Genomic DNA, 262754 nt, shown 5'->3' with positions numbered 1-262754 from the left:
ACACCATGAGAGTACCTGGATATCTTGGTTAACGTTCTTGTCTTGTGAAGTGAACCAGTCTTTAAACTGTTTTCAACTGGATCACAGTTCAGACGTCTCAGACGGTCACATTCAGATGCAGGATTGAAACTTCCTTCTAATGCTAATCCCTTTTGTTCCTTAGCTGTAATCTGAGAGCAGCGAAGAGAGTGAAGCACTACAGGCCTGATCCCACCTCAGTCATGGGAGTGAAGGTGTTGCAGTGTTTTCCCTGGTACCGCCGTGGTAAAGACAGAGGGAAAGGCAGGCTCTGCCCCCCACCTGCAGGTATCCCCTCAACTCCCTTCCACACTGCTGAGTAACAACTTGTTCTATTGAATGAAGTGTAAAGTGCAATCATTATTAATTATGTGACTTAATAGCCTCTTTGTTTTGGATGTTCCTTCCTTCTCATGTCTTCTCAGTGGCCTCATGTGAGGTAAAGGCAGAGTTCTCTCCCACCGTGACGTGGGGGTGTGGCAGTGAAGGTGGTGAGACACGTCCTGTCTACTTCTCCCACAAGGCGCACATATGCCTCCGACACCAGATGGAGGGAAATGTTATCGACGCCACCTACTGACACCTAGACTTTGTTCCGCAGCCTGCAGTACCTAGTGGTGTAGGCACCGTTCTTCATGCTCAGATTTCCAGTCCGCAGGATGCTTCGTTCTGCAGTCTGTGGTTCTTTATATACTTCATTCTCTGGGCTGCTGTACTTACTGGTTTTTAGGTTTCTGCATATGTCAAGTTTGAACTTATTTTAATAATTTTACCCAGTCAGCAGCACCCCAACGTTCCAAAGATGATCCCCATGGTCCTAAAGGAGGATGTAAAAGAGGACTATAAATTAAATCACAGAATAATTAAAATTATATGCAGGAGCCATGTTTACAAAATTAGCCTGAAGTGCATTTTACTGTCTGTCTAATATTCATTTTAATGAAAGTTGTGAATGTTCTGCCCTGTTAATAAGATGTGTATTCATTTATTTCCTCAAATGCATAATGAAGTCTAAGCCAAGAAATAAATGCATTAATTAATGGTTTTGTTTAGCTATCATCATCAAAGCTATCATCATATTAATAATGTTACTTGTTGATAATATGACTTGTAGTTGGTACAGTGTCTGTTTTGTGTATAATTTAGAATATGATGATGATAAGAAAAATTGAATTTTTTTTAAGTTGTTTTAAAAGCTTTCAATGTGATGTTTTTCTTGTTCGTTTGTGTTTTTGAATTAAAACCCCCACATTTACTGCATGTCACCATAATAGAGCAAAATGAAAAGTAATTACCAAAAGAACACAAATGCAATTAACCTATCCATGTCACAATGATGGATATTGAGGTTTCACAGCTTCTCAAAAAGCTTAATTGTATGGAAATGTGTTTAATTAAATCTTTCAAGGCATTACATTGTCAGTACATGAGCCAGTATGTTTGTGTAATGAATAAACCAGCACAACAATGGCAATTTCTAACATCATGCTGAATTTCAACATCATGCTGAATTATTGAGGGGTTATGCAATCTTTATGATCATAAATACACAAGTATAATGTGACATCTTGCAGAATATAGTCCCATAATGTGAAATATTATTTTGTGGTCATTGATGTCAATCTCACCATTTTATTCTGTGGTTTAAAATGACATTAAATGTATGTGGTTTCAGTTAAGATGCTTGATTGTGGACTCTTTCAGACAACAGAGAGTTGTAATTTTAACACTGCTGGTTATTGAGGTTGTTCAAGATCTTGTGGTGTGGGCCTTTGTAGGGGGCAGTGAAGCTTCCAGGTGAAAGAGTACCAACCCCATCTTGGTCCACCTGGCCCATCAAGATAAAACTGCCACCTGAAAAAATAATGAATCAGAAAAATTTGCTTTACACAAGTATACTGAGTGATGAGCTGGTATTAAGACCATGTGCACTTACGAAAAGATATCTGAAGATGTATGTGAACGTAAGTAAGTGTACCTCTGCGCAGTAAGGGGCACTTCTTGCAGGCTGACAACAGCTTGACAGACATGTCAGCTCCAGCCTGGGTGATTGTGAGCCGGCCAGCCTTGTAGGCTTTGATGAGGGACACTGTGACCAGGAGAGCACCTCCATGCCGGGGGCTCATCGTAGTGATTCTTCCAGTTATTACTGACACAAAAACAAGCAACAATACTCACTTTTCCATGGCAACTTAGTCCTCAGAATCGTGGCTGCCGGAGCCCACGTCAGGTGAAGAGACAGTCCACCGCAGGGCATGCAAACACACACCATTCACTCACACACTCACACCTATGGACTATTCAGAGACGCCAATCCACCTAGTGATGAAAACCGCACCAACAGGGTGCGAGCATGCAACCTCCAAGGTCCAAGCTGGGTTTCAAACGTAATTATTCAGTTTTGTGTTAATTGAGCAACTTCATCTGTCTGTGTGTCCATTTCTTTTCTTATCCCACCACCAGTGAATTCCTCCGATTTCAGCTGTTTTAAAAGAGAATACTGCAGCTCACCAAATTCACTCGAACAGAAACTCGTCTTCATGGTCCCATCCTTCTTACATGCCTGTGCACACAGAGGATTCAGTCTAACTGAAAGATAAAAAAAAAGTGTATTTTGATCTTCCACACAGCCACATTACACATTACAGAGACCACTTATCTCTCAAAAGCAGAAAGGTTCTTGGACTGTCCTGGGGACATATGTGCCTTTCAGATAGATCTGGAGTGGCCTGCAACCTCAAGTGAAATGCAGACTTGTGATATTTTTAACCTAATGTGCCTATATTGCTCTCTAGGCCTGTTGTTCTACTGTTAAGATTATAAGATACTTTGATTTCATTTTGGCAGAGTTGTTGCATTATAACTGAAGAACTGAGGTTTATTTAGCATTTATAATCAATGCTTTGATCGTTTACAGTTTTTTGTCTAATGCTAAGTCTCACCTCTCGGTTTAATGGTCACTGTTTTGATTAATGGTTTGCGGACTGGTGGCCTCACTGGTTTGACTGGTTTGGGCTTTACTGTGGTAGTTATGGGAGTTTCTATAATAATCGGCTTCTTTTGTTCAGGTCTTGCAGGTTTAACAGGTTCACGTGGTGCTGGTGACTCCACTCGGGGTCTTGGTATGATTGCACCCCCTGTAGTTGGGGACTTGGAGCCTTGGGGGATGCTGTGGTAATTAGCCATAAATCCATCTGAGGTCACAGTGGGGTCAGACACAAACTGGACGAGAAGCACGTTTCCATTGCTCACTACACTCCTGTAACCATAACACAGCATTATTCAATGCATTTCTGTATCAGTTAAATGAATCTCCCCACAAATAAACATAAACCATATAAAAATGATTATTTCTGAGACACATAAGATCAATTCAAATTTCTTACAGTTGCTATTATGCCAGTATAAACTTTTACATTTGAACATGCCCAGGTCTGTGTCTTAAAAAGCTCCCTTAGCTCTGAACACTCACTGGGGGGCAGTATCACCACAGTATTTGCCAATGAGTCTGGAGTCCTCCTTCTCCCCACCATTAAAGAATGCAACATAATCAAAGCGGCAGTATGTATCTGACTCCACATCAAATTTATCAAATGTCACCTCAACCACCTGTGAAAGACAAAAATAAAGTTTGAAACACATTAAGATGTCAAAAGGACATGGCACAATCCTCCTGAATAAGTGAGAAAAGATAAAAGTACTGTTTTATCAGGCTTTTTTGACCCAATTTTAAATGTATTTGATGTGCTAAAGTAGTATATTCACCATATGCATTAAATAAATCAATGACAATACTAGTAAAATTATACACTATATAGAGTATTTTACACACTGTAGGTACACAATGATTAAATGTAAGTGACAAGGGTTAGGATTATATAATCACTAGTATACAGACAGACAGACATACAGTATACAGACAGACATATTGTAAATTTAATATTGAAATATGATGAGTCTTTACTATATTTTATTTATAGGTAAAAAGATGACCAATAAAGCACATTATAAATTGGCTCAGTGTATGAAGTACATTGTTAGAAAACGATATCAATAATCTGTGTAGATAACTCACCATGTCGGGCTCCACAGTAATGAGCCAGGAGCAGCTGATGCTTGGTGGGTAGTTTTTCTCGGGCCAATTGGGAGTTTTGACACTTCCCTGAGACTTGGTGAGTTTTCCTCCACAGAACTGGTGCTCTAGGAAGTGAAAGTGAAGTTATTGTCACTAAATACACTAAAATCCCAGCATGGGCAAATAATTTAATACTGTGCAAAATTGCAGAACTTTTGGCGAAGGGTCGCTGAGGGTTTCCCCAAAACACATTATTCTATTCTATTCTATTCTATTCTATTCTGAAGTGAAACTTATACGGTAGGGTAAAGACTTCACCATCCACATGAGGTTTCCCACTGCTGAAGTACGCCAGGAAACCCCGTCCACCATTTCCGGAGTCCGAGACCATCTCCAGCATCATGGTGTTGGTGGTAGAGATGAGCGATCCTGGCCGGAATGTTCCACAGAAGCGGCCCAGCTTCTGCACTATGTGGGAGTGGCCATTGTACACATCCACATAATCATAACGACATAGGGAGTCAGCTTCCAGGTCAAACACCCTGAAAGAGAGGATGACCACGTTGCCCTCAGGAACCTGCGGTGTAGACACAGTGGTGGTGATAAGGAAACAACATCCTACTTGTCATATATGATGTGCAGAAACTGCACAGCTTCAGTCACATTCTATAGTGACTAACAGTATAAACATTTTCATTTTAAGCATCTTCGGGTTTTGCACTGTGATACTAATAGTGTGACAATTCTGTGTGTTGGGTATGATGTTACTTACAGTAATGTACCAAGTGCATTTGCTATTGGGTTTGTAGAAAGAAGGAAAAGCTTCACTGGCCACAAAGCCTGACTCTGCATTCAGATTGCCCCCACAGTGGAACACTGGCCTAGACACAGGGACACAGGGTCTTAATTACAAATATATACACTCTCATACATAGATATGTGAACACACTGCACGCATGCAGACTGTGTGCAAAACTTGGTCTGCCAGAAACAGGGAAAGTCAAGACAGGGTAAACCAAAAAGATGTCTAAAATAAGATGCACTGGGTATTCTCACAAGATAAAAAAAAACACACACACTGTGAGATACAGGGATTTCACGCTGACTCCTGCTCTGCCTGGCTTTCCTTCAGCCCTCCAGGCCGTCTCATTGGAGTCAGTGGGGGTGGGATGTTGGTTTGGCAGAAGGTCAAATAATAGGGGTTTAGACAGGAAAGACACTGGACCAAGTGGGAGTATTCCCAGCACCCTCCAATCCCCTCCATTTACTTTCTTTCTTTCTGTCTGTCTCTCCTCTTTTGTTCTAATGTCTCCCCTTCTCAGAATAAAAATCACATTTATTGGCCAAGTATTCCTTGTATTTCCATATTAAGAAATATTACAGAAATAATCATGTACAGAATATACAGAAAAGTGTAAATAAAGTGCAGCTGCCGTGTTTGTCGGTTCTGTGTTTAGGAGGGTGATGGCAAGGGGAAAGAAACTGTTCAAACTGGTCAAACAACCTAAAACAGAGACTGACCATGTCGCCCTCGGGAACCTGCGCTCAAGATACAAGGGTGGCCATAAGGAAACAACATCCCACCACAAGACCGTTGTTATTGCTTTATTGAGTGCCGTCCCTCACTTAAGTTATATTTGTTATGCAGAAGCTGCACAGCATCAGACACATTTTATAGTGACTAACGGTATAAGATCGGTATAAGACATCCTTGTTTCTGCACCCAAATTTGTATTTCAACCAAAATCTGAAACTCCTGGCTCTCATTATGTGGAAAGTGCTCTTGCCGGACGTTTGCCAGAATGCCATCAAGGATAACAGTACAGTCGCTCTGCTTTTGGCATGACTGTGACAGGCGCACTGGTTCAAACGGCACTGTGTCAGAGTTTTACAACCATTTGTCTCTTTGAATTTTAACAAGCTGAGGATGTGTGTGAAGTCTGTGACGCATTCACACTGATCAGCCTGGTTCCAGCAACAAGTTTATGGTGAGCCAGATTACTCTGGATCCCAGCACAAAGTGCAAGAGTTTCCTGTTTTAACTTACAGTAGAGAAGTCAGCCAGTTGCACCATATTTTAGGTGCAGGAGTCAAGCATTTTCAGGGCGATTGTGAAACTCTTTCACAGCCAATCAGACAAACTGGGCAAACAACTGCAGACCTAAACCCACACCAGTTACACAGACTGCAAGCTGGCTAAATCACAGCCCTCTAATTACCAAATTAAAAGAGAACGAGAGACGCAGACACCAGTCAAAAATAGACTTGAAAGGGGGAGAGAGAGGCGGAAGGAGAGCTAAACCTGGTTAATGGTGTTGGTAGTGCAGAATAATCAACTCATCACTTTTTAAAGCCCCCCCCAAAAAAACAACCAGTCACTTACCTGACTGATTCTGCGCTTGAACCAAGATTGCAAACACAGATTCATGGCTACAGGTGCATTGGGATGCACACACACACACACACACACACACACACACACTCCAGCCCCTCACCTGGCATCTGTTCTGTTCTGCTCCTGTGCCCATCCAATGGTGACACAGAGAAGGAGCCCTATCGCCCGAACACATACACCATCCTCCATACTGACTAGCATGCAAACACACACACACACACACACACAGATAGACAGACCGAACAGAGAGGAGGTGGAGGAGGAGGACGGAGACTAAGAGGTGGAGTGACGCAGACTGGAGGGAGCGTGGAGAAAGCGAGAAAGAGAGAGAGAGAGAGAGAGAGAGAGTGTGAGATGTCAGAGACTCACGAGAGGGAGGGCACAAAATCTACTATGGGGGGGCAGGGGGCGTTGTTGGGGGGAAACCTTAATTCTAAACATCTGCTGTTGCCATTTTGACTAGTCTCATGTATTCAGAGAGGCTACAAAAAGCTTACTTCTTTCATGTGGTATAAGAACCAGATAAAAGGGTTTAATTTCTCAGCCATGAACAAATTTGATTTGTTCCTCTCAACCACAACTTTAAATTGGGACATTAACTACCATTATATTTATGCCTGATCGACTTTAGAAATTGATCTACTCAGTCTTTGCCCCTCTGGACGCTGAGTGCACAGGAGGTAAGTTCAGTTCACAGCAGAGAGGTATGCATGTACTCTGTGATTACAATCAGGGGGGAAGGGTAACAATGAATGTGTCTGTTTTGGTTATTTATCACCATTAAAGCACAGACAGGTCCATGACATTTGGAAAAGTCAGACAGACAGAAAAGTCCATTTCTCCTGAACCTTGACCTCCAGTTCTTCAGCATCACAGTGGGATGTTGAGAAACTAGTACGTTGAAGGGCCTCCATGTGAATTTTCTCTCTTTATGGTGTCCTGTTGCAGAGCTCTGACCCCTTGGCCAGCACAGTGGGGGGCGGCTGTGGGGATGCTGTCACACAGAGCAGATAAAACACACAGAAAGCAATACTGCCCTCAAAGTCCCTGCCAAGAGGAGACATTGCTGTGTCTACAGTCCACAATCAGCCAATGTAGGCTTGTCTTCATCACTCTACAGGTCAGATCAGGGTTGCTTTTCCCATGGGAAATATAAAATTACAGTCATTTTTTCACAGTACTTGAAAATTCATAAAGTTTGTTATCTCTTTACACACAATCTGTATTTCAGTGTACTTGTTATGTAATATGCATATCTAAATGCAAAATAAAAGTGGTAACTGTGATTTATTATAATTATAAATTAGTAGCCATTAAACTCTAATTAGTATACTACTAATTAGTATACTATTTATGTCTACTTTGTTACAAGCATTGTAAGAAGGAACAGAAAGTCATGACAATGTGAGATTCAGCAGTTTTCAAAATTAAACTACTCTGCTCAATAATAACTTAATTTAGCCTGCAGAAGCGCAAATACTATCTCTTTCATGCTTCAATTTTAAAATATGATCAGTCCAGCATCTGGACGACCACATGTCTCCTCACTGTCTTCACAGCTGGGGCAGATCCTGCAGTCACAGGGGGCATCACAGAGAAAAGAGAAAGTGTAAGAAAGAATGAAAATTAAAAGGTTAGCATTTTTTGGTCACTTAGTGTGCTGGAATTTAACATGGTCTGGAAGGACAGAGAGTGAGGGAGTTAAGATAATAGAAGGATTGCAGCAGGAGCAGGAATGTGGTGATGTAAGCATGTTCCTGGAGGATGAAGCACTGTGACGGGGACGGGGAGGGGGGTTCCACCGGGTTCCATTGACAGTGGTTTAAGGCATAGGGCAGCTGCAGGACAGACCATGGCATCTGATTTGCATCAGTCGTGGTTTTCAGTGATGGAGTCAGTGTCTGTGGTGGTTTCGTTTTTAGCTGGGGGTAATGTGGAGCTTCTGACACAAATCCCTTCGATCCTTCTATTTCTACTGTACAAAGATGAAGCCCCCTGGTATCTATAAGTTAATGTGAAGAGAGTAAAAGAATGGTAAAAACATCTATGAATGAAAACAGACCCTTCTCACAAAAGAATGTGATGATAAACACAAACTTCAACTTTGTACAGTGCCTCTCTCATTGTGGGCTGGACAAATGTGCAAAAAAAACGCACATCAACTTCCCTTCCGCTGCCTCAATTCACATCCACATATAAACAATGAATCCATCCCAACAAGCACGTCATTATCAGAAGGAACACAGTCGGGAAGGAAAACAGGAGGAATAGACACAGGGAGGATGGCAGAGAGCAGAAAAGAAAAGAAGCTGAATGAAGAGAAATCATAAACTGTTTCATTTAAATTCATAAATTCAGCCAGGAAGGATGGATGATGATTGCACATTCATGGTTTTATTTTAATGACCTTAATTCTTTAGGAAATGAAGGTCATTAGTGAGTTCAGATCAGTAATGCAGCAACTGGGGACGCATGTGACCATGTGTTTCTTGGTGCCGGTCCCAAGCCCGGGTAAATGGGGAGGGTTGAGGGCATCCAGCCCAAGTCTTTGTGCGAACAGCCAGACCGGTCGGTCCACAGTGGACACATATCTCCAACTCTTGGCTATCATGTAAAAATTCGCTCACAAATGGCTTTCGCCTTTAATAAACTAAATCTTAGCAGCTTTATTCCCTAACCAATGAATATGCTGTTAATAATGAGGACATTGTTTCTGCTGCTTGTCTCTGCTGAATGCATGAAATGGCGTAAACGTAAACCTTTGACTTGTTTTTCCAACTCTAGAACTAAAAATCTGTGCTGCACGTCAGTATAACATTCCAGTTGCATCTTTATTCATTAATTTCAGGCTGAACTGCTTCTTCTGAGAATTTCTCCACTCATAAATTAGAGTTTCCAGACCTGTAGAAACATGGCCCACGAAAATAATAAGAATGTATGCGACGTTAAAACTGCATTTCAGCACTTCTAGTACATGATGCCACCTAGTGTACATTTTTCACAATTACATTTCTCCTCTTAATTTGGTTGCAATTGTATTTCTTTCCCAATTTAGTGATTTATATATACACACAAATATATAAATTCAAACACAAATGAAATATTTAATATGAAAATATAGCAAGAGTGAAACAGAAAAGCGTTTAACTTCTTAGTTGTTAAAACACATCTCTGTGTATATATAAAACTCACATCATGGCACAGGAAGCTACAGGATGGAGTGTGAAGAGAGAGGTGCGAACACATGCTGTCATACCCACGAGCAAAATTCCATCTGATCATGTGCGGTAACCATGGCGACAGCTCACAAGGGAGGCGGCTCGGATGTCACCGTGACTTTGTCACTGGTGTTGGCCATGAGCAGCCAGATGGTGTCCTGCAGGAAGCACGCCTTTAAAATCCTTTTCTCTGTCGCCCTCTACTGGCAGATAATGGGACTGGTCGCTCGGTTGAGTCATGGTACTTGGCGGGGTGCGCTGTTCAAAACGTGTGCTGTTGTCTCAGGTGTCGAAAAAAAAAGAAGAACCCAGACTGGGATCCATTCAATATCAGTCCACGATTTTTTCTGATATTATTATTATTTGTGGACCTGGTTGTTTAATTGCCCTAGTCATTAATCACATAAACTGGTCTGTTTATTACAGCACGACTATGAATTTGTTTACATGCTTGAACTACATTATTCCATTATTCTTTGGAGGGATATCTTTAAACCATGCTGCCATTCACCCACAGGAATCCATCTCTTGATGTTCATGTCCTCAAGTGACTTTTGCACTTTTTATTTAAGTGAAAGTGAAGTGATTGTCATTATGAAACACTGCACAGCACACGGCGACACAACAAAATGTGTCCTTTGCTTTTAACCCATCACCATTAGTGAGAAGTGGGCAGCCATGACAAGTGCCCGGGGAGCAGAATGTGGGGAGGATGCTTTGCTTAGTGGCACTTCAGTGGTGCCTTGCCGATGACCTTCCAATTACAGGTCTATTTCCTTACCCGTTAAGCCACAAGTTATACTTCCAAACAGGCATGATTCATAATAATAAAGGAATCTTCGGAGCATATTAATCTATCTACACATATTACCAGGTATATATTTGTTTTGGTGTTCTCAATTTGTGTCCAGTACTGAAAAATCTGAAACCCGTAGGCCCAGACATATTGTTTATCAGTGCTATTTGTACAATCATTCCCTAAACAAAATTAGAATACTATACATTTCAGTGCGATACATTTTATTCTGCTCTAATCAAAATAAACGTGAGTGTTGCATTAAATAACAAAACCAACTCAAAGTCATTACAACCAATGAACACAGGGCGCTGAACATACTGGTTATGTTGTGTAACTGGTAAATTAAAATGTGACAATATGCGACAACAACACAGCACTTGCCTTTTGGCAACTCCCTCATCACGTGACTCGTATTCGCTCCTCCCTTAAGGGACCCACGAAGTCTAGAATCTATCGCAGTTCAGTGAAGTCTGGACCGCTTTATCTTTTGCGTTGCTGCGTCCTTTACCTCAACCTAGGTGTGACCCTGCAGTGACCCTACGCTCCAGAGGCGCAGGTGTTCTATCATTTCATCCTACTTATTGAAACGTCCTACCAAGGGCAACTGCGCATGCGCATGCCATAAATGCATGCTGCCATCGCACGGTTTTCGGTTTAATTGGTGTAGTTAAAAGAAAAGACTGCAAGTACAGCACCAAATACTTGTGTTTCTGAGCTTTCAGAACATACATGTGGTTTTTGGACCATAAAGTGTTATAATTAATATTCATACAGGTAAAACACTGCTGGTAGGACAATCTGATTGGTGTTTCTGAGCTATCACAACATACTACTATTATACTAATCTATAGACAGCTGGTAAAAACAGTCGCTATAAAAATATGCTGCGGTAGGAAATTCTGACAGGGCAGGACAATCCGACAGAAAACCTGTTGGCCGCGTTTCATGTACACGTCGCCGTGGTCCCGAAACTCTTTCGGTGAAATACAACAAAGCAGGGTTTCATCACATCGATGACGAGTTTCAGCTTCGTCTTGACATTTGTGCAGAAGTGAACAGAATTTCCGGCCAAAATTCCATCCCGGATAATTTTTTCACGAAAACATTCACAGAGCAAAGGAACGGATCCCGTTTGTTAAAATAAGTATCAGCATATCTTATTCATTCATGGTCTATTTTGCAATGACATGAGACAGTAAATAAATTAAGATCTCAGAATGCTACAGTTGGTCACACTCTGGATAGTCTGCACTTTACTCAGTTTTCTGTATTTCCCAAATATAGTTTCAGTTAAGGCCTATCTATAAACTGAAGATTTTCTTCATGTCTGTAAAGCACTATGCCAAATAGCCACAAGAGGGCAGTCTTATTTTACAATCACTCTATAATTCAAATTTCAGTCTAAAAGTTTGGTCTCGAAACACTAAACTGCACTGCTACATATATCACAACCTGCAGACCACCAATGTACACTTCTGTGTTCTTCATTTGGGGTAAATGCTATAACTGTTCCGACATACTGTGTGCAGGTCTGAGTGAAGGAACATTTTAAAGCTGCTTTTTAACTGGATATGTGGGTATGTGAGAAGTATTTTACAGCTGATGGGCTTAATCTTGATGAGGCATGTAGCGTGGACTTGGATGTAAACATTCTGGCAGGAACACGACTGGAAACCCAATGAACCCTGAATAGTTTAAATATAACTAATTCATGAATGTACAGTTTTTATAATACATTTTATTTATTTTGATGTTGGTTTCAAACACACACATTTTGATTTTCTAACAATAAACACAGGTCATCATAATTATTATATTTTCCATATATATATATAATATATATGGAATATATATATATATATATTCTTTCCCCCATGATGCTCATCATTATAATAAGACATTGACAGGTTTACTCTACAACTGGTTTGTGTATTTCTGGTTCTTCAATGTTACAATGTAATCAGTGTCCAATCTGCTGAAATGAAGACCAAAAAGTACAGATAAATAAATTAGAAAAGAGAACAACATTACTTGTGGCCATCCCACCAGGTCCCTCCTAAAAAGCAAGATGGACAGAAGTAATGTGGCCTTTTAAACCTCCCTCATCGTATCCCCTTCTAATAAAATAAATAAAGAGAAAAATAAATATATATCATTACATCAATAGCAATATGGCTCTCAGTGCAATGCATTCCTGTACATTCTGGACTTTGCTCACAAGGACAAATACCCAGGATGCAGAAAAACGCTCCAGTTGTCACTTTTGTGCATTCAGTCAATAGGTCCACTGCATCCTCCACTGATGAATGACAACCCTGCATTCTTGCCTGTAACAAACGTAACAGTGGTGCAACAAGGGTGCAACAGCACATGTACAGCCTTCATTATCTTCTCTCAGGACACCTTCAAATAGAACTAAATATCAATGTCTGCCTTCCCTCAGCACAAAACAAGCTCTTTCTATAGTAATAAAGTAAACAGTGTTAATAAAACCAAAAATGTGAAGTATAAATAGGAAGTTCGTTGTGAGTTTATAGCCAAACTGCTGAAGCACTGGGCTTTCTTAGGTTCCCTCCCATGTTGAAGACCCAGGGCTGTTCCGCAGGTTGGTATGGAACAATAACATTACGTTATCTGTTCACCTATACACCTTTCAACATTTCAGTACAGAAAATAACAGAACATAGAAAGATGCAACCATCCACTCCCACAAAAACAGCATAAAACAAGATGAAAGAAAAACACACATACATCAAGTTATATTAGTCTTCTGCTTTTTATCATCGTTAAAGTTGCAGAGCACTCGTAAAACATCCTTTAATGATTTGTCAACTTGTTTGAGTCCCACGCAGTTGGGCCTCAAATCACCTCCACCCCTTTTGTAGGTGCATACAAGTTTTTTGAATTTCAATGGTTATACTAGGTTTTTTCAATCGATTACGGTTTCCTCATATCTGATTTAGAAGTGTCACGTGTCAATACTAGTTTTAATGTTTTGTCTTTTGACTCAAAAGAAAACAGAACCCCCTTCCCCCCAACAAAGCCCACACTACAACACCACATAATATACAGTAATGTTTTTGTGTGTTTTTTTTTTCTTTCTTTTTAAACAGCTACACTGAAGAAGGATTTACTTCCACTTTTTTTTGTCAGCATTACAGAGACAGACAGAAAGGAACAGTTGTGCTATTGTTTCTTTTTTTTCTCTTGTTAATAGAGTGATAGGTCAGGAATCTACCAAAATTGTAAGAGAGGGAAGAGCACTAAAGCTTATTCTATCTCCGCTCATCAAGCCGGCCGGCCCACCGTCGTTTAAGATCACTAGTCACGGAGTGGGTTAAACTGCTCACGGCTGAGACAGCCGTCTCTGGGAGCAAGGTCAGTTTGAGTTTTATACCTCCACTTGTGTTTTCATGGCAGTTGGCAGCATAAACGAGAAAGTGTGGTCTTTGGTCATTCTCAGATTTGCTCTATTTGTGTTGGATTGATGGACGGGGAAGGGGTCGCATTTAAGTGAGAAAATAAGATATGCTAAGGCCATCTATTCAAATTCAGAAGGGGGGTTAGCAAACACTTAGAATGATGGATGAATGAGTGAGTAGATGTGACGGGTCAAAGGGAAAATTCAAAATTTTTTTATGGTGGCCTGTTATCTCAGATTTTTTTCTGCTCTCTGTAGCATGGCGCAAGCACACAGCCAAAGAATGACTAGCCTCACTCCTCCTCTCCTGTCACAATCAATCGCCTGATCTGCTTCCTCCGCCTTGGATCCTGAACAAACGTTGCCATGGGAACGGCTTGCCCTCACCGTGAGTCTAAGCAGCCTAATCTGCAGGGATAAACAGGGATATCCTACAAGGAGGCAGCTTCACAGTCAGACACGCGTGTAATACAGACATGCACATGGAATAAACTTCCACCGCTGGCCTCCCAACATTCCCCTGCCTTTCAGATCAGAACCTCGGAGAAGGGCAGCAAACCGCAGGCTTCGCTCTATGTTATGCAAGCAATGAGCATTAAGGAGAGAAGAGAATAGAATGAAATGAGGATGGAGTGTGCATAAGAGCAAATTAGTAAGGTCACACAAAATAAATAAATGCACAAATATAGATAGAAAAACTAAAAGAAAGAATAAAAATCTTCCTAGTTGCTTGGCAGTGTTGAAACTACAGCGCTTAACTGACTGACATGCGCAGACAGGGCAGGGGCTCTCGCCTTGCCGCCCACGGCACAAAATAAAGGTCCTGAATGAAGGCATCCCCTTTCCTGTTTGCCTCATGCACACACAAAAATATATTCAATATATAAATATAATCTATTTCTTCAAAAACAGAAAAGGCAGTATCTATAAAGAATAAATAAACGAGCAGAGAGAGAACCATTGCAACAGGCCCACAGACGTGTAAAGCCATGTAAGGACCAGTGAAACATGTGCTTTGGGATCATCTTTTGTAAGACTGCAGGTCTCAAGTCTCCCACATAGCAAATATCTAATAAACCAAGGCCAGGATTTCGTTTGGTCTTGCTCAAGTGGTTTAGGAACCCGGAATAATAGCGGCGGCCTGGATGCCTGCACGTGCTTTAACTCTGGTTCCATGGCAAGTCACTGCAGAAGGTTCTTTCTCCATCTAAGAGACAGACACTAAACAAACCAGTCAGAAAGCGCCATGGATAAAAAAAAAAAAACAAGGTCTTTGTGCATGGTCATTCCTCCCTGTTATCCCTACGGCAGAAAAAAATTAGAATGGGAACCCTGATGGAAGTACGGTTCAAGATGTTTAAACTAAGCACTGCAGAAATTGTGCTGCGTTGTCTCACTACATAATTCTGTTATCATCACAATTTTGCCGCAATTCTTTGACTCCAAATATACCCCTTCGACTTGAAATATACTCATACTGTATTTCTTACACATATAGAATATATAGACAGCATATTTTACTACACTGCTATAAAGGAATGTTTATAGATAAGACACTAAAGACATCAAAATAAATTAACTCTACAGACATTGGTCCAGTTCTAGTGTGGCAGTTTAGAAAAGAAGGTTCCTCTGGAAGGAATAAAGAGATAAAAAAAAAATGCAGATAACGTAGTACCTCTATGTGTGGAGACGTTAACCCCTTATGTGCTAGGATACACTTCTACTCTGAAAGATACAGAGACTAAGAGAGAGAGCGAGAGAACAAATGTGCCGGTTGCAAGACACTCCGAAAAATAGGCAGTACTTCTAATCTGAAGCGAATTTAAAAGAATAATAGTAATACAAAAATAAAAAATACAAAACGCACACCCACGTACAAACTACAAAACATTATATCAGAAAAAAAACCTCTACAAAGAACAATATATATTCATATATATGCATCATACCTGCTATATAGCAATATTTCATTCTGGTTCTCTGTTTGGTATTTTTTTGATTATTACTAACAATTACAACTGGAGTATTAACCATACATAACCAAAGCAAGTATTTACAGTAGTGACATGGCCACAGACTCACAGCACGAAGACTGACAGGGGGTCCAGAACTGAGATGATGAGGTGGGGGCTAGGGGGGAATCTGGGTGGGGGTTCAGGGGCCAAATTTAGAATTATTTGGGTACTAATTATTAGGACGATTCTTAACAGAAGCACTGGTAATTGTAGTCATTTTTCTCCTCATTTTCATTTGGTGTTTGAAGAATCTTCTGTTTGAGTGCGGAGTGGGGTAGGGCCGCCCTTCTTAGGAGCTGAAGTAGACTGCAGAGAGTGAGGAGAAAGCAGGAGAGCCAAGCACAAGAATGAAGGAACAACTCAAGACGTGGCTAAAGTTCACACATTAAGCTGAATATTAAAGACGTCTTACCAATGATAATGATGAGGACAATCACACATATCACTCCCAGAATTATCATCATCTGGTGGAAGGTGAAATAAGGAGAAAAGCATTAGTAATGTTATATAATAATGTTTACATCACATCATTAATAATCAGTTCATAGGTTAGATTATTAGTGCTGCACATAATGGGGGAAATACACAATACAACTTCTTTTAATGTCACATAGGTGACTATATCCCTATGAGGAGAGTGTCTTTTACCTTGGCGTTCTTCCACCAGTACTTGTTCTTGAGCTTCGCAGCACTGGTCTCAAACTGTGAGGCCCCAGCCTGGAGGGCATCAGCACGGTCATCCAACTCAGAGAGCTTCTGGTCCCTCTCCAGGACCTTATCTACGTTCACACGCATAATGTCCACCACCTATAGAAAAACAGATGTATAAGATGTACTGGAGGATATATAGACAGACATATACAGATGGATGGAAGCCTCACCTCATCGACTTGAGCCTGGGTCTGCTGCAGTCGGCGGTTGCTGGTGAGGTTGGGAGGGGGCTGATTCCCTCCCTCAGGGGCAGGGGCACCGGCAGGACCTGGGCCAGACCTGTCAATCAACACAACCCATGTCAGCAGTGATGTGAAAAATATCAGAAAACAAAAACTCTACAAAGAACAATATATATATATAGCAATATTTGCCAGGGTCATTCTGGTTCTGTTTGTTTTGTATTTTTTTTTATTATTACTAAGAACTACAACTGGATTATTAACCATCCATAACCAAAGCAAGTATTTACAGTAGTGACATGGCCACAGACAGCAGTGATGTGCAAATAACTGCAGACTATGTTATCATTACAATGTGACATGGTTTTTCTTGCTACCACAGGGACATTTGTAGGCAAAGTTTTTGGTTAAATCTATCTATCTATCTATCTATCTATCTATCTATCTATCTATCTATCTATCTATCTATATAAAGATAGATATATATCTATAGATATGTCTATCTAGTTATGTCTATCTATCTATCTTTATATATATATATATAAAGATAGATATATATCTATAGATAGATAGATAGATAGATAGATAGATAGATAGATAGATAGATAGATAGATAGATAGATAGATAGCTAGACATAACATAAACAAGGTATTAATGTTTTGTTTGGTGTAATTTATCGTACATGTCACATGCTCCCTAAATATTAATCACATAATTTGAAAACAGTATTCAGTAAACTTAATAAAAAAAAACGATTCATATTTTCAGAGGTTACATTTCAGAAAGTAATTTTTTTAGGTTATAAACCCTTTCTACTTTAAGAACAGCTTGAAAGGTACAGCATGAGTAAATGAAGCCTGAATTCACACTGTCAACCTGCAAACCAAACTAGCGATGCCAGATAAAATCATTATCTGTCTCATCAAAGAGAGCTTACAGACCATACCCATATCTCACAAACTAAACAATGAATAAAGAAATTAATAAGTAGGAGCAAGTGGAGGATTTCACAAAATTTGTGTCTCTTTTCATCAAATTAGCATGTAAAGCAACTCATTTGTGATGACATGTACTATCTATCTAGTCTGCGCACGGCACACAAGCAACTTGATGTGGTGAGAAGTGGACAAGTGTATTCTTGCCTAGAGCTTATATATTTTGGAGATGGTTACAAAATGATAAAATAGATGGCCCAAGCCAAACAAATGAAGAGTGGAAATGAATAATGTAAATGTTTTAGCTCAGGGGGGTATTTTCAGGCGGGGAGCAGCTGCTGACTGTGACTGTACAACTGGCCTTGTCTCGTGTGGAAGCCACATAAAAAAAAAAACATATACAAACATAAACCACGATAAGATTTTATTCCCAAACGTAGGTGGCTTTTGGCTAAACGGCCTAAATCATGTTTCGTCGCACCTTTTCTCGGGGCAGGCCTACCTGCGGACCACTGTGTATAAAGGTCACCTCTGGAGGCTCGCGCACATCTAATCCCGTCCCAACTGCCCGTCTCCAGTTTTTAACCGTTCTCAGGAGGCCCGAGATGAAGTTATTACATAATACAGGCCTATGATGGCGCGTGGCCCGAAGGTTTCCTCAAGACATCCCACCCCAAGCAGGGACTGGGTGGTTTGTGTTTTCCGTCTCTCTTTTCTTTTTTTCTTGCGCCCCTACATGTAGGATTTACAAATAATACGTGCCAAGGGGCAAAACAGTCTACGAATATCGTGTAATGGTCGAAATAACACGTCGAAGCTAATTGACAACATGTCGGCCGCCGTGGAAATGGAAGGGCGAGGCCTACACGACACCGAACGGGCAAAATGTCCAATCCACGCAGTGACAGGTTAAGAAAAATGAATAATTGCGCCCTTGTTTGAATGTGTGTTTGTCGTGACACGAACGCGAACAGGCGCGCAGGTTGTGCTCGGAAACGTGACTGCGTCGATTCCACGACACGTTATGAAATGCGGCCGCGTACACGGGCGGCAGCGACACGCGTCCGTGCCGGAGCCCCCTCCCTCGACCACAGACCCGGTTGGTGAAAAATCCGCCCCCCCCCCCCCCTCACGCCCCGTCACCCGCGACGCGTGACATCTCACACGGACGTGACGAGCCCGCCGAGCCCGGCCGCTCGCCGAGCCCCGTCATCCCCGCCACGGCCATCTTTTCCTGCGGCTGCGGAACACCTGCGCCCTATTGTGGCCGCCGCGCGGGTAAACAGGCCGCCTCCCCCACCCGCGTCCCCGGCTCCACGCTCGGCGTCGCGCCCGTCTAAAACGAATACGCGTTCGGCTTCGGAACCATCAATACACGTATGACCACCCGATGCCCCCCCACCACACACACGCACACACACACACACACACACACACACACACACTGTTTGTTGGCAATATCACGTATCAAGATGGATGGAGCTGGAGCGTAATTAAACGCGAAATGCAATAAAACTGTATAGGGTTTTTTTTTTTTTTTTTTGCTGCCGCTGACGAACCTAAAACGATTACTAAAGATAGACCGATTTAAACGTAATTACCCACTGTATTTCAAATGTTTCAATTATACCTCTCCGTGCGTGAGAATAGTTTTTTTTTATATTGTGTATAATACAACTGGAACACTTTTCCAAGGAAATGCGGTTATTGGCTGAGGCCAAATGTGGAAACGTTATTAGTAGCCTATTTATAGCAGCATCTGCCCTTATCTATGGCGTCCATATAACAGTGAACAGCATTGAGAGGAGGAATTGATGAAACACATGTGAAATTCCATTCATCATTAAATAAAAGTGTTATGCTTAATATATTGCGCGATTATTCATATAGCCCAAGCCCCTTGACAGCAAATGAATACGACCGTCCGTTAACAAGCAATTTCTAGAACACAAATACATTGAAATCCGAAATAAGGGCGCATACTCACATTTTTTTTACTGTGGTTTATGTGTGTAAAGTCCTATTGGATGTTTAAAATGGTTGGATGGGCAGCCCTAGGCGTTTTTCTCTCCTCCGCAGATTTCAGCCGTTGTTCTTTCAATGATGATTGTGTTCTTCGCTGGGATGAGCGATGGCTCCAGTTTAATTTTTAGATTTTTTTTTTCTCGCCCGAGCCTTTCTTTTTTATATATGTCGCACCCTTCGAATATTCCTTTATTATAGTGGGCGCTCTCCCGCTAGTCTCCTCTGTGTCACTATGTAGCCCCACACATAAAAAACAGTCGCCTGGATTAGAAGGAGGGGGGGCGCTGACGTCATTCGTCATCCGGGAAGCTGGACGCTGAAAGCGCCTAGCAAAGTGATGGGAGATGGAGGCAGTGTTACCACGGCGATAATGCAATCCTAAAACCAAAAGGACATGATGAAACATTTACGATTTATGAAGTTAAAGGTAGACGAAAAACGCATCAGAACAGAATCTCTCTCATACATAGTGTTTTGTGGGTGCGTTGGACATGGCCTGTGTGCTTGAACAAAATGGCGGTCCGTAAATGGGGGATGGGATGAAGTCGCACTCTAATGGCAACATTCGACTTCAATTCATGCTCTGCAGCGGCCAAAATCGCAAATCTATTTTTGAAAAATTATTCAACATTGTTAGAACTGTGTATACATAATGTACAACGCAGGTCATGAGCTTCAATAAATGTAAATGTAATACATGTTATGTCTTAGGATAATAAGCTTAAAGCAAATAAGAAAAATGTTAGTGGTACATGTTTCATTTACGTGTCGACAATTAAAACAATTATACTATAATTGTTATATTAAGAAAGCATATATTAAGAAAGCATTTGGACCTCGCGTCTGTTAAAAGGTTTACTGGCAGCGGTGGGATTCGAACCCACGCCCCCGAAGAGACTGGAGCCTTAATCCAGCGCCTTAGACCGCTCGGCCACGCTACCTTATGGAAAGGACGCCATAGCTGGATGTTTTTGTACTTAAAAAAATATTTTTTAGTGGCGTTGTGCATTGTTTTTGTTGTTTATTTATTCGAGTGTGAAAGGAGGTTTTATGTTCACAATACTTGTGTGAGAAATGTAACTCGTGACACGTGTAAAAATGTATAAAAGTGTCCCAACGAACTTTTATTTTGACCCATACCGGAAGTTCCTGAACTAAAGGTCTGATACAGAACAAACTGAATTATTGATGTTACGCGCACAGTGTTCGCTGGCGTCAAAGATCTGTCCGCAGACGAGCTGGCGAAAACGCAGTTCCAACGCTTATATTCGTGTATAAATTGAGTGTTAGATACGCACCAGTAAAACTACGCCGTGTGGGTGGGGCATGCAAATGAGCACGCTTTAAAAATCCCTGAAGATAAATTCCTAAGACATTTACACTTTACACACCTTGGTATTGTGTTACAACGAGTCACACGGACGTCCTGGTATGTTTTCGTGTTTTATCGGAGCGGCGGTTGAGTGGGTCGCCGTCAGTGAAATGTTTGTTCCTTGAGATCATACCATTGCTGGCAGCACTAATTTGGTATCTTCAGTAAGGTTAATCCTTACCTGTTACTCTCATTGAGAGTTTCAGAACATGATGAATGGGACGTGATGAGGTAGTGATTATCTCTCCTCTCCTGGAAGGAACTGCAACACCTTCCAGGGGCCATTCTGACCTCTTACAATACATGCTTAAAAAATTGCTTGTTGCGGAACGCTGCTGTTCACCTAGAGGAATGACAGGCTGGTATATCATTTTTTTTATAGTTACACAATTTAATGTTAGCAGCAGCATGAATATTTTTTCTTGTCTTGGTCCTGAATTTCACTTATTTTACAGATAGATCACTCGCTTTCTCTTGTGTTCATGTTTGTTGTGCAATGAACTTTATTTAGACTCATAGTGGACATTCAAGGGCCAAGCTAAACGATTCATACAAAAACGCCCTTCCAAAGCTTGACTTTGTATATTGTATGTGGGTGGGGCATGCAAATGAGCACACTTTAAAACTCTCTAAAGTCATTTTCACTTTACACACCTTGCTATTGGGTTATAACCAATCACACGGATGTCCTGGTATGTACGGATGTGCGAAAATTGCACTTTTGTGTACGATGGTTATGTGGGTCGCCGTCAGTGAAATGTTTGCTCCTTGAGATCATACCATTGCTGGCAGCATTACACTGGTATCTTCAGTAAGGTTAATCCTTACCTGTTACTCTCACTGAGAGTTTCAGAACATGATGAATGGGACGTGATGAGGTAGTGATTATCTCTCCTCTTCTGGAAGGACCTGCAACACCTTCCAGGAGTCATTCTGACCTCTTACAATACATGTTCCAATAAAAAAAAAAACATGTACTTCACAGTTTATTGTTAGTGCAAGCAGGAATATTTTCTCTTGATGTTCTCTCATTTTATCCTGTGTTCATGTTTGTTTTGCAGTTAACTTTATTTAGACTCATAGTGGCCAAGCTAAATGTTTCATACAGAACGAACAGAAGTATTGATGTTACATACTCAAGTGTTCGCGGGCCAAAAAAACGCCCTTCCAACGCTTGAGTTTGTATATAAATTGCATGTGGGTGGGGCATGCAAATGGGCATGCTTTAAAACTCTCTAAAGACATTTACACTTTACGCACCTTGCTATTCGGTTATAACCAATAACACGGATGTCCTGGCATGTATGGATGTGCGAAAATTGCACTTTTGTGGTCGCCGTCAGTGAAATGTTTGCTCCTTGAGACCATGCCATTGCTGGCAGCACTAATCTGGTATCTTCAGTAAGGTTAATCCTTACCTGTTACTCTCACTGAGAGTTTCAGAATATGATGAATGAGATGTGATGAGGTAGTGATTATCTCTCTTCTCTTGGAAGGACCAGCAACACCTTCCAGGAGCCATTCTGATCTTCAGCAGATTATGAGAAATGATAATATTAAGTTTGTGGTATATGTGCTTTGAAAGTGTCCTTTGAATGTTTCTTAAATCTTAGTTATAGGCACTGTCAAGTACTGTTCTGAAAAACTTTAGCTGTTGTTTTTGGTGTAAATGTTATTATTTTTTATAGATTTTTTGTCTTTATAGCAAGTTCACATTCCAATTTTCACGATCACCCCGAGAGCGCAGCTTTTTTTAGTTATTTAAAAGGTAATTCATTCAATTAGAATGAATTTGACCAATCAGTTTCAAGACGAGGTGGCCGAGTGGTTAAGGCGATGGACTGCTAATCCATTGTGCTCTGCACGCGTGGGTTCGAATCCCATCCTCGTCGAACTTTTCCGTTTATTTTTGCTCCTTTGTTTCAAATCTTGTACATTTTCTCAAGTCAAAGTAACATTTATTGTCATCTAAGCGATACACAGTCTAGTATATAGAAAGACAAGACGACGAAGCTCCAGTTACAGCAATACAAGAAACAAACAGGACATAGAGTAGGCATATGTACACAAAGTAAGCATATATATATATATATATATAAAAAATATTATGTGATAAATATATTTATCTGTTTTTTAATAAAACGATACCAAAGACTTCGTATAAATGTAATCAATCTAAGAAGTTTTGTTCTTATGAACATTTGATCCACGCACGCAAACACACTAATAGAATCACGGTCCATGTTAGTGAATTATATAAATGCAGAAAAGGGAAAACGTGACTGTGAAGTAAGTGTCAAGTCAGGTACTTTATTGTTGTATGTGCAGAGTACATTGTACCCTTGCGCAGTAAGGGACGCTTTTAAACATGTTTGTAATTTCCAAAAATCACATGATGCGCACGATTTCCGCCTATTCGATTTCACTGCTGTGACCTTTCCGCAGAGTTTACGCGGGTTTTTCTTTTCCTTCGGATGAGTAAATTCGCCTGTTCGCGTCTTGCGCCGTGGTTAGCTGGTTAAAGCGCCTCTCCGCTCTATATTAGCGCCATTTCTGTGTGGACATTTTGAAGAATTTCCGTATTGCACTCGTTTAATATGTCGAATTGACGTATGACGACCCTTAATAGTTTTAAGTTTAGAACAAGTAATATTATTATTATTAAGTTGCCTTTTGCATGATCAAGTGGACTATTCACGTAGCGTTGGACCATCTGGCGCCGTGGCTTAGTTGGTTAAAGCGCCTGTCTAGTAAACAGGAGATCCTGGGTTCGAATCCCAGCGGTGCCTTTTTATTTTTGAAACACGGAAATGAACTGCCCAGTTACGAAGGTAATTTCTCCACTATATCGAAAGCGACAATTGCAGTGTAATTTTACGTCGGCATATTCAGTCTATTTAATAGTTTTAAGTCCGACATTTCATTGATTCTAATAGGTTAGCAAGAATACCATTGTTCATTTGAGATGTTGGAACTCAAATAAATTATATCATTTCAATGTTGCAGGAATTCAAATTAAAGGAAATAAAAGAAAAGGCTTGGCAGCGGTGGGATTCGAACCCACGCCTCCAGAGAGACTGGAGCCTAAATCCAGCGCCTTAGACCGCTCGGCCACGCTACCGTACTGTCGCACTGAGCCACGTGACTATAAAAGTTCATTTGTGCACGATCGTAGCTCGTACAAAAACGTGCGTAAGTATGCAAGCCAGAGCTGCGGGATTTAAAAATGTCTACTCGTTTATCGGTCTTGATTTTTTACATTACAGACACAGTACTGTGAAGGAACACCTGTGGGATTATGTAATGTAATTAAATGATGACAATATTGAACAAAGCAGCCATGAAGGTAAAAAAGAGGGGACTATACTTTGCTTTCTCCTGCTGCAAAAATGACTAAGTATGTTTCTTGCATTGGATCCTTCAAAATAGCCTCCATCTTAGTCTCCATAACCATCACAGAGTAGGTGCATCCAAACTTTTGTTTGTACATGGCAAAGATAGAACCTTGTGGAAGTACATTTTAAATAAATAGGATAGGGGCTGAAAGGAGTTGACAGGTCAACTCAAGAAAGAATATGAATCTAACAAATGTAAAAAGATAATCTTACATTTCGGACACAAAGTACTCCAGGATTATAAAGTCTTGCATTGAGCAAGGATGGCCCTGCTTCAGATAGTAAAAAAGATTAGTGCATTCAGGGCTGGCTCCTGGGCTAAAGTGACTTATTGTATATTATATAATATACTTTAATGAATTACACAAAAACATAGAGTATGTGTAAAATGAACATCTTGTGATATATTCATCATCCTAGACACTCCAATGGGTAATAGTCCTCAGTAGCTTAAAAAGGACTAAACATTTATTTTCAGCGGAACTTATTTGTCAGTCGAACTTTTACAGGTTTTTACTATAACCTGGCTACTCTACTTTTAGTGCATTTATTTGTAGCACATTGAGATTGGTGTTAAATATAATGTTCTGTACAAATAAAACATATTATCATTATATGTGACTGTATTTAAGTTATGATGCTGACAAAAGTAAGGGTTCATTATGAAAATGTCACATCAGATATAGATATCAAAATTTTGGTTCAATGAAGTGTTATGGAAGGCTTGAGAGTATCACATATTTCTCTGTGCAGACCAAAATGATCCTCGTTTTAACCTACCTATCCACATAGCTAGATTATCATTGTCATAGGTCACACGTCATCACAGAACGAATGGAACATCATCATTAGCAGAGATTTCAACTAAATAATACTGGTGAATATTAGCCACATTATGTATTTTGGCACCTTATTTGGCACATTGTAAATATCACTGAAGAGCTGTTTGTTTAGTGCGACAAGAAAACAATTTTTATTTATTTTCCATCACACCTTTAGTAAAAGGTAAAACTTAGTAGAAATAAAGGTTTGTAAATGTACATGTATGGTGGTTCTGCATGCATATTCTCCTTGCATCATTTAACACCAGTTACACATTAAGAGCATTTTAACACTAAGTGAATTGTGTCATTAAACAGTTTCCCTCAAATGTTGACTCCTTATTCAGATTCCTGGTCATCACTGGCTGCTCCAGGTTCAGGGGCAGGCTGGGAGTAGATGTATGGGTCGAACAGTTCACTACGGTAGTCGAAGGGATCCAAGTAGGGGTAGGGGTGGTCCACTTTGCCATTCGCGGGTGGCGCTGGAGGTGCTGCCTTGTCTTCCTTTACTTCTTTCTTCTCCCCCTCTTCCCCGAGTTTCTCCTTGCTAGGAGAGACCTCCTCAACAGAGGGTGTCTGGGGTTTTTCAACAATTGCCCTGGGTGGATGGTCAATCAGGCAGTCAGGATCCCAGTATGGGTCACAGTCATACTCCAGCCCTTTAAAGATCAGAGCAGGAGGGGTTGGAGGGGGGTCAGAATTTTTGGGCTCCAGGGGTGCAGCAGGGATCTGTGGAACTTTGGACACAGCGGGCATAGGAGGGACGGCAATGGCTTCAACCACACTGGGCTTGCATTCTGGATTGTGTCGTGGGTCGCAGAGGACTGGAATGCCTCCTGTAGGGAGGTAGACAACATGGGGCTTGCAGAGGGGGTCTTTGTGGTGACAGAGGTAAATCACATCAGAGCTGAGTGTGGGAAGAGGAGGCTGTGTGGTGGTTGGGGCAGGCGTGGTGGGAGCTGCTGTTGTAGGGGGGGCGGTAACCTTAGGCTGGACACCCAGAATATTCTGGTAACTGGATGCATCTGGACCATAGACCTGCTCAAGGTGACGCATTTGCTGGTACAGCATTCTGATTCGATCGATCTCATATAGCTGCAGGGAGAGAGAATGAGAGACTACAATGAATCAGCTGAAAGCTTGGCAGCATTTTGTATGGAAATAATACATAATGCAAATAAAATGGCTCACAAATGCCAACATGCCTACATATTATTGTATTTATATCTTTCTTTGGTGGTAATATTATCTGCCACTGAATACTGACAAGCTCAACTGGTACATCGTATATGGCCATTCATAATCATCATGCTTTCTCTGAGCAGAGCATGTGCATCTGCATGTATAGGGCATCCTCACCCCTTCGACGTGTCCAATGCTGTTGTAGTAACGATAGAAGGACTGAAAGTCTGGAGAGTTGCGGTGCCATCTTGGATCAAGAGATCGCCTAGGGCGGGAACTCGACAGGAAACCGTTCGCCTTGGTAGTGTCAATGCCAACACCATCTATAGGAACAGAGTTCTAAATGAATGGACATTTCTTATATATATATATATATATATACACCCCCCCACACACACACACACATATATATATATATATATATATTTATTTGTTTATTTTTTTATTATTGGTGTTATATGGTCATTTGCCCAACCAAAAAAGATCTAAGAATCCACTATCAAGAACAGGCTGCTAACCTCAATATTCTCAAGACAATTTTCTTTGGCAAATGTATTTGAAGATGCAGAGCATCTATTTCAGAGCCTAGATGCCCTTTTTATTTGGTTTTGGGTTTTAGAAAGCTGATTTCTTTTTACTGAAAATCAATGTCTAGTCTCTTGTGTGTTTCTTTGTAAACAGTTGTGTCCCTTACCTTTAGGCTTTATTATCTTTGACAAAGCGGTGGCATCCACAGACACTGCAACAGAAAATAAAGTATTTTACCAGATGAAGAGGTTTTATACCTGCTAGTAGAACTTGTTTACCTGGTAGTTCCAGCAGACAGTACAGAGCCACAATTAAGAGTAGCAGGGAAGTCATCCTCGTCTTCATCTTCTGTTTAATTAATAAGCAAATTGATTGTCCAATAGAGAAAATTACAATTAACAAAAAACATCAACCCTATCTATGATGTAGCCTGTCAATGCTTTATACATTTAAATATGCTAGAAATAAATTAAAGTAAAATAAAACAAATCCCAAAATGAAATTGTTTTCACTTTGAATTAAATTGTAATAATTTGTCCACCAATCTTTTAAGTGTATTGTTTAAAAAATTGTTAAAACCAGAATTGGCTTTCATTCCTATCTCTATTACCATCAGGGTTGATTTAGAATAGTTTTCATTCCTTACCTTAAGACAGTACCATCCAATAAGTCCAAGTGTCCTGGAATGAGAACGGCCTAAATACTGAGCCAGGTCCTACTTATTATGCGAGCGGTTTTCATTGGTTGTTGGCTTTTTAAAATCGCCTCTGAACACGTGAACACCAGTCATATTACTCTGTTAAGCTACCGGTCAGGGGTCGGATAGGCCAGTATTTTCTCAATGTAGTCTTGTTTGAACAGTTAATAACAGCATTAGAGCAGCAGGAAAATTAAAGTCTTTCTGGAGAAACAGCTGGAGATTTTAGTTTCAACCTGTAACTGAATTACTATGCTTAGCTATGGTGAAAATAAATCATTTTGAACCCAAGGGGGAAAACAAAGCATAGCAACAAATATGAGATTATGGTGACTTGTAGATGTCAGAAGTATAGGTGTATATGTCTTTTAAAAACGAATAAACAAGATGTAATTGTGAGAGGTGGCCATGAATGGAGGGAAGAGTGCACAGGAAACCACGGGTTGGAAAGGGGTGATGATCGGGCACTCAAACAGGTGTGAGGAGGTGGCGCTGGAATTCGAGACACGCGGCCATAATCATATAGGTCATATTATTATTACATTTAGCCCTTCATGCCTGTCTTTCATGACCAGCATGATCATAAGGGAGAAAATATGAAACCTTGCATGTCACATCTGTTAATCCTACCTGCAGTCTTCCCACAGCTTATGCGGAACAATTCACTTAAATGACCGTATTAAAAGTTCACATTCTACTAAAAGGCATTTTAGAACTAACATTATAGACTTTTAAATAGGTCATAAATATATAATGGTATTATTTACCATATTTACCATGGAGTGCTTGGACAAGGTAAAATAAACAGCGACGATGATGACTTTGGATTTATACTCAAACATTTCTGTATGGTTGGTAATTAGTAATAATCAGTAGTTAAACAACAATACAAACGGCAGGATATAGTAAACATATAAAATATATATTTTATTGTATGAACAATGAAAAACATACAGGCAATACAGTAATGTACATGCATTTTATGAGATACTGTTAAAACATCTATCATTAACCCATTTTAAAGAGTTCAATTACTGAAATGTCAATATTTAAATTGTACAATTTTAAACAAACAATACATGCTTTAAACATAAAAAGAACAGGAATGTGATTCTCTTTAGCCTTCCAAGTGCAATGTATCATATATATTAAATAAATGTGCTGGGTAAAGAAATTAAGAAATTAGTGTGAATGGTACAAGTGACACTGGGTAAATAAATAAATAAATAAATGTAATTGACTACATGGCTATCAGTTTCACCAAAATTTTCTCACCTCCGTCTTCACTGGCCAAGCCTTCGAAGACTAATCAGAACTCTTTACAATTGATAGTTAAGGCAAAAAATGCACCCTAGGGTGGTTATCAGTGCTGTCATCGCCCTTCTAGATGATGGCGCTGTACCAGTACTGGCAGACCGAGACAAGTGCAATGCCTCAGGAGGGTGACAGCAATTGCCCGAGTCTCCGCCTCTCAACACTGGCTTATCGTTCTTTGGCAAATGATGCAGATTTTTTTATTATCTGTTTTTTTTGTGTGTTTAGGTTATATAACAACTAATATAATATCATGTTTAAAAGGGTCATTTGTTATTGTAATTTAATTAAAATGTAAACCTTCGAGCCAAGAGCCCAAAACAGATATTGCTTTAATAAGTGACCATACTTTTCAGAAAAACTGCTAATCATTTTGGATTGATCATATATAGTATTCTAAGGGGTATAGCTGTGCATGTTGATGAGCTAGAAAACATAAAAAAAAAGAAAATGCACATGTGAATATTTTAATATCTTGGGATTTCTTCTCAATTCATTTTATAGGAGAATGCTATAATATAATATTTGTTCTAAAACATTTCCTTTGGAGTCTTCATTTGATCTGCCCTCCTGTTTTATCGTTCTGTTGAAGATGTAAATGTTTATCGGCCTCGGTGACGACAGTACTTCCTGCGTTTGGCTCCCGCTGAACATCTGCCCTATTGTAAACACACCGAACAAAAGGAGGGGTTGTGAAAGAGGTGGGTATTTTTAAACACTTGGCAACTGCAAGCTGCCAAAAAAAGAAAGAAGAGGAAGAAGACTGGTCAATTTAAGGCTCCTTGCCGCTACGAGTCCGTCTTGTTGTCGCCCGTCCGCAGCCACGGTCAGTTTTGCATGGGTTTGCACAGCAACACCGAGGTGGACCAGCTGACTGCTCGCCCAGCAAAGCTGACTGGGACCAGCAGCGAGGCTCCCCACTTCCCACGCCCAGCACACCCAGGGTGGGAATTTCTCTCTGCGCAACAGCGCCCCCTCGCGGGGACGGACGCGCGCTGCAGCCCAGGAGTTGGGAAGTGCTGAATTTGCAGTAGATTCCACGGGTTGCCTATCTGCACAAACAGCACTTTAGGCACCCAAGTGCAAAGGGAGGTCAAGTCGGCGTCACGGGGAACGTCAACTGTGACAACCAAAAATCGCGCGAAATCCCAAAAGCGTGGATAACAAATTGACAAAAACACAATCGAATTATTGAACGTTTTTACTAAGTGAAGTATGAAGTTGAGCATCGCAGCCGCGTTGTAACACAAGTGCTCACACTGCAGTAGGCGGAATAGTCACTACATGCACTGTAGGCACTTTATCACACCACGGCCAAATCCATCACGCGTCCTTACGACCCGACCCCTTCCACGGTAAACTCGCACGCCATCACGCTCGCCCCTAGTGCACAGCCCGCCAAGTGGGCAACAATAAAAACGGACTCGGGTGGGGGATGGGCAAACATCAACACGCATCGAAGGGTAAAGTTGTTCAGCGGACCACGCGCGTGTGCATATATACATACGCGCGTTATATAAATACACACTGTCCCCTCGTCCCTAAATAAAGTATTATTTCCGCGATCGCACATTTTCTGCGCCGCGCACGACTCGCGGGGCGACACACGATCTTCTTTCGCTCTTCGGACCGCTCGCAAACAAACGCTGGAGTCACGTGGCCGCCCCCCCCCCCGCGCAGACATTTTAAACCGATTCACAAAAACAGTAAACATGTTGACTGCGCATTCGGCTGGTTTACAGCAACGCAGACCTTCTTGCTTTTATTGCCCCCGCGAATATCCACGCATAGATGTGATTATTAAAAAAAAACTAGAACGCGACTGCAATTTGTCTACAAACAAACGCAAACCTGCGTGCGTAATTTCTTCCGTCGGAACAGCCACATCGCGACCTCGCCGACGCGCCAAAACTTCGCGGCGAATCACGGACGAAGCGCGTCCGCGCCGTGAGCAAGCGTGGGATAAATCGCGGGCGGGCGTCGGCCGACGGAAGTCCAGGCGCCCAGCCGCGGGTAATAAACCCCCCACCGCCGCCACCAACGCCCCCGTCACGCAACGCGACCGCCACCGGATTCCGAGCCGGGTTCGCGAAGGCGGCCGGGAGCGACAGCCGCCCCGCGTCTTACCGGATCCTCTCGGCGGAGCTCTGTTTTTGTAAACAATGAAGCACATGGCCTGACTACCGCGCCGCGCTCCTTCCGCTGCGAGCGTGCGAGCGTGCGTGCGAGCGTGCGTGCGTGCGTGCGTGCGGCCTGTAAACGCCACAGGGCGCCTTTGTTGTCAACTACGCTTGTTGTGACCGGCGATTAACTTGTTTCTGCGACCTGGTTTATTCGGAGTTTTTTTTTCTTCTTGACTAAACGTTAACATCGACACGTTCACTGGAATCTGAAAGACTAAGCTGTTTTTTTAAAAGGTGAAATTCTTATTCTTTAAATTATGTTATTTGTGCCATAGCTTACCGACTTATTTGTGTCCGGTGAATTAACTGTGTGAGTTAATAAATGTGATTCTGAAAATGCATTTTATCAAATAAAATATTTTGCATTAAACAGTGAAATAAATATATTAAACTTTACTTGTTTTAGTTGTTACTTGTTAGGATAAACCCGGTTAGAGCAGAATTTATTGAATCAATATGAATTCTGAACCGATATAAAATGTAATATACAAAAATGTTCAGTTAGATGTGTAAAAGTAAACATTGGATCATGGGCAGTGGGTGTGTCTTTGCCCACAGTGAATTATTTACCACTTAAATTGAACATATCTTCATGTTTTTACTGTAAAATTAATCTAAAAATATTATTAATGTCATAGGGTATTATGTGTAACCATAACATGTTTTTACATGTGTATCTGCATCTAGCTAAAGATGTTGGCAAAAGTGTCCTACTGAGTCTCTTTCACGTGGAAGTACTGGACAACTGGATGAGTTGTACAGTTGTGAGAGCTGTACATGATTCGGTGTGATCATAAACATTCCCTCACAACAGTCTAATGTGAATGTTCCCTGTGGCTGCCATGTAATGGAATGGGGGGACGTGGGTCAGGTTAAAGTTCCCAAGAGGGCATGCTTTAGGTCACCCTAAATCTTCTTTTCCACTGTGCATTGCGGTAAATGAGATTTGCTGCTATTTGTGGTTCTCATATGAGCAAAACCACAAGGAAGTGGATTATGTGCGATTTTCAAAGTGCCTTATACAATCAACCTAAACAAAAGTTAATACCTTTACACATTCATTTAACCACTATAAATGTTAATATTAAGTGGAAATCCTCAAGAGGGTCTGGATGTTCATCATGCAACCACAGGCAATTTTGTGTTGCTACAAAATCTATCAAGTTTTCATCAGTGCACTCCGCATCTCCTTGTGATCCGTTGTTATTTTCAACAGTACGTTTTGTATGCATTGGTTAATGCAGCCACTAGGAAAGCTGCTCGCATGAAACATGTCTCGTGTTATAAGACACACGGAACGCATGGCAAATGTTGAACCTGAGCTCGGTGATTTACGCACTCCGCCAGCGCGCTGGTTTTCCGTGCTTCGCGGTGACTGGATGCAATGTTTACCGACGCCGCCTCACCAGAAGGTGGCGCTAACGACACCGCCGTGCCCGAGAACCGAAAATTAGAGGAAGAAGACCCCGTCTCACCCGAAACGAGCCTCCACGGCGACCTGCATCACAGCGCATTCACACATGAATCAGCGAATGGGCGTTTTTTGCCTACATGTTTGCCGTCACGTCAGCTTTGCGAGTTGCCGAGAGGTGCACGTCTGACACAGAAGCCACGTTTCAGCGGTTTAAATAGCAGGTTGGCTCGTGTTGTAAGCTCTCCGGCTAACTATGCATTTCTATGCCTGTTGACACGCACCCAGTGTGCTCAGTTGTCACCGAGATAATAAAAACTTATTTCTCGTCAGGAAAATGATTTCCCAGGTCTTCATCTTGACAACCAGTGGAGATCATCTTATTTATAAAGACTGTATCCTCGTCACTACCATACTGCATACAGGTTGATGTTGTTGTTTATGTTCATGTTCGTAGATTGGCATTTACTGTCATTAACACGTTTTTGGGTAGCCTGTAAGTTTTTATGAACCTTGACGTAAAATGTGTCAGTTCGTGGAGAAGCTGGAGTAGATGCCATCAGAACATTCTACGAGGCAGTCACGGCCCTGAGTGGGGACCAGCCTCCTGTTGTCATGGTAGGTTTAGGGGTGCAAGTTTTAAGTGTGACCTGACATACTTGGTTTGTGTAAGCGTGTGGTTTAAATATGTGCTTATTGTTATGATTGAAAAGCCTTTTTGTTAATTTTTTAAACATTTCTTTAGAGCCACAAGGGAATGCATTTTGTACATGTGAAGCAAGGGGGACTCTACTGGGCTGCCTCCACAAAGTCCAACCCATCACCATTTACAGTCATAGAGTTTTTGAACAGGTCTGTATGTTTTTTTTTCTTATGTGCAATGAATAATAATTGTTGTACCTTTTTTTTTCTTCAAATGAAGTAGGCATGTTTGGGTTTTTTTTTGCTTGTTTGACAGGTTGGCTGCTCTAACAAAAGATTACTGTGGCAGTTTGTCTGAAAAGTCCGTCAGAATGAACTTTGCTCTCATATATGAGCTGCTGGATGAAATGGTTGTGAGTATGCAGTGGAATAATGCAGTGTGTGTTGCTTTCATTTTTATTTTCCCCTGTTTAGCATGTTCTTCTCTCTTTCCTTGTCAGGACTATGGATATATTCAGACCACATCCACTGATATGCTGAAAAACTTTATTCAGACAGAGACCATGAGCTCTAAGCCTTTTAGTCTTTTTGAGCTTGGGAATGTTGGTTTGGTAAGGCTGATTAGATTGAAAAGAGTAATCACATTTTTCACCTGTATGATGACAAATGCTTCTCTTTGCTCGATAAACCTCGATAATTTTCTCTGTTTGGGAATTTTCTAGTTTGGTGCAGAGACTCAGCAGAGCAAAGTGGCTCCTAGTGCTGCGACCAGCAGGCCCTTAATGTTTACCCGTGGTGATCAGGTTTGTATGGCTTCTGATCCATGGGGTTGTGCAAAAAAAAATAAAAAATTACACATTTAAAGTAATACAAATTCTTTTGTTTCTCTTCCTAGGGAGGAAATGAAATCTTTGTAGATGTGATTGAGAGGCTTTCAGTAATTATTGGTTCCAATGTGAGCATTTTTGGTTTTGTCAGCTGAAGATTTTGTACCTGTTTGAACATATGTCTCTATAGTCACAACTTTCTGTTCTCGTTTTAGGGGGTTGTGATGAAGGCAGATATTGAGGGGGAGATCAGAGTAAAATGTTACCTGCCCGGCTGTTCAGGTGACGTAAGGCGCCTGTGCCCATGCATCTGATAAAGAGGAAAAATTAGGCTTGCTTGGTACTATTTTTTTTTTTTTGTACACCAGGTTAATTAAATATTTTTGGGACATTCATTCTCACTGTGTCACACATGATATGATATTGCCTATAAAATGATGATCATTTAATATTTCTAGAGATTATACAATGATTATCCAATATCTAAAAGCCAGCTGAATGTGGGATAGACTAAAACAAGCTGTCAGTAAGCATTTTTTGGTCTGATTCTGGTGTCTTTGTCCTGTGTAGAGATGAGGATTGGGCTAAATGAGGAGCTTAGTATAGGGAAGTCCCAACTGAGAGGTGTGTTTGCTTGTGACTTCACACTCAACTATAATTCATTTTTAAACTTGCATTTCTGCCTTGGTTAGACACTTTTACTTTTTCTCTCAGGCTATGGGATGGCGGTCCGCATGGACGAGTGCAGCTTTCACCAGGCAGTCAAACTAGATGAGTTTGACGCATATAGGATATTAAAAATTTGTCCCAGTCAAGGAGAGGTAAACACACACTTTTATATTTTTTAAAATCATTATGGCATTTAGCAGACTCCATTTTCCAGACTGACTTACAATCAGTAGGTACAGGGCCAGGACAGCAGTGCCCCTGGAGCAGTGCTGTCTTGCTCAGTGTCTTGCTCAGGGACACAATGATAGTAAGTGGTGTTTGAACCTGTGATTTTTGTGGTCATGGACGTGCGTTACCCACTACCACCTACTACTACAATCTGCTACAAAATTACATAATATCATGGACTTCTTGAAAATGCTTTTCCTGCTCACATATTGTTACGTCACAGCAAACGGTAATGCAGTACCAACTGTGTGATGACCTGCCGTGTGCACCTCCGTTTCGTCTTTTCCCTACGGTGGAACGAGACATTGGGAACAGGTATGAAGTAGAAGAGATGGTCACTTATTCAAACTATTGTCATTTTTGGCCAAAGGTCCGATTACTTGACACCCGATTGAGACGTAAATACCTAAATGTCCCTATTTTGTTTTTAGGCTGTTAATTTACCTGAAACTTCGCTGTGATCTGTCTCCTAAAAGGTTAGTGTTTTTAATGTCAACAGAATTGATTTTGTAATTATTTGATATGCCCTCTATTCCTTCAGTCTTTGTCTAATTAGATGTATTTGGGCTGATCACTTTTGACATGCACATTGCGCTTGATGTTTTGCAGTGTTGCTCTTAATGTTTCGGTGACGCTTCCCATCCCCAAGGGCTCAGTCAGGTAAGACTGGAAGTGTAACATATGGATGATCCAGACATTTTAATTTCCAATCACTTTTAATTAAAGCAAAGTATTCAATTAAAGAATGAGTTAGTGATTACTTGCTTAAAGAAACATTTAGATATGCTACCAGTCAATGGCGATTCTCTTGTTTATTAATGACCCATGCCTGTCTGCAGTCTTTCCCAGGAGCTTAGCAGCCCAGACCAGAGTGCTGAGCTACAATCCAAAAACAAAGCCTTACAGTGGGACATCCCACGCTTCCCTGGAGGAGCACAACTCTCTGCCCTCTTCAAGGTAACTCTTTCAGTGGCTGCTACTGTTTATTTTTTTTACCAATTCAGATTAAGTTTATGATATATTGAGAACAGAGTTTGACTTTAATAAAAAGGAACTTAACAAGCACATATTCAAGTAGAAATGTTCTTTCTATCCTTGATATAAATACTAATGTGATTGACGTCTGTCTGTGTGTGTGTGTGTGTGTGTGTGTGTGTTTGTTTTTTCCTCCACACAGCTGGAGGTCCCTGGCCTTAGCTCTGCCTCTTTGCAGGAAGTGGGCCCGGTCAGCCTGTGCTTTGAATTGCCGAAGCACACTTGCACAGGGCTACAGGTTCGATTCCTGCGCCTAACTCCAACGCAGCCTGGATCATCGCAGCGCTGGGTCCGATACGTGACCCATTCAGACTCCTACACCATTCGCATCTGACATGGAGATTAACATGGACCTTTTTCTAAATTTATTTAGAATTTTTTTTATATGCAGTGAAGATTCCTCTTACTCAAGGAAAATTACTCTCTTTGTGCGTACAATCCTACACCAAGGCTGGTTCAACAACTAAAAGTAAAAAAAAAATTAGATTTGCTGAAAAATGGAAACATGCAAAAGTGATCTGTATAACGTTCAGCATATTTGTTTGATGAAATATACATTGAGAACACAGTTTCTGTTGTTTTTAACAAAATGTTGCAACATATATAAAGTGCATACTTTTTGAGATGGGGATAAGGTGTAACAGCATGAATGATCATACACAAATTCAGCTGCCACATAGTGCATAATGTTGTGTGAATGGATGTATATTTCATATTGTTGCATGTGGAAGACTGTGTCTATTAACACAAGTCTTAACAGACACAGTTAACCAAAGATAAATTGTTAACATGATACAATTTGTTTTGTCAGGTGCAAACTTTGTGGTTTTCTGGGCTTGTGGCCGTTTGTAGTGTCTAAATATGCTAAAACAAATCCTAACCATGTCCTAACAAGTTCTAACCATATTCTAACAAATTCTAACCAGATCCTAACATTGCTGAAAGGGGTCCTATCACAAATCCGAAAATGTTGAACACTGGGCAGCGTGGCCTACTGGGTATGAAGGCGGACCTGTAATTGTAAGGGTGCCACTTTGAATCCCGACTCGCTGAGGTGCCGCTGGGCAAAGTACATTTACATTTACATTTACATTTACAGCATTTATCAGACGCCCTTATCCAGAGCGACTTACAATCAGTATTACAGGGACAGTCTCCCTGGAGCAATTTATGGTTAAGTGTCTTGCTCAGGGACACAATGGTAGTAAGTGGGATTTGAACCCGGGTCTTCTGGTTCATAGGCGAGTGTGTTACCCACTAGGCTACTACCACCCCCGTACCGTCCCCGCACACTGCTCCCCGGGCGCCTTTCATGGCTGCCCACTGCTTTTTTTTGTGTCCTTTGGCTGAGAATAGAGTTACAGTCTTTTGTCAAGATTTTGTCATCTAGATAACTTCAGAGGGCACCATTTGACAAGGAAGAGTGAGTGCACCTCTGATGAGAGAAATGCACAGATCTCACCGGTCTGAAAATTCTCAATAAACATATTGGACATATAACACAAACAACTTTTTGGACTTTTTTTTTTGTTTTTTTGCACACTGATTGGGCAGCCAGAACAGACCACGTATCACCCGGATCTCCTGCAATACAACAAATAAGCATTATTACATAAATTCAATTTTTTATTTATTTATATATATATATGTGTGTGTGTGTGTGTGTGTGTGTGTATATATATATATATATATATGTGTGTGTGTGTGTGTGTGTGTATATATATATATGTATATGTATGTATGTATGTATATGTATATGTATAAATTTGCTTTGTTTAGTTTCCGAATTCAAGCAATACGGATCTTTCAGTGACTCTGAGTCGACTCGCCGGAACGTGTCGGAACGGCGCGTTCTGATTGGCTGGAGGTGCGTTCGCGGAAGATGCAGGAAGAGCAGCAGGAGGAGGAGGGCCGAGCCAGAGGAAGTGTGGGGGCAGAGCGAGCTAACAAAACAGCAGCGGGCTAACGCGGCGCCGAAACGACACACTTTTGGGAAGAAGGGTCCCTTCCTTTCGGCGTGCGTTGCTGTGCAGACGGTAACCCGCGAGGTTAACCTGCCCTGGAGATGGGGGACAAGGCGGGGACCAGGTAACCGGGCCGCTTTTTAAAAAAAAATGTTATTTATGTATTTTTTTTTTTTGCAGCTGTCTGGCCAGATAGTTCCTCCGCGTCTTCTGCAACGCGACCCTGTGCTACGGGAAGGGTCGTCCTAGTGACAGACAGCCGGCGTGGGTTCCCCCCACTTTGCAGTCTCGCCCTGTGGGTTTTGAATGTTGTTTGGACGCGTCGACCCAGCTGCGGAATACGTGCATGCCCTCGTTTCTCTTGGGAAAGGGATGTAACTCTTGCCAGCCGCAGTGGCACCGTCGCGCTGCCCAGATGCCCGAAGCGAGACCCCGATGCGATCAGCGATGCGACGTGGTAGTGCAGCGTGCTGGTTTGCAGCAGCGTTCTAGCACAGCGATCCTGCAGAGACGATTGCAAACGTTTGATATGATAACAGTAACAATAGTGATTTACTATTATGGTCGGATGTCTAATGCAGCATTCTCAAGCGCTTTGATTCTTGCAATACCATCTGATCGAAAAAAATGGTAGAAGGATCTGATTTTTATTATTGTCCCTGGTTATTTAGTTTTAAATAGTCTAATAATTCTTGTGATTGTTTTGCAGTTGCATAACTTGCATCACACACACACACACCGTCGTTCGCTGGTCGTTGTGTGGGTGGGTTCGGGTGTTGAACTGCCTCTTGTTCTTAAAAAGTGATCTGCCTCCTGTGTCTCTTTCTGGTTCCCTCTGATTTTCCGGTAACAAAATTATGTCTCCTTGTAGGGTGTTCAAGAAGTCGAGTCCGAATTGCAAAGTAAGCACATTTATGCCCTTTAGCTCTTGCATGGTAGTGAAGGAAATATGCGCTTAACCCCAGCTGCACTTCTCCATTTACATTAAACCAAACCAAGTTCCTGCTTCTCTCAATTGGAATTCAAACAGGTTACTGTCTACCTGGGCAAGAGAGATTTTGTGGATCACCTGGACCGTGTGGACCCAGTAGGCAAGTCAAGAGTTGAGATTTTGATGAGCTTTTACCATGCGGACACATTCAGGGATTCATGAAGCTTCGGATTATAACGTCTTTGCTTCCTTCCTTTTGTTTCCGTTCAGATGGTGTGATTCTAGTAGACCCAGAATATCTAAAAGACAGAAAAGGTATCAACTTTTTTTGCTTTCATACACTGCATGAATACAGTATATCCAAATAGTCTGTTAAAAAAAGATAATTCCAGTTAAAGTGAGTGTATTTAAGTTTTTGTGTGTGTTTTGATTTCTTCCTAATATTTAATCAGTGCTATCAGTTGTTTAGTGGACTATTCTTGTTCTGTTCTTGTTTTCAGCTTTCAGACTGGAATATGAAAAGTTATGATTAACACATTGCGTGTTGATTGCGTTCCTCTTGTGTTGCTTCTTCCTCTCTATTGTCCAGTGTTTGTGACCCTGACCTGTGCTTTTCGATATGGACGCGAGGACCTAGATGTCTTGGGTCTTTCTTTCCGCAAGGATCTGTACATTTCCACTTTCCAGGCATATCCGCCAATCCCAGACGAGCGGAAGCCCAGCACCCGGCTTCAGGATAGGCTGCTGAGGAAGCTCGGCCAGCATGCTCACCCCTTCCACTTTACTGTAAGGACACCTCTCCGTCCCACTCATGCATGGTCTTGTGTGCTGCTTGCATCCGGCTTGCACCATGGTTTCCATCCCCAATGTCACACTTGAACCACGTTTTGTGTTGTATGCTTCTTGTGATACTTAAACTTGCTTTTCGTCTCTCAGATCCCTCAGAACTTACCCTGCTCTGTGACTTTACAACCTGGACCAGAAGATACTGGAAAGGTACAAACAAAGCCCATGTCCTGATGTTGTAATCTTTAAAAGGTCTTTTAATTGTTGTTTTGCTACCATGATACTGAACAAAAATACATTTACAGAAGCAGGGAGTTGAATTTGGGTGTGTGTGACTTTCAGACATTGATTCTGTAATTTGTTGCCTATTGCCCCATTCATAATTTATTTTTTATGCTTAAGAAACACTAATAGTCTCTATGAAATTGAGGTCAAGACTTAACAATGTGGAAAACTGACATGGTACAACTAAAACATGTGCTGATGCTTTATTGTGAATTTATCGTGAATACAATTAAAAATTGTATTCTTTGCAGACCAGACCCTCAAGGATTAATTAATAGGATGAATTAACTTGAGACATTGTGCTATGTAACATGTATATAACAGATTGTTTGTACCACTAACCTGTGCAGGCCTGTGGAGTAGACTTTGAGATCAGAGCTTTCTGTGCCAAATCGGTTGAAGAGAAGGTTCACAAAAGGTGCTCAGCTTCCCGTTTCACTACTTACTCACTTAACAGGAATGGACCAGAGATTTTGAAATCAACTTATAGAGACTGATGTCTTCTTGCCTCTTGTTGCTTGTGTGGGTGATGCGCAATTTTCCAGGAATTCCGTGCGGCTGGTAATCCGCAAGGTGCAGTATGCCCCAGAAAAGCCGGGCCCTCAGCCCATGGTGGAGACAACCCGCAGCTTTCTCATGTCTGACCGCTCACTGCATCTGGAGGCCTCACTGGACAAAGAGGTATAAGAATTGTCATTAAAAAAAGTCACATTTGTTATAAACATGCACTTTAATTAAATGAGCGTGCACACCTGTATCCATGTTTAGTAAATGAGATTTCTCATGATACCTAAAAATACCAGCTTCCATTCTCTGCTTTTCCGATTATCATGTTTATGGTATACTGTATTCTACATACAGTGGTTGGCTTGAAATAAATAATTATTCAAATCCTTTGCATATGCATGCACCAAACCAAATGAGTGTAAGTTAAGCATCATACCTTTTGCATTACCTGCCTACTTTACATAGTGATGCTTCTAGCAGTGCAATGGAAAAGTAAACACAAACTCCCCCAGGGACTGCTGCTGTTCCCTTTTTGTCAATACAGCTGATTCTTTAGTTCCTAAATGAACACTGCTGAACTTTAGGTGGAAAGAAGCCTGCTGTTTGTGTCAGTATCGCCGTTTGCCGTCTGCCTTATGATATAGCAAAGCCATTAGGTCCATACAAAGATTCTTCTTTCTCTTTCTTTTAGCTCTACTATCATGGGGAACCAATTAGTGTGAACGTCCATGTCACTAACAACTCCACCAAGACAGTTAAAAGAGTAAAAATATCAGGTAGGAGATGCACACACACCAGATATCAAGCTTTTGGATGATTGGATCACATTAAAATGGATCATAAATTTATGCCAAGAAGCACAGCGGATTGTTCATTAGTGTAAGGTCAAAGCAGTCCTTCTCAGGCTAAACATACAAAAACAAGAATAGATGAACCAAGAAAGGTAATTGGTAACTGTTTTCTTTCTTAAAATTATTTTTGTATGTTTTTATATACAGAGGTTAAAGTGGGAGGAGACCAGCTCCCAGGCCTTCTAATTCCTCATTCTGCTTATTTTTAGTTTGGGGAAAAAAGAGCCCCTAGTTCTAAATAACTGGTGTATCTAATTACTACTTTTAGGTGTGCAATAAATGTTTCCATTTATTTCTTTAAGTTGTTCAATTGACTACCGATTTGTGTGAATATTGTCAGCTTGCTTACTTAATTGGTGTGGTCTGCATACTAATACAACCAGAAATATTCTGACCCTCCCTCCCAGTTCGGCAGTATGCAGACATCTGTCTCTTCAGCACGGCGCAGTACAAGTGTCCTGTAGCACAGCTCGAGGCTGAGTGAGTACATTTCTCTCATCAGATATCCCAGCCTGCCTGTTCACCTGGCAGCCAAATACTTATTCATGTTATGCTGCTCTGTACCTGAAAATAACCCAATAACACAGTGATGCATGATAGTTAAGTTGCACCACTTGCCACAGTATTATTGCGCCACGGTCTCTGCAATCGTTTAGCGCGTTCGGCTGTTAACCGAAAGGTTGGTGGTTCATGCCCACCCAGGGACGTAAAGTGTCTTTGTTGGGGCAGTGGTGGCCTAGCGGTTAAGGAAGCAGACCCGTAATCAGAAGGTTGCCGGTTCGAATCCCGATCCGCCAAGGTGCCACTGAGGTGCCACTGAGCAAAGCACCGTCCCCACACACTGCTCCCTGGGTGCCTGTCATGGCTGCCCACTGCTCACTCAGGGTGATGGGTTAAATGCAGAGGACAAATTTCACTGTGTGCACTGTGTGCTGTACTGCTTTGTATCACAAGTGACAATCACTACACTTTCACTTTAACTTTACAGAGATCAGGTTTTGTCAAGCTCCACGTTCTGTAAGGTGTACACTCTCACCCCTGCCCTCTGCAACAACCGCGAGAAGCGTGGCCTTGCCCTGGATGGCAAATTGAAGCATGAGGACACTAACCTGGCCTCCAGTACCATGTAAGATTTTCCCAATGGTATAATGTGTAATGAACCTTTTTTAAAATTAATATGTGGATAGATTACAAATGAAAAGAGAATTTCTCAGCAAGGTGTTGGGCGCCAGATGCTTTGCCTTGCTTTAATGTTCTAAATCACAAATTCTCCTGTCTGTTGGAATGATGGACATCAAGCTTGCAAATTATCTTCTTTTTTTTTTTTTTTACTTTCCTGGTTTCGGAGACATTATAAAAACAAAAGTAATTTCAGTGAGTGATTCCACTCTCATTTGGATCTAAAGGTTTTTTTTTTTTGTAGAAATATGCAGTCACAGTAAATATGTTCCCATAGACAGTGAGCTTTCCCTAATGGGACTAGTAGGGTTCATTCATGGACAACTGGTATTGTTGATGGACAAGGCTTCAGGCCTGCACAATTCTCCTGGTGTGTGGCCCATGTGTTGTTGACTCATCTGATCATATCATGCAGATATCAGTCAAATGTGCATTAGTCAGTGTAACGTGGGATGTTTGCGCACTCTGTGGTGCAGACACTCGTTAATTTAGATTTTCCTATTAATTTGACATCTGTTGTAATGTGTTTTCCATATAACTTCTGAATACACTTCCACTTGCTGTATTCTATCTTCAGAGTGAAAGACACATGCAGTAAAGAGGTCCTGGGAATTCTGGTCTCTTATCGGGTGAAGGTCAAACTGGTCATCTCGCGTGGAGGGTGAGTTTTCGTCTTCATCTGAACTGATGCATTAGCACCTCATGTTGCATTGACAAAACTGCAGTAGAGACACATACAGACTCACAGGACCGACAATAGAATTTAACCTTCTACCACTGGAACTGTGGAAACTGCTGGTGTTAAACGATGAGTGCAGTTTCCATAGCTACAGTGGCAGATGGTAGTCATTTTATCTGTCACTTTTACAGGGTTAAACATACCCTACATACACACATGACCTACTTTAAATAACAAAATATGACAAAAAAAGTATATGTGTGTGTGTAATATATATATATATATATATAAAAAAAAAAAAAAAAAAAAAACACTGCATGGTGCTTTGCAACTAGAGCATGTCTTGCCTTAATGTTAGCACTACTCCATTGCTTAAGTTTTCTTTGTGAGTCATGTGTACCTTTGGACTCAGACATAGTTTAGGACTGTTGCAAATATCATAAAAAAGCCTTTAATAGACATGTATTTACACTCTCTGTAGTTGTACTGCGTTTTCCTTTTGGTTGCAGTTCATTTCAGCGGAGTCACCCCATTTCATTTTTCCCTGTCCTGTGTCTGTTGATCTGTTTCCTCCTGTTTGTCTGTCTGTTTATCCCTTTCTCATCTGTCTGTTTCCCCATGGGTGCAACAGGCTGTTGAGTGGACTTTTGGAGAGGTAAAGTATCTCCTCATGGCTCTTCCCACTTCCCTTCTGAACTCATCTGGGATGCTTGGGGTGAATCTGCAGTGGGCTGCTTGCACAGATTCAGTTTTTTTCGATGGTTTTATTTTAATAAGAAATTTGAATATTTTGTCATTGTGTCTGGAAGACTTTCCACTTCATTGTTTTTTTTTCATTACCCCAGAGATGTATCTGTGGAGCTGCCAATTGTCCTGATGCATCCAAAGCCAGCTGACCTGCCAACATCTCGTCCAACCTCAAGTACATTCTTCTCCAATACCAAACACCAGTTTTTGTATGAACACTTGAGCAGATTAACACAGTCATTAGGGACTTTTATATACAGAGGGTACAGAAAGTATTCACACCCCACTACATTTTTCAGAATACCTAGGAATACCTTGTTAATAAATCTGCAATACAATTCTGCATTTTTCTGTCAATATGGGGTGCTGTGTGTACATTTAACTGTAGATAATTAAAAAAAATGAACTTAAATGATTTTAGCTGCAATATAACGAAGAGTGAACATTTTATGGGAGTCTGAATACCCACACCCTAAATTATTGTTTCATAAACTTTTCACAGTGAGTACAAAAAACTTCAGAAAATATTTGGCTTTTCATGTATCATTACTGTGAACATATAGGTCTATTAAACTACTTTACATAATAAGCAATTTTATTCCTACTGTTATTATTTACAGTAATAAAATGTCAGTAAAACAAACACCATTTTAAATTAACTGCAGCTGAGCATATCAACACCGTTTGAGAACGAAAAGTGTATAAGAATGTTTGTGTAAATTTATTGTAATGAATGGACATGGTCTCATGCAAATTATATTCATACACTTTATGAATTATTTTATTTCCCAGCTGTTCCAGAGACTGACCCACCAATTGACACCAACCTGATTGAATTTGACACAAAGTAAGTGTTTAATCTTGATTAATAAAGATTATTTTAATTGAGGCCAGGTGAAATTAATCATATTGTTTGTCCCATTTGTCTTCTGTTAGCAGTTTAATTCAAGATGATGACTTTGTGTTTGAGGACTTTGCCCGTCTTCGACTAAAAGGGATAGTAGATGATAAAGATGAAGACTGCTAAGGATACATTAAAAGGATCCATGCACCCACATCCTGTCTGTATTATAAATGTTCATGTGTCATCATTACTACATATTGGTGTTTATAAATAATCTTGTTTGAGGTTGAAGCATTTCCTACTTATCATTCATTGTGTTCGTTATATTTTGCCATGGCAGCTCCTGGTATAATTTTGCCAAAATGTTGAGGCCTGAGGCTGAACAGAGCCTAGCCGTGAAAATAGTCAAACGGGTGTTGAGTTGTGGCATTATTGTTATGAATGCATGCTGAATCGAGGTTGAATGTGATGCCCGCATTCTTCTTTTATTTAAATGTTTTTTTCTTCAAATATTCACTGTACTTCATTTAACAAAATGGTTGTTGCAGGGGAAAATGACACCATTGCCATTCTCATTTGTTCTTATAGCCATATTGCCTCTTTTTGTATATTTAGTTGTATGTTTTCGAGAAAGGGGGAAAAGTTGAAAAAAATGAAATGTCACTGTGACAGCCCTACTCACAGCCTGCTAGGTGTGTTTGCTTACAGCTCTGGGCCGCCAGTAGATTGAACTAAGCACTTTTCCCACAGTGCTGTGAACCAGATTTGGGGGATTTAACTTGCCATGGCAGAGAAGCTCTCTGTGAACAAACATCAGTGCTGCTCCTGGTCCAAAGGACCCATTAGCAGAACCAAACACAAGCTATGGAACATGCAAACAAAACAAATAACCAATTTCGCCATTACTCCCATTATAGCTATCATTGACATTAAAATTATACTACTGGTCATTACCCCCCCGTTTTTTATTTAATTGTATTTTTTAATTAAAGAAAAGAAAACACAAACTAATTGCGTGTGTTTGTGTGATCTTTAACTAATATGCCATGAGAAACCACTGAAACCAGTTCAGCAGGTATGACCACAGTCTATTTTAAGAACAGTGCTGGGATCTGACCCAGAACCTATATAACCTTTACAGAGTCCTCAACATACAGTAACTTGCAAATAGGAAACAGATACAATTTGTTAGATGCAAATTCAAATGCTCTATGATCTTGAAAACAAAATATTATCCATGACATAAAATCCACATAACATAAAACAGTGCAAATTTAGATTTAATACTTAAGCAAACAATTCTTTTTAAGATTTGGCCAGAATAAAAAAAAATGGAATTCATAAGGCAAAACAGGAATACATATTTACAAGGCTCTGGTTGTACATATTGCAATTGTCAGCCACAGTATGCCTTTATTAGAAAAACATAGGATCAAACAATTTAGGATTCAACCAATCCCAGTTGTGGAAAGACTCGTTCATCCAGCTGAGCAGCAATATTACAATCTGTCATGGGATGTGCTTAAAGCACTCAGGTAGCCAATAGGCAGGCCTGTGGACCACTGTCATTTGTCTCCCTAAAACAAAAAATATTCAAATGTATTCAGGTAAAATGTTAATGTAACTGCTGCCCAATTGTCCTCACCTCTGTCTGCCCACATATTCTGGGTGCTTCTCTATGCTTATGACTGTTCAGGCAACCAGCAAAACGATGCCATCTGAATTACACAAGTAAACACAGGTAAACAGATAAGAGAGAGCATAAAGAAGGGCAAGACATTATCATCCGGTACGATGTTAAATGCAGGAGGATGAGGTTGACATCTAAACCAGACCACAAGCCTAATCCTAACCACTTTCAAAATGACTCAGTATTTAGGGTGTGCTCTACAGAGACGAAGGTTCACATGCACAAGTCTATTGTACTTATGGCATATGGTCCACTATCTTAAATATCTTTACGTGGTTTAAACGTGGCCTATCCACCTATTCTATTATTCATTTCAAATGCAAACAACACTGCCACAACAGTACCAGACCCAACATTCTAATACATATTTAATCACACTCAGTTTTTTTTTTTTTTCCCCCAAATTGAGCGTACCGCAAATGCATACTGAAACTTATTTATTTTAAAAATCGATTTACTGCACAACTAATTCAATTGCATATGATATGCAATTATATTTGCGACATTAGCCAACTGAAACCTACAGAATGCAAACCTCACACGATTTAGAAGATAAAGACCCAATCTTTTATTGTTTAGTGCTAATGTTTACATTGTTGCTTTTCATAGATGTTATTAATACTAATTAAGGTGTTTTGAGCATCTATTTGAGACACAATAACAGGTATAACTTAATAAGCATATTCCATTAGCAATTTGGAAACATTTGATGAGCAACAGAACACAGAAAGTTGAAAGTTCACCTCTCCTGAGCAGCATTGTGCTTGTTCACACGCTCTGCCTCCAGCCTCTTCTCCTCCATCCAGCGCTCCAGCAAATCCTCCTTCTCCACCCAAGCCACAGACAACTCTGCCCTAAGGGTGGACATCTCGATCTGTAGCCCAGCAAACTGTTTCGACTGGAGCTCAAGGGCATACTCATACTCCGCCAGGCCTGACCGCAAACTGGAAGCTTCCCGAGCGAGAGCCACTGCTTCGCCCCGGAACCGCACCACTCTGAAATTGAGAGAGAGCGCAGAACTTCCAGCCTTGTCAGGGTAATGTTCATTTAAGACCCAGTCCAGGACCCTTCTATAACCTTTAACCATTGTGCACAACTTTTTTGGCCATTAATGGCTAGTTAATGTCAGGTTAAAGATAAAATGTTCTGAAACAGGGTCCTTATAAAGCAGGATTGAGAACCACTTCTCTAGAACATCTGGCCACTGTGATACCACTGCCTTTAAAGGTCCCCTATTATTTTTAACTCTTATATAGGTCTGAATGATTCAAATCCTGGCTGTCTCAGCCAGTATATAAACTCAGTATATTTTGGATTTTAATCCAATTGACTCCAATTGGACAAACAAAGGCCCACAAATTCAGACAAAAGAAATGTGTTGCTCTCAGTCAGGATTTGGCCCAGAAGTTGATTGCCAGCATGCCAGGGCGAATTCCAGAGGTCTTGGAAAAAAATGGCCAACACTGCAAATACTGACTCTTTGCATAAACTTGACGGAATTGTCAAAAAACCCTTTGAAACGTAGAAGATGCTGGTAATTATACTTCTAATACACCACAGAAACGACTGACAAAAAAAGATCTAAAAAAACACCAAAGCAGCAAACTTTGCAAAAACCCGTTTTAACTTTTGGCCACGACTGTAGTGTATCTACAGTACCTTGCTGAAATTCAGCTTTGGTGCAGAATTACAGCCACTTTGAGCCAGTCCCACATCGAGTTTTTGCGGGAGGTGCTTTAAATGCTAATGAGGAGGAGAGAGTAGAGCGGCCTATAGAGGTGAGAGGGCATTCGCAGAAATTACGTCAACACCATTCACCAACCAAAATGTTTGCCTCAAACAGGAAGTCGTGTCAGTATTTTTCCGGGACAAAAAAAGCTCACTGGTTCTTCAAAGTACATTTGTACATCCAATCACTGAGCAACTGCAATGCTTTGCATGTTTTTAAGCCACGATGGTTGGTGGAGTTACTATTTTAGGGGAGGGGTGGGAAATTCTCCGGGCAAACAAAGCATGAGAACGGCATTATTTTGGACAAATCCCCGATCCGACTGTCTGAGCTGCCATGCCCTGAATGGCGAAGCAGAATTGCCAACAGCACTCTATATGCAGTGGTGGCCTAGTGGTTAAGGAAGCGGCCCCGTAATCAGAAGGTTGCTGGTTCGAATCCCGATCTGCCAAGGTACCACTGAGGTGCCACTGAGCAAAGCACCGTCCCCACACACTGCTTCCCGGGCGCCTGTCATGGCTGCCCACTGCTCACTCAGGGTGATGGGTTAAATGCAGAGGACAAATTTCACTGTGTGCACTGTGTGCTGTGCTGCTGTGTATCACGTGTGACAATCACTTCACTTTCACTTATACATGTCACTGTTTCTAGCAGGACCACAATGGTAAATGGTAAATAATCTCACAAAGTGACATTTTCATAATAGAGGACAGTTTCTCAAGGGGTCTTACGAAACCAGGCCAGCCATGTACATCTCCTGAATGCAAAATGTTCCCTCGAGATATTAAAGATGTTGAGTTTGTTTCCAGCCTCACTGTGAGTGGCAGTACTGCAGCTCCGCCTCTTTGAGGTACAGGGTGGCTGTGAGGTCTGACACCCTCTCCGACAGCTGTGGAGGAAGCAACAGGACATGCAGAGCAGGAGTAAACTGCACGATGTGGTAAATCATGACCGTACTGCTGGATTTCTCACCTCAAATCGGTCCAGCTCACACTCCTTCAGGCGCAGTTGAAGCCTGATCGGCTTCTCGTCTTCAGGTCCACTCCAACCGCTGCTTTCAGGACCAACCAGCATTTTAACCAAGTGGAAGTGCATGTGAATTTACATTCAGTGAATGTAATTTTAAATGCAGTATAATATAAAAAAATCTAATGGTAGACCTGCACAGCCCACCTGATTGGAGGGTTTTCTAGTAGTTTGTCGCGCAACTCAAGTCTCCCTTCTAACTTTGACACTATGTAATAAACAGCGAGTGGCGTTAAAAAATATATAATTTAACATGGTTACTGTTGCACAATTTACACGAAAAACAGCTTACAAGTGGAGAAAACTCCAGCAAAAGGGTCTTTCTGGAGCCGGTCTCTATTGAACAGTCCGGCGCGCACGTGACTCTTCCACGTCTCCATTCTCAGTCCCGAACATCCAAACCCTGCGAATTAAAAAACGAGCAAGCACATATACGGACCGTCTGGCCTGTTCGGGATTATGGCGCATTACTGAATTAAAATGTAGATTTTTTTTTTAATCAAACAGCTAACCTCGATCCACTCCTCACTCCGGAGTTCGCCCTCAGTCGCTTCGCTTTTTTGTTTTGTCGGTGCCCGGCTGGGCTTCCGTAGTCACATGTGAGACCTTGAGTTGGCGTTCAATGCTGGAGTATACACGGTTTATAAAAATCTTTTTTTTCTCTCCACACAGGCTCCAGTTTCACACGAAGTTGTGTTTTTTAGAGGAGGTTTGGCTGCCTGCGTCGGAGGATGTGCGGGGACGCGGTTGTAAAGTCTGGTTTAATTAGTTTGCTTCCATTTAAAATATCTACAGTCAAAAAATGGTGTTTTGGTTAATGTTTTAACCTCTTCGCTTGAAAACAAACGTTTGTGAAAAAAAAACTGGTATAGGTTTGTACTTTTAGAAAACTTCTTGAATTGATCTTATGATAATGCATGACATGCGTAACCATTTTCTACTGGTGTCTCCAATTAATGTTTTTTTTAATGTCCACATTATGAAAATGTTACTTTGTGAGATTAATTATCATTAATCCCCTAGCCTGTCTATGGTCCTGCAGTGGCTCGAAATGGCAATATGTATAAAATTCGGCAGTAAGACAGTCGGATCTGGAAATTGTCCCCCTTATTTCGTCATATAGGGAAATTTTACCTTCCCTTTCTCATGCTTTGTCCGCTCATAGAATTTCCCACCCCGCCCTTTAAAAAAAGACACTCCACTGACTGTCATGGCTTAAAAATGACAGAAGCATTGCAGTTTGGATGGATGTAAAAATCCATCCAAAATATATATATATATATATATATATATTTGATAAGTCACTCGAGACTTTGAAGAACCAGTGAGTTAATATCATTTTTATCTGGAAAAATGTCGACATGACCTTCTTGTAGTGCCAAACATTGTGGTTTGTGATGGTGTTGAAGACGCCATTTCCGCTACTGCCCGCTCGCTTCTATAGGCCACTCTCCTCATCCCGCCTCTCTCCTCCTCATTAGCATTTAAAGCTACACACACCAAAACTGGGAAATCTCATTGTGGGACTGGCTCAAAGTAGCTGTAATTCTGCACCACGGCTAAATTTCAGAAAGAGACTTCAGATATAGTATTAGGGGTCCAACGAGACTTACATAAAAGCATAGAAGCAAAATTATATTAGGGAACCTTTAAATTAAGGAACTTTTTTTTTTTTTTGTCTCAGTTACGGAAATCTCTTACAGGAACAGTTATACAAAAGCTGTCAAAGGAGACTCAACCAATTCGCCAGCTCCATCAGTAGAGTTGAGGGTGAGCTCTCCACCATACTTGACACAGATATACTCTTGGCACACAGATCTCGTAGTTGTGATCTGCTTCTGTTCTGAGGAAGGGCTGTTGATTTGCACATTTTGTGTCACCATGTGCTGTGCTGCAGTGTATTGTAATGACATTAATTCACTTGTACAGAAAGTGTCAGTATGGAATTCGACGCAAATTCGACGCTGTGAATAACATTCTTTTGTAAAATGTAGTGTTGGGTGGATGTGTTGAACACGGCTTTATATATGACATTGATTGTTAATATATAATATAGACATTGAAATACTACTACTACTACAAAAAAAAAAAAAAAAACACAACGCCCATGGCATTCATTTATTATTTTTAATCCTTTTGGATTCATTGTTTTACTTTATTGCACCATCATGTTTTTTTTTTCACACCTCCAGTTAAAATTACACGTTCAGATCATTGCACAATACATAAATATACTCTTTAAAGAGCAGGAAACCTCACAAGCAATTATTCACTTTTGGAAGTGACCTTATACTCGTTGTACTACATTAATAAATAAAAAATTAAGGATAAAACATCATTTCAGATATCACAACACAAACACATAGACTAATTTGGAACAGAACGGACTGGCCAATTCAATCGTTCAATCTCACAGTATTTAATATCTTTCTCAACGGAAGTTTTAATTTGTATAGTTTCTTTCTATTTTACAAAACAATACAAGGTGTGACGAGTGTTTGTCCAGTGTATGTATGTATGTATGTATATATACACACACACAGTACAGGCCAAATGTTTGGACACACCTTCTCATTCAATGTGTTTTCTTTATTTTCATGACCATTTACATTGGTAGATTCTCACTGAAGGCATCAAAACTATGGATGAACACATGTGGAGTTATGTACTTAGCCTGGCCTCCACAGTCACCGGACCTGAACCCAATCGAGATGGTTTGGGGTGAGCTGGACCGCAGAGTGAAGGCAAAGGGGCCAACAAGTGCTAAACACCTCTGGGGTGACTACCTCATCGAAAGAATGCCAAGAGCAAAGGGCGGCTATTTTGAAGAAACTAGAATATAAAACATGTTTTCAGTTATTTCACCTTTTTTTGTTAAGTACATAACTCCACATTTGTTCATTCATAGTTTTGATGCCTTCAGTGAGAATCTACCAACGTAAATGGTCATGAAAATAAAGAAAACATATTGAATGAGAAGATGTGTCCAAACTTTTGGCTTGTACTGTACATATAAATACTGTCCCGCCCAAGAGGATCACTGCACCATGTACTCCTGGCGCTTGTTGAGCCGAACCTGACACAAGGACACGGCGCCCACAGCAACATAGATGGCAGCAGCGATGAAGCAGTTGATGCCCACCTGGTTGTACAGGCCGTAGATGATCTGCGGCGGGTTTTTACTGTATGCCGGAGAAAAAAAAAAAGACCTCAGTTAACATCTTCATATTCCACAAAAGAGCTGATTAATAATTCAGGAATTCGGCGGCCATGTTTCCAACTGGGCGCATGGCCCATATCGAAGTTCCATTGGACTGGTATAGATTACAGCCATATTTTAACCAGAAGTTTTTCTTACTCGTTTCTCATGTCCTCTTCAGTAAAGGGAACATCCTCTATCAACACCGCTGACTTGGCGCAGAAGAAGATTCCCAACATGGCCTAAAAAAATACAATAATAAAATTCTATAATTATCGGCAGAGTGACAATGAAGCACAGCTACACCAGAAATAAAAATAATTGCAAATATATTATTAATATTAATAATACATTTAATACGTTGTATCAGCACAAAAAAACAGAAAATTCCGAAAACACAAAGCAGGCGTCGATATTAAAACTCTGCCTCGGTGGTCGGGTTCGTGTAAAAGCCAGAAGATACGACGGCCACGGGAATTTACATGGACGGGCTGAGAGATGCTAGGCGGAGTAAAAGGTGTTAGCAGATGCCCTTACCAGCATGACGACCCCCCAAATGCTCAGCACTATGCCGCAAGCGGCCATCTTCGGGCCGCAGAACAGAAGCGACGGCATTTCCTTCGTTTTTTATTTTATTTTAACCAAAAAAACAATGGAATAACGGCCAAGCGAATAGTAGGTGTATTCTAAAGGCGATCGGTTTCCTCCTCCAGTGGCTGACGTCACCTCAGGGATCACTCGGCCGTTTCCGGGACCCTTCGACTCCATTCGCCAGTCGCATCCGTGACGAATGTTACTATGGCAGCGAGATGTCGTGGGGACGTTGAATGCAGCCCATGTGTCGACACGCACGCAGCATGTATCGAGGCTTTTATCATGATGCTCACACAATCGTTCTTTTATTATGCCAAATGCCTTAAATTATTTTACAGTCCGACCGCGCACGATATGGTTCCCCCCGGCCACGATTCTGAGGTGCAGCAGTCCGATAAGCTGCAAGGAGTCACGTGATGCCCGGGGTGTCTGTGGTGAATCGACAATGGTATAAAATAGTCTTCAGCTCCGTGCTACGCCCTCTTTAAACAATCAACAATCACAACCTGTACATGTTAGTACACAACAATGTATAATGTACATGCTTTTATAATATCATAACACATCTTGTACATAAAACACAATTCAGTTTGTTTCGTCTTTACCACAATATTTACGTATATTTTATAAAATAAAAAAAAAACTAAATTCAGAACTATTTTGTTTTCTCCCCAAACAACGCGTTACTTCTTCCGCAACGCTAGGTGGCAAGACCGCTTGTGTTTGTATTTGTATTTACTATCAGACTTGACCAAAGAAGCAACGTCTGACCAATCCGGACAGCTTATGCTCCGCCGCAAAGCATGAGGGGATTTTGTGTTCCGCTCTTTCCGGAGCTATGGTCTCAAAGAGCTGTAGTTGGATTTGTGTGTTAAACAGAAGCAATGGATCAAAACTGACTAAAAGTTCCACGTGCAGTTAATTCGGTTCTGCTTTAGTTCTCGTTTTTAAAATGAATTTCGTTTGAAACACGTTTATTCATGTTTCGCTATCCAGCTAGCGAACTAGCTAGTTTATGTACACGATCAATGTGATGTCTGCGATTTTAGCTTGGAATCCGTATTGACCACAAACTCCAGCTTTGTGTAATTTTATTAATTGCTAACGAAAATGACTTCTGCGTCAACGAAGGTGAGAAAATGCTTTAATGTGGACCTGAAAACGCACTGCTGTGAGCCACATTAACATTATTGCTGTGTCTTGTGTGTGAGGTGGGGGAGATCTTCTCTGCCGCAGGCGCTGCCTTCACTAAACTGGGCGAACTGACCATGCAGCTGCACCCCGTGGCCGACTCCAGCCCGGCGGGGTAAGTCGTATCATGGACCACACGTTGATATTTGTTTGGTTCTGGGCGGGGTTTGAACGTCACCGCATCCCTATCATCCCCATCACTGCATCGTGCTGCACATTTGTTAAATTCACAGGCCAAACTTTAACAGAGTTTGTCTCCCACAGAGCCAAATGGACAGAAACTGAGATTGAGATGTTGCGGTCAGCCGTGAGGCGCTTTGGTGACGACCTGAACAGCATCAGTTCTGTCATTAAGGACCGCACAGTGTAAGGACCACTTCATGACATATAATATGTTATTTCATAACAAGAACTGTCTTTAAATAAATAGTATTTCCTGTTCAGTGCTCAGATAAAGTCCACTGTTAAGAGGAAACTTTATGAAGACAACCGGGTGCCTCTCTTGTCTGAATGTCCCAAGAAGACCATGAAGAAAACCACCATGTCTTTAGTCAGTGGTCCTGTCCCTGCACCCCCCACGGTCATTGGCGTGCCGACATCTCAAGTTGCGACAACAGCTCTCCAGAGCGCTCAGTCCACGTTGCCCCCTACAATTAAGAAACCAAAGGCGGCAGGTGAGGATATTTTCCCAATTTAAACATTAAGCTTTGTGATTTTATTGCAATTGAATGTATTGTGCAAGTCTGTTTTAGTATGATTTAGTAATATATATATATATATATATATATATACACACACACACACACACACACACACACACAAATAAATAAATAATATCTTGGATATCATAGATATTTATTTGGATGCTGACATAAACAGTTTTAAGAGGTCTCTATATCTTACGACTGTGTTGCCCAGTACTTGTATGAGTAGGGTACCCTAGCAGGTAAGGAGAGTTGCGGGTTCAAATCCCAAACCACCAAGATGCCAAGGTACTGTCCCCACCCAATGCTACCTACTGCTTAGTGAGGGTGATGGGTTAAATGCAGATTTTGTTGTGTGCACCGTGTACTGTGCTGTGTATCACAATAAGAAAAAACTTTCAATGATAACAGGATAGTCTTAATGGTTTTTCATAAGCAATGGCTGGTCTGTATGTAATTGTCCTGGTGTTTGCTTTCAGATGTGACCCTGAGTGCTCTTAATGACTCAGATGTTAACAGTGACCTGGTGGATATGGAAGGTCTCGGAGAAGGCTCAACCAAGAAGCTGAATTTTGATCAGGGTAAGCGCTTTTCAATACAAGCTACTGTTCCATTGATGAACCTGATGAGATGATGTCTTAATTTTCCTGTTTTCCCCAGAGAGCCTGAATCTGGACTCTAGTCTTATAATGAATCCCAGTGATCTTCCTCTGCTGTCTCGCTGACCTTACCTCTCACCTGCTTACCGTGTCTTTGGTTGCTGACAACATTAGCCTGAACATTTTTTTTATAAATATTTGATGACATATGGTGACCATTTTAATTTGTGATAAGATGGTAAGTTGTGAAACATGCATGTTTTTAGTCATATATAGTGATCCTCTACCCTGCCCTTCAGGGCACTCAACTAACAGGACAGTTGCAGCCAGCCACCATTGTTATGCAGTAGTAGTTATTATGGTCACTGCATACAGTATATGTGGGTCTTAATAATTTACCCACAGCGTTTATGTTTAGCTGCTATGTTACTTATCGTGTATCACTGTATAAATAAATGACCACAGTGTATAAATGCCAAGCAGTGACTGCTCTAGAAAAAGTGCTATAACGTAGTACTTGTCAAGGCAAACAACATTTAGTTGTTTAGCTTCCTTCAAATGTTAACTAGGTTTTTCTTTCTGGGGATATGGTGAATAAGACATTAAATTCAGACTTTTTTATGTGCTGTGCCTGATGTCTTGTTTCTGATTCTGAATGTGCCCTTATTTGTATTACATTTATGACATTGAGCAGACACCCTTGTCCAGAGCTTGGGGTTAAGTGTCTTGCTCAGGGACACATTGGGGTGTGAACCTGTGACATGTGGTCTTCTGGCTCCACACTAGGCCACCCACTGGATGTTTCTATATAAATATTGTCAGCACAAGTCAAACAAGTAATTATTTTGAGCATTGCCTGACACTGACATCTAATGTCACCGTTAAAATCATTTTACTGTTCATACAAGTTTATGGAAGATGTTATCACGTAAGACTAGGCCGGTGTTTCATTCCAGTGAACGATTTGTTTTAGGACTTGATTCATCCTCCAAAATATGTAGGATTTCTACCCTGGAATCCAGTGTCCTCTGTCTCAGTCGACGCATCCCCACCTATTCGTTAACGACAGTTTTAAACCGATCCTCATGAACGGGATCTTTCAAACATCCAGGCTGGACCACACCAGCCATGTTCTCGAGTCTAGAATTCAATAAACCAATCGATACGGTTCCGCTCGCACTCGCCGGATCTCCGACAGCCGCCGTCCGCGACTCCTGACCGGCGCATGCGCCGTGGCGTCGCCGCTGCAGCGCGCTCGCGGAGGAGAGGCGGCGCTGCCAAGGAAACGCGCGGATGCGCCCGGGTCTCAGCACCGCGGCCAGCCACCATTGCGCCCCGCGGTTCGACAAGTCACCGATCATGGAGGCGCCGCGCAGCGACGCCTGGGCTTCGTGGCATGTGGCAAGTTTGTGAACGCGCCTAGTCCGTCAGGTCCGCCGCGGGACTTGAAGAAGCCACCGAAAGGAGGTTTTTTTTTTATTTCCGCGGGTAAGTCCACGTTCGGGGTGTCACGTTGGTAAATTTGCCTGCTGAAGTAGTTAGTAGCGACGGCGGTGGTCATTATCGCCAGTCATTGCACGGTATGGAGGAGGAGGAGGAGGAAGATGGGGGGCGTATGAATTCGCGTCGCTTTTTTTAACCCCCTTTTTTTGGATTCGTGTGACCGTTCAGCATCATGTCACCGTTCAGGTCACGTAGTCACAGTGCGTTCTGCTCATTTTTTCCATTTTTTTTTTTGCTCTCCTCCCGATCACATGCACACATGTCGTGTGCGCCAGTGTTGTACGGAGTGACGTAATGCTGATCAACAGCGTCAGGCGGCACCGCTTCACTTTTTATGCGAGCGCCGTTCCACTGACACGTTGCGCCAGAATGTGTGTGTTGGTGCTGTTTACGTCTGCATCGTCTCCTGAGTCGACGTGACTTTCGTGTGCGCCAGTGTCTCGCAGCGCAACAATTGTCTCCGGGTCTTGGGGTGGATTCCTTTCTCCGCTCGGAGTTTTTGCTGCGTGTGAGGAGCACGGGGATGTCCATTCCAGTTTTCACTTAAATAAGCTTGAGGCTGTCGAAGGAACTGACTATATGTGTACTGACTATATTAATTGACTCAATGGTGCACTTTAATGACTCGCAAGTTATTAGGTTCTGCTATATTCTCATATATATTCTGTAATTTAAACAGCTCCATTGCACATGGGTTCTTGTTAGATTTGCAAATCTCCATTCCTTCTCTCTGCCAAGTAACTGTGTTAAATAATCTCTGTTCCTTATAGTGGGAGGTACTAGTGGTACATAATCTTTTTAATAAACAGTGAGCTGTACACAAGCCACAAATCGGGTTTATTAAATATTGTTCCTTGTTGACGGGCCTCCGCATTTTTGTGACCACAAAAATATGTTTGTTTTCTCTAGAAAACATCTTGTGTGGACGTAGACGTACTGTTGTGTGTGCATAACAGTAGTGAACAATGTTATTTATATCGTTTTGAAGGCTGATTTAGGTCATAATCTAAGTTGCTCTGGATAGTAGCGTCTGCCAAATGCTGTGAATGTAAATGTAATGTGGACGTAAATGGGGTAACAGTGCAGGATCCCCCCTGCAGGATATTCAGCTAATTTATTTATTTATTTAGCATTGTTCCAGATGTTATTTCTTCACACTCCTAATTCCACTCAGATAATGATGCGTCTTAAATGCATGGTGTATGTGTTATGTAACCGTGTAAAGAGTTTTTTTTTTTAAATGGCTGTCTGTGCTCCTTTACTTTCTGTTCTGAAGTATTGCCTACAAACAATGAGGCAAAATGCTGCAATCCTGGGTCCTTTCACAGCAGCACTTTTCACAGGACACTTCTCAGCATCATTGCCATGTTCAGAACATTGCTGCACCCTGAACTGAAGCCATGGAAGTGGCGTTGTTTTAGAAGTTGCCGGTAAAGACGTTTCATCCGAGTACAGTTGGGTGGGTGGAATGGCATGCCATCTCCGATTCACATTCCTGAATCCTGTCTGGTGTGGAGATTATGTAAAAGTGCTTTTGTTAAACGCGCCACCAGTGCAGCAGAAGGGTTGCCATGGTTTCCTCTCATTAGTTGGCGGTGTTCTCATGGCTTCCAAGGCTTGTGCGTGGTTCGCTCACCCGAGTTTAGCAAGACGGTGAGGAAGAGATACTGTTGTTAGGAGACGTTTTTGATCCGGCGTTATGAAATGATTGGGTCTCCAGATTGAAGCGAGTGAGTGTGGGAGGGAGAGAAAGACTCACAACACCCTCACAGTGATCAGCATACGTAGTAGTATGGCTAAAATTGGCCATTATGTTTCCATGTGCGACACAATCAACGGTCTCATTTGATTCTAAAAGTTGTTTGATAAACGATGATCTGCATTTAGCACAAGGTCATATGAATTAGTCTCTCATTAAGCACATCTTCCGGGTTTCCAGAAGTGAGCACAAGTGGATAAGAAATTGAACTCTAGCCTGCTAGCTGAGTGCAGAAGGAAGAGAAGCTACTTTTAGAACCCAATCGATATCAATATTATCGGCTGATATGAGCTGTTTTTGATGCTATTTCAGCATTTATTAGAAGTGGGTTAGGGTTCAATGTTTGTTGAAAGACAACAGACAGATTCTTGAGCCATGTTGTCAAGTGTTTCAATCATTTAGAATCATTTGTTTAATTCAAGACATAAATGCAGAAATGGTAAATTCATCTCAGATGCTTAGCATTTTTATATAGCTTCTGAATATGTTACATTGAAAATTGACATATAATATAATGAAACACACAGCTCGCAATTTGCTATAATAGTTCAAAATGCAATTTTCTCAAAATTATATAGTTTTTACATTTTGTTACACGTTCATATTTCTCAATGCTATAGTACGTCCATATTATTAATAGTAAATCTGTTAAATTCTATAGTCTATGAACATTGTTTAGGAAGGAATTACAATAATAATAACCCACATACACAAGGGATTTGGTTCCTGCTGTTGGTGTCTCTTAATACTATATGCACTAGAGAGAAATATATACATATAAAATCATGATCTTATTTACAGACATGCATAAAATACAGATGATTATCAAACCAACGCAATATACATGAAGTGCAAGAAGTGCAGCAAGTGCAAGTATGGAGTGTATACCAAGTAGCACTGGATATGGAACATGGCTTTACAGTTTAGCCATTTATGAGGGGGTTGGAATTAAAATTTCTGACTGGGGGTTCCTGGAACAGGACTGGAAATCCTTGGTCTAACCAGTCAAGAATGTCCTGATGTATGTATTATGATTATGGCCTGTTGAAGTACAGTATGTCCTGATCAAAAGTTTAGAATTTATAAGAATAATAACTGGGTTTCAAAATTATATACACTGAAAAAAAATATTATTGTGAAAATGCTGTGCACTGTTTTGGGGTGGTGGTGGTAGCCTTGGGGTAACACACTCACCTATGAACCAGAAGACCCGGGTTCAAGTCCCGCTTACTACCATTGTGTCCCTGAGCAAGACACTTAACCCTAAGTTGCTCCAGGGTGACTGTCCCTGTAAATACTGATTGTAAGTCGCTCTGAATAAGGGCGTCTGATAAATGCCGTAAATGTAAATGTTGTACATAAATGTGAATACATTTCACCCAAATGGCTTCTCATTTTCTTTGAAATATCATCTCTAGATTAGGACCTGTTGTCATGTATACTGGTTGCTAGGCTACATTACTGAGCTTTATGATGTCATGGCTATGAAAATGAGACCTTGCAGTCACGTGCCTTCTCTTCTTCGCTGCATGCCTAGGGTTATCCCCTTCAGTTTGTTTATGCACATTTAGATCAGTTTAATGCCATTCCAACAGCTGCTGAAAATGGAGTTCACAGCCCCGGGGAGTGTTTTGTCCTATTTTCTTTTTTTTTAAGAGCTGCAGCAAATCGAAGCCCACAGTTCCAGCATCCACAAAAGATGATGCTTGTTAGTGTGCTTTATTTTAAATACATGTGTAATCATGTTGTTGTGGTTATGATTTAGACTGCTGGGCTTCCACTGGCATCAGCTCCATGCTACTGGGAAACAGAGCATGAGGAAAGACTGGGATGTTGCCATGGTGATGGCCTCTAGATTCCGTTGTGCTGACAGAATGGAGTCCCTCTGCCTGTCTGTCCATGTCATTCTTTCTTTTTAATTTATTTCACATGCTGTACTGAGCAGGCGATATAAATGCTACCTGTATATCACACCAAAGGTCGTCAGGGTAACAGAACAACATGCTGCCTTGGTTCATCAGTAGTAGAAAAGGAGAGCTAGACAGGCAGACCAATAGACAGACAGAGTTAGAATATACTTTATATGTTTGCGTATATACACATTATATGTGTATAATATGGTTGTAAAGCCTCGGATTAAATATGGACAGAGTTTCTGTCTGTGGTTTCAAATCAGGTAAAAATTATTGCCCATTTCTATTGATTATGTGTCATCAATAAATAATCCCCAGGTGTACATAATGAAGTATGTCTGTGTTATAATGATTCTGCCCAAATGCATTTAAGGATCATTGTGTTCGGAGAACTTTAAGGAGCTCTGGACCTCAAGTGAGCATTTCAGTGCTTCCATGTGACCAGTCGTCCACCTCTTTAACAGAGTCACATGAAGGCCATCATCCTCTAAACACTCACTGTGCTTTGGTCATAGTTCTCTCTTCAGTTTTCTAATGCTATTATTTAATGTCATAATGCATCAATTCACAATTATTTTTATCAATATTGTATTCATGATTATTGATTATTATTTTATTATTATTCGTTATTTTAGGTAAAACACATTTTTATTGCACTTTCTATTTTAAACAAACAGTATGTGAATGAGGATTTCAGGTAAATTCCAGCCTGTCAACATTTTCTGACTTAAGAGATGACCAAAGGCAGGTGAAAATACTTTAATATGAAAGATGGACATCCATTTACCTGCTTATTTGGAAAAGATAAGCGGAAGAGCATTATTTGGTCCAAAAACAGGCATTTTATGTAGATTTGTCAAGGACAATACACAATGATCCAACTATACAATATAAAGAGGTGCCAGAAGATGATAAAATAAAATCTTATTTATGAAATGTTATGCACTGATTCTTCATTCTCTCGTTATTATAACAGTACGTGGCGCAAAAGTCACGTTTTTGCTCGTACGGTATGAGAAGCATGATTGAATGAGCTTGAAACCCTGTCCAAATATGACTTCAGCATAGTCATAGTCATATATATCTATGGTGTAAATATCTATTAGGGTTGTCAACTTTTTCAACCCCAAATGATGGACACTTTTTTGCAAGTGCACACCTCACTCTGTCACAATTTGAGATTGTCGCTTAGTCTATGATTTCATTCGTCCCTGGTGGTTGATTATTTAAATGTAAATATCGCCGATAATCAAATTTAATCTTATCGTGATCATGATTAAAATTTGATTAATTGTGCAGCCCTACCTTAAGCTTAACTTCTCATCTCCTGACAATCGGACATTTCGCTCCAAGGCTGTTTGCTTTATTTCTAGTCTTTAGCATGTTTTATGAAGAGATCATCCTTTTACTCAAATGTATGTTATTTAAATCACATTAGTACCAATGCACCCATCACATGTGTAGGTCTGTGTTCAGGAGTGGTGAGGATGTAACAGAATAAACTGATCATCATCCTGTGTGTTTATATGTGAAAGAGAATTGATTAGTTGATTAGTTGACACACCTGACACACCACTGCACAGCACCCAGTGCACACAGTGAAATGTGGTCTGCATTTAACCCATTCTCTTGAGGGAGCAGTGGGCAGCCATGAAAGGTGCCCAGGGAGCAGTGTGTGCTTTTCTCAGTGGCAGCAAAGTGGCACCTTGGTGGATCGGGAAATGGTGAGAATTAAATTAGGAAAACTTTGCCTATACAGCCCATTTAGAATAGCAAAGGAGACTCTTCACACTTTTTGAAAGCAGTTGAAATTTTTTCAACTTTTTCTTTGTGATGTTAGCAACCTGTGTTGCAGTTTAGCCTCTGATCTTCTCTGGCCACAATGACATTTTTGACACTGTGACCTCCTCTCTACAGGTGTAAAGGAAAGTGTGTTTTAGGGGCAGCAGCCAGGTGTGTGTGTGTGCTGGGGCAGCCATGCCGTTGGTGAAGAGGAGCATCGAACCCAGGCACCTGTGTCGTGGGGCTTTGCCAGAGGGGGTCACCAGTGAGCTTGAGTGCGTCACCAACAGCACCCTTGCAGCCATCATTAAACAGCTTGGCAGCCTAAGTGAGTTTACTTGCCATTTGTTTTCCATACTGGGTGTAATTTGGATGGAGGGGTATGCAAATAAAGTGTAAATAGTTAAATTGCAACATCTGAAAAAGCAAAAATTAACATCCAGCTGGGATTCAAAGCTTGATCAAATGGCAATTAATGGCACAGTACTAATACTGATTATAACACAGGCCTGTTATCTGTGAATATCATGGTAAATCCATTTATCTTTATGCTATTATATTCAGAAATTTTCATACACATTGCATAATATAATATATTTCCTGAAAAAAACTGGAAAACTATTCTTAGATCATATCACCTGACTTTTGAGATCATGGTGAAGCTGTTTGCTGTGCATTTTACAAAAAGATGGGGTCGCTGCTTTTTAAATGTGAGGTTCTTTACACCTCTGTTGAACAGCAGTTGTTTTAGTCTTGCTATACAGTTATGAAGATCCAAAGCGCTGATGTACGTTGCTCTGGACAAGCCCGTCTGCTAAATGCTGTAAGTGAACCTCTGCTGAAGGTTGGTTCTTGATACTTAACTGCAGCAGACATGTTGCAACGGCATGTTTCTTGCTATCACATCAAACAGCCGGTGCATTAAACCCCTAAAGCTCCGTCAGCAGGAAGGCCCACGTGAGGTGTCATTCAAATTAAATGGGTTCGCAATGAAACATTCACTGTGCTGCAGGCCTGAATGAACGTCTGTGATCTGACCATGTAGTTGTGTGCACTTAGCAAGCACTTTCACTTTCAAAGACCTTTCAGAAGCACATTCTCCAAGGTATGTGTGTAAATATTGGCTTGTGGTCACAATATTTTACATTGATTTCTCTAAATATTTCTTTTTATTTTTGATTGAATGCGAATGAAGTACCCCTGTTGAATATTTATCCTTTGCACAAATATAATACAAATGGATCATAACGGAACAGTCAGGGTTCAATGAATTATTTACCTGAATCAATACATTTTAAATAAATGATTAAAGACTATGAATTTGCTTACATGGGAGTGTGTGTGTTTGTTCATGTGTGAGTACAGGCCGGCATGCAGAGGACATCTTTGGGGAGCTGTTCAATGAGGCCAACAGTTTCTACATGCGCATGAATAGCTTGCAGGAGCGGGTCGACCTGTTGGCCGTCAAAGTAACGCAACTGGACTCCACCGTGGAGGAGGGTACGTATGTGTGTTGAAATGTGCATGTAGTTCGTCACATCAAAATGTGCGCCGCACTCTATTCAATAAAGTCAATCTAAAATAATCACTGATCTGGAATCTGATATTAATCAGATATCCGATTGCAACATTCCAGGAATTTAATACAAGTTTGTAGTCTCTAGAGCAGGGCATATCAACCTCTATTCCTGCACTTCCCCCCCTATTTGACACACCTTGTTTAATCTCTCTTCCTATTACCACCCAGTTGTGTGTGTGTGTCTCTGTGTATAAAGTTAGATTAAACCTGCTCAAGCTACATTGCTGAGTCACAGTCAGTCTCTCACAGCATCCTTGCTCTCTGTAAAAATATGCCAGTCATCCTCCCTGCATAAACAGCTTTATCTTATCAGACGAATTGTCATTTTTAAAAACTGAGCTCGGTATGCGGTTAAGTCGATAAAGCTACCATATTATTTATACAGCATTGTCAGGGGATATTATTGAGTCATAAATACACAGCTATCAGCCAGAGGACGGAAATGGGTTTCAAATGATTAATTTGGTGACCTTGAGATCTGTCCAAGAAAATGTTAGCTTCAAAATCACAAATCATGATGACTCAAACAGCACTTTTGTAAGTCAGTGAGGCTTTCACCATTTATTTATCATATAAAGATGAAATTGTTAACTATTTAAAAAAACTCTTAAATAAGAAACAGTAATATTTATCCCTTTATAGCCATGCATTTTATATTTCAGACATGCATTTCTGAGACCCATTACCATGAGATATAAACTTTGCATAAAACCTTTTAGTATACTATCTGATGCTTGTCTTCTACCTTTTGCACTTCACCAATTCTCACATACAACCAGTATAAAGGGAGATTTAGTGGTAAATCCATCAATGGTCATTTGGTATTGTTTTGTGGATACTATATACATTGGACTTCCATAGTCCACAATACAGTGTTTTAGTGAATCAATTACACAATTTACAGACTGAAATGTGATATTTATAACAAATAAAGATTAAATTATCATTAATAATATGTGAAGTTATTGTTACTTGTGATACACACGGTGCACACAGTGAAATTTGTCCTCTGCATTTACCCCATCACCCTTAGTGAACAGTGGGCAGCCATGACAGGCACCCGGGGAGCAGTTTGTGGGGACGGTACTTTGCTCAGTGGCACCTCAGTGGCACCTTTGCGGATCGGGATTCGAACCGGCAACCTTCTGATTGCGGGGCCGCTTCCTTAACCGCTGTGCCACCACTGCCCCTGTTTACAGTGTCCATGAAGGATTAAAGACCGGCTCGGTGCTACTGGGCTCATCAGCAGGCCTCGAGGGGATGAAAGACAATTGTGAAACACTGTAGCACAGCACACGGTGTTCAATGCAATGTGTCCTTTATTTTTGTGTCACCCTTGGCGAGCAGTGGGCAGTGAAAGGCGCCTGGGGAGCAGTGTGTGGGGACGGTACTTTGCTTAGTGGCACCTTGGCGGTTTGAGGTTATTGAAAGAAAAACGTTTTCATGTGTCTGTCATCATCTCTAAGACATTCTTTGCTCAAATTACCTTTTACTCGTCCCTTTTTATTAACATTTTATGAGCAAGTCTTTGATTTCTTGTAGTACGCTTGCTGCATTAGAGAAGCAAATTCTATAAATGTTGCTTGAACTCTGTTGTATTGCAAGGAGAGCTATTGCCTTTCTTCACAGACTATGGCATTTAAGTACGTCACTAATTAATATGAATAAAAATGAACCTTTCTTCTACCTAACATTTTAAGCAGCCTCCAATGGACTTCAAGCTATTTAGATATTATGCTGTTTTGTACAATATTCAGAGCAGGCACAATTTTTTTCAACATTCTCAACCAGCACATTTTAATCAGATTAATTATGATGCAGTCATCAAAAACCACTGAGTCAGTTTAGAGAAAATGCTGCATAGTTAATTTCCTACTTCTGAAAGGACGGCTGTCTCCTTAAATCAACTTCGCTGTACAGTAGCCTCAGGTCACATGATCAGTTTTGACAAGTGAGCCAGCACAGTGGATGGTGAGAGATGTGCTGTGTAAGTCATACTGTGTAAGTGTGTGACTGTGTGATTGTACGTAATACATCCGTGTGTTCACAGTGTCACTTCAGGACATCAACATGAGAAAGGCCTTTAAGAGCTCCACGATCCAGGACCAGCAGGTGGTGTCCAGGAACTCCATCCCTAACCCAGTAATGGAGATGTACCATCGTTGTGACAAACCTCCACCACTAAACATCCTCACTCCCTACAGGTGAGCACCTGGGAGTGGTATTCAGTAACCACCCCAATGCATTCAACACCAGCCATCACATCATTTCTACTTACACTTCCCGTATCACTCAACTCCACCCAGCCCACAAGTGGAGTTCTCACTAAGTCCTCACTAAGACAGTGCTATTTTTCAGGGATGACAAAAAGGATGGGCTCAAGTTCTACACAGACCCCTCTTATTTCTTCAACTTGTGGAAGGAAAAGATGCTGCAGGCAACTGAAAATAAGAGGAAAGAGAAGAGGAGGCAGAAGGTCAGTGTGATACTGTCTGTAAGTGTGTGGGTGTGTGTGAGAAAGAGAGAGAGAGCAAGAGCATGTCTATAACATTTACATTTACAGCATTTATCAGACGCCCTTATCCAGAGCGACTTACAATTAGTAGTTAGAGGGACAGTCCCCCCTGGAGCAATTAAGGGTTAAGTGTCAGGGACACAATGGTAGTAAGTGGGATTTGAACCTGGGTCGTCTGGTTCATAGGCCACTGTGTTACCCACTAGGATACTACCACCCTACCACCCTGTATAAATGTTTTCTTGCTAACAATTTCTATGCAAGTTGTTGCATATCATGTGATAATCTATACATAATGTTTACTATAACGTATGAATTAATTTTATATATCAAGGCTACATTATACCATGTCTAATAACAATTTTATAAATATCGTCAGTCTGTCTCTCTGTTTCTCTCTTTTTATCAGACACATCTGCCGTCTTCCCTACATATGTGTGGTTAATGCTGCCAGGATTAGCACTTGGCTGTTTTTGCTTGAGCGGGCTAATCCCACTGCTGCAGTAGTTACTGCTCTGAGAAGAACTGAACACACAGAGCGAGAGAGAGAGTAGGGGGAAGGGGAGAGAGACCTTCAGAGAAGAGATAATGTCAGACACAGAGAGGGAGACTGGGATCACGTGGGGGGAGAGAGGACGAGAGAGCGAGTGAATGTGAAAGGGAAAAGGGAGGCTGCAACATCTGAAGTGTCTGCGGTTGTCGCCCCCGGTGTCCCCCTGTCCCACAGCGACTGCTGTATCGCCATGGTGCTGTTTAAATGTCATGTCTGTGTGACTTTCTCTTGCCACGCTGGGTGTCTGTGGATCACAGATGGCGTGGCAGCAGTCATCCCCCTTTTCTGGTTTCCAGCTCAACAGCCGGCGATGAGGCCCATAGTCTATGTTTTAATGAATACAGACCTACGGTGTTCTTCAGAAGAAACAGCAGTGGGCTCTCATTCTCTATTTGGCACCTTTGATTCTAATTGGCAAAACTGTGCTTTTTGTAAGGTTCTGTACCAAATAGTTGACTTGCGGTTTGTGTGGAACATAAGGAGTAAAAAAACTGGTTATTCACATGACTCTGCAATCGCAAAATCCTGTGGTGTTCTACTGACTGGTTCCCCAAATTTACAGAAGCAGAAAATAGCTATAGTGAACAATTGAAATTCTGTCCATTAAATAGCATGTTAAACTAACAAATAAATAGGATATTTTAAAAATGTGGATCTTCTATATAAAAACAAAGAATGATGTCCATTTTGCTTACATAATAACTGATTACATAATTACTGACTGAATGCAAGTAAAAGGATTAAGATTTATACAGCATATATAATTATACAGCATGGCTGTGAAAGGTAGGTTATGCTGAGGTATAAATGAGACAGCAACGTGGGTCTGTATTTCCATGAATGATTTCTTATTATTGATTGTCTGGGCCCTACAATAAGAATGCAATGTATTGGAAATGACTAATTTACTCTGTGTGCTATTGAATTATACCCCTTCTGCCTTTATGGCTGAATCCATCTTTGTAATTTCCATTCAGGACATTCAGGTCATTCATACACACCGACTATGGTAACAGACATTTTATATTTTGACTTGCTTCCAGCAAGAACAGAAGCACATGGAGGACCCCACCAGGGAGGTGAAGAAGGTACGAAAGGCCAGGAACCGTCGCCAGGAGTGGAACATGATGGCTTATGACAAGGAGTTCAGGCCTGATACTCGCCTGACCCCCTCCCCCTATCATGGCATGTCCTCAGAGGGCTCTCTTTCGCCCGACAGGTGAGACACATTATATATGGACAAAATAAGTAAAAAAAACACTTCAAAAAACACAATCTATGTTTAAACCTCTGCTGTTGTCACCCCAGTCAGTTTATTCATATTAATTAAATGGGATCAGACATTGCAGCATTGTATTTTACACTGGTAACCTGTAATGGCTTCTCTGTACTGCTCCCTGCTGGAGAATTGACATAGTCACACATGGTTCCATAAACAGTGTTGAAATTAATGGAATGCGAATTAGTAAGTAATAATAAAGATAAAGATATGTTAAAATATTCATAGTTATAATAAAATAAAATTATTTTTCAGAGAGCCTTTTACCTTGTATTTGATCAGCCAATGAGTGCAATAAAAGAGATTCCTGAATCAGACAATTCCTGAAATTTAGGTTTAATCATGGGAGAATTATATGTGCAATAACTGGTCATAAATATAATACTCCAAATACTGAGTTATTCATAATTATTGTTGACTTAAGAATGGAATCAGCTTCCATTCTGTGAATCTGAAATGAGAAATATTCCTGTAATTTTTGTAATGCTACATTCCTGATCGTTCGGGTTCATAACTATTCCTTAATTCTTTCCGTGTAGCAATGAAAGTGTCTTCTTCTTTTCTTTTTTCTCTCTAGGTCTGGTATGTCTGATGAACATTCATACCCAGCTAGTCCCAATCATCCTTCTCAGGATGTGGGTGGCCCTGGTGCAGACGGTAAAGATGCGGCTGGTCCTAATCAGACCCAGTCGCTGGACCGTGCCTACCGCCCTCCTACCTCTTCCTCAGCTGCGGGTGCTGCACGCCAACACTCCCTGGGTCGAGTACAGGCTCATCATGGTCCCCCATCTACAGACCCTGCCCTAAATGGGCCCCGCCCAGCCACGGCCAAAGAGTACAGGTAAGTGTGATGCTATCTATAGTCGTCCCACTTTATAGGTAATGAGTGCTCAGATCAGAAATAGTGTGTGTGTGTGTGTGTGTGTGTGTGTGTATGTGTGTGTGTGTGTGTGTGTGTGTGTGTGTGTGTGTGTATATATATATTTTCTGCATCATACTCACACCGGTTCAGATTTTCCTGCTGGCATTGCTGCTTACACAGCTATAGAAACACAGAGCACTTTATATTTCTGGAACTTCAATAGAGCAAATGCATATAACATGAAATTAATTTATCAATATGTATTATGCGTTGTTAATTTTTTTGCCTAAACACAAAGAGAAATGGAAGTACCACTGTGTACCTATATGGGTACAAATGCTTGTCACTGGAGCAGTACCAATCACAGGAACAGAGTCTTAGAGTCTTAATCTACTGAGCTCCATGCTGCTATGGCTGTCTGTTTGGGATTTTTTTCTATCATTTGTATATTTTCTTGTACATTCCTTTTGTCCATTGATGGTTTATGCTGCTGTGACCCAATATTTTCCCTGGTGGGATTCATCAGAAGTGGAAATTCACTTTTACAAACGTGAACTTTCAAAACTTGGTCAAATCCACTTGCCATTCTATCACTATCGTCCAGCTGAAATCTAACTGTTTACAACCATTTTTGTTGGTACATTGGGTTAATTTGGTTTATTACCATGCGGTACAGGTTCATGGGTACAAATAGGTACTTTCCCAATTCATGTACCTTTAACATGGTATTAAAAGGATCTGTCCTGTACTTTTTGAGGTACAATCAACTGAAAAGAACAAAACTGTACCATGTGTACAGTATTATTTTTTACAATTTATTTTTATGTGTGATAAAAAATATGTAGTTAAGAGCCTGTTATATCATTTAACAGTCTCTCATCTTCTTATCTTTCTTTGACCTCATTGTCTTAAACTGGACGTATTTGATTTTGCATATATATTGCTCTACAATATTTTACACAATAATGACATGAAGGGCATGATTAACTGTTATTTGCAATCCAGTTCTAACCCTACTCTTCTATTTCCTGCAGCGTCCACCAGATTCCTGAACACTTTGTTCCCCCAGCTCCGCCTCCACCACCACCGCTCATCCCCTCAGCCCAGACGGCATTTGACAGTGCCACTGGAGGTGGACCCCCACCTCTGGCAGCTGGCTCAGCCCTCTCCCGCCCCTCCCCTCCTCCAGCCCCTCCCACCTCCTACGTCCCCTCCCCCTCACATCCTGCAGGTGTGCCCCCAGTGGCCCCGCCTCCCCCTCCACCAGGACCACCCACCCATGCCCCATCTCCTGCACGCATTAGCCACCCTCCCACCGGAGATACTCTGCCCAGGAAGGGCCAGGTGCCACTCATCCCGATGAGCGATGCCCGCAGCGACCTGCTGGCTGCCATCCGCAGAGGTATGTGATGCTAGCCAAAGCTGTCAGGAATATCATCATTTTAAAATGAAGCAATCAGCACAGTGCAATGCTCATTTTCAATCACAGCCACTAAATAGGCCTACAACACTGTCAGGAGTTTTTTTATGGTCTTTGTGGGGTTTCTTTTGGTTTGAATGAATTTACTTTATGTATGCAGAGGGATTTAATTTGTGGTTTGAGGAGTTTGTCTTGTTTGTTCTGTTCTTCAGGCATCCAGCTGCGTAAGGTACAGGAGCAAAGGGAGCAGGAGGCCAAGAAGGAGCCTGTGGGGAATGACGTGGCCACCATCCTGTCACGGCGCATCGCTGTGGAGTATAGCGAGTCCGATGAGGACTCTGAGCCGGAGGAGAACGAGTGGTCAGATTGAGGAAGATGAGCAACCACTCATACATACACTGCTGCTATTACCACATCAGTATGCACACACACACACACACACACACACAAATTCACACACACCCTGTACATGAGGAGTGTAGACAAAAGTGAAAGCACATAAGACTGCCTCAAAATAAAAGGGGAGAAATGGGTACAAAAATTACATAGAGAGATGAACTACAAGACCAAGGTCAAATCTGCATTTAAAGTCTTTAAATAGTTTTAAAAGAAAATCTGTGTTTTAAGCAAATAAATATAAATATAAATATATATATATATATATAATTTTTTCATGCTCCAAATGCATTTATCTACTCTGTGTACAAATTCCAGACTGCATTTACTGTTGAAAATATTTAGCACGAGTAGACCCAATGAGAACGAGGTAGGAGAGAGGGAGACCTAAGGGCTCAATTCAATCCAGCTACTTTTCTGCCAGATGCCATTAAAGCCCCATAGTAGCTCGACAGAACTGAGTCCGCAAAGCTGATGTTGTATAGCGAAAAAATCTATATATTTCTGCAGCATTTGCATAAAACGCCTATGGAACAAATTTGTTGTCAAGTGTAATTATTTTGTTCTTCAGATTTGCCAAGAAATACTGTTTAAACAATGTGTATGTGTATTTTGATGACTATTTTGATGTTTATTTATGAAGGTTTAAAACATGCAGGCCTCAGTGGGGCTTTTAAAGCACATAGAAAAGTGTGGGTAGAGTTTACGCAACACTGTGTCCCCTTCAATGGGTCCTTCAGCTTTTGCTCCGTTACTTCAATTATAATTTCACAGCGTTGAAATCGGTGACGTGTGGCCTTCATGTACTTTCTCAGCTTCGTATGTCCACTTTCTTACGAATCCAAGTTCCCAGTTAACTTTCTTTTTTTTAAATCTGTAAAATAATAAAGATAGAATGCTGGCATTTAAGTTTATCACCACCTCTCCCTCTGATTTAATGCATCTGGATTTAAGCAAGACGCTTAATCTAGAGAAGAGATAAAGCTAAACACTGTTAGTCAGAAAAACATATTAAGAGCATATTATTCATAAAATTAGAAATCACTTGGAGTGATACTCGTCAATCAGTGAAAGTCAAAGACAGATTAATATGGCCTGCAGAAATCATGTGATCAGCAGGGTGGTCATTGTGTTTACATGATACTTAATCTTTTTGCACTTACTTGCTCTCATCTGCCCTCTGTTTAAAGTGTGATGCAAGAATCTAGAATGAAGCAGCACATTCTTGCCACAAGGCCTTTTGTTTAATTTAATTTAATTGATTTCTTGGGTTATCATGCTGTATAGGATAAATTCAGATCACTGCTGTGAGTATATTGTACATGTGTATGGTTCTTAACCACAGTTCTCAACACCTTCACCTAGCTGGCTTTTTAAAACATTGTTTGCTTCCAGATGTCCATTTTTCCATGGCTTTTGTGACCAAAATGTGAAAAATATGAATCATGGGGAAAGAAATTAAACACCACAACCACCATCACAGTGCCAGAGTCTGTAATGGAATCTCATATGTCCTGTAATTTATAAAGTACAGTACTGATGTGTTTTACTATTCATTGTTGTAAAGATTTTTGTAACACTGCTTGTACAATGAATTTGGGTATTGATGTGTGAAGCAACTATATATCACATGGAACATGTATTTTAGGCCGATATGCATGTGTTAAAAGCTAATAAAATGGGAAATGAACCACTGTGCTTGCTGATATTTGAATCTTTGTGATTTTGTGATTTTGGATTTTGTTATTGATGCTGTAGTGAATGCTGAGAAAGAAACTGCTCAACACGAGACTGCAGTGCTCTTTGGGTATCATTGAATTGTCCTATTTTCTTCCCCTATTGACTACTCCTGATTAAATTATTGTACACAAATGTCTTTAGAAATGTTTAAAAATATGTGAAAGTCACCCAAATTTATAATTGGTCTCAATTTGTTTACATGAGGAAGATCACAAAATTGAAAATCTTTCATGATGTTCTTATATTTTAACAATGACTCATTCACACAACAGAAGACTAACTCTGTTTACCTTTTCTTTTTACACATACGGCATTTAGCAGACATTTACAACGAGTAGTTACAGGGACAGTCCCATGGGAGCAACTTAGTCTTAAGTGTTCTGCTCAGAGACACAATGGTATATTAAGTGGGATTTGAACCTGGGTTCATAGGCAAGTGGTGGTAGTAGCCTAGTGGATAACACACTCGTCTATGAACCAGAAGATTCAAACCCCACTTTCTACCATTGTGTCCCTGAGCAAGACACTTAACCCTAAGTTGCTCCATGGGGGGGCTGTCCCTGTAACTACTGAATGTAAGTCACTCTGGATGAGCGTCTGGTAAATGCTGTAAATAAATGAAAGTGTGTTACCCACTAGGCTACTACCACCCTACTAGTACTCGAAAATGTTCTTTCATCTAGAAGCTTTGAATTTAACATTTGTTTCAGTGTGTGCTACTCCCACAAAGGAGGATGGTTTTATATTTCATTGTTTCAGTCTGGTCCAGAACTTGACATCAGCTTTTGTAACAGTTCATTTTGTCCAATTAGCCCAATTGTATTGTAATGGCTCCGTGCTGGCAGACTTCCCTCAATCTGCAAAGGAAAATAGGCCAGTAAAATAATGAATGGATGCTGCTCGTGTGTTTTCTTTTACTCCAATTCCATTGATGAAATGAAGCAATCAGCTGACATTATTTTTGGCATGTATTGCAAATGTGATTTTTTTTATTTGCAATGCCTGAATAGCAAGACAGTGAATGAATAGGGTAGACAACTGTGTCTTGTTCCTCTTGGTGTCTGTGATGTTAGCCAACTGTTATATAATGATTGCACACATTAACTCATTTAACTCATTAACTCACATGCAACACATTAACTCATTCCTCTGCATCAAATGTTGTGCACAGTATGCTTATATCAATTAAGCAGCATCTTAGCAATCTGTGATCACAAGTATTGTGGTTCCAAATAATTAATTTTCTCTCTTCCATCATCCATTCCCATCTACTATGAGAGGTTACCAGTCATGGACCATGCTTCTTTCAAGCTGGCCAAACCCCATCCCACACCAAACCAACCCGTGAGGTTTTTACTGTAGTAATAAGGAGGCTCACACAATCTCACTGAACCTCATTGAATCTCATCTCATAGTTATAATGCAGGACACATCACATCCTGGGACAAAAATAAATGTCAGAATGGAGTGAGCGGGTTCCTGTCTTTGAAGTGACCTAGCGTTATTTTCCACAGCCCCTCCCAAGCTGAAGAGGAGAGGCAAGGGAGCGGTGCTCAGTTCTGTCTGCCTCCACTGCTCCCCCCTGTAGCCGTGACGTCACGCGATGCCTCATCACCGGGTCTCCATCTGTCCACAGAGCGACCAGCCAGAACTCGACTGTGCCGCTGCAGACCCACCCTGAGTCTCCTCCAAAACATCACCTCCTTCTATACACTCTCACACACCGCCTTCTCAATGGCTTTCTTTGAGGCTTTCAAGGACTGTCCCCTTCATTCAAAGATCATTTTCATACTTTATAGCCTCTTTCAAAACATATTAATCATAGTTTTTGGTTTCCCAAATGCTTCACTGTGGCACTTAGAGTGTCAAAACTCCAAGATATGCTCTTGGTTACTGTTGCTATGCCTGTCAGTCCTTTTCACAGGAATCACAAAGTGAGAGGAAATCCCTTAGGCTCAGCAAGGTTTATATTTAACCTTCAATGAATCTTGATCTTCAGGCCAAAGGACCTTGGTTTACAGCAGTCACAATTATTGTTTCACCAACGTCATTGATGTCATTGCTATGATGATGTTACAATTCTAAGAATGTTACTGTAGTAATGCACATTCTACAAATTATACTCTAATCTATACTTTAATCTACAGAATAATTATTAGAAAGTGTTTAGGCAGTGTGTAGTGTGACTTTGATGTGAAACTGAATAATTGATCACCGATGCACACAGGTGATGCATACCAATGGTGTGTGCTGATGAAATGGATCAGAGGGAAATGTGCAACCCCTGGTGTCAGGTCTGCTTTGCTTTCAACTCTTTGGAGTTGATTCATGTTATTTTGACAGCAAGTGCTAACAAGTGAGGATCATTGTGTCACTATTAGTGATTTAAAAAAAAAAAATTCTGTCATTGTGTTACACACGATGCACACAAGGAAATGTATCCTCTGCAATTAGCCTATCACCATGTAAGCAGTGGGAGGCCATGAAAGGCCACCTGGGGATCAGTGTGTGGGGACAATACCTTGCATAAGGGGACCTCAGTGTCACCTTGGCAGGTCAAAACTTTATCTTGCAACCATTCAGTTACGAGTCCACCTTTTAATTGCTAGACCACCACCAGAAATGAATGACCACATAGCCAGTTTCTGTGCAGTCTAGTTACCATTTATGTAAACAATCATTCAATACATACACTCTGAGATCAGTGCAGTGAGATAAGTTGTAGTTCCCGATGAAACAGAAATTAAGCATGAAACACCCACGGCATTAAACATTTCCAGCTGTCTTTGAGGAAGCAGTGCAGTTTTGTTTACTTACAATGACAGCAAATTATCAGTACCCTGTCAGCTAACATTTCTGCTACAAATACAGCATCAGAACAATCAACAACGCTGGGAAACTGTGATGCCAGAACTTTTCACAAAACTTATTGTGGCATCACACTGGCAGTGAGAGGGTGCCCAACATGGACATAACTGACCAACATACAGACAATCTGATCATTCGAACGCTTGAAGACACATATGCAGCAATGCATTGGCAAAGAACCAAACAAAGCAACTCTGAGTCATTGGTAGTTTGGCATCCTAGTACCTAATGATTTTAAATGTTCAAGTATCAGATACATGTCCACAATGTGGCTGACATGATAAGACTGTACATCTCGCTCAACAACAAACCTCTTCTAAACACACTCTTCTACACTGCTACCAAAGTTTACAGTTGTCATTGTATGGTGGTTAACCAATTAAGCAGGCTGTACATTAAATTATTGCCAACATTTATAGATAAGGCAAAACAAGACATTCTGTTTGGTTTCATTGTTCAAACCAGTTATTGACATTTAAGATCACTATCGCGTGGCCGTTGGTTTCTGTGCATAAGTGTCGTTCAGTTTTCCAAAAATATAAAGACAGTATAAAAAACTATACTACAAATACATACAAAAAACAAAATGTATCATAGCTTTACTGACAGTAATTTCCCCTCAGATAAAACTATATTGGTAGGATTTATATAAATACAAATAATCTCCATCAGTTTGCTTTAGTTTTATTTTTAGAATTTTCTTTTAAATATAGATACACAATTTCACACAATATTCCATCAGTATTGTACCCACATTTCACTGGGCACAGCTGCTCATAAAGGCCAGTGAGTATATTGTCATCACATTTTTATTATTTATTTATTAAAAAAAAAAAAAAAAAAAAAAAAACAAGATTGGCACAGGTGTAAAATAAACTAAAAAAATGTGTGCAAATATCATAGCTTTAGGTGGTTAGCTCCTATTCTCAGGGGTGATTGGGGGACCTTGGAAACACACCAGGTATTTTACATTACTGCATTCTGCCTCTGTGGGTGCTGACACGTGTTCCAGACCAGACACACGTTCCATTTCAGCTTTAGCACAGACTAAATAAAATAGACGAGATGTTTATGGGAACCTGTTTAAACCCGTCCACGCGCGTTTTAATGGACGGCAGTGAGACCGCTGTCCATGGTTCTGAATAAGAGCGGAGCTGTCCCTGGTTCTGAAAGCATCTACGGAGGGTCAGCATTTCTTTTCGTTCACAGTGATATGTGCACTCTCCACGTCCCTTATAGATGCTTTCCAAACGAGAATGACAACTGGCAATTGTACAGTTGTACGACCTACAACGAACAAAAGGCGACATTCAAGGACCACGCAGCATACTTTCGAATACAATACGTGGATGCATCGGCGCGTGCGCTTTGGAGAGCCGGGACCTAGACGTCGCTAGGTGTCCTTGGCCGCAGGGTGAAGCTCGGCGGCATGCAGGCGCAACAGGCGAGCCGCAGCGAGCGCTGGATGTCGGGGTTTCGGAACGCGTAGATGACGGGGTTTATGAAGGAGTGGCAGATGGCCGGAAGCACCGTGGCGTAGGTGTACACCACCGGGTAGCCGGTGTCCGCCACCAGAGAGTACATGGCGAAGGGGACCCAGCACAAGGCAAACGTGCCCAGGATGGCGGAGAGCGTGGACACCCCTTTGGTGGTGAAGTTGGCGCTGGAGGTAGTCATGAAGTGGTGTTGCACCGCGATCTGCTGCGCGTGGCGGAAGGCGATCTTGCAGATCTGCAGGTAGAGCTGCAGGATGAGCGCGAAGATCAGCAGGAAGGACACGGCGAGCGCCGCGGCGTTGTTCTTGTTCACCGGCCGGCAGATGCTGCAGGTGGACTCGTCCTCCAGGCAGTTCCAGCCCAGGACGGGGAGGGAGCCGAGCGCGGCGCTGGTCAGCCACATCAGCAGCAGCGTGGCGTAGGTGAAGGTCACCGTGCGCTCCGTGTGGTAGGTCAGCGCGTTGTACAGCGACAGGTACCGGTCCACGGTGATGGCCAGGATGTTGAGCACGGAGGCGGAGAAGGCGGTGATGAGCAGCCCGGCGGAGAAGAGCGTCGTCCAGCTGTCGTCCAGCATGTAGGTGACCACGAAATTCAGGATGAGCCCCAGGCCGGCCAGGAGATCCGCGAAAGCCAGGGACCCGATCAGCACGAACATGGGGGCCCGCAGGGTGGGGGTGTAGACGATCAAAGCGAGCACCACCGCGTTCTCGCAGGACACCAGGGTGCCGGTCACGCAGAGGGCCACATCCCACGGGCTGACGGAGACCCCCCGCGGCTCCACCGTGAGGGCGGGGGAGTCGTTCCTCCCCTCCGACGCGCTGAAGAGCAGGGTGCTGTTGAGGAGATGGTTACTCATTGTTGGAGCATGGGAGTGAATCACCGCTGCATGAGGAAAATGGGGGTGGGGGAAGAGTGGGAACTGAGAACCATCAGTTATTCAGAGCAAAACACGCACAATTTAATTAGTCAGAACGGAAAAACGTCTTAAATTGCCAAATAATAGCCGATAAAAAGACAGGGGTTGAAAAGGAAGGCGGTGGTCTATTTTTGGACACAGCTCCATTTCTAACCACTTTCGGAGCGCGGGCTGAGAGCCTGTATCGTTATATAATTTAAAATGTTTTTTGACATATGCAACAATAATAATAATAATAACCAAGACCTACAGTAGTTTAGTCTGTTAACGCGTTCAGACACTAACCAGAGCTGCCGTCCGCGCGAGCCTCCATGTCGCTCCCATCAAGCGGTGAAAGAAGGGTCCCCTAACGAAACCCCAATACATTCCGAAACAGAGAGAGAGCGAAATGACCACCAGTCAGTTCACAGCTCCTCCGTCTCTGCTCTTGTACGAATAGATACTAAGATTTTTTTCCCTCCCTCTCATCCTCGGCTCTCGCCAAAGGCTGCATCTCTGCTGACGGTATCGGGAGTCCGCGGAGCTGCTACGGACCCCATTGGTCCTGATGCGGCATCGCACGTCTGACGTCACGCGCCCTCCTTGTTTCCTTGCGCGCAAGATTATTCACAGTCTGTGATCTTTGACATGTCCTCACAGATAGAGAGGAGGACCCCCCCCCCCCACCCCACCCCTTCCAAAGGAATCCAACAAAAGAGGGACTTTGACTGCTTTCTATTCTCCAATTCTGATTATATTCCCATTTCCCAATAATATATATAATAATAATAATATAGATAATTATTATGACGTTAATCGAAAGTATATCTTCATAGAAAGTGCAATATTTTATTGGAATACTCATGTGGGTGATGCCATCGGTGCAGCTAATAAAACATCGCAAACGCACGCGAAGTGATTTGGTGCACTTGAAGTCCTAACATGGAGAACGAAGGATGAAATGGACCTCGTCCATTCTGATTTGCGAAGCATTTCAAATAGTGAATCACCCATTTTACCGGCAGGTGGCGTTCGGATCAAAATGATATACGTATCCACGAATTTTGACGTCATTACATCACGCTTTTCGACACGTTTGCTTAGCAGCTGCACAAAAAGTTGGAAAAAGCAACTTGAAACTGCATCTCTGTCTTTTCTTACCTCTGAAGGATGGTTCTTCTATAAACACCAGCTCGCATCAAAGAAGGAATTTCTGGACAAAGTGTAACCAGGATGGTTTGAAAATTCACAACTCATGCTCTGTGAAGTTCACAGTCCACGATTTCTACTCATGTGCACATTCTATCAGCATCCTGCCACGTGTCTTAAAGCACAATAAGAAATAACAAATATGTCTGCATTTGTGTTCTGTAGCTACTCTCAGCTATCTTTATCTTTAGTGCTTCAGTCCTGTCTGGAATGGATCACATTCTATGATAAACCAAAATTAACATGAACACTAACTTCCAATGAAAAGGATGTGAAATTGCTATGAAAATGCTAAAGAATGCAGTCAGCAGTTCTTGTATGCACACTGACCATGACTGGATTCTGCACTGGACCTCTAATCCAGCATCTGGACCTAAAATAGTCTACCCCAGAGAAAAAGAAACACATGGCTGGAAGAGGGAGAAAAGGAGAATGATATTTTTGATAAAATAATAGTGAGTGCATTGTGTGTTATAACGTATTAAATGATGCAGAACTTTGGTCTGGGGAGTCAAAGCACATTTCAATAAATTGCTGACTGAAAAGAAACACATGGAATACCAGGGCCCCCGCCCATATTAGTGATGCCTCAGGTGTGTTATATGTAACACTTAAAGGCAAAGACATCATTATCATTTCTAATGCTGTAGTGATACACCAGTATAACCAGTCTGGATGGTCTCTACGATGACGTGTTCACAAAACTCAGAACCTCTAGAGGGCAGCCAAGCTGGAGCTTGGCTGTAAGAACAACCTCACAGGACAAATGATCATGGAGGGCTTATAATTTCCAGCTATTTTAAATAGTTAATGAAATAAATTATTAAAACATCTGGCATCTAGTTTAGTGACTTTAGTTAATTACATTTAAAATTAAACATGCAGCAGTGCAATTATTCATTTATCTCCTTGAGTACTCATAGCGAATCTGGCATCAGGTGTAATGAATGAAATCAATGATTAACACTCACTCATTCACTCACTCACTCACTCACTCACATTTCCTAACCATTAATCCAAAGCAGGGTCACAGCTTCCAGAGCCCATCCAGGGACACTGGGCACAAAGTGGAGACATTGGGCCCAACACAAAGAGACCATGCAAACTACGCACACACAAAGCACACTATCAAATTTACAACTTAAGAGGGGTGAAGCCATGATGCTACCTGACACATCATGGTTAAAAACCTTTTATAATTTTTTTTTGTAATGATGAAATTACAGTCTATTTACACAGTGGGCTAGGTTCCAAATTATGAGACTTCTTTTATAAACAAAAAAAGGAAGGCACATGGAAATGAAACAACAAAGATCGCTGAGATTACAAACAAATGTGCCAAGAACTGTCAGTGGAGATCCTTTAATTCAGAATGTTTATTTGGGATGTATCAATGTGACCTAGGCAATCACTATTATGCCCTTAATTTCCACACTTCCTGTTAACCTGCCTCCATGCTGTTTTAGTGCATTTATATTCACCAGTTCACAGCCAGTCAGTGGGCTTCAGCATGCATTCAAATGAGTCAGACAAAAGAAATCTCAGCTGGCACTTCAGAAATAATTCCTGTCATCCCCCCAAGCTTTAACTGTTGCTGTAAATCTGTACACTGGCCTGTGTGTCACCATTTAGCCATATTAGTTTCTTCTGTTCCCTAGATTCTAGAACTATGTGTTTTTGTCATTTGCATGTCATTTATTACATTAATGCCCTTTTTTCCTGTCCACGAGCTTGAGTACACCAGCTTCCCCTATTTGAGGGAGGGGCAGTGCTCTGAGGGTTTGTGGAGAGTGGTGTGAAAACCGCAGAGGAAGGGTGTTGCCGTGGGTGGGGTCACCCATAAGAACCTCAGAGCCGAAGGACAGCAATCCTGCTGCCTGTGCTGGTGACCAGAGGCGTCCTGTCTCCACGGTCAGCAAGAGAGAGGACCCGGGGAATACAGACTGCTGCAGGCAGGTAAACACACGCCTACACACACTCTCTGCTGTGAACTACCTTCCTCGGCTGACTCCCCCACATGTGAATAATTAATACAGACTCACACTAAATAAATTACCAATGCTGAATATATTTGAGTTTGTATTTAGATTAATATTCAGAAATCAGATGTATCACCAAACTATCACAAACTATATCTAAGTTAAAACTGAGTATTGTGTCAAAAGAATTAATGTTACTTTATCATGTCTAATGAAAGGTAATCATAGTTATGTATTACATTGTTCTATCTGACAAGTCACTGTAAGATGTCAGAGAACAGGAACATAGAACCAACCTCCATCCAACAGAGGCTCATTAGTGTTCGTCATCAGGTCTTAAGAACTCAGGGGCATAACCTTAAAATTCAGCTGGATCTGCTCAGTAAATCTGTCTGTGGATCCTTCCCTTATTCTGATATATTGCTGATAGTTTGGTTGCATAACAGGATTATGTAACAGCTAGTAATGCATTTTTTCTCACTCCAAGTTGTAGAGTTTTTTTTCTTTTCACATACAGAGAAGAAATGAACACCTTGCTCAGTACACCAGAATAAAGAGCAGAATCTCACTTCATCTACTGTTGCTGAAGTTTATCGTTTATTTAGCCTGACTTACACAAAGAGTGGGCATCTGGGTGCATCAGTATTTTTATGTTGCAACCACAGCTAGCTTTGTATCTATGAATGTTAGAGCATGAGGGAAGGTAAGTGAAGGGATATGGATTGTTTATGTGTGTGTGTGCATGCATTTATTTGATATCAGAAAAAGTCACACCACAACTTTCAACCATGACGAGTGAATGTATGTATTTGCATAAATGTGTGCATGTGTCTTCTTATAAAGATCAGAGAAACAGCCAAGGAAGTCCATACTGGTCCTCACCAGTGAGAAGTTCTGTCATGTGCTTGATTCTATTTTGTGTGGTATAGCCTCTGTGAACTTGGTTGTATAGTGTGTGTGACTGGTTGTTTGTTGGCCCCAGGTGCCTCATTCTGCAGAGCACATGTTCCTGTTCACAATCATTGCTCTGTATTTTCCCAAGACAATCAGAAGATTTAGTTTTATGTAAGATTTTTCTCCTTGTGGCTGTTTCTCTCTCTCACTCTATCTGTCTGTCTACCTGCTTTCTTTCTTGCTCTGTTTTTCTGTCTGTTTCCCTTTCCACTCCCTTTCCACTCTCTCACTTTCATTCTCTCTGTCTCTCCCTCTCTCAGCATCCAACGAACTTGAACTCAGGGAGGAAGCGAACAGCCCACTTCCTATCGTCATGGTAACAGCATGTGAATATGCTGGTCTAGAGAAGAAGCCAGTGTGTGAGAGGGAGACGGAGAATGAGAGTGTGTTTGTGTGTGTCTGCGTGCGGGGACTGCATCACGGGGCATAGCGTCGTCTCTGGCAGGAGGGGGATGACAGAAGACCAGGGTCCATGGTGAGATTTCATAATGCCACTCATTTGTGCATTTTTTTTTTTTGATGGGCTAGGGGTGGACGTGTCCTTGTTGTCATTCGACGGCATGCGCATTTGATGAGTGTCCTGCGCATCCTTCTGTGCTCCCTGCTATTCTATGCTGTTCATTTTTCCATTCATCATTCACCTCTGATGTGTGTGTGGTTCTTAACCTCCACCTCCTTTCTTCCTGTGTCTCTGTCCTCTTGCTGCCAATCCTCTTACGTAATGTCTCTTAAGTTCTTGCCAGGTTTGTTGTTGTATGATGTCATGTTTTATTCTATGTGATGTCATTGAATCTGATCTCTGTGCTGGTCCACTACTCAGCGTGTCTGGTAATCCAACATTACACATACATGCAGGAAAAACATGATAAACACGGTTGTCATAGCTAGCTACAGGTGCCTGGGTTCCAGTGGATTTGTTTGCTGCTCAGGGGTGGGCTGAGAGGTTCCATGCATGTGAGGGAAATCAGGCTTTTTTTTTTTTACTATAAATGAACTCTGACAAGGGTGCAATTGACCAAATGGGTGTAGTTGAGTAGTTAATATTCAACACTGTCATGAATGCAATTATGGGTTGCACAAAACATAAAATCAATGCTTCACGTGTTTTGGAATTGAAACAAAGAACGAGGGAAACAGACCAGAGACATAGTGATCAACATCTATAAATGCCTCTGCTTTATGTCCACTGTGAGTAAAATCATCAGAATCTGTCCTATGTCATGATTTTTTAAAACCGTGTATGGGGGAGTTTTAATTGGTGAAGGACATGTTTTGATTTTTGTGCTCTTCGGAAACCTGCAGTCATTTGCAGTGGCTCCCTGGGCTGACTCTCATGTGGAATGACCGTGCATGGTGCAGAAGCAGCACACACCCATCAGGCATCAGTCAGCCTGTTTGTTACTGAAGCTCCTGCAGGAAGCCTTATGACCAAAAATGCTGAGCAAATATCTGATTTAGCCACAGTCTAGCATGTCTCTGCCATCTTTACCTGGCAACATGAGGCAATTCTTTTTTAAAAACCATGTATGCATATATCTGTATTTAAATGTGTGTTGGAGACAAGAAAACAAAACAATAAAAGTGTAAGAGGCGCATACAGACAGAAATAATTCATAAGCTTTATATTATATAGCCTAGTTCAGTAGGGGGTGGTGAAAAATGTCAGACAAACAATAATAAAACAACCACAGCATGCAGAAAGTGCAAATAAAGTCAAATGAAAAGCCAGTCTCATCAGCAAGCAGCAATGCATAGTAGCTAACAGGCTACCTACAGTCTTTAATCTGTGTGCAGATTAACTCTATTCATATATATACATTGTTTTGATCTTTGGCTTATTCGTAATTTATCAATAGTTTGTTCTCACATGCTGCAAATCAGCATGAAAAAGCCAATTTTCCTAAATGGCTAATTAATTTGAAGAGTGAGATTAAAGAAATAGATGCCTTAGTCCCTTTAGGAACTAAATTCAATAGGATTTCCCTAGTTATGCACATAACTATTCAGTAAGATCATTGCACATGTGTGAAAAGGGCGGGTGAACTTTCTGAACCATGGAGACAAAACATCTCCACCCATTACTGTTTGTACCAGACTCTGGTATTTCATAATTTCCTGTGTGCTGCATCCTCCTATCAATTACTCATTGCATCACTCTCAGTGTCCCATAACCACTAACCATGTGCTGAAGCGTTCTGTGGCCCTGTCATTGTTGACATTCCTCTCGGCTTTTGCTCTCTCCATCTCTCTTTCTGTCATTTCCTCCATTTCCCTCTGTATCTGTATGGATGAACAGGTAACTGTTACCATAGTGAACACCCACTCATATGCCAAACATGGCTGAGGTTGGCTAATGTGCTCTCTCAGTCATAGCCTTCCTGCCAATCTGCTCCAGTATTTATCCTCTCTGCGCTGCTACCTTGACGACGGAATTGACAAAATTTTAAACTTACTGGCGTACATAGAACCACATCTCTCGGTGTATAATAATAGTGAAAATCTTTGTTTGAGACAGAGAGTTCTGCTATATCAGTGCTGCATGACACAAGAAATACTATTTTTTTCTTGTTTCTGAAAGGTAACACATTTTCTCTCTGAACATTTCTAGGCATCCAGAAAAACAGGTGAAATATGCATATACATATTGTGTGGTATATAAAACATTACTGTGTTTTGTACTATATTAGCTTTACACACATAGTTTTAGTTTGCACAGATCCTTACGTGGTATCTGAATAATTTCATGATTTTATGCCTTTGTTTAATGTCTTTTTATATTGGAGGGTGGGAGTGTGAATTCTTCTGTGACTGGTTTGTGATGGACAAACAACAAAGACTTACATTAAGAAATATGAATATGATTAGAGCGTATGTCATTTTCAAGAAATTTTGTAATGATTGTGCTCAGGATTTCCCCCCCCTTTTTTGCCTTCAGCTAGAATTACAGTAATCATCGTGGCTCCTCAATAGCCTTCTGGAACTCATGAGAAGCTAATCTGAATCAAGGCTTTTGTTCATCTGTTTGAGCTGTCCAATGGAGCACTCCTCCCTGGCGTGCAACTGGAATGGACCAGAAGGTTCCACTTTCTCCCCCAAATGGAATGGCTCTTTCACCTTCTCACTGACCCCTGATGTCATTAAGTCTCCACCAGTTAATCAACAAGCAACAGGGGGTATCAAAGGTGATATTGTCCCACCTTCCAGTTCTGTAAGGGATCAAGCATCTGGAATGTTGCAGAACGAGAGGACAAGCAGGCCAGCCAGCCGCCTTGACCCTCACAGGCGATCGCTCTCCCTGTCTTCCACAGTGGGCTCCAACCCAGCCATGCTTCGCCGCAGATGTGAGAGCTATGCCATGTCATACCCCAGCAGCAGCTCAGAAGACAGTGGCAGTGACAGCACCTCCACAAGGAAAGACCTCCCAGATGCTGTTCCACGCCCCAGGGCCCGCAGCATTGTCCTGAGGAAACCCAAGAGGAGGCCACCCCCACCACTGCGAACTGTCTCCCTGGGGAAACATGTAGAACGTAGAGCACAGAGCCTATACATCCCCCGCGACCTAGACAACACCCTACTGCCAGATTTAATTCCGGTGGCAAAGTCCCAGGGGAACAGTGAGAGTGGGCAGGTTCTCACTGGTGAAGGGACATCAGTTAAGGCCAAGCAGGGCGTTCCAAGCCCACGGCCACTGAATGAGCTAAGGTCCAGTGAGCCATGCAGGTCACAACCCAGCTCTGTAGCAGTGGGAAGTAGTGCTAGCTGCGAAATTGCTAAAGTCAACGCTGACTCTAACATCTCCCCATCATCTTCACGTTCATCTCCCACTCACCCCACTGGCGCATCTCCTTCCAAGCCCCCTGGGTCAACATCACCATCCAGTGGCTACTCGAGCCAGTGTGAGACCCCAACTCCATCTGTGCATACAGTGCTCATCACTGGGCCATCACCACTGGGCTGTCGAATGCGCCCAAAGCCTACCACAGGTCAAAGGTCAAGAGCTAATAGAGTGAGGCTCTCACTTCAGTTGCCTGAGACCCCGCAGGCCCCAGCAGACAAGTCAATTGACCAGCCCAAACCTGGTCGACGCTACTCAGACACATCCACCACAGCAAAGCCAAAGCAGAGGTGCTCTAGTATGTTTTTGATGCCTATGGTGACAAAAGAAGACCTTATGAATGTTCGTCTGCGTTCAGTTTGTGGGTCTGAACCTGAGAACATGCATGAAGGCTTTGTGGATGTGATAGAAGAAGAATCTGAAAAAGATGCATGCCCATCAACTCTTCAAAGTCCCGGAAACAAGCCACCGGTTGCACCAAAGCCACAGGTTTCCAAACGGCCTCCAACTTTAGCGGAAAAGACCCAGTACAACATTCCACAGGTTCCTAACACCCAGAATGATGCAGGGGACAGAGTATACGCTGCAGTGATGAGACCCAAACACCAAAGGGCTTCCCTTTTATCTGGCTGCAACAGTGGAGAACAACAACAGGAGCTCCAGGCTCAGCAGAACATGATTCGATCTCCATCCTCCAGCATTGTTGAAACACAGAAGACCTCTCCCAGCAGAAGTGCACATTCCGCCCCATGTGACCTGAATGAATGTAGGAGATCAGGGCCTCCTCCAGTTGCTAAGAAACCTGACATGGTGTTGTTGCACAGCAGCAATGGCTTTGCTGTAAAAGACAGCAAAAGTGGGCTCAACCCCTTATCTGGCTCTTTGTCTAAAGTGCCAGTCGACCTCAGAGACCTGCATGTGATAAACAGAGATGATAGTCCAGCAGCGCAAGATCCCAGTGGACGTTCTGGATTTAGAGGTAAGGGACTGTTGAAAAAACTGAAAGCTATTGTCAATACATTGTTTCCTGAAAAAAATGATATATTATATTTTCATTTAGGCCAATATCAGTCAAATATGTCTAATTCATCTATGCAGATATGGAGGATGAGATATTTCTTCAAAAGCAAGCATGTCGCACAACAGAGGACCTGTTCACCATCATTCATAGGTGGGTCTTCTACTTGCATATCCATAAAACTATAAGCATAATGCTGGTTAAGAGATTGTTAGACAACAAACTAAAGGAAAAAACATAACCATAAGAAGCTCCAGTGCTTTTATCTCTTATTCTATTTTCTCACTTACATTACTGAAAGGATGGGCACCTTTTTCCAAGAGACATTGACTGTTATTTTCATGTTTAATAAAACTGTATTAAATAAAACAGTATTATCAGTATTAACACACTGCACATTTTAGAAGACATTGCTCAGTAGCGATCGTGTGAAAAATATCATACTATATACTTTTTAATAGATGTGCACAATCCAAGACAAGGATGTGGAAAATATCAAATTACATTTTAAATATGTACATGCAAATTAATGTTAATCAGTTATTTAATTGTGAAGGTCCAAACGGAGGTTGTTGGGTCGTAAAGACTCAATTGAAGGCAGACAGGGTGACCTGGGGGTGCAAGCTCTAGGAGCCTCTGTAAAACCCAGCTCTCAGAATGACAACTTCATGGCCCTGCTGAGAAGAACTAGAAGTACCCGCTGCACCTCTGGAGGCCGAATCTCTGCCACCGAACTCCTCATGAGCTCCAAGCCACCCTACCCTCAACCCCCAAAATAAGCACAGCCAAAATGGACCTGTCCACAAAAGGCATTTTTGTCTCTGTTGTCCATGTTGTTGTCTATTGTGTCCAAGATCTGCTTGCTCATATGTGCCAGAGGTTCTAGTTTCCAAGTGAATTTGGCCTATAAATAGCTTCTGCTCTCTCCATCATGGTTCAATAAACCAAGGCTTGCTGCTCAAAGATGGCATTCCAGACCTGTTGATCCTGGATTAACATGTTCTTTACATGCTGTAGAGAAAGTTCTTAAATAATCACAATGTACATTGTATTGTAAATATGAGTTATAATTTCACTCTGTAGTGAAACACTGTAGTTCACACTGTAGGTATATAAAAAACTATGTCTGCACATTTTCACCATGTTGGTAGAAATGTCTGCTCAAAATGTGTAAAGCAGTGTAAATTCTACATATTGTCTAAACAAAATATTCTTTCATTTTTGCATTTCATTGCTCTGTTGATAACAATAATAAAGGATTTATATGCATCCCTATAATTTTTTTCCTTATTTTTTTCTTCACAAAGATGGTCACATCACCCATATGCTCCTGTGATGTACCCAGGGCAATGGATAATCTCATGATGTGAATCAAACAGTAGTGGAGTGCCCTATGGAGATATCAGTAGCCATTCACCATGTGCAATGCACAGACCATCATCCCATGGGATTATAAATGTAATCTGCAGATCTCGTGTTCTCAATCTGCAGTGCCATCATACCTGATACAGTTTGACTTTGAGGGGATTACCTGTATGACAACATCTCAAATACAGGAATATTTGCCTTGTTTTTTCTTTTCTTTTATTCAAACTTCTAAAATCCACTTAGTGAGGATTTGCTCTGTCTGTGGTGGCAGCTGTAGGATGTTGTTTGAGCGTAGTTCTCTGGATTATCTTTTGAAATCTTAACAAACCTCAGATGGTAAGTACAGGGCACAATTACTTAGCATTAGCTCAAATGAATGTGTTTAAATATGCATATTATTGCAGTTTATCTAATGTTTATATCAATTTGATAGTGTTGGTAGGATTAATGTTATTCATGGTTCAACTGCAGTTCTATTGCAGTGCTGTGTTATTGTAGTGCGATGCAATTACTCTGCTGTATTACATATGCAAAATAACAGGTCAGGATGTAATGTAAAATTACATTGTTTTACTTTATTCCACTTCATTTATTTCCTATTGCTAAGCATGTTTAAATTCCAGGTAAATTAAATATAATCAATATCTAAAATGTTTTCTGAGGCTATAACTGTATTCATTTGGATAAACTTCCTCTGCATGTTCCCTGGAGGTGAGTTACTTCTTTATTATATACATTTTTGAAATTATCAAAGGCTTTTCCATATTTTTGTGAGGTAATGTTTTAGTAAAATGCAAGAAAATGCTAATGCTGTCACTGCTTTTATAGTCATTACATTTAATTTTGTTTGGATTTTTCAAAATCAATCACATTCACAGTGAGTCAGTAAATTAGAACGGATCTAAATTCAGTAACACTTTATAGGATTAAAATGAAAGTTATTTTTACACCGAGATCATTTTAAGGAGGGGTTCATTTTCATTTAGCTAATATACAACCATAGTCTTATCTAAGCCTATTTTTTCTGGCTTTTAAAATTATTTCATTGTAAAATTAAATTTTATTTATATGATAAACTATTAGCATTTTCTTTAAAATGAGGAGTACAGAATTACTAGTCTCATAACTATATTATGTCTAAATGACTTCAGCTGTAAACTTAATGAAGTTCTGTTCTGCCTTTTTCCATTTCAGTGTTTTAGACATGGAACCCAGGCCATGTTGGAGTAGTTGATAGGAAATTGTGCCTTGAGGAGGAGCTTTTGGCAGCAACATTTCCTATCATGTGGCAGCATCCTTTTCAGCCTAACAACAGCCCACACTGTGGGGTGACCAGCTCCATCCAGCCTCCTCCTGCCCTGACAAAACCAAAGTTGCCTTATTCTCCCACTACAGTTTGGTTGGTTGTGTTGCTGCTGACCACTCTGAGCTTGCCTTGCCTTGCTCCATCCCCTGTGTTCCGGGTGGGAATTCTAGGTCCTTGGTCATGTGACCCCCTTTTTGCCAAGGCACAGCCACGTGCTGCAGCCAATCTAGCTGTTCAGCGGATCAACAGGGACCACAGTCTGTCACTAGGCACCACCTTTGACTACATCATACTGGAAGAGGACTGCCAGACGTCCATGGGAATCAAAGGCTTCCTGGGCCTCTATACACGAGCATCAGCATTCATAGGACCAGTAAACCCAGGATATTGTGAGGCAGCCTCCCTTGTGGCTAAGAACTGGAACAAAGCATTGTTCTCTTGGGCCTGCATAAATTATGAACTAGAAAACATCCGACAGCACCCGACATTTGCCCGCACTGTGCCCTCACCCGTAAGAGTGCTGATCATGCTTGTGAGGTATTTCCGCTGGGCCAACATAGCAATTTTGGCATCAGCTGATGATGTGTGGACCAACACGGCAAGTAAAGTGGCCGATGTTCTCCGGAGTCATGGCTTACCTGTTCGTATGGTGCTATCAGCAAGCAATGACCCCAGCAGCATTCGCTCTACCTTATCTAGGATCAGGAAAATGAAGGAACTTCGATGTGAGTTTCAAACTTTCTCAGTGCTTCCAAATCCCCATCTTTTCCTCCAGCTCGCCACAGTAGGTCATTTTAATTCCAGCATAAAGTCTTTAATAGACATAGTGCTTTGGCCATGTTGGCTAATGCCAGTGAAAGTTTATCATCAGAATTTACTGAAATAAACAAATACAAAACAGTGATTACTGCTTGAGCGTCACTATATTTGACACTCATTATTTTATTGTGTTAATAAAATAAACTTAAAAAGGAGGAGCCAATGTACATGACTGAAGCCCCTTCTAACAATAATTCACACTGGCAAAGCTGGGTTGCTAGATACAAGATTGTTTTAGTCCATAATTGTTCAAATATCCACCAAAACACCTGTAAAAGTTGAAAAGAACAGAATTGGTTTTCTTTTGGTTCACTTTTTTACTGAAAGTCATATTCAAATCTACCCAGTCTGGCAATGCTATGCGCACAGACCCATCTCCTCCCCTCTTCCTGCATTTCCTATCATTTTCTTAGCTTCTTATGACAAGGCTGATTGGAAAACATAGTGCATCTGATATTCACCTGTATGGTGTGATGAAAATATTTCCATGTTAGTCTGTTTACAAAACCCTGACTCTAATTAAAGGTATGACTGGATGGAAACATATAGTTTGAGTGCTACAAGACTGATCTGATCCATGTGCATTTCTATGCATTTGATCATTCAATCCAGATCTATTTACACATAATTTTCCATTTCCTGTGTTCCTTTTATTGGAGGTCTGCACTTGTTATTTGTCTATATTTGATTATAGCTGATTTATGAAAAAAATTGAATTAATTAATCCAGGTGTGTATTCCCCAGTGATAATCCTCTGCATGCACTCCGTCCTGATTGGTGGGGAGACTCAGCGTTTGATCTTGGAGACGGCTCTGGACATGCACATGATTGACGGCTCACTGGTGTTTATGCCATACGACACACTGCTCTACAGTCTGCCCTTTAAACATGTGACCTACCCTGCTCTCCGCAACAACGGCAAGCTTCGTCGTGCCTATGACTCTGTTCTCACAGTAACCATGGACTCAGATGAGAGCTCCTTCTACCAGGCATACGAGAATGCAATCAAAGCAAAAGAACTACCAGCCAACGTCCTGCCCCACCAGGTCATCTAATGTAGAAGTTGAATAACCTCTTTTAATATTTTAAAAACGTAATAAATATTTGGTGCACTTGCCACACATTGTCTGGATAGGCCCTTTGGCCTTGTTCAGGATTTAGGAAACTAACCTCGCAAACATTAAATTAAATTAAATTAAATTAAACAGCCATAAAACAGCCATTAAATTAAACAGCCATAAAAGCTATTTTCAATTAACCTAGTCAAATAAGAAGAAGTGTTTTGAGCTATGAACAACAGCAGGGATTCCCAGTCCAGTTCCTGCAGGTCTCCCCATGGATTGTTTCATTCTAAACATTTAATTGTTAACATCATTAGATTGCTAACAATTACCTGATCAAATAATGTTTGAAAGGTATAGTCTCTGTCAGAGGAGCCTCCAGGAATTGGATTGGGAAACTCTCAACTACATATGACATTTAAAAATATAATTTTATAGAATCCTGAGCTACACACTTTAACTGATATAACTCAGCTACATAAACTAACTAACCCAATAGATATTTCGTAAGCATTTGTGTCCTTTTCTTACTGCAGGTGTCTCCTCTGTTTGGCACCATCTATAGCTCCATCCTGTTTTTGGCCAACGCCATGCAGAATGTCCGTGAGGCTAACAGCTGGCTTTCTGGAGTCACCCTGGCAAGCCAAAGCCGGAACATTGCATTCTACGGCTTCAGCCAGCGCATTCGCACCAACCGCTCCAGCATTGGCATGCTAGACTATGTCGTCCTGGACACGGATGGCTTCTCCCCAGACATGACGGCAACCCATCGTGTTGACATGGAGGTGGCCACGGTGAGGTTTCTGGGCCGATCCATTCACTTTCCGGGAGGATCCGTGCCAAAGCCTGATGCCAGCTGCTGGTTCACATCAGGATCATTGTGTCACAGGGGTCAGTACAAAACAGTACAAACAGGGGTAAACCAGACAAGGGCACATATGGGGATATTTTGGTGTCAATATGTTAGAGATTGGGGAATTAGTCAAACAAGATTCTTGAAATAAGACTCTGATAATCTATTTGCATGCTTGGTAGAGGGCATGGTCCTAAGATGTCTACAGTAGTGATTGGTCTTGTAATATCTGTTCATGGCCAGTGAAGAAGGGATATAAGAGGATGATGGAAGAAAAAAGATGTATATGGAGGAACAATACCTTGCTATACACTTATAAATAATGATTGGTATCTTGCCAATCATTTACATTTACATTTAAGGCATTTGGCAGACGTCCTTATCCAGAGCGACTTACAACGTGCTTTCAAGTTACCATCGATGAAGTGATCAGTTCTGGTTCATTAGGACCCCCAACTATGAATACAATCTTTTTATTCACTCTTTTGTAGATTCTGTACACAAGTTAGACAATAAGAACGTTACAAGTTAATCTAAATATTCTCTAAAGAGGAAGGTCTTGAGCTGCCGTTTGAAAATACTCAGTGACTGAGCTGTTCTGACCAAGACGGAGAAGAGTCTAGATGAGTGTCTTCCTTTTACCTTTAGCAAGGGGGGGACCAGGCAAGCAACTTTATGAGCTCCTCTGTTTATAAAAAATCAATACTGTTTATTGGTTGTGTGTCATAAATATTTCAACACCAAAAAAAATAATGTTTAGTTAGTTTAACCTCTCCAATATATGACTAACTTGCAGTCCTATCTTGTTATTATTCGATATTATATTATGTTTCTTTACATTTCAAAAACCTACTTGATGTGACATGCTACATCTATGGGGCCCATAGTCTTCAGCCTCCAATATTCCTGAACCTCATGACCCTGACCTGTACAAATGGGATTAGAAAATGGATATATGGTTAAATATCGTAAAATGCTATGCTTCTAAAAATATTCCTCTGTTGTTTGTGTCCTTTTCTACATGGACCCAGGTCTGGATCCTTTCCTGTTGGTTTCGGTCCTTGTGTCGGCTTTCCTGACGATCGTTCTGTTGTCTGCACTGATTTATTTTGTGAGGTCTGTTCTCAATGCTGACAGCCTGCATTAATGCTGATCCTGTATTAGTATCATCCACTCCCAGGCATAATGACTCAAGGCTTTAGATTAGAATGATCATTCTAGAATGATCATTCTTTGAATAAACTAAACTCAAATGACTAGGAACTCTACTATTAATAAATATGAAATGATACCTGCTGCCCAAACTTTTGACTAATATGTTTAAATTATATTTAAATTACCTATTTCCAAGCAAGTAATTTATTTCTTATTTCAGTTACAAATACAATGCATTCAGACATATCTGTATATTACTTGAAATGCAACATTGCAATGAATAATCAATCTTTGCACTTATTTTAAAAAACAATGATTGTAGGTATTGTCCCCTACAAGTGATATTTGTCCTTTACCTTCAGGCGGCGTATCGGCAAGATCCGCCTGCTCAGGGGCCCAAACAAGATCCTGCTCACGTTGTCTGATGTCACATTCATCAACCCGTCACTTAGCAACAAGGTTTATTTTTTATGACCTCAGTTCCTTTGTTATCAGACAAAAAGACTGTGACCTTTCAGTTCTTCTGGAATACTGACACTTACACTCATTATTACACAGTCAGACGAGAGCTGTGTACAAGGAACCCAACATTTAATGTACTAGATGAATGGACCTGTAAATCAGGATAAAAATATATTAAATACACTGATGCTGTTGTTAATTATATCTGTAATGATCTGTAGTTTTCTAAATATTCTTTGATTTTAAAGATTATTTCAAAAGTGCTGTTTTCTGTTTGCCACCAGAAAATTAGCCTTGATGCCAGTAAGGCATCAAACATGGACAACAGTCTGAAGTCCCCCATGTCTGTGTCAAGTCTGACTCCAGCCACTCATGAGAACTCCAATGTGGTTGTCTATGAGGTTTGAAGCTTTTTCAGACTGTCTTTATTTCCTAGTGTGCATATCATGTAATCTCTTACAATGTGCATTAACATTCCTATTAATAATACTTCTTGCATCATTTCCCATCTCATGTACACAGTAATTGTCAGCATCAGGTTTTCTTATTATGTTCATCAATAGGGGGACTGGGCTTGGCTGAAAAGACTCCCATCTGGAAATTTTGGATCCATAAATCCCCAAACCAGCGATGTCTTTGAGCTGGTAGGCATATTGCTGTTTATTGTTGCCACTAATTTGCAACTAGTATGTAAAAGTTTATCTCATTACAATTCTATGATAGTAATATTGTCATGTTTTTGCAGATGAAGGACATCCGGCATGAAAACATGAATCCATTTCTTGGGTTCTTCCTTGATTGTGGTGTTTTTGCTGTTGTGACGGAATTCTGCTCACGTGGAAGTCTGCAGGATCTGCTTCATAATGAAGACGTAAAACTGGATTGGATGTTTAAGTCTTCACTGGTGTTGGATCTCATTAAGGTGACTAACAAGGATGTGAAGGCAGGGGTGTTTATACAAGCTTGCGTAGTCCAACTCATAGGAATTTTGTTCAAAATATAACCATGACACAAAGTTCACACGGTTCAGTCCATCTACATGACTACATCTACAGGGAATGAAATACCTACACCATCGGAATCTGTGTCATGGAAGACTAAAGTCACGGAACTGTGTCGTAGATGGGCGTTTTGTGCTTAAGGTCACTGACTACTGTTACAACGAGGTCCTGAGGGCTCAGAGGTTCCCATATGAAGATCCACCAGCAGAAGGTAAGGGGGTTTCTGCTATCCATTCCATTCATCCATAGACATCCCTAGGAAATGTACAAGATGTTCATGTCTCACAGACCTACTGTGGACAGCCCCTGAGATCTTACGTGGGCCTCAACCAGGATTGGTGGGTACACTGTCTGGAGACATCTACAGCTTCTCTATAATTGTTCAGGAGGTGGTGCTACGAGGTCCCCCCTTCTGCAGCCTCCACCTTCCAGCAGAGGGTAAGATTGTAGTGCCAAGAAGGTGGGCATTGGTTGGCCTAGCGGGTAAGGAAACAAACCCATAATTGGAAGGTTCCCGAGCTGCCAAGGTGCCACTGAGGTGCCACTGAACAATATACCATCACCACACACAGTGCCCCATTGCTGCCCACTACTCCCTCAGGGGATGGATTAAATACAGAGACCACATTTCACTGTGTGGACTGGGTGCTGTGCTACATGTGCGACATTAATGAATCACTTTCCCTTGACCTTCACTACACAACAAAATACTGTACTCAGTTCAGATCAGATCTTCTACAGTAGATTGTTATGAGGTGTACAACGTAACCAGTGACATGGCTTTAGAATGTTACCTTTTAGAGCACAGCATGACCAAAGCAGTCTTATTCTTTGACCAACAGAGGTCATTCAGAAGGTCAAGAAGCCCCCTCCACTGTGTAGACCGGTTGTATCCCCAGATTATGCCCCTATGGAATGTATACAGCTTATTAAGCAGTGCTGGAATGAGCAGCCAGAACGACGACCAGACTTCAATGCAATTTTTGACCAGGTACACACACAGACCCTCTAATGTAACAGATGTCTGCACAATTTCCAACTAAAAATCTAAAAGTATCACAATATCCACCTCCAGTTTAAAGACATCAACAAGGGAAGAAAGACCAATATAATTGACTCCATGCTGCGAATGCTGGAGCAGTATTCCAGTAACCTGGAGGAGCTGATTCGAGAACGGACAGAGGAGCTGGAGATTGAGAAGCAGAAGACTGAGAAGCTACTTACTCAAATGCTCCCACCGTAAGTAATGCAATAAAAAAACTCTCTTCTCTAAATCCCACTTTACCCCATTTAAAGGCTGATTTATTGTACTAATGTTTACACTATAGAAGAAAATTCCCTTACTTGATGTCTTGTTCTTCTACAGTCTTTAAAAAAAATACTTATCCATGTTGCTTCATTTAGTTACAGGACTGGTAGTAGTAGTCTGGTGGTCAGCAAAGTCAACCACTCCATCCACAAGCACCTCTGCTAGTTCCTCATTGCTGCAACATACATTTTTTTAAATTCTGGGTTGAATATAAAGACATATTTTTAAACAAAGATTCCTTTCACATACGGTTTTGTTATTTCTCTCTTCTTTCTTTTGAAACTTAGATCTGTGGCTGAAGCCCTGAAGGTAGGCTGCACTGTGGAGCCTGAATATTTTGACAGCGTGAGTCTGTATTTCAGCGACATCGTAGGGTTCACCACAATTTCAGCCAACAGTGAGCCGATCGATGTGGTTGACCTGCTGAATGACCTCTACACCATATTCGATGCTATCATAGGAAACCATGATGTGTATAAGGTAATTATTGAAATGCATGGTGGTGGATTCACTTCTTGGTCAGTGCATAATTATCAGAGACAAAAGCAACCATCTGAAATTATGGTGTGTTTTTTTATCAGATCAAACAATGACCAATGATTTTCATAAAACTATGTTTGATATGGGCTCATTCAGGTGGAGACTATTGGAGATGCTTACATGGTGGCATCCGGAGTACCAATGCCTAATGGGAATCGCCACGCTGCTGAAATAGCAAACATGGCTCTGGACATTCTCAGTGCTGTTGGTACCTTCAAGATGAGACACATGCCAGATGTGCCAGTCCGCATTCGCATCGGCCTACACAGTGGTCAGTGCCATCATCATCACGGAGCAGTAAATTAAATCATCCTCAAAGTCTGTGTTGCTGATCTGCAGTGAGGTGCACGAGGCTTCGGCTTAATTTTAAGTTGTTCTTCCTGTTCTTAGGCCCATGCGTTGCAGGGGTGGTGGGACTCACCATGCCCCGGTACTGTCTATTCGGAGACACAGTGACTACAGCCTCTAGGATGGAGTCCACAGGAATGCGTGAGTGATGTCCAGTGCTGATTAAAAAAAAACAACACTTTCTTGCACTCCTCTTTCAACTTCAAATAATTATATAAAAGTCAGCATAGCATAGCTTTAACATTTATCATTAAAATATTTGTTTTTGGGCCACCGGAAGCACAGTAGTTAGTGACTTGGCCTCACACCTCCAAGATTTTGAATTCAAATCACAGATTGAACCTTGTGTGTGCAGAGTTTACATGCTCTCCCCATGTTGCTGTGGGTTTTCTCCGGGTTCTTCAGTTGTTTCCTGTGCCCACAGCATACCGCATTCATGTAAGTGACAGCATTGTGAAAATCCTCATGGAGCTCAAAGAGGGATACAAAGTGCAGCTCCGTGGCAAAGCTGAACCCAAGGTAAAATATCAATGTTAAAACCATTCTATGGCAATGTTGTAATTAAATTGCCAAAATGGCAGCCATGTATTCATCCTTGACAATATGAATTCATGTTCCATGTCCAATGTTTCTTGGTCTATGCTGCATACTCGCACTGATTTAGCACTTTATGTATATTGTGTTTTCTTGTTTATAACCTGTATTTTTGTGAATGTCTATAAATAATGTCATGATTGTATATTGAACATATTGTTGTCAACTGTATTTATTTTAAAAATGAACAGCTGTGTAAACTCTTTTTCGCAGGGAAAGAGCTCTGAAGATACTTATTGGCTTGTCGGTAGAGATGGCTTCACCAAACCACTGCCTATTCCTCCTGAGATCAAGTCAAGGTAAGGGTTCCTCTAACAAACTTGGACGTGGTGGTTAACCTTGATTTTTTTGTAGGCTTGCATCTGCCACCTCATCACACCTGATCTCAAATCTAAAATATGTATTAATTCATGTCAGTCCAGGATGACATACGTCAAAACCAGACCTTGCATTACAAGACACTTAATATCTAATTATGTTTTATTAGACCAAAATATGGTTTAATCCATCCTCTAAGGACACATAGCTTCACGATCTTAGCATGTTTATCTTTTCTTGCCTTTCTTGATGTATTTTACAGACAAATGGCTCATGGGTTGCAGCTGGAGGAGATAGCCAGATCTAAAAAGAAGAAAGCAGAAAGTCAACTTGCACAGAAGAAATGAGGTAATGTTATGCATGCAATATGTATAACATTACACGGCATGAAAAACATCCAAAATAATTTTGGAATAAAACAACCTGCATTTTTCAAAATTTTAAGCATATCTATTGAGACCTATTGCTGCCCACGTTCCAATGTCTACTTATTTTAACTTTATTTCCTCCATGAAGTCTATAGGAAGGCAGACACAGATTTGGACAAAATCTTTTGGCCTGAAAGCAGGAATCTAGTAATGAAAAACGGGCCCCAGAACAAGCAGAGTACCTCTGGATACTGACAATCCTTGCTTTCTTACAGGCCACAGATGGAAAAGGACTTCAAGGTCTTGCTGAAAAGAGCTGTGAGGAAGCTCTCAGCCGTGAGGCAGGTAGCCAACCTGCCACTGTTGGAAAATGAAGAGAACATCATGATCCACCATCACTGAGACAATTGCTGTTCATAATAACATTTGAAAAGCAAAACCGGCATTTCTGTCTCCTTAGAAATTGGGATTCCCTGTGTGAGGTCCAAAATGATGAACTGCACAGTCAAAACATCTATGGCTTTTCCCACATATGCATTACAGGCCTGAGCACATACATGCGAATGAAAAGATATGACTCAACTCTAACTAATTCAAAGCCACAAGAAGCCTCTTTGGTAAGAGGCTGAACTGCTCTTGGACTATAGAGGGGTATAAATAGCCCCAAACATGTGTCAGTTGTGTATTTTGATTTCATACCCTGCATGTTTTTCAGTAATTCATTGTCTGAGATTATGTAAATTATTAAATGACCTAGTCTTCAATGTGAGGTATAAATATGACGATGCCCCTTGGTTCCTTGTTAGCCAATAGAAACAAAAAAATGTCTGCTTGTAAATTACTGTATATCTTACTTATTTGTGTATATATATACCATTTTATGAGGATCATTCATGTTGCACATTGCACACAATTGTCAGTCCTTAAAGGCTTATGCAACAGTTTCATGTTTTCATTCTGTAACACAATTTATTGGCTACTGAAACAATTCAGTACATGCCATGCAGGATGCTATATCTTTTTTTCATCTTAAAATTGTAATATCAACTGCATGTGTACACAATTGTTTCTCCAGTCTCATATCTTCTCACCAAACAGACCTACCCATCATTGCTGTTTAGAAAGAGGTCTAATGGGTAACAAGTTTGGCCCATTAAATCTCGTTAAATTCCCATTATGAATGAAGCCACTGAATAAGAGTGTCAGCGAAATAGATAAATGTGAGTTACAAATCGAATACCCACTACAAATTTTGAACCAATGAACGTGCATATTCATTCCATGCAATAAATGGAATTATTACGTTTACTTATGGGTGCGCCTGCATTCACATGCTCGTTCTAATACAGTATCGCTTTACATACAGGAGGATAAAGCAGTAATCTCGGTAATCCTGCAGAAAATGATCGTACCGAGCTCTAAAAATGGGGGAGTCCTGCATTTGTAAGTACGGGCGACGCAGCCAGATGGCGGCTTTCGAGCGAGTGTTGAGGATAATCCAGCACACATCGCCAATAAGAAGGACAAGGAGAGGGGAGGTCAAGTTTAACCAGATTAAAATCGCCCTAAAATCATTTTACATCCGTAAAACAGATTACATTTACTGGATGGAGCACCATCACATGTTGTCACTCTAGTCATTTCAGAGGTTACGTACCGGTGAGCGATCAGCTTCAGATATATATATTGGATTTGTGGGTGTTTTTTTTTTGGTAGGTATATGTAAATATATATATATAAATTTTTAATGCTCACTGTCACGTAACATCCTATCCGGAAGTGAATGATAACATATATTTTTTTATTTTTGGAACTGTGCCCTAATATGAGTGGACAATAGGCGCGAGCCACATTGTTTTGACCAAAATAAAATCGAGATGTTGCTACGCTAGAAATGTGTACAAGACACGATGTCGGCACACAAACAGATTAGGAGTAAAGCCACTGAAGATACAAGAGAACTATGTGTTTTTGGTCGGATCTATTTTTTTGAGTGTCTGGTGCACATATAAAACAATCCATCTTGAATCGAGGCAAAGAATTAGAAATGCGGGTTAACAAAAAAACTACCCAATGAGCTGGTGCAATGAGAGGAAGAAGCGTGAAACCGACGCCATTCTTCCCAGCGGTTGGTTCCCACGACTATCCATCACATCCCGCAGCATCATTTCATCATCTCCCCACATCGCCCGCTCTCCGCCCCGCCCAGCCGCCGTCAGGGCCAATCGCGTGGCCAGAGGCGGCCCTGCTCCCGCTCTGATTGGTCGGCGGTGTTGCCAGTCCGTCCACCTCCGCGGCTGCATCTTGAACTGGGAGGCTGACGCGCGCGTCACGTGATGTTTTCGCTGGTTTGTAGTGATGTGGAGCCACCATGAGTGAGGGGGAAATGTAGATTGAAAAATGGCAATTAACGGGGCCGCGGCGCGTGCAGAGACGCAATACGCTGTCGCGCGGGCTGCGCGGGGTTCGGCTCCGTGCGCTTTTTTTGAGGGGTAGGCAGGGCGACGCGAAGGGGGCTCGTGTAGCGGGCGCTGCGAACCAACTGACGAGAATGGGCCGTGCGTCCGTGTGAGCGAGGTAAAGTGACCTTTCGTTGCATTGTCCCATGGAAGATTTGCCAAGCAGAGGGAGAATCGGCGACATGTTGACGCTGGAGGCGTATTCGCGCGGCGTCGCTGCGAAAACGGCGGCCGCCGCCGCCGAGCCGCCGCCGTCATCTTCATCCTCCTCCTCCCTCTCCTCCTTACCCCCGCACTTGACGACCTCATCTCACCAAGGTCTCCCGCCGGCGAGGCGGCAGCTCCCGCCGTACCACTTCAAGCCCCAGCAGCTGTTCCTGGAGGACACCTGTCCCGGCGCGATGATGAAGAGGCCGCTGCCGTCGCTCCAGTACAAGGTGCAGGACTCCGCCTTCTGCCGCGTCCTCAGCGCGGACACCACCGCCGCGGCACTGGCGGCCTCGGCCGCCGTCTGCTCGGCCAGCCTGGACCGCGACGTGTGGAAGTGCGGCTACCTGCGGAAGCAGAAGCACGGCCACAAGCGCTTCTTCGTCCTGCGGGGACCCAGCCACTTGGGGCCCAGCCGCCTGGAGTACTACGACAGCGAGAAGAAGTTCCGCAGCGGCCTGAAGGCCGCGGCCGCCGCCGGCACCGGCTCGGGCGGCGTGGTGTGCCCCGCCAAGCGAGTCATCTATCTCTCCCAGTGCTTCACTGTCAACAAGAGGGCGGACGCCAAGAACAAATACCTCATCGCCCTGTACACTAAAGACGAGTACTTTGCCATGGTGGCGGAGAACGAGCAGGAGCAGGGGGCGACTGGTACCCCGTCGCCCTGAACGATTTAATGACCGAAGGCAAGAAGGGGCAGCTGGACGCCGACGAGCTGGACGACGGCTACGGGACCATCTCGCCGGGCACCATTTTTAAGGAGGTGTGGCAGGTGAATGTGAAGCCCAAGGGCCTGGGGCAGACCAAGAACTTGATGGGGGTTTACCGTCTGTGCCTTTCTGCCAAGACAATTCACCTGGTGAAACTGAACTCGGAGACGCCCTCCGTGAACCTGCCGCTGATGAACATTCGTCGCTGTGGCCATTCTGAGAGCTTTTTCTTCATTGAGGTGGGGCGCTCTTCCTCCATCGGCCCCGGCGAGATTTGGGTGCAGGTGGAGGACTCCGTGGTGGCTCAGAACATGCACGAAAACCATCCTGGGACACCATGAGAGCTCTCAAGGCTTTTCCTGACTTCAGGCCGCGCAGCAAGAGCCAGTCGTCCGGATCGAACCCCGTTCCCTTCATTACGACCCGCCGGCACCTGGGCAACCTCCCCCCGAGTCAGACAGGGCTGCAGCGCCACTCCCGGACCGACTCTGTGACTGGAACCCCTCCTGGAGGGAAGGGTAAGGGTGGGCGGGAGCGCTTCCGGACCTCCAGTGAGGGGGAGGGCACCAGTGGACGCCCCCTCAGCTCTGGCACCGGTTCACTGGTGCACCTGAACACTCCCTGTGCCAACGTGGGTCGCGAGGAAAGTGCGGGAAGCTGCTGCGCCCGCTCCTCCCCCAGCTCCAGCCACCACCATCACCACCACCAACCACCAACAACACCACCACCACCACCACCACCACCACCACGCACGCTCCGCCTCCCTGCCCGTCACGCACTTCCTGTCTGCGACCAGCCCCATCAGCGTTTCCAGCAGCAGCGGCCACGGCTCGGCGTCAGACACGCACACCCGCCCGTCCAGCTCCTCCATCTGCGGCTCGCCCAGCGACGGCGGTTTCAACTCGTCCGACGAATTCTGCTCCAGCCCCTGTGACTTCCGTTACTTCCGTGCCAACAGTAACACCCCCGAGTCTCTGGGCAACACCCCGCCGGTGCGAGAGGAGCATCGGCTGATGGACTGCATGGCTCTGGACAGGCAGCACACCTTCGAGGAGGAGAGCTGCTACATGGAACGGGCGTTCATCAAGCTGGCGCTCTCCTCCAAAGCCAAGTTTGCCTGTGGCGGCGGCGGCGGCGGCGTGACGCACCAGAAAGCCACGCAGACCACGTCTTCGCTGGACGAGTCCAGCCCTGTTGAGGCGAGGAGGCATGTAGCGTGCGCCTGTTCCCCAAAGTCCTGCTACAGGTCTTACGTCGAATTACATCACCCAGCCAAGCCCTCCGCGCTCCACGCCGACAGTCAGAAGAAGCTGGTGAAGGACGACGGCTACATGCCCATGATGTATAGCGTGGCTTCATCTCCCAGCACCAACTACATCCCCATGCAGCCCAAACTGCTCCACCCTTCCACCCTGGAGGTTCAGTGCCCCCTCGCCGGGAGCGCGCAGCAGGCCGGGCCGAGCGGCTACATGATGATGATGCCTGGCGACGGCCTCCCATGCGGCAGGAGTCAGGCTGACGACTGCAGCGAGTACATGGAGATGACGCTGAGCAACGTGACCGAGGTGTACCCCCAAACTCCGCCCGACGCCCCCAGATCCGGCGGATCCTATTTCTCCCTCCCCCGTTCGTACAAGGCCCCTCTGCGTGAGAAAAGCGGACGGGGGGAGTACACGGTGACGACCCCGGCTGACTCCCCCTCCCCTCCTAGCCCGGGTGAATACATTCACATGGACTTTGGAGACAGGCTCACCCGCTCGCCCGTGTCCCCACCTGATGCGTGCGCTGCTGGGTTTGAGCCTTACTGCCCTGCTCTGGAGCAGGAATATCTCGACCTGGACATGGACAGCCTGCTATTCAAAGGCCGTCCACCCCGGCACTCTCTCGTTGCCCCCTGGAACCCCCCAAACTACGCCCGGCCGGTAGCCAGCGCCTATATCCAGGCAGACTGTGACCCTGAAAAGACTTTTGTCGGCTGTGGGGTGGCTAAAAGTCCCTCCCAGCTGTTTCAACACCTCTGTGTGGTCGAGAGCTCGCCGACGGAGCCTGCGGTAGTCCGTGCGGACCCCCAGGGCCGGAGACGACACAGCTCCGAGACCTTCAGCCCCCCACTGGCTCCTGGCAGGGTCAGCTGCAGCACGAACCCCAACCTGCCAGAGGGTTCCCGGTGGCACGACTCGGCCTCCTTCAGCAGCGTGTGGTCCCAGACAGAAGACCCGTCATTCCCCGACTCCACGGCCACTCCTGCGGGCCGGCGTAACACCTCATCCAGCTACCTCAACTATGTTGCCCTCGACCTGAAGGAAGTGCCCGGCTCTGCCAGTCGCGGGGCTGCCCCACGCCCGGCGCGTAACCGTGGCGATGAGAGCGAGGCCTACACTGGTATAGATTTCTCTGTGCCGGGAGGATCCACCACTGCCTCAAAAGGTTGGTTCTACTTCTGTCTTCCCTTATGCCTACAAGTGATTAACTGTGGTTCAGACTTATGGCTGCTTTTACATTTAATAAAAGAAACAAACAGCTCAGCAGCTGGTTAATTTATATTTGTCACCATTATCAAGAAACATGACTTCAAAATTGACAAAAACTGAAAATAATGTCATTATTGTTCATTTGTGTCATTGATGGCATTTAAATTAAATATTAATGTAGAACGTGAAAATATTCTATATTCACTAGATAATAATCTAATGAAATAAGGTAATAGTCGAACCAGCCAGAATATTTTTATTCTATTTTTTGCCAAGTTTTGTCTTCATGGGACAGATGGAACAGAGAATATGAAAGCACTGGGTTTTTTTTTTTTTGAGATACACATTTTCTACTAAGAGCTCTCTGCAGAATAACACTGGAAGGAAATGCTGTTCATCTCCTCTGTGATTGTGTCTCCACTGCTTTTGTCTCTGCTGTCTCTTTGTTCAGAGAAATGCTTATAAATGAGTCAAGTTTGAATCAATTGTGAATGTTTATGATTTTGTTTTCTGTGGCACTTGAAACTAGCATGTGGATTTGAGATAATCCCTGATTTTTGTACGTTTTATTGTTGTTTTTCTTGTTATTTCCCCCTCTTGTATGATTTGTGTTGTTACACTTCATCTGCTGAATATATATTATATATATGCTGCATGTTTCCTGGAGCATTGTGGCAACCTGGAGCTGTGTGAATTATAATCTTGTGTCCACATTAAAGAATAGCAAAGGCAGTTACTGCATGTACACATGATTTTCTGAGATGTCATCACATTTAGGCCTTCACTTGAAGGAGCTGCGTGCCGTGGCTGTAGCGCCCGGCTGTTTACGCCTGTTTCTTCAGCATGATGCAATACCGACTCGCAGCAGCTCACAGCTCCCTGCCGCCTCCTGCCCTTACAGCATCAGCGCTAGCTGGAGAGCATCTGACTAACCACGTCACCACAGCACAGCCTCATTTCATGTGTTCTACCCTGTGATCTGTTATACCAGTGTTTTTCTCCTGGCTTCTTCTTATTCATATTGCCACCTCCCCTTACCCACTTAATGGTTTTGTCTGGTTTCCATTGGGTTTTTCCTGTCTCCTTTCCTAGTAATACTGTTGTGTGTTATTGTGCTATATGAACTGAAATGGTCAACCATTGTTTAGATGCAGGACATTTGTGTTAAGATGCAGATGAAGGAAAAACCTCTTGAATCCAGCATCGTTCTCATTTCAACACTGACTAATCCCATACTTACTTGTTCACCTTTACTCAACTCTTTTGGAGTTCAGATCAGTTCTATGGTTTGTTGGCTCTGGACATATTTTAATGATATATATAGTAAAAGTGCTCCGAGCCGAAGTCACACAGGACTCCCGTTTCTGTGAGGTTTTACTGTAATTCGTAGTGGATCAAGTCCTCTGTAGGAAATGGTTCCAGATCTAAAGTCTTCAATTGAGTCATGGTAAAATACCACATGAGGTTATTAAATTCAGAGTTTCATGTGATATTGGATAAGTGAGATTCTCATTCTGATTTTTAACTAAAGTTATTGTTAAATGTTGTTTAATTATTTGAATATTCCTACTTCAGAATATATAATAGCCATTATATCGACCATGTGAGGACAAAAAAAAATCCCAGATGTGCAGATGCTCCTGAGACCTGGTCATTAATATGAACATTTTTATTCTTTCTTGGCCAGTGCTAATAATTGGCCTTTTCATAATTAATTATATAAATAAAACAGGAATCTTGAATGTCATAATTAACCATTTGGTTTAACTGTATTGTGAGAGTGTTACTATATTACATAAACTATTAAAATGAGAATTTCTATATATTGGTTTAAACATGAATTGGATGATTTTCAGTATTTATTAGAGAACACAATATTTTCTGGTGTATGTGTGTGGTTTTTTTGTTTTTCTCTTCATATATATTTTACTCACAAAACACTACTGCACATTCATCACGGTTCGTTACGATTTCATTGTAATATATTTTGCATAAACTGTTACTTTTACATATTGTATTACATTTAAGTCAAGTATGCAATCTAGAATAATTCCAAAAACATCGATTGAATAAGTGCTAAAAAATATATATATGCATATATTTAATAGAAATGGGTCTCATAACCTACCTGAGTTTATTATTAGGTCTGCAGGAGAATTAAATTACTCCAGTGGCTCCACAACTCTAAATATTAACTCTTCTGTGTCTCTCTGTGTCCTCGTGTCGTCTCCCCCCCCCCCCCCCCCCCCCCCCCCCCTCCAGACTGAGCACTGAGCCGTCGCAGAGACTCCTGCTGAAGGAGCCAACTTGTTCCCACCAGACCTCCGAGAACAAAGAAAGATTAATTGCACAACCACTTTGTTTTTCTTTTATTGTTTTTTAAATTCATTGTTTTACATAACTGCCTCAGTGACAGGTTTATTATTTATTTACTGTATTTATTATTCCCATTTTTGTGTAGAAATAGCTGTGACGATTACTTATCATTTTTATTCTGTTTACAAATGCACTGAATGCTGTTGCCACAGCATTCCGTAACACTCCCAGTGGTACAGAATTCACATCGGCATGTTGTCACCCTCACCTGTGCCATCTGACCTCGGTGTTTAACAGGAACAGCTGCTCGATGTCACCCTTTCAGTTTGTCCTCTCCAGACACTCAGTCTTACCTTCCTGTCACTAATTTATGTAGACGTTTATTTATACAAATGTATATTTTTCCAAGCGGCAATGACTTACATTGCAGAATGTGTACATAAATGTAGAACATTTGAATTGTGGATTACAAACTTTCCCCTCTCCTTCGCACATACACTGAAAAAAACTAGCTTTCATTTTTACCGCTGATACAATGAGCCCCCTGAAGCCTGACAGACATGTTTGTGCCCAGGCTATATGAAAGCATATAATAGATTATTCGGTCACACTTTCCTTCTGCATAGGATCAAAAACCGGCATGCGGTCCATGTTCCAGCTCTTTAACATCCAACTCTAATCATTTGACTGATAAAAGGCTCCAGGATTCTTGATTCCTTTTTACTTGGGGGGGGGGGGACAGCATCTCCGTACAATGTTTACAGTTTCGGTGACAGAATCATTGCAGGTCTTGCCTGTGGTGCTCGGTACAGTAGAGGATAGCAGCTGCTGGTGCTAAACTGCTGGGCCGACTGGTAGACACAACCACTTCACCTCATTGACTTCCTGCACTCCTGGTATGATTTATCAAATGCAACGATCAATAACTCATATGTGGCCCCATTGGGCACGGACCTCGTTGGATTACACAGTAGTGCTAAAACGTACGATGGACAGACCGAGGGAAGATGCTGTTTTGTGTACATAAATTTTGCTTATGAGCTTGTTTTTCCGGCCTGGCCCGGGCCAGGTTGCTTCCCAATGGGGCTTGTGGGTGGGAGCTCCTGGCCTGCAGCCGGGGCTGCTTTGTGTTTGGAGCCGTCAGGGTGAGGGAGGTGGTGGAGCGCTGTGTTGTGAGACGTGTGTTAGATTTACATTAGTATTCAGCCTGTTCGTGGACAGTGTGACAGAATCATATCAGTGAATTTTTCACCATGACTTGAAAAGATAGTTTGTCCAAGGCTGCCCTTTCTTTTGCTAGCTTTTTTGTGTCATGCTATTGTGTCACGATATTGAATTGCTTTAAATGTAAGTAACAATGTGAACTGGAAGATTAAAAAAAATAAAAAACCGTAGTATTCTATACATTCGGACATACGATGACCACAGCCTGAAGTGTAAAGAAACTTGTGTTTAGTATTTTCAGCTCTACTGAGAGTGCCAGACATCAGTATTGGAATAAGTAAAGTGTGTGTGTGTGTGTGAGAGAGAGAGAAGGAGTGGAAGAATGAGAGAAAGATAAAAAAAAGAAGCAGAATGTGTCAGACCCTGCCATCTTTTTGTATCATTTATCACAAACTGCACTCGAGTTGCAGTTATTTGTGATATGACCTAAATAGAAAAATGATAATGATTAAAATATATCATTATTTATTCTGTCTTCCTATGTAAATATTGTAATTTTGATATCCCTTCTCTTTGTTTACCATGATGCCACCCATCACCTACTTCTCTGCATAAAGGATGGTGGTGTCTGTGGATATTTTTTTGTCTGTTAAACATTTTTATATTTTATTTTGGTGTATATTTATGAGATTGGTTTGCTTGTAATAGAGCTATTACAATAAAAAAAAGTGCCAAGGTATCCTTTACCCTGAGTGTTACTTATTTTACCCTGTATATTTTACTTGTTTTCTATTCTATCCATAATTTAAGACACATCCACGGATATCCACATTTTGGGGCACATTTTTTATTACTTACTAAAATTACTTTGAAATATCAATACAAGGTCACTAATTGTTTCTATTTATTTCCATCTGTCATGCCCCCCTGGCCATGCATTTAATTACAAGAAAGAAAATTATAATTTGTAAACCTGCGCCTGCTCAGTGCAAACACAAATGACATCGACGGCACCTGCATGAAACAAAACCATGATGCACAGCTGTCATAGTATAACTCATAGTATAAGGAATGATTGCATTCTTAAAGGTAAAGCTTTACACTAAATTAATTGCATATAAACTCAAATATATTTCTGAAATATTTTATGTTGATAACCCTCAATATGATTATCCAGTATCTCAAATCATTACAATATCTAACAAAATTTTCCAAAAAGGATTCACAATCCAGCTTAATTTATAGTTTCTTTATAAAAAAGGCTAGAAGACTGGTAAAATTTAAGTCAAATGCATTAATTGGGTTTTTAATTTTAATCAAGGTTACATCAAAATTCAGCCCAGACCCATCAAAGCATGAACTAGACTTCTGATGATATGCTGTGGTATCTGGGAGAAAGCTGTCAGTAGCAGATACTTTTAATCCAGCGTGTTGCAAGGTGGTCCATTCTGACAAATCTGCCAATACACAGGTACATACATTAGAAACTGCAATGTTTCCGAACCTTAACATTTTCATCAACTTGATATAGTGCTCAATTACTGCCTAAAATAACCGAGCCACTAGCAGGTGTTACAAGTCTGTGTTATTCACGTTAGCTGTTATAATATTATGGTTGAGCGGTGTATATAACACAGTACAGTAAAGAAAAAATACCCACAGGATCACAGTATGAATACAGTCACTTCCAACTGAGGCACAATTTTTAGAGGCTACCCATAAGACACTGATTCACTGGCCAGATTGTTACTACATATCGAATAAAATGGTGTGAGTCCTTCTTCATCTCACTGGGGTAACCATGACAATCAGCACAAAGACTACAATGGCCGAGAGATAATTAGATATATTTAATGTCAGGCATACTTACATTTGTCTGAAGTGTGAGGTGCAATAAGTTACAAGTAAATAATGGGCAGGAAGTCATTTACCCAAACCATTTAAGAACATAAATAAGTTAGGCACTTTTCATGTACAGGTTTTGTTGAGTGAACTAAGTTGTTTTGCATTTTAACACTGCATACTGGGTGTCTCCTGGTAACAGGAGGTAGTTTGTGTGGTGTGAAAGTGATGGCTTTTCTGGAGACACAACTCCTGCCACAGTCCATACCAATGTCCTCTTTGTCCCAGAGAGGGAAGCTGGTCTGTGTGACTTCTGGTCACACATTTTACAGTTCAATAAAGTACATGCAACCAAAAAAAAAAAACAGTCTTTGTTAATCTAAAAAAAAAAAAGACAAACACAAGTCTTGTCCAGGGCTTGGTAGAACTGGATGAGGAAAGGGGTCGGGGCACCCTGATCCTTGAATTTGCACCCTGATCCTTGGATCAATTTCAGTATATAACAGCAAAGTGAGAGAGCGCAAGTGTGTAGATACTGTAAATGCGAAGAAATAATACAGAAATAATATATAGTTCCACTCTTCTGATGTGTCTTTTAATATTCCCTCTGCCTGAAGATGCCATCCTTTTTTTTGCAAACTGTGGTGTTGTTGGTTTTGGTCTGAGGCACTTCTAAAACACAGTATGGAGCGCTGAGCCTGCTGCGGTGCTCTTCTGAAACTCCAAGGTCGAACGCTGAACAGGTGCACAGGGGTGAAGGCGGAGTCACATCACACATTCAGGATTTCAAACTCCTCCTCAGACTCGAACAGCTTGTCAGTGGATTCGATGAACTCTGTTGAGACACACATTAAAAAACCAAAGTTGTTTAAACAAAAAACAATGCAAACACAGGCATAAATTGTGTATTACAGTTTTTTTTAGGTTTCAGAGTTGGACATTTTCATTAAAACTGTATGTACAGTTGAAGCCAAAATTATTAGCCTCCTGATAAAATTAGACAAAACTTTTGATTTCTCCATGAAAATGACCATTTAAAACAAGTGTATGTTGTTTTGGAAACAAATACTCTACAAATTACAATGCCCATTCGTTACAATGCCCATTTTATTGATGCACAGTTAAAACAAGAAATAGCAGAAATATCCAAAATTAAACCCTTTCCGAGCCACAACTGACATCAATTTCTTAAAGTAGTTCTTTATGAGGTTGCCACAGGTCTGCTCTCCTTTCACTCATCTGAACGATCACACTAAACCACACTTGAGACTTTCACATGAACCAAAACTCTCTCTCTCTCTCTCTCTCTCTCTCTATATATATATATATATATATATATATATGCTTTTTTTTATCTCTCTCTCTCTCTCTCTCTCTCTCTCTCTCTCTCTCTCTCTCTATATATATATATATATATATATATATATATATATATATATAGAGAGAGAGAGAGAGAGAGAGAGAGAGAGAGATAAAAAAAAGCATTCTATAAGAATGTGACACGAACCAGCTCCAGTGGTCTGGACCTCGGGTTTGGTGGGAGGGACAAAGGGAGGCCAGTGGGATGGGTGTTTTTCTACCAGTTCAAACATCCGCAGGTTCCTCTTCTTCAGGACCTCCTTCAATGTGGATTGAAAAATATTAAATATAAAAAACATGAGCTGCAAGTCACATCTTAATCTCAACAGAAGCCCTACCTTCTGAACCAAGTCACACCAGCTGTCAAAGTCTTCCTCAGTCTTACAGAAGAACCCCTGTAGTAACATACACCGAAGACATAATATACCACCATTCAGTGTGCTGCCATTTTTTTCCCACTACTTGCTCTTGATCCTATACCCTCCAATGGTTGGGCTCACCAGTGCTACTGAGGGGTCCAGGCTGGTGATTTTCATTCGATGAGGACTCCTTTGACAGTGGTAGCCGAGATCGTCCACGTATGAGCCCTGCTCAGCATCTAGAGCCGATTGTGTGGTGTGGGGGTCTAGGTAGATAAGCTCTTCACCTATGAAAATTTGTACAAAGTGACTAATCTATCAATGAATGTAATTTACTTGGTATGTGTAAGGGAATACTCAAATCATAAAGAAAAATATTTGTTGTGTTTTTTTTTTACACTGTTAAACAAGCTGTACACTGACTACTTTACATTGTATTAAAGTGTCATATCTTTGGTATTGTCCTATGGAATGGTATAGCAAAATATTTACAAAAATGTGAGGGGTGTATTCACTTTTGTGGATACTGTATAAGAAACAAATATCAGATATTTTAATTCAAGAACATGTCTGTCTCACCTATTAATCCAATGAAGTAATAGGCAAGGTTTGGTTTTCCTCCTAACACACCACATGACTGAGGTATCTTAAAGCACTCCTTCAGAAAAATGAAGACAAAGACACGCAGATCAGCAATCATGGACTGTTACTCCGTCTTACATTATTTGTACTTATGAGCAACTACTGTCTTAGTATCTTGTGTTTGATAAATGTGTTGTTCCCTTTTCTTTGTCTGTAATTAGGACATTATTTTGAATTATGTGCAGTTTGTTAAGTACCACAGGTGGAGTGGGCCCTTTATATAAAATGTAATATTCACATGAAAGTCTGTGTAGACTGTAACGTTACTTTGAGAGCCTGGATGTAGACGGGGTTAATGTTATTGATTCCCAGTCGCAGTGGAACAAGCAGTAACAGTGGCCTCCACGATGGGGAGATGTATGAGTGGGCATGGGAGAGAGGGCGGAAGGGGGAACTGGAGGAGACTCCTGAGAATTCCCCCCACCCACAAGCTCCTGCACAGGGTCGACTGTCTGGACCTGCCTTCTGACATTGTTTCTCTAGAGGACAGGAAAAGATAGGAGTTCAGAACATCAGAAGGCCAAACTGATAACTGAAGTCAGAGAAATCCTATCTATTAATAAACTCAAAAAAATCTAACCTGTAATCAGATATCATAAACAGATAAAGATATGTATGTCAGTACCAGATACAGGTACTGACATACAGGCTCTACTAACTGCAATGTGATCGGTTCAACAGAAAATCACATCAGCCAGACCACAAAAAGTAGCCTCGCTCAAACTGTTACTGAATCTGATACAGGTGTAAACATGATCTCTACATGGTGGCTACACCGTCTTTTCTCACATGGTAGCAACATGCTCTGGTAAGATGCAATCACAACATGGACAATGAAAGGGTAACTTAATACCAGTGTAAATTGCAAAAGCAATTTAGCATCATTCAATATCCATATCCAGAAACAAATCCTGAGCGGTTTAAAAAAAAAAAAAGCTATGCATTTGTCATAGAGAAAGACACACAATGAGACTCACTGATATCCTCAATCACCACTGTGTTGTCCATTGACACATAGACAGCAAGAGAGTTCCAGTCATCAAACACTGCAAGTTTCCTTAAGATTTAATGAAACAGACAAAACAAACAGAAAAGACAGACACAGCCCTTTTATTAGGGGGAAATGTAACATTGTGGGAAAGCAGAATCAGAGACCACAACTTACTTGAGCACTTGCGCGACTGTGTTCGGACCGTACCACTCTCCAACTGACTTTCCCTCACCTACACCCATCTGAGCTGGAGACATGAAGACACTGGCTAAATTCGCATTATACCATCAGGTTTCTTTTTTTCAATAATAGAATGAGCCTTTATACAAAACAAGTCCAAATTATGAGTGTTGCCAAGCATTGACGTGATTGGTTCTCTTTCAACAGCAGTAAGTTCTCACCCATCTGGTGGATGGAGTAACAGCTGTCCTTCTTGTCCAAGAAACAGTTTAGGATACGGTGGTACTCTGCTGGATGCTTACTCTCTGGGTGCCATCGCCACTCTGTGCAGAAACAAGAAATAGACAAATCCTTGAGAGTCCATCATTCACAGCAACAACAACATATACATAAAGACCTTATTGTTCACCTCTTCCTAAATGCTGGCACACCAGTGCCTGAGCAAGGATCATCTGGCCACATCGCAGCATACAACCCCAGCCAGCATCTGACGAGGGCCCTGTTCCCCCTGTAACACAGAGACAATCCATAAATCAATCTAACACATGGCAAATGAGATCAATATCCTGCATGTTCAGATGGATGAAGACCGGCAGACTGCAGCCAACATAATATACTGACAATATCTTCTCCACTCACCAATCGGAGAGAACTTTTTCCTATATGTAAACCATAGTCGTGAACTTATGTCAGAAAGTAGATTTGATTTCTCTGCAAGAAAAAAGAAAAACCCAGATGTTTTATTTAAGACAGGATTCCTCTCTGTTTAGTGAGAGTGTGAGGGTGGAAACAGCAGCAGCAGACTGTACCTGTTTTCACATCGTAGCACTGCCCTAAAATCCACACTGGTTCAGCTGAGTCTGGGAGCTCGTCCAGGAAGTCAGAGAACACGTTGATCTGGTTTTCATACTTGGCTAAGACTGAAACAGAGAAAACATATGTGCTCTTGTGTTAATAGAACCAAGAGGTGAAATACAGTGACGTCTGAGAAGACACTATGCTACAGTACAGAAAACGCATGTATCCAGAAAGTACTCGTAGCGCATCACTTTGTCCACATTTTGTTATGTTACAGCCTTATTGCTAAATTTATTAAATACACACAACACCCCATAGTGACAATGTGGGGGAAAAGGTGGGGTTTTGGCAAATTTATTAAAAATAAAAACTGAGAAAGCACATGTGTATTCACAGCCTTTGCCATGAAGCTCAAGGTGTATCCTGTTTCTCCTGATCATCCTTGAGATGTTTGGAAAGGCAGATGCCTGTCTATATAAGGTCCCACAGTTGACAGTTCATGTTAGAGCACAAACTGTCTGTAGACCTCTGAGACAGGATTGTCTTGAGGCACAAATGTGGGGAAGGTTACATTTCTTATTTCTGCTGCTCTGAAGGTCCCAATGATGGTAGAGTGGCCAGACGGAAGCCACTCCCTAGTAAAAGGTACATGGCATTTGCCAAAAAGGCACCTGAAGGACTCTCATACCATGAGAAACAAAATTCTATGGTCTGATGAGACAAAGATTAAACTCTTTGGTGTGAAAGCAAGGAGTCATATTTGGAGGAAACCAGGCACCGCTCATTACCAGGCCAATACCATGCCTACAGTGAAGCATGGTGGTGGGAGAACCATGCTGTGGGAATGTTTTTCAGCTGCAGGAACTGGGAGAGTAGTCAGGATAGAGGGAAAGATGACTGCAGCAATGTACAGAGACATCCTGGATGAAAACCTGCTCCAGAGCGCTCTTGAACTTTCAGCAAGACAACAACTCAATCACACAGCCAATATATCAAAGAAGCTGCTTCAGGACAACTCTGTGAATGTCCTTGAGTGGCCCAAGTCCAGACTTGAGAGATCTTAAAATGGCTCTGCACAGACACTGTATGGGGAAGTGGTGGCCCTAGCGGGTAAGGAAGCAGACCTGTAATCAGAAGGCTGTGGTTTTGAATCCCAAGGTGCCACTGAGCAAAGTACTGTCCCCACACACTGCTCAGGGCTGCCCACTGCTCACTAAGGATGATGGTTAAAAGCAGAGGACACATTTTGTTGTGTCAGCGTGTGCTGTGTTTCACAATGACAATCACTTCACTTTCACATCCAACCTGATGGAGCTGCAAAGAGGAATGGGCCATACTGGCCAAGGATAGGTGTGACAACCTTTTAGCATCATATTCACTAGGGCTGCACAGTTTGGGGAAAAAGACATATTGTGATTATTGAGATCAATATTGCGATATGCGATTGCGATATGATAAAGGACACTTGCTTGTATATCAATGAAAAGTCGCATACTAATAGTGAAATGTTTAATTTCAAAGTGAAACATACAAACTACTTATAACAACCTGAAATGCCCAGTGCTTTCAAAATACAATATTCTACAAAATTAAATAAATCACAATAAACTCTTTTACATTACTGTCCAACGACAAACCCTGGTAAGGCTAAACAACTGTTTTGATTATATTTGGCCATTATAAAATCCTGTATTATAATTCTTACATTTAACCAAAATGTTGTTTGGAGGCTGACTTGAACACAGGGATGCATAGCTTTGTTAGCTTAGCTAAGGTTAAGATTTGTAAACTGAGGTGAATTTCTTTAGGAAACCTTCAAAGTTTGAGAAGTTAACTGAACAGCAAAGAACAGTCTAAATAGTTAATGCCTACGTTTAGCCAAAACGTTGTTTGGAGGCTGACTTGCATAGCTTCGCTAGCTTAGCCTAGCTTAGCTAAGGTTAAGACTTATATAAAATGGGATTTTATAATGGCCAAATATATTCAAAACAATTGTCCAGCCTTACCTATGAAATGTAATCCCCCGGGATCTGGTTTGGAGCGTACAGCGGTTTGTACAGCCCCAAGCAGCACAAGAGTGAGGCATTTTTATACACTTCTCTCCATAGACATGTATATGCTTCACGTCACAGCAGAGCCTATTGCAATATGGCGGCGACGTTGACGTACGATGCAGCGCGTCATGCGGCATCTAACCATATGTCTCCGAATGGAAAGTCATGTGACCCAACACGTCACATCCGACTGAAGTGAGACTTCAGTCAGCTCGCAAACTTTGAGAGAATGAGAGAATGGATTGGATATGTTGCTGATCCAATCCATGTACTAATCATTTAAATCGCAGCTTTTTGCATTCATGTAATCGCACAGACTGACATCGCGATTACGATTGCGATTAGATTAATCGTGCAGCACTAATATTCACAAAGACTTGAGACTGTAATTGTGGTCAAAGGTGCATTGACAAAGTACTGAGAAAAGGCTGCAAATACTTATATACAAATACAAATATATATAGTATATAAATACTTTCCAGATGCACTGAATGTAACACTTCAGTGTCCTTTCAGTATCGCTTCAATGTCACAACAAGAATTATTCCACTATATGTGCGTAACAAAAATATAAACTAATCAGTCAAAACATTGGGACTGATGGATCTTGTTACAATGCCAACTGTAGTTTATGTTTATATGGGTAAGAGTAATGGTTTGAGAGACTTTGACAAGGACCAAACTGAGATGGCTAAATGGCTAGGTCACAGCATCTCTGAAACTCCAGATCCTCTTGGACATTCCCAGTTTGGGACCTACAAAGGAAACTTGTGAACCAGTGATAGGGTCATTGACAGCCAATTTTAATGTATGCATATGGGACATGCAGGTTGGTCTGTGTTATCTGATACACTATAAGAGCTCCTGTAGCTCAAAAACTGATCATGTCGATGCTGATTCCAATAAAAATGTGTCAGAACACCCAATACATCACTGTTTTTGTGTATGGATCTGGGAAACCACAGACTGGCTAGGGTCCACTACCAAAAATGCCTACAATGGGCATGTGAACATCAGAAGTGGACCGTGGGCACAAGAAGGTGGCCTCTTCTGTTCTCATGTGGATGTCCAGGTGTCTATTTCTCACCCGGAGAAGACATGGCACCAAGATGCACTGCAGAAAGAAGGCAGGCCAACAGAGGCTTACTTAGAACAATGTTCTGCTGGGAAACCAAGAGACCTGACATTCACATGGATACTACCCAACCATTGTCGCTGACCAAGCATTACCATGTGGCAGTGCCTTCTTTCAGTGCCCTGCCACACTGCCGATGGTTAAAGGATGGGTGAAGGCTTTAAGTTTAAGGTGTTGAATTAAATTCCAAATTCTCCAGATCACAATCCAACTGAGCATTTAATCGCTCTTAACAGCTTGGTGCCAGACACCACAACTTCGGAGCCCATTCCCCAATATGGCATGGATGTTTTGGTCATTATGCAATGGCTGATCAGTGTATTATAGAGTGATTCCTCTAGTACACATAATCATATTTCACACAAACACAACACAGCAGGGTTTAAAGATAACACAGCAGGGTTTAACCAGAGGCACACGTTTGCAAAGAGAAAGACATTAAGCAAGAAATGTATTAAACATACAGGCAGCCTGGATTCTGATTAGTAAGGCTGTTTGAGTAACTTGTCTGCACACAAGTAGGTGCTGAGCTGTTTTTGGATCTCATTCTTCCCGCCTGTTTCTTTGCTCTTTCGTGGCAGGGTAGAAAGCCATCTGTTGGTTCCCTTTAAGAACGTACTGCCAAATTAGACCACTGAGAGAGATCTCTTCTTCCAGACAACAAGTCCTCTGTGAATCATTCTCTATAGTGTTGACCACAAAGATATGTTCACCACAAAGCTATGACAGGCACGCCTGTGTGACATCATCTCCACGGAGTGGAAAAATAGTAAGATGGTCACTGCTGGCTGCCTGCTAGTTTTAGATCGACTGTCAGTTTTTTCTTGTGTAATGAAACTGGGCAAGCATCGCTGGTTACACTTAACTAAGCAGTTAGCATCTGTTCTACTGAGCCAGCAAGATCACGCGAAAAGCAGAAAGCAGAAACGGATACTGCAGGAAACGCTCATCGTTAATCTCGATATTTACCCAGACAGTATCCTGAAAACAAACAGAAAGTAAAAATGTGTCTCATTAGTTAACTTCTGACAATTTTAAACAATTCTCGTATTTTACAATGGCAATGCCGGGTAATGGTATGTTTAAGGCCAGCAAAAGAACAATAAGAAAACTTGAGACTATGTTTGGAAATATTCTTTGTGCTACGTTCGCAAGAATATCACGGGTAATTTGTCTAGTTCAGGGACACGTGACATTTTAACACCGTGTTTTATCTTGTTAGACGAAACCGACAGCAAACTAGTGTCGAATTAACTATTATTTTCCTTAAAAATCTTACCTGCCTCCATACTGGGCTGTCATCGATATTTAAAGTCAACGACACAAATACAGCGCAGTGCATTGTGGGCACTGTAGTCCACCAAAACGGTCGAACACTGTTGTAACCAGAACCCCAACTACATCAACCATGGTGTTGTGTTTCGCAGCGACGATTACGTATTCAAAGTGCGACTTGGAAACTTGGGTCTTGTAGTTTTTCTGCTGCATAAAAAAAAATTCTGCGTACCTTAGATGCGACCGGAGGGAACATCGTTCCATCGTTTATATATTTAATAAAAACGCAAAAGGTAAGCTATAATGCAATTATATTCGGGAAAAAGATGATTGTGAACTTACATATCATTTAGACATGGTCGACAAGCTGAATGCTGCCTAGCATTAGCTACTTTTAGGATAGTTTTGCTAGCTTTGTTTACACTTCGTTATATGCAAAGGAAGTGTTTAAAACGTAGCTAACAGCGTAGCTACAGAACTACTGATGCATATTTCAATACTCTCCGATTGATCGTATTCCATTAATATGTTTGGGCGATTCGGATTCCTGCTAGCATCCCCGCAAAAAAGGACCAGTCAAATTTTTATCACAGATTACATAACTCTTGCATTACCAAGAGTACAGCCGGTTATGCTCGAGAATGTGGAGTCTTTGGACGCAGATCTTACTTGCCGAGATTATGTTTTGATTATAACGATAATTTAGGTCGTAACAGTATTCTTGTCGATGTTGCTTACAATACAATATATAATGTTAACTTTACTACAATTGTGATTATTGAGCTATAATTTGTCAATCATCTCTGCATTTTATTTTTTATTCTATAGCTGAGCACAGTTCTATGTGGTAGGCGCTTTGTGACAATGTACATTGTAATAAAGATTGATTGTAATTTAGATGTTACGTTCAAATTCACAAGCTTTGTGCATTTTTGATAGATGCATTTGTAATTTTAACAATCTTGACCTTTTTGGTATGTAAATTAATATATGGTGTGTTTCTTTTGAATTTCAGGCTTCTAACTTATTTCAAACATGTCATACGTCTTTGTCAATGACTCCCTGCAAACCACTGTGCCCCTTCTTCAAGCGTGTATTGATGGTGATCTGGTTTACGTGAAGCGCCTGCTAGAGTGCGGGTTTGACCCAAACACTCGGGACTGCCGTGGACGCACAGGCATGCATCTTGCTGCGGCAAGAGGAAACGTTGACATCTGCCGCCTTCTTCACAAGTTCGGTGCAGATCTGCTCGCCACTGACTCCCAAGGCAACACTGCCTTGCACATGTGTGGGCATGTGGATACGATCCAGTTCTTGGTCTCAAATGGACTTAAAATTGACATCTGGTGAGTAATTTTGGATAGCGAGTCCTGACAGAATCAGCGTATAGTACCATCCTGTCCAGTTCAATGGGTTTTCATTGTTTTTTTTACCCCTTCATTCAGCAACCATAATGGAGCTACCCCACTGGTGCTGGCCAAAAGACGGGGTGTGAACAAGGATGCCATACGTCTCCTAGAAGGACTTGAGGAGCAGGAAGTGAAGGGTTTTAACCGCAGCTCTCATTCCAGCCTGGAGAAAATGCAACTGGCTGAGAACGAAAGGTAACGTGATGAATACTAGGAAACAATGTTTTCTACACTGATAGAAAAAGCTTTTAAATTACTGTGACATCTGTGTTGTATTTAATGTTACTGTTTGTATTTAATGTTACTTGTATGCACCATGGGTCTGAGAGTAATGCAATTTCAATTCTCTGTATGTCCTGTACATGTGGCAGAATTGACAATAAAGCTGACTTTGACTTTGACATCTATGTGATTTTTAATATACTTTACCTGCCTTTTCACAGTGCCATGGAGAGTCACTCCCTCTTGAACCCACACCTGCACAGCACTGACGGTATGCTGTCTAGCTTCCGCACCACCTGGCAGGAGTTTGTGGAGGACCTAGGCTTCTGGAGGGTGCTTATCTTGCTGCTGGTCATTGCCCTGCTGTCCCTCGGCATTGCCTACTATGTTAGTGGTGTGCTACCCTTTGCCTCCAACCAGCTGGAACTGGTCCACTAAAGCTTGGAACTAATTGAGTGTCATTGTTCCACAACTGGCAACCATTTCTATACTGGCCATTTATCAGCTGAATACCTTGCGAGACAGAACTAAAGGATAAACGTTTAATAATTATGATGCGTAATTATAATGAAGATCAAGTCTTCATTTTTTTCTGAGACATAATTTGTATTCGAAATTTCAGGACCATATTTATGTGAATTTATCAGTGGCTGGCCAGAAAGGCTGGTGAAATGAAGCATTTGGTGCTGATTTCAGGAAAGATCATAATTGTGATGGTTTATTTGGTGTGTAGCTGGTAGGTAAACACCAATGATCTGTTTTGTGAAAACTGTCTATACTAAAACACTTGTAGTCTGGGACTTGACTTAACCTATAAAGTGGAGTCTGGTCCAATTTTTTAATAGTCATCATAAAAACATTGCTTTTGTTTTTAATGTCATATTTGTGTTTGCTATTTTAAAGGCTGTTTGAATATAACATTTAAGCTGAAAACTCATTTCAATCTAAAAGATTATATTTTATTAGTAGTGCTGTGTTTATACTGTTATTGAGCAAATTGTTTTTGTCATCATTTTAATTTGTCTTTTACATCTGTTTTAATGTACCTGAAATCATGTTTAATAAATATTTAAATAAATATTTTGGGACCGGCGGCAGTTGTTTAGTACTTCTCTGCCCCCCAGTGGCCTGAAACGGCATCGCAGCCCCCGGAGGAACAACATGACTCTGAGCCCACGCCACGGTCCGCCGGCGAAACCAACTGGGAACATTCCTCTACCATGATATAAAATAAAGTAAAAAAAAAAACACCACCATGAATCTCAGGGGGTTCTTCCAAGATTTCAACCCCAGGTAGGATGAACGTTGCCCGCGCCGCTTGCCGTGTTTCGGCGGTTTGGTTGCGGCTTTTTCACGTCCTCGGGCCTTGTGCGGTGCTAGCTGGCTAAGTTAGCCTGGTGCTTCGCCACCAAACCGGACGCTGCCTGGGAGTAAACACGCCGGAACAGCGACGGAAGCATTTGGTAAAACTAAACTGACGTGTCGATCCGAACAGGGACTTCTCGCGTAAATGCGTTCCTCGTCGGCAGCGTACCGGGTGGCTGTAGCCTAGCGGGTAACACGCTCGCCCGTGAACCAGAAGACCGCAGGGTCTCAGGTTCAAACCCCACTTACTGACATACCGAACCCCTAGTGTCTCCAGGGGGGCTGTCGCTGTCACTACTGATTGTAAGTCGGCCTGGATAAACGTAAATATGGTTAAACGTAATTAACTCTGCTTGCGTGTGTAACAAGTACTATTTTATTTTAATGAACCACAAACTCACATTATTCCTGCTGAGAACGTGAGCACAGCTCATCGGATGAGATTTAAGCTGCCAGCACAAGTTAGTCGCTTAATTGGTTTTAAATAGAGTGAAATACTAAGTAAACGTCATAACCAATAAGCCGAATTAATTAGTACTTGTTTGGTAAATTGCGTTCTCGTTTGACATTTTCCACGTTTGATTCGTCTGAATATACTTGAATCAGTGCACAGACACGTTTAAGTCTCTTGTCTGTTATTGTCCCTGTTTAGTGTTTTTTTTTAGTATAGTTATAGAATAATTTTAATTTTAAATGTATGTTTGTGTATAGGCTTTTTTGTATTTTTTAGGAATGCGGGGAATGAGCGGGGCAGTGGTGGCCTAGCGGTTAAGGAAGCGGCCCTGTAATCAGGAGGTTGCCGGTTCAAATCCCGATCCGTCACTGAGGTGCCACTGAGCAAAGCACCGTCCCCACACACTGCTTCCCGGGCGCCTGTCATGGCTGCCCACTGCTTACTCAGGGTGATGGGTTAAATGCAGAGGACAAATTTCACTGTGGGCACTGTGTGCTGTGTATCACATGTGACAATCACTTCACTTTACAAAAAAAAAGAATGTGCTATGGGGGGGTCTGTGGGAACCCGCGTTTCAAGACACTGTATACTGTTAATACCCATGTATTGACAATAAATCTCTTGAATATCAATTTAAGCAACCACCAAGCCAACACCAATATTGATCATCTCACTGCAAAAGATTAGGTGCTACAGACCAAGCTGTTGAATAAATGAAAGGTCTAAGAACACCATTGGTTGTGTACAGGGCTGCTTAGCTGACTGAAATGATTTTGCGGATTGAGGAGGTGTAATGTCTATGAATGTAATAACATTGTTTTACATGTGGTCTCTAATGTTGTCTCTCCTAGTAAGTTCCTCATCTATGCATGCTTGTTGCTGTTCTCCGTGCTGCTGTCCCTGCGCCTGGATGGCATCATCGAGTGGAGCTACTGGGCTGTCTTCACGCCCATATGGCTGTGGAAGCTCATGGTTATCATTGGGGCATCAGTGGGCAGTGGTGTGTGGGCTCACAACCCACAGTACAGGTGAGTAGGGTGACCCAAGCGATTAGGTAAAGATGTTTGAATGGAGATTGTTCATCAAACTACTGTGAGGAAAAAGCTGCCTTTCTGTTATGTTAGACAACCAAGTTCAAGGGCTGGGAATTTGCCAGCAGCTTTACAAAATTGAATTAATTAATGTAAAACAATTTAAAAGAAATTGTACCAACATCTCATACACTAGGATAAGTATAATGTTGAGAACTGTTGTACCTTTAATCAATTTTCCAAAGAACTTTCTGCCATCACCGTTATTAATTTCTGTGTGTGTGTGTTGCAGGGCGGAGGGAGAGATGTGTGTGGAATTCAAGGCCATGCTGATAGCTGTGGGGATTCACCTGCTATTGCTGACATTTGAGGTGCTGGTGTGTGACCGCGTGGAGAGGGGCAAACACTTTTGGCTGCTCGTCTTCATGCCGCTTTTCTTCGTCTCACCCCTTTCTGTGGCAGCATGTGTCTGGGGCTTTCGGCATGACCGCTCCCTTGAGGTCAGTGGGAGGGCTTACTTATGGGTCATTTTCAGTGTGTCTAGGCTTTAAACTCTGGAATTCCCATCATGGATCTGATTTCATTTTTGTTATGAAATCTTCTCACAGTTGGAGATTCTTTGTTCAGTCAACATTTTGCAGTTCATCTTCATTGCCTTGCGGCTGGATGACATCATCAGCTGGCCTTGGCTGGTAAGATTCTGTAAATTATACAGAGCTAATAAAAAGACATGCTTTCATTCTGATGCTTCCTAGCTGACAGAAGAAACTATGATACTCTATTCTATAAAGCATTGAATGTTTCAGGATGGACACAAAAACCTGTAAAAAACTTTTATTTTAGCTATATAGTCATTTCATGACTCAAATAACTGAATAGTGTATTGAAGGGGGAGTTTTGACTGGCCGATTAAAAAAAAAAAAATAAAAATAAAAATAATAATAATAATAATTTTTAAAACACAATTTTCAAACCTTGCTACTAGCCCTGAGTTCTGGACAAAGAATTTTAAGTGGATGAATGAATGAATGTGTGTTGTTAACTGCATTCTATTCTTCCCAGGTTGTCTGCGTGCCTCTCTGGATTCTCATGTCCTTCCTCTGTCTCGTGGTCCTCTACTACATCGTCTGGTCCGTGCTCTTCCTGCGCTCCATGGACGTCATTGCAGAGCAGCGTCGTACACACATCACCATGGCGCTCAGCTGGATGACCATTGTAGTGCCTCTTCTTACTTTTGAGGTTTGTGAGGTGTTTTTCTCCTCTGTCTGTTATAGTGAGGTGCTTTTGTTCAGTTAGAGGTTTTAATGAACAGTCTGCATATGGTTGTTCCATCCATGTGATTTGTATTGAGTGTTCGTCTTTTTCTTTTTGACTAATCAGATCCTATTAGTCCATAAGCTGGATGGGCATTATTCCTCCCGATATGTCCCAGTGTTTGTTCCTCTTTGGGTGTCCTTGGCAACCTTAATGGCAACCACCTTTGGCCAGAAAGGTGGCAACCACTGTAAGTATGCAGCAAGATGTACTTTTTTATTCTGTAACCATATTTTCCAGTTCAGGGAAGGAAAGAGAACGCAGTATAATTCACACTTTGGGTAGAAGTGGCTAGCCGTTTATAAGGCTGTGCTGTTTAATTGCGCTACCCCATGTGCGAAATGTTGTTTACTGGACACTGCTGCACTATTGTACTTGGTATTTTAGTACTTGTACACAGTGTCAACTTTTTGACTCATGCGCATTTTGTGTTCAAACACGCAGGGTGGTTTGGGATCCGTAAGGACTTCTGCCAGTTCCTTCTGGGGCTGTTCCCTCTCCTGCGAGAGTATGGAAACATCTCCTATGACCTGCACCATGAGGACTCTGACGTGTCAGATGAGGTGCCTTCACATGAGCCCCCCAAAATTGGTCCCATGTTTCGCAAGAAGATGGGCGTTGTGATCACACAGAGCCCGGGCAAGTACTTTGTGCCTCCTCCTAAACTGTGCATTGACATGCCAGACTAAAGGGGTGTGGCCTATAATCCTGCTGAAACAACAGTGTCAGACTCACAGTGTATGCTGCAATTACTGACCAGTTGTGGCATATAAACAGCCATCAAGAGATGAACAAACGGCTCCGCCAGAAGGACAGCGGAATATTTACAACAAGGCACTTTCAGAATTAAGAGCTGTCAATGTTTCCCATTGCAGCTCTGTCTGACCATGTAGCGTGTTTTTTTTTTTTTTTTTCTTCCTCTCTCTAAAACTGCAACTCCTAGTATGCATATGGAAAATATTTTTTATGGACATCACTAAAATGAACCCATCGTACAATGTCCTTCTTCTGTCTTGAAAAGATGAACCCAACTCTGCTGACACTTACATGTTGTACTGGTTTTTGCCTGTCTGGGGGTGTTAAACACTTAAGTGTTTTCATTGATTACTTACCAATGTGGAGACTCTAACTTAAATTCTTATTGGACAGTAATGACTTCTGGTTTAAGTTAACCCAGCTATCTGAGGAACTTCTGGTGATTTGATCCCTTGGTACGAGATTGTTCACAATATCTGTGTCTTCAGGGTTGTTTATACCAAGTGTAGACAATATAACCTGTATTAGTTCATTCTCGTGTTCCTAACACTTTAACAACTGAGACCATGAATATAAGCTTCAGTTTTACAATAGAGGTGCTTATGGTAATTTCTCTTAATATGGGTGTGAATGGTGCATTTAGATGACCAAGACTTGTTGTAAATCTCCACAACTGCTCTGGATTGTCAAGATGATAAGTATGAATTGAGTGTAAGTTTGATGTGTGTTTGGTTCATATGGCCTTCCTGCTCCTTCCTGTCTTGTGTAGTGTGGCAGAAGACTGAGGGCTTTGCAGACTCCACTGGGTACTGATCCCATATTTTGTCCACAAATCTAAATGTGAATATCAATTTGTATTAAATAAGACAAAACCCATGGTGTGCTATATCCTGTCTAAAGAGCAGCACTGACCCCTGAGACACAAAAAGCTCGACTGTGTAGCACCAGGCCTGTGGTAATGATAATCTATGCATTGTTCCAGTTCCTGATTTCATGGTGTTGTGGGCAGTTGAGGTGGTGGAGCTGTTATCCGTCAGTGTAGCAGCAGATCTGAGACATTCCAGGATTGTCACAGAGTCCGACTGTGTGTTTTGTTTGTTGTTTTGTTTATGGAGCATTGATGCTATTTGTGGTTTGTGCCCTCAGCTGGTCTGAGGGAGCCACACCACTATCCCGTCTCTTTGCTGGACCAACGTTTTGCTGTTTTCACAGAGATCCCTTTGTCTCATCAGTCAAGTGTATTCTGATGAACATGCAAACATGTACTGTTGCTAGCTGTTCACATGTTTTGTGCGTTTTATTTAGATTTCTACAAATAAGGAATATTAAAAGTTTGTTTGTGTACTGTGTGTCTGTGTTTTGATTTTTATTGTGAAGTTGAATAAAAATGCAAAAATGCTTTGCTATTAATATTTTATTGTAACATGGAATAATTCTAGCTACAGTTTCTTCCAGTTAAAACTGCCAAGGCTTGCATAAAGTGCACTGACGTTTTCACAGCTTGTTGGTAAGTGTTAAACAAGTAAACAACACTGCTCACACTCTGATAAACATCAATATATTAGATGTCAACAAATTCGATCAATCGTCTTCTTTCTGCTGAGTTAATGTAGCTGGAATGTATTTGGGTTTTTTTTTTTTTTTAAGGTATTTCCACTTTTGTCCACTGTATGTATACAACACAGTCATCATAACACACAATAAAAGAGCAAAGTCAATCTGTATACTTTACACTAACACAAAAATTGCCAATTGATTCTTTAAATAGTTGAGGTGTGTATATATGTATATGTCCTGTATCCATTTTCAGAATTTCAGAAGATTAAATGTATGGAGTACATCTTCATATTTACAGTCCTCTATAGCTTATCACAGCTGTGGTCCAAACTGACATGGGTGTTTGAGTCTGTGGTTATTCCAGAATTCCTGTCGGATGTGTTCCAGCTCTGACATGAGTGGGAGCCCCATGTCAAGGTGCAAGCGCAAGTTTTCCAGCCACTCAAACAGCTTTGAGAAGGGTGGCCTGCAGGGAGAAATGATCTGTTATAATGAGAATAATAAATGCATCGTAATTATTGAAATGCAATATTAAAGGAAAACCACTGTTTATTTTCTATGCATCTTTTGTTTATTAATTTGCATAATTATCTGTATGTGACCATAAAGCCATTTTTTTAAACGGAATTAAAAGGCACTACCGTTTGTCCACCTCCAGATGGCAGCAGAGAACTGACATGGGGAGGAACGCTGCGGGACAGTCTGCGGGGTGACAGAGCTCCAGGAATCCAGACACGTTGAGGCCGTAGTCAGCAGTGCGGGGAAGGAAGTCTGGGTCTGCGTTCACTCTGCCCATGATCTTTTAGAGAGAAAAGACATTTAGAGCACAAAAAGAAAACCTGAAGACTCCGTGTGACGAGGCTTTAACTTCAAGGCAAGCCTGACTTAAAAAACACATCTTAGATGGTTGATAAATTGATATATCCACGTGGTTAAAATCAAACACCTTTATGTAAAAATAAAAAAAGCAATTCCAGGAATGTGTAAGTGATTCAGGGATGCTGAAAGATCGAGGGATCTTGAAAATCTCCAGATTAAGTAATTTGTTACAGTATTGTGCTGATTTGTTGATCTGGCATTAATCCAGAATTTTATGGCAATGAGAAAGTGTTCACACTTTTACCTCGCACAGAATTATGCCAAAGGAGAAGATGTCCACTCTTTCATCGTAGGTCTTACCTGAACCACAACAAACACAATAGTATTTTAATGGCTATGGGCATTATCAAGCACATTTATTAGAGATTTGATAATTGTGAAGACTAGAAGAAGAATTTGATTGAATGTTCAGCATTTTCTAATGTATTAATATTTAACACATTAATAATGTGGAGCATTAACCAGTGACACTGTACACATTTTAAAGTATGATTGTGTGTGTTGATGTATATCTAAAAAATGTGAGTTTCTATTAAAGTGACCAGTGAGTGAATATTGACTCTATGCAGGATATTTTGGAAGCACATTAGATGTGTTTCTTTAATAAAAGCAAATTTTTGCTAGTGGACAATCATGACCAAACGGTATGAGCATTCAGCTCCCCAGTATTCTCACCATTGATCATCTCTGGTGCCATCCAGTAAGGGTTCCCCACAACAGTATACCTCTTCCTTCTGTCAGACCGCCTCGCCTCTGGCTCATGGCAAGGAGAGGGCAGCTTCCGATCGGCCATCACCAGCCTTGCTAGCCCAAAGTCTGCCACTACCACGGTGTGGTTCTGAGCGTAGAAACAGTACTGAGTGTAAGTATGCAATTCAAAAGCATGGAACCACTGCTGGCTATTTATAAAAATGCCAAAGGAAGACAGACCTCTCTAACCAAACAGTTGTATGAGTTCAAATCACGGTGAATGACATTCATTGAATGCAGGTATGCCTTGGCAGAGAAAAACAAGTGTATCAGCATGATCAGACTGTTCCACAGCATGTCTACCACAAGGGGACAGCAGAACTAACAAAACATGACAGGACTTGAATATGCAGTGAAGATGTTCTCAAACAGAAATGCTTTCGCTTACCATACCCGCAGCTATATCTTTAGCGTAGCTGACTCTGCGATTCCAGGGGAATTTGCTGTCCTGTAACGATGAATACAACAGCATGAGCGAGAGTGCAGCAACTTGAAAGAAACTGATACAGAAATAGAAAGGGAAGTATGGGAAATATCCTGAAAAGGCCCCTCACCATTCTATTAATGGCCTCCCGCAGCGTGCCACCTTGAACAAACTCTGAGATGAAGTTCAGTCGCTTGTCTTTGTACAGGATCCCAATGAACTTCAGGACATTTGGATGGTCAAGACAGCGCATTACCTTAACCTGGAATCACACAGGCATGTAAATGTAACCTATCCTACTAGCTCATATCTCAATGTATTACCTTCAGCCTTTAAGAATTGGCACAGACCTCTTTGAGGAAGGTCTTCTGAGTGTCTTCATCAAATCTTAGAAGTTCCTTCATCACCATAACTTCTCCCGTCTCTTGATGTGTTACCTGATCAGAACACATATTAAACCACAACAGTATCACACTGCTTCAATTATCATTATAAATGTCTGACATCAGGCCTTTATTTGTCATTCAATCCCGTGACACTTGCCGCGCTGTGACAATCCAGTCTATGTGCTTTGTGAATTTGGTGAAGACATTTGACCATGGGCGTCTGCATGTGCTCTGGGAGGTTCTGCAGGAGCACAGAGTGCCTAGGCCACTGCTGTGTGCCATCAGAATTAGATGTGTGACTTTGTTACTTTTCTTGGTTTTCATGGACAGAATCTCAAAGATGGAAAGGAGTCTGGTGAAGGGAGTTTTGGGGATCTGGAGGGGGCATCTCTATTGTTTTGGACACATCCCACTGTGCAGAGACCACTGGAGAGATTACAGGGAGTGCAGACTTATTAGGCAAATGAGTATTTTGTCCACATCATCCTCTTCATGCATGTTGTCTTACTCCAAGCTGTATAGGCTCAAAAGCCTACTACCAATTAAGCATATTAGGTGATGTACATCTCTGTAATGAGAAGGGGTGTGGTCTAATGACATCAACACCCTATATCAGGTGTGCATATTAATTAGGCAACTTGCTTTCCTATGGCAAAATGGGTCAAAAGAAGGACTTGACAGGCTCAGAAAATAGTGAGATATCTTGCAGAGGGATGCAGCACTCATCGAACAATCAAGCGTTTCATTCAAAATAGTCAACAGGGTTGCAAGAAGTGTGTGGAAAAACCAAGGTGCAAAATAACTGCCCATGAACTGAGAAAAGTCAAGTGTGCAGCTGCCAAGATGCCACTTGCCACCAGTTTGGCCATATTTCAGAGCTGCAACATCACTGGAGTGCCCAAAAGCACAAGGTGTGCAATACTCAGAGACATGGCCAAGGTAAGAAAGGCTGAAAGACGAGCACCACTGAACATCACACACAAGCTGAAACGTCAAGACTGGGCCAAGAAATATCTCAAGACTGATTTTTCTAAGGTTTTATGGACTGATGAAATGAGAGTGAGTCTTGATGGGCCAGATGGATGGGCCCGTGGCTGGATTGGTAAAGGGCAGAGAGCTCCAGTCCGACTCAGACACCAGCAAGGTGGAGGTGGAGTACTGGTTTGGGCTGGTATCATCAAAGATGAGCTTGTGGGGCCTTTTCGTGTTGAGGATGGAGTCAAGCTCAACTCCCAGTCCTACTGCCAGTTTCTGGAAGACACCTTCTTCAAGCAGTGGTACAGGAAGAATCCTGCATCCTTCAAGAAAAACATGATTTTCATGCAGGACAATGCTCCATCACACGCATCCAAGTACTCCACAGCGTGGCTTGCAAGAAAGGGTATAAAAGAAGAAAAACTAATGACATGGCCTCCTTGTTCACCTGATCTGAACCCCATTGAGAACCTGTGGTCCATCATCAAATGTGAGATTTACAAGGAGGGTAAACAGTACACCTCTCTGAACAGTGTCTGGGAGGCTGTGGTTGCTGCTGCACGCAATGTTGATGGTGAACAGATCAAAACACTGACAGAATCCATGGATGGCAGTGTCCTTGCAAAGAAAGGTGGCTATATTGGTCGCTGATTTGTTTTTGAATGTCAGAAATGTATATTTGTGAATGTGGAGATGTTATATTGGTTTCACTGGTTTCACTTGGTTTCACTGTTTTTTGTTAAGTTGCCTAATAATTATGCACAGTAATAGTCACCTGCACACACAGATATCCCCCTAAAATAGCTAAAGATAAAAACAAACTCAAAACTACTTCCAAAAACATTCAGCTTTGATATTAATGAGTTTTTTGGGTTCATAGAGAACATGGTTGTTGTTCAATAATAAAATTATTCCTCAAAAATACAACTTGCCTAATAATTCTTCACTCCCTGTAGATCTCCTAGTTGTCTTGGGAATGCTTTGGGTTCTGCTGTCATTTGAGACTGTTCCTGCGATGTCTGGTTTGACCAGCTCAGCCTGCTACCGCTGTAATTTTCATCTGGACAAGCGAGTGGAAGCTGATTGACTGACTTATTATGTTTTTCAGATTTGTTTCACAGGGAAAAGTCTGAAAATTCTGATTCCCTAAAGGTTTGTTGTCTTTTATGAAGGGTTTCTGTGTGGGCTTTACCTTGATAGCCTGTCCAAAACAGCCCCTCCCCAGTACTTCTCCGTGTATGAGGTCAGATGGGCGGAATATCCGGTGCATCCGTTCGCCGGGGTCAATGCGCAGAGACTCTGAGCGATTAATGTCCCTCCTCTGAGAGAACGAGGGGGCACAGAGGTTTGAAATGGGCGACTTATCAATGCTGCAGCTGCGTCTGAGAACAGAGGGAAGGAAACAGTAGTGGAAAGAATGAGAATGAAGAAAATTAAGCAGCTATTGTCTTCATATCTGCCAGCCCTGTGCTCAGTCTGCATTGAGTAATTACACTGAGTAATTAATATTTAATTTATTCATTCTGAATTAACATTTAATGCATTCATGCTTGTTTTTTAATTTAACACAAGTTGTATTTGCCCTTTTGTTAAAATATGGATGGTGTTGTGAATGTGCTGGCCATCGACAATTCTCACAGGATGTGCCTGGATCGAGGTGCACGGCTCTGTGGACAGGTTACGCCCAGTCCCAGTCTGGATGGCACATCCATCGCCTCCTCCAGGATATCCGTCTGTTTGTTCTGGGGGAGGGGGAGGTGGGGGTCGTGCTCAATTGTCAGCTGAAGCAGATGCTCAGTGTCATGAATCATCAGTTCGATCTATGAGGCCAGAAAGACACACAGATCAGACAGATACATTTTTGTCTCATCCATCACTTGTCTTACTCAGCATCTACTCATGATTGTATACCAACTTGCTAAGAAATATTTAGCAGACTTCACATGCAAGTTCACATGCATGACCTGGACTGCAGAATATCTTGTCATGGCAGGGGCAGACAGAGTACAATGACAATAGTAGCCAATAAGTCAATAAATCAGCTACCAACCATACAACTCAACCACATAGCTTTGATGAAAATGTTCAGACTGTATGTCCAGGAAAGCTAATGAAATTACTGTGAAACAAAATCAGTGTGGCCCAAAGCATGTAGAACTTTGTCCTCTGTATTTAAACCATAACCATAACTGGGGAGCAGTGTGCTGGGACGGTGCTTTGCTCAGTGGTACCTCAGTGGCACCTTGGCGGATCGGGATTCGAACCGGCAACCTTCTGATTATGGGGCCACTTTCTTAACCGCTAGGTCACCACTGCCCATGTCTATACCACATTCAAAATTATTATGCAAATTGTATTAAAGTTTTTACAATTGAACATATAGATGGTATTGTGTGTCAGGGCTTGTCTGATTACTGAAATTACTTTGGATTAAGAAAGAAGCTGCAAAAATGTCTTTACAAAGCAGAAAGCAGGTATTTGAAGCTCCTGGTACCTTTGGAGTCCCACAAACATCAAGGTGTAGATTCTCCAGAGGCTGGCATTCATGTATAAACCTTTTATTCGACCACCCCTAACCAATCCTCACAAGCAGAAGTGGCAGAAGCGGCAGCAGTGAGCCCAGAAATAAATGAAAACTATATTTTAAACAGTCTTGTTCAAAGATGAGTGCTGTGCAACCCTGGATGATCCAGATGGTGGGCCACCATGTTCCAACAAGGCTGTTATGTAACAAGTTCAATGGATGCAAACCCACAAGTTCAATGGATGCAAGGATTGTGATGAAGCTATAAAACAAGAGGTCCTACTGTGTGTTAAAATAAAACTAAATTAAAAATAAATATGACCTCCTAATGCTGCAAATTCAAGAAACAACCACTTTCAGTTCTTTACAACCTATAAAATGTTATAAAAACTCTGATGTGTGTAATAATTTGGAACAGTGCAAGTCTTATATTTTGGTTTATGACTTGAAACGTATGCTGACTGTTGTTTGCATTGACAAATATTTATGCTGCACCTTTTATCCATTGACAGAATGAAACTGAACATTTTTACTGTATAATATCAGACGTTTGCTTACCTCATCCAATGGAATGTTTTGGATAGGTGTCCCATTGATCTCCAGGATCCTGTCACCAACATGGATCAAGGCTTTTACATCACTGATGTAATCTGAATCCATCCTGTTACATCCGAACAAGACAATAGAATGAGATGATATTCAATCAAATCAGATTCAGTTCATGTTCAATTAATTCAATGCAGGAATTTGAATAAAGACATCTGAGTAAATGGGAAAATCTAAATATATTTTGAACTAGGATACAGTTTTATTTCTCATGCACATAAATAATTAATTTATCAAGGTGATAGGCACCTGCAGACTCACTCGCAAACTCTAAAGATCTGGGTGTTTTCATGTCCTGGATCCTGCTCCACAGAGAAAGAGAGACCATGACAGCCATTGGCCAAAGGTGGGAAGGACACCAGTGTCACCGTGTGAGGCACCCTGGGACATTCCACATCCACGCTGTTCTCAGGGGTGACAGGGTCTTGAAAATAGCAGTGGCCACTACAGGGGGAGGGAAAAAGGTCATGGTGGGCAACATGGGGGCTTTCTTTCTAAGGGCATGCAAAATATTGCAAGCAGATAATCAGTGATATTAAAACATCTATCAGAAAAAGAAAAAAAATTCTTTAGTTAGAAATGATTGATTTGGTTGCAATTTACATAAACTTCCCTACTTGGTACAGCAGAGAAACAATTGACAATGATCTGCCCTCGTGTTGGACTACAGTAATGTAAAGCTAGTTTACAGGGGATATCTGCAAATTTTACAACTGACCAGTACAGTTTAGAACGTTCCACGAGTGTGTATGAATCTCCAACACCGATAACGATGCCACAACGCTTGCAGGAAAAACACTCAGGGTGGAACTTCTGTTCCCCGGCAACCTGCAGCGAGACAGAGAGAGGGAGCTGTGAGCTTACAGTAAAGAGGAAGGAAGTGAGATGTGTGCGAGAGGGAGAGACTAAGGGACAGGAAGTGAAGTGACCTTGCCAGTTTTAGTCATTTCATTACCATGATTCATAAGGTCAATTGGACCTCATCCACTTTAAAGCCATCTAATCACTGTAATAAATCATAAATTCTATAGTTTTTTTATTGAAAGATGTTCAGTGGTCTGTGAACTCAATATACTTAGCCTAAACAGAATTGAATTCTATGAATTAACCAATATTATCATGTATTACATTCAGAAAATATTGTAAGTTGTACATACTGAAGACACTTTCTTGTCAGAACTTTTTGCTTGCAGTCATTATCAAATTATTCTCAATCTCAACTCATGTCAAGACCTGTTCCCATCTCTAAAGGAAAACCCGATCACCTCCAAATGAGGTGATTGCAGACTGTTACAGACTATTGCAGACATTTTATTATCATGCATAACAACAGCAAAATGTAGTTCTGTAGTAGTATGAGGTGATTATTTTAATATTAGTCATAAACTTCACTATGGTGCATTTTAATTTGCCACAGCCAATATGATATCATATGAATGATTATCTGTGAAACAATTCTATAAAACTTAAAAAAACTACAAATACCTCAATGTTATCAGAAAATGTCATATAACCCAATTACAACCCAAATATTCATGCTTTGAACTGAGGTTAAGATCCAAACACTGGGCTTATTGTGTGCCTAATAAGGTCATCCCAGAAAAGCCCCTCATATGTGTGGTAACTCAGTTACCACATGAACAAACGATCAGACTTCTCAGACTGGTGTAGTTACACAAATCCGCTTAGATCATTAGAAAGGCTACTGCAACAAAACAGATTCTGATAATTGCAAAATGCAGAGCTTTACGTAACAATGGTAGCTGATGAGAGATGCAGAAAGTCTCTCATGTCAATTCCTCTGTTAATTTCTGTTCAGTCTGTGAGACTTTGTGAGAATGGGTTGGTGAGTGTTTTGCAGCCACACTCACCATGATGAGGCCTGATGAGATGGCTTCAGAGCACCCATGACACATCTCCCCAAAACGCACAGAGTAGTCCCTTTTACAGAAGAACCGGCCTTCCTTCTCATAGTACCAGTGAGAAAGAATAGCACCACACTCGCAGCATCTGGGAAAGGAAACAAAAGGAATAGCATCACTGTATTATTTTTACGTCAGCAAATATTTGGTTGGGGTCTGGAATGTTCCTTTGACTTTTCTCTATGCAGGAAGTGCATCACAGCTGCAGTGTAAAACATCTATTGTTTCTCATCCGTTTAGTATCAATGAAAACACAACAGATCGTGAATAGATTTTGAATGTTTGAAAAAACTTGTGGCAGGAGAACACCATGAAGCACTCACAAACTCCCTCACTATCTGGGGTCCATGACGCTCCTCAAACTTCTTACAGATTGAAAGTACAGTTGAGAAAGTGGCCTTTTTCCCGATTAAGCTGGCCATTTGAACAGGTCCACCACAACAGTAAATAAGGCTTCATTTAGACATCCTGTACCTATAATTGGCCACAATGGTTGAAATGCATTTGGGTGAGAGGCGATGGAGAGATTGTTCATTGGGAGGGCTGGGGCTGGGGGTTTTCAAGGTAGTAAAGGGGGGCGGCAAGAACGCTAAGACATCAAACCGAAGTCATTAGGTAAGTCATCAGAAGCTCATTAAAAAGAGAGGTGAGCCAATAGCTTAGAAAAGGGTGAAGAGCACCCAGAATCAGAAAAACACACAAACTGTCACTCAACTACAGGAACAACATTAACAAAAAGCTGATAAATTTTTTTTTTATAGATTGTAAGAAATAATGCTTTGATGGTACAGTGTCTAAACAACATTGCATCATAGGGCAATGAAAATAAAATGAATTAAATTACCTCTACAAAGTCCAAAAAGCATGGGATAAAATTTTCTATCAGTTTAATTCTTTAATCCAGTGTAGGCATGAAATCACTAGTTGAAAGGCACATTAGCAAATCATGATTTCTGGCCACCGCTAATTAGAAAAGCATTTTAATGTTTTCTCTGTGTCTGACTTCCTGCAGCCTTTCAGAGAAAGTGTCACCAAAAACAGCAATTTTAACTCATTTCTCCTCTTTCACAACAGCATGCATGTGGACAGGAAGTGTTGTTTGTTTTAAATGGCTTTTAGCAGAAACTCACATACAGGATAGAACATAAGAAAACGAGCACAGACATGAACCAAATACATCTGCTGACAATCAATCAAAGGTATTGCAACATCAAGTGCACAGGCATTCCAGTTCTGTTTTGCCTTTCTCTTCTCATTTCCATATGATTTAAACCTCTCAAAGCCCTGGCTTTCCAGTCACTCCTCGAAACTAAAAAATAAAGACAAAAAAAGCACATTTTCTACACAGGACGTAAAGACAATGGGAGGCTTCTAATCTCTCTGTGACTAAACATTTACTCTTAAATGTGATAAGGCCGGCTGATCTCAGGTCCCCTGTCTGCTCTGACATTCAAATGCCGGAAGCCCTCCCTTTTCTTGCTGGGAAAATTATGTTTTTGTTTTTCTAAAAAGCCATTTTAGTAAGAAATGGTCTAATATGCAACAGATGCCTCATCCGATGTTGTGAAATGACCTGTGTGGGTTTTTTTTTCAGAAGAATGTTTGGAATGTCTCATCTAGGACGATAAAGAGAAAGCAGATGTTTTGGATGAATGCAGAAGATAATCTCTGCTGAAGACACGACAGCCTGACATATTTAAAGTACAGTTTAAAGTAGAAAGTAGAAAGCTGAGTTTAAAGTATATGACAACAGAACCAATGTTGGTTACATCACTGGTGAAGACACATTTGTAATATGACACTACTGATTCTGGATAAGGGCGTCTGATAAATGCTGTAAATGTAAATCACTGGTGAAGACTCATAGCAGAACCAATTCTTAAGAAAAACTGAATTGACATGAGAAATGTGCCAAATGCCAACATACCTTCCTTTAGCCCCCCTCTTGTACCGCTGGTCCCGACGAGACATGTGTGCTTCAGCCACTGATCGACACCACTCTAGTCCTGTGGTCCTGAATGAGGGAGAGGTATTAGGGTTTCACTGCAGCCAGAATGATCTGGGATGCTGTACCTACTCCTCATCAATCACTGTGGAGAGAGAAACATCACAATATGCTCCCCGCTGCTGCTTGCTTTTACACACTAAAGAATGCTCCTTGTGTGTTTCTTTCTGGCTGCCTGGAGGTTCTTGCACTTCCTTCCCACTCAACACTGGTCTGAGAGAAAGCATGAACCACTGACTTAACTCCTCCCTCTTTCGTTAAAAGAAATCCCCTCCCCAGACCCTTCCCAGAATGCTTTGGTCGGCAGAATACAGATATGGGAGATTTGGTTACTCCCCCTCCGTTTTCTGATTGCCCCCTCTGTGCTCACACCCATGACCCCAGGCATAAATACCAGTGCTGGGTGTTGGGGGGGGTGACTGAGGCACCTCAGCAATCCCCGCTGATTTAAAAGCGGAACTTTGAACAGAGCTGAAATGAAAACGTAGCAAAAGATAAAAATAAAAAAATTAGGTCAGATTCGATTTGATATTTACATGTTCAATTTCATAAAATATTACAAAATGTTCAGAAATTAGATTAGATTGAAGGTTATATTTTAAATACAGAGTTAAAAGAACGGAACTGCTGGTTTCAACAGGTGATTAGGCAACAAGAACTTTCAGATCTTATAATGCTGTTATAGGTGCCAGTGTAACACAGTATATAAATAGATGTAATAAATACTGTGAGCATGCAAAGTTCAACATTGCACAGTATGCACAGATTTTCAACAAAGTGCAATCACAAAGCAGAAGAGAATTTCACTCAAACAGTGAATCTGAAACCAAAATTTTCACTGCATCAGGGCTATTTAAGGACATTTTTGCTATCCATTTAAAGTGGACACTTGAAAGGGACATACAGGATGCAATATTAACATTTCTGCTCCCGGATTGCAAACAGTACAACAATGACTACACAAATACACATTTTCTGATGATTTTTATTTATTAAGCAAAAATGTTTACAGGTTCACTTTCAAACTGTTTACACTATCAATGAATCCCAGAAAAAATACATAAATCCCCTTCGCAGCCATACAAATACAATGCTGGTTGAAAGGCAATTACGATCTTTTACATTGTTTACACTGTGCAAACCAGTGAATATCGGAACAGTAAACGTTACACAGGATACACCTGCTGACAATGGGCGATACTCGCTGGCTGCATGCTTGAGGTCACGTTTGCACTTCTGATGTCATTCAGATTCTTATTCAAAGGCACAACAACAGTTTCTTAAAAAAATATTACAATTATGAAAGAGAAATTGTGTGTTTTCAAACAGATATTTAAACAAGAAAGAAAAGTAATAATTTAAAATATTGTGGAAAAAAAAGGTTGAATAAATGCAAGAGCTAAAGTCTTACTGAATGTATCACTTTCATTGCTCAGGGAAATGTGCAAGGTCTGATTTCACACTTCAGGAGGCTTCCATAGCTCACAGGACCCTATAAAAGGCACAGCTATGGCACATGCCACAGTAAATCTAAAGATACCCTTACGTTACAAGTTATTAGAGACAAGACAGCAACCACCAAAAAAAACAAACAAAACTAAAAGATAAAAAGGCGCAAACCAGACACCAAGTGAATAGCTCTTCTGAGAACAAATTGTGAACAAGCATCAATGTATTATGCATACAATGTAGATTTCTTTTGCATAGATTTTACAGGGTAAAGAAAACAAAAGCTAAAAAGTTAAAAAACAGTAAATACATTTGGCACATGAATGGGATCGTTCTGGCTGAGTTGTAAAAAATACATTCTCCATCATCCAGTAGCACCACGTTGTTCATGAGGTCAGTTCTTCTTCCGGGCTCTTTACTTCCTTCTCTGCCGCACACAGTACTTGTCTTGGCATGCAGCGCCACCTGCAGTCATAAGCAAGTGAGCGCATTGGTTACATTACATTCTCATAAAACATTCAACCTTAAGAATACATAGAACATATGGACACCTAGATGTCTGATTGGTCAGAAAATTTTAATGTTTCATTTTAAGTAATTTCCTGGCAAAGGTTAATCGTCACGCTTTAGCTCACCTCTGTAGCCTCCTGCTCCAAGGAAACCCTGAAGGCCTGCATATTTGGCAGCTTTAGCTGAAACAGACAGGTACAATATTTTTTTATATTTACATATAGATAAATAACACATGTATATACATGTGTGTTTACTTTGTTAGATTCCTTACACTGTTGAGGTGAGAGTGCTGGGGTTCCGGCTCCAGTTCCACCATATCCTTAAGGAGAGAAGAGGTCATCATTATATGATGTTAGCAACAACTGTCTGCATTATTTATTTGAATATTTCTTTTACCTGGGTAGGGTTGGTAACTTCCATATCCTGTACCAGAAACCCCTGAATTGACAAAATAAATAGCAGATTTATTAAAAATAATAACCTTACTTTACATTACAATAGCATTTCCATGAATAGACTTTTTATGACCAAACTAAATCAAATATAAAATAACATTTACCTTGCTGGTAGCCTTGACTACCCAGGGCACCTGCACCATAACCTGACACAATCAATTTAATGAAAAACAGATTTTCATCAAATATTTTATGGATGCATTTCAACAAGAGTACTATACAGACAGTAATAATATGAATGTCTGCTCTCTGCACCTGTTTTTCCAGGCTTTGTAGCTCCTGCTCCATATCCTGGGAACCTGAGCCCTGAAAATCAAAATCAGTTCAACAAAAACTGATAAACTACCAGATTCAAGACCATAATACAACTAAAGCCACAGTCCTTAAACATGCCATTCACATTTAGTTAACAAAACACAGAAAGGAAAAAGACAGAGAGAGTGTGGCATGGGTATGCATGCTCACCTCCAGTTCCACTTCCAGGTCCTGCTACACCCTCACCTGGTCGCACACCCCCAGCTCCTCCAGGACCTACACCAGCTCCTCCAGGACCTACTCCAAGTCCACCAGCTCCACCTGTCCCTGGAACGCCTATACCAGCATAGCCTGAAATCAAATGAACGATAATCAGTAATACATTTCACTATTTTATTTTTAAGCCCTATCAAAGAGAACATGCTCCATACCTTTGGGGGGTTTCACTGCACCAGGGCCATATCCCAGACCTAAAAATAAATAAACTGATTAACATGTGTTATGCAAAAGAAACTAGTCTGATGATGGTTTGAAAATCTTCACCTGCATTTCCACCAGGACCTACTCCAGTTCCACCAGGGCTGACACCAACTCCACCAGGATGTACTCCGATACCTCCTGGACCAACTCCAACTCCTCCAGGTCCAATGGCAACTCCACCAGGTCCAACTCCAACTCCTCCAGGACCAACTCCTCCAGGATGTACTCCAATTCCTCCAGGACCTACTCCGATTCCTCCAGGACCAATTCCAACTCCACCAGGCCCTACTCCGATTCCTCCAGGTCCTATTCCCACCCCACTAGTTCCAATCCCACCAGGACCTACCCCAACTCCACTATGGCCAGTGCCGCCAACACTTCCTGTTCCAGTTGGTCCTCCGTAGCCTAAAATACAAAAAACATAGCACCACATGATTATTTGAAATATACATTATTAAAAAAATTAACTGCTGACTTAATTTTCATACTTTTATGCGGCTTTCTTGCACTTGGACCATAGCCCTGACCTGGAGTTGGATGAAAATAGTCCAATAAGTGCATTTGCCACCAAGAAATCAGCAATATCGGGCATTATTACGACATACCCCCAAATCCAGTCCCTGCAGGTCCACCAAATGCTCCTGTTCCAGTACCTAAAGCACCTGTCCCTGTACCAAGTGGACCTCCTATACCAACCCCTAGGCTTCCAGGTAGGCCACCCAATGAACCAGCAGCCCCAGCTCCTGCATAAACTGAGTAAAAGAAACATAGGATCAGCCTAGTTTATGCCATTTTACAGCTATTTAAGTTATGGGAAACGGGATCTACTATAGTACACCTTTTCCTGGCTTTCCAACACCAAGACCCACACCAGCTCCTGTTGGATACCTAATGCCTAAAACAGACCAAATTAACACATTTATTGCTATATATCATGAATTTTGCTTTTCAATGAAATGCAGATCATTTTTAATGAGCCCAAACCAGATTCACGAGGGTCTACTGTGTGAGACTATATCATAATATCTTCAATATTTAGGTTTATTTTTCAGTATGATATTTTATCGCTTTCAAACAGAATTACTCCAGCACCAGACACTCCCAAGCTGCCAGTTCCATCAACTAAGCATAAGTAATTACTATAAACAACCTCCCACTAATGCATGATTAATAATGTGTTCAATATATAATGGTAATAATGACATTATTCAAAGCAAGTTTGTAAAAACCACATATGAATGTGTGCATAAAGACAAGTTTGTTGTGGCTGTACAACACTTAAAAATCTGACAATCAATAAACTAGGTAAAAAGAATGTACTTTCCATTTCTTAACAAAATCATTGCATAATGTGAACTGCAGTCCTTGACAAAAGTCTTGTCGCTTATCTGTTTTGTATAAACACCTGCTATTAACCTGACTTTTAATTAATAAATTGGTGTTAGAAATAGCTCATATGAAAAGCTAAAATCCTACCAAATGATAGTTAATGCATTGAAATGAATTAGTTTCACTGAAAAAAGGTTTATCATTTAATCAAGACAGAAAGGTCAAATTTTGGCAAGACAAATACGCTTTTTGGCAAGAAATTACTGCAAATACAAAAATATGTCAGCAAATTAAGTAGTGGTGCTGTGAGATCCAAATGTAATATCTTGTATGACTTCCATGAGCTTGAAGGACTGCATCCATGCGGTTTGGCAAGGATTCATACAATTTATTGATGAAGTCATCAGGAATAGCAAAGAACGTAGTCTTGCATGCCTCCCACAGTTTCATCAATATTCTTCCATTCTTCCTCTTTCATCCTACCCCACACATGCTCAATGATGTTCATGTCTGGTGACTGGGCTGGTCTGTGGGCTCCAGTAGGTCTGTGGTGTAATTCAACAGAAGATTCATCTGAAAAATCCACCTTCTGACACTTTTCCAGGATCCATCCTTTTAGCAGGCTGGCAAATGCCACACGTTTTTTAAATTGTCTTTTGTTTAGTGCTTGCTTCTGGGCACTAATTCGACCATGGATGCCATTTCGAGACAGAATCTGACAAACTGTTCTGGTTGACACAGGGACTTCAGGTGACCAGGTCTAGTGGAGCTCTGCTGCAGTGGAAAATGGCCGGCCTTGGATTTTTGAGTCAACCAACGGTTCTCTCGAGCAGTTGTCTTGCGGGGTCTGCCTGACTTTGGCTTGTCAAAAAAAACAGTGTCTTCAGATTTTTTTTTATCCTCTGTAGTTGACACTGAGACACAGTGAATCTTAGGCATGTTTGCAGAGGTCTAGTTGCAGTTGATGTGAAGGTCTAGTGTACTGGGGTTCTTTTATACACACCTGAAACCTAACTTATCCATTATTAGTCATAGGTGAAGCTCATATGACAAGGCGACAACATGTCTTTGCAAAAATTGACTCAATGGGCTTTACCAAGCTTTGAATATTAGAATACTTTTTGACAGTTTCGTTTTGCACTGAAACATTATTATAAAAGCTGTTGGGAGTAAAATGAGCCATTTTTTGTAAAAAATCTTGATTAGAAATATATTTCAGCAGAACCTGAAGTAAATTTGGACACAAGCGACAAAACTTTTGTCAGGGACTGTAGTACATAAAAATTGACTTTTGAGTTAGATTGTTTTTAAGATGTCACTCTGTCAAGGATTGCTAACAATTGGAACCTATGTCTTTTTCTAGCAGCAGTAATGAGGCTGCTAATGAAGGTCCCATTCATGACATTGCTTCCTTTCCATAAATGATATCATACCTGTACCCCCACCAGTTCCAATAGGACCTGCAGTTCCTATGCCACCTACTCCTCCAAAGCCCAGAGTTCCTGCTCCACCAGTACCCTGATAGACTAAAAACAACATGAAAAACAGGAACAAATACAAAGTATTAGCGAACAATCAATCACAGCCATGGCATTTTCACAATACACTTATTTTATTTGAGCTCTGAATACAAAGTTATAACAGTCTGGGTCTGTTTGGGGCAGGGCAGGTCTGTTTGTCTGTCTTCTGTTTGTCTGTAGGACTGTAATGTTTCGTGCTGCACTGTACTTACTCTTTACGGTTATTTCTATTCATTGTACATAGTTGTTATTCACAGAATAAAACTGTACTGAGCGCTAAACCCTCTCATAGTGCAGTCCAACACTGTTTGTCATGTTATGTCACTGTCTCCGACCCCTAGACATGGGGAGGTGACAGTCTGGTTTAAATATAGACAGAGGAGGACATTTCATGATCAGGGAGCACACTTTTAGGAGTTGATTTCAGCCAACCATTAATATAGTTGTATGTATTGTGGTCTCTTCAAACAAAATCCTGGTCTACTCTTCTATTTTTTGTTCCTGAAAAATACCCACCTTTAAATGAAGGAATTAAAATAAAAGTACCTTTAGGAGGTTTTCCTGTAGGACTAATGCCAACTCCACCTGGACCTCCATCACCTCCACCAGGGCTTTCTTCCAAAGTGCCTGGGGTATCACCCCTTCCAGCTATCACTCTTCCTCCAAAACCTAGCGAAACACCAGAAACCAAAAAAATGGAAACAAACTTTTAAGTCAAATCAGTCATATAGTGTTTGCAATACAGTCATCTGGAATGCGATATTAACCTAAAACCCAAAAATCCCACTGAAGGCAAATCATTACATTGTACTATGTGACTAGGTATTCCTTGTTACCTGGAGGTTTCAGTGGTGTTGTTCCAGGCAAGGCATCCCCTGTAAAATAAAAAAAAGTGTGTTTAACTACACTGCAGTCACTACACATCTGAGGTTTCTCTCACTTTCTATAGACACTTAGTTCTGTCCAGGGTGGGACACACACTTAGACTTACGGATGATTCAGAGATGCCAAATCACCTAGTGTGCATGCCATAGGAGGAAGTTAGAGAAAACACACACCAACACAGGGAAAGCATGCCAACTCCCTACATACAAGGTCTGACCCGGGATTTGAACGCACAACCTTGGAGGTGTTAGACCACATCACCATGTGCTGATTTAGATTAATTATGAAAAATGCCATAAACCATGTTTCACATCGGGCTAGGATGAATCCATGTTCATTTTGATAGTGATTTATGTGTTCAATTTGATCTATTATTTGTGAAATATTTGAATCTTTTTTTAGTTCTGTGAAAGTGAAATGATTGTCATTTTGAAACAGTGCAGCACAGCACACATGCACACAAGGTGGTGAGCAGTGGGCAGCCATGACAGGCACCCGGGGAGCAGTGTGTGGGGACGGGGCTTTACTCAGTGGCACCTTGGCGGATTGGGATTCGAACCGGCAAACTTCTGATTATGGGGCTGCTTCCTTAAACGCTAGGTAGCCACTGCCCCAGAGCAAATGCATCCGATATGGGTTGCAAAAGCGCGAACCAGATCTGAATATATGCATATTATGGTTATGGATAATGAGTGAGAGGGTGCCCCCATGTCAGTCCCAGCTGTGCAGCACGAGGAGGATAGAAGGCACATATTCACATCATATTTGAATCAAATACATAGTCATGGAGAGAAGTTAGTGCCTAAGTTGTTGTTGATACATTGATTGAGTACATGCTGGTGACTAAATACTTACCACTAGGACGTACAACTCCAGCTCCAACTGCAGGAATAATGAGTAATGTTAGAATGAGTCAGTTATCACTTATTTATTTAATATTTTTGAAATTTTTGCATACGTATTAAAGAGATATCCATAAAGATCGTTACAGATTTTAAAGTGATATTTGTGATCTTGTGAACAAGATCTAACTAGTCTAACTGATTTATTATTACATAGACATTCATTAAATTCACTCACTCTCAGGTACTGGAACTCTTGTTCCGCCTGTAGAGAAAGAGTTTTGGGCAATAAACACCAGCAAAATTAATACATTGAACAATTTTAAGGGTGGGGGATTGGGGTTTTGCACAATTTTTCAAAAAATCATATAGATGTAGATTTAGTAGAATACCTGGTTTTTCACTAGCAAGGAGAGGTATTCCTGTTCCAATTACTCTGACCAAGCCATCACCATCCAGGCTCCCATCAACTGCACCACCAGTCACACCAGCACCTGCACAAATTGAGTTTACTTTATATTCAACTAAACTCAATGGAATTACATGAATTCTTATAGACACTTTGCCATACCATCCCCAGGACCTCCCCCAATTGCGCCTCCAGAGCCCTCAATCACTGCCCCAGATTCACATACAGGAAACAAGTCAGTGTTTCAGCAAGTGAACAAACTGTGTGAACCTATAACATTGTATACATAGCCCATTAAAGTCAATACATCTTGGATTAAACCTTGATATTAACAAAGAAAGGCAAACCCCTCTTTATGAGTGAAATCCTCATAAACCGGACAAACTATTGAAAGAAACTGGGTCAAACCATCTCTCTAAACTGAGCAATATTACTTGAAGAGAATCCCTAAAGCATGGTCCAGCTCACCAGGGCCGGTTCCTGTCCCGTCGCCTGTCACAACTCCAGGTCTCCTAGTTGCATTTGAAGGGGTTGTGTCTATAAGACGCACATGTGTTGTTAAATTAGATTTTTTTGTGTCATAGTGAGTTTGTGACTTACTGTCATTAATGCCACAAACCTCCATCTGCCACTCCTGTTACAGGTCTTCTTGTAGATGTGGGGGTGCTGACATTTGCTCCTGGAACTAGAGCTGCACCTACACCTGTCACACCTTTAAGCATAGTAAAAGTTTTTCCTCTATTAAAATGTAATGTTTATTAAAATATATTCAAAGCTCAGTCACTAAAGTAGGATCAGAAACCCACAAGATACACTCTTGCTCATGTAGTATTTTATTGTAAATTGTTAATTTGATTTTGGGGCTTGTTCAGTGCTTTGGAGCATTTTAAGGATCCAGGTGGAGCAATCTAATATTTGGATAGATTACTCCATATGTGAAAAACTAACTGGATGAAAGTGGTTATAAATATTTAACGTATTTGTCAGCCTTGCTTCATAACCTAGAAGATCAATTAGTCATTCTGGGTCAGGTTTTGAATGAAGAATTTTAGTTCTCTCTTAGTCTAAGATTAGGCTTAGACCAGTAACAGGAGCGATAAATGTGTAATTTGAACAGATACATTCAATGACCTTGAACTGGTGTAAGAGGTTTTAAATAGATTTATATTAATAATCTATATCTATTACCTCCAACTCCAGTTCCTATTCCAGGGACAGTCCCTCCTCCCCCAAGCACCCCTGCTGTGCCCAGTCCTGGAAAGAAGTGCATCAGCATTATTGAAAAGACGAGAAAAGATGAAGATACAGTACGACTAAATATGGTTAAAGAGCCTTTAAAACAATTCTTTGATTTATAATCAATTACAGATCTTTCTTACCTTGCTAAAAAAAAAGGAAAATTCTGGCCCTGTCTGTGTCCAAGCCATAAATGTACCCCCTGAAACTGATAAAATCTAACAGCCCACCTGGCACTGCTACTGGTACACCACCTGGGCCACCAGCCACGGACCCTGGCCCGCCAGAACCTCCAGGCAGACTGCCTGCATACCAAAAAGACATGCCACAGTATATTGCATATATAATATTCATTTAACCATTTTCATTTTCAGAAGTACACTTTAGCACAGGGTGGTTACATGATGACTGGTGTAGTTCTGCCAGTTAAAATAAATGATAGTTAGCTAAAGTAAAATACTCACCAGCTTGTCCAGTACTGGCAACACCCCCTGGTCCTCCAGCAGGTACTCCACCAAATCCTAAAGTACCCCAATGTAAGTTATGATTAAGTGACAATTCTAAGGAACTTGGGCTTGTTCCAACAAAATCTAACAATTAATGCTAACAATTAACATGAAAATATCTCACCATATTTAGCAGCTTTCGAGCCAGGACCATACCCTGAAAAAATGTGACTTTGGTAAATGATTCTGTTACTAATCTGTAACTATAAATAAATGAATAAATAAACTAAATTAATGTATATAAACAAAGGTATGTGAAAGAACATAATGGCAGTGGATTCCCGATATTCACAACCCAAAATAATTTACCTCCAGCACCAGTTCCATATCCAAATGCAGGTATGCCTTGACCTCCAGGTCCTAAACCACCTCCAGGCAAGTCTCTCATTCCAAGTCCTCCAGCAACAGTCCCTGTTCCACCTGGCCCTGTTCCAACTCCCCCACCTAATCCGGAACCAGGAACTCCAAAACCGCCACGCACTGGGTGTAAGTGCAATAAAAAGTCTTATCCTTCTAAATATCTATTTATACTATTTATAGTTCAGAAATTTTGTTCAGTTGACATGGCTTACCATATTTTAATGCTTTAGATCCTGCTGGATATCCTTTAAAATGCAAAGAATGTAAAGACCTATTTATAGCGCCCATGCCACTTGACCTTCAAATATCCAGATGGCCACAATGGGTCTAATATTTTGGTTACCTCCTGGACCAAGCCCACTTCCAGGGATACCACCTAGTCCAACACCTCCTCCTGGTACTCCTGCTGTTGCAAGACCACTTGTTCCAAGTCCTGCCGTTCCAAGACCCCCCGGGCCAAGACCACCACCAGGCACCCCTCCCAAGCCTCCAGCTAATCCAGTTCCCCCAGGCCCACCTAGTAGACCTTAAAGTCCAGTGAATTATACATTAGCAATGTATTTATAACCCCCTAAAATATGACATTTTAACAAAAGCAGGACATTCAGGTAAAAATGTATATGCTTCAAAATATTCTCTCACCATATTTCCGGGCTTTGGAATTAGTGTATCCTGCAAGATTAGGCAAAATAAAGATACAAATCCATTTTGAAAGAATATACGTCCCCAGGCAGACATAATGTTTATCATTGTTCCAAGTAATTTATTACCTCCTGGAACTCCACCTGGTCCAAGCCCAGCACCTGGTCTAAGACTGCCTGTTGGTGCAGTATACATGTCAAACTCATTATACATATCAGGACATCATTTTGTATTTCCTCCCGGCACACCACCTGGTACAAGTCCACTTCCTGGTACTCCACCTGGTACAAGCCCACCTGTTGGTACACCTCCTGGTCCAAGGCTGCTTCCTGGTAATCCTCCAGGTAAAGTGCCTCCTGGTCCAAGACCACCACCAGGAAGTGCTCCTAAACCACCAGCTAATCCAGTTCCACCAGGCCCCCCCAGAAGACCTTACATGTGAAGCCCAATAAGGCCAATTTCCGTTAACATAACAGACTCATAAAAAGTATAAAGCATTCAGTAAAAAAGGCTTAATCTCACCATATTTTCGAGCTTTGGCACCAGCATAACCTATTCAATTAAATCATTGTTAGTATACCATACTATTTTTAATATTTTGTTTATTTTAGATTTAGATATTTACATGCATCCATGTCTAATACCTCCTGGTACAATTCCACCTCCTGCAGCTCCACCTGGTACAAGTCCACCTCCTGGGACACCTCCTGATCCAAGACCACCTGATGGTACACCATACATGTCACAATCCCAACCCATTTTGATAATGATTGATAATAGCCCATTGTCAAACATTATATTTCATACCTTCAAAGCATAACATGTATTACCTCCTGGGACTCCACCTGGTAGAAGTCCACCTCCTGGTACACCTCCTGGTCCAAGTCCACCTCCTGGTAATCCTCCAGGTAAAGTGCCTGCTGGTCTAAAACCAGCACCAGGAAGTGCTCCTAAACCTCCAGCTAATCCAGTTCCACCAGGTCCACCCAGAAGACCTTACAGGTGCAGCCCAATAACAGTCCAATTTTAGTTACCATAACAGACTCCTAAAATGTATAAAGCATTCCCGAAAACTGTACAACAGGTTTAATCTCACCGTATTTCCGAGCTTTGGCACCAGCATAACCTGTTCAATTGAATAATTGTCAGTATATAATGCTATTTTTAATATTTATTTTTTTAGATTTAGATAATTATATGCATCCATGTCTAATACCTCCTGGTGCAATTCCACCTCCTGCAACTCCACCTGGTACAAGTCCACCTCCTGGTCCAAGACCACCTGGTGGTACACCATACATGTCACAATCCCAACCCATTTTGATAATGATTGACAATAGCCTGTTGTCAAACATTATATATCACACCTTAAAAGCATAACATGTATTACCTCCTGGCACTCCACCTGGTAGAAGTCCACCTGTTGGTACACCTCCTGGTCCAAGGCCACTTCCTGGTAATCCTCCAGGTATAGTGCCTGCTGGTCGAAGGCCACCACCAGGAAGTGCTCCTAAACCTCCAGCTAATCCAGTTCCACCAGGTCCTCCTTGGAGACCTTACAAGTTGAGCCCAATAACAGTCCAGTTCAGTTAACATAACAGACTCCTAAAAAGTATAAAGCATTCCTGAAAACTTTTCAGTAGGCTTAATCTCACCGTATTTCCGAGCTTTGGCACCAGCATAACCTGGTAAATTAATTAATTGTCAGTATGCCATGTTATTTTCAATATCTCATATTTTTGCTTGTAGTTATTCATGTAAATAAATCAATATATATAGAAGTTGAATACCTCCGGGTACAATTCCACCTACTGCAGCTCCACCAGGTCCAAATCCAGATCCTGGTAATCCACCTGCTCCAAGTCCAGATCCTGGTAATCCACCTGGTACAAATCCACTTCCTGGGATGCCTCCTGCTCCAAGACCACCTGTTGGTACACCACACATGTTACAATAATCACCCATTTTTATCATGATTGAGATTTTACATTTACATTCAATATTAACCAACAGACAAAAAAAAATTTCCCACAACTATAGACTTTAAAATGTATTACCTCCTGGTAGTGCACCTGGTACAAGTCCACCTCCTGGTAGTGCACCTGGTACAAGTCCACCTCTTGGTACACCTCCTGGTCCAAGCCCTAGTCCTGGTAATTGTCCAGGTAACGTGCCTCCTGATCCAAGACCACCACCAGGAAGTGCTCCTAAACCTCCAGCTAATCCAGTTCCACCAGGCCCCCCCAGAAGACCTTTCAGGTGCAATCCAATAAAATTTCAGTTAATGTAACAGACCTCAAAAAAGTATGAAGCATTCTTTTGAAAATAGTAATAGGGTCATAATCTCACCATATTTTCGAGCTTTGGCTCCAGCATAACCTGTTGAATTAAATAATTGTCACTATACCATGCTATTTATATACATGCAGGTTATATAATATATCATGCAATTTTTCATCACGCTATTTTGCTCATAGTCAAACATGTAAATGCATCCACATCCACAGAATTCTAATACCTACTGGTACAAGACTACCTATTGGTACACAATATACATTACAGTACTAACCCATGTTGATAATCACTGATAGCAGCCCATAGTTAAACATTATGTTTTACACCTAATATGCATTAAGACGTATTACCTCCTGGCACTCCACCTGGTACAAGTCCACCTCCTGGCACTCCACCTGGTACAAGTCCACCTCCTGGCACTCCACCAGGTACTAGCCCACCTCCTGGCACTCCACCTGGTACAAATCCACCTCCTGGCACTCCACCAGGTACTAGCCCACCTCCTGGTACTCCACCTGGTACAAGTCCACCTCCTGGCACTCCACCTGGTACAAGCCCACCTCCTGGTACTCCACCTGGTACAAGTCCACCTGTTGGTACACCACCTGGTCCAAGCCCTTGTCCTGGTAATTGTCCAGGTAACGTGCCTCCTAGTCCAAGACCACCACCAGGAAGTGCTCCTAAGCCTCCAGCTAATCCAGTTCCACCAGGTCCCCCCAGAAGACCTTTCAGATGCAATCCAATGAAATTTCAGTTAATGTAACAGACCCCATAAGAGTATGAAGCATTCTTTTGAAAATAGTAATACAGTCATAATCTCACCATATTTTCGAGCTTTGGCTCCAGCATAACCTGTTGAGTTAAATAATTGTCACTATACCATGCTATTTATATAGATGCAGGTTATATAATATATCATGCAATTTTTCGTCACGCTATTTTGCTCATAGTCAAACATGTAAATGCATCCACATCCACAGAATTCTAATACCTCCTGGTACAAGACTACCTATTGGTACACAATATACATTACAGTACTAACCCATGTTGATAATCACTGATAGCAGCCCATAGTTAAACATTATGTTTTACACCTAATATTCATTAAGACGTATTACCTCCTGGCACTACACCTGGTACAATTCCACCTCCTGGTACTCCACCCGGTACAAGTCCACCTCCTGGCACTCCACCTGGTACAAGTCCACCTCCTGGCACTCCACCAGGTACTAGCCCACCTCCTGGTACTCCACCTGGTACAAGTCCACCTGTTGGTACACCTCCTGGTCCAAGCCCTTGTCCTGGTAATCCTCCAGGTAACATGCCTCCTGGTCCAAGCCCTTGTCCTGGTAATTGTCCAGGTAATGTGCCTCCTGGTCCAAGACCACCACCAGGAAGTGCTCCTAAGCCTCCAGCTAATCCAGTTCCACCAGGTCCCCCCAGAAGACCTTTCAGATGCAATCCAATAAAATTTCAGTTAATGAAACAGACCCCATAAGCATAAGTATGAAGCATTCTTTTGAAAATAGTAATACGGTCATAATCTCACCATATTTTCGAGCTTTGGCTCCAGCATAACCTGTTGAGTTAAATAATTGTCACTATACCATGCTATTTATATAGACGCAGGTTATATAATATATCATGCAATTTTTCGTCACGCTATTTTGCTCATAGTCAAACATGTAAATGCATCCACATCCACAGAATTCTAATACCTCCTGGTACAAGACTACCTATTGGTACACAATATACATTTCAGTACTAACCCATGTTGATAATCACTGATAGCAGCCCATAGTTAAACATTATGTTTTACACCTAATATGCATTAAGACGTATTACCTCCTGGCACTCCACCTGGTACAAGTCCACCTCCTGGCACTCCACCTGGTAAAAGTCCACCTCCTGGCACTCCACCTGGTACAAGTCCACCTCCTGGCACTCCACCAGGTACTAGCCCACCTCCTGGTACTCCACCTGGTACAAGTCCACCTGTTGGTACACCTCCTGGTCCAAGCCCTTGTCCTGGTAATCCTCCAGGTAACATGCCTCCTGGTCCAAGCCCTTGTCCTGGTAATTGTCCAGGTAACGTGCCTCCTGGTCCAAGACCACCACCAGGAAGTGCTCCTAAACCTCCAGCTAATCCAGTTCCACCAGGTCCCCCCAGAAGACCTTTCAGATGCAATCCAATAAAAATTCAGTTAATGTAACAGACCCCATAAGAGTATGAAGCATTCTTTTGAAAATAGTAATACGGTCATAATCTCACCATATTTTCGAGCTTTGGCTCCAGCATAACCTGTTGAGTTAAATAATTGTCACTATACCATGCTATTTATATACATGCAGGTTACATAATATATCATGCAATTTTTCGTCACGCTATTTTGCTCATAGTCAAACATGTAAATGCATCCACATCCACATCCACAGAATTCTAATACCTCCTGGTACAAGACTACCTATTGGTACACAATATACATTACAGTACTAACTAGTGGTGGGCCGTTATCGGCGTTAATGTGCTGCGTTAACGTGAGACTCTTATCGGGCGATAAAAAAAATATCGCCGATAATCTATTCAATGGGTTGGGTTGGGAGCTGGGACTATACTACGCAAGCTATTGTGCCGGAGTTAAATGGTTACACTAGATTTATAAGTACATTTCTTCTTTCTTGTGTCTTTTATTTTCTTATTTTCTAAAGACTTTTATTTTGTTTACCTGTATTCTGACGTGGGTGAGGGAATTATAATAACAATCCGGGTGTTTGTTTAATTGTAGAATGTTTAAGTGTGTTAATGTTTCTGGTTATGTCAAATATGTTTCTGTTTTTTTGTTTGTTCAATTTATGGTTATTGGTAAAAGTTATGTGGGTTGTAAAACTTTGTTCACCCCCCAAAAAATTGTTTGGATGCAGCCGTGCCCTTGGGTTAGTGGGTTGGAGACCCGGTTTAGTTCTGTTGGACACATGGCGTGAGCTGTGAGAGGCTCGTGGGCTTTGTGTGCAAGAAGTTATTTCTTTCATTTTAATTTATGTACATATTATGAATATTTTGCATGTGTGTTATTTTGTGATTTTTTTATGTTCTTTTAATACTGCATATTGTAGAGAGAGGTTCAGAAAGACGCGATGTGTGACGCGACCTTGCTTTTTGTACAGGTGTGCAGTATTGTAAATTGTGAATGCTTTATGTTAATGTTCAGTTCTCTTGGACACATGGCTTGAGTTGTGAGAGAGAGGTCCAGAAAGACACAATGTGTGACGCGATGTTCTGACGCGACCTTGCTTTTTGTACAGAATACACTTTGCGCAGAAAATCTCTTGGGTGTCAGCTCATCATTTGTGGTTCAAGAAACGAAATAAAAAAGTTACACAACGCAGAAGAAGAACCGCTACACTATGATTACTTGCACTTTGATATTTTAGCGCGGATGTATACCTGGCCGAATTGCACTGTAGGGGGCGAGAACGAGTCTTCGAACTGTGAAATGACCACATCAAACGTGACGTGGTAACATGGATGCAGCTATTTAACTGAATAAACAGTTGGTAAACACAAGTACATCTTATTGAACATAATTTATTTTCATCACCAATTATCATAGTGGAACAGCTTTCTCAAGCAGTTTGTGATGCATTTTGGAAACGGCAGACGAGCCCCTGGTCTAATGCGCCACCTGGCTTAAGAAACCCGTTCTCAAAGACTTACTTTTAGTCATTATTTGGGTAGCACACATATTCTGAATGCCTTCGGCAGAATCCAAATGAGCCATTTCAATCTATATTAATTCCAAGATTACAGTGAAATTAATCTAGATTAAAAAAAATTATCTATGCCCACCTCTAGTACTAACCCATGCTGATAATCACTGATAGCAGCATATAGTTAAACATTATGTTTCACACCTAATATGCATTAAGACGTATTACCTCCTGGCACTCCACCCGGTACAAGTCCACCTGTTGGTACACCTCCTGGTCCAAGCCCTTGTCCTGGTAATTGTCCAGATAATGTGCCTCCTGGTCCAAGACCACCACCAGGAAGTGCTCCTAAGCCTCCAGCTAATCCAGTTCCACCAGCCCCCCCCAGAAGACCTTTCAGGTGCAATCCAATAAAATTTCAGTTAATGTAACAGACCCCATAAGAGTATGAAACATTCTTTTGAAAATAGTAATACAGTCATAATCTCACCATATTTTCGAGCTTTGGCTCCAGCATAACCTGTTGAATTAAATAATTGTCACTATACTATGCTATTTATATACATGGAAGTTATTGAATATATCATGCAATTTTTCATCACGCTATTTTGCCCATAGTTAAACATGTAAATGCATCCACAGAATTCTACTACCTCCTGGTTCAAGACTACCTATTGGAACACAAAATACATTACAGTAATAACCCATGTTGATAATCACTGATAACAGCCCATAGTTAAACATATTTCACACATAAGATGCTTTAAGATGTATTACCTCCTGGCACTCCACCTGGTACAAGCCCACCTCCTGGTACTCCACCTGGTACAAGTCCACCTGTTGGTACACCACCTGGTCCAAGGCCTTGTCCTGGTAATTGTCCAGGTAATGTGCCTCCTGGTCCAAGACCACCACCAGGAAGTGCTCCTAAGCCTCCAGCTAATCCAGTTCCACCAGGCCCCCCCAGAAGACCTTTCAAATGCAATCCAATAAAATTTCAGTTAATGTAACAGACCCCATAAGAGTATAAAGCATTCTTTTGAAAATAGTAATAGTCATAATCTCACCATATTTTCGAGCTTTGGCACCAGCATAACCTGTTGAATTAAATAATTGTCACTATACCATGCTATTTATGTACATGCAGGTTATATAATATATCATGCGGTATTTCTTCATTCTGTTTTGCTCATAGTGATACATGTAAATGCATCCACATCCACTATACAAGAATTCTAATACCTACTGGTCCAAGACTACATTACAGTACTAACCCATGTAGATAATCACTGATAGCAGCCCATAGTTAAACATTATGTTTCACACCTAATATGCATTAAGATGTATTACCTCCTGGCACTCCACCAGGTACAAGCCCACCTCCTGGCACTCCACCAGGTACAAGCCCACCTCCTGGCACTCCACCAGGTACAAGCCCACCTCCTGGCACTCCACCCGGTACAAGTCCACCTCCTGGCACTCCACCCGGAACAAGTCCACCTCCTGGCACTCCACCCGGTACAAGTCCACCTCCTGGCACTCCACCTGGTACAAGCCCACCTCCTGGTACTCCACCTGGTACAAGTCCACCTGTTGGTACACCACCTGGTCCAAGGCCTTGTCCTGGTAATTGTCCAGGTAACGTGCCTCCTGGTCCAAGACCACCACCAGGAAGTGCTCCTAAGCCTCCAGCTAATCCAGTTCCACCAGGCCCCCCCAGAAGTCCTTTTAAATGCAATCCAATAAAATTTCAGTTAATGTAACAGACCCCATAAGAGTATGAAGCATTCTTTTGAAAATAGTAATAGTCATAATCTCACCATATTTTCGAGCTTTGGCACCAGCATAACCTGTTGAATTAAATAATTGTCACTATACCATGCTATTTATGTACATGCAGGTTATATAATATATCATGCGGTTTTTCTTCATGCTGTTTTGCTCATAGTGATACATGTAAATGCATCCACATCCACTATACAAGAATTCTAATACCTACTGGTCCAAGACTACATTACAGTACTAACCCATGTAGATAATCCCTGATAGCAGCCCATAGTTAAACATTATGTTTCACACCTAATATGCATTAAGATGTATTACCTCCTGGCACTCCACCAGGTACAAGTCCACCTCCTGGCACTCCACCAGGTACAAGTCCACCTCCTGGCACTCCACCAGGTACAAGCCCACCTCCTGGCACTCCACCAGGTACAAGCCCACCTCCTGGCACTCCACCCGGTACAAGTCCACCTCCTGGCACTCCACCCGATACAAGTCCACCTCCTGGCACTCCACCCAGTAAAAGTCCACCTCCTGGCACTCCACCTGGTACTAGCCCACCTCCTGGTACTCCACCTGTTTTGAAACTTTTTAATATGTGCATACTATCCCCATATTGTGTATGTATTGTTAATATGTTGTAAATAGAGATGGCATTTGTTGTAAGGTTGTATAAAAAAATATAGCAAAGTTTTTTCATGATATACCTCCTGCTGCAAGGGCACTGCCAGGTACACCGCCAATTCCACTACCAGGTAGTCCTCCAGTGCTACGTGTATCACCAAGACCACCTTGTAGGCATAAAGAAAACAAACTGATCATTGACACATATAACACTGAACTATTGTTTAAAGAAGAGATCACTGTACAAGGTGACTTCACAATATATCGTATAAATCACTAAACCCTGCATAGAAAGGAATATACAATATTTTTAACTGCGTTTATCAGACGCCCTTATCCAGAGCGACTTACAATCAGTAGTTACAGGGACAAACCCCCCCCCCCCCCCAATTTAGGGTTGCTAAGTGGGATTGGAACCTGGGTCTTCTGGTTCATAGGCGAGTATGTTACCCACTAGGCCACTACCACCCCTATATTCATCGCTACATCTGAATTCAGGTCTTACCATACTTTCGGGCTTTTGCTCCGGCATAACCTGCAACATTAATAACATAAAAAATATAACTTTTTATCCAAACCAACTCATACAAAATGATTGGCAATAAGAAGTACAACTTTAAAATTCTAAATATTGCACTACAAATAGAACTAAGTACATACATTTTGAATGTATCAGACATTTTAGATACCATTAATTCAGTATGTTCAGTAACCTTAATGTTTAACTGCTGCACTACCAAGTCAAGGAATTTACCTCCAAGTCCTCCTGCACCAAGTCCAGAACCAGGAATAGCTCCAACGCCAGAACCTGGAAGTGCTCCTGCACCAAGTGCAGAACCAGGGAGTCCTCCAGCTATGACTCCAGACCCAGGAAGTGCTCCCACACCAAGACCAGAACCAGGAAGTCCATGAGCTCCAAGACTTCCTATGCCAGCACCAGGTAGTAAGCCTGTAGAAACACAGGGTAATAATTAGCAATAATCAGGCCTTTTAAATCATGCCATGTTAGAAAATGGAGCTATTGTTAAAAAAAAAAAAACTTTTTCCTCACTACTGTACAACTACAATTAAACTAAAATCTATAGTTTGTTCTTAACCAACAGGATTTTTTATGCGAATTATGTACATTATATAGCCCATGCTCAAATGGCTTGTTCCAGTTTATGTTCCAGAAACCATTTGCAATAAGCCTAAAAGGCCTTTTAATTAAATAAGTTACAATTCATGTGTATGTCTTATCAATTAAATTGCATCGATGAAACAATAAATATTTATTTTGCGAAACACAATAAAACACTTACGATACTTTTGAGCTTTCAGAAAAATAACTGGTTCCTAGTTAATTTGGTTTATCTAGGTTAATGGAAACATAGATAACCTCACCTCCTGCAATGCCACCAACACCTGACCCTCCACCAATCCCAGGGACTCCGCCCAGTCCAGGGACACCACCCCCTCCAGGGACACCACCAACTCCTGGGACTCCACCCACTCCAGGGACACCACCCACTCCAGGGACTCCGCCCATTCCAGGTACACCACCAACTCCTGGTACTGCACCCACTCCAGGAATGCCACCAATTCCAGGAACCCCACCAGGCCCAGGAAGAATTCCTGCTCCAGGTATTCCACCCACTCCTGGTAAACCACCTACACCCACACCTAAAACCAAAGGAGAGAAATTATATTGAGCTACAGTAAATGTAAAATGTGTCAACTTTGTTTTGATAGTCATCAAAGCTAGCTTACCATATTTAGCAGCTTTGCTGGCTTTAGGCTTCGATTTAGATCCAGCAGCTAAAAACAATTTAAGAATGATTTTCAGATACTGCAAACCATTAAAGAAACCATTTAACCATTTAAATAATATTTTCAGAATTACTGGTAGTGACTGGTTACAAGGCCTTTACATTGAGTTAAAATATGTTTTAAATATCCTCCATTAAATATGCTTCATTTTACCTCCAGTTTTAGGTGAAATTAAAGGGTATCCACGGAAGATTCCTGGGAGCTGTTGTCCTGAAAAGCCTCCTCGACCACCTTTGTAACCAGATTCTATTACTGATGCTGTTTGTTGTACTTAATGTAATAATGTAGTACAGTTTATAAGTCATTTACTTAACAGAGATTAAACAACTGACCAGTAACCCTTACCATTGGCTCCAATGCCACCCTGACCAAGAACCCCAGCTCCTACAAAATGATTTTAATTGGTTTAAGAGACAAAATCATTCAGGTAAACTAGACCTAATAAAACAAAACTAACCGGTTTGTGGTGTAAGCCCAGATCCTGTGACCACACCAGGCAAAACACCCTGCCCACCAAAACCTGTCATTCAAGATTAAAATGGTAGCACATTGAAGAGAGAGTTGATGACAGAGTATTCAAATTGTCAGTATGAAAAATGTTCCTTTTTCTGCAATAACAAAATTCACTTTGTTTACCCACTCACCTTGACCAGGAACAATTCCACCTTGATAAAGGCCAGGTACACCAACACCTTTATAAATTTTAGAAATCACATTTCAAATTCATCCAATACAAATACAATTTCTAATATAAATTGTTGGTGCTCAATTGAGTTGGTGCTAAATAAAGTTTAAGAAATATGTAGTATATCACCTGGAATTTTTGAAGTTTTTCCAGCAGTCTTTCCTACTGTTCTTGTCCCAACTCCACTGCCTGGAAGACCAGTTTGTGGAAGGACTGGTGAAAGCAAAGAATATTTAAAGCATAATTTTAAATTTGTTAAAAAAAAAAAGAAAAACACAATGCCCTAAATACATTTAAAAGCCATTATGCTTAGTAGTATTGTATATAGTTACCTCCACCAGTCCCAGCTATTGTTTCAACTCCTGGCCTAACTCCAGGCCCAACTCACCTCACGCCTGCCCCACCTGATTTGAGTTGGACATACTGTACATGCATACTGGACAAATTGTCTGAAACTGCAATTTTTTTGTGACACCTGTTTTAACTTCAGCTTGATTTAGCTAATCTTCAGATGTTTTTTTCCATGGACTGTTGGCTGGATACCACTGGTTGGTGAATGCTTGTATAAATATCCTCTCAGGGTTTCTATGAGTATAGCAACACCACACATTCCACCAAAGTATCAGTGTCAAAGCAGTGCCAGTGCCACTGCTGTGTTTAGAATGCATAAAATACCTTATGGATTAATAGGACACATTAATAAGATATACAGTGTGAAAGGGATAAGAACAAGTTTCACCTCCAGGTCTATATCCAGCACCAAGACCTCCAGCTCCCAATGCTCCAGCTCCAAGCCCTTAATAACCATTATAAATATAGGAAAAAAACATCTCATTCACAATGCTGGAACTGAGCCTAAGAATCTTTGTTTAAAAATACATTTACAGCACTGATTAATGAACAATGTGTGTCTGCATATTGAACTGTTTCTTTTAACAAATTGAACAATTTCTGCCTCAACTATTTGTACTGATGATTAATATTTACAATTTAATATTTCTTGTGCAAACCAAATGCAAATTGTTTACTGTTGGGGAGCTTGAAAATGCTTTATTTCATGAGTTATCACACCTGACTATCACACTTTTAATTGATGACTTGAGGTTTTGGAAAATCTATTCAAAATAAAAAACAGAGGAAGCACTTCTTTGACACAAAGCTCAAAATTGATCTGAGGTGCGTCCTGTTTCCCCTGATCATCCTTCAGATGCTTCTACAACTTACTTGGAGTCCACCTCTGGAAAAAACAGTTGATTGGACAGGATTTGGAAAGGCACATGTCTATCTATATAAGGTCCCAAGGTTGACAGTTCATGTCAAAACACACACCAAGCATGAAGGAATTGTCTGAAGAATTTTGAAACAGGACTTTTGGAAACAGGACACCGCTCATCACCAGGCCAATTCCATCACTACAGAAAGCATGGTGGTGGCTAAATGTTTTTCAACTGCAGGTACTGGGAGACTACACAGGAGACTACTCTTGAACTCAGACTGGGGTGATGGTTCATCTTTCAGCAGGACAATGACCCTAAGCACACAACCAAGATGTCAAAGGAGTGGCTCCAGGACAACTCTGTGAAAGTCCTTGAGTGGCCCAGCCAAGAATCCAACTGAACATCACTGGAGAGATCTTTAAATTGTTGTACACCGATGCTCCCCATCCAACTTGATGTAGCTTGAGAGGTGCTGCAAAGAGGAATGGGCAAACTGGCCAAGGATAGGTGTGCCAAGCTTGTGGCATCATATTCAGAAAGACCTGAGGCTTTAATTGTTGCCATAGGTGCATTGACAAAGTATTGATGCCACAAAGGCTGTGAATACTTATGTACACGGTAATTATTTTTTTTTTTTTAAATAAACTTACCAAAACCTAATTTTCACTTTGTCATGTTGGGGTCTTGTGTGTAGAATTCAGAGGACAAAATGTGTTAACTCCATTTTGGAATAACAAAATATGGAAAAAGTGACACACTTTTCTCTACTGGACTTGTACCAGGTGGAGTGCCAGGAGGTAATACATCTTAATGCATATTAGGTGTGAAACATAATGTTTAACTTTGGGCTGCTATCAGTGATTCTGGTGGTGTATAGAGCCAAAAGATGTGTCAATGTCCCAGTATTTATAGACCTGATGAAATGTTTGTTTGTCAGTATCTTGCCTAGTTTATTTCCCCATTACTGATATCAAGGTCAGAAAGCATCTGCTGAGGAAACTTATTTACTTAAGTGTTATTGAATTATTTGTACCTGTGCCTACTCCTAGTTGGAACCCACCATTTACATTTACATTTACAGCATTTACCAGACGCCCTTATCCAGAGCGACTTACAATCAGTAGTTACAGGGACAGTCCCCCCCTGGAGCAACTTAGGGTTAAGTGTCTTGCTCAGGGACACAATGGTAGTAAGTGGGGTTTGAACCTGGTTCTTCTGGTTCATAGGCGAGTGTGTTACCACTAGGCCACTACCAACACCGCATGGTCCACTTGGCCCTATAAATTTTGCACCAATGCCGGCCTGTCCAATTCCACCTGGTCCAACCCTAGCTGGTCCAAGTCCACCAGGTACCAGATCTACTGGACCTACAACCCCTGGAACAATCCTATTTGATCCAACAATGCCTCCTACAGAACACAGCAGATTGCTTTTCATCCCCACATTTACATTTAGCAGATGTCCTTATTCAAAGTGACTTACAATCAGTAGTTACAGGGACAGTTCCACTGGAGACAATTAGGCTTAAGTGTCTTGTGTGACTCTGTGACTTAGGCAACGACCACCCATACCATTCCTGACCATAATGTTTTAGACATTAGACAATGGACAATTCCTAGTATTCAAATGTGTTTTGGGTGGCTTTAAACCAGGTAATGAAAAAACAAATTAAATAAACATGTACTTGAATATCAAACTGCAATGGTGACACCTTTTGTTGTTAATATAAAAAATGCATAAATAATACCTATTCCAATTGCACCAGGGCCAACCCCACCAGTGTCAAGGCCACCAGTGCCAACTCCTCCCGGACCAACCCCACCAGGGCCGACACCACCAGGGCCAAAACCACCAGTGCAGAGAATGCCAGAGCCAACTCCTCCAGGACCAAGCCCACTAGGGCCGACAACTGCCAGTGCCAACTCCTCCAGGACTGACCCCAACAAGGCCAAGTCCACCAGGAAAACTCTGCCCAAATCCAAGGGGACCTGTTCCTAAGATACCAGGACTTACTGCCCTACCACCAAGTCCTCCAAATGCACCTTCAGAAAGTATAGTGTTTGGCCATTGTGTAATGAAATCACCATTTACATGACCATTTACATTGGTAGATTCTCACTGAAGGCATCAAGTGCTAAACACCTCTGGGAACTCCTTCAAGACTGTAAGAAAACCATTTCAGGTGACGACCTCTTGAAGCTCATTGTGAGAATGCCAAGAGTGTGCAAAGCAGTAATCAGAGCAAAGGGTGGCTATTTTGAAGAAGCAAGAAAATAAAACATGTTTTCAGTTATTTCACCTTTTTTTGTTAAGTACATAACTCCACATGTGTTCATTCATAGTTTTGATGCCTTCAGTGAGAATCTACCAATGTAAATGGTCATGAAAATAAAGAAAACACATTGAATGAGAAGGTGTGTCCAAACTTTGGGCCTGTACTGTATGTATAGATAAATTTAAATATAATAATGGTTATTTTATGTAGTTGTTTTCCCATCAAGACAATTTTTTCAAAATGGACATTTTTATTTCTAACCTGTTTTTCCAGGCTTTATACCAGATGCTGTGGAGGGGAAAAAAATATTTCAGTAATACAATTATAGAGACAATGGAGATATTTTATGTAATCAAACAATCTCGTCTACCTTGTCCTACACCACCAGGGCCAGTACCTACACCTCCAGGGCCCAGTAACCCAGGGACCAATCCTCCAGAACCAACCATACCAGGGACCAATCCTCCAGGACCAACTAATCCAGGTACCAATCCTCCAGGGCCCACACCTGGCCCAAATGCACCAGTGCCCAAACCAGTTCCAAGCCCACCAGGCCCAATTCCAGCACCTCCATATCCTGTCAAAATAATAAATAGTTCTGTGGTTCAGTCCATGAAACAACAGTCTTTGTCATGTGGCATAGATGGCACAAGATGATCAATGAGCCTCTAAGACTCTCCTCAACAGCATTCTTAAAATACATCTTCCTCAAAGGAATACATAAATCACTCCCTAGAGTCAATTCAATGGAGCAAAGTTTTAGTGTAATGCTGGGATTGGGATTTAGGTTACCTAGTCACCACATGACGCAAACACACCATGCACTTACACACTCACACTTATAGTAAATTCAGAGTCACCAAATCTATTTGTGTACATGCCTTTTGACAGCAGAAGGAAACTCAAGAACATGGAGGAAACCCACATCAACGCGAGCAAAGCATGCAAATTCTGGGATTCAAATTGGTGCACCACCATGTGGCCCTAAACTACAGTTTCAATAGCTAGATTTATACAAAGGTTTCTTAAATTCTTACCTGTTTTCCCAGGCTTCACTCCTGCTCAAAGACAAAAATATTGAGAGATTAGAATCACATATATGAACATTATGAATATAATATATGTTAAATAAAGACTTAGTACCTAATCCAATTCCTCCTGGTCCAACACCACCTGGTCCAAGACCTCCTGGTGCAACACCACGTGGTCCAACTCCTCCTGGTCCGATACCACCTGGTCCCACTCCTCCTAGTCCAACACCACCCGGTCCAACTCCTCCTGGTCCGATACCACCAACTCCAACTCCTCCAGGTCCAACACCACCTGGTCCGATTCCTCCTGGACCCAGACCCTGACCACCATATACCCCACCTGGTAGATGTTGAACAACAGAATTTACTGTTATGAATAGGCTGAAACAAATAGCATAATATCATATGTAAAGCAGAATGATTTTGAAAGAACATAGGAGAAACACAACTGTACCTGTTTTAGGAGGCTTCAGAAGAGTGCCTGCCAAAGTTATCAGAAAAGGATGTTTTTATTGCTTTTGCAATATTGTCAGAATATCAATAAAGCATTTTCAGATATTGCAAAGATATAATGTTTTTTTTAAGTCATGAATCCAGAGTCTGTTTACTCCAGGTTAATAATGCTAGATTCAGGTTGGTGGGTTTGTTTTGCTACTTCCTGAATACATGGTACACTGTAATACAAATAAATTTGACTAGGACTCAAATTCTCAGATATTTTAGTTCTCAGATAATAGATACAAAAATTTAGTATAGATTTTGATATCAATAACGCTGGCAATGCACTAGGCTACTAGCTACCTGGAGGACCCAATGTTTACATTAAAGACACTTTAAACATAATTCTGCAGCACCAAGCTTGCAAGAAAAAGTTAAAAGAAAGAGTACTCAAAGTATATATATATTATAATGTTATATATATTATTCTAAATTATTCTAATATTTATTCTAAAAACATTCTTTACTTATTAATAAATATATTTAGAAGTTCCTGTGTTGTTTTTTCTCTTATTGTAGTATCAAACACGGTATTGAGTACCCTTGTTAGTATCTTTATTGGGTATGAGTATACACTATTGTTACAGGCCTAACTAGGACAATACTGAAATTTGACCTACCTGCCCCAACACCCCCTGGAAGAAGGCCTCCAGGTCTTACTCCACCAGGAACAACTCCACCAGTCCCAACTGTTCCTGGACCAACACCACCAGGTCCCAATCCTGCAGTACCAACTCCACCAGGAGTGACACCTCCAGGTCCAAAGCCTCCATGAACAACACCTCCGGGTTGCACACCACCAGGACTGACAAGTCCTGGCTGAAGTCCTGTTCCTAGACCCCCTATTCCAAATATAATTGTTAAGAATGCTCAGTCCAACTCTTCCTTCTAAAATAAAAAATAGTGTTTTATATTTAACTTCAATGAAAAAAAACCTTAAATACAGACCTTTTTTTTAGTTTATCCACATATGAACATTTTTTTGGATTCAGCATTTAGAAACATCCCATTTGGGTTTTCTATTCTTTGTACACATATGTTTAGTTTGATTGACTAAATAACATGTTGTACAGCAGCAGACATGTGAGAATTAGCGACAGATAAATATATGGTACCTCCTACACCAGGTACTACACCACCAGGTCCCAGACTTCCACCAGATAGTCCTGTCCCTGGTCCTCCAAGGCCACCAAACCCATAGCCTACTGGTTACATAAGTTTGATTTATACAATATTTGAACCATTAAAAGTTTAAAAAGTACATAATATAATACATTATAATACAATCTAATTTAAAAATGTACCTCCTCCTGCTCCAGGTCCAACACCAGGCCTAAGACCTGTCCCTAGTCCACCTAATGGACCAGTTCCAGTGCCAAGGCCTCCTGCACCAACTCCCAGTCCTCCGGGACCAACCCCAGGTCCCACACCAGTTCCCAGTCCAGTTCCAGCTCCTCCAGTAGGTATGTACACTCCTTCAATGAAATAAGAGTAAACAAATATTTAATGATAAATAAAGATAATTTTGTCATCTGAACACTGTTACATGAACAGTGCCTTACATGGTGGCAAACTTATCAGCTGGATTTTCTGACTTAAGCCATGTCATCATGTTAGTTCTATAACCCTAAACCAACACTTTGCAGGCTTGTGATTGCTGTAGCAGTTCTAGATTGTTTGGCAAAGACAATCACCTCCCCTGAAGTTATAAGCAGAATAAAATATCTCTAAAATATCAGCAAAAAATGTCTGAAATATCAGCATTTTACTGCATATTTATTTATTTAGTGTTTACTGGTGACTTGTGCTTCTATCAGCATTGTGTGGTGTCCTACACACAATGAAATACCAAGTTCATTCAACCTGGAGAAAGCTCACAGTGTCAATATGCATTATTTACTCTATCAACTAAACATGAGCCCAATTAGAGCAAATCTCCTGGGTATCATTGCTTCATTTTGTGTTAGAAATTTGACTACTTTTGGTAGCCACTGTACCAGCTTTTCTATATACACATTTTTAATATTAAGTAATCTCCTGTAACCTCTCAGTGACCCCGGAAAATAAAAAAAAACATTTTCCTCATAGGAGGTCCATGTGCATGAAATGGTACTTGTTCCATTTCACACAAGCAGGAACAAGCCACAGAAAAGACTTTGTAGATGTGACATTATTATATATTACTTCTAAAGGTTGTACAGAGCAAGCATGATATTTGAAAAAAAAAAATTTAATGTTGAAACTGCATCAGGCACAATTAAGCACCATTCAAAAACATTGCAAACAATTAAACCTCAGACTGAGAATCACAGAAGAAATTAGAGGTTGTGCAAACCCTTGCTTCCTAACATAGAACCAGCCAATCACATTTCTAAACATGCCAATGCAAAATGTCACTTGCAATATCATTCAAAATATAATTGTGAAAACATAATAATGAATCAAGTGTATAATTGTAATCAAATATGTATAATGAACCAAACCAAATAACTGAAAAGTTATTGGTTTGGAAAATCACTCCAATGTCAACTATCCTCAGCTATCCTCAGCATGGAGAAAGATCAGACCTTTAGTATGAAATAACTGCCCACAGAACAAATTCACCACATCAGAAACACAGTTTTTCTCATGCTCATCATTGTCAGCATTGATACCTTCACATTTCCAATCAACAGTTCACTAAAACAATCTATGGTTTCTGTCAGGTTATTGAATAAAAAAAACTATTATTTTGTACAATATGAAATAGTACTTCGGTGAAATATTACTTCATCCCCTTTCATTTATAGCACTTTCAGTTTTAGAACTATGTCTAATTTGTCATGATGATCAGGACACACACCATTAAACAAAAAACAATCTAATAAAGAATGGTCCGAGCTCAGTTTTTTTAACCTTCTGCTGAGGGGGTAGAAGCTGCACACCAGGATGTGTGGGTTGCAGATACCTTTCTTACCTCCTTGCTGTGAGCGCTGACTGAGGATCAGGAGGAGAAACACATGCAGGAGCAACACAGCCGCTGTCTTCTCCTTCTCCATCTCTCAGCACTGTGCCCAGCCTTTCCTCCTGAGCTTGGGTTTTATCCTGCCAGAGCCAGCCGAGGTTGCAGACCACCACTCAGAGAAAAGAGGGAGGGGGAACTTGCAGGACATTGTGTAATTAACAGAGAGGACACACGCTTGGTTCATTGGATCATTGGACTGTTATTTTCACCCCCCACATCCCACCCCTAGTGGCTTCAGCTTCCAGGAAAAAAAGGAAGTGTTGGGAGAATAATGGGGGTCCACCAGCAGTGAACAGAGACGTTGCATTCGCCAAATGTTTGCCAAAAGTGAACATCACTATTTCTAGTGCATTTTTTAAAGCTAGTGAAGTACCGAACATGCTCAATAAGGACATTCATTTTCATGCCAATAAAAGACACCAGCGTCTCGATTAATTACACCCAACATGGAGAGTTATTGTGGCCCACAAGTTCTTACAGACACAGAGGAACTGAAGCATGAGCATGTGCCTGTCTGGTGTTTTGTCTCCAGGTCTCTGTGACACAGAGTAAAAGGTCTGGCTGGGTTCCCTTCAGCCTGTGTTTGTTGGTAAAACATTACTTCCTGGCGAGCTCATGAAGTCATGCTAGACTTAAAAAAATTGATGAAATGCACCCCTTGCTATTCAGAGCCAGACTTTAGTGAGCAGTGAGAACAGAACATTCAATCAGGTTTGTAGCTTCATAAGCCAGTAAAAGACTTTCCCCTGAAGACGGTAAGTAAACTTGGAGTATCATGCTATACCAACATGTTTATCAGATATGTAACCAACCAAATTTCATTCTACTTCTTAATAGGAAGAAAGCGTACCACATGTTCATATATTCCCTTATAGAACCATTTGATTTTGGATGAGATCACTGATACATGTGGCTACTAGCCCACACTAAGGCATCTAGATAGTTTCTGGGAATGGTTCCATTTAGAAATGTATTAAATTAATGTTAAAATGCTTCTCAAGTATTCAGATTATCTCCAGATTTGGTTTCAAATCACCGCTTAGGTCATCAATTGTGTGGAGCCTGAAAATGCTGAACGTTCTCTGATTGGCTATTGAAATAAGTCACTGTATTTAGCTTCACGTGTAATGTTAGCTGAGCAGAACATGGTTTCAGAAACAGAAATGTTTACAGAACTGTTGTGCATAAGTCTTATTGATTGAGAGACTGGCTTGAAATCATTTATTAAGTGCAAGCTAGGCAGGGTTTTTGAGTCTTATAAAATAGCCTCAAAGCAATTTTTGTACAGTCTGCATTACAGATATGCATATTAACCCTGGCATCGGTACAGTTAGAGCTGGACTTTCTGCTGAATCTGATCTGAAACTCTCTAGATCTTCAGAAAGCTTTATCAGCACTAAATACTCTTGTCCTCTGTGACTTTGGTCTATTTGCTAATAGACATTGGGTACTCATCTCTTCGGTGATCTGGATGTCAAAGGTGTTCTCTCAATAGACTGATTGCTAGTCACCCAGGTGTCTATTAAACAAGTAAAACACACTGTATCACCAATTTGTTGTTAGGGGAGTGTGGGTTAGTGACCTGACATTTTCCTGGATGTGCTCCATGTCACTGCATCCCTTTTTGATTGTGTTGTTCTCCTTGTTTGGTTTCATTGTTTCTGCCAAAGCTCTAGTGTAGAAGCAGAACACTGTTTTCTGCCAGGGGGTAACTGGCTGAATCAGAGATGATGTCATCTGTTCTCTAAAAGAAATATTTTAAAAAAGGCATGATAATATGATGTACACTCAAGCACACAACTTTTTTTTTCTGGGTATTTGTTCTTTGTTCGTATAATAGCTTTTAGATTTAACATTTAATGCATGCATCTAAAGGGTAAAGATCAGTAACCTTTTCATTACGTTTTCCAAGCACACCAAGTAAAGAAAACACAAACATGAAGGAGTTCATGAAGGAGACACCAAAGAAACATCTGCAGCCTTGTTTTCAGGAGAATCTAAAGGCAATTGAGGCCTTTTGAAGAGTCTCACTTCCTCATTTAAAATAAATCTCCTGGCATGAAAGTCAACGGATGTGTGCAAAAGTGATACAAGACTAAAACACAGGGAGAACTGAAGTAAAGGTATCGTGGTGGAAATCAAGTGATCTTAGAAATACCTCTATGTATGTCAAAACAACAATAAAACACATTCTCCACATGGAACATGTTCTCCATAAAATAGCCCATAAATTACCAGACATTCAGGAACCAAAGTGCTCTCAGAGTAGTGCTTACTAATGATATTAAGATTGGTATCAAAGCACTTCCATGCTGGAGATGGTGATGTCTTACATACAGAGCTGGTGCCTATTTGCTGGTCTCTTGCTTCTCCTCATGTGTTCCTAGAAAGTTTAGGTGACGTTTAGAGTTTATATCAGACCTGCATCCATGACTTTGTTTTTGGCCAAGCTTATAAGCGATGCTGGCATCCAACACCGTCTGGGCAGTTTGCAAATGAGCTCCAGATCATGTCTGACTACACTGGGTTTTACACAAACATTCTCATAATGTTCTCTTCATGTTTGTTAGAGCTGTGTGGGCCAACTGAGTCACTACCAAATGGCTTCATATGTGGAGGTAGGGGGTTAGTTCTCCTGCAACAGAAATCCCATAATTGGACAAAAAAAAAGTATTGCCCAATTTAAACATTCAGAAAATCCCATGGCAAATAACTTTGATGGAGCAACATAGTTATGCTGTGATATAAGAGCAGAATAAAATGTAGAAAGAAAGGAGATAAAAAAACATACATTTCTTTCATGCATGTTTTAATATTAGAAACAATAATTTTTTTGGATTTGGATGTGGCAACCAAAAGGAATGCGCTATAATTAAAGTTTTGGATGACTTATTAATGCTTGTGTAGATATGATGCTTGAACGCAACAGATGGAATTCATTTTACTCTTATATATCAAAATGTTCTTTATTTTCCCTCCTTCCTTGCCCTTGAAGCACACATGCTAATTCCCTTGAGACTGATACCCCTGAGACTGTGCCCAGCTTCACCCTTTGCCAAGGCTCAGAGTCATATCAAATCTCAGTTTGAAAAAGCTGCCAAATGGGACCCGTTTTCTGGTTTACCTAACGTCTACCTTGCGTTTTTCCAAAGTCTGCTGCCTATATAAGGTTCTGCATGATGGTCAATTTCATTTCAGCCCCAGAGGCCACCTCTCAGTTTAAACCAACTCAAAGAAACATAGTCTGGTGTGACTGGTATGGAGGAGGTCATGTGTTCCCCTCAGATAAACCAGAATCAGGAGCTGCTCAGACCTGCCTCACACACCTGCATGATCAGCAAAAGCTCATATACGAATACTAACCTAATACTAACACACGCACATGCACACACACTCACACACACACACACACACACACACACACACACACACACACCAAAAAAAAATAGGTCTAGCACTTAACAATTCCCTAGCATGTTCTATTCTTGACAAGTTAGGCTTTATCAGGGCTTTTAGTTTTGTAACTCAAAATCTATGGAAACCGAATGAGAATTGCTGGTGTCTTCCTCTTGTAAGTCGCTTTGGATAAAAGTATCTGCCCAGCAAAGTAAAGAAAAGGAAAGTAAAGGAAAGTAAAGCTCATGGGTTTCAATGGCAACAAGTTTGACACAAACAGTTTATTGTACATTGAGTTACAGTATTTAGCATTGACACTAGAGGACAATAATACAATGCTAATTACTTTTACAGCACTGGCACATTTGGAGAAACTAAGGGAATCTGTCTGAGAACCAGCATCATGAATGCCTTTATTAATTTGTCTGCATTTAGTAAATGTAATGGAAATGATATGTTGCCTTCTTACATATAATCTGTGGATATCTAGCTTGAAACTGAAACATGATTCTGGGCATTCCAAAGTAGGGTGTTGACTAATGGAATACGACACTTAAAAGAGTGTTTATCTGTGCCACTGCTAAAGCAAGAAAAAACCTGTGAGAACAGGGCCGGACACTATTTGATGAATTTGGCCTGAACAAACAGGACATTCTGATTGGAATTAGTTAAAGGATAAAGTATATGCTGCTTGGAGAAGGCCAACGTGTGGGCACAAGATGACTGAACATTATGGATGGATACACCAAGGCATAGAAGATTTAATAGGATCAGATCATTGCACCATGATAGCTTTGGACAGTGTTTAAATCTCTGCATGACAGTCTAAAGTAGCCGTGTCAAGAGATTTCTTCCAGAGAGGACTTTTAGGGAAGAAATATCTTCAGCTAAATTGTCTGTTACATAGTGGCACTGCAAAGTGCATGAGCTTTTAGAATAATGGCAGCAGCTAAGTGACTGCAGCACAGCTTTAAAAACAATGTGTGAGATCACATGAGTTATATGGTGTGATGTTGTCTGCCATAGTGAGCTTTCTCCCATGGCCCACATGCACAGGGGTCACAACAACAACACAACAATAACATGACCTTAAGAAAACTGTTAAGGGCCGCTCTGTACAGGCGATCATTAATCAAAAAAGCCGTACAAAAACAGCAGGCCAAGAGATGTGGGAATGGGTGGATTCAAGGCCAATCTGTGTGCCCACTGAGGTCAGCCCTACAAAGAAAACACTTTGACATGGCAAGGCCTTTGCAGTACTAACAATAGAGTGTATCTATTTTTTTATGTGGGACCTGAAGATTTTCTTTTACTTCTAAAACCTTATAATAAGGTTCTTATCCTAATTTACAACTTTTTTTTGACATAAGATAAAATGCCAGACACATGTTTAAACTACACTAGTCAGCCAAAACATTAAAACCACCCTGCTTAATATAGTGTATTAAGAGCTTCTACAAAACCTCTAATCCGTGGACTCCACAAGCCCTCTGCAGTTTTTTCTGTATCTGGCACAAAGATCACAGATCCTTTGTCTCCAGTAAGTGGTAAAGTGGGGTCTTCATGGATATCAAAGCCATCAGATGCTTCGCTGGATAACTGAACCTTTTAGGCAAATTGTGGTTCCTCAAAGGATTCCCAAATTATTCCAGAAATGTGGTAGGTCCAGGTCCAAGAAGGGGTTGACACGGTGTGCAATCTTTTAGGTTTGTTTTGAAATCATGTCCACAAGAATACGTTCCTTCAATAGATGGCTGGTGGATGTCAGTTGGCCTGGTTTCTTCCCTATTATTTTAATGAATGATTAGATTATTGCATTATACATTTATTAGTGTAAACTACATTATTGTACTAGCATTATTTCTATCCAATAAGCTAAAAGTTCTGGACACGTACAGTAGTGTAAATGTAGTTGCATTGCTTGCTGTGCATTCTTTTCATCCATTTCCATATATATTTTAAATTAAAAAATGTATATTTTCCATGCTGTCAAAGCCCCTAATTTCACCTTTGTGCCTTTATACTTTTCTGTCACCACTCCGTCCTGTAGACTGTAGACCAAAACAATGGAGCTTATCAAGAAAGGCCAAGCAATTTTTCGTTTTTTTTTTAAGTGAAAGTGAAGTGATTGTCATTGTGAAACACAGCATGGCACATGGTGCCCACAATTAAATGGACGGTGTTTTGGTCAGTGGTACCTCAGTGGCACCTTGGCGGTTTGGGATTCGAACTGGCAACCTTCTTTACAGGTCTGCTTCCTTACTGGCTAGGCCAACCACTGCATCATTAACTGGATCATACTGGCTGTTCAGCTTTTGCCTTAATTTAGTGTAACAGCCAACACAATAACCTCAAGTTTGTTTAGCAATCGGTGAAGAGGGAATTTTCAGTCTCATTTCATTTGCCGATCTGAGAGGGCATGCAGGAGTGTAGCTAGGTAGTAGTGTATTTATGGGTGTATTTTGGCTGATTGAAGATGAGATGGGCTGCCATATTTTGGATCATCTGGAGTGGTTTTATGGTGACTGCAGAGGCTCCAGCCAGGAGGGAGTTACAATAGTCGAGTTTTGAGATGAACATTGCCTGGATGAGGAGCTGCGTAGCCTATTGTGAGAGAAAAGGCATAATCTTGCGAATGTTGTAGAGAGTGAACCTGCAGGATCTGGAAATCGCAGCAACGTGTTGGTTCAGGCTCAGTTTGTCGTCAATCCAAACTCCAAGGCTTTTTGCAGACGCCATGGGTATTACGCTGACATTTTGTTATATAGGTCTTAGTGATCCCCTAATGCTGTATCTGAAGTCTCTTTTAGAAATTCAGTCTTGGTGCAGAATTATGTGTAACTTTGGTTTCTATAGCTTTAAATACTAATGAGGAGGAGAGAGGCGGGATGAGGAGAACAGTTGTAGGGGCATTCGCAGTAATGACGTCATCAACACCATTTAACAACCACAATGTTTCATGCAGGTGGCCTAGTGGTTAAGGAAGTGGCAATCAGAAGGTTGGCAGTTCGAATCCTGATTGCCAAGTTGCCACTGAGGTGTAACTGAGCAAAGCCCCGTCCCCACACACTGCTCCCCGGGTGCCTGTCATGGCTGCCCACTGCTTACCACGGGTAATGGGTTAAAAGCAGAGGACACATTTCGTTGTGTCACCGTGTGCTGTGACAATCACTTCAATCTCTACTGATGCTCATTAGTCAGGACATCAGTCCATTACATAGAGAACACACAATAGGACAACTTTGGCATTACCCATTTAGGCAACCTGTAAATCTTCAACCTGAACACAAAGCATGAACTCTAGACTGTAGGAACTGCATTTGGCTAGTGAAGCAGCATTGCCATTGTGTAGATACGTCATTGTTTGTTCCTCTAATTTAAGTAATTGGTCTTAGCCATTATAATTCTCTCTGATTTTTGTGCATCATATAGGAAACCTTGAAAAAGCAGACCAGCGTGTCTTGCGGCCTTGTCTTGTTGACGTTGCTGCATCAGCATGCTAACCCCTGGGTAAAGCTCTTGCTTGCAGCATTCCTGTCATTAAGCCACCTTACTTCATCAGTCCTTGACTCCAAACACAGGTGCAAGGTCTTAAAGAGAAAACTGAGCTGAGGAAATGCATTCAACCTTAGAGTTCACATTGGGGAAGGGGCTTTTAGTAATTCAAGTTTGGCTCTGACATGCAATCTTACTCATTTTCCAGAGGGACACACCACTGACAACCCCACTGCTAACTGTCATAATGGATGACATATGTCAGGATCTCCATGAAGTGATTTGCAATCAGCAAATTGCTCTTCTGTCATCACAGATTCATACTTAAACTCAATTTAGACTGTTCATATCAGATCCCATTGTGCATGTATATTACTATGGTCATGAAGCAAATCTTTGGACAAGGAATACAGCATGCATATTTGAATGGGTCAGAAAGACACAATGCATAACTTTGGTATCTTGGCACTGCATTTTTCTGTCACAATCTAAATACATTTTTGTGGTTAATAATCTTACATTCAAATAGGCAAATACTGGATAAATGTTTGCATATGAATATGTTGGATTTTGTTTGCAATTAAATGTGCAGTGATATATTGTATCTTACAATGCTTATTTAAAGCATGTCTCATGAACACAATCCCAACTCCAGGATGGCATTAGATGACATGTATCAGAGTGAGAAGATTTAACTGTCTATTTATTGATACTGAGGTTCTTTGTGCCAACCAGCGCAAAGGTTTCAGCACCTTTAATATTTGAATATCAGATAGTTGGAAAGATATTTGTAAAAATGTATACAGAATTTGTGGATGCATGAACAGCTTAGCTGTGGAAAACAATGAACCCTCTGCATGTTCTCAAACTCTACAGTATCTTACAAAACATGCACACAGGACACTGTTTCAAAGCGTTATCCATGTCTATGTTGTGATATAATAAAGAGGCATAAATGCTGGCTGCAAGTGCATTTAGATGTCTGAACTGGTAGATGCTAACCATGTGGTTTCTGGGTGTCAGCCTTTTATCAGCATGATGAATGTCAGACTGGGTGAGAGCAGGCAGGGTGGACTGTGCGATAGAGAGATAGGGTACGATACAGCGGGGTGTAAAAAATCACACAGTCTGTCTGAGGTAATGCTGTATGATAATGCATAAACATGTTTAACATCGTAATATGCCTGCACTGTCACGTTTCCTGGGCAAATGCACACAGTTCAGATTTTGCCCACTGACTAAAATTTGTCAAAGACCTGGAATTGAATCACTGCAAATGAAAGAGTTTATTATAGCAGTCTGCATATACTTTTGTTCACATTTATACTAACCCTCCTGGGAAAATCAGATCTGGTATTTTTAAGAGCTGAGCAATTGCTTGCTGGTTTCTAAAAGATAAAGTTCATTCATTACTTGCTGGTTGCTATTGACCCTTTCATACTCATTAGCAGTGTTTTAGTATACACGTGTTGTTAGAGTGAGAGCTCTGGAGAAGTAGCTTAAACTGGTTGGAGACGGTTGAAAATGCTACATTCTGTGACACGTCATGACAGAGTGAAATATAAAATCCACTGCAAGACTGCCATGTCATGCTTCAGACATCATTCGCACATGCCCCTTATCCTGTGCTCTGAACCACTGAACAAACAATGTGAGGGAATTTAATCGGTCTGATTCTCAAGGTGAAAATACCTATGGTTGCGGTGTCAGTCAATGCCTTGGCAAGCCGAGGCATTCTTTTTGGGGCACATACCTGCATCTCAGCCTGTTACCATACATAGCATGCGGGCCATCAGACTGGGTGAAATAAATTCTGAATTTAGAGCATCTGGCAACAATGCCCATGAACTTAATGCTAAAACTATGAGCGGTTACGTCTTTCTCGCTCTCATTTCTTTTTTTCTCTTTTTCCTCTGCTTACAGTGGAGGCATAATGCAATGCTACTGACATCAAAGCTCCTACTAAACTCCTTTGAGTTTATTGTTAAATATATAAGTGCTGCAGGACTTAAGATAATAAACTGAATGCCAAAACGGTTTGTTTTTGGAGGTGATTACATGCCATTGTTCAGTGTAGTGATGATGCAAAAAAGCTAGAATGTCAGAAAGACAGAATCAGAGTAAAATCTAGATCAGCATGTGTTGAGCCAGTTTTGGTGGTATTTTATTTCACATAAGAATTCACAGAACATCAATCCATTTGTCATTTTAGAACTGCCTGCCCGCCCTGAATGCATCTTAACCTTTCCGAAACCCCAATTTTTTGTGATTAGTCAGCTATTAAATCTTAATTATAAGATTTTAAGTCTCTGCAGTCATGGTTTTGTGGTACAGACTGTCCTAGTTACTTCAGTTCACCCCAGGATCACATATTCCTTCCCATGCTTGTTCGAGATATGAGGGAACCTCAACAACGTTATCTCGGCTATGGGCCGTGGGCTAGGGCTGACCTCACTTTTCTAAATCTGAAAATATTTTCAGTATTTGAACAGGGTCATTGTTTTACTTCTGAGATCACAGACAATCTGTCAGTGGCCTTCAGAGGATACAGCTTCTCCCATGTAGCAATTCACGTTCGAAGTCACCCAGGACCTTAAACATTCACTGGAAGAAAAATAAAAGTAGAAGAACACAATTTAATGTATGAACAAGTCCATCTAGCAACATTCTGTACATTTTCATAACTTTATTTCTTATCTGGCATGGATAGTGAGAGCATACAGTCTCCGTTCACACAAGGTCTGAGTCAGGATTTGAACACACAACCTTGGAGTTCTGAGGCCATCATGTGGCCCTTAAACATGCCTTTATGTTCACAATCAGGCAACCATGATCAATAAATAATCATCACCACATTTGCAAGATAAAGTATCTCTTCATCTAATCCAATTAATTGTCCAAGATCACAGCAGAAAAGGGGTGAAATTATACAATTAAACAATTAATGCGGCCCCGTAATCAGAAGGTTGCCGGTTCGAATCCCGATACGCCAAGGTGCCACTGAGGTGCCACTGAGCAAAGCACCGTCCCCACACACTGCTCCCCGGGTGCCTGTCATGGCTGCCCACTGCTCCCTCAGGGAGTTGGGCTCAATGCAGAGGACACAGTTCACTGTGTGCTGTGCTGCTGTGTATCACTTCACTTTCTTTCTTCTTCACAAACACAGTTTTTATTGCATTCGGTTAGATAGGAGGTAGGTAGAAAAAAAAAAAAACAGACTGTGAACTGCTGCTGTCTGCTGATGGTGCAGCTCTACAACTGTGAGACTGCACCAGTGAGGCAGCCTGGCTGTAGACACTGTATTGGGTTCTGACATAAACATTATTCTGTGTGTGTGTGCATGTGTGTGTGCATTTAATGCACGCTTTGCTGCTACGCTGCCCCTTGCTGGGATGCTGAGACTGTGACCTGTTCCCTTCAAGCAGATTTATTTTCTCCTCAGGGACTCCTGAAAATCCCTTGTGTGTGTGTGTGTGTGAGAGAGAGAGAGAGAGGGAGAGAGAGAGAGCATGATTTATGTCTCTCCGCAACTTTGCTTGTGTGTGTGTAATGAGAGGTAGATGAAAGATTTTTTTTTCCGCATTTCTGCCATTCTTATCCAGCTCTGCCAAATGTGGCACCAGACAAAACATTTGCACAGTGTGGTCATTATGCATGTGAAAAATGGGGACTGCTGTTGTTGCTGCAGGTGTGGTGCACAGCGAACTTTGTCTGGGTTCTGCCCAGCGAAGGTTACAAGGTGCTCTGTGATGGCCTGATATTATTATTTCAGTCAATGTGCAGTGATTTATCACAGTGCTAAAAACACCTCTCTTTCCACGATGATGTCAGTCAGCTTTAAGAAGTCCATGACATCAGCACTCATAACGACCAGGGATGACATCAGCAGGAAACTGTGACACGTTCTGCACATTATGAAATATTTGTTTTAATTTCAAAACACTAAAAATGTTGTTAAAGGGTGGAGGTGTTTATGTGTCAGGTGTACTACTTTCATAAATTAGACAGCTAATTGATTGGCTTGTCAAGAAGAAGACTGAAAAACACCAAAAGCTTTATTCGTTCAGATGATTTGGGGTCAGATGGACTGTGTCCTGCATTCTGTCTCCATGAAGTCTGCATGTTGCATTTGTCTTCATGTGTTTTTCTTTAGGAGCTCTCTTTTCCTTGCAGGGTCAAAGAACTGTGAAGCAGAGATGCATATTTGGCCCTGGCGTGTGTTCACTTTGCACTAAACTGGCTCCCTGCACACGTGGTAAACAGCTTCAGGCTTTCACACTTTCACATGCTCCTCAGATGCATTGTCACATTCTCACCTCATTCAAGAGTGTTTGAACAGCATCCAGTTCTGTGCCTTTCTGAGGCCCTAATGAAATTAAAATTGAATGCTGTTTATCGATTCTCTTTCCAAAGTAAGTTTTCAGGGCTATGGGCGATACTGGAGCCAATCCCAGACATCTCCAGACACAAGACAGTTCCCGTTCCAACGCGGGGTAAACTCACAGAAATGGTCCCATGCTTATACTAGGGGCAATGTTTGCATTACCATTTCACCTAATGTGCATATCCCTTGGACAGTAAGTGGATATCAGCGCACCCAGAGGGCAATCACAGCAACCATTACAAATAAGAGCAGATGCACAGCGCTTCTAATCACAAGGCAGGGCTGCTAAAAACCGAACAACATCAGTCTTCGTCGATTGGACACAAAACTGTAGAGAGTAGTAGGAATTTAAAGACTATGTGGCTCTTTTTTGTCTCCAAAATTCCTCAGTGGCAACAATATCTAGTAATATAAAATCTGTCTTCTGGGTTTTTAAAAAACAAATACAAACAACCTAATACTCACTCTCTACCCATAACCGCCTGGTTCTAAGCAGGGTCCTAAGTGGCTCTGGAGCCCATCCTGGGAGACAGACTGCTGGTGATCCAGGTGGACTTAGCTTGCATGCCTTTTTTGTGGAGGAAACTGAGTTTCTGGTGGTTGTAGCCTAGTGAGTAACACACTTGCCTTTGAACCAGAAGATCACATGTTCAAATCCCACTTACTTCCATCTTCCCTGTGTCCAGGGGGAATGTCCTCGTAACTACTGATTGGACGTAACCCTGGGTAAGGGCCTTAATGCCTTAAATGTCACTGCACACCATCATGGGGCAGTGATACAGGTCTTTGCAGAGAGGCTGGGAGGTGTGATGGGAAACTGATATCCATCTCTGTAATCATCAAGACCAGCATCAGGTTTCTTTATTCAATCTGCAGCTCAAATAAACAGACTGCATGACTCACCCAGGTTTTCACACCAGCATATATACTGCAGTGGGCCTTACTTTTCCTGTCCACAGGACTCACCCTTCCTTTCTTTCTGTGTGAGGATGACGTATTGGCACTGTGATATAATGTACACATCACAGGCTACAGATCAAACATCCGAATTATTTCTACAAGAGGAAGAAATGTTCTTATCAAAGCGTAAGTCAAGAATTCTTGGGCAAAGGTTAAACTAATGATAATGATGAATTTCCTTTAAGCCTGTGGGGTTGGGGTAGAGACTTCAGTGACTTCAATATGTGCACTCAGACACTGAGAGTTCAGTGTCGGAGTGCACATATTGCTAATGGCCTATGGGTAGCAGAATTTTACCAGTGTAGCATTTGACCAAAGTCAAAGGTTCAGCTCCTTTTTACTGCCATTGTATCCCTGAGCAAGACACTTAACATTGAAAGTTTTGTATTAAAATGTCTACCAAATGAGCACAGTTTTTTTTATATCTCTCACTATATCTCATAGTGAATCTGGATTCAGTAATAAGCACAAGTTTTTCCAGTGTGGCTGTGAAAGCAGATTCTCTGTGATTCAACATTGTAAAACATTAATGAGCAAATATCCTAAACATGTTTGTGATGCATTAGGATGTATCTCCCTCAAGGTGTGGACACTCTGCAGAGGCAGCTGAATGCAAACAGATTTGGTCTGGGATTTGCTTTGGGGTGGGGCAATGAGTAGGAAAGATGAAAACTGTACATTAATTTGTCCATGTGTTCGTGATGTGGGCACTTACCTAGCTTGTGCACTTTCTCCTTTCATGTATTATGTCTGTGTTGTGTTTTAGCACAAATGGTCTTTACATAATTCAGGGTTCTTTGAATTTCTGCATTTGAGGACTGGGGTTTAAAGAGCCCCAATAAACACACATTGAACGTTAGAATTTAGATCTAAATGATCTCACCTGCTTTGCTATTTGAGTTGCAAGTCTGGACTGAAGCCTCCTTCAACCCACTCTTCATTCCTCAGGACAGTCAAGACTACATTTACCCAAGGATCCACCTTGTACCTGTACCACAGATACTTGCCAAAATCTGTAATGAGGTCTTAAACGGTCTCTCGTAGTCCACAGTGCAGTTGTTCATTCATTGAAAAAAATTATCTAAACATGTTTTTCTTACTGGGATTACATAAAGTCTGAGGCACTTGACCGGTCTTGGACACGGGAACTGGGCTTTAACGCTGACAAGACGCAAGGACTATATCAACAAAGGACGAAGCTGGCATTCCTGCATGTTTTATCATTTCTACTATCAAACATGATTTCATCTAATATCTCACAAGGCCGCATTCAGCCTGATGACCACAGCGTCTAACATTGCAAAAAACGTGTCTAGGTTGTAGAGTGTCAAAATGTCAATATACTTGTCATGTCCGTGCTGGCTCCACCCGCCCCAACACGCTACCCCTTGTTCACACTTCCGGGATGCGACTTCCTCATCGCATTCCCTTAGCAGGTCCCATCAGCAAGAATAGGCACCCTCCCTGGTGTAGCAAGTGTCAGGTGTAGCATGTTGTGCATTCTTCCGCTCCCCTTCATAAGTCTGCAGGTCCCTTCTACAAAACGCAAGTCGAGGATTCTTCCAGTCACCATACTTTAGTGAGCTGTTCTGTGCGTCTGTCTGCAGCTGTGTCCTGTGTCCTAGGGTGAGAAAGCCTGGGCTGTACGTGGGCTTATGACAAGGAGGCGGCAGAGGCCTTCATTTTCTCTAAACCCCCCCCCCCCCGACCATGACAATACTGCTCGCATGATCATTTAATTGGGAAATTATGCAAATAATAAAAATCAAAGCAATCTAGATAGTTACAGTAATTTCATGCACGAAATTCAAAAGGAGTTTGATCTTCTGAATTTACAACAGCATCTTCCATTTGATGGAAAGCTGAAATGATATCTGTGCCCTACACAATGTTATGAAAATCCATTTCATTTTTGTCAGGCTTTGGTCCAGTTTGTCAGAGCATATATTTTTTGAACATGAATCATTCTGTGCATGAAAAACAACTGCATGACACTTAAAACCTATAGTTTGTGACTGCAGTATAGCATGCAGCTTGTTCCATCCCAAAAATATGTGGGGCTCTTAAATCAGATCCTGAGGGTTTAACTGTTCTAACTTACACATCACACAAGCTGAAAATGGTATGATTAATCTAAGAATGATGAGGGACGTAATAGGCCTAGAGCATTTCACAGCACAGCTGTACTATAAGCCGCTGCTTTTTTAGTGCCGTCCAGTCTCAAGGTGTTGCACCAGAAACTGCAAACTGCACTGCCTTAAATGGGAAACACATGGGCAGCCAGCATGTTTGCTGTGAACTCTTTATTAATTCCAGATTTTCCTGTTCCTGGCCACAGTCCAGCTCCCATCTCGGGACGAAAGTTTAACATATAACGGTGCTGAAACAAATATTCATGCACGGCCTGTTTGAGTCATTTCAGAAACATCCCTCCCATTTATAAACGTCTGGATTCTGGATCTGGGCCATGATCATGGTTGGAGCCTGAAAGGCCAAAACGAGAGGTGTGCTCTCAGGGAGAGGGACAATTACCATGTTGCAGTGGTTATCTAATCATTGCTGCTTTGACCGTGAACATGAAGACATATGAAGTCGACAATTGGCAAGAAAGTCAAACGCTGAGGTTACAAGACATTAAATCTGATGCATTTTGTTCTTCCTAAAGTACAACGCCAACTGTCTTTTGACATGCCTTAGGCCAGAACAAGCACAAGTACTATTCTAGTGGTTAACCAGATGACCACCGAGGCTGCATCATCCACTTCAGCTGCTACCCTGTGTTGCTTCAGGGAGCCTTAATCTGTTTTGTTTCATTTTGATTTTATTTATGCTATTTTCTTAATGTGACACAGGACAAACAATACAAAAAATAGCCACAGTGAAGTAAAGCATTAAAAAAAAAAAACTGGAGGTCGTTGAACTACAAGGATTCATCTAGAGGTAAAGTGATTAATACTGAGAGACAGCTAAGAAGTGTGAATATGAAAATAAGTTTCACACCTCAGCGGTGGTTGTTGAACAAGGCTAATTCTCTACAATTGTTTCTTGCCGTGTTTTACTTAATCAAAAGACTCAAATCTCTCTCCGCTCATTTAGTTTGAATGACTGTAGATTCCTTTTTTTTTTTTTAACATGCTCTATCGCCCCTTCATGGTGACAATGTGAACAACACACCAGGAAGGAAAAGTGTTGCAAAAAAACCCACATTTGTGGTTTTGTGTTTTTATTTATTTAATCATATTGTAATCTATGTAATCTCTATGTTATATGTAAAAAAAAAAGAGAAAGTTGTACAATGTAATTAACTGTAGGCTCTCCAATACTCTAAAAATTCAAACACCTTAAAAGACTTCCTGTGTTCTTTTATAACAGAGATTTCAAAGATACATCATTGCTCATTTATGAACATTCCCTTGCAAATGATTTACAATACCTACCTGATAAAGCCTAGTTCCTCCCTTTGTGCTTTCATTGTTCAACCTGGCTTGACTGAAAATATCATGTTTCCATGAAACAGCAGAAGTGAAGTGAGTTGCCCGTCAGTCATATTTGGGAAGAGAAAAGTATAAGTACAATGTATGTCATGTTCCACCTCCTCAGTTTTGCAGTAAATTTATGCAGCAAAATGTTAAGTGAAATAAAGTCGTCACATCCTTTACTGTGCGTGAAACAGCACTTCTCTGGGAATGAGGAAGTAAGGCCTCCGGTCCTCTGAAGTGAAGTGACTGTCATTGTGATGCAGGCGCCTGGGGAGCAGTGTGTGGGGACGGTGCTTTTTCTCAGAGGCACCTCGGCGGATTGGGATTCAAACCGGCAACCTTCCGATTACGGGTCCGCATCCTTAACCACTAGGCCACGATGACTAGCTCGACCCACAACTTCTCGCCAGTGTACAGGCCCAAACAAATGCTGTTTATGGAGGTTAAGAACTGCTGATGATCAGTGTTTGGTGTTAAAAGCAGACCAGCAGACACCAGGTACAGCACAGTGAAGCTGAAGTTGACTTTATTGTCATTTCAGCTATATACATGTTAGACAATACACAGTAAAACGAAATAATGTTTCTCAGGAACCTGCTGCTACGTTTGAACAATTAAACAAAGTTACATACTGACATAAAGTGCACATGTGTGACACAGACAAACTCTGCTACATAAAGTGCAAACAGAGATAACAGTCAGTGCAAGAGTAGCATTTAATTAAAACATGTAGACAACAGCGAAACTAGACAAATAGTGAAATGAGTAATAAATGTGCAAAGTCAAACGGGGCATTAATAGATATTATTACAGACAGATAATATTATTCAATATAACAGAGGTAGTGTGTGTGTGTGTGTGTGTGTGGGTGTCAGACCAGAGTGGAAAGTCCCAGAGTGTTCAGGTGTCTGATGGCTTGTGGAAAGAAGCTGTTGCAGAGCCTGGCAGTGAGGGCCCGAATGCTTCGGTACCTTTTTCCAGATGGCAGCATCCTTCACAATGCTGGTGGCTTTCCGGATGCAGTGTGTGTGCTAAATGTCCGTTATGGAGGGAAGAGAGACTCCGACGATCTTCTCAGCTGTCCTCACTATCCGCTGTGGGATCTTGCGGTGCAGTTCCTCAGCCTCCACAGGAAGTACAGAAGCTGCTGGGCTTTCTTGGCTGGTGTTGAGACTCCAGGAGAGGTTCTCCTCTAAATGAACACCGAGGAAATTTGTGTTCTTGATGATCTCCACACAACATCCGTCAATGTTCAGTGGAGAGTGGTCTTTCTGTTGTCTTCTGAAGACAACAATCATCTACTTCGTTTTGTCCACGTTCAGAAATAGATTGTTGACCTTAGACCAGTCCCTCAATCGTCGCACCTCCTCTCTGTATGCTGACTCAGCATTCTTGTTGACGAGACCCTCAGTCCGGGTGGGTGAGGGTCAGATGCAGGGTGGCATCGTCCGTGGAGCGTTTCGGCCATCTGTGAATTGCACAGTGTCCAGGGTGGAGGGCAGCAGGGTCTTCATATGTTTCATGACCAGGCTCTCAAAGAACTTCATCATGGGTGATGGGTGTAAGTGCAGCGGGACGGTAGTCATTGAGACACGACACTGAAGACTGCTTCAGCACGGGTAGGATGGTGGTGGCCTTGTGACACATTGGAACGATTGCGGTGCTCAGTGAGATGTTAAAGATGTGGGTGAGAACATCTGCCGGCAGGTCTGAACATTATCTCAGCATCCTCCAGGATTTTTGTCTGGTCCAGCAGCCTTTCGTGAGTTAGCTCTGCTAAAAGCTTTCCTCACGTCTGCCATGGTTAGACACAGCACCTGATCACTGGGAGGAGGGTTGGATTTCCTCGCTATCACGTTGTTGACGCTGTGTGTCAAACGTGCGTAGAAGTGCATTCAGCGCATCTGGTAGGGAGGGGTCACTGTCACAGTGGGTAAAATTAAATGAGATCATTACAATGATTAATGGACTTTTAGGAGCAGTGATACAAACTGTGCGTGTGTGTTTTCTTTTTCTGATTTAGTAGTAGTTATTCACAAATGAGTTATAAAAGAAGACACTTAGGCAAATTTTGTAGATCTTCAAATGTCAGAATTCACTGTGGCAACTCATATATTTTAGGTTTACCCCAATCTGTAAATCTCACCTCAATAGAGGTTATTTATGCAACATATGAGTACTAACACTTTAGTACCTTTTAGTAAATTAACCTACAGGTTATTTGCAAAACCACTGCAGGCCATAGGTCTGAATTTAGTCAGTCCATAATACAGCAAATTTCTAATTTTGAGGTTAATAGTGGTGCGCTGTCTTCCCCACTCCTCTCACTCCCAAAGGCTTGCATGGCATCCGTATCATGTGAAGGTCTGACTCACTTCCCCCCCTTGTATGAGCTGCGTGGGGAGAGGCAGGCACGTGTGACAACCTCAGATAAACTGCATTTACTTGAAAGAGAAAACACACAGACATGAGCACATGCATGTGACCCAAAAGAACTGATGTCAAAGAAGAGTACATAAGATTGGCAAACAATTAATTTTTATGACGTAGGGACATGTCATTGTATTGAGCAGTACACTTTTACACACAAATCTCCATATGCTGTTGTTTCCATGCAAAGACAAAAGCAGATTCTGTGACATCAGCACCCCCATTCACTTCATGGTGCTCTTTGGAAGCCTTTAGCTTGCAAGCAGCATTCAAACTACAGGCACTCTTGCAGGCCTGTCTAAGCATGCACATTTTTGTTATAGACATTTAACATTCACACTAACAGTATAGACATGCATGCGGACACTACTGACTCGAACATGCTAACATTACAGACACTCGTGCAAAATACCTTTATTATACCAGGAAATCCCACTGAGATTAAATCTCTTTTACAAGAGATATCTGTTTGTGCCCTCCTTCACATAATAGCGCTCATTGGAAGCAGGCAACCTGTCAGAGACTCATACAGACACATTCATTCAAGCATTATAGAAAGATTAATTCATATAGGATGAACTAAACATATAGGAGTTCAAGCCAAACGCGGACACTCATTTTTACATGTATGCAAATTAGTACTAACATTACAGATATATAAGCATAATACAGATATATAATACAGAGCTATAAACTACACTACAACCACACATGAAGACACATGAAACGTTCAAGCTAACATTATATACATAAATATACGTAAATACAAACATTACAGGCATGCATGCAGACAAAAATTCATACTAACACATAAACACGGACCAAAAGATGCCAGGCACATATAAACACCGACACTAACGCGCTCTCATCCAAACACTCAGAATGATGCACAAATTCCCGACACCCACACAAACTGTATTACAATCCTTTACAAACACTCATGAGCTCTCACATCGAGCAGGCGGGCGTGCAAAGCATACGACACCTGATAATATTCACAAATATACGTCAAGACACCCTTGTAAACCTATCATGCGGCCCGAGGCACGTACAGGCTCTTGTGCAAACTTTTAAGGAGTTAAAAAGAAAAAAGAAAAAAAAAACGCGCACCATAGCGCTCAGGATTTCCCCGCGACAACCCACGGACTTTACAGAACGGAAATGGTGCATCGAGCACTAACCAAGTTTCCTTCTCCTCTGGCGCCTGGGGTTTTCTCGGGGGAGGTGAGCCGTCGCCCGAAGGCGCGCTCGACCCCCCCTCCCCGTGCCTACTGACGTTAAACCAAATCGAATGAATCGAACCATCCGGCCCGCCCTACCTGCTCACCCGTTCGCGCTTCCCGTGACGCGGGACCGCCGCGCCGACCGCGTTGTGCAACTGGGCCACCTGCCACGGCGACACCGGGAGAGCGCGGGGGGGGACTTTCCGAGCCTAAATGTGCACATGTCGCGCGAGGTGGAATGAACCTTATGCAAATGAGCGCAGGCGCGCGTTTATATAGCGGGCGAGCGGAGCGCGAGTAGGCGGCGGGCCACCGTGGCCGGTCCGCGGCGCGGCGCGGCCCGTGGGACGGTTCCGGCGTCAGGATGACTCACGGCGGGCCGAGGCAGCCGGAGGAACCGAAAGGAAAAGCGAAGGTAAGGGGAGAAAACTGGGAGAGAAGAGGTGGAAAAGAGAGGACGGTTTTCTGGCACAGTAAGATGAGTAATGAACGTAGTCCGACCTGGTGAAAGGGTGGTACATGGCCGAGAAATCCAGTGTCTGGTTAAATGGTTAATAATAAATACATTACAATAATAATAAAGGGTGGTAGTAGCCTAGTGGGTAACACACTTGCCTATGAACCAGAAGACCCAGGTTCAAATACCACTTACCATTGTGTCCCTGAGCAAGACACTTAACCCTAAATTGCTCCAGGGGGGGACTGTCCCTGTAACTACTTATTGTAAGTCGCTCTGGATAAGGGCATCTAAAATTTGTTCAGGAATATATATTTTTACCATTACGTAAAGGCAAACAAGTCACTTCTTTGACCTGGGATCTTACTTTACTGTTCACTGGTATGATTTTTTTTATTTTGCAATATATTGTGCTTGTAAAGTACTTGGTGTTACTTCACCAAGTGCCTGGATTAAAACTAGTCAATTTCTTTTCAAAAGCTGACTCACACACACACACACACACACACATATACACAATACAGGCCAAAAGTTTGGACACACCTTCTCATTCAATGTGTTTTCTCTATTTTCATGACTACATTGGTAGATTCTCACTGAAAGCATCAAACTATGAAAGAACACATGTGGAGTTATGTACTTAACAAAAAAGGTGAAATAACTGAAAACATGTTTATATTATATAAAACATGTTTCTTCAAAACCGCCGCCCTTTGCTCTGATTACTGCTTTGCGCACTCTTGCCATTCTCTCGATGAGCTTCAAGAGGTCGTCACCTGAAATGGTTTCCCGACAGTCTTGAAGGAGTTCCCAGAGGTGTTTAGCACTTGTTGGCCTTCACTGTGTGGTCCAGCTCACCCCAAACCATCTCTTTTGGGTTCAGGTCCGGCGACTGTGGAGGCCAGGTCTCCACTTTTTGTTAAGTACATAACTCCACATGTGTTCATTCATAGTTTCGATGCCTTCAGTGAGAATCTACTAATGTAAATGGTCATGAAAATAAAGAAAACACATTGAATGAGAATGTGTGTCCAAACTTTTTGGCATGTACCTTTTATATATATATATATATATATATATATATATGTGTGTGTGTGTGTGTGTGTGTGTGTGTGTGTGTGTGTGTGTGTGTGTGTGTGTATGTTTTATTTATTTATTTATTTATTTATTTGAGAATCATAAGGTGCACAGGTACACTTGCCGACTGTAACAGCACTGTAACATTACTAACTAATATTAGTTATTAGTTTTGGTGTTTACAGCTCATAGATGGTACCTGCATATGTACTTTTTATTTATATTATTTGGGAAATTATAGCGCATAGCATATTTTAGCATTTCTTGTATGTTTAGTGTTTAATATTTCAGATACATTTGGTTCTGATAATCCTTGAATAATGATGTTAATAATTGATTAAAAAGTGGGTGAAGCTTTTTTTTTGGTTGTTGAATATTACTAATAATTACTACTGGTAATTCCTTAAGGATGTTTTTAATTTGGGCTATATCTTAATTCTTCAGATCCCTAGCACAGAACGTAGAAGTTGAGGTTGGGAAGAGAGAAACACTGAGGTCTTGGCTTTGAGAACTGAATTCCGAAGGTGTTTCCTCTATAACTGACCCTCGGCCTTCAGTTCTTAAGCTTGGATGCTCTCTGCACCTACTCTCCAGTCAGGTGTGACCTTTAGCCTTCTGGCATGATGGATGTAAATCCTTCCCTTATTCTGCTGTTGAATCAATACACTGCATTGATCAGCTGTGTCACTTAATCCCAAACGCTTAAAAAAACATGATCTTTTTATGTCTGCGGGACAGATATTCATTGTTGATGATCTGAGGCTTACTGTAAAAAGCATGTCTGATACAGTTCTGGTTTCTACCAGTGGATAGTTTGAATATATCACAATACAACATTGTCACGATGGCTGGACATGACGAGGAAAAGGACGCATATGCACGACGTCACGAGACAGGGGTTTAATACATGGTACACACAACAGGGGAACATCACCAAACACTGACCTGACGGGAAACAGACACAAACAGGATAGCTTTATACACTCATACACAGGTGAACACGATTAGGAAACATTACACATGATGAACATGAAACTCCGGTCTGAACTCCGGACCCGGGGTAATCCCTGCCAGACCGGACCATGACAAACATGTAAAAATGTAACAATCAAATTATTTTACTGTTACCTGAAAAATTCTCTCTGTAAGAACACCATCACATTAATAGTGAATATAATTTTCTGAAATAATTTGGCTTGGGTTTTTTGCCTGTTAAAAATATATATACTTTGACCTACTTTACAAAACTAGTATACTGGATACTTGGCAGCTTTACAAACTTTTGCTGATGATACGAGAAATGAATCTTTCACTAACACTGATCTCAGAACATTACGTATGGGAGTCATCCACCAATGCCATGGTGGCAGAAGACTGAAGCACCGCCCTCACACATGGTGTCGCCAGAAAACCCCCTGCTGAGTTAGCCTTGACCCCATGGGGCACATAGCAGCCAATGGCATTGCTTTCTGTCTGTCTCAGACCAGCCATCAGACAATTGAATAATTTAATTAATTTTGTTTTATATAGAACAAAAACATTGGTACCCATTTAGCAGGAGGAACATCTGATGCTTCAATCAAACATATTGCTGTTTAGCATTTGTATTGCAAACCATTTTTACTTGCATTAACATAAACTGTAAATTGTCTTCTGTGTTCTAAATAAAATTAGAATTCTATGTTCAGAGTGTTCATATGGACCTAAAGGCTCAAGAGTTTTAGAATAATTGTTTAAAGACTTAAACCCAAAATCTGTTCTACCTTATTATTAAACCTTGTCATATCCATTAACTACATTAATATTTACTATTATTGTAACTGCATGGAATGAAACGGAATGTGGAATGCTAGCAGGCCCTAGAGGTTTAAAGGGTTAGAAAAGTGTAATGTGACTGAAAGATTCTGTTGGTGGGCTCTGGGTGGTGGCAAGTGCAGGTTGCATATGCGTGACATATAGAAAACGCGATTGTGCTCACAGAGGTGGTCTAATGGTGACGTCTAAAATAATGAAAACGTGCGCCGGGCTCATTACGCCTTGGCGGCTCGGGAGGAGTTGAGAGGGAAATGAAATTCAGGCCTTTTCATATGCTGATCAATGACAGAGTGGCAGATGGCTGCCGTGCCCTTCACACAGGCAAGAGCTATTGATTTTTTTTTTTTTTCTTTTTAAACACAAGACACGTAAACATGTACGACTGACAGGTCAAAGCCCCCCGTGTACATTATCATACAGTGCATAAACAAACTCTAAAGCACCTCGCCGGCCAGGCCTGTTTTAGGGCCCGGAAATACATTAACTACACGAGAGCGGCGTTACACGGGAAGTGCCTGCAAATCAAATTGCCCTTGCAAGGGCCAGCCCTCGACTCTCAGACAGGGAAATAAAGTCTCTGAGTGATTATCGGTATTGTAAAAGAACCTGGTTTTCTATGCGGTTCCCTGCTGGAGACCTTTAATGACTTCTTTTTTTTTTTTTGTGAGAGAGAGAGAAGTAAAGCTGGAGGAGCTCCCGGGAAGAAATGACGTCATCCAGTCTTCTCTCATTCTTCAATCTATTTATCTGTGAAGAACATATATTAGCACTTCTGTATATTTGTATAGTCATGTCAAAGGTTTCTTATGAATATCTGCCTATCCATCTGCCTCTCTGTGTGTCTGTCTGTATATACATCTATCTGTCTATGAATTTAAAGTCAATTGTTTTGTGAATAATACATAAATATTTGGAATCATAAGGCATTTGTCAAATTACACACATTTTAGGCCACAAATAATAATATAAATAAATAAAATTTTTTTTTTTTTTTTTTTTTTACCCCTCGGGATAAACCGATGCTCATCGCAGCATCACACGCAGACGAAGGCGGGAGCTCAGCGCTCGTAAACTTTACGCCACAGCACCGACATCAGCAGTTCAGCCGAGACCCGCTGGCGGCCGCTTCTCTCCCGGAGAGAGGGGTGGAAATTACAAAAAAAAAAAAAAACCACCCCCACCCCCACCGCGCGTTTTCCGCCCGCCCTCCAGTCCAGCCCCGTCGGCGGCGGCGGGGGGGGGAAAGAATGGTTCACCGGGACGTCGTCGCTGCACTCGGCGAGCTCCGGCCCCGCTCCCGCCCGGCCGCCTGCCTGCCTGCGACGGGGTGATGCGCCGCGAACACCAGCCTGAAAGATGAAATGCTTCTCCCGGTACCTGCCCTACCTCTTCAGACCCCCCAACACCATCCTGTCTTCCAGCTGTCACACCGAAGGTGAGCTGCCGTGTGTGTGTGTGTGTGTGTGTGTGTGTGTGGATGTTGGGGACTCGCCTTTTCTCTTTTTTTTTTTTTTTTTTTTTACCAGCCCGCAGTCGATAGTCGGGTCGGCATCTTCATTATGGGGCCGGTGACCATGTGACCGGCGTGCACTAAAAATATTCACGGATCGGCGTCGTGGTGGGAGGGGGGTGGACAAGCGGACAAGTGGCGACTTGGACGTCGCGCCGCTGGCCGGTGAAACCAGCGGGCGACGACGACGTACGAGCCCGCAAAGTTGATCCTGATCGGAAGGCGTTATGAATACCGGCTGGTTCCTCGCACGTCTGTGATGAGAGAAGTGTGCAGCGGTCTAAACCGGATCTTTAAACGACGACACCGACATCCTGTGGCGCCGAAGTTGACGGAGATCAAACCACACCGACCCACCGCTGAAACGAACACAGCGGATGGGTTATCACAGTAACGCAACCAGAGCACCCAATGTTCTTTGTTTTTATTTTATTTCTTATCTCCTTTTTTTTCTTCTTTTTCTGAAGATCCATCTGTCCTGTCCGTTTAAATATTATTTGTTCCCGGTATCACATTACAAATGAAATGATTCTTTGCTGACCTTTTGTGGACAGATCACATGTTAGGTCACACGATTCTGTACCTGTGGATGTAAGTCCTGTGCTTTGTGTTGTGTTGTGATGTACTAGGGCACACATTGGTTGGAACAGTGATGGAACTGGACGAAGAGCTACGTGTGCAGAAGTGTTGGACGTAGAATGCCTATAGGGGTGCCTATATGTGGAATTTGTGGCTTATTGCCCTCATTAGTTAGCCACTTTTCTTGCTGCTTTTCTTTGACTGGAACAAAGTGACCTCTTGTGTGTACTATGTTGTAAATAATGGTTGCTATGAATACAATAACGGAAAAAAACATTGTTCCTGATTTATTATGTGAATATGACACACTATTGGAACCAAGTAACAAGACTGAAAATGCGTCTGTTTGAGAGTTCATGATTTTGATTATCAAGGTTGGGCAATGTTGGCATCAGTTAGTGTTGTGGTCTCACACCTCCAAGGCTGTGTGTCTGGTTTTGCACGATCTCCACGTGGTGGCAAGGGTTTCTACTGGGCGCCCCGGTTTCCACCCACCATCCGAAGGCATTCACACTAAGCGAACTGGCGACCCTGAAGCATCCGCAGGTGTGAATGTGTGAGTGAGTGGCGTGTGTGGGTGTGTCCTTGTGTGTGCAGGGGGGCTCGCACCCCGCCCTGGGTGATTTTTTGAATTGAATTAACTTCTTGTCCAAGCTCAAGATGTCCTGGCTGACATGAACTGACATGTCACTCTAGCCGCAACGCGTAAAGCTACAGGATGTAATATACAAGCCACACAGAAAAGTTGTGGGCAATGCAGCTGACTCAACACTTTGTGCTCCTACTTTTTTTAATTTTCTATTTAATTGTGTTAGCAGTGGCAGATAGTACATAGTATTCACAGGCCGGCCAGAGTTTTGCCGGGTCAGCATGTAGGCTTAGTGAAGGTCCATTGCTCAGGTTTGTTACGTAACAGAGAAAGGATGTTCTTAAATCAGCGTGATTTTTTGTGCCCGTTGTAGGCCCAGCCGCACCCCACACAATTGCCGGTGTTGCGTAATAACATTCGACAGAAAGCAGATGCGCCTCTGACAGGACGCAGTTCAGGTGACGCGTCTGCGCCGTGTAAGTGGAACGGGGCTGACAGACCACTGTGTTCGCTCAACACCACAGGAAGCGCGGTGCTAACATTTGTCTTAAAAAATCTGTTCTGCTAACAAGTCCTGACTGTCTACATGATCAAGATAAACCAGTCTAATGTCACAAGCATGTCTTCTAGACTGGGTTATAAATACTGATATAATGTATGAATATTGCAAAAAAAAAAAACTATTTTATAATTAGTTGGCGATATTTATGGGGCAGTGGTGGCCTAGCGGTTAAGGAAGTGGCCCCGTAATCAGAAGGTTGCCGGTTCTAATCCCGACCCGCCAAGGTGCTACTGAGGTGCCACTGAGCAAAGCACCGTCCCCACACACTGCTCCCCGGGCGCCTGTCATGGCTGCCCACTGCTCACTCAGGGTGATGGGTTAAATGCAGAGGACAAATTTCACTGTGTGCACCGTGTGCTGTGCTGCTGTGTATCACATGTGACAATCACTTCACTTTACACTTTATGTCCGTGGCACTATAATAGATACTTGGGGAGTGCTATTCCAGCTAATGTTTTACAGAAAAAAAACAGCAAGGACTGCTTGTTTGTGTCTGTATGTTGAATAGATGAAACTATCTACCCACCCTTTTACACCACAAACTAGTGAATAAGAAATCCGTGCATTTTTATAAAATATCCCTTGCAGTGAAGGACGCATATAAATAGCCTATTTACGCACAGTCTACCCACCTACTCAGCATTTAATATGGATAATGATTAGAAACCATAAATAATATGTAAATAAAAAATGTAATAGGTGCCTGTCATGGCTGCCCACTGTTCACTAAAGGTGATGGTTAAATACAGAGGACGTATTTTGTTAAGTGCACCGTGTGCTGTGCTGCAGTGTTTCACAATGACACTCACTTCACTTTCACTTTCATAACGTGTGTGTTTCATTGACAGCATTTACTTTTTTGTCTTGCTTTTAGAATGCACACACACTCAATAGTGAACAAAACCCCTTAAAGTCCACTTATGGACCAAGTAAGCTCATCTGTCTTCGCTGTTTATCCAGTGAACTCTGACAGTTCATCACAGTGTTAGCACCACAACAGCATTTATTACAACTCCAGCTTATGCTCATCTTGTAAACAACTGGTTCACAGCACTCTTCCTGCTGCAGGCCTGTTCTGTTCTTTCGCCACAGTGTGAATGAGAGGCATCAGACTAATACTGCAGGCAGGGTGGCTGCTCAGTGATCGCAGATGTTGGCAAATGTAACTGGGAATGTTACAGGATCCTTTAATGCTCATATCGTTCATTACTGATGCAAAATGCTTTATTCAGTCAGATTTTTTTTTTTTTTTCGTCAGCTTGATCTTATGCTCAGATAAATTTGGCTCCAGATACACACTAGGGCTGAATGATTTATTTCAATTTAAATTGGGATTCATGTTCACACTGAAACAAGAACTACTGCTGCTGTATATTGTATATGGTGACATGACCACTGTACAAGCGTACCATTCTCCTTACATTCACTGCAACTGAATGTAAGGCAGCTGCGGCTGCCATTTTGCCCATCAATGGACAAAAGATGAAAATGAGAGAGATGATAAATAGAACGGGTGGAATACATAAAGTAACTTTATGAAAAAGGGCGGCAGCACACTATTTTGAAAATGGTTGACAGTGCAAAGTTTTAAAAGTAGTAGAAGTCAAAAGGAATATTTTGTTCTGAATATTAGAAAATGAATCCAAAACAGACAGCATTTACAGCATTAGGTGAAGGTAAACAGAATTCAGTGTTTTTGGAGTCATCCTGTCTGAACGTAAATTTGCATATTTGAATGATGATTGTGATGGGACAAATCATTATTTCAATTCACGGAGACCTAATGTATATTTAAAAAGCACACACACACACACACACACACACACACACACACACACACACACAGAGACTGAATGTGCCATGCCCTCCTTTTTCAATCCAGCGCTCATAGAGGAGAGGATTCAGAATGGACACAGACAGCTCTGTGTGTCTGGCCATCAGTAAGCCTGAGCTGAAGTCCCGAGTGGGCTGAATTTATCCTCATAGCCTCATGGGTGACCGTCTTCTAATGTTCTCTCTCTTGTTCCGTCACAGACTGGATGAATGTCAGTCATTTTGCACCAAATTTTGCCTGCTGCCGACTTATGATTATTGGATATTCTGTGGTGTCTGTGCTGTTCCACCCAAAAAGGCCCCCAGGGCCGTCTGACTGATCGATTGCAACTTAAAAACCCAACAGCCCCCTGCAGGTTGCTTGCTGCTGTACTGACGCAAGCAGGTCCCCCCGCTTGATTTACCTTGTCGGTGTGCCTCGCAGACTCTGCGTCTGCCTCTCGTTCCCTGAACAGAACACAGGACACCAGACGGCCACAACAGGCATGTGAAGAAGCGTTGCCTGTCGTTTGTTATTGATCTCTCTCTCCGCTGTTTCTGTTTCTGATGTCTGGGGGGACAGTCGAGGCCTGAGGCCGAACAGGCTGCTGGTATTCTGCCAGCGTCTGTCCATCGCATCATCCAAGGAACAGTGCGGGGGTTACTGCAGTTCATCCGAATGGAGCCGCGTTAAACAGAGCAGCACGGGAGAGACGGGAGGAGGTCAGAGATAAAAGGGCTGCACACAGGAAGTGGCTGAGCTGAAGTGAACTGTCTCACTGTTTTTGTTGGAGGGTCACTGGCCTGCTGAATCAGCATCACTTGGCCATTTGGGTCGGAAGATCGATGGAATGAAAAAAAAGGTTATAAACCGGGGAGTGGGTGATTTGGAAGGGTGATGGGGAAGGTACAGTTCAGTGCAAGTGTGGGAGAGAGAGAGAATAAGAAGTGCGGCAAGGAACGGAGCAAGAACAATGGAAATAATGAGGTATAAAAAAGAGCACAGACAGAAAGTGAGCACAATTTCCAGACATCTTCAATGAAAAATTTATTCTATCTTTTAAAATGTGATTAAGTGTTTTGCCAGTTAAGGCAAAACACCATTAGATCAAATTCATTATTTGGTACCAGATGAATTAGAAACCTATAGCAATTATAGAATTTCAGTATTTCAATTTGACCGCATATCTGTCCTCAGTCATGTATGCCATGTGATGCAACCTTTGAGATGGAGCTGAATGTTAACTGCATGTTAAAACAAACTCTTAACTACACTAAGGTAACCCAATATTAGTGCACTTTTCACTGTGTTTTTCATATTCCATCTTTCTTACCACAATGTACAGAAAATGGAATTACGGTACTGTAGGTTCAGGGTTTTATATAGATAAATCTGGTCCATGTGGTCTTGGTAGGGGGTTTGAATCCATGTCTCGGCTGTGTGTGTAGGTTGGATAGTTTTTTTTTTTTTTTTAATGGAATATTACCGTTTTTCTGTTTTGAACTAATTAGAGAAGGGGTCATGGAAAACTGGAGACAGAAACACAGAAATACTCTTTCTATTCAGCTGTTACCGCAGTCTGTGGTGAGGAGGTGGAGATGAGAAAAGACACTAGGTAGACTGAGATACAAGAGAGAGAAGCCGTATGTATACCTCAGAGGAAATATTAGGCCTTTTAATAATCAAAGAGGCAGAGGCTGAGAGTGTGTGAGATGGAATATCAAAGTCAATACAGGGAAAAAAGAACCGCTTGTGCTACAAATCTGACTTGTGAAAAGATCATCTTTAATCATGTTTAACGTTGTGATTGAGTGCTTTACACAAGGTTGTGTGTTGACTCCAACTGCTGTCTTGTTTAGCCTTGGCCTTCTATCCAATCCCAATTAATCTCTGTCAGTGGTGGTCGCCTGTGAGCAGAGGCAACTCATCTTTTCTGGGCTTTACTTCATTACAGCTGACATCTTGTCCCTACAACCCCCCGTTCTGCCCCAGCACACACACACACACACACACACACACACACACACACACACACACACACACAGAGCATCATGTAAACTCATATATTTAGCCCCAAGCGCTCAGATTTATTTCCGTGATGTTCTGGAACATCCCACCTAATAAGAAGTAATAACCAACACACCAGAGCCCTGTGTGTGTGTGTGTGTGTGTGTGTGTGTGTGTGTGTGTGTTTAGTGGTTCACTCGTTGTCTCTTGACAGTCAGGACTCAAGTGGCGAACACCCCGGCTTGTCTGCCGCTGACAATTTTAATCAATTTGAAAAGCAAATTGTGTGTTTTGTTGTCTCCGCCTTGGAGACCAGGTGCAGCTGTAAAGGTGCCCCTGTGCCAGGGTTGTGGTTCAAGTGATGCCGGTCACCGGGGATTTCTCAAAATAACTGCGGAGGATTGGCAGAGGTCATGGAAACACATTGATTTCTATGAAACGGTGTTGTGTAATGGACGGCAGGATATGTGATATAAGAGCTCTCATCCGACACCACAGAGCTGAGCTCTCCCCAAGGGGACAATGCAGTCTTCATCATCTGCAGTTTTACATTACACATGAGCAAATGCACACACATGCACACAATACACACAAACAGCCTTCCATATAAACATACATACACGTACACTGAGGATTAGTGTCAAATTAAATAGAATTATATGCTATGTGTGGTAATATATAATAAATTACGAAAAGTAAGGCTGTCAGTTGATTTAAAAATGTTAAGTAATCAATTACACATTGATCATTTCAGCCTTGTGAAAATTATGTACATTCACGCGCAAAACATGTGTGACCTGATTCGGCCTTAAAACTCCGCTCTGGTTATGGGAATTCACATGTTGCCACTGCAAGTCAATGAATAATTTCAGTGGCAAGAGATTGGTTTGAGGGGTTACTGTTTTAAAATGTCCACACTATGTCCAAATGTCCACACTAGATAGTGGTTTCGCAGGGTTGTTCTGTTTATTCAAGTCCAGAGTACCAGAAACTGTGAATTTAGGGACCTTGCTGGAGTTACTGTGTTATCTGGAGAGACGCTCTGCGAATTTGTCATGTACCCGGGTGTCCCAAGAGGTTTGTTTCTCGGGAGCTCTTAGGGTTATTTTAACAGTCAGCAGTCCTCTGGGGAATGGTCTCACCATCACAAAAACTCTTCAGGCCCAAGGGATCTGCCTGTGTCAAACCATAACGTGACAGAACCCAGTGTTGTGCTGGGTTCTGACCAGCAGTATAAACACACAGTGTCAATGGACAGAAATTCATGTTGCTGGTTGAGGTGAAGGTAGAAGATCCACTGTAGCAGATAAGTGGAGAGTTCGGCTCTCTGGCACTCAGCTCCACTTCAGGATGGGCATTCAGCTGAACAGATACTCTCAAGCCAGTTCCTACTTTCTATGTCATGCGTGTCTTGCAGGCTTTTGTATGGTTTAGAAAGTCAGAAGGTCTGCTACATGCCAAGAACTAGAATAGTCTAATCCTGACAACGGTCCATTCATGGAGAGCGGTATTTAGTGTCTTCTTGGGTTAACTCTTTGTCAATCCTGTTTTCATGGAACATGTTTACTCTTATAGGAAGAGCCCAATTCACAATATGCATTACAGTAGACAGTCAAGTATGATTCAGACAAATGACCTATAACTCAAGCAAGAATAAGGGCTCTATTTTCAAACAGACACAGACTGGCAAAGAACAGCACGACATGCTAAGTGTGTGGCTTGTTCACTAGTGTACAGTCAAAGGCATTCTCAGAATTTACATAGAAGCAAGATATTGTTTTTGGTGAGTACTTTTTGTTTAGAACACTGACATGTTGACTTGTGTGGGTTTAAATCATCCAAAATGTGGAAGTAGCCTGTGTGAGAACTAATCAGGTTTGATAATCAGGCTCTTCCCATTGTATAAAAACATAATTAATTATCTTCAAGGTACATATACTAGTGTGTACTATTCTTTTATTTTTTAAATCAAAGAATAAAACCTAAATCTAGTAAACAAACCTATGCCTAGTGCCCAATGCTACCCTGAGTGCGCCCTAATGTCAGTGTAGTTATCACGTCCACGAGCTGATAGGGGAAGGAAACAAAAAGGGGAAAAATAAACCCGCAGGCGCGTGTCGATTGCCAGAACTGAAAAACACCACTACACAACAGTTGCAGGGTCCACAAAAATGTCACAGCCCCCGACCAGAACTGCAGATTGGTACCAGGTGCTTCTCCAGGTGCACCCAATCCTGACAGTAGTTCTGAATTCCTTTCCAGGGTGCAGCTGTTCTTACGGGTTGTTTGAGCTCAATTTTAACACACAGGCACGCTGACACCACCTTTATTTGTTTTGAGTTTGGCATGGGCTCCATTTGGTTTGAGGACGGAATCTTAAAAGATGACTTTAAAATTCATCTTTTCTGAAGATGTGGGTCTTTTAGGTGCAGTAAAACCGTACTGGCTTTGAAGCTCTGCAGACAATGGTACAGCTTTGTGCTCTCGATCATCCACAGTACCCCACAGATCAGATGAGAAATGTTTTCACTTCGATCCACTGAGAGAAAGAGGGTGAGAGTCGGTGTGTCTTAAAAGATGATTCACTGGAAGCTGGGTGCTGTGTTGCTGCAGGGAGCTGTAATGCCTACAAGTGTGGAAAACATGTTTGAGTGTGCGGGAAATGACTTTTTTGAAGCAGATAGCCTGTGTTTCACTTACAGCCAGATCAGTAGAAGTCTGGTGGATAGATGTTAGGTGGTGCAGTCTCTGTAGTGCAGGGTTGTCATAAGGACTCATGAAGTTTTTACGAATGAAGTCAGTGTTTACATTAGTACCTGGGCTATGTGTATTTGTTGTTGTGCAATGCAGAGCTGGTGCAGTAAAGCTATACCAAAATCTTCCTTCTTCTTTCTTTCAGTTTTTCTCATTTCCCAGCCATTGGAATTGTTAAAAAAAAATAAATAAAGAGATACAAGAATACAAAGAGGGGGGCGGGGTGAGGTGGACCAACCCAAATTCAGATCATACTCATCATTTTATTTGCATAATTAGCATAAACATAATAATTTATACTCCTATAACTGTTAATCATTTGTTCCATGTGGTTCGCTTTGATAATGGACCGAAATTGGCTGCCAGGCAGTGGATTATGGAAAATGGTACAGACACCAGATGAGACTTAGATCTTAGAGACCGTTGCTTGCAGATCTTTTTTTTAAACTAGATTTTTATATATATTGTCATGATCCGGACCAGCAGGGGTTACTCCGGAGTTCAGACCGGAGTTTCATGTTTGTCCTGTGTAATGTTCCCTGATCATGTTCACCTGTTGTATATTTATATAATTGTATAAAACTATCCTGTTTGTGTCTGTTCGCCGTCGGGTCATTGTGCGTGTTCATGTTCCCCGGTCTCGTGTGTAGTTTGTATTAAACCCCTGTCGCGTGAAATTGTGTGAATGTGTCCTCCTTCATGCCATGTCCAGCCCACCCGTGACTCTATATATATATATATATATCTACAGGCGACAGGAGAGCTGGGGGAGGCATTAGGACATTAGACTCACTAAACGAAGATGCTACTTAATACAAAACATACAAATGATAAAAGCGAGGAAGTGTTCTCAATACTTTTCGGCATGAAAATAATGGTGTGTTCTTTTATTGCAACACTTGTACATGTTGTACATCACCCACTATGCAGGCCACATTTAAATTCTCTTTTCATTTTATTAGGTTTACTTAAAACACCTGATACACTTATTGATAATTTTGAAAGTTTTACCAACTACAGCCCATTTAGTACTATATACAGTACATTGATCCTCCCATCACCACATCCATCAGTTGTATTTAACACGGTACTGTTGCTAGCATCAGATAGACTGTAGGTAATACTCTATTTAGTTCTGGGATGTTCTGTCATGCTACAGGTGAGTAGGTCTCATATTCAGAGGAATTGAAGGGAAAAACCATGCCAATCCCACACAGAGATGGGTATCGCATGAAACGTTCACATGCATTCGTCACAGCCAGCTCTGCTCTGGTTTGTATAAGCAGGGAGCCAAATGGGTCACAGAATCAGCCGCGTGACAGGCTTTGCTCCAGGCTCCATTGAAGTCTCTTTTCCTCTCTCTCCCCTTCTCTCCCTTGCTCTCACCATCCTTCTCTCTGTTTTTGATCACATGAGCACCAGTGAAGCTCCGATGATGTGAGGTCAGCACAGGTGAGGAGGCAGTGGCTGAACTCGTCTTGCGGGATGAGGAGCATAGGGGCAGGTTTGTTCAGAATTGGAGAGGAAGCCAGATCACACCAGATCCCATGCTCTACTCCTCTACCCTACTCCCTCCCTTGCCTTTAACACTGCAGAGCTATATATAGATTAACTCTGTAACATTTTCAGGACTTGATGACCATCCAGACACCCATTCCATCTTGTTGCCGCATTAATATCATGTAGCTACCGAATAATAAAAAGGTACTGTCTGTGGACCTGACTCCTGCAGTATTAAGGGGGTTTTAAGGTAGCCTTAGGTCAGATTAAAAGTAGAAATATAACTAAACTGGGGGGTTTTATTTTATCTTGGATTAGGGGAAACTATATGGGCTATTTAGTCTGCAGTATTATCACTGGTATAATATATTGATTGTATTTTTTTCTTACAGGTGTGCAATTTTGAGTCATGACCTTTAGGTGAACCAATAAGCCAATCAGTTGTGAATAATCTTCCTTAACTATTAAAGTAATTCGACTATTTAAAACATGCATACAGATCAGCCCTGGGCACTTATAAACCGCTGGCGTATTAGAGATTAAATAGTTTAGACAAAAATTGTTCTTTATAGTTAAAAGCACATAAAAAAGCGATGTTCATCTACAAATAAGGAGTTTTGTGGTCATCATGTTTATTTTATTTCAGTTTATTCAGTGACATGTCGTTTTGGTGGCTTACTCTCTTTCACAATATTGACATGATCATGATATCTCCAAGTGTTCAATATAGCTTGCTTAATACATTACAGAGCATTTTTGATGAGATGTTGTCAGTAAAAATGAAAAGAGAAAATGCAAAAAGAACAGTTTGATCAAAATATGTCTTTATAGATTTTTTCTCCCTCTGCCACGGTTTGAACTCTTGAACATTGTTTTTTAATTATCATATTTTAATTACCTTCAAAACACTGTTCTCCAAACAATGTGTGTGTGTGTGTGTGTGTGTGTGTGTGTGTATATATATATACTCTCTCTCACACACACACACACATACATACATCTGTATATATCTTATATCACAGTGAAGTAAGATTTGTTACCAACAGTTAATAATTTAAATTCTGTGTTATATGATCACAGCTAAGAGGCAAAATAATGTGTTTGTGCAAAAGCAAAGAAAGGCCTGAAATTTCTCAATGGAAAATCAGGCCAGAGGATTGGAGAGGAGAAGAGAAGAGAGTGGGACAGGCCTAATTACCCTCTTGCCAGTTCTGTTGCTCCTTGCTAGCTTTTTTATTCACAACTGACTTCAAGGTTCCACCTGTCAATTTAATTTATGACTGTTTTAATCTGAATGTTCCTCACTGACCCAGAGGTCTCTATGTTCTGTTACATATTAAAAAGAAGAACATATGAATAGTAGTGATATAAATGCGACATTTTACAAGATGTTTTGTCATTAATGGGATTGGATTAATGGCAGTGTCCTGAAGCCATACACATCTCTCGTGTTACATATAGTTTTTTATTTATACATTGATGTCCACAACAACAGCAATTTATACGTTTGCTTCTGTATATCTGTGTGTGTATATGTGTGTTTGTGTATGCATGCACATGTATACATATTCCTCTTGTTCTTGATGACCTGATGACTCACTGTTTCTCACGTGTCTAATTTATGCTAACATTAGGATTGGGCTCACAAGGCTGCAACCTGAAGTTACACCCAAGTTTCACACCTGCATGCATTCAGCCATAAATTTGCTATCCCAGATTAAAGCATAAAACTGTTTTATATAGCCCAAGGCCTCTGGCTTTTGTTATAAAACAATTTTTGGGCTCTATCTGTGTTAATGGGCCAGTGTGTAGCTGCTGGAATAATCACAGATCGGGGAAGCAAATTTTCACAGCTGCCCCGCTAACTGAGCCGAGATGGAGAGAATTAAATCCCAGGATGAGCTCCACAGACATTTGCCAAGGAGGGAGAAACTCTGATTTCTTCTTCTCAAATCCACTTTGCTCCTTTCTTTCCTTTTTTCCCTTCCTCCCTCCTCCACTCTGGTGGGAATAGGGACGAGGGATTATCCTCACTTGGCCGAGCAAGAGTTGGAGAAGTCTGGGAGCTTGAGACTTCTGGGACAGCATTGTACAAGGACTGTGGCTGTGTGTGTATGTGTGTGTCTATGAGTATGAGAGATAAGGTTGAAGTGCCGCAATTTTAAACAGATAGTATGCAAGATTGGGGTACACTCTGATGATGACAGCATTTCTGCCAAGCCAGAATGAGTGTTGGGGTCTTTGAATTATTAAATAGAATCAGTAGTACAGATGTTTGCTGCTTCCGTCTTTATTATGTCAATTTGCATATACTCCAGAATGTTATGAAGAGTGATCAGATGAATTGCAGTGTTCATGAAAATGAACTTAATCTCCCCAAAAAAACATTTCCACTGTATTTCAGCCCTGCCACAAAAGGACCTGCTGAGATAATTTCAGTGATCCTCTCATTAACACAAGTAAGAGCAGTGACAAGCACAAGGCTGGAGATCATTCTGTCTGAGTTAGAATTGCAGACTGGATGCTTTAAATGGAGGGCGATGCTTGAAATCATTGTTCTTCCTCTGTTAACCATGGTTACCTGCAAGGAAACATGTGCAGTGATCATTGTTTTGCATAAAAAGAATATTGCTGCTACTAAATCAACCATTAATCAGAGCATCAAAAACTTCAAGGAGTTTAAGTGTTGTGAAGAAAGCTTCAGGTTACCCAAGAAAGTCCAGCAAGCACCAAGACCGTCTCCTAAAGATGATTCAGCTACGGCATTGGGATGCCACCAGTACAGAGCTTGCTCAGGAATGGCAGCATGCAGGTGTAGGTGTATCTGCATGTACATTGAGGTGATGACTTTTGCTGGATGTCCTGGTGTCAAGAAGGGCAGCAAAGAAGCCACTTCTCTCCAAGAAAAACATCAAGGACAGACTGATATTCTGCAAAAAAGTACAGGGGGCATTCTGAGACCATTCATGTGTGGGGCTGCTTCTTATCTAAGGGAGTGGGGTCACTTTTGCCTAAGTTTTGACTAAGAACACAGCCAAGAATGGTTTCTAAACATCTTCCAACAGCAACTTCTCCCAATCATCCAAGAACATTTGGGTGAAGAACAATGCATTTTCCAGCATGATAAAGGACAAAGTGATGACTAAGTGGCTCAGGGAACAAAACATTGAAACTTTGGGTCCATGACCAAGAAACTCCCCGGAACTTAATCCAAATGAGAACTTGTGGTCAATCCTCAAGAGATGGGTGGACAAACAAAAAAAACACACAAATTCTGACAAATTCCAGGCACTGATTATGAAGGTTACAATCAGTCAGGATTTGGCCCAGAAGTCGATTGAAAGTGAAGTGAATATCATTGCGAAACACTGCATCACAGCACACAGTGAGACAACAATATGTGTCCTCTGCTTTTAACCATCGCCCTTAGTGAGCAGTGGGCAGCCATGGGAGCAGTGTGTGGGGACTATGCTTTGCTCAGTGGCACCTCAGTGCTACCTTGGTGGATCAGGATTCAAACTGGCAACCCCTATTTGCATAAACTTGTATTTTTCAATAAAAGCCTTTGAAACTTAAAAAAATGCTTAAAATTAGAATTCTATAAACCACAGAAACAACTGACAAAAAGATCTAAAACACTGAAGCAGCAAACTTTGTGAAAAACAGTATTTGTGTCATTCTCAAAATGTTTGGCCACAGTAGGTGACATGGTGGCACAGTTGTCTGGGAGTCCCTTAGCTTGGATCTTTCAGAGCTATTCAGGGTTCTTTTCAGTGTTCAAAGAATGTGTCATGTTTAGGCAAGAACATGGAGGACATTTTTGCATAGCTTTCACAAAACAGGGACACCAAAAAGTCAGTTCATGACAGCAGGCCATGTTAGATCTTGAAAATTCATTCACTTGACTTTCATGTACTGCATGATGATGATAAGGGCGTCTGGTAAATGCTCTAAAACGATTCTGAATAACGTGTTTTGGTGCTCCTAGTTTGTGCCCCCTAGTGGTGGTTATGCTATTATCACTTCTGAATCAAGTTACATATCATTCACATTCATCAGCATAATGTGAAAGAAAGATAAATCAAATATACATTTTACCTTTTTTAAATTGTGCATTTGAGAAGGAAATATTTTCTGCCACATCCAGATGCCCACTTTATCCCTACAGTGTTCCTCTGGTTTTCTCAACATAGGAAACCAGATATCATTAGTGTTTCTTTTTTTAAATAACACACACTTCAAGATAAATCCCACATGCAGGGATCAGGGACAGGTCCTGCATGGAGCCCCTGTGATGCTGACGGAATGGGGTCGGGTACTTAGGTGGTGTGGGACAGGGGAGGCTGGTCTGGGCCTTGTGTTGATTGGTGACTGTGATGCCCACATGGACCTGGACGTACCTACCACAGGGTCCACATCCAATACAGATGTTGGGTACATATAGTGTTAAACATTTAAACATATTTTAGATATATTAGACATTTATTTAGACACCATGTTTGTTGTTGTTGGAAGGCTGGATCCTTTGCACTCCACTGAAACCAATGTAAATGCTGTATGGAGTTATCATTGTGGATGGTGCAGGTTGATACATTTGAAATAGATGCAGTCTACCTATGGATATCTTGTAATCCATTTGTTTTTACAAAAAATGTGTAGTACAAGCACTTTCCGCTTCATTTACTGTAGTAAATATATCGTTACTACTAGTTTTAAATAGTAACCTACGTCACAACATTTTCATATGATTGAATGCCAAATGAAGGGTTATATATACATAATCATCTGTGAAATTAGAAATGTATGAATTGATCCTTCAATTTGAGTCTTCCCCTGTCCCCATTTTTTTTTTTGCTCTTTTTTTTTTTTTGGGGGGGGGGCGATTATAGTGTGTTTAACTCAGTCTCACTTTTATTTTTTTATCGCTGTGTTCTTTTTAAATAAATGAGCTCTTTTAACACTTCCTCCTAGCTGTGCAGTGTACACTCTGACCTGTTTTCTCTGCTCGACTCAGCTGCCCTTCCATCAATTCCGTTTCATTTCCGGTACTCAGCTACTCAACACATATTGGCGGTACAACTTGGCTCTGTTTAGCAGAGCTTTATATAATTCATGGGCCATCGGGTACTGCTGCAGGATTAGATTTAGGCAGCAAGTGGTTTCCTGGTGTGTCTGACTGACGGTAATATTCATGCAAAGCTATGCATATAAAAGAGATCCTCTGTGGATATGTCGTGTTTTTGCCGACGTGAAGTGATGACAGTTGTCAGAAGTGTTGTGAGTCTGTGAGAAAATCTTCCCTACAAGTCACGATGTGCTCACACTGAGAGTATATTTCGGTAACACCGAAGAGAGGGATGGATGCAGGAGCAGTGGAGCTCAGTCAGAGTGAATCACAAATCTGTTTTCAAATGCACGCATGCAAGCATGGAAACCTGACTACATTTTCTGCTGGGTGGCAAATTAAGGTGAAAATAATCCTGTCCGACTGACTGACATTTTCTTACATATCAGCTATACAGTGATGCTGACAGTGAAGTCCTGTGAAGGGGGTATCTTCCTGGAAGACCTCACACGCTGCACATCAGCACAAAGACCATGCCAAAGCAAATAACATGGCAACAGCATGTGTGCTCTCTCTTTGCTCATATTCCTTCCATTTGTCATCTGTTGTATTTGTATACAGCCACTTTTTCTGTAAAGCTATCTGAAATGCCTATTGCAGGTTCCCCATTCTTGCCTCTTCATTAGAAACCAAAGGACATTTCGACAACTTTACTGGAGTAGCAAAATAATAAAAAATGGCCCTAGTTTGATCTGTATTTGTGCACTGATTTCAATCTACAACCCACCCTAAGCTGATTAAGAATTTATTCGCTCTTCTTTGATATCCATAAATCCATTTCAGCCAAAATGCCACTTAAATATTTTATGATTGTGTGGGAACAGTGGTTACTGGCTTGATAACAGGGTTGGCTTATGGATAAAGTAAATATCAGAGTGTCGCTCAGCTTTGTGAATGTGGCTCCAGCTAAGTAAATGTTGCTAAGTATAGAACTTTATAGTAAGTTTTCATAATGCTGGCCCTTTCTGTGAATGATTTGCATCTCGTTGTCCTCTGGGATGGCTCCTCAGCAGCCACATGTGATATCTCATGTGTCGTTTCATGTGGCTTGCAGGGCCCAGAATCCTTCATTAGTCAATGTCACATTGACAGCCACATTATCATTTGCTTTTTGTCACATTCCACATGGAAAATATGGGTCACAGCACAGGTTCACACAATTTCACAGTTCCCCCTGGAAAAATTGACTCTTAAAAAACCCACCAGCCACAGGGATCAAGCTCATAACCCTTTGGTTAAAGGTTTGTTGCCACAGCCAGTGGTATCCTAAGAATGACTAATTACTGAATTTAATCACTTCCCATTTAAGCAGATCTTTTGAAAATCACTTGTGTTTAGTATGGTTTTTAGATCTCTGCATGACTTGTAAGGGTTCACTGAAAAAACACTCCTTTAACTATTTTAATTGTGCCTGGAACAGAAGCAAGCGGTTTCTTTTCTAGATAATCTAACTGAAAAATACATTCTTTGCCTTAATTATACCTTTTTCTTGGAAAAAAAATTCTTCATATATACTTGAAGGTTTCCAGCTGATGCATAATTCTGAGAAAGACCCAGCAGGCAGCCAATGACAATCTCCTGTCTGACGCTTCTGCAGTAATTTCCTGCCACCTACTGTGGGAGACGCAATTAGGGTCTGTGCCTCGTCTGTGCATTGCATTAAATGTAAATTTCTTTTGTACCTTACTCTGAAAATAATTAAATGATAATGTATTTGAACAGACAATGTCCCAAAATAATCCTGCATTACTTAGATTGGCTAATGCATTAATATAAGTTTGGGATGGGAAGGATGTTCAGAAATCAGATCATCCTTCAGAATGCTGCATAAAAAACATTAATATTGGCTCTAATTAAGTGAAAAATAGGTTTCAACATTGTCTGTACTGGCATGTTTTTTTCGTGGAACTGGAGCAGTGGCTCTGTATGTCCAGCTGGTGGTGCTGCAGGGTAATGTTGCACTGCATTGCATCAGACTTTACTGCATTGTCAGTCTCTACTGAACACTTGTAACAAATATGTTCTTTAGAGTAGAAATTTGTTAAAACATGTTGTTTAGTTTATGCTTTATTTGTGAGAGAAGAGATTTTATTAATTTAATGAATAGTAGGAAGGGATAAAATGAGTTATTCCCAATAAGCACTGTCTGTGTGTGTGTGTGTGTGTGTGTGTGTGTGTCACTGACCATGATTTAGAGTCCAGCCTGCTTTAGCGATAAAATGTGAGGTCCGTTTGCTGCATCAGTGGGAGCTGTAAATCCACCAGTACTCAAGCTGAGAGCGTGGTCAGCATAGTAGAGCTGCATGCGGGTAAAACTGAGAACTGTGGAACTGTGGAGCAGACCGAGAGATTTGGAGAAGCGTCCAAATAGGAAAACTATCTGATCACGCTGAGTTAAGCCTGGGGCTTTGGGTGCCATTTAAATCGGGATCACGCAGGGCGCTGGGGTCACCTGTTGTTTTGTTTAATCCTCACCACACAGCCAGTCCATTCATATCCAATCCTAGCATAAGCTGTCAGTTGAGCAGGATCTGAGAAAATTTTAGTCTGTGCACTCACACCATGTCATCTAACAATAGCATACACACTATAGCAGTGCAGGCAACTGTAGTTGAATGAGAGCAAGATGGACACTCCGGTCAGGCATTGTCATGGCGACCGTGCACTCCAGGAGGTGACAGCTGAGGGGGTTGGGAGAAGGGTGGGACTATATACTCCTGCTGCGCCCCGTCTGCCTGATCTCTAACAAACCCCCATAAAGCCCTCGTCCCCTCCCCCTACCAAAATCAACCCCCCCATACACACACAGACAAACAAACAGCATTCTCTCATCTTGCTCAGGAAAGGCCAGCAGGGAAAACAACAGGTCACCATTTAGGAGCTGTGCCCCCGGCCTTGAGCCCTCACTGCAAGCATGGCCAGCCCATATGGCCACAATATTAAACCTGCAGCAGCCAGAGAGGGCAGAAAGAGAGAAGCAGAAAGTAAAGAGTGAAATGTTTCCTACATTTATCTTCTCAAACGTTTACAGTATTACATAAACTTGGTTCCTGCTGGTTCAAATAAGAACCTTGGACTGAAGAATTTTGGTACAAAGTAGCATACATATGAAAGCACCACTACACATTTGCAGGTCCATGTGGAGACATATTCTCCAATAAACTAGGCCTGGAGTGTAACACAAGCTCCACAAACAGTCAAAATAAAAACAAACTTCAAACCAATACAGAGTATACAAAATATACTGCATTCAACATAGTCCAGTGTAATAAAAGACAACAATTTAATGTATGGATTCTGAAACGAAATAATTGCTGTAAAATTGTGAAATATTTTGCTCCTAGGAAGCCGAGCTCAGACGGGAATCTTCTAGAAGCAGACTGTTGGACTCTGTGTTTGATGACCTACGGTTGCACGCCTCTTATTATTTATTCAAGATGCTATGTCTGAGCTTTTCTTTAAGGAGTGCATTCTGCACTACTGCACTCATGCCAGTGATGTAAAGCCTGATGATCAATAGCGCTTTAGACATTTATTAGACTGTACAGATGCCCGGAGCCAGAATGGAAAAGTCTGATTTTTTTTTCCAGCGTGGTTTCTCAGCAATACAAAAGTGCTGCTCGGCTAAGAGACGTTCCATAATTCGTGAAGCAGTTTTTCGGCCTTGGTGCAGTTGAACGCTGCAGCCACCAGCAGCATTAGCAACACAGTGTTAAATAACAGAGGTGCTGTCCGTGGTCCTGAAACAGCACATAGCCAGTTGGATCCACTTATGCTTTCCTGTTCATTTAGGTGATATCCTGTGTCTTTCAACTTTCCATGCATGAAGCACAAACCCAGGAAACACCTACCTAATGTTCACAAAGTGCGGTGCAAAAGAACACTGGGGGAAATGCTGACGCTACTGATTCCAGTGGCATGGCATGGCATGGCGTGTCGCGCGATGCTCCACATTAATTAAAGATGCAGATAAATGCTCCCATCACTCTTTACGCTTGCTCAGCTGTGACGCCTGCCAATGTGTGAGACATATTGATAAAGTGTAGTCTTCTGAGGCCTGTCTGGAGCACGGCGGTGCTACATTTCTGGAAGATGCAGCCGTTATGGATGGCAGCGTTACTCCATCATTGCTATGAAATCTATCATACAGAGCAAACATAAACAAGTGCAGTAAACCTCCTCTGCACACATGAGCGCATGAACAATGAACTAAATATATCTGGGAAAAAAATATTATTTATATAATATTTTGTTGTAACAAAAAAAGAGTGCACACAGATTTCCATGCTGCACCTCTCTTATATATATTCAGTTTGCACTCGTTTGTTGTTACTACAGTGCAGGCATGAGGGGAAACTGCAGTGGTCATCATGACTTGGTCCATCACAGGACTATTAGATTATCCCTGTACAGTCTGCTTTTAATCCTCTCAACCAAAGCCACTCATTTATCTTGTTAGAGAGCTCTCTCGATCCTTCTCTCTCTCTTTCTCTCTCTTGTCTACCCCCTCCCTCTTTTTATCCCCTCTCTGTCTGTCTATCTGTCTGTCTCCCTCCCTTCCCCTTTTCCTTGCTAGTTTCTGTAGTCATCATTCCGTGAGACTCACTCAACCTTCGCTCAGCTCTGCCCTAGACCTTTTCATCTCAGTTTGTCCCACTCTCTCACAAATCTGCTCCATTGTGCTCAACCCCCCCCCCACCCCATAAACTACATCCTTTCTTTTTTTCCATTCTGTCCTGCAGCCTCCCACCATCCTCCTGCTTGTGTTTAAAATAGATAAACTCTCACTCTCTCCCCCATCCCTGTTTCTCTAATAACACTTGAGGAGGGGGGCTTGAGTAAACAGCAAGCGTCATTCTGTATGCATGTCTGTGTGTGTGTGTTTATCTGTTCACATAATGCTTATTTACTGTATGTTGATGTTCACCTCCTCTGGTTTTTTTTTTTCCTACATGCAATCAGGCTTCCTATCTGCTCCCTCACAGGACCACACACTTCCATCTTGTGCGAATGTACCTCATTTGATATATTTTCAGACAAAGACCCCTACTGGAACTGAAATGGCATAATTTGCTGATTCCATATACATAGGCACTGAGGTCCATTAATCATCACCATAAAATGCCATAACTCTCAGACACTGGTATATTCCGAGGCAATTCCTGCCCTTTACGAGCTGTTCCTAGCCTGAACTGCCTGTACCAGACCATTAAAGCACACAGTTCTGTCACTGTCAGCTGAGGAAGAGCAGGTGTCCCCCTCCTCCCAGAGCTCCCCGTGGCAGAGAGCCAGACGTTCACCGAGCTCAATCCTATTTACCAGAAATGAAATTAGGGCACACCACGCACTGCTACTCTTTGCGAAGGCCACTGTTTTCCACTGTCTTTTGGGCAGTGCTCAAATCGCAACCCGCAACAGAGGAGGTTTCCACTTTCACTAGCCTGACTAAGAAACAGAAAGTTTTCCAATATATTGTTTGCTGAAGACATTCAGGGCCACTGGTTGAGTCGGTGCTGAGAGATAAATCTGTGAGCAGGATGTGGGTCGTAACCATGGCACCGGCGACTTAAACAGAGTACCTGGGTTCACGTAGTGACAAGGGCGAAGGACGGGGCAGAAAGGTTGAGAATCCTATCTGGCTCCATCGAAGCCACAGAGCCCTCATTTAAATAACAAACAAAAATAGCATGAACCTTAGAAAAACCATAAAGGCTTCTTCATGAATTCTCATGAAGAAAAGATTACCATCCATTGATGTCCTCAGAGACTGAAAGTACATATTTAGATATGTATTTAGATAAGTATTTTCCATATTAAAAAACGTACATAATTGCGGTTTAATGTGAATGGAATTATGCATCAGATTCTACAATATCCATATCTTTAGCAGCCTGTATAATCGGGAAAAGTTAGTGAAATGAATCCTGTACCCAGACCATTATATCAAAGCATCAGAAGCAGTCAAATGCAGAGAAAATGCAGAAATGCTGAGTGCAATTAACAGCAATTTCTGCCACTGCGAACAGAGAAAATGCAAATTTGAAGAATAAGCTCCTGTGTTTTTCACTGTCTGGTGCTTTGTTGAAGACTTGTACACACATGTAGGCTCATTCACACCTCTCTTCCCAAAGTGCTGTGGGCAGATACATGTGAAAAAGCTCATTTGTGGGGAAAGGGTGGAAAGGCAAGGGGCAGATCTAGCAACATGCGGTGGTGCCTGTATCCAGTCTGGAGGGGGGTTAATTAAAGCAGCAAAATTTTATTGATCTCAGCCTCTGGGCCCTCCAGGCTTTTTCCACCCAGCTATCATTACTGAATAAAACTGTCTCTCTCTGGGGTACCGTCCTGCATCCGTGTGCATATGCGTGTGTGCGTCTGAAGAAAAGGTCCCTGCAGGGTGCTGTTCATTAAATCTCAGCTACTGTGCTTGTGCAGGTCCCATCACTGCAAAAGTGAGACAATGCAAATGGGCAGAAACAAATCCCATCCCACTGAGTCTAAAGCAGCTAAAGGTTGCCTCTAAAGCACAGACTCTCCAGATGGTCCCGACCATCACAATTTCTCTCATAGCTGTAGAGTAATTTAAACCTAACTCTGCAGCTTTGTGATATTATATTCAAGAACATGTGAGGAATACTGACGAAATTAAAAAAATATATCTTTCAAATCCCTGCTTTATACTATTGCCTAAACCACCTGCACAGTAAAGGGGCCAATTAAATCCTCAGTAGTTGCATCTTCTGCTCGTTAATTCACAACGGTGCGAATTCAGGTGGGGTGAAGTGGTCTATCTTCCAATTAAACCAGCCTGAATGTGGAAAGGTTTGTGCTCTTCATGCTAGAATGGTGGAAGGGATTAAGAACGTTCAACTGGTCAAAGGTTGGAACTCCCCTTCCCTGCCCCCCACACGCTTTCCCAGTGCGACATTACTGACGGATTTCAGTTAATGGCATTTGATCTATTCCAGTCGCAGTGGCAGCTCAGCCAAGTGTTAAATAGCCTGTGCTGTAGGAGAACGTTTTCAACATGGTGTCGCAACAACACTGGCAGGGAGGTGAGGTCAGAATGAGACAGTTTTGCATTGCTCTCCTTTTTTAATTGAACGGGAAGTGTCTACCCTCACAGCAATTCCTTTAAAGTCGTGTCCTGCACATTATCGATCCCACGTTACTTGGACACTCCAGTGACGTTCAGCTGCACATGCCTTGTCCTCACATTCCGTTTGCGCTTAGGTACGCCTGCCTCATAGGTAAACTTGTGTTTTTGCAGGCCAGTCATTATTATTTTAGGAGTGTGCTCATTCTCAACACAGCAGCAACAGCAGTGGGATGTTGGTGCCGTCCCTCGACCAATTCTAGCGGGGCTCCAGCTGGCCCACTAACACCAGCACCGGCACTACACCCATCCATGAAAGATGAGTTGTTCTTACCTCAGATATTAATGTGCACAGATAACGTTAAAAAAAATTGTGCTGCTGTCCCGCTGTGGAATTTGTGTGACAAAAACCGACTTTTCAAAGATGTCTATCTGCACATATTGACATATTAATGTCAACATTATATCAGAAACTATTTTATTTTTGTACGTAGGTTACAACATTCAAGAAGTTATTTAGCATTATTTAGCTACCGCTGAAAATGTTTAGGGTCAATTTTATAAATGTCCTTCCTCTTCCTTGCATGAGTGGACACCTCATTCCATCGGAATTCCAGACTAATTGTTACTGTTTTAAACAGTTTGATGTCTTTTTAATGCATTAAAATAATAAAATACACCAAAAACGGACCATAGATGTAACAATAAATAATAATAAAAAAGCTGAATAAAAGCAGCGGCCGTGCCCGAACAAGACGGCGTCTCGCGCTCCGGTGACGGTGACGCGCCGGCCAGGGAAGGGGGCGGAGCCAGGGCTGCGCCGCGCCGCGCCGAGCCGCGCCAGTCAGCCACCGTCAGCCACGGTACCACCGGCAGCGCGCGGACGGCGTCGACACCGGCAATCCGAGCCCGAGCCTGGACGCGCCCGCGGAGGGTGAACAGCGCGTCCTCGTCCTTCCGGCACCGGCGTCCGCAGCCGTTCGGCCTCGTCTCCGTTTTCCGTCCCCGCCGTCGCGGCCGAGTCGCGATGACGAAGCCGCTGCTGCCGCTGCGGACCCTCTGAACCGGCGACTCGGGACCATGGGCACTCGCCTCTGCTTCTGGCCACCAACTCATAAGTGTCACAAATGGATGAAGAAATAGACACCCGCAAGATCAACAACAGCTTCCTGCGCGACCACAACTATGCCACCGAAGGTATTTACCGGGACCGGGTTGCTGGGCAGGTTTCCGTACCTGCGCACAGCCCATTAACCGTGGCGTTGACGTGACGCCGCAGCGACTAAAGTGCGACCGCTTCCGTGGGTGCCGTGGAACGGGACAGATGAACGCGTGCGTGGCGTATGGACACAGCATCCAGATGATTTATGATGATTGATTCCCTAGTTTTAAATGGCCTTTTTTTATTATTTCCGGGACTGCATGCTGTGCTGGTCATGAATAGTTGAAGGGAAGGTGTAATTGTTGCGTGTAGGGAGGGGTCCGTGGGAATTTTTTAAGCCGTGGGGTTAGATGAATGATGAACGGCCTGGTCTCACCGCAGCCATGGCCAAGGTGGGGAGGAGAGGAACAGAAGAGGGACAAATCGGAGATCGAGATGAATCCCGGCCGGACAGATGTGACAGTTCTGCGCGTGACTCGTGACGTCGTCCAGGCAAAGTGGAAACCAATAAAAACTGTGTCAAATAAAAAAGGAAATAATGGCAGTGTCATCCGGGCTCTGCATCATGCACGGCAGTTCATCCGATATAAAAATGCCGGGGCTTTGTGCGATGAAGTTCGAAGGGACCCCTCCCTCTGCACCCCCCCACCCCCACCCCACCCCCCCGGCTCGTATGTGGTGCAGTGAACAGAGGTGGCCAAAAAGCACTCCGCTCCGCCACAATCGCCGCGGACAGGATGTACTGTAGAGGCATTAGGACGGGGGGGGGCGGGAGAAAGTGGGATTGGGGTGCAGACCTCGGTCCGAGCGCGCGGGATAAGTGCGTTTAAACCCCGCCGGAGAGACCGGCCACGAAATCCTCTTTACCGAGACTAGAGAGGATTGTGCAGAAGTCGACATCAACGCACAACGAACTCAACGCTTTCTGTTTTGCCCGTTTATGTTTAATCGGTGCCCCAAATCCGATGTAGGGCGACGAGGTCGCTGCCACCGGTCTGCCGCCTCCATTCCTGCCGATCGGGGACTTTGCATAAATTGCCACGGGTTAGAGGTTGTGATTTCGAGCCGTGAGCCTCCTTATTTCATGGCAGCTCGGTTCTCATTTCAGTTTGGTTAATCGGGCAACGCCGCAGTGATTAATTAGCTGGAAAACGACTCATGTACAAACAATAAGGAGAGGACAGAAGCAACCTGAGCTTCATACTGCAAGCATTTCCATTTATAATGGAAAAAATCCATCTCGCACACACTCACACACACACACATCACCCTGGTAACAGCTATCCCAGCATTCCTAGCAGCGTTTTTTTTCCCAGTGTGAGACTTGGGAGGTTAGAAGGGCTGCACCCAAACCACCAGCTTCATTATAAGGTCAGGTTGATACGTGTTTCTGTGTGAATGAACGCCCTTTACCCATTGACCTAAAGACACCCCCCCCCCACACACACACACATTCCCATTCTCTCTCACACACACCTCTCACGAGATTACAGTCTAGTATACCCCCAACCTTCACCACACCCGTTCGCTCACCCTAGACCATGCATTGTAAATAATTTAAGCGCCTTTACAGATCGGTCATGGTTTTCATGATATTTATAGATAGATTTATAACACTACACACTATATTGTGTGCCAAATTTAACACCAGAATTTCTTAAACAGGATTGCCTTAATGATGCATGCAAGTTGTATTCACAAAAATTACAGAAAGTACTGTGTGTAATATGTGTAAAATGGTTAGTATTCAGTCAGTGGGGCAGTTATCAGATTATCCTAAATGGTCTGTATTTATATATATCTCTTCTCTCAGGGGGGGTGAATGCTTAGCTCTTACAGGGGAACCTCCTGCCAGTCCTGACGTCATGAGGGTAAATGCATGCGAATGTTTGCAGGGTGGATGTGCGTAATTGTGACTGCCACCCTCATCTTGAGAGGATGCCACTGCGTTTTTGACAATCAGCTGAATAAATGATGACCCATGCATTTTTTAAATGCCTCCTAATGCACTGGTGTTTTCCTGCCCAACAAGGCCAGTGGTCCGTGAAGCATCCGCTCGAGTCGAACCCCGGTTGCGGTTCTTTTTACGATCCAGTCGATCGATAGCAAAGCCTCCCTCGGCTAATAAGCAGATGGCTGTTATGTAGCGAGACTTTACACAGATCCCAGAAAGACAAACAACACCAAATAAATGTGCTGGAGCATCTAATCCTGCCTGATTAAACTTCAAGAACGGATTGGACAGAGGCCTGGACACCAGGCCTGACCTATGGCTCGTCTCCGGGGGGGAAAAAGCCTAACAGGATTTTCGCCCGTCTGCAGCAGAAAGGAAGAGGACTCATTCGAGTCGACCTCAGGCTCGAGGTGGGGATTAGTTGTGAGTGAATGCATGGTGGGGCAGAGAGAGAAGCTGTAACACACGGGGGAAGCCCCCCCACCCCTCTGTACCCACCCCTAATCAGATCCCAGGCCTTTAGAGCCTCACCCCCCCTTCCTCCCCAGACACAGGCGGCTTCCCGCACGTTGGCTGGCAGAGGCGGAGATTTCAGGATTTCCGAGGCCTGAAGCTCTTAAGGCAGAAATATACTTGCTGTTAACTACGCACGTGTGTACGTATGCGCAGCTGCGGTCGTGTCCTGCATTCTTTGTGTTGGTTTTTGGGCACACACTCAAAATTAACAGAAAGTATAAGGATACGTACACAGACGCCATACCTGCATAATGTTATAGGGGCAGTGTCGCGAGATCTGCTCGCAACCAATGAGTATTTTAAGATACAGGTTGATACTTATTGATTCATTATGTTTGCAGACTGGACACTGACTCCTGGTGGTAAGGAGTACACACTACAGATTATTATGACGCACGGTATGGATGCAAGTATAGCAACACAAACGTTAACAGCGTAACTGTACGGATAAGCATACGTAGCACACAGCAAGTACATTTCTGGCTTTACAGAGTGGCCTGAACACCGATCGCAGGCCTAGGTTTTATCTGTCCATGAACGGGAACAGTCGAAATGTACCATAAATTTCACACGTACCCTGTCTCTGGGGCTGAATGTCAGTGCTGGGCAAGTGGGGGTTTGGATCGTCTGCAGCTGACAGAGACCCATGCGGGGAACCACAGCCGAGCTGCTGCAGCAGACCGAAATAGGGTTGGCTCCTCTGGGATGCAGTGGAAGTTCAAAGGGAAGGAGAAAAGGAGAAAGGGGGGGGGCTGGTTCAGATGATAAATAAAGCACGATACAAGTTGTTATCAGGCGAGGAGCAAGAATATTTTTTGGGGGGGGGGGGGGGGGGGGGGGGTGACCTAAAAAAAGATGATTTCATGCAGAAGCAGAGCAACGTCTGTCTTTTGACCGTGTGGGGGAATTATGGTAATGTAAAAAGTCGGGCATGTGCTGGATTCCCCAGGATTAAGATGGCATATGCCGGTTCGTCTAATGTAGTGCTTTCATTGGTGAAGGCTTAAGAAGTAAAATGGTACGTTTGAATATTCATGCTTTTGGGCTGTTTCGCATGTTTACACTCGTCATTGGGGCAGCATATGCTTTGCCGTGGATAGCTTTGTGCGCCCCGTGGACGTCTGTCCTCCCTTTGGAATTGCTCTGTGTTTACAAGAGAGTGAACGTGCATTTGCATACGCTTGACACTAATTGGGTTGTGCTTGAGTCAAGGTGTGTGGACGTAAGAGAGTTAAGAGTGTGTGACTGTGGTGGAGACACATCTGCCCCATCCCTTGGGCACTAAACGCTTGTGCGTTTTGCCTTTTCATCTCTGTCCTGTGCTTCAGGCCCATGGTACTGCTTAGTTTAGATGTTACATTTGTCATTCGCTTCATCCCTTAATCTGATTGGCATCGGGGTCACTCTATTTGTCTGCCTGGAGTGAGCTGAGTTTGTGGCCACCATTTATTATATCTTTATACAACTTGAGACTGGACAATGATGATTACCGGTGACAATGGTGATCTTCTGTCAGTCTGAATACCAAATTACAGCTGACCATGATCATAAAGCAACTACGCTGTCAATTAATCACACACTGCTGATGTCACCCAACTGTGGGACAAGCAGTTATTCAATATAGGCTTGGTTTCAGTCACATGTAGTAAAAGATTTTACAATTTGCCTATTGCAATTTTGGTTCCTCATTTCAATATTCTTTTATGGTACTGTGAAGATATGGGTCCAATTGGGAGGTGTAACATCATAATCGGCATTTAGAAAGACGTGAAATTGGCCATTGGTAAATGCAACGCTCATTAGTTTTTCTGGAAAGGTCATACAGATGGTCCCCGTCTTCAGAGCTGATTTCAGTGACTGACAGTGCATCTGTGTTAGAGGGGACCCTACCCTTTCTTGACCCCAGTAAGCTTTTTTGAATAAATAAAAAAGGAAGCTAATACCAATGAAACCAAGCAAAGGACCAGATTTTACCTGTTCAACAGGAAGGCCTTGAACATGTTCAGAGCATTGCGGCCCTTTGTCCTGTCATGTTATTAAAGCATCCTCCCTCCGAGCCATTGCTTTCTTCAGGAAGTGTGTGTCAGGGAAAGTGACCATTGTTTAGCCTTTTGTACTGCAGCAGGGACCGTTGAAATTGCAGGTTCTCCTGACCTGTTCATTGTATCCCTGGAGACAACAGGGTTGAACAATAGCAGCTGTTTATAGCTTCTGCATGAAGTGAAATGTACTTTCAGCTTTAGCTTGTGAAACGGTAGTCTTAACCCCATTGGTAGTCTTAACCCCATTTTATTCATGATTTTGAATCTCTGGGGGAGTTTTTTCAGTTGTTACAAGGGTATTAGTGTAGACAGGGAAGTCTGAACATCGTCTGTTATCTCAAAAGATCAAATCCACAGCACTGGGATTTTATAAATCTTGCATGGTTTGTAATCTAAATATGCAAGAGCATTGGAATGTTTTGTACAAAATAAAATGCAAATGTAATTAACATTTTTTAAAATTGGGAGTCCCGATGCAGTGCATGACCAAAGCAACATCAAAGTTTGTGACATGATTGTGACTTTGCTTGATCAGATATATTATTTTTTGTTTAGTTAGGAGTATTAACCATGTACAGGCATACAGAATGTAGTGTGTGTATGGGGGGGGGTGATTACTTTGCTGATCCTGTCATGTGACGTGACCATGACACCAAGTTGAGTTAATGTGGTCATTTCCATGGGGAACTGTGAAAAGGAATATTGATGATTTTTTTGGGAAGGGTATGCCAGGCATATTCCCTGCGCCAGAGACTCTTGTGCAGACTCATTAAAAGCAATTTGCTGACACCGCCATTCCTATGCATCCACCCACTGGTTTGCGCAGGCTACATTGCCAGTACCGAGATTCTCTCCTCCACACCTTTCACTTCCTTTATCACCCTCCTTCAGTGCGGCACCCCCAGCCGATTTCTCCCCACCAAGCCTCTGTGACGCTCTGTCAGCACTAACGGCCTGCCCTCGAATCCCTACAGATCCTGGCTGTCCGCCAGCTATATCTGCATTGAGGCTGAATGGTGAAAATGAGAAATGCTTCAGACGTTCCCGAACACCAGCGGGCCACTTTCCCAGTACTGGAGAACGGTGGAATAAAATTAAGATTTTATTTCTGATCTTTTCTGTGCACCCAGAGGGCAGGGATGAACCCACAAATGTTTCCCATCACTGACCATTACAGGTCAAAAGGGAAAGTGATTGCATTCCCTTCCAGTCCAGTAGAGGTGATGGCCAGCACCTTTTCAAAAAACACTAGACTATTAATCTAAATCACCATAGCAACCCTTATGTGACTTCTGCTGTTTATATTTTAGCACTGCAGGTTTACCTATGCCAGATTAACATGCTATGAAGGCTGTTTTAAGGTTATGTTGATGATTGGCATTATCGTGCAAAGGGAGTAGGCTGTGTAGGGATGGCAGATAATCAATAATATTGATTTTTTTTTTTATCATTTTTTTTCAACTATTGATTCTCATTTATACCTTTTCATGCTGCTTTATGGTAACATTGTTTTGAGTCTTTAACCCATTAAAACACTGTTGTTAATCTGTCCTTTCAGCACAGTTGTGATGATTACCAAAAGCTCTGAAGTACTGTGATGGTTCAAGAGGACTTATGGATGCAAGAGTAGGAATACTGTCTATTAAATGAGAAAATAGTTTGGGAAAGGTAGCTCAAGGCCTCTTTGGATGTGAGTGAAAATTATTACAGTATTCAAATGGCATTTGAAGCAGCTTTGTTCTGAATTTTTTGAGCATGAAAATGTCATGGTTGTCACTGTCTTAGTGGCTGATTGACTTGTTTGTTCTTAGCTGTTCAGTCATGTGGTTAAAAATACAGAGCCTTTCAGCCTACATAAAAGATTTGAATGATGGCAGATGGTAATTGAACCTCTGACACATCGCTTATTGTCTGTCTGAATATTTCTGATCATAATCAAGTGCCGCAAATGATTATGTGGGAAAATTAAATCAGACATAACCGCCCCGGCCTATTAACCTTCTCTTGTACTTTCTATTCCTACCACAAAGGTTGTTTGTGTCAGATGTCTATATTTGTAGAAGGATAAGATTAGTTCCTGGATTACTCCTTCTTTAGTTTTTGTTACAATGCCTGTGAAAAGACACTCAGAAACAAAGCATCAAATCAATGGCAGTAATAAACATTTCGTGGCAAATGAAGATGCAATGCCAACGGGATCAAAAACCTATGTTGTGTTTTATTCTCACGTTATAATTAAAATAATTGTATGGCTCAGCCTATGAACTAACATGAAGGCAAAAGTCTGTCCAGCAATTAACAAGACATCACCGCATGATTACATTTTTTCCCAATTACCAGGGCCGAGCTTCGCTGCTCTCATCCTGTTTGCTTATTTAATTTCAGGAGCTGCCGCCGCTGCTGATGCTCCTCTGCCTGTAGCAGGGTTAATTACACCAGCTAAAGAGCCCCCACCTGTCAGGTGCAGGTGAACGTGGCTATTAGCATAACCTGCACACTGCCTGTCACCCTGCTGGAAACGGTTCACATCGTGATGGGAACATTGTAGTAGTGTTATCACAGTATTGTGATCCACTTGCTGTGTCTCCTGCAAAGTATGCATCCACTTAAATTCTCATCAGTCTATAACATTAATGTCTTGATACAGAGGAAATTTTAATAATTATTGGGCTGGCATTCATTACCATTGGGCACAAATGTTTGGAACTGCCTCCTTCATACACACACACACACACACACACACACACACACACACAGAGGTAGGGGTTTATATGTGAGCAAATAAGTTTCCACATGCCATCTGTCACAATAAACTTTGACGGATACCTGCAATCATCCCTCATCTCCATTTACACAATCACTCACACACTTACTCATACTGTATACCTTGGTGGTGTGGTGGCAAAAAGGCAAATAAGAAATGCAGGCAGATTAGAGCTGCTGGTGGGGGGCTGGCAGACATTGGGTGTAATGGAGACAGATCGAGGCTTTGTCGCTACCTAGAGGCTTCGCCGTAAGGGCTGGTGGTGGTGGAGCGATTATGATGAGCCACTTTATAGCCAGGATCATTAATAAACACCAGATGTCTTTCACATTCTCTATAGGTCTCCTTGTCCAAAAATTAGAATGAATAATATTTGAATTTCTGATAAGAACATGAGCTCCCGAGTTCTAATTCTGATACACTTCCGATGTCCGACCCTTCCTGTTTGCATATGTACCCTCCCGGGCCTTATTTATGTACTTTTACCAGCCACATCACCCCTCCCCCAGCCTCAGTATATGCCTACAATACCCAGTTCAGCAAAAATATTCCACCCCTGCACCCAGAGTCTTTACGCACAGCAGTCCCACACTGTCAGCATCCACCGCTTCCAGAAAAAGCTGCAGATCGGGTCCTGGCATCCTACAAAAGAGAGCAAGGGCCACCGAGGGCGCAGATGACCTGGGGGAACAGAGAGTGCTAGAGGGGCGTCGGCTGAGCGTTCTGCAGTACGGGTTGCAGTTATTCCAGATGGGCGATATGCTTCAGCTGCCAGGGGGAAGTGTGATTTATTGCCTGTGCATTTGGCAGGCCGGGAATCGCAGTGGCTGACATCCGCGGTGCTACAATGCAGTGAAGGCATGTTTAAAGCGCACCACTCACCAGCAGGTAGATGTTGTCTCTCGGGCCAAGCAAGCCCGAAATTACACAAGAGCCAACATGTTCATCTGACAGTAGCAGCCTGGAGACCTGAATGATATCTTCAGCACACTCAGATGCTTCGCTGCACTGCATGCATGCACACAGCTGTGAATAAATATTCCGATAGATACCAGCACAAAAGCTGGCTGTGAAGCAAGCTAAGCTTGAAATTGCAGAAAATATTGGAAAATACACATTGATCAATTAAAAATGAATGGTCTCTGGTTATTTAACATTTTCTTCATATGTGCGGTTTTTGCCTGAGGCGGAAAAATGCATGGGTCCAGCGTTGCCCAGCAGTGCACGATTAATTTTTTTGTCCATGAGAGAACTCTCTGCTGCTTTCAGGCTGAGGGCTAAGTAAATTGCTCCATCAGTCCATGTTTTAAACAATATATTTTAGTTGTGGTTGGGATGATATTAAGGTGCTGTTAATGTCTATAGTCCATACAATATGATAAAAGTTGTAATGATTTGCTAAGGTAGCAAATTTTATATTTAATTGAAAAGCTAGATATTTTAAATGGAAAGATTTCACCCAAACCTATCTGGTTAGGTTCTTTTAATTTACAAAGAAATTGTAAAAAAAATGTACAAACATTTTTACAGTGATCTTGTTTTTTTTACTAGGATGATTGAACATTAGAGTTATTGCTACATCATTGTCAGGACATAAAACCTTGGCCAATGAATGCTTATTCTTAAGATTTTCCATTAACTGCAATCATCCTACAATTTAAACTAAATGCAATGCACACAGATACACATGAACACAAGTTTATTTCCTGGCCAGAAAGCGCATGTCCTCAGGCATGTGACCCCACTGACACAACAGTGCATTGTGGGTAAGCAGAGGTCAAACTCTGACAAACGGTGCATGGCTCTCGCAGTAGGAGCTTTGGCTGGTGGTAATCTCAGCGGATGCTGTAGACCAGGGAGCAGGAGAGATGGGCTTGTTATTGACTCGACCACGGCAACTACTGCTGGCAAGCAAAACAACCCCCCCCCCCCAGCCGCTTTATCGGTTTTATTCATGAAAAGAAATATTTTAGCAGGCCCCCTCGGGGCACATTCATTACTCCGAGAGAAAATCCTCTGTGCTGGCTGTTGCTCTGTAAAGTGAAGAATGGTTTGGTCGAGAGTGGGGGATGGGGGTTGGAGGGGGGGTTGCACAGTTTGGCTGATTTAGTAATTCAGACGACATGTTTTATTGTTGACATTAGCATACGACATGTCCAGTCTGTGACATAAAAGCCATTTGTGCCCATATGAAATTCAGTGATATGTTTCAAGGCATTTGGCAATGATCATAATGATATTTTACAGATACAGACAAAAAACATCACATTTTATATTTTGCATCGCATGCTGACATCAATATGATTTGTGGCACATTTTGCAGTCATATGTATTGGCCTGTGATTTTTAATTTTTTTTTTTTTTTTTTTACATATTCACAGGTAACTTCTAGCTTTTTATGTTACAGAATGGCTGACCTGTGAAATTAAATAAAGTGTCTGAGTGAGTAATTTCATGTGGAATACTAAACAGGCAATGGCACAGACTTTTGATCTTTTGTTCTGGAAGGAAAAAGACCAAAATAGAGTCAGTGTCTGAGGGAGGAAGAAACAGAATGTGCTAGTTCATTACCAGCCTCAATCTGAATAAGCACATCCCTTGTCCTTTCATCTCCTCTATGATGTTGGGCTGGTGTGATGCTCTGCTGTATCAGTTAGAGACCACCTTAGTCCCCAGGGGCATTCCAAATACCCAGCATCCTCTGATCTGCTCTTTAACCCTGGCTGCTCAGTCTGCCTCACTTTGCCTTGATGGAGCTATTTAGTGGGCGTTATGTTCATGTTGTGAATATGGTAGTAATCGCCATGACACCTTTCCCCCAGATAAAGCAGATTAGAAAGCGGACTGGCACTGAACGCTCAGCATTTTCACATCCCTGTCTAATGCATCCACTCAGTTCCAGACCCGGAACCGATGAATTCTGGGTTTATCGGGGCTGTCGCTGCCCCCTCTGACCAATCCATGGCGGCTAATTGAATACCAATCAAAGTGGGGTGATACGTGCGGCAGGGCAGTGGCTGTAGGGGATCTGCGTCAGGGATCAAACTGCGCTTTGGGTTATTAATAGCCCAGAGAGGGAATTACGACGCGCTGTCAATGCCAGGGGCAGGGCGTGGGATTAGCATCCTCGCTTAAGCTGTTTACCGGGGGCCAGCCCTGCCCTGAGCCAGCAGAGGAGCAAGGAACGCTCTGCCGGTCACGCTATTTTCATCCTCACTGTCTCAGTGTCACCCACGAGGACAGGATTCCAAAACCTACTCCAGCTAGCATAAGTGCAGTATTCTGCACAGAAAGTTCTGAAAGCCCTGAATGTGTGCTTGACATGAGATTATCAAATGTGCAGAATAAATCAGGCAGCTGGCACAGATTGGGCACTGATGACTGTTGTTATCTCTTCAGGTATGATGTGATGATGTGGTATTACAGTGGGCCACTGGTAGCTGGGTTGTAATTCACTGAAACACATGCATCACGTTGTGGCAAGGAAGATAGCGCTGTACCCTCAAACGTCCAAGGTTGTGGGTTCGAATCAGTGTGGGGTTTGCACTCTCTCCTCCTGCTACCCATGCACACCATGCACAATTTGGTGACTCCAAATTGGCTGTAGGTGTGAGGGCCCCTCGGAGGGGCTGTAATCATCATTATTTCCATGTCATGAATATGACAGCTGCCAATTGCAAGTACCAGGCATGACAATTGCTTAAAAACATTAAGCATTACAGGTAAATATTTCATTTAAAGGATGATGGCTTTAGATAATGGCGCAATTACTCATGTGAATTGCACATTGGAATACTCGAGAGGAGCACTTTATCACTTACAACTGATTTATCACCATTTATATTTACTCTCTCCATTTATCCACTCGCTGTTTGTTTCCTGCATTTTGTCCAAGCAATTATGCACCAAGACCAGCATGAATGATGCTGACAGTTGTTCACACCCGGGTAATCAACGCAATTAACTCATTTTTCTTTCATAAGGGAAACATAATGAACTGTCATGTTAAATTCTTGCAAGATAACACTGGATCGTCCTGACAAAAATGCAAGCAAATTAAATGCACAGAAGAAGCACATTAGGTGCGGTCAAGATTAATAATAATTCATATAGATTGTGTGAGGGAAACTATTTTCAGCAGAATGTCTGTGGTCACACAGGGACAATTTTCAATTCTGTAGAAGTTCATTCCATTTAAAGAGTCGATTGAGTCGATGATCAGTTTACATGTCCGACCGTAAGACATATTCAAGATCAAAGATGTGCCTGAGGGCCGGCTTGCTAATGACCATTCCTAATGGCACCGTTGGCACTGGAATGTGGTAATTAAAACGTAAATAGTTAAAAGCAAAATCTTTACAACACAACGAAAAGGGAAGTTCGAGTGCAGCTGCCTATAATGAGTGTCCATCACTAGACCATTTTATATCGCGTGTATTCACATCTGTATTGCAGACCAGATTAAAATTGATTGACATGACACAAGTTAACACAGGCATGTCCCAATAACCAGCAGTTAACGTGCAGCAGGATTCGCCCACATTACGCCGACTTGCTTCGTTTCTTTTTCAACCACAACAATGTGCAAAAGTAGTGCAATGTTGTCAACATTAAATCAAACTCTCAGACATCACTTGATGTGATTTGCTGTAAACTTTGGAAGACATTTGATTGACATTTAGAAAAAAAACACATTTGTGAATCGAACGCCATCAAGAAAGTAAAAGAAGATAGGAAGTTAAAAATAACAATAAAAAATGTAATAATAAAAAATATATAAATAAATGTAAGGGTATTCATGAATATATATGGTGGTTTGTAAATGCAAACCACCAAATTACTGCACTTACATTTGTGCATCACGTAAATTATTATTTTTTGAGTCGAGAAATGCATTTGTAAATGGTGTTACATTTATTTCTAAGTAATAAATTATGTTTATGAATCTTTTTATATTTGTTGCTGAATCAAGAAATATATTTGTGATGTTTATTCATGAATTTGGAAACTAAACTATCTCCATAATAGGCAGCCACCAGGGCGATTATCCACAAAGTCAATCCTTGTGACGCATGTAAATTTTGGTAGGATCAGGTAGGGACTGACCTTAATCTCTACCACTTGCAGGTATTACATCCGTTTGAGGCCCCACCCCTATTCCTTTCACCTGAAACAGGATTTAAACAACTGGCTTCGGGCAGAATTACAGTCTCCCATCTGTGCTATGCAAAAGTCCAAATTTATTGCTCAGTCATGTTTACAAAGAATTCCCAGATGGGAAGGCGATTATCTCAAAGTCGCATATAGTACTATTTTTTTTTTTATTTCCTGTGCCTGGTGTTTCATGCAGTTGGACTGCAGTTAGACCTTCATAGGCTCATTTTGTCTCCTGTAGTCCCAGCTCATCTCAATCTCAGGCTTCATTGTGGGTGTAATGTATTCGTTTGACTGCTCCGTCAAATAATTCCTGCCCTCTCCAACTTTGTTCCGTGCTGCCCTCCCTCTGCACCTCAATTCCAGCCACAGTCACATCGACCCCTCTCGGCATTCAAGCCCTTCTAATTTTAGCCACTCATCTGGTTCTGGTGGTGTGTTGGTGAGGAGGAAGAGTGATCCAATTTCCTTCACAATCAGGAGTGGACGAGGACACTCCGGCGCCTCTGCTCCCTCCGTTCGGGGGCGTATGTTTACTGATTGGGTGAGGACCGGTGGGGTCGCAATGATGGGGGTTGTGATGAGCGTATTCTACCTCAGCCTACAGGCTTTATTGGGTGAGATGAATTTCTGTGACCAGGAGCTCACTGGGCTGAGTGGCATGGTGACCTCTGAGCCCAGACTCGTGACTGGCTTTGTGATTTAGTTTCTCCCCTGACTATACTATTCGTAGGTGTCAAATGCATAGTCTCACACACACACACACACACACACACACACACAGACACAAGCGATGACAGAAATTGGGCATTTCTTTCACAAGTACGAATGGAACAGTAAACAGATACAACAGTAAATTGTAAGGCTTACATAAGTGCATTATTATTATGCTCACATCAGTATATAGTATTGACATATTGATGTCTTCATTAGTACACTACAGTTCAATAGTTTAGCATCATTTAGACAATTATCAAATACCGTCAAATGGAGCAAAACTCATTTCCAGATGTTGTCAATATTGTAAATGACTAAGGTAACTGAGGTATATGAAAATAAATATCTCCATAGATGTAGAAAGGCCCATTATCAGCGACAATTAGTCTTGGGTTCTAGTGGAATGCTGTGTTCACTAATGCTGTAAAAGCTTCATTGATTTTTTTTGAAAACCCCTTTGCAATTATCCCAGTACAGCTGATTAAAGAAGCTGACTGGCCATCTTCAGATGTGTTTGACTACATATATTACAGTGACATTTTATGATATTTTCTTTTCAAGCTCATGGAAAACAGAAGGAAAAAAATGCCTGCTGAATGAATAAATAAATGCAAATATGGCATAAGGAGCAGAGTCTAGTCAAATGTCACAGTCACAGAATCAATGTTAGCCGCAGCATAGAAAATAGACATCCAGTCCTACAGGAATGGTGGTGCTATCATCTGTCATTATCCAGTCTTCCATTTAAGCACAGAAACACAGATCTATGACATCAATGATCTTTTTTTCTTATCACGTCTGAGGCCGCACACCAGTATTGAACCCTAGAATTAATTCCAGCAGAGAGGTGGCGGGTGGAAGGTGGAAGGCGGGTGTCTCGGCTCTTTGTCTCGGCAGCAGGGAGTCTCATCGCCCAGGCGACAGTCAGCGATGATGGCTGTCTGCAGCGTCCCTTTCTTCTCCCGCCTCTAACGCGTGATGGGGAACAAAGCCCTGGCATCTCTCACTCATACGAGTGCCACCATTAATTAGCCTTTCTTTTTCAGGGACTCAGATATGTAATGTGTTAATAACGGGGATGTGGGGGAGGGGGAGCAGGGCTGCAGCCTTTGGTTCACACCAGTGTATGGTGGAGATGAGCTCTTCACACCTCTGGTCCTTTCCCATCATCATCATCATCATCAACTCTCTTTCTCTGTTGCTCTGTAGTCTTCTCTCCATCATTGTGCACATTTGCACTTTCCTGTCGCACACCTGCACATACCAGACGCTCACCAGTACAGACCCGCCCGCCGCCCTGTGACAGATTAAATCCGGCAGCCTCGCCACGCCGTGCAGTCGATGCAGCGAATACTAATGATGCGTAGGTGCTACCCTGCCCTGACATCGTCATTATCACACACTCTCATTTAAAGGTACACAAGCCATTAGTTGGGCGGGTTGTTCAGAGAAGCCCCCCCCATCTCCCATTTTTCCCCATCAGGCATCAGGAGAATTGTCCTCTATGTGTCTATATCTTTATCAGATGCTTTTATTCTGTGGTTGCAGAAAGGGCTGGAACCCCCACGCGCACACACACACACACACAGACACACAAAATCTTGCACACAGGGGGCCTAATTAGGTCAGAGTGTTTTGTGTCTCAGACTGAAGAGGGGAAAAATTTGCTTTTATTTTTTTATTTGTGGATGGATAGAGATTATTCCCTCTCTTTTTCTCCCGCTTTCCTCACGCTGCTTTGTTTGGGTCTGACACTGCTGTTTGACACGCTGGCTCGATGACACACACTCTTCTCTGTGTGTGTATTTCTGAGGCTACAAGGTACAAAGTGTTCTAATGAGCTTTCCACTGAGAGAACACATCTGTGTCCAAGTGGGTCAAGGGATGGCTCCTCTTCCCCCCCCAAATGGTTTTTTAATGTCTTCTCTATGATTGTTTTTCATGACTGCTGTCAAGAAATGACGTGTGTGTTTATGTGTGAGCAGCGATTCATAATTCGGAATCGTAGCTGGATCTAGCTGCAGAATCTGCCGGAAGCCTGTCGAACCTCAGAGATGCAGCTGGACTGGCGGCTTAAGAGGCCAGAGTAAATCCTCCTGACAGGCTGAAAGGAGGCCCTTTAGCACAACCAACAAAGCTTACCCTTTGTTGTGGTCCACAAGTGTTTCCCAAGCAGCGCCATTGTTTGCTGGTTCACAAACTAGTTGTTCTCGTTCTCCGTCCTAAAACAGGGGTCATATGGCTGGACATAGTCTTCATAACCCATAGGTCTGTAACAGAACCTGGTACGCACCACTGCAGTCCAGGAAGTGGAACAGTTGCACAAACAAATAGACAAAGGTGCTCTTTAGGTTCTCTGGGTTCTAGTAATGATTTTAGCCCTCTGAAGAAATGGGGGGCGATGGGTGGTGTTCATTGTGTGGGCTGCCAGGTTCACTCTTGAAGAACAAAGTGTCTCACAAAAATGGCATATAGCCCCTTTCGCTAGTCAAGGAAAGGGGTCGTCATGGAAACCCTGCTCTTAATTTCCTTCCATAGAGAGGAAGCCCACGTAGGTGTGCCAGGGCGAAAAAAAAAAACATGCCGTTCTGTCTCTCTCGCTTTCTCTCTCACTCCCTCGCTCAATCAGCCTGTCAGTCCCTCATCCACTCACCATCGCTCGCTTTCTCGATTTTTACGACGCTGTCCTCAGGGGGGAAAAACAAAAGAATTATTGAAAAGCCTGCGCTTGTCTGACCTGCACGGATTTTCCTGGACTCTATTCCAAGTCATGTAGGGTTTCTGTTTTTATTACATCCAGAGCACCAAATGTGCAAAGCCCTAATGTTTTTACAAAGATTATTAGTTTTATTAGTATAAAATTGAATTGTTAAATTCTTCTAATTATATGGGGGGGCTAGGGAGTGTTGTGGTGGGGTGCTCAACAGCGCCACTTAATGCGTTACCCCATTCTGGGGCATACACACTTTCACGTATCACCATCAAAATTAATATGCATGTATATTTCATTAGGATAAACTTATGATACACTCATACCCAATAATTCCGCCAAACAGGAAGTGAGATAATCTGGATTGTTTAATTTACTTTTATTTTGAAACAACAATCCTAGGCTCTTCTTCCGATTCAAATGTAGAACATAGGTTTGGCATGCTAAATTGTGAAGAATTTGTTGATAACTTGAATGGTCTTGAAATGTAAATTTTTTTGGGGAAATAAAAAATCAGGAGAATTTGGGGGAAATTCAATTAAGTTACACTAAACATTGAGTAATTGAGATGAAACTTAACAGAAATATTCAGTCTCACACCATAATCATACCCATAAATGAATTTTCACACCTAGGTATAGGTCCAACAACTGGCAAGAGAAAAAGTACCACTTTTGTGCTTGAACACCGCTCATAAGATTAACATAAAATTTGGTCAGTATGTTGTGAATTTCTTATAACAAATTCTTATAAGGAATTGTTCTTATGTTGAATAGTTTCTTGACATTAACATTTTTTTTCTTTTAAACTGTGAGTGACTCACCATGGTCACTCACAATCTGAACAACTTCCCAATTGCAATTTCTAAAATGCATTACAAATATAATTTTTTTTTACATTATATGTGTTTTCTCATGTCCCAAACTTTCATGCTCAGCTCAACATCCAATAACATATCCAATTCACTCCAAAACTGCTAAGCATTGAGTTCATTTCACATCTTGTTTCTTAAGAATTCTTGAAAATCTTACTTCTATCTTTGACCGTGTTGCCGTTTGGTGGTGTTAAATTCACCTGTTACTACGTCAGGCTGCTCTGTCTCTCTGAGTGAGGCAGACTGTAGGTTCCTGTGCGTGAGTCTCTGTGTGTGTTTTAAGATGGTAAAGGAGTTTTCCTTCAGGCTAAAAGGAGCGGGGCTTAGCTGTGAGTGTGCTGGGGAGCAGCAGGGGGGGATTTCTCTCACAGAAGCAGAGGAACAGTTCAATGAATACTGAATGTGCTAAAATCATTCTGCGTGCATCCATCCATTGTTGTACAATAACATCACAGGGCATTGCACCATGCTTGCGAGGGTCCGTTAATCACCGCTTGCAGTTATAAAAATTTTATTTTTTTATTTGTTTCTGGTCTGAGGGCTTAGCAGCGATGGTTGAAGATAAGAGGCGGATCTGATAGGCAGTCGCTCTTGCACGGCGACGAGCAGACAGTTGTTCGGAATGAGCTCGAGAGGGAGAGAACGAGAGAGCGCGCACTGCGGCTAGTGAAGAGCCAGTGCCCATTTTCTCGGCGAGGACTGCTTAGCAACAGTGCATCCCCACCGCCACTCAAACAGATGCATCTGCTTGAGGAAGACCAAGGGAGATGTGTCAAAGGTAGGAAATCGATCGAAATGGGGGGTTTCGTGGGGGGTGACGGGGCTTTGGTAAATTCTTCAGCTCTTGGGATCAGGGTGAGGAGTCGGACATAAAAACAAAAGAGCCAGGGGCGGACGTTTTTGGGAGGGGGGGAAAAAAATCAATGTGAGAAGTGGAGAAAAGCGCCATTGTCTGTCGGAATACTGCCGTGAATAAGCAATGCGATCGGTTCTGGTTGTGGTATCTATGGTGGCGCGTTAGCGAGGTCGGATGTTGACGTTGTCAGATGGTCGTTTATTTGCATGAAGGGACCAGCGTGGGTTAAATAAGGACATGGATGAGTTGTCTGTCTGAAAACCAAGTTGATGCCTACGTTGGGTCAAGGGTTCCGCACGACGGCGGTCTCCGCTGCCGGTCTCCACAGATTCATTATGTTTGTTTCTGTGTGAAGGAGCTCTGTGACGGAGATGGGGGGGGGGGGGTGGCAGGAGACTGTTGTTTATACGGAGGAGCCCCCCAGGCTGCGGGGGCGTGACACAGATACACTGCAGGTTCCGCTGGTGCTGATAAGGGGTGATTCCACCCCCAAGATAACTGGCACTGCTGATCCTTCGCTGTCCCCCGTGTACGGGCCGTCTTAATTACATCCCACTCGCCCTACTTCCACCCTACGGTGGGCATTGAATCTCCCACAATGTAACACAGGTGCTTTTGTCCAGTTTAAAATATCAGGTCATTCCAGAGCCTGAAAAAGAGACACCAAGACATGACTGTTGTTGCCTTTTGGAGTATTTGAGATTTTATCACAGTTCTGTCATATGTAAGACACAAGTGTGCAAATATCTAACATCTTTAATAAATGTAGCACGTGGGTGTGAGACGACAGGCCCTGGCGTGAATGCTAATCTGCCCTTCATATCTCACGCATCCAATGGTGATGTGACATTTAGTATTGAAAACCAGTTCGGCCCCAGAGACACCCAGTTGTATATCATCTCCCACTCAGCCTGCCCCGCCACGCCCATCAAGGTTCAGAGGTGCGGTGTGCTGCCATTGGGATGCAGCTTCCTGCCTGCAGCTGTTTTTGACAGTGAGATGTGCTGCTGGGATTTGCATATCAATGCAATGCTGACAGACAGTGTGTGTGTGTATGTGTGTGTGTGTGTGTGTGTCTGTGCGCACGCGCACTAGCCTTTTTTTCCTTTTCAATGACGTTTTTTTCATACTTGACTCAAAACGACTGGTACACTCATGAGCCACCAACACTTCACAGCGTCCCATCCACCCAGCTCTCATTGTTTCTTTAAACACATGTGCTATTGTCATCTGTTGTCCCGTTGCTTTTCTGTTGCGTTCTCTGTACTGAATAGATCTTTTTTCAAATTGTTTGATACAATTCAGTCCATGAAAATTGTCAGAGAACCAAAAAAAAACTCACTGATGAATTCATAGTTCATGAATCATTAAAAAAGAATCATGATTCATGGTACTTCTAACAGGAAGTGCTTTGAAAGTGTGTGATCCCAGAGTGAGATCATCTCATCGCACCATAAAAACCTGCAGACTGTTAAATCATACTCTGGGGCTAAAATGCACTATTGGGACAATATCTTCACTTTAGCATTAAAGTAATTCCTTTTTATTTTTGTAAACATCTGACTTTTTGGAGTTTTTTCATGAAATTGGGAAATTTTAGACATTATTAAACAATGTTCATTCTTTAGTACCAGAAATGTCAGAACTGTACTGAACCTGCGTGTGACATTTAAAATATTGATAAAGATACATCTTCATTCTTTGTACTGTTTTGACTGAATTGAACTGAATGAAATTTGATAATCTATCTTGTTAACAAAAGGCATCTCTTCTGATGGTGTTTGTTCATTGTTCATTGTTTTTTTTTTCCCCTTGCAGCTGACATCATATCTACTGTCGAATTTAACTCCACTGGAGAGCTCCTGGCCACGGGGGACAAAGGTGGCCGTGTGGTCGTGTTCCAGAGAGAGCAGGAGGTCGGTAGAACCTCAGTCCTTTTTTTAACATTCAGCTTGTGGTTTGGCCACTTTTCACACTTTTTTTTCAGTCATCATAGATTGCCTACAAATCCAGAAGTATAATCGTGCCTGCATAACTCAGAGCATTCAAAAGTACAATTTTACTGAAGAGCACCTATAAATGATTAGCTACAACAAAAAAGAAATGTTACAGAGAAACTGTTCAGGAGAATGCTGTGATGTTTAAATGGTGATGCAGAGTTCATACTGGACTGGATTGTGCATTTTTAATATCTGTCAACATATCTGCTTCAACATATCTGCTACAGTGTTATTATAACATTTGGTAGTAGCTCAATAGACAATTGCCTGTCTACTATAAGCCCTCAAAGTCACAGGTTTAAATTCCACTTACTACCTGCTCCTGAGTAAGAAACTAAGCAAGTTGCTCCAGGGAAACTGTCACTGTAACTATTGATTGTAAATGTAAATGTAAAATAAATGTAACTATAATGTAGAATTGAGAAATTATTCAACTATATGCAATACATTCAATTATGTGTTTTAATTTGCTTTTAGTTTCAAAAATACTTGAAAATATTAAATGTTTTCTGTACATCATCACCCCTAAACTGGGGTTTGGAAATAGGGCAATTGGTCTAGACAAGGTTTTGAATATTTTGTCCGGATTTTGTGGCAAGCTGCAGATCTTTCTGCTTTTTGCTCCTCCCCTCTCTAAAGATGTTTCATGGTGTCTGTTAATCCACACTCTCACTCTCTCTCTCTCTCTCTCTCACACACACACACACACACACACACACACACACAGAGACAAATGCACTCACGCTGGCACTGTCTGACAAATGCACACACACACCAAATCACACACAGAGAAGGAAATCATACCCCTCCCCCTCCCTACAAGCCTAGTGCTGGCTGAACCCCCAGACCCCTGGCGAGGCAAAATCTGTTCCCATTAAGACGTTCTCCTCTAGTTTGGCCATCTGATTTGGGTTTATTGATTCTGATGTTTCCCGAGGTGAGGCCTGACAGTAAGCTGTTTGAGGTCTGCTCGTCTCTGCTGAGGTTGCTGCCACACAAATTAGAGCTTCTCACAATGTCTGTGTCCGAGCTTTCAGTAAAACTTGTTACATTATTATCCATTAATTATCATATTAATTACCTTGTTTTTTTTCTGTAATTTGTGATGTACTTCTGTCTACATTGCTTTTGCAGATCAATATTTTAAAAAAGTAAATTATTTGGTGCCACACTATTACCCACTGACATCTACTAAGTTATGTTTTAAGCTTTGAGAAGTTTTCCATTGGACCTGTAAGAAATAGAATATGGTGAAAATGGACTACATTTTTGCCCCATGCAAACATTTATTGTTTAAATGAACTGCTTTTCAGGAGTCTAACATTAGTTTTTGTATTTTCTGAGCTATCAGATAAAACCAACATCAATTTTTCATTTGATGTGCAATGAACATAGCAAATATGAATATGACCATAAACCAAATATATATGTATCAGCAATGAAACACCTACAGTCTTTCAAAAATAGAAAATTTACAGCTTAATCACATATTGGTTTGATCAAATCTATTTTCCTTGCAGTGACTTACAGCCCTGTTTCCATCATTCTAGTTTGATGGAAATAATAATCATGATGTATGAGTGAATGTGACCTCGCACCTGATCCTGGTGTGCTGCTTCCACAGAGCAAGAACCAGCCTCATCGTAGAGGGGAGTACAATGTCTACAGCACCTTCCAGAGCCATGAGCCTGAGTTTGACTACCTGAAGAGTCTGGAGATTGAGGAGAAAATCAACAAAATCCGCTGGCTGCCACAGCAGAATGCCGCCTACTTCTTGCTCTCCACCAATGGTGAGTACAGCCCCGCCCATACCAAAATAATTTGTGTTGCTCTCAGTGTCACATATTATATGCAGTGCCATACACTTGACAGTAGTAAGTCCATTATTAGCTCAACTTTAATAGCGATAAAATTAATTAACCAGTTATTGTTTATACAATAATCATCATTGCATGTTTTGCATTTTATTTTTTACTGTATATTGAAGATATATAAACTCTTGCCGCTGTATATTGCTGTAACGCACTAGGCGTCCAGCACACAGCAAAGTAGTGCTGTGAAATAAGATGCTAAAGCAGGGCTACAAAATGATTAAAGAACAAAAGAAATTGTTGAAGGGTGCTCTTAATTTTTTTCTTTTTTCAACACAACAAATTTACTCTATGCTTAATATATTATATTCAAGTGCCATAGTAACAAGATAGTAAATATTAAAGTGAAGTGATCGTCATAGTGAAACATTGCAACACCGCACACAGTGACACAACAAAATGTGTCCTCTGATTTTAACCATCACCCTTGGTGATCAGTGGGCAGCCATGACAGGCGCCCGGGGAGCAGTGTGTGGGGACGGCGCTTTGCTCAGTGGCACCTCATGGCACCTTGGCAGATCGGGATTCGAACCAGCAACCTTCTGATTATGGGGCCGCTACTTTAACTGGTATTATTATTCACTTCACCTGTTATAACATTATGGCTGCTTAGTATATTCTTACTGGTTTTGTGACCGATCAGAATGATTGCCAGTGAGAGGGCCAGTTTTACGGGAGTTTAGGGAATGCTGACTCGAGCCTCATGGTGTGTGGTGAACAGATGAAAGCTGCAGTCCCCGAGTTTTTTCAAATTCACACACTCATCACTCTGCAGACCTGCGCTTTGCCGCAGTCTCCTTAGCCAATTAATTAGCCCAGTAAATCGTGCCAGCCCAGAGCCCAAGAGGAAGATGTCTGTCTGCGGGCATATCCAGCGAGCAAACAGGGCGGGGCCACGCCAAGGCCAATCAGGTTAATTGGATGGTACTGATGTGGGGCTGATATTGGTTGTACCCTTCATATCATGCCAACATCACTCACTCTCTGATGCTGGCCTCAGTCCAGCAGACAAGACAACTACCTAAAAAAAACAACATTCCACTAGAAACCCATCGCCACACCAGCCCCCCTCTGTACCTTAAAGCGTCCAGCCCATCGAATCTCTCTTCCTCTTTTTTCCTCCTTCTCTGCAGATAAGACAGTGAAGCTGTGGAAGATTAGTGAACGAGATAAGAGACCAGAAGGCTACAACCTGAAAGATGAGGACGGCAGGATCCGAGACCCGACCACCATTACGGCTCTGCGGGTGAGTGCCATGAATGCATGGTTTTCTTTTGACAGCCACCTTTTTGCTGTCGCTGTAGAGCAAAAGGAGCTGTACATCGCCAGTGATGATGATACAGGACAAGTTCAGACAAGCACAGGATGATTACAGGGTTGGGAAAAATGAATACAATAAGGTCCACATCCTGTGCATCACAGATGACAGGTAAGTGCACTTAAATAGTTAACCAGACCAGATTTGTCCCCAGAGGGACCTTTTTAGCTGCTGTACATGGTCAGTGATGGAGGGTTTTTATAAAATAAAAGGATCCATTTTGTGAAGGGTCATGGTAGTGATGCTTCCCGATGAAATGATGCCAAGAGAGTGGAGTGAGAGAGAGCAGGAGACACTATATTCACCGCACCTTCCATAAATCAGGTTTACTCTGCCAGAACGGACCGTTTTCCCAGCATCCCCTGGCAGCCATGTTGGCTCAGGTCTTTTACCGCTTCCTGTGGAGAGGAGCAGAGCTTATCAAACGAAGGCTCTGCCTCTTCACTTCATATCGCTCCGAACACAGATGAAGCCCCCGGGACAGGGTCGGGGGGGTGGTGGGTCTTCTCAGCTCAGTGGGGATCTGGAGAAGCATGTTCCAACCTGCAATAAACTGAAGCTAATCTCCAATCCCCCCACCCCAATATTAGACAGTTCCAGTGGAGTCCCATCTGTCTTTGTCCTCTTCCAGAGGACAGGAGGTGAGTGTGGGGTCACGTCCAAGTGTCAGCTCCACCTCACCCTCACACCATCCCCTCAGGGCTTGTATGGAGCACGACCACGCCCGCCGGGGCTGCTGGAATCCATCCAGCCTCACCCGTCCCTAGATCTGCCAAGTCCCGCTGAACACGTCAGATGCTGCTGTTGTTCTGACGCATCTTTTGGAGGATTTGCCAGTGAAATTAGACATGGAGGGGGGAGGTGTGCGGAAAACGAAGATGAGACCGGAGCAGCAGATGATATGCAGCGTCTGTGACTGAACACAGATTTTATACATGACTGTTCCGCAGCTGTAGATCCGGTACTGGCCGTAGCAGTGGAACTAATCAATTCATTGGTTGTCATGGGTTTGAGGAGCCTTGGTTTACAATAATCAGTCTGTTTTTTTTCAGGGATTCAATTATTTCGAAATATAATAAAAGCAGAAGGTTTTGATTTTCTGAGGTTGCTTGGGGTTTGTTGATATGGCTGTATGATAGAGCATTAAAAAGTATTAGTATAGTTATGTTTTATAGTTATAATATAGTACAGTATAGTATATTTCTGCCATTCATCAGCCATAAAATTATATTAATTTTGTCCCTTTGCCACCAAAAGTGACCTCTGAAGGCATTCTGTGGTGTGTGATACAAAGCCATCAGTAGGACATCCTTCAAGTCCATTCATTTGCACTGGTTCCTTGTTTTCCCAGCATGTCCCACAGATGCTGTATTGGATTGACATTTGGGGGCAGGTCAACATATCAATCTCTTTGTTGCATTTATCAAAACATTCTTGAACCATTGTTGCAGTGTGTCAGGTTGCATTATCTTGCTGAAAGTAGGCACTGCCATCAGCGAATGAACAATGGTCAGCGGCAACGTTTAGGTAGGTGGTTCGTGTCAGTACCATCCATATGACCGGTCTGAGGGCCTGCATCCTGCTCATTCACCAGTTAGCCTTACTCACCCATGTTCCAATTCACAGTTCACCATGGACCTCTTTTCTGGGTTACATGGTCCTGAACCAAGCAGATTGGGAACATCCCATGACAGATGCAGTTTTCGAGATTCTATTACCATCCAGCCATCATAATTGGTCCCTGTCATGGTCCATGTCAATTTCAGTTGCTCAGATGCTTATCACTGGTCATCAACTTTGAGAACAAAATATTCACTTGTCACGAGTTCTATCGCACCCACTTCTAGGGACCATTATAACAAGACAATCGATGATGTTCACATCACCTGCAATTGGTCACAATGTTGTGGCTGATCCATGTTTACTACCATAATAATATAGCATAATAATGCTGTGCCATTTTAGTGCAATGTAGTAATTGGCCATGTTTCTCCCTAAAAAGTTATACATTCTCACCAGTGTAACAAGCATAATGCATGTTGGTGTATTATACTGCAGCATTGATATTTGGATCCCAGCCTGCACCACTCTTCCCTCCTCCTTCATTTCCATACGGAGGCCACATTGACTTTTATGTAAAGGATGTCCCAAATCAATCAGAGGAAGGTTAAAAGAGGCCGGGTATAAATCACCGAATGCGACTGGCCGTTAACGAGTTGTGGGAGTTTCCCCTTGTTCCTGAAGCGGAATGACAGTTATGCCTCACGGCCTCTCTCTGACAGTGAGAGGAGCCCCCATCCAATGGCAGTTATGTCACCAAGCGGGAGCTCCTGCATTATGTCACTGAGCAAGACAGCGTCTGTGACCCAGACGGAAACCCCCATCATGCCAGTGGAGCTGGGGCCACAGTGTCAGATCCAAGACTGCACTGGAAACATGTGCAGCTTCTACACATCTGCTGGGGAGTTAATGCAGCTCGGTCACAAACAGACAGAGGAAGTGTCAGCCTCCATTAGGGCAGATTTCCTGCGGGATTTACTGTCGGGTTGTCATCGCTGATTCTAAAACCTGCAGAGAGCAGTCTCTTCACTGGATATTACATTACAATTCAGATTTATTTTAATGGTGACTGGTGTTTTCAAATAAATTCAGGCTGTCACTCATAGTGTCCCAAGTCTGGCGACCAGCCTAGAGTCTTAATACCACCCCACCGTCACAAGCTGTGCTGCAAGTGCAAATGATACTAGTACCATATCATCATTTACTCTTATTGTCAGTATTCAATTACATAAACTCTGTAATTACCCATATTACATTTATTTAGCTTCAGAGTACATATAATAAACATAATTTGATGTCTTTACAGTTGCCAATTTCACCTCACACTTTGACTTGTTACTTATGTGAAAAATGTAATTGTTACTGTGAGGAGGAAGTCTCTGTTTATATGAAAGTCACGTTTATTGTATTAGTCTCCTAATTGTTGGACATGTTATTTTCTGTTCTCTGCTCTCACAGTACTTTCCTTAATCAATCATTAGACCACTGCCACCACGTACAGACAGATTAAATGGTAGACTATACGATTTTTCACTAGGCTTGAACATATAATCAATATTATTGATTATTGATTAATCCTGACCTCTGCAGGTCACTCACATGAGACTGTGCTATAGGGGCAACACTGGAAAGGCTTTGAAAGAAAATCATAATTTCATAATTCTCTACACTATGCTTTGAAAATATTTGAAAATAAGAAATCAATTGTTGGCCCAACCTTTCTTGGCAAATCAAAATGCCACCATTGTGCTGATTTGAGAAAAGTAGATCCAGCCTTGCCCTGCTGGGTAGCTGTGTGCGAGGCCAGTGTAGTCGGCAGATGGCTTGTCAGACAGCGGACCAGCAACAGTCAGCCAAGCAGGCTGTTGTGGGCACGCCCATTAGCTAGCGTGTATCCTCTTCCCTTTTCGGTCTCTGTTCTCTTGTCTCTTTTCGATATTTCTCAACAACCCTTGCTGCTTTGGTTGGTTTGCACAGTGGACAGTCGTGCAGTTGATGTACAGCCCCACCCTATTTCACCTCACATCAGTGACCTGCTGGAGGATGGGAGATTACAACCATGTGTAAGTGTGTGTGAGCAGGACACTTATCACACAGCGCCGGCTGTGAGTAGGGGCCGAGCGAGGCGGGGATGAGAGAAGCCTGATTGCTATACTCACTCCCCCCTCCCCCAGTAGAACATGCAGAGCGGCATTTACCTCTACAGGGTGGCTGAGAAGAGATGGATGGATGGACGGACGGATGGATGGATGGATTGATTGAGGAAGACAAGATAGTGTGAGTCGGATGGGTGGAGGGGGTCTAATGTCAGTAAAAGAAGGACAGGAATCCCAGACATTCTCCAAGGAACCATCCAATACCACTGTGCTGCTGTTTGGTTAAAGATTACAGCCAAAAGGATTTTTTGTGGCTGAGTGAGGTGTGAAGAAATGGTGTGGCTTTGTCATATTATAACACAGTCATATATACACATGCACATAAAACTTTGTATCTTTCTTTTTGTGTGTGTGTGTGTGTGTGTGTGTGTGTGTGTGTGTGTGTGTGTGTGTGTGTGTGTGTGTGTGTGTGTGTGTGTCTGAGTGGCTCTGGGCCACACAGTGCAGTCAGTAGTTTTCTTTCATCTCAATCAGATGTTTATGATTTATGTATTTCATATTGAGATTTAATTTTGTGTTTCAAAACCATATATTGATATTTGATTGAAATTGAGAGAGAAATGTGTGTGTGAGGAGTAAGTTATACCTTGTGTGACTGATGCATTATTACTGCTATATTACAAGCTGTCACACCCTATGCATTTTTAAAGCAAGTTGTCATATGAAACATAAAAAAAAAATCATATTGATACGTATAAAGACATATAATGAAACTCACACACAGCATGCCTCCATTCTCTGTATCATGCCTCCCCATCCCTCCTCTGCTCATTATTCTTCTGTATTCAGAAGGCTTCCTGCTGGGCTTCATAATATTCTCATTTCAAATATGCACAAAAAGCATCAATTACTGCAGCAGCAATGATATTTCACATATGTATGTATTTTTATCAACACTACAATCACCTCTAGTGCTTAACGTTTGTAAGCATTTCAAGAAATGTAGCCGTAAACGCGGCTCCACCTTCTAATTAACCTCAGCCTACCACAGTTATCTGGCTTAATTAACCTTTGATGATGAGATAATGGCCCCAGCAACCCTCGTGTTGAGGAGCTGCATGACGACATGTCGGTGTAAAACATGCCGTGCCGTTATTCTCACCTGGGAATTGAAGGCATAGCTGCAATAACGGCAGCAATAAAATGTGCACACAATTAGAGAAACGCAATATTACAGCCGTAAGATGTAATAAAATTGTCAGTTTTATTTTACTGCTGCCACCACCTGGACTCACAGATCAGAGCTAAATCTGTTATTGTGCATCAGGGAAGTTTATGAATCATGTCCTCGCTATTCATTATGTGTTTTTCTTTAATGACTACTAACGTTTTTAAGCGCTATTGCTGTCTCTGTCACACAAACACACTCGCATATACACATCTTTTTCCAGTTCTGAGATCTAACGACCTGCTTACTTAGAGGCCACACACTACAGGCACAGAAGTGTAGCATCATTAGCCTGACATGAGGGAGGCACGTCAGTGGTATTCTGTATGGTGTGACGGGGGACCCGGGGGCCACCAGTCTTGTTAGGCATTGGCAAGGGCCTCTGGTTCCAGGCGGTGGGTGGGACTCAGGTCAGGGGACCCCCCTCACAGTGGAGGACGTGGGTGACTGACAGGCAGTAAGATAAGTCATCATTAAAGCACCCAGGACCCTTCATGAGGACAGCTTTCCCCATTACTGGAAGACAAGTGTCTCCCCCATCATCAACCTCCCCACCACCCATTCTCCATCTTCTCTCACTGTCTGCTGGCTTGCAGCTGCGCCGTTCGTGCTGTACGCTTGCTCAGATTTATCTAAGTAATTTGCAAGAAAGACTGAACCCCTTAAAACAGTGAGGGACAAAATCAGGATTGCAGCAACCCCAGCGAGACCACAAAAAATGGAAAGGGGCTTTATTATAGATTAGAGCACTAATATGTGTGACATACAAACCAGTATATGAAATTGTTAAACAAAAGAAATGCCACAAGGGTCCAAAAACAAAGCCGGCACAGATAAACAGGGGTGAAAACGTTTCAGGTAATCAGTGATGCCGGTGAACAAACCAGTGAACACAATTAGGTGCACAAGTTCATCAGACAGATGCTGCAGTCCATCAGGCCATAGCAGGTGCCACTCTCATTTGTCTAAAGCTCCCACCTGACATGGATGTACTGGTGTGCTCTTGGCTGTTAAGAAAATATTTCCTGCCTTTGGAACTGTTGCTAAGCAACACCATTCAGGCAGCAGTCAAATGGATTCGTTGTGCATTTTGCTGTCATCATGTAAATCACTTTAAACAAGGCGGGAGGACATTTATAATGATGCCATCAGAGTTCTGAAATTCTTCTCTGTCCTTATTGTGCAGGTACCTGTACTTCGACCCATGGACCTGATGGTGGAGGCCACGCCCAGACGGGTCTTCTCCAATGGTCACACCTACCACATCAACTCAATCTCTATAAACAGCGACTACGAGACCTACATGTCCACAGATGACTTGAGAATCAACCTCTGGAACCTTGAGATCACCAACCGGAGCTTTAGTATCCTTTGCCAAAGCACTGGGACTCCAAACACACACACACACACACACACACACACACACACACACAAAAACTCCCCGAGTGCTATGCCTCATCAGCATTAATCTCTCAGCAGGGTGAGCCAGGTCACTCTTAAACAGAACTAACTCATCATCAATCAGCACTGTTTTTTTTTTTCTGGAAATGTCCATGAGTGGGTCACCTCTACAGGCAAGTATGTAGACAGCTAAACAGATGGCCCTGGTCCAACAACGCCTGTTGTTACCACTGCTATTGCAGAGACTGTGGTGGGTTTGTCAGTGGGTGTGCATTAACTGAGAACTGACAGTGACAGATGTATCCACAGTTCCTCACATCCCCTCCACAGTTTGAACAGGTGTAAAGATGGTGTTGAGTGAGGAGTAGCAGTATTTAGAGCAGTAAGTGTAATAACTCAAACTTAGTAGCACAGAGTAGCACCACTGACAATTTTTGACTTCTATCCTCCATCAATACTGCAGTCAGACAGCAAGTGAGAATATTAATTCTACTGCATTGGTGACATTAAGAATAATAACTACACTGTATTTAAACAGCAGCTGTGAACATGACCATTTTCATGACCACTTACGTTGGTAGATTCTCACTGAAAGCATCAAAACTATGAACGAAAGCATGTGAAGTTATGTACTTAACAAAAAAAGGTGAAATAACTGAAAACATGTTTTATATTCTAGTTTCTTCAAAACCGCCGCCCTTTGCTCTGATTAATGCTTTGCACACTCTTGGCATTCTCTTGATGAGCTTCAAGAGGTCGTCACCTGAAATGGTTTTCCAACAGTCTTGAAGGAGTTCCCAGAGGTGTTTAGCACTTGTTGGCCTCTTTGCCTTCACTCTGTGGTCCAGCTCACCCCAAACCATCTCGATTGGGTTCAGGTCTGGTTACTGTGGAGGCCAGGTCTCCACTTTTTGTTAAGTACATAACTCCACGTGTGTTCATTCATAGTTTTGATGCCTTCAGTGAGAATCTACCAATGTAAATGGTCATGACAAATGTGTACCAAATGTGGCCTGTACCAAAAATAGTTTCATGGCTAATTTATTGCATTCATCACAGTGTTTAATTATTAATTTAGAAAAGAACTGTAATGTTTGTGCCCTTTATAATGTCTTATTATGAATTCTGAAATACTAAATCTCATGTAATATATTTACTTAGATCTGGTTGAGCCTAGACACTAGGGTCCTATTCTTTAAGCTCTGGCACTGCATGTACAGTGGATGTGCTGGCGTCAGACACCTGATTTAACCAACCCCATTTCTGCTGTATCAGCTCGATCAATCATGGCCTGAGCGCCTCTCCTTCCCTCAGCATCTCAGTAAGGGCCCACTTTCATGCCTGAGGCAGTACTTGGTGGGGCTAGGTGCACATTTGCCCTGTGCAGTTATTTTAGGCGCCGATGAATGTGTACTCTATGGGGAAATCTGAAAGTCTGTGGCTTATGAAGGGGCAGAATGGGGTTATATCCCACGTGTGAGCTCTATAGCCGCGTTCCGACAGGATATGATTAACCACAGCCAGCTCTTCCCAGAGCACAGGAAGATCATTTTTAACACTGTTAACCTTGATGCTTCATTACCATAAATGATAAGGTTAGGAATTGGCTGTGAGAGAACTTGTGTACCTCCTTACACATTTTTCAAATGCAATGGCCCAATTTCTGTGAAAAGCCATGAACCAGGATCCAGCACAGTGATAAAGATAGTTCCTCAGAGAAAGAAAACCTGCGCCTCAGAGATGGAAGGATGAAAGAAAGGATGGATGCTCAAATGACATTTGTGTTACTGTAGGGTTGCTCAAAGAAACGATATGTTGGGTGGTAGTAGGAATCTCTTCACTGACATGTACATTGAATAATTTAGGGCTGTTAGTTGATGAAAAACAAATGAATTGCAGTGCATTAATTGTGACCTTCTTGATGCTAAAGCTTGTTAAAATGCTAATTACACTGACAGAAATGGAAATGTCATAGCACACAGAGAAAGTAAACATATTTATGAACTCATATACACACACACACACACACACACACACACACAAATATATATATATACCTCCAGTACTGCTCGCCTGGTCCCTCCATCGCTAAAGGTAAAAGGAAAAACATTCATCTAGACTCTTCTCCGTCTTGGCCCCTCGGTGGTGGAATGAACTTCCCCTCGAGGTCAGAGCAGCTCAGTCACTGAGCACCTTCAAACGACAGCTCATGACCTTCCTCTTTAAAGAATATTTAGATTAAATTGTAATTTTCTTGTTGTCGAACTTTGTGTACAGAATCTACAACAGAGTGAATAAAATAGATGTATTCATAGTTGGGGGGTCCTAGTGAACCGGAATTGATCTCTTCATCGATGGTAACTTGAAAGCACGTTGTAAGTCACTCTGGATAAGGGCGTCTGCCAAATGCCGTAAATGTAAATGTGTGTGTGTATATATATATATATATACACACATATATATGTGTGTGATGAATGTATGTATTTATGTGCATGTGTCACGACTACGGACTTACGAGGGAAGGAAGCGCAGAGGTCTGACATACTGGGAAGGGGTTTTTATTATACAACAAATAAACAAACTCAAAGAAATACAAAGAAACAATGGCGCGATGGCCAAAAACAGTTTAACATAAATCAAGAACTGAAACAAACCCGTAGGCGTGTGGCGATTGCCAGAACTCAAAACACCTAAAACTAAACAAGGTCAAGTTCGTGCATAGAGTTCACGAAAATGCCAGCGACCCCGAACGGGCGGAAACTTCCGGCATTTATGGGGCGTCAGGATTTGGTTCCGGTGTGGAGCCCAGCTGCAGGCAATCCTGACAGAGCCCCCCCTCCAAGGGCTACGTCCTTGGAGCCCCAACAGTACCATCAGTGGAGGCGGCGGGGCGGACGGCGGCAACCACAGGGCTCCTGCCCTGCTGTATCCTCCCCTTGGAGGACCCGGTCCCTCGGGCTGGCTCCCCGGCGTGGTCAGGCGTGGCGGCCCCGGTCCCTCGGGCTGGCTCCCCGGCGTGGTCAGGCGTGGCGGCCCCGGTCCCTCGGGCTGGCTCCCCGGCGTGGTCAGGCGTGGCGGCCCCGGTCCCTCGGGCTGGCTCCCCGGCGTGGTCCCGCTTGGCGGCCCCGGTGCCTCGGCCTGGCTCCCCGGCGTGGTCCCGCTTGGCGGCCCCGGACCCTCGGCCTGGCTCCCCGGCGTGGTCCCGCTTGGCGGCCCCGGACCCTCGGCCTGGCTCCCCGGCGTGGTCCCGCTTGGCGGCCCCGGACCCTCGGCCTGGCTCCCCGGCGTGGTCCCGCTTGGCGGCCCCGGACCCTCGGCCTGGCTCCCCGGCGTGGTCCCGCTTGGCGGCCCCGGACCCTCGGCCTGGCTCCCCGGCGTGGTCCCGCTTGGCGGCCCCGGACCCTCGGCCTGGCTCTCCGGCGTGGTCCCGCTTGGCGGCCCCGGACCCTCGGCCTGGCTCCCCGGCGTGGTCCCGCATGGCGGCCCCGGACTCCCGTACCTGCACACAATAATCAGGGCCGATCCATCTGGGTACATGTGGGCCCTGTCTCCACATGTCCCCTCTGACACGTCTTGTGTCACCCCCTGCACCGCGCAGGGAGATTGTCCCAGAGCCTCCGGCGACTGTTCCAGGCACCCCAGGCTGGTGCCTTCTGGGACTATGCAGCCCCTCTCGCTGCACGGCCCTGGTGCCAAGGGGGGGGGCATTGCCAGACCATCCGGCTAGCCCCTTCTGCGTCCGTTGGGACAAGCAGGCCCTCTTCCTGTCTGTCCCAGCTGGGTCCTCATGCCTACCCGGGGGCTCTATGGCGCTCCACCCCTCTGGAGGCAGACGCAGGCCCATGCCTGGCCCGCCCTCCTCACTGGCTACCGGAGGACCCAGCTCCATCGCTTCCCCACCTCCCCTCCCCTCAGGAGGAGTCCCCAACCCGAACTGCACCCCCCCAAAAAATTCTTTGGGGGAGCACCCCCCCCGGCTGGACTTCGGGGTACCTTGGGGCTTGTCCACCTCGCCTTGGACCAGCACATTCGGGTCAGGAACCTCCTCCCTGGGGTTCGGCTCCGCGGCTGGGTCGCCATCTGGTGGACACAAAGAGGGGAAGTGGGGGCGACATACGGACTCATATGCCACGCACACACACACACACAGACAGAGACAGACAGAAGAGAGGGCCGTCTGGTTCCCTCTCTGAGCTCTCCGGGACCTCCTCAGGGGGCACAGCCAGAATCTCGGGAGGCGCGACCTTCTCGTCGCCCGCCAGTGCTTGGTCTTCTTGCCCCGGATCCTGACTGGCGCTGGATGTGGTGGAGGGGCAGAGTTCGATCCCTGGCTCAGGCTCTGGCCGATCAAACTCCGCCCTCAGTCTCTGTTGGAAGTCCCGAAAACTCCTGTCGGTCTCTCCCTGCTGCCAGGCAGCGTCGCTGGAGATGGTGGTGGGCGTGTGGCATGGGGGGTGGTGGACGTCTTCTCCAGCATGCGGGGGCGCTGGTGATGCGCTGCCGTTCAGCTGGGGAACGTCCGAGCAGAGGGAAGGCGGGTCGGCGACTGGAACTGGGAGGGCATCTTCCCTGTGAGGCAGTTCCGACAGTGCAGTTGCTGGTTGGCGACCTCCTGTCGCCCTGTTCCACCAGCTTACGCCCGCATCGCTGTCCTCCTCCTCACAGTTGTCGCACCTCTGGGACTGACGTGGGTTTCCACGGACCTCGCAACGGACGGGCACGATGGGCGGAGCCATCCCGGCACCGACTGCCCAATCGGCGTCATCCTCGTGTTGGTCCGTGTCGACCTCATACCCTCGGAAGTCACGTGGATCTTCACGGATGTCGCGACAATCTCGGACGCGCGCGCTGGGTGGAGCCATCCCGGCCCCGACTGCCCAACGAAAATCCACGTCATTGTCGCTTTCGTCATCCGTGTCCTCCCACCTGTGACTCCGAGGGTCGTCCACCCTGCGGACATCCTGGACCCAGGGTGCGATCAACTCCCAGGGACAGTACTCTGGCCATTCGGGCTGGAGGCTGCCCATCCCCTCGCTGGAGGGACGCCGCCGTTGTTGTCGCTTCTCACCCCCCTGGAAGTGACGTGGGTCCCCACGGACCTTGCGACGATCGCAGACTGGTGCGATGGGCGGAGCCCAACTCTCGTCTCCCGTGCTCTCGTCGTCGTCCGTGTCGTCCCAGTCCACAGGGAGCCTGGCCAGCAGAGCGCAGAGTTCTTGGCTCGACATGCCGAAGATCGTGGGGGTCGCATCTTCTGCGCTCGCTGCCCACGTCACTTCCTCGCTGCTGCCGACGCCAACGTCCTCGCTCCGCCCACTCACCCGCCGACGTTGTCGCTTCCGGGTTTCGCGGAGTTTCCCGGGGGTGACGTCATCACGCGGCGCCGCGTACCACGGCTTCTCGGGGAGAAAACGCTCCACCAGAACGGGCGGCGCGTCTCTCCCCTGCCGTCCGCGTTCGCCGCGCCGGGCTGCGTCCTTCGCGGTGTTTCTTCTCCTCTGCTTTTTACCTCTGCGCTTTTGGGGGGGTCTCTGGCATTCTGTCACGTCTACGGACTTACGGGGGAAGGAAGCGCAGAGGTCTGACATACTGGGAAGGGGTTTTTATTATACAACAAATAAACAAACTCAAAGAAATACAAAGAAACAATGGCGCGATGGCCAAAAACAGTTTAACATAAATCAAGAACTGAAACAAACCTGTAGGCGTGTGGCGATTGCCAGAACTCAAAACACATAAAACTAAACAAGGTCAAGTTCGTGCAGAGAGTTCACGAAAATGCCAGCGACCCCGAACGGGCGGAAACTTCCGGCATTTATGGGGCGTCAGGATTTGGTTCCGGTGTGGAGCCCAGCTGCAGGCAATCCTGACAGCATGCATCTGGTTGTAGTTCCTTCACCTCCACCCTCTTTCAGACATTGTAGACATAAAGCCTACCAACATGGAAGAGCTCACTGAGGTAATCACAGCAGCCGAGTTCCATCCCCACCAGTGCAACACCTTTGTCTACAGCAGCAGCAAGGGCTCCATTCGACTGTGCGACATGAGGGCTGCTGCCCTCTGCGATAGCCACTCCAAGTGTACGTCTCTCTCTAGATCTTTTTCCTGCTGTTTGCTAATGTACATTAAATGATACAAAGAGAAAAAAATGTTCCTTTCTTCAACAGTTTTTGAAGAACCAGAAGACCCCAGCAACCGCTCCTTCTTCTCTGAGATCATCTCCTCCATCTCAGATGTGAAATTTAGCCACAGCGGACGCTATCTGATGACACGCGACTACCTCACCATCAAGGTGTGGGACCTCAACATGGAGAACAAACCTCTGGAGACGTATCAGGTACAGCTCAACTAAAAACACAGATTATGACAGAGTGCTTCAGCATAACGGGTCGAGCAGCAATGTACAAACTCTGACCCCTTGTGGGGCATGAAGGAATTGCAGGTTGTAAAATCATTTTTTGTGTATGCTTGTTTCTCATGCCGGTTCATTGTTCTATGTAGTACATCATCTGAAGTCTAAAACTAGTGGTGGGTGTAAATGTGCATTGAATCGAATATTGCATGATTAAGTTCATTACAGAAAAATGTTGAGGGTGGGGGGTGGGGTCTTGTTTCCTATTACATCTGTGGCCCCAGCGCACCCAGGATAATTCTGCTGGTATTACTGGCGGCCATCAGAGTATCTGTGTCATCGAAAGCCCCGGCTGCATTAAATTAACTTACCTAGGGGTCCTTACCCTCAATTAACGTCTCAGATACTCACAAGTGTGAGACATTGTCTAGCCAGACATAATTCAATGATCTTTGAGCGTTCCCAATCATCTGGCACTCAGGTCTCTGTGGAGCCTGTTATTGGGTTAAGGATGATGAATTCCCCCATTTTAAGGGGTTTTGCATGGATGACTGTTGGTAAAAAAAATCTTTACCATGAGTATGATTTGCCTGTTCTACTGTGTCCAGGTTCATGACTACCTGAGGAGTAAGCTGTGCTCCCTCTATGAGAATGACTGCATCTTTGACAAGTTTGAATGTGTGTGGAATGGGTCGGACAGGTGAGCGAGGAGACAGAACATTCTGAATGTTGTTAAAGGTGCAATGTGTGACGACAATGATTAAGATATTTGAATTGATTGATCTATTCAGACACTGTAACTTATAGTTGGACCAATGCATTTGGAGATTGTTGTATTTGATTTAGCTTCTATCATAACCATTTTTACAGGTATTTTATTTTGAATACCACTATTGACCACTAGATGGTGGCAGAGACTACCAAAGGCCACTTAAATGATGGAATGAGAATACCTGTCAATAATGTGCTGTTAGTGTTTGTCTTTAGACTAACAAAATTCCACTGTCTATCCTCCTCCAGCGTCATCATGACCGGCTCCTACAACAACTTCTTCCGCATGTTTGACCGCAACACCAAGCGCGATGTAACGCTGGAGGCATCACGTGAGAACAGCAAGCCACGCGCTGTCCTGAAGCCACGGAAGGTGTGCGTGGGCGGGAAGCGGCGGAAGGACGAGATCAGCGTGGACAGCCTGGACTTCAGCAAGAAAATCCTCCACACTGCATGGCACCCCAACGAGAACATCATCGCTGTCGCTGCAACCAACAACCTCTACATCTTCCAGGACAAGGTCAATTAGGGGCCTCGCTGTTGCCTCTCCGAACACACAGCATCATGACCGGCTGGTGTCACTCAGCCGGGATGGGAGGACAGGGTATTGGGGAGGCCTTGACTGCTGACTGTGCTGCGTTCTTCACTAGAACCCAAGGACTGGCATTGTGTCCATAAAGCAGACTGGAAGTTGGGATGTTCTCTAACTTTTTTCCTTGTTTTCAGTTCCTTTTCAATTTACTTCCCTCCTGGGGAAAAAGGTAGTGACTGGACATGCACAGCAACATTAGTGGAATGGTGTTTTCTTTTTAAAAGCTTGTTTTTATGCTCATGGAAATTGACTGAAATGGGCCAAAATGACAACAGAAGTCCATGACACACCCCCTTTGGCGAACGTTGGGAGTGGCGGCATTGCATAGCCGTTGCGAGCTTGACGTTTCCATCAACCCTCCTTCTCCATGTCCCATCTCCTAAATCTCTGTAATGTTTATCGTTTGTTTATTTATTTATTTATTTAACCTTCATTTTTGTGCTGGTGCGATTTGGCACCTGCTGGGAACTGAGAGATGCTACAAAATAGGATTGGTTCTGACAAAGTAAAGAAAAAACAAATATGTAGCAATGTTCTGTTTTTGTTCTATAATTTTTTTTTAAGAAATAAAAAAAAAAAAGTATGACCAAAACAATGCATTCACTTTTTTGAGTGGTTATAACTCCCTGAATTTTGTAATTGCACCCATGCATTTTGAAAAGAGCCAGTGGGGTGGTCCCCAAACGGGTTTCATAAAACCCATATAGCCAGTCCCTCCAGGATTATGTGGCCTTTCTTGGGGATTGTTGCAGCCTAAAATTATTTCACAAAATAATTTCCCTTAATTGTAACGCATGTTCTTTGTTTTATTTCAACTGAAATTGCAGAAATTAACTTTTTGTATAATTCATTAAAAAGAAAAACAACTTGTTTCAGTGAGAATAAAAGAGAACTGTCGTCTGTATCTTACAATTTGCATTAATTCATTGTTTCAATAAACATTTTCAGCTAACATTTCGCTAACTGGATTGAAGACTGAACATCCATCTGTTTGCATGCATGAGCATGCACATTAAGTCACTGCCACTGTCTGCTATGAATGGATAAAATTAGTGACTGCACAGAATTCACACGGGAATTCACAGTCCTGGAGGGACTAATACACACATTCTGTGGAGTCAAAGGGAATTCATTTCTTTTGTTTTAAAATACATCTGAGATCACTATGAATGGATGAAACCCAATAGGTTTGTTATTCTTAACCAGTGAACAATTTTTTTTCTTGTCTTGTTCAACTCATCGCTTGCTAATATGCTACTTAAAATGCTAAAAAATATTTGAAAAAGAATAATGAAAATCCATTCGTCTGTAATATGAAAAATCTGAACTGGTATACATACAAATTGATAGGGTTGTCCAAATATTGGAAAAACTAATTGCAGAGGGGAAATGACAATACCAAAAAAACAAAAAAAAAAAACATACAAGGTAACATACAAGGTAAAAAGAAATTCAACCTTGCATTTATTCCGGTAAACACGTACAGGATTGTACAGTAGCAATGCGGCAAAACAAAACGCTGCACTGGGAGGCACTAACAATGAATAAAGTTAACACTGAGAGGACAGAGTGCATGACAGCACCCCACCCATAGTGATGACCTCTGTGTTGAGTGACACTTGAAGGTTTCCAGCAATGATGCACATCTTTTGCAGAGATGACACCAAAGATGTTGCATTCCACATTCCTGAACATCAGTCTTGGTTCCAAGTCCATTTGGGTCATGTGATATTTGGTTCAGGGTGCGGTCTTCACTTGGTGGAGCGTCTGGTTGGCTCAGAGGCAGTAGGTGGAGGAGGCGGTCCTCTGCGGTCCAGGTCCTCGATGTAGAACATGATGAGCTTACGCCGCTCCTCAGGAACACAGTCCAGAACCAGGTAGCGTTTGTCGTTCTGCAGGATCTTCTCAATGTCCTTCAGGTGCTGGTCTGACTCCTGGATCAGCTTCCGAGATCTGAGCCCGACGGAGATAAAAGTCAGAAAGTCACATCAACAATGATCCAATATAAAACTTCAATCTCAGGACAGTAGAATAAAATAATTTGTTTTTTACACATCCGAATGTTCTGACAACAAAACCACACAAAAATAAATCACTGGAAAACAAATTTATGAACCCATGGAGATCTGGATTTGGAGTCACACTCAAAATTAAAGCAGAAAACCATTGGCAAATTTGCCAATCTTGGTGTTCTGTGGCAAATGCCAAACGTGTGGCACTGTGTTGGGCTGTAAGCACAACCCCTACCTGTGGACGTCAGGGCTTCATACCACCCTCATGGAGTCTGTTTCTGACCGTTTGAGCAGACACATGCACATTTGTGGCCTGCTGGAGGTCCTTTTGCAGGGCTCTGGCAGAGCTTTTCCTGTTCCTCTCTGAACAAAGGTGGAGGAAATGGTCCTGCTGCTGGGTTCTTGCCCTCCTACGGCCTCTTCCACATCTCCTGATGTACTGGCCTGTCTCCTGGTGGTGCCTCCATGCTCTAGACAATGCACTGAAAGACCTTCTAGCCACAGCTGGCATTGATGTGCCATCCTGGATGACCTGCACTACCTGAGCCACTTGTGTGGGTTGTAGACTCCGTCTCATGCGAACACTAGAGTGAAACAACCGCCAGCATACGAACGTAACCAAAACATCAGCCACTAAGCATAGGAGCTGAGAAGTGGTCCGTGGTCACCACCTGCAGAACCTTTATTGGGGACGTCTTGCTAATTGCCTATAAATTCCACCTGGTGTCTATCCCATTTGCAATACAGCATGTGAAATTGATCAACGTTTCTTCCTAAGTGGACAGTTTGATTTCACAGAAATGTGATTGACTTGGAGTTACATTGTGTTGTTTAAGTGTTCTCTTTATTTTTCTTTAAGCAGTATATTTAGCATATCTGCATGTACATGTTCAACACATTGAAAAATAAGAAAATGTTTGAGTACCTGTATGTGATGAATTTTGTCTCCTTCAGCAGAGTTCGGAAATCTGCCTTGGCTGTGATATATTTATCTTTGATGTAATCCTCAAACTCTCGTTGTTTTTTCTACAGTAAAGGACAAAATATTTCAGTTAATGAAATACACCGGGGCTTTTGCATGGGGCCAAAGGTCGTGAGGTTTAATGTATGTGCTTTCATTAAGTGAATGTACATGAATGGGATATAATTAAAGAAATGGACTGTGTAGAATTCAGAATGCAGATTAATAGGTTCATATAGGTTATATGGGAGATTGTGTTGTGTCAGAGTTGACTGTTGTAATAACTCAGATGTTTAAATGTACCCGGTCACTGCTTGAAAACTTGATACAGCGAGGATCTTCTTTTATAACCTTCTTCACCTCCTTCCAGGTGGTTGTCAGAGTGATCTGCATAGATTAGCATTTTTTGTTAACATTCTCAAAACAGAAGGCAACTGCTAAAACAACTCCAAATGGGGCAAGTGAAGCTTAAAGTATAAATACAGTATTACCAGTATAGTCTCATCCAAAAGCTGCCTGAAAAGCTCCTTCTTTTTCTTGGTTAGTGCTTCCACATGCTCATTAAACAGCTTCTCCTTCTCATCACGCTCCAGAAGTGAGGCTGATTCCCACCGGTGATCCTTGCGCAAAATCCGACGAGTGTCTGACCACGTTGCATCTGAAGACCTCACCTTTACCCCAAAAGGCAATTTAACAAGCATATAGATGTGTGGGAATAACTTTATGGTACTGTGTCTTAATTCTAATGTTATAAAAAGACAAAAAGTGAGCAAATTTCAGAGACAGCAGACATACCATGTCAGACATGAGGGCTTTGAAGTGCTGGATGGCCTCCTCTCGTTTGTGCTGCTCTCTCTCACGATCAATTTCTTTGGTCTGTTCCGAGCGAGCCTTCTGTACCTCACGCTCCCTCTCCCTCAGACTAGCCTCGATGCGGGCCTGCCGTTCCAGCTCCTTCTCTTTCTCAGAGTCCACGTTCTAGCAACACAGACAGATAAGGTGAGATATTGTTCAGTAAAATACTAAATTATTCTCTGGATTAAAAAAAAAAGGTACAGAGACATGATCAAATGATGAATTAAGAAATACTGGAAACGTGTCGGTTGTCATATCATGCAAACTGTCACATTATGGCCGTGTATGCTAGTTGATGTTGTAGTATTTTCAGGCACCCACCTTAGCCTGCTTCTCCACATACTGCTTATAGAGCTCCTCACGTGTAGCAGATGTCTCAACGACTTTGTAGCGAGGGTCCGTCTCCAGGCGGTCCTTCACTTTACTCCAGCGCTGCTGTATGTCCACATGGTGGTCTGACAGCATTTCAAAAAAGTCCTGTTTGACCTGTAGAACAGAGGAATCTTAGATTTCTTGCAAGATCTAACCATCAAAATGAAGGAAGTTCACATTAAGAAAAAGACGCTGATCCAATCCTTTACCTTCTCTCCTTTGTTTTTTGAGTCCTCTTTTTCCTTCTTCCTGAAAGCAGTCATGAACTCTGTGAAGATGACCTCACGGTCCTTCATCTTCTCAATGGCTTTGAACCGTGGATCCTTGCCATGTCTGGAGGCAAACTCACTGAATGTAGTCCTGTGAAACCACAGAACAGGAAATCAGCAAATGAATAAATCACATGTGTGTCTCCAATCATAGTCCTTGAAAATGATAAAATGTTTCCCCTTTTATTCGAGAGGCCCTATTCAATTCAGAGAATTGTGTTGTGAGAAGAAGAATAATGCAACCACAATCATAGTAACCATGGATTAAAGTACCTGCTAAGCAGTCTGGCCTCTTCAATCATTCTCTTAAACTCCTCTTTGGACTGCATCAGTTTGTTCTTCTTCTCCTTTCTCTCCTCCTCTGCCCGAGTCTTCACATACTGCTCAAACACCTGCAGACAACATTCAGAACATAGGCTCACTCTGTGTGACAATCTTAATGGTTTCAACAGAGGTGCCTCTGGTCACAGTACCTGTTTCCTCTCTTTGGGATTAAGCAGGAGGTAACGGGGGTCAAATACTATCTTATGGAGCTCTTTATCCCACGTAGAGAAAGCAGAGACCTGCAAAGGGGTTGCACCCAGGCATTAGAACACTTCAGACACACCAGCTCCACACACTACACTTTCACAACAAAAGTGAAATTGTGGTCAGCATGAGGGTAGTAATCCTGATCCCAGTGCAGCTGACCTGGCAACAACTCAAAGTACCTGATGTGCAAACCTTTAAGCTAAATACTACTCCGTGTGGATAAATTATGTTCCCACGCACATTTAACAAATTAATAGTGTTCTCACTCAACATTGAACAATTAAATCAGATAGAATCTGTTCAATTTCTTCATATGATAATATTTCTGTTTTCTGGAAATCTTGAAATTTTGTTTTGTCTTTTTTTTTTTTTTTTAAAGCCATCAACTGGGTCAAATGCAATGCAAACCTAGAAAAGGAAACACCAATCATAACATACTAACCTTTAAGTACATTTCGCTATGTGGACAAAAGTTACAATTCCTTGACATTAACAATCTTAGTTACTAAACGAATTAACAAAAAAATACATTTCAGTTGGATCACTTGCTTCGTAATAAGTTTTCCAGAAAACAGCAGAGACAAAAACTTTAGTCATTTCCTTTAGTTAATGGGTGATACAATATCCTTGTTTTACAGACAAGAATTAATACACTGTAAAGTGGTAAACCTGCAGTTCTTTGAAAACATCAAACGGCATATTACATCATACTGCTCATACAGTATTTTCAGTAACAGTAAGAAATACAGAAAGGATGGAATTCTGAAAGGGGGATAAAGAAAGCATTGATACAAGAGAGAAATAAAGAACAGGAAGAACAGGATGGGAAAAGGAGGAAATAGAGACAATTAAGAAAAACAAGAACAAACTGAAGATTGTACCTTGTTGGGGCTTCCATTCAGTTTAATGTGTCTAACATTATAGAGCTGGTTACAGTAGTATTGCGGTTGGATTGAAGTGTTTTACCCCTCTCTCGAGCAGCATGTTCCGGAATTGCGTCATGCGTGTGTCCAATGGCACGACGGCCCTCTCACGTGCCGCCTTCAGCTCTGCTTCCAAGGCCGCCTCTTTTTCCAAGTCGGCCTCTTTGGTTGACTCATCCTTCCTGTCATGGCCAGAGAGGGAGGCGTCAGGTCGGAGGAATCAAAATCAAACGGACTCATTTGTTTCAGGCTACTGGAGTGCAAATAGACTATTTTTTTTTGCATTTGTATGTGAACTGTCCCAAGCCTGAGTGAATTTAAGGGCCACTAGTATTGGCACAGGACTGACTTTGTTTACCTTACACACTACTGCAGCTGACAGTACATTTCTGTTCCTGGGGGGCTGCAGTGGTGGGGGCTGGCGTGCATTCAGCCACTGCAACTGTTAACGCATCATTACAGAAAACTTTTTTGTTCCCTTTGTGTTTCTTTACCTTTCCTACTGTCACACAGAGCTACGGAAGTACGGGCTGGCTGTGTCTGCTGATTGGTTGAAGGTCAAGCAAGGTCGTTACCTTGGAAGCCCATGCTGGCATCAGCAACGCTACAGACGCTCCCTGAAAAATAGTCCCCAGTGCAACAGGACCAGTGTTTGGGGCGGGGACAAGCAGGCATGGAGGGCACTGACGGGAGACAGTGACTGATTTGATTGGTTCAGCTGGACAGTTAGGTTTCACCACCACACCAGATATTAGATAACGAAAACAAAATAACTCATCATTGAGCTCCCACCTACAGCAATTATTATTAAGACCAAAGTATGACAACATCTCAGGGTCCCCGATTGTCAGATTATGTTCTAGATTACAAATTTGTTTCTCTCAATGTTACTCTGAAGCGAACATGCTCTCTGTCTGGGCCGAACTGCTGACTGATATGCGCTGGGGAGGGGTGGCAGGTGGGGACTCACTTTCTCTTCTTGGCCTTAATTGGCTCATCTTCTGTTGTTTCCTCAGCAACAGGCTCATGCTCCTCCTTTATGATTCCTAGAAACAACAAATATTCACTAATGACACTACAGTGCACCCATGCCCCAAATGTAATTAGATAGTGAGAGAAAAGAAGAGTGTCTTAGAACTTAACAGGGCTAATTTAAAAATGAGCACACTTGGCAAATGTACTGATTGATACCTATTGCACTGACAGGAGCACTTGGCTAAACAAACTTATAGTGCAAGCAAAGGTACACCAAAATTTGCTGGATAGGTGTAATATCAATACAAAATACTTCCTCCTGTGTTTCTCAATCCTGCAATCACTGGCAAGCAAACTTAAATGTAACTGTAGAACAATAATTTTCCACATTTAAATGATCAATAAACTGAACAGCATGTGAACAATGAATAAGTAAATAGTACCTTATTACTTCAAGACCTTTAAATAAATATACCCCTTACATGAACCTAATTCTATTTATAACTAATTTAGAAACTAACCTGGTTTTCGTAACTCTTCACTGCCCTTCTTATGTGGTGGTTCCTGTATACATTTGTCTACATCAGCACGACCAATCAGCTCCTCAGGGCGGTCCCACATGGAGAGGCGTGTAGTTGGGTTATAAAAGAACACGCGGTCATCTCCGGTCCACACTACACACCTGTTTGACCACAGAATAAATAGCAGGATTCATCAGACAATTTCCGCCAGCTCTAATGATGAAATAGCATCAGTGACATCTTGTACCAGGGTGTTCCTGGGATTGGGTTTGTGGCCACAGGTTTTGCCTTCTGTGCTGCTCTCTCTTCCTCAGTCATCTCCTCCTCCTTTTTTCCCTATGAATATAATATACAAAATAAGTGAGCAACATAAACACTCCTGGAACAAATCATCCTATCTTCAACAAAACTCACTTCTTTCAACACTATCAAAGGTTCCATTTTGTGGTCATCATCATGGGTGTCCATGGGTTCAGAGTCCTCCAGTCCCAGTCGATCCCTTACCCTTTCAAAGTCTTTATCAATTTAAAAGACAACGGGATATTTCAGAATGCATGGGATAGCAGTGCTGTTGAAACCCTTGTGTAAGACTGGGTGGGAGTTACCTTTTTCCCTGAGCTCCAGCGGTTTATCCCAGGTAGACTCTAATGTGCGATTGTTGTAATAATAAGTCTTCCCATCTGCAGTCCTGTACTCAGTCCATTCTGGGAGGGGCGGTGCCCCAGCCAGTGTGGCGGGAGTTGCCGTAATGGTCAGTTGTGGGTGCATCATGGGGACAAGTGGTGGACCCATGCCTGGCAGCATTCCTAAAGAAAAAAAAATGAATATAATTAATTAATAAATAGTAATAAAACATCCCAAACTGTATCTGCCGTAGTACTATGCTATTTTCATTAGCATGCAAAAAAGCAGGGCTGTGAAGGAAATGCACTGCAGCAGTGCAGATGAACATGCTCTGTACTGCCCCCTTCTGGAAAATGGAGTAAACAGGCTCGGTAGGGAACAGTAACAAATGCCATACAGTTAAAAGATGTGAATGTAGAATCTGAAACCAATATAGATAAATATAGACAATTAAGAATTGCCCATTAAAGCTTGTAAATATAATAAAATAATTAAATAAAATATACTGCACAATATAAAAAAGCATTTTTGATAAATGTGCACATATAACTGAACATATAACTGAACCCATGTTTATCATTCCATAACAAAAAAGGAAGCGCAAAAAAAAAAAAATTACCAGGTAGTGGAATATGCATTCCAGGTAGGGGTACCCTGAAAGGTGGCACCATGACCGGTGGGAATGCTGGGATAGCAGCAGTGGGCTGTGCCACAGTGTGAGGAAGGGCTGCTGAGAGGGTTTGAGGCAGGAGTGGTACAGTCTGTACTGGAGCAACTGAAGCAACGCTCACCACGGCAACAGGGGTCACTCCCACATTGGAAGGAACAGAGGGCACAGTCGGAAGCTCAGGGAGAATCGGAGCTGAAAAAGAAAGTGAAAAGAAAGAGAAAAAGAACAAGTAAACCTTCTGCAACTATCTTTAACTGCAACAGTCTTTAAACTTAAACTTAATTTATTTCTATTGTCAAAAAGGGGAAAATGTCAAGAAATCGAACAACGATCTAAAAACAAGGCTGCAAATCAATCTTTCCAGCCAGGTTTGAAACCCCTGGAGTAGCACTCACCTGACCCAGGTGGCGGTAGACTTGGGGATGACTTGGTGGTCAGATCAGGGCTGGAGCTGAGTGGCTGACTGGGAGAGGGAGCCTGTGTGGACACCTGGTTTGGGGCTGGAACTACACTTCCAGGTGAGGCTGTGGTGGGTGCTGGGGCATTGCCTCCACCAAGACTGCTTGGGGAAGAAGCCGGGCCAGCTGCTCCTGTCTGGTTTGCCATAAGAGGGTTGAGCTCTGACTGCTGGATCACCTTCACTCCCTCTGGCTTAGTCCAAGCAGACTCACGTGAGAGGGCATTGTAATAGTAGACCTATGAGAGAAGTGGTAAAAACTTTGTTGATGTTTTCAGATGTGCCAGGATACAGCTAAATACATTTCACAATGTGAAATGGTACAATACCTTTCCCTCTGGAGTAGTGTTTTCCACCCAGATCTCCTCGTTGGGGGGCAGCTTTGCCCCAGCAGCTGCTGGAACTGGGGGCATCCCAGGGGGGAAAATCATGCCAGGGGGTGGGGGCATGTTTCCTATGGGTGGAGGCATGAAAGGTGGTCTCTGGAAACCAAAACATAAGAGTCAACAGAGTCAGTGGCAGAAAGATTTTGATTTACACTGAATAACCCAGGTAGGATTAGAAACATGTGGACGTCATTGATGAAAAAATCTATTTGGTCAAAATTAGTATTAGATGAAGCAGAGTTGTTTCACCACCACAACATTGAGGTGGTCAATGGCAAATAGGTCAAATGTGTATTGTTTCCATAGTCAATGTACAGAATGTACAGAAATGCTGTAAATGAATGTGTATCTGTCAGCACAAGAAAAGAAAGTAAGCAAATCCCAGTGTCAGTTTTCATTCAGAAATCAAAATCAGTACAAATTTAAAACTGAATCCATGGTAACTTTTGGCTAGTTAAGTAAAGTTCTTCATACTAATCTTTTGTAAGCCCCTACCTGCATATGAGGTGGTGCGATTGGTGGTGGCATTCCTGTCGGTGGGGGTATGGGTGGCACGCTGGGGTCAAACGGTGGGCGCGTGAATGGTGGTCTCGCTGGTGGAGGGGGGCCTCTCATGATTCCAAATGGAGGCGGTGGGGGTCGTAATAAAGGTGGAGGACCACGCATCACCTGGGTGGATGGAGGTGCAGAACTGCGGAAGTGCAAAGCTTGCTGCTGAGCCATCCTGCAACACAAAGGATACATATTATTATAGTTATAGTAGTGTATTAACTAATAACATTAAAAATAACAATGTAATAACAATAAACAATTTGGAGATTAGTATGATTTCACTGATCACGTGTGCTTCAATGGTAAATCCCAACTTTCAAATTACAGAAGCATGACGTTAATTAGAAAATAACCTGAACTGCACATCAACATCAGAGCTGACGGCAAAAACACAAAATATAGAACAGAAGATGGAGAAACTGGCCGGTGGACAAGGAAGCCGACTGAGAAACCCGCATAAACCTTTCCATTCTAACACAAGACAAGAAATACGCAGGCGTCGCCTTACTGCGGCTCACTGTTTCTTATAACACCATATACATTTAATAACTTTAACGCAAACATCTCCATACGATGCTAGCATCAATTAGCCATACTAGCTTAGCTGCCCAAAGCACCATCTCTGACATCTCAGTAAAGCGGTGCAGCACTTGTAAGGCTACGGAATCTCCAAACACTGCCTATAAATGCGTATCACATAAATGGAGCTGGTTGTGCATAAACACAGAACAAACTGTCACCTGTTGTCGCTAAATCCAACAGCGTCTCCTTCTACGTTGTCCGCCATTACTGAGACTCCACTGTAAAGCGACCTTCCTACAGTCCGTTGTGGCAGCAGATCCCGAATGGCTATTGGATAAACGCGCTGTCGATCAAACTCCGAAGGGGGAGGGGCTTCCTGTTCTCTGCAGAACATTGCTGCTCCCCAAAACTTTCTGCACCAACTGTAGAAGCAGCGACGATCCAGGGCTGCCAACTCTCTAGCAATGAGCGTCAGACAGGCGCATCTGATTTTTCACGCTGAAAATATTTTTTTTTCTGTCTGATCTAGGCTGCCCGGTGCCAATTGCGTCGGTCCAATCACATACAGAGCGAAAGGCGGTGCATTTTATAGGCGCGTTGTTTAAAAAATGTACACAGCAAGAGCAGGCGAATAAAGCTTTGTCCGCCTGAACCAAAATGTTGGCAGTCTGTTGTCGCGACTCCCGTGGGCGTGGCTGCAGTGACAGTTCCCTGGACGGTGGGCGTTCCCGTCATGGTACAAGAACGCCCATTTTGCACCTGCAGAGATTCCCCCCTCCAGTTCTGGATAAGGGGTGGGCAGCTCAGGACAAAGCCCACTTAAATGAATCCGGCCAACGAATCACAGATTCTCCAGAAGGCGGTAAAAAAGTGACCGAGACAAATTGACGTGGGCGTGTCCCGGTAGAAGACAACCAG

General features: G+C 42.2%; 20 protein-coding genes, 1 long non-coding RNA gene and 7 other non-coding genes across 63 annotated transcripts; 15 read left to right on the top strand and 13 right to left on the bottom strand.

Moving 5' to 3' along the window:
* Nucleotides 1–1388: 1388 nt before the first annotated feature.
* pcolcea (procollagen C-endopeptidase enhancer a) lies at nt 1389–6790 on the bottom strand. The gene is made up of 9 exons (XM_028984561.1): nt 6589–6790; nt 4866–4974; nt 4412–4670; nt 4094–4218; nt 3491–3627; nt 2961–3277; nt 2530–2607; nt 1997–2167; nt 1389–1872 (listed from the first exon to the last, which is right to left on the bottom strand). Exons 1-9 carry the CDS (start codon nt 6687–6689, stop codon nt 1742–1744), a joined length of 1428 nt encoding a protein of 475 aa, XP_028840394.1. The 5' UTR covers nt 6690–6790; the 3' UTR covers nt 1389–1741.
* A 5433-nt stretch (nt 6791–12223) lies between these two features.
* vamp2 (vesicle-associated membrane protein 2) lies at nt 12224–20072 on the bottom strand. The gene is made up of 5 exons (XM_028984682.1): nt 19761–20072; nt 16826–16934; nt 16593–16751; nt 16357–16408; nt 12224–16250 (listed from the first exon to the last, which is right to left on the bottom strand). Coding segments are annotated over exons 1-5 (339 nt in total). The 5' UTR covers nt 19763–20072; the 3' UTR covers nt 12224–16233.
* Nucleotides 20073–20657: 585 nt separating this feature from the next.
* trnal-aag (transfer RNA leucine (anticodon AAG)) lies at nt 20658–20739 on the bottom strand. The gene has a single exon. It is a non-coding gene; the product is annotated as a tRNA-Leu (tRNA).
* Nucleotides 20740–21328: 589 nt separating this feature from the next.
* Nucleotides 21329–21461, top strand: LOC114793237 (U8 small nucleolar RNA). Its single transcript, XR_003750227.1, has one exon. It is a non-coding gene; the product is annotated as a U8 small nucleolar RNA (small nucleolar RNA).
* A 514-nt stretch (nt 21462–21975) lies between these two features.
* Nucleotides 21976–22108, top strand: LOC114793238 (U8 small nucleolar RNA). Its single transcript, XR_003750228.1, has one exon. It is a non-coding gene; the product is annotated as a U8 small nucleolar RNA (small nucleolar RNA).
* A 457-nt stretch (nt 22109–22565) lies between these two features.
* LOC114793239 (U8 small nucleolar RNA) lies at nt 22566–22698 on the top strand. The gene has a single exon (XR_003750229.1). It is a non-coding gene; the product is annotated as a U8 small nucleolar RNA (small nucleolar RNA).
* Nucleotides 22699–22980: 282 nt separating this feature from the next.
* trnas-gcu (transfer RNA serine (anticodon GCU)) lies at nt 22981–23062 on the top strand. Its single transcript has one exon. It is a non-coding gene; the product is annotated as a tRNA-Ser (tRNA).
* An 823-nt stretch (nt 23063–23885) lies between these two features.
* trnat-agu (transfer RNA threonine (anticodon AGU)) lies at nt 23886–23959 on the top strand. The gene has a single exon. It is a non-coding gene; the product is annotated as a tRNA-Thr (tRNA).
* Nucleotides 23960–24209: 250 nt separating this feature from the next.
* trnal-uag (transfer RNA leucine (anticodon UAG)) lies at nt 24210–24291 on the bottom strand. The gene has a single exon. It is a non-coding gene; the product is annotated as a tRNA-Leu (tRNA).
* A 1434-nt stretch (nt 24292–25725) lies between these two features.
* On the bottom strand, nt 25726–27765 carry and3 (actinodin3). The gene is made up of 5 exons (XM_028983068.1): nt 27743–27765; nt 27375–27444; nt 27263–27307; nt 26746–26891; nt 25726–26481 (listed from the first exon to the last, which is right to left on the bottom strand). Exons 2-5 carry the CDS (start codon nt 27439–27441, stop codon nt 25726–25728), a joined length of 1014 nt encoding a protein of 337 aa, XP_028838901.1. The 5' UTR covers nt 27442–27444; nt 27743–27765.
* Nucleotides 27766–32733: 4968 nt separating this feature from the next.
* On the top strand, nt 32734–36670 carry ap4m1 (adaptor related protein complex 4 subunit mu 1). 2 transcript variants are annotated; one of them, XM_028982467.1, is made up of 16 exons: nt 32734–32925; nt 33035–33096; nt 33234–33319; nt 33447–33553; nt 33660–33753; nt 33844–33954; nt 34066–34146; nt 34239–34298; nt 34386–34452; nt 34741–34794; nt 34885–34991; nt 35291–35382; nt 35499–35543; nt 35677–35727; nt 35907–36024; nt 36245–36670. In XM_028982467.1, the coding sequence occupies exons 2-16, from the start codon at nt 33039–33041 to the stop codon at nt 36434–36436; spliced, it is 1323 nt and encodes a 440-aa protein (XP_028838300.1). In that variant the 5' UTR covers nt 32734–32925; nt 33035–33038; the 3' UTR covers nt 36437–36670. The 2 variants fall into 2 exon arrangements, with proteins under 2 accessions (XP_028838300.1, XP_028838299.1); XM_028982466.1 differs by having other exon boundaries at nt 33660–33756.
* A 1205-nt stretch (nt 36671–37875) lies between these two features.
* arrb2a (arrestin, beta 2a) lies at nt 37876–45886 on the top strand. 2 transcript variants are annotated; one of them, XM_028982468.1, is made up of 16 exons: nt 37876–38190; nt 38938–38968; nt 39097–39157; nt 39268–39312; nt 39587–39783; nt 39934–39993; nt 40419–40486; nt 40614–40749; nt 41267–41351; nt 41834–41906; nt 42415–42552; nt 43183–43266; nt 43916–43939; nt 44130–44206; nt 44824–44878; nt 44968–45886. In XM_028982468.1, the coding sequence occupies exons 1-16, from the start codon at nt 38168–38170 to the stop codon at nt 45056–45058; spliced, it is 1248 nt and encodes a 415-aa protein (XP_028838301.1). In that variant the 5' UTR covers nt 37876–38167; the 3' UTR covers nt 45059–45886. The 2 variants fall into 2 exon arrangements, with proteins under 2 accessions (XP_028838301.1, XP_028838302.1); XM_028982469.1 differs by lacking the exon at nt 43916–43939.
* Nucleotides 45887–46134: 248 nt separating this feature from the next.
* Nucleotides 46135–49896, bottom strand: LOC114791916 (autophagy-related protein 16-1). 2 transcript variants are annotated; one of them, XM_028982471.1, is made up of 8 exons: nt 49833–49896; nt 49613–49723; nt 49468–49528; nt 49267–49345; nt 49110–49183; nt 47309–47560; nt 46521–46593; nt 46135–46452 (listed from the first exon to the last, which is right to left on the bottom strand). In XM_028982471.1, exons 2-8 carry the CDS (start codon nt 49698–49700, stop codon nt 46441–46443), a joined length of 639 nt encoding a protein of 212 aa, XP_028838304.1. In that variant the 5' UTR covers nt 49701–49723; nt 49833–49896; the 3' UTR covers nt 46135–46440. The 2 variants fall into 2 exon arrangements, with proteins under 2 accessions (XP_028838304.1, XP_028838303.1); XM_028982470.1 differs by having other exon boundaries at nt 46135–46427.
* Nucleotides 49897–51973: 2077 nt separating this feature from the next.
* On the bottom strand, nt 51974–53270 carry rnasekb (ribonuclease, RNase K b). Its single transcript, XM_028984447.1, has 3 exons — nt 53057–53270; nt 52679–52761; nt 51974–52502 (listed from the first exon to the last, which is right to left on the bottom strand). Exons 1-3 carry the CDS (start codon nt 53132–53134, stop codon nt 52358–52360), a joined length of 306 nt encoding a protein of 101 aa, XP_028840280.1. The 5' UTR covers nt 53135–53270; the 3' UTR covers nt 51974–52357.
* Nucleotides 53271–53869: 599 nt separating this feature from the next.
* On the top strand, nt 53870–56233 carry bacc1 (BPTF associated chromatin complex component 1). The gene is made up of 6 exons (XM_028984246.1): nt 53870–54244; nt 54325–54419; nt 54569–54670; nt 54749–54978; nt 55488–55589; nt 55669–56233. The coding sequence occupies exons 1-6, from the start codon at nt 54224–54226 to the stop codon at nt 55731–55733; spliced, it is 615 nt and encodes a 204-aa protein (XP_028840079.1). The 5' UTR covers nt 53870–54223; the 3' UTR covers nt 55734–56233.
* Nucleotides 56234–56837: 604 nt separating this feature from the next.
* On the top strand, nt 56838–72874 carry LOC114793093 (wiskott-Aldrich syndrome protein family member 3). The gene is made up of 9 exons (XM_028984774.1): nt 56838–57095; nt 62700–62892; nt 63930–64064; nt 66194–66347; nt 66502–66619; nt 68255–68430; nt 69068–69331; nt 70387–70754; nt 70985–72874. Exons 2-9 carry the CDS (start codon nt 62760–62762, stop codon nt 71140–71142), a joined length of 1506 nt encoding a protein of 501 aa, XP_028840607.1. The 5' UTR covers nt 56838–57095; nt 62700–62759; the 3' UTR covers nt 71143–72874.
* A 2688-nt stretch (nt 72875–75562) lies between these two features.
* gpr185a (G protein-coupled receptor 185 a) lies at nt 75563–78739 on the bottom strand. The gene is made up of 2 exons (XM_028982268.1): nt 78477–78739; nt 75563–78157 (listed from the first exon to the last, which is right to left on the bottom strand). The coding sequence occupies exons 1-2, from the start codon at nt 78502–78504 to the stop codon at nt 77160–77162; spliced, it is 1026 nt and encodes a 341-aa protein (XP_028838101.1). The 5' UTR covers nt 78505–78739; the 3' UTR covers nt 75563–77159.
* A 2464-nt stretch (nt 78740–81203) lies between these two features.
* Nucleotides 81204–88443, top strand: LOC114791812 (NHS-like protein 1). 2 transcript variants are annotated; one of them, XM_028982265.1, is made up of 5 exons: nt 81204–81335; nt 82573–82787; nt 85248–87126; nt 87246–87318; nt 87722–88443. In XM_028982265.1, the coding sequence occupies exons 3-5, from the start codon at nt 85347–85349 to the stop codon at nt 87942–87944; spliced, it is 2076 nt and encodes a 691-aa protein (XP_028838098.1). In that variant the 5' UTR covers nt 81204–81335; nt 82573–82787; nt 85248–85346; the 3' UTR covers nt 87945–88443. The 2 variants fall into 2 exon arrangements, with proteins under 2 accessions (XP_028838098.1, XP_028838099.1); XM_028982266.1 differs by lacking the exon at nt 81204–81335 and adding an exon at nt 81889–82061.
* A 188-nt stretch (nt 88444–88631) lies between these two features.
* LOC114791810 (retinal guanylyl cyclase 2-like) lies at nt 88632–99714 on the top strand. Of its 6 annotated transcripts, XM_028982262.1 has the most exons (20): nt 88633–89244; nt 89728–90564; nt 91403–91704; nt 92256–92610; nt 93604–93688; nt 94090–94186; nt 94474–94590; nt 94753–94833; nt 94935–95111; nt 95245–95401; nt 95479–95628; nt 96033–96181; nt 96266–96429; nt 96787–96979; nt 97136–97310; nt 97430–97528; nt 97812–97906; nt 98195–98280; nt 98562–98647; nt 98943–99714. In XM_028982262.1, the coding sequence occupies exons 2-19, from the start codon at nt 89817–89819 to the stop codon at nt 98644–98646; spliced, it is 3315 nt and encodes a 1104-aa protein (XP_028838095.1). In that variant the 5' UTR covers nt 88633–89244; nt 89728–89816; the 3' UTR covers nt 98647; nt 98943–99714. The 6 variants fall into 6 exon arrangements, with proteins under 6 accessions (XP_028838093.1, XP_028838096.1, XP_028838092.1 ...); XM_028982260.1 differs by lacking the exon at nt 98562–98647 and having other exon boundaries at nt 88632–88869; XM_028982263.1 differs by lacking the exon at nt 98562–98647 and having other exon boundaries at nt 88632–89244; nt 96862–96979.
* A 1293-nt stretch (nt 99715–101007) lies between these two features.
* LOC114792447 (insulin receptor substrate 2-B) lies at nt 101008–108667 on the top strand. The gene is given in 5 exon segments (XM_074933631.1): nt 101008–101974; nt 101977–102366; nt 102369–102727; nt 102729–104470; nt 106777–108667. Coding segments are annotated over 5 exon segments (3198 nt in total). The 5' UTR covers nt 101008–101272; the 3' UTR covers nt 106782–108667.
* Nucleotides 108668–108885: 218 nt separating this feature from the next.
* Nucleotides 108886–118708, bottom strand: atg4a (autophagy related 4A, cysteine peptidase). 4 transcript variants are annotated; one of them, XM_028983572.1, is made up of 14 exons: nt 118634–118708; nt 118324–118335; nt 114177–114287; nt 114007–114078; nt 113777–113875; nt 113589–113690; nt 113362–113434; nt 113174–113253; nt 112464–112675; nt 112134–112212; nt 111696–111841; nt 111534–111590; nt 111344–111455; nt 108886–110671 (listed from the first exon to the last, which is right to left on the bottom strand). In XM_028983572.1, exons 1-14 carry the CDS (start codon nt 118641–118643, stop codon nt 110607–110609), a joined length of 1230 nt encoding a protein of 409 aa, XP_028839405.1. In that variant the 5' UTR covers nt 118644–118708; the 3' UTR covers nt 108886–110606. The 4 variants fall into 4 exon arrangements, with proteins under 4 accessions (XP_028839405.1, XP_028839401.1, XP_028839404.1 ...); XM_028983568.1 differs by having other exon boundaries at nt 111344–111590; XM_028983571.1 differs by lacking the exon at nt 118324–118335 and having other exon boundaries at nt 111344–111590; nt 118634–118668.
* Nucleotides 118709–118819: 111 nt separating this feature from the next.
* On the top strand, nt 118820–121352 carry ankrd46a (ankyrin repeat domain 46a). The gene is made up of 4 exons (XM_028984205.1): nt 118820–118922; nt 119645–119975; nt 120075–120233; nt 120482–121352. Exons 2-4 carry the CDS (start codon nt 119665–119667, stop codon nt 120696–120698), a joined length of 687 nt encoding a protein of 228 aa, XP_028840038.1. The 5' UTR covers nt 118820–118922; nt 119645–119664; the 3' UTR covers nt 120699–121352.
* Nucleotides 121353–121392: 40 nt separating this feature from the next.
* Nucleotides 121393–126579, top strand: tmem185 (transmembrane protein 185). Its single transcript, XM_028983921.1, has 7 exons — nt 121393–121553; nt 122931–123107; nt 123403–123610; nt 123719–123802; nt 124173–124349; nt 124491–124614; nt 124869–126579. The coding sequence occupies exons 1-7, from the start codon at nt 121516–121518 to the stop codon at nt 125111–125113; spliced, it is 1053 nt and encodes a 350-aa protein (XP_028839754.1). The 5' UTR covers nt 121393–121515; the 3' UTR covers nt 125114–126579.
* LOC114792611 (LIM domain kinase 1-like) lies at nt 126580–137463 on the bottom strand. The gene is made up of 16 exons (XM_028983920.1): nt 137281–137463; nt 137131–137217; nt 135153–135291; nt 134000–134109; nt 133543–133725; nt 133234–133336; nt 131790–131971; nt 131344–131533; nt 129141–129227; nt 128921–129052; nt 128755–128814; nt 128547–128612; nt 128292–128454; nt 127861–127916; nt 127379–127536; nt 126580–127203 (listed from the first exon to the last, which is right to left on the bottom strand). Exons 1-16 carry the CDS (start codon nt 137433–137435, stop codon nt 127050–127052), a joined length of 2025 nt encoding a protein of 674 aa, XP_028839753.1. The 5' UTR covers nt 137436–137463; the 3' UTR covers nt 126580–127049.
* Nucleotides 137464–138175: 712 nt separating this feature from the next.
* On the bottom strand, nt 138176–167053 carry elnb (elastin b). 22 transcript variants are annotated; one of them, XM_028983534.1, is made up of 74 exons: nt 166970–167053; nt 165318–165488; nt 165129–165218; nt 164634–164855; nt 163970–163996; nt 163628–163855; nt 163522–163542; nt 162855–163061; nt 162746–162772; nt 159732–159788; nt 159122–159205; nt 158952–158999; nt 158765–158827; nt 158653–158691; nt 158461–158538; nt 158248–158295; nt 157882–158160; nt 157253–157447; nt 157004–157033; nt 156582–156665; nt 156196–156450; nt 155913–155942; nt 155443–155817; nt 155160–155189; nt 154870–155064; nt 154583–154612; nt 154321–154485; nt 152657–152686; nt 152230–152559; nt 151934–151963; nt 151503–151832; nt 151207–151236; nt 150735–151109; nt 150439–150468; nt 150147–150341; nt 149880–150017; nt 149745–149774; nt 149480–149644; nt 149306–149371; nt 149186–149215; nt 148920–149084; nt 148734–148811; nt 148612–148641; nt 148341–148520; nt 148218–148265; nt 148090–148119; nt 147791–147973; nt 147660–147692; nt 147397–147567; nt 147212–147244; nt 147046–147102; nt 146812–146886; nt 146534–146599; nt 145965–146057; nt 145814–145882; nt 145508–145552; nt 145329–145430; nt 145175–145201; nt 144950–144976; nt 144046–144084; nt 143756–143878; nt 143123–143215; nt 141199–141255; nt 140966–141112; nt 140849–140887; nt 140424–140765; nt 140312–140350; nt 140091–140231; nt 139881–139945; nt 139730–139771; nt 139567–139608; nt 139442–139489; nt 139293–139349; nt 138176–139122 (listed from the first exon to the last, which is right to left on the bottom strand). In XM_028983534.1, exons 1-74 carry the CDS (start codon nt 167049–167051, stop codon nt 138919–138921), a joined length of 7929 nt encoding a protein of 2642 aa, XP_028839367.1. In that variant the 5' UTR covers nt 167052–167053; the 3' UTR covers nt 138176–138918. The 22 variants fall into 22 exon arrangements, with proteins under 22 accessions (XP_028839367.1, XP_028839370.1, XP_028839372.1 ...); XM_028983537.1 differs by having other exon boundaries at nt 147791–147940; XM_028983539.1 differs by having other exon boundaries at nt 148386–148520.
* Nucleotides 167054–186670: 19617 nt separating this feature from the next.
* On the top strand, nt 186671–251792 carry ppp2r2bb (protein phosphatase 2, regulatory subunit B, beta b). 3 transcript variants are annotated; one of them, XM_028982289.1, is made up of 10 exons: nt 186671–186799; nt 190766–191168; nt 233836–233933; nt 235642–235807; nt 237022–237134; nt 243277–243454; nt 249407–249571; nt 249659–249828; nt 250452–250543; nt 250864–251792. In XM_028982289.1, exons 2-10 carry the CDS (start codon nt 191090–191092, stop codon nt 251141–251143), a joined length of 1341 nt encoding a protein of 446 aa, XP_028838122.1. In that variant the 5' UTR covers nt 186671–186799; nt 190766–191089; the 3' UTR covers nt 251144–251792. The 3 variants fall into 3 exon arrangements, with proteins under 3 accessions (XP_028838122.1, XP_028838123.1, XP_028838124.1); XM_028982290.1 differs by lacking the exons at nt 186671–186799; nt 190766–191168 and adding an exon at nt 214083–214465; XM_028982291.1 differs by lacking the exons at nt 186671–186799; nt 190766–191168 and adding an exon at nt 231720–231939.
* LOC114791829 (uncharacterized) lies at nt 203583–208734 on the bottom strand. The gene is made up of 3 exons (XR_003750047.1): nt 208358–208734; nt 203757–203977; nt 203583–203628 (listed from the first exon to the last, which is right to left on the bottom strand). It is a non-coding gene; the product is annotated as an uncharacterized LOC114791829 (long non-coding RNA).
* An 855-nt stretch (nt 251793–252647) lies between the features above and the next one.
* Nucleotides 252648–262169, bottom strand: LOC114793040 (transcription elongation regulator 1-like). Its single transcript, XM_028984639.1, has 20 exons — nt 262055–262169; nt 261258–261486; nt 260706–260858; nt 260315–260615; nt 259869–260111; nt 259231–259431; nt 259040–259140; nt 258873–258961; nt 258626–258786; nt 258100–258175; nt 257173–257311; nt 256149–256238; nt 255949–256067; nt 255616–255766; nt 255356–255520; nt 254975–255157; nt 254671–254850; nt 254483–254566; nt 254144–254244; nt 252648–253159 (listed from the first exon to the last, which is right to left on the bottom strand). Exons 1-20 carry the CDS (start codon nt 262099–262101, stop codon nt 252958–252960), a joined length of 3015 nt encoding a protein of 1004 aa, XP_028840472.1. The 5' UTR covers nt 262102–262169; the 3' UTR covers nt 252648–252957.
* Nucleotides 262170–262754: the final 585 nt, after the last annotated feature.

Source organism: Denticeps clupeoides, chromosome 6 (genome assembly GCF_900700375.1).
Source record: "Denticeps clupeoides chromosome 6, fDenClu1.1, whole genome shotgun sequence".
In the NCBI taxonomy this organism is placed as follows: Eukaryota; Metazoa; Chordata; class Actinopteri; order Clupeiformes; family Denticipitidae; genus Denticeps; species Denticeps clupeoides.
This window is presented reverse-complemented; position numbering and strand designations above follow the sequence as displayed.

What these genes read in the sequence shown, in the direction of transcription:
- LOC114793040 (XM_028984639.1), bottom strand. Translation starts at nt 262,101, where the DNA reads ATGGCGGACAACGTAGAAGGAGACGCTGTTGGATTTAGCGACAACAG. An exon ending in GCTGGAGCTCAGGGAAAAAG is followed by an intron (nt 259,141 to 259,230) that starts GTAACTCCCACC and finishes AAATTGATAAAG; the next exon opens with ACTTTGAAAGGGTAAGGGAT. An exon ending in ACATGCTGCTCGAGAGAGGG is followed by an intron (nt 256,239 to 257,172) that starts GTAAAACACTTC and finishes ACCCCTTTGCAG; the next exon opens with GTCTCTGCTTTCTCTACGTG.
- ankrd46a (XM_028984205.1), top strand. Translation starts at nt 119,665, where the DNA reads ATGTCATACGTCTTTGTCAATGACTCCCTGCAAACCACTGTGCCCCTT. An exon ending in GGACTTAAAATTGACATCTG is followed by an intron (nt 119,976 to 120,074) that starts GTGAGTAATTTT and finishes CCCTTCATTCAG; the next exon opens with CAACCATAATGGAGCTACCC. An exon ending in CAACTGGCTGAGAACGAAAG is followed by an intron (nt 120,234 to 120,481) that starts GTAACGTGATGA and finishes GCCTTTTCACAG; the next exon opens with TGCCATGGAGAGTCACTCCC.
- elnb (XM_028983534.1), bottom strand. Translation starts at nt 167,051, where the DNA reads ATGGAGAAGGAGAAGACAGCGGCTGTGTTGCTCCTGCATGTGTTTCTC. An exon ending in AGCCAAAGCTCGAAAATATG is followed by an intron (nt 151,833 to 151,933) that starts GTGAGATTATGA and finishes TGCATCTGAAAG; the next exon opens with GTCTTCTGGGGGGACCTGGT. An exon ending in AGGTCCTGGTGGAAATGCAG is followed by an intron (nt 140,351 to 140,423) that starts GTGAAGATTTTC and finishes ATTTATTTTTAG; the next exon opens with GTCTGGGATATGGCCCTGGT.
- pcolcea (XM_028984561.1), bottom strand. Translation starts at nt 6,689, where the DNA reads ATGCTAGTCAGTATGGAGGATGGTGTATGTGTTCGGGCGATAGGGCTC. An exon ending in TTACTGTGGAGCCCGACATG is followed by an intron (nt 3,628 to 4,093) that starts GTGAGTTATCTA and finishes TGTCTTTCACAG; the next exon opens with GTGGTTGAGGTGACATTTGA. An exon ending in AGTGACCATTAAACCGAGAG is followed by an intron (nt 2,608 to 2,960) that starts GTGAGACTTAGC and finishes TTTATCTTTCAG; the next exon opens with TTAGACTGAATCCTCTGTGT.
- arrb2a (XM_028982468.1), top strand. Translation starts at nt 38,168, where the DNA reads ATGGGGGACAAGGCGGGGACCAG. An exon ending in AGTCGAGTCCGAATTGCAAA is followed by an intron (nt 38,969 to 39,096) that starts GTAAGCACATTT and finishes GAATTCAAACAG; the next exon opens with GTTACTGTCTACCTGGGCAA. An exon ending in ATATCTAAAAGACAGAAAAG is followed by an intron (nt 39,313 to 39,586) that starts GTATCAACTTTT and finishes TCTATTGTCCAG; the next exon opens with TGTTTGTGACCCTGACCTGT.
- LOC114792611 (XM_028983920.1), bottom strand. Translation starts at nt 137,435, where the DNA reads ATGCTTTCTCTCAGACCAGTGTTGAGTGGGAAGGAAGTGCAAGAACCT. An exon ending in AAAACATTCCATTGGATGAG is followed by an intron (nt 131,972 to 133,233) that starts GTAAGCAAACGT and finishes CTGGCCTCATAG; the next exon opens with ATCGAACTGATGATTCATGA. An exon ending in AGAAGACCTTCCTCAAAGAG is followed by an intron (nt 129,053 to 129,140) that starts GTCTGTGCCAAT and finishes GTGTGATTCCAG; the next exon opens with GTTAAGGTAATGCGCTGTCT.
- bacc1 (XM_028984246.1), top strand. Translation starts at nt 54,224, where the DNA reads ATGACTTCTGCGTCAACGAAG. An exon ending in TGACTTCTGCGTCAACGAAG is followed by an intron (nt 54,245 to 54,324) that starts GTGAGAAAATGC and finishes CTTGTGTGTGAG; the next exon opens with GTGGGGGAGATCTTCTCTGC. An exon ending in TAAGAAACCAAAGGCGGCAG is followed by an intron (nt 54,979 to 55,487) that starts GTGAGGATATTT and finishes GTTTGCTTTCAG; the next exon opens with ATGTGACCCTGAGTGCTCTT.
- vamp2 (XM_028984682.1), bottom strand. An exon ending in CCCAGGCTCAAGTCGATGAG is followed by an intron (nt 16,752 to 16,825) that starts GTGAGGCTTCCA and finishes GTTTTTCTATAG; the next exon opens with GTGGTGGACATTATGCGTGT. An exon ending in ACTGGTGGAAGAACGCCAAG is followed by an intron (nt 16,409 to 16,592) that starts GTAAAAGACACT and finishes ACCTTCCACCAG; the next exon opens with ATGATGATAATTCTGGGAGT.
- LOC114793093 (XM_028984774.1), top strand. Translation starts at nt 62,760, where the DNA reads ATGCCGTTGGTGAAGAGGAGCATCGAACCCAGGCACCTGTGTCGTGGG. An exon ending in AAGAGAAGAGGAGGCAGAAG is followed by an intron (nt 66,620 to 68,254) that starts GTCAGTGTGATA and finishes ACTTGCTTCCAG; the next exon opens with CAAGAACAGAAGCACATGGA. An exon ending in GCTGGCTGCCATCCGCAGAG is followed by an intron (nt 70,755 to 70,984) that starts GTATGTGATGCT and finishes TCTGTTCTTCAG; the next exon opens with GCATCCAGCTGCGTAAGGTA.
- LOC114791810 (XM_028982260.1), top strand. Translation starts at nt 89,817, where the DNA reads ATGTGGCAGCATCCTTTTCAGCCTAACAACAGCCCACACTGTGGGGTG. An exon ending in GCACTGATTTATTTTGTGAG is followed by an intron (nt 93,689 to 94,089) that starts GTCTGTTCTCAA and finishes CTTTACCTTCAG; the next exon opens with GCGGCGTATCGGCAAGATCC. An exon ending in TGAAGATCCACCAGCAGAAG is followed by an intron (nt 95,402 to 95,478) that starts GTAAGGGGGTTT and finishes CATGTCTCACAG; the next exon opens with ACCTACTGTGGACAGCCCCT.
- LOC114791916 (XM_028982470.1), bottom strand. Translation starts at nt 49,700, where the DNA reads ATGGAGACGTGGAAGAGTCACGTGCGCGCCGGACTGTTCAATAGAGAC. An exon ending in TGCTGGAGTTTTCTCCACTT is followed by an intron (nt 49,529 to 49,612) that starts GTAAGCTGTTTT and finishes TTTATTACATAG; the next exon opens with TGTCAAAGTTAGAAGGGAGA. An exon ending in CTGCAGTACTGCCACTCACA is followed by an intron (nt 47,561 to 49,109) that starts GTGAGGCTGGAA and finishes TCTCAATTTCAG; the next exon opens with AGTGGTGCGGTTCCGGGGCG.
- tmem185 (XM_028983921.1), top strand. Translation starts at nt 121,516, where the DNA reads ATGAATCTCAGGGGGTTCTTCCAAGATTTCAACCCCAG. An exon ending in TCATCAGCTGGCCTTGGCTG is followed by an intron (nt 123,803 to 124,172) that starts GTAAGATTCTGT and finishes TATTCTTCCCAG; the next exon opens with GTTGTCTGCGTGCCTCTCTG. An exon ending in CCAGAAAGGTGGCAACCACT is followed by an intron (nt 124,615 to 124,868) that starts GTAAGTATGCAG and finishes TCAAACACGCAG; the next exon opens with GGTGGTTTGGGATCCGTAAG.
- and3 (XM_028983068.1), bottom strand. Translation starts at nt 27,441, where the DNA reads ATGAAGACGAGGATGACTTCCCTGCTACTCTTAATTGTGGCTCTGTAC. An exon ending in CTGTCTGCTGGAACTACCAG is followed by an intron (nt 27,308 to 27,374) that starts GTAAACAAGTTC and finishes TTTCTGTTGCAG; the next exon opens with TGTCTGTGGATGCCACCGCT. An exon ending in AAAGATAATAAAGCCTAAAG is followed by an intron (nt 26,892 to 27,262) that starts GTAAGGGACACA and finishes CTGTTCCTATAG; the next exon opens with ATGGTGTTGGCATTGACACT.
- atg4a (XM_028983568.1), bottom strand. An exon ending in GTGCCAGCATTTAGGAAGAG is followed by an intron (nt 113,691 to 113,776) that starts GTGAACAATAAG and finishes GTTTCTGCACAG; the next exon opens with AGTGGCGATGGCACCCAGAG. An exon ending in AGTGGTGATTGAGGATATCA is followed by an intron (nt 112,676 to 113,173) that starts GTGAGTCTCATT and finishes CCTGTCCTCTAG; the next exon opens with AGAAACAATGTCAGAAGGCA.
- ppp2r2bb (XM_028982289.1), top strand. Translation starts at nt 191,090, where the DNA reads ATGAAATGCTTCTCCCGGTACCTGCCCTACCTCTTCAGACCCCCCAAC. An exon ending in GATCACCAACCGGAGCTTTA is followed by an intron (nt 243,455 to 249,406) that starts GTATCCTTTGCC and finishes ACCCTCTTTCAG; the next exon opens with ACATTGTAGACATAAAGCCT. An exon ending in CTGCGATAGCCACTCCAAGT is followed by an intron (nt 249,572 to 249,658) that starts GTACGTCTCTCT and finishes TTTCTTCAACAG; the next exon opens with TTTTTGAAGAACCAGAAGAC.
- rnasekb (XM_028984447.1), bottom strand. Translation starts at nt 53,134, where the DNA reads ATGCCGTCGCTTCTGTTCTGCGGCCCGAAGATGGCCGCTTGCGGCATA. An exon ending in TTTGGGGGGTCGTCATGCTG is followed by an intron (nt 52,762 to 53,056) that starts GTAAGGGCATCT and finishes GTATTTTTTTAG; the next exon opens with GCCATGTTGGGAATCTTCTT. An exon ending in GAAGAGGACATGAGAAACGA is followed by an intron (nt 52,503 to 52,678) that starts GTAAGAAAAACT and finishes TCCGGCATACAG; the next exon opens with TAAAAACCCGCCGCAGATCA.
- ap4m1 (XM_028982466.1), top strand. Translation starts at nt 33,039, where the DNA reads ATGATTTCCCAGGTCTTCATCTTGACAACCAGTGGAGATCATCTTATT. An exon ending in TGTTTACCCGTGGTGATCAG is followed by an intron (nt 34,147 to 34,238) that starts GTTTGTATGGCT and finishes TTCTCTTCCTAG; the next exon opens with GGAGGAAATGAAATCTTTGT. An exon ending in AGGGAAGTCCCAACTGAGAG is followed by an intron (nt 34,795 to 34,884) that starts GTGTGTTTGCTT and finishes TTTTTCTCTCAG; the next exon opens with GCTATGGGATGGCGGTCCGC.
- gpr185a (XM_028982268.1), bottom strand. Translation starts at nt 78,504, where the DNA reads ATGGAGGCTCGCGCGGACGGCAGCTCTG. An exon ending in TCGCGCGGACGGCAGCTCTG is followed by an intron (nt 78,158 to 78,476) that starts GTTAGTGTCTGA and finishes TTCCTCATGCAG; the next exon opens with CGGTGATTCACTCCCATGCT.
- LOC114791812 (XM_028982265.1), top strand. Translation starts at nt 85,347, where the DNA reads ATGGAGCACTCCTCCCTGGCGTGCAACTGGAATGGACCAGAAGGTTCC. An exon ending in TGGACGTTCTGGATTTAGAG is followed by an intron (nt 87,127 to 87,245) that starts GTAAGGGACTGT and finishes TCATCTATGCAG; the next exon opens with ATATGGAGGATGAGATATTT. An exon ending in CTGTTCACCATCATTCATAG is followed by an intron (nt 87,319 to 87,721) that starts GTGGGTCTTCTA and finishes TTAATTGTGAAG; the next exon opens with GTCCAAACGGAGGTTGTTGG.